The sequence below is a fragment of the Varanus komodoensis genome, unplaced genomic scaffold (assembly GCF_004798865.1).
Source record: "Varanus komodoensis strain SLA01 unplaced genomic scaffold, ASM479886v1 scaffold38, whole genome shotgun sequence".
Classification (NCBI taxonomy): domain Eukaryota; kingdom Metazoa; phylum Chordata; class Lepidosauria; order Squamata; family Varanidae; genus Varanus; species Varanus komodoensis.
Window position 1 is genome coordinate 2,108,016 of NW_025335909.1, and position 275,428 is coordinate 2,383,443.

Here is a 275,428-nt window from a genome sequence, read left to right on the forward strand (position 1 = left end):
CTATTTTATTTTATTTGTTTATTTAACTTATATGCCGCCCCATCGCATGAGCCTAGAAGGGGAGGCAACCAAAGGGCTGCAAGGGTGAAAAGTGATGGGGGAATGGAGAGGAGCCCCCCATAAGCAGTCTGGGCCTACCTGACTTCAACATAAGGGCGAACCCAAAGGATTATCCCCTTGTCTGGTTGCAAAATGCTCTTGCCATTCCTTCTCAAGCTGTTGGTGCCCTCTTTGGCACTGCATCACCCAGAATAAAACAGTGCACAATGTGGTTAAAGGATTTGGCACAACCAGGACCATGGGTCTGTTCAGGCCCGTATTGCCGACCGTCCCCTGCAGCAGCGCTCTGTGGATTGCAGGCCGTTCTTCCTACCTGTAGCTGGAGCTGCTGCGGGTTGGAAGAAGGGCCATCTGCATACGGAGCAGGGGCTCTACCACTAAGCTGGGGCCCATTTGTCTGGTCCCCACCATGATGGTACTGAGGCTTGCCTTTGACTTGAATCAGTGACGCTGCTGCTGTTTGGTTTACAGATGGAATTTGGAGGGAGAGCTTTAAAAATGGGGAAGAGAATCTTTTGGGTGAACATGTATAATGGGGTTGAGAAAATGGGGCAGGTGGCAGGATGTTTGGAAAGGAATCAGCCCTGCAGACCCATTCCAGAGGAGTGCCTGTGTCTCTCCTCCTTGGAGTAGTCCTCTTTCCCACAGTCCCTGTCCCATCAATACATTAAATTTTGTAAGCATCCCTTCCTGGAATGTATGTGTTGGTTTTCTAGCTGCCAAAATAATTTGCTGTCTAGGGCTGACAGCAGCTTTAGGATTGGAGGTATGTGTAATAGCAAATGTACTTCTGGGAAAACGTGGAATGTAGGAAGAATAAGCTGCAGATGTTCTGCATTAGCAAGCCTGCAGATCAGATGTATCTCCCAATCTCATGCCCCCACCTACTAAACTCCACGGAGTCTTATTACCACATCACCTCCACAAATCAGAATGACTATTAATATTCTTTTCACACAGAAGGCTGGCACGAAAGGAAATGACAACTTGGTCATTGCACGATCCGCTTTTACACAAAATCGCAGCTTAGAGATAAGTTAACGAGCTGTTGGCTCTTCTGGATGCACTTCTGGGCTCTGCCTCGCGCCATTAAAAACATGCATGTTTTCATGCTTTGTACGGGCTCCGCTTAAGCGCCACAGCAAACCATGCTTTGCGAAGCCTGTCTTCGGATTGTCGCTGTGCCCAAATGGACAAACCATGATTTGTGGTCTGTGTGGAAGGGATCGGATTTTTAAATGATGGTTTGAAGATGGTTTGCAAGGCATGTTTCAAGCAAACATGTATGCTATCACATTTAGATCAACTTCAAGACAGCCTGGTCATATTACAACCCATTTCTGCTCATGTTTACCTTCAAAGGTGTACATTCTTTCCAGAAAGCCTTATTTATGTGCCATGATTTGTGGCCACTGGCTAAGAATAGTGAGAATTGTAGTCTAAATCTTCTGGAGAATACCAGGCTGGGGAAGGCTGACTACCAGAAAGCTTAAGTGTTGGTGTCATTTTACAGCTTGGAAAGGGAAGTAGTTAAATCTTCCACTTCAGCAAAATCTTGAATTATGTATATGCCAGTGCATTGGTTTATGAATTGGTTTATCTTTATTTTATTAGTACCTGCTTCTGGTCATCATTGGCTCTAATTTTGCCTTTGGTTAGGGCATCTGATAAAATTATAATATATGGCTGGTGCCAAAGAACAAATATTCTCTTTGCTTTTCTATGGGAGGAAGGTAAGCAATTGCCGTTTAAACTAAAACAGATATGGAAGACAGAGCGGTGCATAAGGGCAGGCAAGATTCAGGGTTGTATTTGGCATTAGCCTGAGTTAGCAGACCTATTGAAATCAATGGGACTTGTGTTAGACTGACATCGTTTACAACCCTCAGGCAATGGTCCTTCATATGAGAAATGAGGAGTTAAAAGTGTGACCAGTTTTGATTTTCTTCCTGTGAAATGTTGACGTTACATGGGTGTAGGTGCTGTAACATGCAGTCTCCCAACTGCTATCTGCAGTTGGCTAGGATCAAGCTAGCTTTAATATAGAGTTTGTTAGCTTAGAAATCCTGGCTTGTTTAGGTGAAGAACTATAGTCCTGGGCCCAGACCTCACAGTAAGATATCCCTGCCCAGTATGTTTATCCACATAAATGCTCAAAAGGCAGGCACCAAGGAGCTATAAAACTACTCATCCTAAGGGATTGTAGAATAGTAGAAGACTTTGCATTGAGCAAAACTTCTGGCGCACGTACTTTGGAGACGAGTGCAAACCCCTTCAACTTTTTACCCATGTGTGACTGTCATTGGTTTGTAAGGAATTGCTAGTATGTCTTTTTTGGGGGGAAATAAATATGTAGAAGGCAGCGTAACATGATAAATAATAGGTGATACATAATAAAATCTACTTGAGGTTTGGGGGGAGAGGGGGAGGATATGTATTAAATTTAAAGGTGTTCCCTCCGAAGAAAATAAAGTGATAAATCAGAAGTGTATATTTTCCCTGCTTTATGAGGGCTACAAAGCAATTTCAAAAGAAGACAAATTCTTCATTTCTGAAGGCAGATATTGGTTTGTTTGGCAAGACTTTCCCTTCTGCTTAAAATGACTTTTGCTTTGGGTGATAACAGCTTCTTTCCATATGTGACAGTGGTAATAATGTTTCTTATTAGGACCACAGTGTTTGGTGCATTACTATGTTAAATTAATGGAATTTAACCCCCTTGGATTAGTAGAACAGCTTAAAAAATAGTTAATTAATTTAGGGGCATTTTCTTTGAAAAACAGTGGATGAGAAGGGGACCTTGGAGAATGCACCCACAGAAACTTCTTAAAACAGTATCTAGGTGTCAGCTCAGGGACAGGGCAGCATGTTTGTAAAAGGCCTTTCCAAGCAAAAATCCTTCCCAGCCCATCTGAAAATAGGAAAAAGAGGGACTATTTGGATTTTCCCTGGCTGGCGTGGGGAGGGTGTGGCGCTGCCACTGAATCACTGTGCCCCTCATGCATACCAGTTCAACTAAGATTTCTTTAATCAAGTTGCAGGCATGCATCTTCCAAAAAAGAAGAGCTAAAACACATCTCCTTGGAAGTCACAACTCCAGAGCTGGAGTGCCTCCAGCCTTCCAGAAGTTGCTTAACTACAGTTCCCATCATCCCAGATCACTGACCATGCTGGGTGGCTTGGGCTGATGGGAACTGGAGCCTAACAGCCTTGGAATTAGGGGCACAGGCTATAAGCATCATTTGCAATAAGTAGGATAATTTTGGGAGTATCACCAAATTCAGGAAATCTTCTGTTAACCATCGTTTCCCTCATCCTCCATCTGAATTGAAAAACTAGGGTTAACACTTTCAAAACAAGCCACGGTTTGAAGTTAGCTTAGGACCTTGGCTTGTTCTTAGCTGTTAAACATAGTTTTCCAGCTCAGATGAAAATGGGAGGGAAATTATCGTTCATTCCTGATTTATTTGCAAAATGCCTACATCCCGTTAGAAAAGGCCAGTACCAGTATTAGTTGCTAAGCTGAGAGTTGATCCTCCAAAGTATCCCACGGGTAGTTCAAGCTAAGTTTGTTTTGAAAGGGAGGGAAAAACAAAGGAAATACCTGAAATGTAAGATGTGAGCCAGCCCACTATATGCACATGGTGGGCATGTCGTGAGCGGAGCCGGCTGGTGCCGGAGGTCATACTAGATGGCCAGGGCGGCCCCTTCTGACTCGCTCTGTTTCTGTGTTTCTGTATAAGTCCTGATGGTTGGACTTTTGAAAGAAGTGGATCTATTGGGGGGGGGGAAATGGCTCCTGTTCACCCCCACCCCCGTGGGTGAGTCCTGAGGAGGGAGAGAAGAACTTACCTGCTTAAGACAGGGTCTTTCAAAGCACAACGTTTCTCAGCAGGTTCTTAGGATCTCTCTGCAAAATCAGGAATAAGCTTTCCTGTAAATCTGGTGGACGGCATGTGCCTTCTCCTCCCAGCCCCTACAGCCCTGCCACGCCCCACTGCTCCCTGCATCCCAAATACCATTTTAAAGTTTTTCATGAGCACGTGGCATCCGGAGTACTGAACGGAGAACTCAATGTCCCAGGGGGTGTTTGGCATGAGGGAAAGGGGTTCAGCCACACCAACCACCAACCCTGCTGCTCTCATGGTCTGGATACCTAAAGACATCCATGCTCACATGCAGGGCTTTTTTTGTCGTCGAACGCACCGGAACAGCGTTCCAGCACCTTTTCTTCCAATGGATTTTACAAAGTGATTTTGAATTGCCTGTCGGCAGCATAGCAGGTCAGCAGCAAACATCACTAACATAGTGCCTGCGGGCTGCTTGTGTGTCCGCGCCACCCGGCTTGGGACGCTGCTCAGCTTGGGATTGGTGTGTGTGGTCGTGCACCGGCAGCGACGTAAGTTCCGTCACCTTTTTTTTTTTTTTTTTTTTACAAAAAAAAGCACTGCTCACATGCAAATACACATTTTCATGCAGTTTCTCCCTGGCCTGGAAAAGGAAGGTAATCTGTAGGCCAACAAAGAAGAACCATGTTTGCACTCTTGCGGTATAGCCCGAAGACAAGTCAGGGGCCTGAGTGATGATTATGCTACACGTTCCTTCTTTAGCTAAACTTACACAGCGCTTCAAACCTACAGTCATATAGCTATCACAAAATGTGGGTACAATTACACTGAGGCACCGCCCTGTCTGAAAACACCAAAAATCAATTCCTCTGTGTTCCATTCTTCAGGTTATTTATCTTCAGGAGGAGGAATTTAAAGCCTGCTCGGTGATGAAGGGTGAAAGACTGAATGATAATAAAATTAGAATAATACCATGAAGAATGTTTTGTGTCTAGCCTTTTGCCAAGATAGGAAATGATGGCTATAAATAACGCAAGTCTGTCCTGCGCTGGATGCAAGCAGGTCGTCTTCCATTGAGTGCTGAAAGATGCTCTCCAGAGAACAATCTTCAGCAATTTGCTGTCCAGCAAATACATCGGACATTGGCAGCAGCATCTGTTGCCCTCATGGCCAGTGGTCCTGTATGCTCTTTCTCTCCATGCGGGTGGATAAACATATACTAGCCAGGGAAATCTTACTGTGAGGCCTGAACCCCAGAGTTCCAAACAAGCCAGGTTTTGTAAGCCAAGCAACCGTACATTAAAGCTAGCTTGATTCCAGCCACCGTTCTGTACAGTTGAGTGAACTGTATGCTACAGCACCTGTATCCATGTAGCTTTGACATTTTATGGGAAGAAAGCCCAAACCGGCCACACTTCTAACACCCAATGTTTCATAATATTTTTAAAAAGCACACAATAACCAAGGAATTCAGGGTTTTTTACTTATTTGAATCTCCCTCCCCGCCGTGTTTCCTTTCCCCCACCTTAGTTGCGTCCACTCTGCATAACTTACTAAGGAGGAGGTTGCTTACAAGCAGAGTTTTGACCATATTAGAAAGGAAAATATGCACCCCGTGTTCATTCCAGAAGCTTTGTATAGAATCAGTTCTTAATACTTGAATATTTCTTAGGCTTCATGACCGGATACTGATTGATGCGCCCACAGCTTAATCGTCAAACACTCTACATTTAACTTTAATGAGATTTTGACCTAGCTGGTTTTGTGTGTGAGTGTGTCAGTGTCAGCCAGCTTCTTAGTATCTTCCCCTTTCCCTGACAAAATGAAATGCAGAAAATGTTTGCTCACCTGCTGGGTAGAAACTTTGTGATATTTAAAAAAAAAATCATTTCTTCTGTAAGCCGTTATTATTTTTATCCACCATCAAGAGAAATGTGGGAGGGGACAGCAGAATTCTACTTAAAAGGGAGAAGCCATCTCTGCCACATTTCAAAGGCATGCCTATAATTACTAGCTTGACTACAGATGTATTTCATTTCTCAGTGGCTGGAGGTTTTTTCCAATTCTTGTAAATAATAAGTGAATCGTTTGACTGAAATACGGCCTGATACGATCTCATCCTGACAGCCGGGAGAGGCATTGCCTTTCCCTGTTGGCAAGAGGGATTCACGGATGTCGGAAGTGGGCCCTCTAATGGTAGCTTTGCCGTTTTCCCCTTGCCTCTTCGAAAGAAAGGCACGTCTCCAAAATGGATGCCTTGTCCAATTTCCTTCCCACGCCACTTCAGTTCGATACGGTACTAACAGCATCTGTTCGCTGCTTTTAAAAGCTCCCTCTCTGGAAAGAGAACTAAATGTCCATAACTGCGTTTGCCCGTACTTCTGTTTCAGAATGAGGCCTTGCTTTGAGCCAGTTGGGATCCTTGTCAGCAAAGGGATGGCTGCTCCCAGCCTGTTCTCATAATGGTTGAAAGTGGCAGGTCGAACATCCCTGGGCAACGTTGCACAGGAAGTAACATCCCTGGGCATGCTTGTCAGGTCTGCTCATTCGGAGTGGTCCCAGCGAGGCAGCTCCCAGACCACTTCCACTAATTCAGAAGCTGGCTCTTCTGTCCTAGGGTCAGCAGCAAATTAGTCTTTTTGTAAAGAATATGTGGAGGCTATGCAGCTTAGACTAGGCACGCTCGTGACTCTTGCAACACACGCAACACGCTTTTAAGCGAGCGAAAGATCGGCTCCTCTGAGGTTCCTGACAGGCCCAGTTGTCTTCTACAGCATTCATTTCGGGGTAGTAAAATAATATCCTTTGCGAATGCAATGCTATCTTTTCTCTCTCCACCCACACTGCTATTCCCATTTCCTCCATTTATTTCATTTTTACACCACCCAATAGCTGAGGTTCTCTGGGCAGTTGACAAAAGTTAAAAGCACCCAAACAAAAAAAATTAACCTAAGACAATAAAATCACAGTGACCACAACTGAATCAGCACAGAGGTATAGCAGTGGTACAGGATAAAATGCAAAATTATAACTAAAGTTTAAAAGTTAACTGTTAAAATACTGGGAAATAAAAAGAATACAGAGTAGGCGCCAGGCACCCCAGCCGGGGTGCCACAACCTAAAAGGCCCTTCTGGAAGCCGCCTGCCTCATTTCCTTTGGAGAGGGCTCCCAGAGAAGGACCCCACAAAGGTGACCTTGGAGTCCAGGTATGTCTTGCTGTGCACTGCCATTCAAATATACATGCTATACCATGATAACATATACCTTTTCTGAGGTCACCAGTGCGGGCCTGAGTCTAAATCAGTGAGTGGAAATGGTGGGAAAGTAGGTTCTTGGCAAAACATTTGGAGAACCATCCTAATGGGGATAGCCGTTACTTAACAGGGGAAGAGTCTGCCTTGGGAAGACGCCTCTCGCTTTCCCTAGAGGTATTTCGTTATTTTACATGGATGTGTTGCCTTTTTGCCCAGATATCAGCTCCCAAGGCAATTGACAGCAAAATACATGTTGAGCCCAGGTCCTAATTGTGCTCATGATGTATAAAGACACCCACTTTCACAAGCGAAGGACCAGCCCGCCACTGAGGTGGTGAAGGAAAGCACTGCATCTGCTTACTCCAAGTACTGAGCCACCAGATGACCTTAGTAAATAACGGAGGGCTGTTCGAGTTCCCTGTATAGATGCTACTGTCCGTTTTACCTTTTCTCAGTGCAAGAGCAGAATTCAGTTTCCAAGATGATGTTAGGGAGGGGCTACATTCTGATGGTCTCCGGGGTAGCACCTCAAGGGGACGGGTCAGAACACCAAGTCTCGCTTGAGTCTCAAATGCCCAATAACTGGCCCCTGAGAGAGGCAATTCAGCCTTTTAAAGGGGGGAAGAGCAACAAGAGCAATGAACGATTCGTGGTTAGGTGAAAGGGGTGGAGCTGGGGCTGCCTGGGGAGCCCCAGAGGGTCCACACAGGTTTGCAAGTCTGAGATTGATATTCCTTTTTGCAGTCTTGTCCATATGACTTATTTCATGGGTTGACCCACCCTTCACTGGGCACCTAAAAGTAGTATATTTTGCACTATGAGGTTATTTTTTGTATGGTATGCCATAAAGTTCGGCCAGTTTCCTTTTGCTTTTGAATGCTTAGGTGTGAGTTGAGCTTGTGTATTGTGCTCTGGAGCCATCACTTTATTGCCTGCTTTGATTAATATTTTTGGCATTTGAGATGTGTGGGTTTTTTCTTTACATAATTGGCTTTGTGGACAATTTGCAGTATCCCTGTAGAATAGGCACAGTAGCAGTGTTGACAGAAAATAACTTAAGACAAAATTGTTGACATTGTGCTGGCTAGAGCTGAATGCACGGTGAGCTTGTCTACTGAAATAAATATATATGAAAGAGTGAAAATAAGAAAGAAACGGTGCAGGTTGTTGACGTAGGTGCGGTTGGTGGGAAGGACGGTGCCGAGTAAGATTCCTGTCAGAGCTTACCTGCTGCACGTACCAGAGCTAAATTAACTTGCATGCAGAGGGTGGGGCTGTTTGGGGAGGTGGGAGATTCACATGCTCCTTGTGTTGGGACACAACCCTTTCCATGGATAGACATCAAAATGTCTTGCAACTTCTAGCATTCCCCAGCAACACACAAGCTGGAAGTTGTCCCTCTTTTTTCCTGTGAAAACAAGCACAGGATTGTGCCTGAACCTATTTTCCAGTCGCATTTTTCCTTTTTAAAAATATGTACACTGGCCAGTATCCGAATTCTTCATTGCATGCAATGTTGTACAAACAGAAGCTCGGCACTGAGCTTGGCAGGAGGAGATAATCCAGCTGAAGTTCTGTTTGCTCAAATGCAACCTGCTCTACAAGCAAAACACAGAAATCGTCCCACTGGAAGCCTTGGAGTTTGCAGAATGACACCACGCGACGCATGAAGCCAAAGTGGCATTGGAATGGGGTTTTCCTGTCCCTTAAGCACTACTGTCTCTTGTGCTTCCTGGAATCCTGCTTCTGAGTGGCGGGCAGGGCCACATCTTCCCTGTATGTGTGTGTGCGCATGTGGGGTGCACCTGGAGGTGGCAATCAGTGGAAGTCAGCACTGCCAGCCCCCACACGGACAGTGCCCCAAAGTAGCTCTCTTTGCATCCTGCCCTTAGCTAACAACTTACGAAACTATCAAGGGTTTTTTCCCTTCTTCTTCCTCTTTCTTAACTCATGCTAATCTTGCAAAATTACTTTTTTGAGCCATGGTTTCCCCCCACCACCACCCTTTTCTTAAGAAGCCTTTTCAACAGTGGCTTTATCACAAATATTCCATCTGATTTTTTTTAATGGAAGAAGTTAAGTAATTGGCTGATCTCTGAACTGAGAAGAAATGTCTTGCTGTGTTGAGGGTTGCATGAAATTAGAACTTAATCAAAGATATGAGTTGCCATTTTGCAAGGAGAACTATTTTCTATTTTTATCTTTTAGCACCACCAAGGGAGATGTAATTTACTATTACGGAAACAAAGGAGACCCAGAACCTGTCTTCCTAAATCCCGGTGGGTTATATCGGAAAACTGCGGGTGTTTTGGTTTATTCGAAGCAAGGGTGTCTGGAGGGGGGAGGCGGGGGGGGTGATGCAATATGGAAACTGAACCTTGTCAGAAGAATTCCATGCCACGCTGGTTCAGAGTGTCTGTATTTTTAGGGTACTTGACTAAGACTTGAAAGGTTGCAGACTGAGGTTATCATCGTTACTTCCATTCCTGATATGCAGGATGTGAATGCTGGTCCTTTTATAGCGAAAACAGCAATCCTTGGGTGCAGGAGTCTCAAGGGAGTTCTGACACTGGAGAAAGACAAAGAGAAACCTTTAGAGGGTGGAGGAAATCCCAAAACATCTCAGTGAAGACTGAGCATGCTCAGTGGTCATAGAATGCTGAATGCCTGTGTAGGCACAGAGGAGGAAAGGGAATAGAAGGGAAGGACCAGAATCCTGAACAAAGAGCACCCCCACCTCGAACTTTTGGAGCTGGGTCATACTGATTCCTTTAGCCAACAACAGCTCAGGGGCAGGCAAGGACAGAATGGGAGCAGACTCGGACATGATTAATTCGTGCAAAATAGCAGTAGCCATGGCCACTAGTCCTGATGACTGTATGCCTTCTCCAGGATCAGAGGCAGAACACCTCTTGGTGCACCAGCTTTTGGAGAACACGGGTGGGAAGGAGTGATCCTTGTGCTCCAGTCCTGCTTACAGGCCTTCCAGAGGTGTCTGGTTGCTCACTATGGGGCGAAAGGGTGGACTCGAGATAGAGAGGTGCTTGCCCTGACCTGACGTGGCTCTCCTTATGTTCGCATGCAACCGACACCGCAAGGAACAGCATTTTAACGCATGCGATCCTGCCAACGTTGCTAGTCTTGAATGGCCACGAGCCCCAGCCATGTGGCCAGTGGTTGGGGTGATGGGTGTCATATTCCTAGAACACTCAGAAGGCAACACGCTTCAGCCGTTTAAAGGATCTCATTTCAGCACTATTTTCTCACCAGCATGCTGAGATTGTTCCTATATTGCATCAGGGATGGGCAACTTGTAGCGTTCCAGATGCTTTGGTCTGTTTCCATGAACCTTGACCATGGCTTGTGCTAGCGAGGCCTAATAGGAGCTGGAGGAGGCAATTTGGGGGTCCAAAACACCATACTGTGGAGAGTCTTGGGTTTCACTTCCAAACGGTATATTTCTAGCCCGTGAAGTTGGGCACAGGAGTCTGCGGCTGATGACAGGCGAAGTCTGCCGTGACCACAAAACCCATAAGGTGGCTCACTGGCTTTTGAGGCTATGCAGGATTTGTGGCCAGGCAGAGCATTGGTATGCTGTGCGGTCCGTTGCCTGTTCCTTGTGACTAGCATAATAAACCATGCTTAATAAGCTGAGCTGCTACTTGGAAAACAAAACAAAACAGGATCCACTAACAACTCGCCCCACCTAATTTGTATTGTATTGTATTGTGTTGGGGAACTGCAGCTGGCAAGACGCACACTTGGAAGAGACAGTCCGTCCCGCTACAGGGGAAGAGAAGCAATAATGCCTCTTCTGTAATGACCCCCACTGGGACATGCGTGTTGCATCAGCTGAACCCAACACAGGCCTTCTTTACTTCAGAGCAATGCATTCCCTCCCACTTCCCCCATTTATCTATGAATATATATTCAGTTGAAACCTGTAGAACCAGGTGGCACAGCCATTTAAAAAAAGTGGTAAGTGCCAAGTCAGGCAGGTCTGCGTATCATTCATACAAAACACAGCATGCGGCTTAGCGTGACTCTCTCTCTCTCCCTGTCCCCTTGACGTGAGAATCACAGCTGAAACCCAGGACTGCTGTTTGGCTCTCCTCTCTGGATCAGTAAAACAATTGTAAGCGAATAATGCAACTGTTGCTGTGCGGCTTTGTGGAAGAGCAAATGCCCCGTCTCACTATGAGCAGCCAGGTAATTTTAGACCCTGGACTTCTCTGCCTTACAAGAGGGTCCTTTAGAAGGCCGCATGTGCTAATTCAATCACAAAGGACACGCCTTACCTTTTCTCCTCCCACCCCAGCTGCTTCCCAGGCCTTCGAACTACTTCTAAGTTCTGCCTGTGCTGCAGCAAGACTGCAGAAAGGGATGCCAGGTTTTTAAGGGCGCAGTTGGCATTCAGCGAGGGTAGACCCAATAGAACGCCAGGTTCTGCCAATCTTTGAATGTATCAGTTGAGTGCCGGCCTTCTCCGGGAGACCAGAGAAAGCTGCTCTCTCACCAAGAACAGGCTCCTCACCAGCTCCTGCAGTGCGCTGTCCATGGTCCTAGCCACTCCAGCATTGTCTGTCCCGACCTTGCCTCGCTTTGATTCTACCTTGCAACTTCTTCTGTATTCCTCCTACGTTAGAATAACAACAACAAAATGCTTTGCCAGAGTATTTATTAAAAAAACAACACTCTGAGTACATGCAATTTTGTATTTTAAACCCATTTAAATCACAGCATCGTCACAACTAAATAAAATGCAGATTCGCTGTGGCCGCCCTCTGATTTCCCTGCTACTCTGTGGTTGCTCCTTTGGAGGACCCTCAAGCTACAAAGCCCTGGACTCCAAGCTACAAACCCCAAGGCCTAGTCCTCGCTGCAGTGCTGATTGCAGAGCGGTCAACTTTGACCTTGCATATTGTCGGTGGCTGCTGCGCTTTCGTACCAAAGCTGGCCTGCAGGAAGAGTTTCCAGATGAAAGCAGCACAGCTGTTGACTGGGGCCCCATAGACGGGTGGCAGAGCATCTGCTCTCTGGTCCCAGGTTCAGTCCTTGGACTAACTGGTCGCTAAAAGGATCACCAGTAGCCCTGTATCTACGTGTGAGCTTAGAAGAACACCAGCAGTTGGATTAGACCAGACTGCCCTGGCCTGGTGCCTTCCAGTCAGTACTTCCCATCATCCCCAGCTAGCTCAGTCAGTGGTCAGAGATTATGGGAGCTGTAGTCCATTTGGTGGGTACCAGCTGAAGGAATACTGGGTTAGATGGCCAGGTATCTAGATGGACCCAGTGCTCTCATTTGATGTAAGGCAGCTTCATTTGTTCTAAAGCATAAATAAATCCAGGAACTACAACAGGATCCGTGTCCTTTCTGGTTCATAACAGCCCTTCAGAATCTGGAGCGGGATTAGGCCCTGTGTTCAAAGGGAGAAACAGGGTTTGTCACCACACCGGCCTTCCTTTTGCCTGCCTTAATGCAGCATTAAAAAGCAAGGGATCACTCATTCACACCATGGCACACAACTTGAAGCGCAGGGATCGGATCCCCAGAGGATCCGGCAGTGGCGTTCCCAGTCTCCTCACTCTGATGAGGAATTCATTCTCTGCAAAATGTGGGCTCTGCAGGGAAAGGAGCTGATATTGGAGGGTTGCAGGTCAGATCATTACACTACACAGCCAGTGCTTATTCTCCTGGATTATGGCCAGGAAATGTAGGGCACTATATGAGAGAGAGAGAGAGAGAGCTTCCCTCAACCACCTTTTCTGTGCACATTTACTGAGTCTCTTTGAGAGAAGTGCTTCTAACTCTTTGAATGGGATAAAGTGTAATTGATGAAGCCATCTTTGTCCCTTTTTGGTGTGCAGAGCGCCTCACCTTCTTTTGTGGCAGGAACAAAAGCCGAGATCAGGTCTGGTTTAACCCCATTGTGCTCACAGAGCTGTAGCTTTCTACTGACCTCGCTTTCTGACAGCTACCCAGGAATGGGAGTGTGCCCAGGCTGCGGTGTGCGGCGGGCTGCTCTGAACCCTTTCCTGTAGCTTTGTGCCCCGCTGCAGTTCCCGTATTGCGTAGCCGGGGACAAGCAGGCCACTTTTTTCTTGGAAGGGGAGCGCAGTGGAAGGCTGGCTTATGGGAGGCACAGTGCAGTGCCCAGTCTGGGTGAGATGCAAGGAATGCTTCGTGGCAGGAGCACCTTTTGGCCGGTCCCTGCCTCCACCTGTGAAGACCACCTTCATGCTGAAGATCAGTCTGGGGGTTGGATGTGGAGCCGAGGGCCCCAGCTGGGCATGAATCGACACACACACACAGTGCCATACGCCATATTCATACGTACCGAATACGAAGGAATGCTCTCCTTTAACCTACGTGCAAAGGGATGAGAAATATGCCAGGTATGGGTGAGAGTAAGAATGGCCACATATGCTGTCCCCCCCGCTGCATGTTCATCAGTGTTCTTGCAGACCAGCGGTGGGGAACTTCAGCTCCTGTCAGCCCCAGGCAACACTGATTGACATTGTCCAGTGATGCAAGATCAGTGGTCAGAGTTCTAGTCCAAAACGTGCCAAGAGGTTGGGGAAAGCTGTTCTATCACCAAGTTTAAGACCCCATGAGCAGAATTAGAGGTACGTTATTCAGCGAAAGAATCTGAAGTAAGGGGTCGGTCGGTCAGTCTAATTGATTTATTTATTAAGTTTATATACCATCTGCATGGAAAATGCCTGCAGGACAGTTTGCAAGCTAACAATCATCTTAACCCAACATAAATGCAGATGGAATGATTGTTAAGTTGTCTTTTAATTAATTGAATGGTGAAAAGAAGCCCAATTATGGATGTCTCTGGTTGAATGTTTGGGATACTAATTAATGAAGAAGATTCGGAATTTCTAATCTGAACAAATCATTGTGCGATAGCCGCCTTAAGGCTTCTACCTGAATCAAGATGCAGATTGATGCCTTTTGTCAAGGAAAGATCCAGTTTAAACGTGAATCTGCAATGAATGATTCAAGGCACATTTCTCTGCCCATTTAGACATTAAAAAGATCTATACCTCCCAGTATGCCTGGTTGGACCAGATGACTTGAGAGTCATCTGTTGGGTATTTTGCAGGTGTCATTAGAATGATCGTTAAACATGATTTTCAAATGTGCAGCGTGACCTTTGACAATCTGTTGTGCTCCCTTGCAAAGAGAACTTTTAATAACTGCTCCCCATTTCACTTACAGAGAGGCACTGGTGGGATTATATATTTAAAATGACTGACTCCCTAAAAATTCAGCAAAACAGAAAAGCGCGTAGATGATAAAATATTCCTATCCCTTGCCCATCAAACTCATGAAATCTATGACAGAGTCTGGTTTAATTTTGGATCAAGCCCTGTTTCTTTGATGGCATGTCATTTAATAGTCTTAACCTGGTGTTTCCCAACCATGGGTCCCCAGATGTTTCTGGACTACAACTCCCATAAACCCTGAGCATTGGCCACACTGGCTGAGGGTTATGGGAAATGATGCAGGTTTGGGAGCCCCTGTTCTGATGTACTGCATTTCCATGGATTCAGGGCACATATTAGCCTGCATGAAAACAGAGCCAAAAAACAAAGCCGGAAACATTTTCATTTGGTAAAGCTGCTAACAAAGGAGCCCTAAATTTCTTTTGTTACGGCAAAAACCTACAATTCCATTGCTATCGCATGCAGTCCATGCGCTTTTTCAGCCCAAGGGTTCCAAAGACAGAGCTGCCCAAATGAATGAGAATTTTTACTGGAAAGTGCTGAATATCCAAAATATGCATTGTAGTAGTTTTCTTTCTCCTAATCAGAATCTGCAAATATCTGTTTTGCTTTATGTGGAAAGTAAGTATAAGGCAGAATCATCTGGACATAACAGAATATAGAGGAAGTGGTATCACCCATCTAGATTAACATGTAACGCTTAAATCAGCGGCTTACCAGTACTATTTATCATCAAGGTTATTTACACCCCTCTTCTCTGCATTAGGCTCAAAATAGCTCACAAGAACAGGAAACAAATTGTCAATATATAGCTACAGCAAAAATGCACCCATAAACATAAATTAATGATATTTATGTCCATGTTAGGAAATAAGCAGAAACATCACAATTTAAATTTCCTTAAAACACATATAAGAGTTTGTTTCATAAATGACAATCATCAGACACAAAGACCTCACAGTCAGCTAGTTAATCCAAATTATTAAGATCCCATTAGCCAAATACTACTAGTGATAATATATCAATATCAAAACCCTACAGTTTAAACCAATTAAAATCCAAGGCTTTGAAAATAGATGCAATATGCCATGCTGCATAAGCCACGATTGACGGGCCTATTTATTCTGGTGTTCAGAGTGTTGGACAACGACTCTGGAAATCTGGGTTCTAGGCTCCGCTAGGCCATGAAGATTACTTTGGGCTGGTCACCGACTCCTAGCCAGACCCACCTCACAGGTTGTTGTGAGCATAAGGCAGAGAAGGGGATTCAGTAAACCATCTTGGCTTCCTTGCAGGAAAAAGTGTGGAATAAATGTCGGACAAAATTGTTTAGTTGCAAAGTCATGCCCGACCCATCACGACCCCATGGACAACATTCCTCCAGGCTCTCCTGTCCTCCACCATCTCCTGGAGTCCACCTAAGCTCACGCCGACCGCTTCAGTGACCCCATCCAGCCACCTCATCCTCTGCCATCCCCTTCTCCTTTTCTGTCAGTTGTTCCCAGCATCAGGGTCTTCTCCAGTGAGTTGCTGCTTCTCATTAGGTGGCCAAAGTATTTGAGTTTCATCTTCAGTACCTGACCTTCTAAAGAGCAGTCAGAGTTGATATCCTCTAAGACTGACTGGTTTGACCTCTCGGACAAAATAAATATCAGCAAATGCACAAGTTCCATACTTAATGTTTTGGGTTGGCTTGTGCCTGGGCTTGTCCTGGGGCCTCAGAACCAACTGGGGTGAAGAAAGTGGGTGATCCACAGGATCGAGCTGAATGATGCCTTCCTGAATTTTGTGCAAAAGTGCGGGGAGTAAAGCAGAAGTGGCTGCATTCAGCCTCAGGATAGGGCTGAGAAAGCCCAGGTGAGTTCCTGTGTTTTGTATACAAACCTGGACACACACAAGAGCCTGGACAAATTCGGAGAGCTCATTAAGTAATTCCTTAAACGATTCCAACAGAAATCTAGTTTTTGGGCCTTCATCTAATGGGCCGTAGAGCAGATACTGAGATGTGCTGTAGCCTCTTTCCTGTGGGGTGTGGCTTTTGTGTCTCACACATTTATCATCCAGAAAAGTAGTTGGCTCAGGTCACAAGCCCAGGAGCTGTGACTCAGAAGTGGCAACAGATAGTGGGTTTAGCTCTGGCGTGTCGACTCTTTCACCTACTGTGAAATGCTTTTAAGAAAGTTTTGCCACCTCTTCCAACCTCTCCCGCTCCCCCATGCAGGGATATATGGCTTGAGCAATTCTTTGCTGGATACGCCGTGGAAGAAACTTCAGTATGGAAAGCAGCTCTTTGCAGATGTTATCAAACACAGCCAGGACCTTGCAAAGGAAGATCTGGTGCAGGAGCTCATTAAAGTGATGAACAATCAAGAGCCGTAAGCCTGTGCTTTGTATCTTGCTTTACCATCCTATTTGTCATTCTGTCCAAATCTGCAGTGTCTCCAAGCTTCAGAGACATGTGTCTTGTGCTTTCGGTGCATTGGATGTTCCTAAATTCCCTCTTAGCAAAAATGTACACAGTCGGATCACAGGATATGCCTTCTAGCGAAGGATGCCATTGGTCCAGCTAGCTTCATGTGGTCTATACTGATAGATAGTGGCTCTCCAGGGTCCCGGGGGATTGTGTCCCAGCCTTAGCTAGAGATGGCAGGGACTGTATCTGGAATATTGTGTGCAAAGCATGTACAATTCTAGAAGCCCAATTCAGAAGTGACTAATTAAACTACAATTTTGCTTTAGTGTTTTTCACACAGTCCGGTTCCTTCATTCTCTGGTTTGAATAAACCTTTGTTTATGAGGATGACCAAATTGGGATCACCACACGCATAAGTGTCTTGTGGCAACTTAATGACTTCGAATAAATGAATAAAACAAAGTCATTCTTACATAAACTTTCATGGACTGTCATCCACATCATCAGCTTGACAGGGGTGTGGATGTTTCTGCCTGCTAAGTAGCAGGCAGGGAAGAGCAGTGCGCAGTGAGGTCAGAAGGAAACGAAATGCAGAAAGTACTGGGTGTTGTTGAAATCAAATGGCATCCTGTTTTGGGAATCCATCAGTCCCAAAAGCAGGCTAAAAATAACATGTATGAATACATAATTGAGATGAGGTAATATCTTTCTGTCAGGGAGAAACTCATGCTTTGGGCTGGTTTAAAGAATGCCGCATTTTAATTAATTAGACAAAAAGATACTTTCAGAATCGCCGCCCCCCCCCCCCCACAAAAAAGGTGGCAATGAGAAGAAAGGATTGCATCTGATGTGACGTGGAGCCCTGTGATAACCTGGCCCCCAATTAATCAAGCAGAAGATTTCTGTTTAAAATGGTTGTTTTTTAATATAACTGCTTACAAGCCCATGGATGGCAGGTGTTGCCTGACAAAATGCTTTTTCCTTCCCTCCTACACATCAGGAAATCTCTCTTCTAATTGGAGTTTGCTAGGACACATGCATGCACCATCTAAAACAACACAAAATATTATTTTAAAAAAGCTAAAACAAAATGTGTTTCTCTTCAGTGCATTTGAAGATAAATTTATTACATTTATTCATATCCTCGTATATGGATGGTTATCTAGTCTCATATAAGATTTCTTTAACTCAGAGGTGTAGGACTCCTGGCCAAAGCCAGTTCTCCAGAGGTCCCCAGAAGCTGTGTCCCATTTTTATTATTATTATTATTATTATTATTATTATTATTATTATTATTATTATAATAACATTTCTATGCCGCCCCTTGCCAAAGCCTTGGGGCGGCTTACAACACAATAAAATACATTGAAATACAATAGAACATAATAAATTACCACTAAATACAAAAATACACCCCAACCCTTTCCCTCACCCACCAATAATTTGGTGGGTGAGGGAACTAGCTATCGTGCAGGTTTTCCCCCAGTGCTAAAGGCTGAAATGCCTCCCCTAAGGCATTGTACTGGCAAGAAGAGCTTTACATGCAAATGTGCTAGGATTTTTGCTGTGCGGGCCCCGGGCCCTCTTAACTCAACTCCCATTTACCGCTGGAAGGCACCCCTCCAGAGCTTCCTGGAAACGGGATGTGGACCTTGAGCCGAAAGAAGTTTTTGTGCCTCTGAGCAGCCGCTCTTCAATTCCAGCCGTGCCATTGAGCAAAAATGCAGGGAAGCCTCTGTCTGGCCCTTGTTCCCACGCAGCCGCCTGTGTGCTTGTTCTTTTCTTGTGGTTGTGACTTTTGAGGCTGTCGTCGTACGCAGCTGTCCAAATGATCTCATGGGGAACCTTCGGGGAACTGCCCTTCTCAATGTTTTGGCATCCAATCATGGATGCCCCCGAGGTTTGTTTTTCGGAGGTCGCAGAAAGTAAGTGCAGGGAAGAGCGGAAGGAGATGATTTCTGTGTGGTTTTCTTCCTGCCCAGTCAGCTGCCAGATCCTGCAATTGAAGACCAGGGCAAGGACTACATCCTCCCCATCCTAAACAAGTATGCAGCTCTCTGTGTGCGTTGCCCAGATTATGGAACCAGGTAAGAGAACGGCTCGGTTCACATGCAACAATAAACCAGAATTGCTTAGAATGGTGGCCTACCGGGAAAGAAGCATACTGCTCAGTCACTCCTGCTTGGTTTTTCCTGCCGGCAGAGCAAACGTAGATGTAACACCGAACAAATCAGCTCTGAAAGCTTCTTGGCTTGTTGGCTACTTCCGCAGCAAGCCAGATGGCACTCTCAGACGGTGTGCACAAGCACGCTGCTGATCATTACCAGTAAGCCAGAATCCTTGGCAATTCCTTGTTTTATCGGTATGCCTAAACTGAGCCAGAGAGCGCATGCGAGAACATCTCATTGTGCATCACACTTGCTTGAAGCACACGGGAGAGTCCCCTTCACTAAAAAACCAACCAACCATGGAGGCAACTGCAAATTCTCATTGTCAAGTTTTGTTTTGCAAATAGGCAGGATGCTGTAATACATCCGAGCAGGAAACAAGCCTTTTGTGTCACCTTAAAAGATGGCTCAAGACCTTCTGACGGAAGAGAGCTCTTCCCCACAGAGCTTCAGACCACAATAAATGTGTTAGCCCAAAGGTGACTCTTAAACAGCCGTAGAAACACGCAACAAGCATGGCCCCTTTTCTAGGCCATGTAACAAATCCGTGGGTTTGATGTGAGTTCTACTGTGAGGAGAGAAAAGTTTGGCTAATCTGGCCAAAATTGATTTCCAGGAGGGGGCCGGGGGGGGGGTGGCGGCAGCAAAAGACGTCTTTGCAGAAATCTTTGTGTGGTGTTCTGCCCGGTGTCTTTAGGAAGTGAACCATAGTGTGCCTTTCTGGGGTAGATACCGGCACAAATGCCTGAGATCAGTGAAATGATTGGAAAATGTGTTAATATAAAACAGCAGGGCCAGGGGGCTCACAGGAATAGCCTGATGTGCATTGGATGTCACTTGTGCCAATTGGGACGTAGAATTTATTTCTGCAGGTTTGTTTGTTTGTTTGTTGGATTTATAGTCCTCTTTTTTCTTCTAATGAAATCAAAGCAGCTTACATCACTCTTCTCAATCTTATCCCCACAACAACAACCCTGTGATGGAGGTTGGGCTGAGAGTCTGTGACTGGCCCAGAGTCACCCAGTTGGCTCCATGGCTGAGCGGGGACTAGAACCCAGGTCACCTGAGTCCCAGTCCTGCACTCTTAATCGCTACACCACACTGGCTGTCTCGTTCTCTCACTGAGGGTTGCTCAGAACACAACAAACTTAGCCTCTGTGTTCTCGTTCTCTCTCTCTCTCTCTCATTCAGTACATTCTCCTTACCTGTCCCCCCGAAGCACATTTTGCAACCGGCATCAATAAACCCAGCAATGGAGCAGAAGCGAAGAGCCTGAATTCAGTGGGGTGAAAAAGGGAAAAACAGAATCAGTTTGGCTTTTTTTTTTTTTTTTTGTGGGCCCCAATTTTCCCCCCCCCCCCCCCCCACAACCACCAACAACAACACATGTCTTTGTTTCATATGTCAGCTGGGAGGAAGAGGGGAAAAGTGAATGAAAAACTAGCAGCCCAGGAGATGGTTCTGTGGAAACACTGTTAATCGCCGTTGTCTTCCTTTGTCTTCCCGCCCCCCCTTGCAGAACAAATACAGTCATTCTCATCGATGCGGAAGGACACGTCACTTTCACTGAGCGTACCATGCTGAACGCAGATGTCGACCAATGGAAAACAAGCACCTACCAGTTCAAACTGCAGATTTAACTGCTTTCTGTTTGAACAGATCGTGAAAAAAGGGGGAAGGGAGACAAAGAGAACAAACAAGCTTTGAACTCTAGTGGTGAGGCCTTGCAAGCAGTTCTCCCAGATCCAATGGCTCGTTGTTGTTGTGTAGCACACCCTATCAACCACTGAAACGTTTTTCTTTTTTGCACAAAGTCCAAACAGGATAATTCGAACAAGGAGCCTGGCCATACGTAAGAAACAAACTGTATTTTGCACAAATGGCCGTTTACTTTTTGAAGGATTATCGAGCTGCTCTGCACAGATCTTTAACTGGCTGCCAGCAGAGGATGCGGAGTACCTCGGGTAATCATGCACTGTGTTTTCTCTCCAAGGAGAGCTGGAAAACTAAATTCGACACCTGTAGTGTGCATCCAAAAAAAGGGAAAATGACATAATTCAGCCTTAGTGGTGCTTTGGCTTCATCCCGTGGCAGCATTAGCCTGTGAGCAGTTCCTCCTCGGTTTGTGAGTGCGCTCCAAGGACATGCAGTCCCCATTTGCTTTGGCAACAGGGAGAACTCTCTGTGCTGCTCTCCACTGGCTATGCAGAGCTGTCCTTACCTTCCAAGTGCTCGGGATGTTTCTGCTCCTCTGGTGCTCTCCGCATATGCGCTGCACCAAAGAGACTGCGCTCAGAGCGACTGTCTCACCAACTCTGCCTGAGACTGCTGAAAAATAATTGGGCCAGAAATGTTTCGATCAAATAATCAAAATGCTTTGATCTCGACTCTCTGTTGTCAAATCTTTCTAAATGAAGAACTTCTTTAAGAATCCAATTGGGTTCCTTTGGCTTTTTAAGTCAGAAGGAGCGTTTAAAAGGGGTTCAGTGGGAAGTGCTTTTCTAGCCATGATAATTGAAAATATCACTCTGCAGCTTTTGTTCTGGGCATATCTGTGAGCTGCAAAATGGCAACTGCTCTTCAAAGCTTATGCCCTCTGGTAGAATGAAATCAGGCTGCTTTCTTTTTAATACCAATTCTTTTAAGAACTAACACTTGAGTGGCATAATGCATAAGGGTAACGCTTAAGCAGTCCTGCATCCACCTCATAACTGAGGAAAAATCCCATGGAGCTCAGTGGGACTTACTTCTGAGTAAACATGTCTAGGATTGTGCCGTTCATGTCTTTTTAACCAGTTAGGAAAGCCCGGAAAGAACGTACTTTTATCCCCGGCCACAATTCTCCCCTCACATCCATCCTTTCTTCCATGCAGAGCAACAAAGCACTGAGCATATTTTGTTCATCACATGGTCCAGAATATGGTCTGAAGGCACATTAGGTGTGCACCCTGTGGAAGCTAAGCAGGTCTGCGGCTGGTCTAAGCTTGGAGGGGGGACGCCTGGGAACTGCACAGAGCCCCCCTTGGGTTCCACAGTGGCAGAAAGGTGGGATACAAGCATAATGGATACACAAATAAAACAAAGATACACCCCAGTGTTGTGAATGTTACCTTGTACCTGCATGTTTTACCTTGCAAACCTATGCATGTCTACTCAGAAGTAGGGACAAAGTTTTTCCCCCGTGCAACTGTGTATAAGATTGCAGCCCAAAACTGAAAAGCCAGGCCTGCTCCGTGGCAGTAATTTCAGAGCTCCAGTGGGGCTTGCTTCCGAGTGGAAGGCCTGGGCATTGTGTTGCCCGCTTTCTTTCACACGCACTAGGCCTCAGCGGGAAGGTATGTTAAAAGGTGATCACTTTGGCAGATCTTGGAGCACATAAAAACAACCGTGTGCAGAAGCACGGCAGTTTTAAATTGGGGACTTGGACTACAGCACACTTTGTACGTTCCTTGTAGCCATGAAGAGCTTAAGCTAATTCCTTAAGTGCTAGTTTGCTTTTCGGTTATTAGACAGTGCCGGGAGCTTGGAAGAATTGCTCCAGCCAAGGCAATTTTTAAATCCAAGGTCATTTTTCTCTCTGCAATAGGTGAGGCCGAATCCTCAAGATTGGATTGGCAGGCTCCCCCCACCCCTCTCTGGAACATTATATCCTTTCTAAGTTAGTGTACCACCAGGTGCAGAAATTACTGCCATTTTAGCTTTTTCTGCATTTCACACAGAGTTAATCAATTGCATTTCCCTCCGCATTCAGGATGTGCATAGCAGTTTCTTGGGACAAGGCCGACTCCCCCTGTGGGGGTCGTCGTTCTCTGGTGGGAAGTTTTGATTAGGGCCATGATGGCAAGATGGAAAAACAAACCCCCATCCCCGGGTGGGATTGGAAACATTCTAATCTTCACCAACTGAGGTGCGTGGAATGAGCTCCGTCTCCACTTGTGGGGTGGGGGGTTGCTACAGGGCATGGGTGTGAGGTGCTTGCGTCCAGGATACATCCCTGCTGTGCGCACGTCGCAGGTAAGCATGCAGGCCCAGAAGTACCCATCTTCAAACACCAGTCTCCCGCCCTCTGGGACGCATGGGAAGGAGGAGCCATTTGTGACCCAGGGCTAGCACAAATAACCTTGTGCTGGGCTAGACCAGCACTGACACAAAGTAATCAGCGGTGCTTGCTCAGGCCATGGGAAGAAGGGGCCTGTTGCCATTTGAAGCCCTTGCTACCAGTAGCTAAGCCTGCCAAGAGGCATTTCAGTCGTTCCCAATGAAGTGAAGGGAGCACTGTAGAAAAGCCAGGAAATCCCAGAACAGCTGGTTTGGGAAGGATGGGGGGAATCTGAAGAGCTCTCTCTAAGTGATGGTCTGATCCTGTAGGACTCTTAAGATACTTTAAAAAGAAAAAAAAATTCCACGGCCAAAAGCGAGTTTAGAGTTTAAATCTCCAAGCTCTTGGGTTTCTTTGTTTATATCAAATACGGACATGTTAACTAGCTTCAACTTTTGTTTAAAACTACCTCTCATTTCTGGGAAAGCAAAATTGCAAAGGCAGATATGGTGTCTAAGGTGAATTTTGCATAAAAATGAATCTAACTTCATTTCCAGCCCGGCAGCAGTCATAGCAATTTGTTGAAATGAGGATTGCTTCTGACATCATATTTTGATTCTGAGCATGTGTAGGGAAGAAAGGAAGAAGTGGGATACAGATATGGCTTGCCTCAGGATAAACCAATTTTTCAGTTTCCGATTCTCTTTATTTCTTCATTCTTAACTTTGGTTCTTTTTGCTATAGTTTGCCTAAAACTGTATATGTGATTTTGCCTACAATATATATATTTTTTCTAGCAGTGTTTCTCTTATAATGTATTTTGAGTTTTGTTTTCATGATTATTCACATTTTAATGCATTTTTTAAAATGGAGAATCCCATTGCACATCTGAGAAGTGCAATTTCTGGAAGATAACTGAGTTATCTGAGTTGTGTTGGGAATTGAAGATGTGTTAGTTTCCCAGGTGTGAAAGTATGTAAGTTTGCAGTAAGATATGAACCAAATTAATTTGAATGAGGAATCCATCCGATAGATGCTCACGATAGGCTCTTTCTTAAAGAGGTGCATCTTTTAATGTTTGCTGTCCATTTCCCATTGAAAAACCAAGTACAAAATTGTTATCTAAAGCAGCATTAAAAGTAAGTGAAAGTTTTTAATTTGCATATACCACCAAGAGGAAGAAGGTGCTAGCTCCCCCTGGGTCAGAGCAGGAAATTTAAAGGAGCTGTCTGTGGTGCTGAATCTTTTGGGGAGGGAGGAGTAGAGTTCAGCACTTGGATAGCTCCTTTAACCTGCTGGCTGGGAGTCCAAACCTGGTCACCAGCCTCTGTCGTCAGCAAGACATGAAATGCACCATCAGGTTTCAGTGAAAGCTTAAATACTACCTTGCCCAGGCTAACTCAGGACAAGATGGCTTCCACCTTCCAGCTGGTGTACAGAGGCTGAGTGGATGCTCTGATGGCTCTTCAAGAGTAGCAATAGGTGGTGTCCACCATCTCTGAGGCAGCCGGCTAGCTTAGGCAGCAGCCTGATGGCATACCATCCTCACGTTCCTCCCATAGCCAACCAGAGAGTTCATGAGGAACAGCTGATAATTGTCCTAAGGCAGTTGTCCCATTCTGCCTAAGGGTAGGGCTGGCTCCGTACCTCATACTTCAGAAAATCTCATAAAGCTAGCATTTCACAAAAGGCACCTTGGACTAGGCTTTTCCCTGCCATGCTAGGTGTTAACCCCAAAGAGGGTGGTGGTGGTGATGGTGGTGTTTTAACTTGAAGGAGAACTGAACCTCTCAACATCGCCTGCAACCTGACATGGTATAGTCAGAACCCACATGTGAGGTCTAAAGAGTGGTGGAAGGTGATGTGCATACAATGCAAATTGTAATTTCTTGGGTTGTGCTAAAAATATAAAGAGATGCGAGAAATACGTTTTATTTTTGTAATATATTTAAAAACAGAGGCATATTGGATGAACGCAATGCTTACGGCTTGGTTTGGTGCGGCTTTTACTGCTCTTGCTAATGTAAAAGTCATATCCCTTTGTTGAAGTGACAATTTCTTGGTCCACTAAAACACACACAACTATATATATATTCCATTTCTTTTTCAAATTGTTTTATATTTTGCCACTTATTCCTGTATAGAAGTGAAGTCAATAAATGCCTTGACCATAGTGAGTCCGCTGTTTGTGCACCTGCCTGACACTTGGACAGAGGGGATTCAGCGAAATGTGGGGAAGGTCCAGTCCCATGAAACCCTTAAGCCTGTTTAGCTGTTCAACAAGTTGTGCTTCAAGGCGTCAGAAGTGGACGGTGCAGCAAAGTCCCTACCTCAGGCGGACAGTGTGTGGTGCTCCAGGTGTTTGGGCTCACAATTTCCTGAGCCAGTGGCGAGGGATCATGGGAAGTGTAAACCCAAACATCTGGAGGGCCAAGTTTCCCAGCGATGCCTTGGCACATGATCGTTACCACGATTACATAGCATGTATATCCCACCTGTTTTCCTCTTACGAGGACTCTTTCATAGTCCTCCTCCACTTCATGTTCTCTTCACAACAACCCTGCGAGGTGGGTAAGGCTGAGAGTGGCCCAAGTCACCCAGTGAGCATCATGGCGGCACAGGGACTAGAATGAGGGCCTTCTAGGTCCAACACGAACCACCTCAGGCTCTCAGTGTCCCCCACGTGGCTGTCACTAAAACAGGGATGGGGGTGACACATGAGAAAAAAGAATGAATCTTCCCTCTGTGGCCTCCCACTCCGACCTGGAGGTTTTCAGAGGTATTTAAGAACGCAGCTCCCAGAATTCCCACCCAGCAAGGCCATTGACTGACAATTCCGAGCGTTGTAGTCCAAACATGTCTGAAGGCATAAATCTGAGGAAGGCTGCTCAGTGGAGTCCAACCTGGGCTTCCACCCGCTGCCCTTACCTTACAGATGATGGGAGTTGTTATCCAATACATCTGGAAGGCACCAGACTGGGAAAGGCCGATACACTTTCCTTACGGACAAAAAGGTGGTTTCTAGAGCCACTTCCTTCAGGATGGGTTTCTAAATGGGTAAGAAGAAGCTAGATCTCCAGACAAGATGAACTGCAGCTTCCAGACGTCATGGCCAGGAATGCGGGCTGTTGGGAGTCCAAAACAGCCAGTGATGATCTTTCTGCCCCCACCCCACTCTAAAGAAATCAAGAAATATGGATAACCTGGTTTTCCTCTTGCTCAGATCCTGAGGAAGTTTCCTTCTCTAAAACTAGTATTTCCTTTGTGAGGGGAAGGGGTGCCACTGGGCAAGTGTCCCATCCCAAAGCAGAGCACCAGCTTCAGAGGGGAAGGTTTTTCCTAGCTCCTCAGGAGAGGCAACAAGAGTTAATTCCATCACCTTCTGGTAATTCTATTTGCACTTTATTAAAAGAAAATCCACTCCTACAACATGAAAATGCATTTGGTTCCACCTTTAGCTTGGCCCTGAATGTCTGTTTAAAAGAAAGAGAAGTGCATTTCCCTCAGTTTTTTCAACAAAACATTATGCAGTGAATTAATATCAAGACAGTTTCAAAGAATCAGTTTTAACTTATTTTGGTAGATCCAAGTTCTGTTTATACTGACGCTTTATTAAGCTTCAATTTCCATAAATTAACTAAGAATAAGCAGCATGGAGATATAAAATAGCGAAACCTATTTGCCCAAAGAATAGAAACGGTTCCTATCACCTTGCTTATAATAAATGTCCTTCCATTTATGCAGAAACGCTACCTGTCTGTCATTTTCTCCCCATGCATTCGTGTCTGCTAATAAGGTACGTGGTAATAATTCATCTGAATCCATTTTCCATAGAGGTGTCTTGTGACTTGAAGAGCTGGAGGTCCTTGACTTGGTGGAAATGGAATAATCAGGATTGCAATCAACTGAAGAGCGAAGCTGCAGTGGCAAATTACGAGGATGACTTGCCCCATTTTGTACATTTCCTGCTGTGTCACTTTGAGTGTGGCTAAGAGAGAATGGAGAACGCTTGCTTGGTGCACTGAGCAAGCATAATTTCCCAAGAATCAGAGGTGGAGTGCTGGAGAGTTTTGTACCACTTTGGCTGGGGGTTGGCATCCTACCTGGAGTGAGTGGGCCAGGCAGTCGCTCTTTGTGGACGTTCCCAGGACCTGTGTTACCAGATCCCAAAGAGGAGGATACCGAGGAAGAGGCTCTGAGAGCGCAGTGGCACCAAAGGGGCAGGGGCCTTGGACGCTCCTTCAAGGTGACTGCCCGCCGTTTCCCAGGCTGGCTGTGCGAGCAGACAAGCCGTGCAAGCAGTGGGAGGGGACCCAGAAAGAGCCATTGAGTTGCCTGGTCCCTGATACCGTGACTAGCGGTTGGGAGAGGTAAGCGAGACAGGTAAGAGGGATGGAGGACAGGCACAACAGAAACGCGACACGCCAACGAAGAAGTAGGTTTTCGGGCAAGGGAGGAGTGCCTGGCTTCAGGCACTGCCCTGAGCAGCTTATCCAGTGGTGAGGGATGATGCGAGTTGTAGGCCGCCGAAGCGACTGAGGCGCGACACGCTGCAATTGCTTGACTTGAGTGCCCCAACACACAGCCCGAATCCATTGCTCCCACATTAGAAACCCAGGCTGGTGCCAGGCACCCTGAGATGTTTACAAAGTCCCCAGTCAGCTAGTTTTCTGCGCACACACTGTTCTCCTTGTTATTCACAGCCTGCATTTCATCGAACTAAAATCAGCCTTCTGCAACCTGAGCCCAGGATCACGACAGCATCTCATTTAAAAGGCAAACGTTCCTGCCACGCCTGTTCACTCCACGTACGCTGCAAGCTTGTGATAATTGAATTTTGGCTTTCGTTAGCCAAGGAAAAGAGCATGGGGCGCAAGGAGGGCAGCAAAATTATTTTAAAAATGCAAAGATTATCTAAGTAGCTTTTTGTAGAAAGATGACAAATGTTCACTATACAGAGGGTGGTTTTGGCTGCACTGCAGAGCACTAAAAAGCTATATGGATGGGTGTTTTGTAGGAACCCATGAAGGCTGCTGATTGGTGAATGGACAACCCCTCCCCCACGGCAGCCATTTTCTGAGAGTGCCCATGGCACTACCAAAACTCAAAATAGGCCCACCAACTCTTTCCATTCTAAAAATGAATTCGTATTCAGTTGTCAACCTTTAGAAAGAATGATCTGAAACTATATTCTCACCTCTTCCTAGCAAGAAATAGGAATAGATGAATCTGCCATCAGCTTCACTTTCCCCAGCAGCCAAACTTTGTAAACCTCACATTTTCCTTTCCTTTCCTTCTGTGAAGAAATCTGAATCTTCATCAGTTAAAACCAAGCAAAATCCATAGTCATCACTACTTCAGGGAGAAGGTTCAGCTGTCCCACAATTCTGATTTTTAACAGTGAAAAGTAGGCCTGTGAGATGGCGCCAGTTGGATGCACCAGCCACATTCAATGCATAGCATTGAATTTACACCCCCATGATGCAATTTCCAGGTACATCAGCACTTGCTCAGCCCCACCAGAAACATGGGTGAATATTTGGAGATTTCAAGCCCCAACCGTGGATGGATAGCTCTATCCATTTCTCTCTCTCTCACATTCATTTCTTTAAAAAAAAAAAAAAAAATCTGTGTTCCTTCCTTCCTGCTAACAATTGAATTTGGGAACTTGAGGGAGTTCTCCTTCAAAAGTTGTCTGAATAAAAAGCACGCCCATTCCTAGCAAGACGATACTCATGCTGCGATTCTGATTTTCAGCAGTTCAGCCGTCGCCTTGCCCTCCTCCTGTGCAAGGCCAGGCTGCCTGCTGCTGGGTACCGAAACATTTGTGTGTGGCTCTGCTGTGGAGGCAAGATGCAGCTCTTATCTACTCAGACAAGTGACTTCCAGAGTCCTTGAAGGAGGGGAGCTGAGCCCTGATGAATGCTTCATCTAACAAGGGTTAATGAGGCATCTCCAAAAGACACAGAGAGGGAGAGCTGATTTACCAGGGAAAGGGACTAGAAATTGTCTCTAATAAATGGCGACAGTTACAGCATAGAGGAGAAGGAAGGCCGTGGCTCGGTGGCTTAGCACACACTTCGTTGTCATTGGACACTGTCTAGCCCCTCCACTCAAAGGCAGCTGATGGCAAAGCACTCTCTGAATGAGACTTCAAGGAGCTGCTGCCAGTCAGAGTGTACAATATTAGCCTAGATGCACAAAGCGTTCAGCCCAGATATAAGGCAGCCTTCCTTTTACAGAGTAGCTGTTGATCCAGGGGTGGGGAACTTCCAAAGGGATGCATTTTGGCATCCAGGTTCCATGTGCTCGGCATTTTGGCATGGGCACATAGTCAAGAAGGAGACAGATGCTCATCTTCTTCCTTTTACTTGTTGGTGCCTTCAATTTTCGAAGCACTGGTTGAAAAGCTGTTCCGTTCCTGTGCTTACAATGTAAAAGTCCTGCTAGAGAAAGGGAAATGCCCTGGGCGAGAGAGGAGCACAAGCAAAACCAGACGCCAGTTTTCAAAGTTACAAAGTTCCTGTGGTGTGTGGTTTGAATGGGGATAGTTTGGGGAGAAGCCAAAGGGCTGCTGTGATGGAACGGACCCTGTGGTCCCGTCTCTCCCTCTGCCTCAGCCTTATGGAATGACTATCCCGACTGAGGCAATGGGGCAGCAGGCAGACAGAAGTGGGGGGTGACGGTTTCAGAAAAGACCCTAATCGGAGCCCACAGACACTTCCAGGTGGGCACTAGAAAAATGTGATAAACATCACTGGGGGAGGAGTTGCTATCAGAATGTACTGCCTACAACAACAGGTTGAGCTATTTATTACCTTACTACTAGTATTAATGGTGGTTTGCCCCCAATACCCCCAATAAATCCAGTTTTATATAGCCATTTATATTGCACTGGAGAAGGTGCAGAATTTTTCTCCCTGGGACCCTGAATTTGAAATATGTTCTACAGAAAAGCAGTCTGTAAGGAGGCCAGCCTGAATTCCAGCTTGGCTATACAACAGCGCCTCCACCTGTCCGTCTCTGATCGCAGCTTTCCGCACTGGCTTCCTCCGTCTGATGCCAAGCACAGGTTGGGCTGGGCATTAACTGCTGGTTTTCTTTCCCACTTGCAGCGCCCTCTAAAATTATAACGAAGGCCATGATCTCTGTCGTGAATGACTAGTTGAGGGGTGTTAGAGTTAGCAATCTTAGCCAGCCAAACTACTCTGCATTAGTTCTGTAGACTTCCTGGCTAATTCTACCAACACCAAACGAACTAAATAAATAAATGACCAAATCACATTCCTTTATTAAGCTGGCACAAGTTTCCGATTTAGTCTAATTGTTACTCTAGAGTGGGTTTTTCACTGGAGTGTTGATCCTTTATAATAACACTGTTTATATTTTTGCATAGCATTTGGGGAAAATTTATTTATTTATTATAGCATTTTTATGCCGCCCCCATCACAGAAAGCCTTGGGGCAGCTTACGATTTGGGAAAGTGTACTTACTCAACTCTTTCCTATTTCTTCTATCCCTTTCCTACTAACATCACTAATATTGTAAGACTGGAATTTGGACAGGAGAGGGTAGGGTAGCCATGTGCCCTACTTTAGAGAGGGACAGTCCTCCATTTGAAAAGCAGCATAGTTTCCAAATCAACTGTTGAACAAACAGTTCAGCTATGCAAAGCCCTTCTTGGGCTGACTGAATTAATTGTGCAATTCTTTGTATCCTGGTCAGTTGTTGTTATTTTTTTCTAAACTCCTCCTTTAAAAGGGGGGGCTGTCTGTGTTCTACACCTCCTTTGGTTAATTGATTGTCTTGTTGCTGAGATAATAACCTGCCAGAAATGCTGACGGCAGGGTGCTGCAAATTCAAAAAATCCCACATACGTCTTTCTCTTGCTGTGGACTGTTCTGTTTGCATCCAAAAAAGAAAAAAAAGCACTAGCAGGACTTTCGTCAAAGCAGGGGGCAGTCTTGCAGCTGATTGTTCATGACTGGCTGTTTGTTTTTTAAGACTTATTTCATTGAAAAGACAGGGGAACTATAAAGGTAAACAACAACACGAACCACCAGCTGCGTCAGCATTTGCTGAATCCTTGACAAGTTATGGCTGACCGTGTCACAAGCTTAGGATGCTAAATTCCAAATACCCTCTGTGGTGAACAAGGTCACCCAGAGCCAAAGCCAGCTCCAATGTCATTGATGATCAGAGCTTCCACATGCCTCCCGCCATCCTTGGGCGCCTGTAAACCTCCAGGTATGGAGGGTTGCAAACTGCCCCCTTGGTTGTTGTTGCTATTCGTGAAGTCGTGTCCGACCCACTGCGACCCCATGGACAACATTCCTCCAGGCCGTCCTGTCCTCCACCGTCCCCCCGCAGTCCACTTAAGCTGACGCCAACTGCTTCAGTGACTCCATCCAGCCACCTCATCCTCTGCCGTCCCCTTCTTCTTTCGCCATCTATTGTTCCCAGCATTAGGCTCTTCTCCAGGGAGTCCTTACCTCTCATTACGTGGCCAAAGTATTTGAGTTTCATCTTCAGCATCTGGCCTTCTAAAGAGCAGTCAGGGTTGATCTCCTCTAGGACTGACCGGTTTGATCGCCTTGCGGTCCAAGGGACTCGCAGGAGTCTCCACCAGCACCACAATTCAATGAACTAAACAGTGGTTAAATAGATCATTGTAGAGAGACATTTAGTGTTGCCTTCCAGTGTCGGTGCCATGTTCTGCAGCTCTCTCTGATTACTCCGGCAGCTGCAAGCATGAGCCTTCAGCTCGCCCCAAATTGAGCCTGGAGGGAGAAAGTGGATGAAAAGTCAGTGGGCAGCCGGAGTGCCTGAGCAGGAGATGGGCCCACACATAGCACCCCTGGCCCCTGCAAAATCTACTGTTGGCACGATGCACTTCCTTCCTTCACCTGGGGGCAAGATCCTGCCTCCGCAAGGTGTCCAACACAGGAAGTGTGCTTCCTTGAAAGAACTTAAGCACTGAGTGCCACTTCAAAGGTCAGGACTAGCTGGAGGGAAACGACATGGGTGTTGGCATGCAATTTAGTCCCTTGATGGGTTATTGATTCTCTCTTTCAAGAAGACAAATAGGAGGTTGGCATCCCTTGCATCGTTTAGGAGGGGACTGGGTGGTTCTGCTTCCATCGCCTCTGCTGTGGAGCCTGAACACGTTGCCTCCATGCAGATTAATGGAGCTTACTCCTGAGTAAGGGTGTGTATTTAGTTTTGATTGTTTAAAGCCCATCCTTCCTGTGAAAAGCTCAGGGGGTGTATATGGATCTCTTCCCCATCTTATTTGTTCTTCCCAACAACCTTGTGAGGAAGGTTATGTGTGAGAGGCTGGCCCAAGGTCACCTGGGAAGCTCATGACTAAGTGGGAACTGGAACCCGGATCGCCCTGTTCCTAGTCCAAACATTCTCATAAATCACACTGGCTTTCTGGATAGGTTGATCGATTTAATTGCATGTCTAAATTGCTTATATTAAAAGCATCTCTAAGCACTGTACCACATCATGAAACAGGAAGAATCCCTGGAGAAAGACCATCATGCTAGGAAAAAGTGAAGGCAGAAGGAGAAAGGAAAGACCAAATAAGAGATGGATTCACTCTGTGAAGGAAGTCACAGCCTTCAGTTTAGAACAGCGAAGCAGTGATGTCATGGACAGGACATTTTGAAGGCCTGGATTCATAGGGCCCACCATAAGTCAGAGTCAACCTCATTCACGTAACGGCAACAAACCTGTGCAGAGGAAGCAGTGCCCTTCCTTTTCCTTCAAAAAGTTTAGTGGCTGCACCATGGGTCAACTTTTTAAAAAGTTGTTCTAACCTAACTTTTTTTAAAGAGTGGCCAGTGCAGATGAGGGCAAGGTTAGTATATATTTTAATAGTTAGATAGAAGCAGGGCATTTTTTTGTCATAGAACGCACCGGAACGGAGTTCCGGCACCTTTTTTTCCAATGGATATTACAAAGTGATTTTGAATCGCCTGTCGGGCTTAGCAGATCAGCAGCAAACATCATTAACATATGCTTTTGTGTCCGTGCTGATAATGAGTGAGTGCTTACTGCCAGCGGTGACCATTATGCTTATGTATGTGTAGGGTGACTGGCTTTACACTAAAAATCTTTTTTAGTGTAAAAGTGTGACCCCAAGATGTGAGTTCCGGCACTTTTTTTTTTTTTTTTTTTACAGAAAAAGCACTGGATAGAAGGATATTTGAAGAAGGACAGAAAAGGGCCACCCCATCCTGGAGAAAACCAGTTTTCCCGCATTGCATCACATCTAGGTTAGCTTACTGTGCAATGTCCACATGCCCTTGAAAAGTATTTGGAAACTAAATTTGGTGTGAAACGCTGCAACCAGAATAATGCCTGGTGCTTGTTCTTCTTATGTTGGTCTTACTCGAGTAACACTGGCTTCAGGTTCTGCTATTATTTCTACAACAACTGTCGCTTCCCGTTCATGTCCAAGCCCATTTCAAGGTGCTGGTCCTAACTTCTAAAGCAGGATATAAATCTTTAAAATCTATAGAATTGTGTGAATATGCAATTTCTGAATGGAATGCGACCCTCGCAAACCTTTCCCAAATCGGAACTCGGCCCTCTTGAAGAGCCTTATGCAGGGTCTCCCAGCCTTCCATAACCAAGATTTTAATGAATAAAATGATTCCTGCATGAGAAATCAATGATTGCTGCTTTTGCTCTTGCTATTATCTGGGGTTATTATGGCTGCTCATGTAACTTTTTTAAAATATTTGGCTCGCTGACGTGTTCTTTTTATATTTTGTCGACACTAACCCGTTCAGACGAGCACTGACTGCGCACCCTGTTTATTATTACCAAAAGCAATATGAACCAAGGCTGCTGATGACGTAACGCCAGGAGACCGCCCCCCCGCGCGCCCCCGCGCGTGCATCCCCTCCCTTCGCCGGCCTCTTCTAGCTCCTCCCCTCACTTCCTATTGGTCGCGTTCCCCGCCGCCCGTCTCTCCTTTCATTGGCGGCCGCCCTCAGAAGAGGCCGCTGACCCGGCCGCCAGCCAATGAGCAAAAAAAGCGGGAGCCAGAAGGCGCCCGGTCCTCGACGGCGATTGGCTGGGAGAGGTCCCAGCGAAAGAGCCTCTTCTGGGAACTCGAGCCGTTTAAAGATGGCGGCGGCAGTGAGAGGGCGACTTCGCTGATGGGTGGGGAGGAGTGAGGCGCGGCGCGGGGACGCAAGACGCTTCCGCGCGGGGCAGAGCAGGAGGAAGAGCGGGCCCGCGAGGAGGAAGGCACTCCCGCCTCGGCTTCTCCCCGCACGCGCTTTGGCTTTGGTGGTGGGGCGAGGCGCAAACAAAAAGCGAGCCCTAGAGAGAGGAGCGGCAGGGACACTCCGGGCATGGCCCAGGTGGGTGCCGGGCCTGCGGGCTCCGGCAGGGCGCGGCGAGGGGACGCGGCCTGGCCGCCGCAGCGCCGCCTCGCTTGGCGGTCGTGACGCGCGAGAGCCGCTCGGCTCAGGCCCTGTGCCGCCGCCGCCTCTGGGCGATCGGAGGAGTGTGTGTGTTGGGGGGGTAGATTTCCCTTCGTCACCCCCTTGGCCTCCCCTCCCTCCCTCGCCTCCCCTCCCCTCCCTCCCCTCTGTGGAGCTCCGAGGAGAGGAAGGGTACATGAGCCTGGTTGAGCATCGTTCTCGAGGGGGGAGGCGGAGGGGGGCTCTCCCCTTGCCTTTTCTGTGTAGTAGCAGGAGGTTTTTGTGGGGCTGCGGGCGGGGAACCAGTATTAGGCTTCCTTGAATGCATGCCAGCTCGGACCCCCTCCAAGTTCAGGTGGGCCGGGGCGCGCAGCCTGAGTTTTCTAAAAACAATGAGTAAAGTGCTGAGCCGCCTCGCTGCAACCCCCCCCCCCATGAGCCCTGATTGCACAGGGGTATCGTGATGCATTTGAAATTGTAGGCCTTTGTTTGGCAAATAGACCACGGTGTGCAAAAGAAATAACACTATAATTTGTTTACTCAATTGATAGCTAGCTGTTTCACTTGTAAGAGTACTCAAGAGAGCTTAAAATATAATAGGATAAAAGTAATACCACCCAGAAGATAGTTCAGATCATGATTTGTACCTTCATCTCTTTCCTTTGGTTGTTGGCTTTCCTCCGAAAGTTTTAAGTTATCTCATAAAAGTGGTGGGGAGTTATCCCCCCCACCCCGCCAGGCTGTCTCGCTAGTGTTGGGGGAAAGTCTGAGACTCTAGGAAGCCCCTGCACCATTAGCTGTGACTGTAATGGTGGTCAAGTCACCACCCAACCCTTGCGCCTTGAGAGTTCTTATCTTGTATACTAACTTTATTATGTCTCATAGTTTTCTTGTTTTTTGAAAGGGAAACCGGTTTCTAGCTTCTCATGGGAGACTGCTAGGGTTATAGTGTTGTGTTTTTAAAGCTAGAGAAACAGGACCATTGTTTTTAAAAAGCAATCCAAGAACTTGATTTGCATTCACATGTGTGGCCCTTCCTATCATTCCTTCAAATGTGAGTTGGTATGCTAATGGTGTTCCTAGCTTAGATGTGACCCAACGTCACAGTGGTGATTCTGCAGTTTCTGCATTGTAGAGTGCATCACTAGGCAGCAATGGCCACGACTCGGTGGTGTGCAGCACCTAGCACACTGACACCATGTAAGAATTCAAGAGTAGTTTGCAGTAATAAATACTTCATAAGGGTGCATTCTAGACTTTCAAAGTATTGTATATCTCAGTGGCCTTTGCTCTGGCTTTACATTATATGGATAGTATTATCTTAATATTGCAGATGGGGAAGAGGCAGAAGATAATCTTGGAAGCTAAGCAGGGTCAGGCCTGGGCAGAAATGGGATGGGTGACTTGAGTGTATGATTCTATGATTATTGCTGTCAACTACCTAGAGAGCTTTGGCTATGGGCAGTATAAAAATGTAATAATAATAATAATAATAATAATAATAATGCCCACCAAAGGCAGTAAAGTAATTTTGTGCCAGGAGTGAGAGTTGAATCAAGGGCTCTCCTTACTTTCACTGAATTACCTGCCTTCAGAGAACACTGTGACATATGACACAATATATCCATGACCTGGATTGTGTCTAACCAGTGATAAACAACAATAGGGTTTAATTATAGCTGTACTAATAGTGGTTTCAGTTTGTTGAATAATTTCATTCTCGTTCCTTAATTTTCTATTTTCTGAGAATAAAGTCTGGGTGTGGAGTGGTGTTATTTGGAAAATAAGTTTGCAAGAAAGCATCCAGTATGAGTAGCTTTTTATTTTAGCATGTGTTACCTTCAGATATAGTTGTATTACCTATTCTTAAAGTTACTTTACTGCTGTACATGAAATTATAAAAATGATGTAATGCTGTAAAATTAGGGGCATAGAAAGCTCCTATTGTACATCTAATTGAAGCTTAAACTTTAAAATTCTCCTCAAAATGCTTGACAATAAGAAAGTTGAAGAATAAGGCTGTCAATGCCAATATCTCTCCCTTGGTAGGCATTCCAAAGTTGAGGGGCCATCTCAGAGAGGGCTCTGATTGTAGGTGCGCAGTGTATTCCCAGTGGTATTATCCAGAGGACTGACTTGTCTGTAGACATTGCAGACCTTTATGTACCAGCCTCTTTCTGCTAGTCCTTGATGGTGATCATCACTAATGCAATTTTTAATGATACAGCGGCTGGCAGAATCCCATTTCCTTCCTCTCAAGGAGAGATGCCTAACTGCTTCTAGACTTGAGTGAGTTTATCTATTATTTATTTCCCCGCTCATCAACCTTGGGATTTCTGTATCCAGGAGTGAATCTAGGGCGTGCTAGACCCCTGGAGTTGAAGTCGGCCTTTTCTGTTAACATAGTGTTTGTAAAGTCTCTCAACTGATGAAATGTGGAATTCATAGGCTTTGATTCTGGAGAGCCTTCGTACTCATCTCTAACCCTTGTTTTACAACCAGCCTTTCCCCCTTTCAGCTAATGTCAGTGACTTTTATAAGGGTGAAAATGGTTTCTGTACATTCAGGAACAAATTAGGGATTGGTTGGGTAGATGCTAGAAAAATTTAATTGAGAGATTTGTGCATCCACATTGCAGTTGTCTAAGCAGTTTCCCAGTTTGCAAAGTCTTGCTCTCCTGTCTCGGAATGGTGAAATCTAGGAGCTCTCTTTCTAGAAATTGGTTTGGGATGATGAATGGTAGTTTGGAAACAGGACAATTTAATCTTGAGCTTTCGTGGTGATATTCTTTCAGGACATGAATGCTATGTTCAAAGTTTAGAAAACTCTCAAGAACCTTAATTCAACCTTAGAGTTAGTTAGAAGAAGCTACCAGCCTACAAAACCCATCAGCCTGCTTATGGTTACTGCAATGTCATCGAGGCAGCTTGGACATTGGGTCTGGCTGCATTTTAATCTTGGATTCTTTTTTTGTTTTATGAAACAAATCAGCATAGTTTCACGCTAAGCAAGGCCAATTTAATTGGAAAATGGAGGATAATGGAGATGAATTAGTACTGAAAACTGTTGACATCAGAGTTTAACCCTGTTTCACTGAGGTTGTTGGGGCACTCAAGTCATTCTGCGCCCCTGCTCCTACTTATTAGTTCAGATTAGGTATTTTAGTGGCATATAATATTCTTTCGCATCCTTGCTAGGGATAACTACCTAAACAAGTTAATTACAGTTGTCTAATATATTTGTAGGTGATATCCGTTCATTGTTAATAATGACCATGAAATGGAATTTTCCGCTGAAAAATTAAACACTAGATATAATTCTATTTCACAAAATGTTTTGCCCCACATCGCTGAGTAGGCTGCCTACCAGATGCTTTGGACTATGATACACTCCAGCAGGATGGCCAGAGATGATGGTAGTTCAAACCATCTGAAGGGCATTGGGTTGATCATGCCTGATGTATATGGATATTTCTCATTTGGAGCACTCATTTGGTTCCTTTCTGACTTACGTATGCAACCAAGAGCTCGCTTCTAATTGACCCAAAGAGTAAAGCTCTCCAATATTCTTTCTTGGAACAGAAATAGAACTGCTATAAAATACTTCATTGGTGCTCATCAGTCTTGCTTCCACCTTCCAAATGCACTTAACTGAGGGACTGAAACTATTGTTATCTCCCCTGTGCACCACTTTTAAAACCCATTCATCCTGTTGAGAGGGAGCATCATTTAGAAGGACTGCATATGGGAAGTATTTGATTCTCCTGATATAACTGGGGAAAATATATCTACTTCTTGATAAAGTTTTGACTTGAGCAGATTCATCCATCTGGGGTTTGTGGTGTGGGTGAGGGGGAATAATTCCTTTATTCCTTGCTGGTAGGAGGACTTAGAACGTTCTGTTTGGGTTTACATAGAGGGACTTGGAGAAATCAATTAGCCGCAGGTAAGAAATTCCCGTCTCTCTCCATGGTCGCTGCACTACTTGGGAAATTTGCTGTATTTCACACACACATCATTATGTGGGATGCACACATCTGTTTTACTGTATATAATACGAAAAGCCCAGAGGAGGGTGTGTATAGCAGAAATAATACTTATGCCTTTCTAAGTTACTTTTACAGTTTTCACACTGGGAAGGTAAAATTACGTAGCACTGTGCATAATTAAGTGTTCCTTGCCCTGCCTGCAAAGTTAGCCACTCTTGTAACCTCAAGGCATTTCATGTATGATAGGCAGATGCTTATTCAAGGCTATGCAGTGAGGATTGATTTGAACCTGGAGACATTTTTCTTGTAGTCTGTGCTCTGAATCAGTAAATGTAAGTGGTACTCTAGCAGAGATACATGCATGTACAGGCATGAGAGGTAACATGCATTTCCTACAAGATGCCCATGTGTTTGATTGTCATTGTTCCTTGTGTGAAGTCATTTCACACAATTTTACATATGGGCATCTGGTGAATCTACACTGGTGTGATTTTACATAAATTACTGGGATCAGACTGAATTGCTCCTTTATATTGGCTCTGAATTTCAAATTTATTTTCTTTAAATGAAATTAATATTTGTATTGCTGTTGCATTTAGTTAATAGCCAGCTAAATATCCTTTATTCAAGAGAAGTGTTATTTGGAATGAAAGTGCCCTTCTACAGTCATATTTTGTTTGGCAGTATTAGCTTGGTACCACAGGTGGGCTAGTAACACTGTCACAGTCCATTTAGCAGTCTGTTGCTTAAACATAAAGAAAAATAAACATTTTTGCACAACCTTGTTTAAAAACATTTCCTTCGTAAGATTCTCTGAGTGACCATAAATATTGCTGTTTCTGATGCTGTGCAACAGTATATAGGTAAACAGATGTCATTTGGAGTTCTGTGTAGTGTACTTGTAGTGTGCTGAGATTTTATGTATTTCATAATCATAAAACAGTAGACCGTCAAAGCTTTCCTGTGACCGTTAATTTTTTTTTTCTTCATAGGTTGAAAGACGAAAAGGACATCTGCATGCGGCCAGTGAAGATGCTCTTTGCTTCGATACCAGCTATTTAAGCTGAATGCATTGTGATTTCCAGTAATTGAGACAGTGATTCTGAAAGCTGTCTACATTAATGAAAAGAACAATGTAGTCAGCTTAATTGAATCATCAGTGTTGCATATTGAATAGAGCATGACAAATCCTGTCTTGATGGACTTCTGCATGTTAGGAATATAGATTTATTTGCCTTTTTTATTTAAAGCCTTGTTTTCTTTTGTAAGTTTTAATTATGGAGAATTACGAGACTGCACCTCCCCTCCCAAAAGAGCCAGCAACAGAAGTGAATGTGGAGAATGATTCTTGTCCCCCACCACTGCCGCCTAATGAACAGCCCCCACCACCTCCCCTGCAAACGTCCAGTGACGCAGAGGTAATGGACGTTGGCTCTGGTGGTGATGGACAGTCAGATACCCCTGCTGGGGACGTGCACACTGTCGGCAGGACACAGCTTCTCACAAAGGGATCTTCATGCTACAAAAGTCGTCTTATCATAGATCCTAATAGTGACCAAAGCCCAAGAACTGCTCGTCACGCGCCTTCAGTCAGAAAGTTCACCCCTGATCTTAAATTGCTTAAAGATGTAAAGATTAGTGTTAGCTTTACAGAGAGCTGCAAAAGTAAGGACAGAAAAGTTCTGTACACTGGAGCTGAGCAAGATTATGAGACAGATTCAGATCTAGGTGTTAATAATGTCAATGGGGATATGCATGTTTGTCCTCATGCTGGGGGTAGTAATGGTCAAGCTACATGTGCAGCTAGTGAAAACGATGACAAAAAGGAGGATGAAAATGATGTAGATCAGGAAAAGCGAGTGGAGTATGCAGTTCTGGACGATTTAGAGGATTTTACTGACAATTTGATGGAAATAGATGAAGAAGGAGGGTTTGCATCTAAAGCAATCGTACAGAGAGACAAAGTGGATGAAGAGACCCTAAATTATTCTTACGAGGTAAGTAAATCTATCTTGTTTAACTAAAATGTCTATTTAGGAAGGTCTATTTTTACCAAATTGTCAATGTTTGGGGCTCCTTAACCATAGAACATACGCATTTAAACAGTACTGAGACTGGGTGAGAAGTGATGATACCTGTTAGCACGTAGCTTGTGGGATTTACTCATCCCGTTCCTGAGTATGAAAAGAACTAAATTAAAAGCTAAAAAGCATGCTGCCTTGATTTTTAGTTGTAGCAATAGGTATTTGTAGATATTTTTACAGATAATTCTTGCCTTGTTGTGTTAGCAGAGTCTGGAAAGGAGAATAGCTATAGGGCCATGGTATCTGACAATGTATTTTTCAGGATGAATTTGATAATGATGTGGATGCTCTGCTGGAAGAAGGCCTTTGTGTTCCCAAGAAAAGGAGACTTGATGAGAAATATGGAGCAGAGAGTGACCATCAGTCTGATGGAGAAACAAGTGTGCAGCCAATGATGACCAAAATAAAAACAGTTCTTAAAAGTAAGCTACTTACATGTTATCCAGTGGTATATGTGGACATTATCAGCAAAGAGAATAAGATTTACAAATGATTGTAGCAGTAAAGTTAGGGTAAGGTAAAAATGAAAGCGAGCCAAGTATCTAGCTCTTCCTTCCAGGTTAACACGGTTTTAGTAGTTCGCATCCACTGTCCTAAAACACTGATTTACATGTATCTTCAGGAGTATCTCAAAGGTGCTGTCCTTGAATTTTGCTCCTTCATGGAAAGTTGACACTCACTCTACATGTAAAGATATACTTGTTTAATGGACAGGGTTTTTGAACTCTTGAGTTGTAGCCGTCTTTTCCATTGGATTTCTTAGTCTTTCTAAGAGGAATGCTGAATATTCCTGGTCAAATGTATAAATGTGGGGTGTCTCTGAGTATCTGAAAGCAAGTGGGTCATTTAAATGTGAGATCATTTTCACTTTTCTTTCCTTTTTTGGAAAGAAAGGCAAGCAATTTTTCTTCATCACATTTAGAGACACAGGATGTTAGCTGTGTGAGGGCCACAACATTTGCCCGGGGGGGGGGGGGGAGTGGATGTCCCACCAGTATTGTGGAAAATGAAAGTTGAAATTAATGCAGATGTTCACTTTAGAACTATACATCAGTTTTGTTTTTATGTGCTCTTTGCTCCTTAAAGTACTATCATCATAGTTTCACTAAGCAAAGCAAATTGTCTGCAAACTTTGGACATAGGCTGGAAAAGACATTGGTGCGTCTTTTCTTTGAAACTCTGTATGAGATGTCTTGGTGTATTTTAATGGCTTTAATGGCAGCAGAGTTCTTTATAAATCAGTGACCGAGCCTTTGCCTAATGCTAGCCTGGCTATTAACTAGTGGGTGGGGATGTCTCTACTTATTCAAAAACAAGATTTTATACAAGGATTGGAAAGCAGGTGTGCTGAATAATTTCTTTCTCTTTCTCAGGTCGTGGCCGCCCTCCTACAGAGCCCTTGCCTGATGGATGGATCATGACATTCCATAACTCAGGCATTCCTGTATATTTGCACAGAGAATCCAGAGTTGTTACCTGGTCTAGACCTTATTTCTTGGGAACAGGAAGCATAAGGGTATGAAGATTTCATCATTTTGGAAGTGTAAACCTGTTAGATTTAAAACATTTTGCAGGGCTGTGGTTTTTGCCATTATAGTTAGTAAAACATTGCTAACAGCGGGTCTTTGAATTTTTGCATACAGAAACCAAGCTTCATTTTACTTCGGAAATATGTATATATAGATCTGTAAACCACATTAAATATGAAGATCTCAGAATCTATCACCCATAATTAGGATAGAATGGCATTGTTACACGCACACTGTACTCAAAATTAAACTAAGTTTTATTAAATGATGTAGCAGACCTTAAATGATTGGTATTGGAATTAGATTTATTAATGTTTCCCTGTGATCTGATTGAGCAGTTTCAGTATTTATGGATGCAAAGTTTAGGATTATCTGTTTGTCATGACAACTATATGACAGCTCCCTGTTCAGAGACAGGGTGCCATTGAATACCAGTTCCTGGGAGAACTGTTGCATTCAAGCCTTCCCATGAGCCTCCTGGAAGTATCTGGCTGGTTGCTGTGGAAAGCAGAGTCTTCCTGTACTAGCAGGGAGGGGGAAATGTGGGCTACCAAAAGTTAAAGAGAGTTAAATGTTCACAATACAGACATCTGTAAGTGCTGTTGCTGCAGAATCAACTATTCGGATGGCTATTTTGTTGGAGTATGCTGGTAGCAGCGCATTATGAATTGCGCTCAGGTGTATAAGGGCTTTTAGTTATACTTCAGTAACTGACCATTAACAAATAACATCTTGTTGTGTTATTATAATGCCACTTTGTTAATATAAAAATATTGCGAAGTACACAGATCACCCAGGTCTGCTTGCACTTTGGAAGCTTTAGGCTGCCATTGTTCATTTATTTATGCATGTGCACACATACGTGTTCATGCGCACCTTCTTTTCAGGCAGTACAGAAAATAGATGGTCAGCAATCTGTAGAATCAGGCCCAACCGGCTGTATATGTAAAGCAAACATTAGACAACATGATCCATTTCCCAAACTAGAGAAAATTCTCTATTTTGAAAGATTGCATGTAAAAAGATAGCACAGGTATATAATGTACTTTGAGCACCATGGAAATGATAATCGGGTTTCGTAGTTTTGTTCTCATATTTGAACTTTTGTTTGCAGAAACATGATCCTCCTCTGAGTAGCATTCCTTGTTTGCATTATAAAAAAATGAAGGAAAATGAGGAAAGGGAACAAAGCAATGATATTACCCCAAATGGTGAAGTATCACCTGTAAAGCTCACAGATAAGTCTTTAGAATTGAACTGCCAAACTGAGGAGCCGGACTCCACTGCTGCTGATTCTGGGACTTTAGATGAGAAAGACCCGTCGGGGGGAGATGCGGCACAAGGAGCCTTAGGTCAAGTTAAGGCCAAAGTTGAAGTGTGCAAAGATGAGTCAATAGGTAAGTGCTGAAAATGGGCATTTTTCAGGGCTCAGAATCTGACAGTGTTTTTCAGGCTGCCTTATGGTAGAAAATGTGAAGCTCTGGATTTGGAGGACTTTAGACCTAAGAGCTGCCTGGGTTCTTTTTGCGGAGTTTTATTATGTGGATTTACAGCGTTTACTTCAGGTTGTGTTGCGGTGCTGCTCTTGCCTGAGACTGCGGTGGTTAACAAATGGAGCATGCAAAATAAATTCCTATGAAGCTTCATTTTAAATGCCTTTATCATAAATCGTAGAATCCATTCTACCATCCTGAAGTAGTAGAGTTTATCTTGACGTTCTGTAAAGAAATTCTTGTTCCAATGCCATCTGCATCAGGACAGGGCAATTGCATATCAGATCTTATATAGGCTTTGTCTTAAAAGAAAACTGGCAGCTTCTGGTGAAGCATGCAGAACAACCAGGATTTGTTGTTTCTCCTAGAACTTGAAGATTTTAGGCACTATCTTGAAAAACGTTTTGACTTTGAACAAGTAACTGTAAAAAAGTTTAGAACCTGGGCTGAGAGACGGCAGTTCAACCGTGAGATGAAGAGGAAACAAGCAGAGTCTGAGAGACCCATTTTACCAGCCAATCAAAAACTTATTACCTTGTCTGTACAAGATGCACCCACAAAGAAAGGTAGGACGTTTTTATGTATGTATATTGTGACTACTAACCAAGGGTTTCGAGGCAGTTTTATGTTGAATTGGATTTCATTTTCACAGTTGTAATGTTTCCAGTTTTGGTACCATTTGTGTTTTAACACTGGAAAATGTGAAGTTGACTTCTATCTTGGTGTTGGGAGAATGCAGTGGCCTGTCTTGGCCACTGTGGCTGGTTCAATGAGCAACTTTTAGAGCACCCATGGGTTTGTGTATGCCCAGTAGAATTTCTTAATCAACGCAGCTGAATACAGCTCTCATTCTTTATTGCCTGCTTCAGTCCCTCGTCCAGGTATCTCTGCCTGAGCCAACGACAAGACCTGGAAATAGAGTTTGTTGGATTGGATGATTCTTGAGGGGGGGAAGCTGGCCATTGTCAATCATCAGGATCTGTCCTGGAGATGTTTCATAAATATGTTCCAGTACAGAGTACCTGGGAGTGAAGGAGCTAGTGGAGGCACTTGCCAAGAAACCCCTTCAGGTGATGGAGGAAAACCTGCTCTACCTGCAGTGTGCAAACACCGTTATTTCACAGAGTGTCACACAGAACTGTGTAGGCTGTAGCACAGACAGGAGGGACTCCCCTCAAGATGCTAGGAGATTGGCATAGGTTGAGATGTTCTTGAGGCAAGTGGTTCTGGAGTGAGCCTCTAGGACACTCAGAACTGCATACATGAAATGTCTTTATTTTTCTAGAGTTTGTTATTAATCCCAATGGGAAATCTGAAGTTTGTATCCTGCATGAATACATGCAACGAGTCCTAAAGGTTCGACCTGTTTACAATTTCTTTGAATGTGGTAAGTCGTCACATAGTATTTTTGGTAGGGTTTCAACCAGGTATTTAAGAGAAATGATAGCGTTATGTAAGACTTCCTCTTAAATATATTTAATTTCAGAATATAGACAAAGCGTCCAGGATGCACATTGTACTTGAAACTTTAAAAAGCTTATGGAGGATTGGAAACAAAATGTAGTTCACTGTAATGTAACTGCTTTTAGTTTAATTTATGTAAAACATCGTTGTCCTGCTCCTCAGTCTATAAAGCTGTCAGAAAAAGTTATGGATAATTTTAAAAAAGGCAGTCCCTGCTCTCATGCTTCAGATCTAAAAGGCTGGATGCAAAAAACAAAAACGGAATGAGGAAGGCTAAACAAGCTAACGGAGGCCCCGGTCTTAAACATTTAATAAACATGAGATTAAAATGTTAATCATAAACACATTACTTTGGAAACCATAAGACTTTAGAACATTGACAAGCTAATGTGTAATTTAGAGAATCCTAAACCTAAAGGCACATCCTTCAGTAGCGTGTCTGCTGTCTTATTCCACAACTGTGTCTTAAAACTTCTAACATAGCAGATTTTCAGCTGTTAAACTTGCTGATCTGCTGGTTCCATCACAAAGAGATGACGTGCAAAAATGTGAACTTTTATTCCATATACCTATGATGGAAGCAGCCTGCTTGCATAATACAAACAGCTTTTCTTATCTCTCATTGTAAGAGCGAATATTTCTCTGACATCTCAGTACTGTAAGGTTAGGGCTTGTGTACAATATAATGACTTACACTTTTGTCTCTTCGCTTTTAAAGAGAACCCAAGTGAGCCTTTTGGAGCCTCAGTTATTATTGATGGAGTAACTTATGGGGCAGGAACCGCAAGCAGCAAGAAACTTGCCAAGAATAAAGCTGGTAATATAAACATACTGAAGTTACACATATTATCTGTGTTTTACTGCTGTTGGGTAGTAAAGACTGTCCTTACTTGTTGGTTCCCCTGTGCTGAATGGACCACGCTCCATAAAAATGAAAAGAATGTGTTAGGTGTATGTGTGGCTGAAATACAGTACTGCCCGTGAAGCCTCTGAGGAGTTAGCATAAATTGATTTAGACAAATGCCTTGCTTGCTCTTTTCTGGGTAGGAGGGTGGGGGCAAATTGTGATGGTGATGATCAGAATGATATGAACAGTCCCTTGACTGAAGCAAGGCATGGTTATTCATTAGGCATAGCCTTAGGCTGCGCTTTTACTCTGTTTTAACTCCTTTGGTTTTATTATCATCTTTTATCACCCAATAGCTGAAGTTTTCTGGGTAATTTAAGCGATCTTAACAGGAATGCAGTCTCGGGGTAAAGCTTCAGTAGGCCCTGCTGTCCATACTATCTCTTCTTTGCTTCTTTCTACGCCAACGGTGGTTAGCTAGAACCTTGATAAAATGGGGGCAGAGTTCATAACAACAGTGCTTGGTGGTTTGTGCCCGTAGCACTTAATGTCACAACCCTACATGCTTCACAAACAAAGCTAATGTTAATTTTCCAGAGATTTTTCCACAGGCCGTAGAACAGAAATCTCTTCCACACTATAAAAACAGCATGAAAATCTTGTTGCATGATCAACTGAATTCTCAGGAGGACATTCAGACCTGCAGGATACAAGATTACTGCAGCATGTAACCATTTTAATAACTTATTTCCGCAGCCCGAGCTACACTGGAAATCCTCATTCCTGATTTTGTTAAACAGACTTCAGAGGAAAAGCCCAAAGATAGTGAGGAACTAGAGGTATGATATACTGCGCAGGTCTCTGCGTGTTTACTTGGAAGTTCAGTGAGTCTTACTCCCAAGTATGTTTGTCACATTGCAACTTAATTGGGGTGTGAGCCATTGTAATTTTCCTCTGTAAAATGCTACTTCCAGTGAATATTTGGGCTGTGAGGAACGTACTTTCAAAATAATATTTTAAAATGGTTGCTATTAACATTTTTAAATATTGGCAGTAGTAGTCAAATCCCAAAGCCCCTTTTTCTATTTTTCCCCAGGCAGCTGTTCCTAAGAGGCACATCTGGATGCACTTCTTTGTTGCAGTGTGTCTTGTATTAGTCTTTGCCTGTGTCAGGCTCATCAGTCACATTAAAGCTTCCCTGTATTTTAAAACCATTCCTTCTATTTTGTATCCAGAACAGCAAAGTGTGTGTAAAATATGGATTTTCATTGCACTTGACGAAGCTGGGAACCGCATCTGGACAATCGTACCTTGTCTTAACATGCTGGGATACGAGCAGGTTTTGCACCTGTGTGTGCAAGACCTTCCCTTCCATTTTTCAGCATGTTGTGCTTGAGAGTTTGGAAGCCTTTAGTTAACCATAGTTCCATGGATTAAACCACGCACTTAAAACAATTCCAGATAGTGGTTTGAGAGCCTCTTCTGAACCCAGTGACAATAGTCTGAATGCAGCTGTTGTGTGCACCTTGCATCACTTACAGGAAAACGGTCAAGCATCGTTCGCTCGCCCCTTCCCACTCTCCACCAGTCTTTCCTTTTAAGTGGAACTAAATGTATTTGATTTTTTCGACCTTTGCAAATGGTGTTTCACATCTGTAATCACTTTTTCTGTTCCTCCTTAAAATTATGTGTGTTCTAAAACTGCCTCATTAACTGAAGTTGAACCAATGCAATATCGTGCTACTCTTCTCGGATCTTGCCTTTATTTCATAATGCATTATGGCGATAGATTTTTTTTCTGAAATGCTTTGATGATTCAGTGACAACACATTGGCACTGTGATTGCATCCTTGAGACGTTTGTTTTAATGTAACGTCTAAGAATCGGTGTGTGAGGCCATTAAGTGAAGATGATCTCTCAATTTTGTTGCAGTATTTTAACCATATCAGTATTGAGGACTCACGGGTATATGAACTGACCAGTAAAGCTGGACTCTTGTCTCCATATCAAATCCTTCATGAGTGCCTTAAAAGGTAAGGTTGTGTTGATCGAGGGGTGACCCTAAATTCAAGTCCCCTTACCTGCTATGAATGAATACATTAAAAGTGAATTTTATTTTCATGAATAGAAAGCTCAGCTATTCTGTCTATGCGACGGCATTAGCACTATCCATAGCATGACAGAAGGGGCTGAAAGCTGCTGCCAGTCAAATGTATGACAGCATTGGGTTAAATGAGCCAGGGATCTGACTCAGTATAGGATTGCTTCCTTACTTCCTGCCACCCGCCTGCTTATTGAGAGATGTTTGCCGACATCCCTAACATATGACAGCTATTCACCAGCAGTAACTCAGTGTCAGGCCCGTAATAATTTATGCTGGCAGCCTTTGCATTGAGCCAGTGAGTCAGCAATAGGCAGTTCATTGGGCAAGGTTCTAACTCAAGAAAAGGCACCTTCCTGTGTTCTAGCATGATTTGATACTACATCCAGACAGTGAACTGTGGGAACCAAGTTCCACCTGTGCTATCCCATGCAGGTGGAGTAAAAACTTGTAGCAATGCTTTGAGGTCAGCGGTTTGATCTTCCCTCGTGGGAGGAATGCATGCAGTTCTTGTCCAAACAGGGCCCTTCTGGCAATCCTCCTTCCTCTGACACAGCACTGAATAGTCTCCTGGCTGTATGTGAATGGAGGATGTAGCATTTTCATTCATGCACTTGATTATCGGTGGGTCCAGCACAGTCTTGCTGAATTAAACATTTCAAGCCCCTTGATTTACGTGGAGGAGAATTAAGCATGGAATCATTGGGATTTAAATGGTTGGGACTGTGCTTGCTCATAAGTTCGGTTGGAATGTCCATCTTTTTATGCTCGTATTTTTCTCCCCATCCCCTTTTTTTTGGACCATCCCTTTTGTTCTACACAAGTATTGCCAGGAGGATGCTTCTGTTATAAGGGTAGAAGATAACTGTGCATTAGAAATACAACTTTAAACAACTTTTCAATAGACAAGTCCCTCATGTTTGGAAAATCTTTGGGCAGACACGGTTCAGACAGATTCTTTCAATAGATAGCTAAGATGCTAACAATACTCCATTTTTCCTTAAGAAATCATGGCATGGGTGACACATCCATAAAGTTCGAAGTGATTCCTGGTAAAAATCAGAAGAGTGAATACGTCATGACATGTGGGAAACACACTGTGCGTGGCTGGTGTAAGTATGATGGCTACTCCGAACCGGAATGCTGTTCTTTTAATTTGTGCTTGATTTTCTAACAGATGATTAGAGTTAATTTCCTTGAAACGTCTAATGTGTTTATTCCGTCTTTTTGTGTATACCAATGTTGTGACCCTGGGAGCACCACTGCTAAAGTTAAGGGATTGAATTGAGATCAGAAGTACTTAACCAAAGCTGAGTATCTCAATAGGCTTGAGAAGGTGAAAATGCAATCGTACCTATGAAAGTTTAGGCAGGAAAAAGGCCTATAATTCCTAGCACGCCCCTGCTACTAGACACTAGACTTTTTGCTTCACAAATATAATTAAGCAATGCTGGCTCCAGAATTAGTTGCTCAGTTAAAAAGGATTCAGTACAGTTGCTAAAATAGGCAGACCAAGGTATTTCCAGCCCCAACTTCATTTTTCTCCTGTAAATAGTGCCAGACTGTTAAATGTACAATCCAGAAGCCCAATTTTTAAAATACGTTCTATAATTATTATGCAGGCAAAAATAAGAGAGTTGGAAAGCAATTGGCATCTCAGAAAATCCTTCAGCTGCTTCACCCGCATGTGAAAAACTGGGGCTCTTTATTGCGCATGTATGGTAGAGAGAGCAGTAAGATGGTTAAGCAGGTAAGTTACCTCTATTTCTAAAGGTTCGTGTTCTCAGTATTTTAGACTCCTTCACAACCTGAGGGGAAAAAGTAAGCTCCTTTGCTCATCGTACCATTAGTAAATGCTGTAGCGGCAAGGTCTCCTGCTTACACCTGACCACTAAAATAACAAAACATCAGAGGCCTGTGAGGGCACGCTGTGCCATCTGTTCTGCGGGGAGCTTGCATGTGTCCTGTAATAACTGTGGTAAAGGATTAATGAGCCCAGAAGAAACCTTCGCATAAGCCACTGTAACTCTTAGCCTTGCTTGGACCCCTCCTTAGACTCCTTGACAGGAATTGGGAATAGGGCCCCTGCAGCATAAAGTGTGTGAGAAAGCTGGGAAGAACCCCTGCTTTCGTTGTCGTACTCTTATGCAGGAGACCTCTGATAAAAGTGTGATAGAACTTCAGCAGTATGCCAAAAAGAACAAGCCAAATCTACACATTCTGAACAAGCTACAGGAAGAAATGAAGAAATTGGCACAGGAAAGAGTGAGTGTGCACTTGTTTATTTTATAAACTGCTCTTCAGTTCTGAGAACAAGTATTCTAGTCCCACGTACAGTTCTGTCCAATAAACATCTTCCTGAGGCCTTACTAATTGTGTGAGGGGGTGGGGGAATCTCCCAGAATTACACTGAGTCATCCTGTGTGGTTGGAGTCTTTCTTTCCACTGAGGGTGGATCTTGGATCTAACCCTTCCGGTGCTGTTGTGACTGATGAGAACCTCTCTTTGGTTGCTACAAGGGGCTGTTTATTTGCGACAGACTGAGTCTGGCCTTTATTACTGCACTGAAATAGGGCCGTGACAAGCGGATGCTAGTTTGCTTTTCCTGTGTTCCATCTGTGTAGACAACCAGCTTGCACACTAACTTCTCTCTTTAAGCTTCTTTTAAGAGTTCTTAGTTTGATGTTGTCGTATTTTGGCACTTGCATTGTGCGAGCACAGATAACTGTGTGGCCGTTATTGGAAGGCTGACCTCCTCGAATTGGAGGATTGTGAATAGAGACTTCCGCATTCTCCTTTCTGTTCCATTATGGGTTCACTTGCCCTCCTGAGTGGTAACTACTGTTTTGAAGTGGATTCCAGCTGCGTTTGTGCTGAATGATGATTCCAGATTTATTGTGAATGAGCTGTACACTGTGCAGCTTCCTGCAGCCAACCTGTGTTTGCTCACACTTGGCTGCTTCTGCCTCTACAACCAGTTAACAAAAATACTTGTGTGTTGCCTGAGCTGGGGCTCCTAGTTTGTTGCTCCCTTTACAAGCCAGGATTATAAACCAGGGTTTGTTATTAATTTACACATCCTGATTTATTTGGCAAAAAGTCTGGATCCCCAATTCAGAGAACATGCTAAGAAATACCGTTTTGGCTAATCATGGTAGCAAATGGTTCTCCGTGTCTGCACATAATTCGTTCATAAGATTCTCCGGATCCTTGGCTTAACATTCCATGCAAGCCCAGTTGGGGTGTCCCATATTCTCAAGAGAACAAGCTTTTTCTCCTGCTTTAACATTTTTCTAGTAATCAGGATACAATGTGCTAACAGTACCAGAACTGAGTTTTCTTCCTCTGGAAATGTTTTTAAAACCTTGATCTCCAGAGAGAATCGTGTTTATAATTATGGTTGGCTTCTTACATTTTTAGGAAGAAACACGAAAGAAACCCAAGATGACAATTGTAGAATCTGCTCAACCTGGCAGCGAGCCTCTGTGTACTGTTGACGTGTGACCAGAAAGTATAACAATCGGGGAGCAATAAAAACACGAAGATAATTTTTCCAACAATTCAGAATTGGTTTGCTTCAGAATGCAAAATAACAACCCAAGTGGCTCCAAATATGCATTGTTCTTTTGCATCAGGGCAATTTTGCATTTTTTTTTAACTTCCCATCATTAACATTTATACAGAAGAGCAAAAATCTCTGTGGGCCAATGTGTAGAGGGCAAGAGGCTTGTTTGTTCATATAGGATAAAATGAAGCAAGCACGCCTCAACTCCAAAAAGTGTCCATGATTTTTGAATGGATAGGTTTGAAATTTAAATTTAGAATAAGAGTGGAACGAATGTAAAATATAGGAATACGACTACACACTCTTGTAGGAACACGCTGACAACTTTTTTCCCCTGAAGAGCTTTGTTGCATTTCAGCACAGAATAATATGCACTGGTAAGACACTTTCAACAACTACATTGAAAAAAGTGGAGAACCATGTTCTTTAATGCCATAAAAGGTAGGCCAGTTGTGCTGCTTGTTGATGAATTTTGACAGGCCTTAGGACTTTTAACTGTCTCGTATACCACTCTCCTCCTCCTCTGGACAAGAAAAGAGAACACCAAGGTATGGGCCTTTTAAATTGGTTGTCTTTTTTTAAAAAAGCATAGGAAGCCATGATTGTTTACATATAACTCAAACAGACGCCTATGGCTCTTTATTTGCTTGCTACACTGAACCTCGGGTAACTCTGGCTGTGGTTTAGCAAGCACCATGCTCTGCAGCCTCTATTCATTCTGGTGGGACTCATGAGAGAATCCTCCACAAGATGCATCAGAATGAACTGAGAATGCGCATCAGCCGTGTGCTTGGCAACTCAATTAAAGATCCAGCTACACCGAGCATTCCAACAAACACTTAAAACAGAAATCTAATAGCATTTCTTACAGCTATAATCTTTCAGCAAAAGAAAAACTGTTTCCTTTGTGGCTTGACTGTCGGAGGTCAGGAAAATCACTGGAGTAATTTTAACACTTTAAAGTTGTCACTGGCTTTGTTTTATTAAATGTTTAGCATTTTCCGAGTAGTTTCTGCTGCAGAAACTATGAGAATGTAAATCAGGGTGCATCATGGAGGACTTTAATAAGACCTTCTGCATACATTGTATTGAGTTGAAATAAAGAACATAAATATGCAAGTTTTGTCTTATATACAGTTTATTAAGCTGTCGGTACTTGGCTACAAAATACTTTTGGGTAGCAGAAAGATTGCTTTTCTCAGTGCAGCCCAGTAATTTATTCTGGAAATATATCCTTATTTTTTACACTACAAAAAGACTAGAAGGAATGATAGCTATCTGCTTCAGTGCTGCTGACTTTAGTCCCCTTTCCAAAATGTCTCTTAATACATTGTCTTTAATTGGCAGTGGCCATTTGGCGTAGTGTTCTACCTCCAGATGTCCCCTGCTGCAACATGCAGGAACATGCATTAGGAGGCAGTTTATTGTTATACCAATAAACTACTCAGTTGAACATGAGTAGATACAGATGTCCATTTGCAAAGCAATAATTTAATCATGGGGTACCTATAACCACTTGGTAAGCTGCTTGCTTGTATCATAAGACTAGCTTTCTACACCTAATTTGAAATCCAAGGTCAGGTGTAATTCTCTTATTACACAGATGCGTACTCACTATGATGTACATTACTGCTTGGCAAATAGTCATTTTGAATCACTTGGTTTCTCACCACCAATAGAGAGCACTTGGTGTGCTTGGGAAATTGCATGTAATATTGGAAATGAATCTTTTAATGAAACACGATTGAACATTTTCCCAAGCTGTTAAGTGTTGTCTACCGAGCCACAGGAGACTATTTTAGCCAGTTGGAGGCCTCTGTTTTTAATAAGTCATGCTTATTCCTGGAAATCTTCACAGTAGTAATGAGCCCAGGCTAACACCGTGACTTATAGCTGCTGCTACTCAAGCTGATAACTTGTTTTTACCCCTATCTGGCCACAAATAATACTTGCAGTGCAAATGAATTTGCTCCTCAACCGTCTCTCCTGAAGGCATGATCGGCCACCTGTTCCAAATGCACTGCTGCTGTACTACAGATAGTCTAGCTTTAGTCTTCATCTTTGTACATCAGTGGTTTAGTACTAAAAAGTTAATGAAGTCAAATAGGCTCCTTTGCATGTGCATCATCTTTTCGCTTGGGGAAAGGGTTTGTGTTGGACAGCACTTTCACAACAAATTATCCCCACCTATATTTTTTTTCCCAAATAAGGAATGTTTTGCAGGTTATCTGCAGTGTCCATGGATGCATCATTCTAGAAGTATTTGCCACACTGACCATCTTTAGTCTTACCTCAGTCTGCCAAGATCTGAAATCCTACAAAAGTTACCACTGCCCTTAAAACAGTCAGATGCACCGTTGTGAACCAAAGGCTAGTACAAATTATGCATTCTTTAAAAAAAAAAAAAAAAACACGAACGTGCTGCAGTCTCTGGCAAGATGTTCAGACAAAGCGCAATAACTCCTGGAACAAACTATGTAACTGCTGTTGTCACTGTGAAGTATTCTTGTATTTCCGATGTTTACTATTGTTTGAAGTGTAAACAGTTGCATTTGCACATAAGCACAAGCTGCTATGATAGAGGGTAGATTATTACATTAACTTCAGCTTCTGCATGAATACTTATGCAGTGTGATTCAAGACATCAAAATTGTTGCGTAACTTGTAACCTACGTGTGGTTTTTTCTAGTTAACTGTCATGGTTTCGATCCCAACGATGCCTAAAGCAAAACTGCATCAGACCTTATTTCTTTCTCATTGGATCAGTACACTGATACATGGATGGACTTCACTGATAAGCAACCATTCCATCCTCTAGAAATAGCTTTTACTTTGCATATTATGTGCTGCTTGAGAGATGTAAGATACCGACTTGAAAGATACAATTAGTACTTGTTTGAATGTTTAATATTGAGTGAAAAGTTACTAACTTCCATGGAAAATCAGTGCTACCCACTTAAACTACTAGTGGCTCAATTGAAACTAAATCAATTCTAGTGCTTGATTTCCACCTGCTGGAAACGAATCTCTGGTTCTAACAGTCATCACACTTGCAAAAGTATTTCTTTCTAACCCTGTTTCCATTTTATACTAGTCTGTATTCTTGGTTTTCATGAAAGAACGGGGAAATTAATAGCTTCCTGTAGTGTCTGTGGGAACAGTTCCAAATTAAGCCAGTCTGCCTGCCTTTTGGAACAACTTACAGTGATCAATTACAGTATTGTATTTTGAAAATGAATGTGACCAACTTGATGTTACTGGGTGCTGTATGAATTATATGTTGAGTGCAGTTCTTTGATGCCAGTACTCAGTTGGTACAACTATAAAGCCTCTTTTCATTCAGCCTTTGTGTTAGGTCTTTGAATACTTGTGTTCCCCTGCCCCAAATATTAGTTTTGAGCAATAAAGTTTGATATTGCATAATATTCTGATTAACTGGTACTGTGCTTAAAAATGTTATTTCCAGGAAGGGCTGTTGTGGGTTAGCATTGAATCCATGGTCAGTATCTTAAACAGAATTGTCACTTGAGTAAAGCAGATTAGTTATTACACGCATTTTAGTCCATTATCTGAGTGAATTAAAAAGCATTCTTAAAGTATCTCTCTTTGACGAAGTACTTATGCAAGCCCCACCCCATATAACAGGGAATGTCACAACAACTTTATAGATACTTTAATGTTTTAAAATTATCACTTAGAAATGGTTTTAATTTAGCATTGAAAGCCTACGTTTAAGTATCAGGTAGCACTTCTAAGCTGTCGGAATTGCCATAGGAAGGGATTGCCCCTGGGCAGTACCGACAGAGCAGCTTTTAGGCCCGTGTTGACACTGATGTGGGCACCGTACAGTTAAGGAAGCCCCTCCTTCTTTAATTCAATCACAGAAGAGCTGTTCTTAAGACAGGAAGTAGTTCTAAGTACCAAATAAAGCAACAGTCTCTCTGTATTCTCAGGTCTGTGGTATGTTTCTTGTGGCAGGATATGCTTCTATCTGCACACCTCAATCACACTTTAATCTGGAGAACTCCTCAATTACAGCACAATCCCATCCGGTACTGCTAGTTGTTTATTATGTTTGGTTGCGATACAGCTTTGCTCTAAAATATATTTGCCAGTCAACCTTCACACTTGGACATAAAAACCAAGTTCACACATATGTTGAAGTCCCTCCTGCATCAGGTTTGTGCCAGCGCCTTGGCCTTTTGTTACATACCTTTCAGGTAGAGGGAGTGTTTTGTATTCAGAGGAAAATAACTGGCTGTTCATGTTTCCTGAAGCAGCAGCTTCACAATAAACAAATTAAAACGGGCCTGTCATTTGAACTGGGGAGCTGCACCAGCACTAGCCACAACTTCCTGTGGTTGCTGTCTCTTTGGGCAAGTCTGTGTTGTCTTCTTCCGTAGAGGCTGCCGCTTCTGATTGTACCGCGGGGCCTTCTGCCGAGCCTTGCAAGGGTTTCTCTGCTTTCTCGCTTGAGTGCTCTATTCTTTCAAAGAACAGCAGCAATTCATAGTGCATTGTGTGAGGGAAGAGGTCCACTGCCATTGCTTTAACTGGCCGGAAAGGGCTTCCTTTGACACGATTAGAGGGAGTCCGGCACAGGCTACAGGAGGAAACACAGGACTCCTCTTACTCTTTGCTTTTACACTGGATATGTCACATGCCAACTCTTCCCCCCCCCCCCCTTAAAGCCTCTCACTGACAGGAATGACTTTATATTCAATAGTTTTAATAGCCTAGTTCTCAACATAATATTGCAAATGAATATCAAGAGGGACCTGGTTAGGCTTCCAAAAAAATCCTGCCCACCAAGCACCCTTGTAAACTCACTCCACAAAGTTGTTCATGGCAGCTCGCGGATTACAGGATACATAAATGAGCTTCTTTAAGTGTTCTGCTTTTCGAATAGCAAGAATTACTTTAGAATCTGCAAGGACATATTGAGAAAAGAGAACAAGTCATTCTATTTGTCTAATTGACTGCTGTCTCTGACATTACTTGTTTCAACCTGTCACAGTGCCAGCTTTCATACGCTGTTTCCCCACCCTGTCCCTCATAACAGAATGAAAACACTAGGTCTATTATTTGGTTTTGGAGAAAGATGGGAATAAATATATGTAGGCTATTGTGGACCTACTTCTGTGGCATACAGGTTATGTCATTTCTTTAGCAGGCTAAATGTAGGATTTGCGTGCTTTCCTGTCTTGGGATAATAAAGTCAAATTTTACCTTTTGAAGTCATCCAACCTTTTGAACTCATTTTATTCTAGCCAAATAAAGTTAATCTTGTAATTGTAACCAAAACATAAGCAGCTTGACTACTGATTTGTCAAAGAAAATTTTCCCTCTTATTCTTCACATCAATCTTCCTTTATTGTTTGAATGCAAACAGCACATCTCCATCCAAACCCATCCTAAGTTCAGAAAACAAAACTTACGCAATCCTGCTCGTGGAGGATCCACAATTGTAACAGAGTTTTGCAGTACCAATAAGTTAACTAAGGAAGGAACAAGTTCTTCGGCCTTTCCACAGTGCAGTTCAACATTATTCAACTCTAGGGTAGGAAATATATATATATATATATATATATTAGTGCCTATACTAACCTCTGAGTATATGGCATTGTATTATGTGTGTTGTTCCTTGTTCAAGTATGTCCCACTCTTATTTTCCCATAGGTAATCAGGGGCCCTGTTAAATGTTAGGTTTACCTGTGTAAAGAAAGCTAAAGAATAAGTACTTTTTTTTTCTGTTTAGCACAAACTCATTTTTCCTGGGATATGGAGATGGACCCTTGTTTCCCACCATGGTTTCCTTATGTGTTACATAGCTACAAGCTCTAGTGCAGTGCTTCCTAGGTTGAGAAAGCCTGTTCTACACCCTGTGCTCCCTTTGAAATATTCCGGCATCTCGCAAGTGCCCAGGCAGCTTGCAAACCAGGCCTCACTGTCTTGAGTCAAGAACCTCCAGCCACCCCTCCCATTCAGTGGTGGCAGTTAGCGATTTTGAGCTGCACCCTTACGGTGCTGCTATGGCAGTAAATTTGGACTTGTCCGTTGGTTTCCATGGCAGCAATCTCTTCCTGTGTGCCACCAGTTTAGAAAAAGTCACCTTGGCCACCAAGGCAGCCAGAAGTGTGCTTCGGGTAAAAACAATCAGCTGGGGTTCAGGTTCCAACAAGCCCTATTTCCACATTTTTTCCCAGTGTGAAAAGTCCTTCGGCAACACACTGCTGATTTTTATCCTCGCTGCCTCACACACAGGCATAGGGATATAGGCCTTTCAGGAACAGCAGTGCCATGCAGCTGCACCCTACAGTGCTGGACATCAGCACACGGTACTGTCGGACGGTATATAAAAGCTGTAAATAAATAAAATAAATTCACACAGGCTGCGGCAGCGCAGCTAAGAGTTGTGTAGGGAGGATGGTGCCCATCTCCTCTTAGTTCAAAACAAGCCATTCAGAGTAGCCTTCCCCAATCCGGCACTCTCAAGCTGTGCTTGACTACAACTCCCATTGCTGCATGGCCATTGTCCGGCACACCTAGAGGGGATGGGTGGTTTAGACTGTTTCCCCCCCCCTCCCCCCATGGAAACTCACTTTAAGTCTTGGCATTGGAACTCCCAAGCAACTTTAAATTACAATACTGAAAGACTTTGGACTTCTGTCACTAAAGAAAAGAGAAGCCCATTCTTGGAACAGAAGGGAATCAGTAAGAAGTTAATTGATAAATAAAACTATGAATATAATCTTTAGAGTTAAGAGCTTCAGTATTACGTTTTATTTTACCAACCATTAAGCTGAGCATTCACTTTAGCATCTTCCACAGCTTCCTGACAAAGTTCAATTCCAATAACTTTCTTTACTTTCTGTAGGGGAGAAAAGCGATGATGTGCAGGTTAGCACTTGGCTGGCTGTACAAAGAATGCCCGGCAACATGGATATTTCCCTTGGAGGGTTTCTGGACCTCAAGCTAGATTTTCTGTTTGCTTTCTGTTCCTCAGCAAGGACTGTAACCAAGGGTCTGACATGAACAGCTGCCAGAAAGCTACTTGACACAGAAGCCAATGAAGATTGCTTCAGTTAATAAACTTACCAGGTATTACAGCTTTACAGGATTAAACTAGCCTTGAAAGCTAATTTACAAGGGCCTTGTAGTCAAATGGACCAAACTAAAACCTCAATGATCAGCTATTAGGAATCTTAAGTAAGGCCTCTGCTTTCTAAAGCCCAAAGAGAAGTAGAATTATGTAGAGTTCCAAGCAAGAAGTATGTAAGCTGAGTTCCACAAAAGGAAAATCAATATAAGCCAATACAAGAGCAAGAAGCGGGGCAGATTAGTCATTTTTTTGCATTTTCCTTTGACCCAAGATAGGCAAAAAAATACCCTAAAATGTATCAAACTAAGCACCAAATCATACAGGGCTCCCATGTACATTTGTATCCATTTTTTTCTTGAGAAAACCAACCAAGCGAGGACAGAGGGACCACAGGGGTAACCCCTTTCCCACAAGCCACGACTGCAACAAAAAACCATCCAGGGCTACCACTAACACAATAGGCAGCTTCCCTTGTGGGGCAAGTAGCAGGTTTTCGTGGGGCAAAGACTAACATGCCTCAATTCCCCAACTGCAAAGGAAAAAATGGACATACTGAATGTAGTCAACTCATTTATCGTTTATTAGGTCTTAAGATAGGTCATTTTGCAGTAGCCATCTTAATTTTCTTTCATGTGAATCTAAATCCATGTCTTGGAATTTTCAGTACATTGTGCAGTTAACTACCCATATGGCAATGTTTGTGCCTTGAATGACAATTCGGGGCTACTTTTGAGAGACGAAAATATGGTGCCTAAACGTTTTTACCTTGGCAAGTGAAATACCAATTGATCCAGTTCCACAGCAAATATCCAACACTGTAGTCTCTTGGTTCGCCTGGACCCATTCCTGAATAGCTGAATACAGAACCTCAGCAGCCTGTGTGTTTACCTGCAAAATGACAACATAAATACACAGTGTCAGTATTTCCAGCAATGACAGAAAGGCTGGAAATAGCATGCCTACAGTGAAAATTGCCTCTGTCAAACAGGAATTAACCATACCTCCAGGATCAAAATTAATTGATTTAAACAGACATGTTGTTGATTTAAACAGACATGCAAGGCAAAGACCATGTGACAACTGAATATTCCCAGATTCTTTTAAAGCTAGCACTGACCACTAAAGAGAAACAATTCAAAATACAGCCTGGTTTAGACTTAAACTATCATGAATTACATTTAATTGAGCTGCTGTCAATACATCTAATGTTGAAATGAGAAATCGTCCCTTGAAAGCATAAATCCTTTTTAATTAACTTTTGCATCGTGCTGTTCTTCCATAATCAAACTCCTAGATATTCTCCCACCATTCCAGGGAATGATCAGACACCAGAGCCACTTAACTTCAGCAAGATGCAGTAGGATTTTGGGAGAGGCTATAGGGCAGTATGTAAATGAATGAATTAAATAACTAACGTGGGCCTGAAATACTGCTTCCCCAAATACTGCTCTGTATTCTTCTCGCCTAAACCTGCTGCATCAAGTCTCACAAGGATCCCTGTTGACTTCCCAAGGACCAACAAGGCCCGTGCCTTCGTGTCACTGGCCTCTATTCCATTCACACAGCAGGCAGTCAAGGGATGCACCAGCAGATCCATGACTGCAAAACTGCACTTGCCACGCTCTGCAAATCATTTGGAAGAGGTGAGGGGTAGATCCAACTGCACTGTCTTCAAAAAAAAAAAAATTAGGGCCAATCAACCATGCTACCACCAGTGAGAACCACACTACGAAGGCAGGTCCAGTTCACCGGCAGCACAGAAGGATAGACTGAACCCTATTTCTCATAAAGAATGTTTCCATTGACAAAACAACCTGTGCATCACAAGTATTACGTGCAGGTATTTAACTCATTTTTGGAAGTTTCATCTTCAGCAGCAGTTGTAGGGAAAATAAATCTGGGATCAAATTAACAAGGAACGATCATCTTTCTTAATGGCATAAAGTCCACCCCTCTTGGATTTAACTTACGCACCACTGATCTTCCAATGTTAAAACAAGAATATTTAATATGTATTTCCTATGTCCTGTTTGCAAGAACATTTCTATAGCTGTCACAGCATTGTTTTCTGGTACTGCGACTGAATTTCCTGTTTTTAAGACTTAAGAGCAAAACATCAGATATTATTGTCGGAGCAGTGAAGCCTCTTACTGTGCTTGTGTGTTTAGAAGGATGGTGTGTAAACGCTCCCATATTTTCTCTTATTCAAGCCAAAGGTTTTTATGTTGCCCTTCCATTTCTCAATTTTAGGCTGTAGTTTAAACGAATTTCACAAACCCCTTTTTGGATATTTCAGCAAAAGCAATACGGGGGAGGTTGGCAACTTCTCCCACTGCTTGCAGAGACAGTTCTCAGTAAGAAATCTGTGGCCCTCCAGACGTGACTGGGCTAGAACTCCCATCATCTCTCCCGCTTGGCTCTGTTGGGTAGGCCTGATGAGGGATGCCATCCAACAGGGCCTGGAGGGCCAGACACAGTGCTCAGTCAAGAAGTGATTTCAACCAGCAGAAAAAAAGTTCAACCCAACCGTATTAGAAGTTTACTTGGAAAAACGCATGGGGGGAAATCCGGAACTTTAGCCCAAGAAGACCTTCACATATGTACTTGTCACCAGCAATGTGCTCCAAGATTAAATCCTCACGGTTGGGTGACTTTCTGCAGGAGAGAAAGGGGTTGGGGGAGAGGCGGTGTTTAATCGGCATACATCAGAACTGGCTAACCTGTATTAGAATACAAGCGTACAGAGAGCCAGTTAACACAGGAAAACTTCTTAAAATACAGTTAAATTTTTCAAAACTAGTTCCTTATTTCTTTAGTAGTATGTGCAAAATGGAGGAACAAACACAGCTGAGCATGTTTAAGTAATGCTGGTCTTAACAGGATTTAGTCGCACATGCATGTGCAAAGACATGTCCATCCTCTGTATGAAGTCATCATCCAGCCAAACTACCCAAAGGAATTGCAGAGAAATAGGCCATTAGCTAGAGTTCAAGACTAGTGTGTAAGGCCTGTCTATTTCCAACACAATTAACTACAATGCTCTTGAAAAAAAATACACCAGCTGATGGCTATGCTGCAATTTTTCATTCGTCCCGAATAGTTCTTGTATCTGGTGGTGGGACATCCCATGTAAACCGCATGCTAAGAACCCAAGGAAAGTCACACAGGACCAGACCAGCATGGTGGCAAACTAGATGCCCGTCTGGCACTAGTCAGGAGTGCTTTTTATGGACGAGAACTTCTGAATGTTTTGTTATACTGTACAATATTTTTCTGTTTTGTCAGATTGTTCACTGGTTCACATTCTACAATTCTGCCATCCATGCATTATATTGGCATAAATAGTTTCTTCTAGGGATACGGTATTTACCTTTGACCTTCTTCCACAAAATACAGAGAAGTTATTCCACTGTCCTTTCCACTGCCTTCTGTAAAGTACTTGGCCAAAGAAGCCTGCAGCTCAATAAGCTCTTCTTTACTCAACTTCTAGATATTTCAAAAGGAAGAAGGTGCTTAGACGTTTGACAACCTAAGGCGCTACAAGGAAAGAACCAAGTTATGGCTGTTTGCAGTCAGTAAGGATTAACACGGTATGCATACACGTGGTACATTCCCGTCAGGAAAAACTAAACCATGAATAGTTTTTGAAATGTTTACAACCCTGCACTAAAGAATTTCCCCTTATTACATAAATCTTATTCAGTACCTGTGGATTAAAATAAGCGATTGCCATGATGTGGCCGTTCCTACTGGTACGAACTGTTAATTGTTTCCAGTGCCCTTCATAAGTTTCTGGGCTGTAGACATCATATGGTGTAGACCTGCAATGTTCAAATTGTTAAGTTACTCAGGCTGAATTTTAAAAGCGTATGTCCACAAAAACCGTGTGGCATTAAAGGGCCTTAACCCCAAATCCCTTGAGGTGGTTCCCATTTTCCGTTGATAAAAGAAACCTTTTCCTTCTATGAGTTTCAGGGCACTGTGATTTCCAGGTTATTATGGGTATGATCGTCTCTGTTCTCAGTGCTTTGTTCGTATCATTTCCTTAGGGAACGATCTGATGTGTTCTCGCCTGCAAGAGCACTCCCTCTCTACCCCACAAAACCTCTTTTTCTCCTTAGAATGAGATGATTTTTATTTACATTTTTTTTATTTTATTTACATTTATTTATGTTACATTTCTATACTGCCCATAGCTGAAGCTCTCTGGGTGGTTCACATCATTCTAAGTCACCCATCCAGATTCCAACCAGGCCTGATGCTGCTTAGCTTCCAAGATTAGACAGGATCACACACTTCAGGCTATGTGGGGAGAACCTGATCATCAATCATGATCCCACTCAGACTTCACTCAGAGGGGATTGTGGTCCCCTCAAGGAATTCCGGCAGGGTGGTGGTGTGCTTTAAGGCGAAGGTGAGATTTATTCATTTATACAGTACCATCAGAGCATATGGCACAATGCAAGAGACTAGGTCCCTGCTCAGAAGGACCTACAATCTAGAAATAGACACAAGAAAGGGTCATGGAGGCAGGGCTAGGTGGAAGAAGACACAGTTAATTCCTTTAGGAATTAGTTACAGTAGGGAATAAGGCAGGAACAGGTAACCTTTCCGGGTCATGGGCATACTTTGCAATTTCAGAAGCTGTTCTAGACGCCACCACAGAATAGCTGTGGCAAAGGACACATAACTTGTCCAAAAGTCTGACTACAAAGGCAGAGGTGATTTCTGAGCCCCAGTGCATTAACGACGCCTTTCAACCAACCGTTTTCAGCACTAGCAGAAATCTATTTCACGGCAAAAAGTGTGGAGGGAACCTTTGGTATGTACCAAGAAGGCTCAGTGCTGCCTTGGAATACAGGGTTGTGCCAGAGCTTCGCAGAAATGGTGGGATTTCAGACAGGCACTCCTCAGAGTTTCTGTCATTATGCCCAATTAAGACTTACCTTATGTAGTCTTGAAAAGCCTTCACTACCTTCTTTGTAACGGCAGGAATGTGTATGGTATCAAACGGTTCCACCACAGCACATGTCCCACCTTTATATTTGCCAAGGCGAAAACCCACAGTTTTATCTTCTTGATTTGGGCCTATGCCAATCAGAAACTCACATTTGTTGCGATACTCCGTCTAAACACAAAGTAAGAGAAAGTTTAGAATAGCCATCCATGTCTTCCAGAGTTTTGCGTGCCTTTTTGCTTCTTCCATCCCAACATACCTATTGCAAAGTATCAAGCCTTTCAGCATTAAAATAGATCAGGAGAGAGACGCCTTACGCCAGTGCTCTTCACTGCAATGCCCGAAGGTCACAGGTGGCTCCCAGTCACCCCAAGTGTGGCTCTCTGCTCCCTCCCTCCCTCCATCCCATTCCCTCCCTCCCTCCATCCCTGTTTTTGTAGTCGCTCCTCACTCTGTAGTGGGGGAACTATAGTACTGGCACCTTGGTTGTTTTAGTGGTGGACCAGCTGCTATGATCAGACCTACTGGGGGAGGCCTCATGGGTCAAGAGGCCTTCTGTTCCTCAGCTCCAAAAAAGGAAGAGTAGAAACGCAGAGAGCACAAGGGTATGCAACAATGCCAGCTTTTGATTAAATTCAAGCTTACAACTTTGAAACAGAGCCTTCAGAACAACTGTGGGGCTTAAAAAGCCGTTTCCAGCAGTATTAAACAGCTTTGACTGTTATGATATGGGCAACAGATGTTGCAGGGATTTAAGGATACGGCATCTTTCAAAATCCATATTAAGAGACTAATAAACAATATGGTATACATTCAGAAAACTAACCAAAACATAAATTATGTTTATCAGACATTAACCTACTTAGTTATATGAGCAACAGTTATGAGCTGCATCAGCTGTCTTATGAGCCAGAGCTTGCAGATCAGCTATCAAGCCGCTACTTTAAAAAAGCAGCTGTGTGTGTTAGCTTACATTATAGCATTACTTCTTTATTGCCAATGGGAGGATAAAATTGTCTCAACACAGTGCAGCAATTTCCGGACCAAACTGAGATTTTGAACTTACCATAGTTCATGTTCTTAACCATCTTCTCCAGTCTCTGCCACCAGGAGACCTTACACAGACCTTCTATAAATCTTCTTATAAAGTAAAAAGCCATACAACTCTAGATTCTAATAGGCCACACCAAAGTCCCTCACTGGCTGCATTATGGGATGTCTGCCCTTGCTGTCCCATTAAGGATACTCATCCAAACATTACAGAGCTTGATCAACCTGAGTCTAAGAGTGAGATACGAATATGAAATTTCTCCTTCCATGCTTGCGATTCATTTCCTTGCAAGGTTATTAAACAGTATCACACATCATATCAGAGGACTGACCTGTAATGGTGATGCCTTCACTCCCTCCAAGGAACAACACAAGCCATTGTATTTCTCCTTCTGCACAAACAACCATGGCAGCAAAGCTCTGTTGTTGTTTCCTATTTCCCTGCAAAACAGTTCAGTTGTTTACTTGATATAAGGAAAAATACAGAACCAAAGCATGCTTAAAACTCCATCCTTGCAGAAACCAGGGCAGTAAACCAAGACAATGCAAGCACTCCAAATATACTATCATCATCATAAAACAAAAAAGAAAGCTGTCACACCACAACAGACAAAAGCAGCCAGCTATGCAGACTGGGTTACCAAAACAACTTTGCACTGGCATCCATACATAGGGGATTTCATAGCTGGGGCATCACAACCAAGAAGGCCCTCTCTTGTTCAATATATAACATACTCAAAGTCCTTGGAGACAAACACCCACAGGCAGGCTAGTGTCCTGTAGGTATCTGTAGCCCAGTGTGAGCATTTTAAGTCCACCAGATACACATGCATATTTATAGAAGGAGCACCCACATTGTTAAAGATGCTGTATTAAAAAAATTGAAAAGTCATAGGCCCAGCTGTCATGTATAAAATCTACAAGATACAAAAGGAAAAAGGCATAAGGAAGAAGCATCCCATATCAATACACCAGCCTTCAAACTCATTTAGCATCTGTATCCTCAGAGCATCCTTAAGTCATCGATGGACTTTTGGGAGGGCTCTTGCCACAAGTTTTTTTTAAAAAATCTGTATTTCTGCAGATTTGGGGGTCCTCTAAAGCTTTTGGATAGCTCCCTTTGTGTGTAGACAATGGCGCTGTTTTGTCCAGCACTTGGAGAATTTAGTCCACTAGATGTTTATGATACTGCATATGTATCCCCGATATACATACATATATTAAAAAGTTACCGTGTCAGCTTGAACAGCACTTGCTCGCATTCCTGCTTCTTCTTGCAAAGCTGTTCTTCGTACGAGGTATTCCACAGAGGGGTCACCACATCTGCTATCTGCTTGCTGAGCGGCTCTTCCCTGCTCTCGCTGGACAGCGCCAGGCACTTGGCCCCTACCTCTTCTTTGGTCTCTTCCCCCTCTTCCTCTTCTCTCCTCTTCTTTTTTACAATGGGATCAGCCTTAGGCTTCGCCAGCCTGACGCTCAGGTTTTGTTTCTTCCAGCGGACACCGTGAAGGACCTTCATCGCTTTGTCCCTTTCCTCCTCGCTCTTAAAGGTGACAAACGCAAACGTCTGTTTCCCCAGCAGCTTTATCTTGTGAGGGTTCAGGCCATATTTGGCAAGGAATTTCTTTACTTCGCTAAAACCAATATATTTCGGAAGGTTCTGAATTTCTACTTTATAAATCTCTGACGTAAATAAGTCATCTTTAATATACCTATACATGTTGGAAGAATCTGAGGTATTCTCCATGTTGTTACTTTCTCCCACAACTTCTTGTTCTGGTGCAGCTTCCATTTCCACAAGAGGAACAGCCCCTTCCTCATCATCTACACACACAGAATTATTTGTTTCCATTTTCTCCATTATTCTGCAAAGAAGAGTAATGGCATCAAACTCTTAATGTATGCCCTGCTAAAAGAGTAGCCAAATCATGTTAGGATACCCATGCGAATATCTATCATACATATCCCATCATGCCCTTGTTTGAATGCTAGGATTGCCAGTAGGGGGAACATAGCCCCAAGAGAGCGACCTTAAAATCCAGCATTCCTGCACAGGAAAGGATTGAAAAGAGCAGGCGTGAGCGACTGTTCAAAGGTTAATCATAGCGCACGTCAGTGGCACGGATTAATTTCTATCCGTGCTCCTTTGAGCCAGAATTTGTGAGCAGAAAGCTAACATGGCTGTCCAGTAACATCATTATTATTTATTATTATTATTATTATTATTATTATTATTATTATAACATTTCTAATTGTGTTTGCTTCACTTATGTCCTGCTTTTTCCAAGTAGGCCAAGACAACGCATTTGATCTTCCTCCTCTCCACTTAATAATAAAACATCCCTGTGAAGGCGGTACGGCGAGGAGTGGCTCAGGAGAGGCTTCGTGGCTGAACGGGACGCAGCATCCATCGTATGCTAAGCAGATCGAGCCCGGCATTCACCTCCTGCCCGCCCGCCCGCCCGCCCGCCCGCCGCGGCTGCCCAGAAGACCCCCACGGGCAGGACCCGGGAGCACAGCACTGCTCCGCCCATGCTCCCCAGCCACCGGCGTCCATGGCCATACTCCTAGCAGGCGGGGGGTCGCCACCGTCCTCCTCCTCCTCCTCCTCCGCGAACGTGCCCGGCCGGCCCCCGCTCAGAGTCGCCCACGGGGACCGCCCAGCCTCGCGCCCGCAGCGCCGGATCCACCGCGGGCACAACCGCCGCGCCGCGCCCCGCCCCCGCCGGATCCCACCCGCCGGCGCGCGCGCCCGCACCTCCTCCCGCTCCACCGGATCGCCGCCCGTCACGCGCCGCGGCTGGCCCAGCGCCGGGACCCTGGCCGGGGGCGTGGCTTCGGCGAAGGGGCGGGGCGAGGGGAAGCGTTCGGCGCCGTCGCCTCTGCTCCCCGCGCGCCTGCGCGGCAGGGTTCTGCGCGCGCGCGGGGGGGGGGGTCTCTTTTATCATTTTTGGAAGCCTCCGCTTTCTTTTGTGGGCGGACGGGGGGGCGCTTTTCCTATGAATTATTGTTCTCATGCCGGTCTGAAATGTCCGCTTTCTCTCCCTAGAAGTGACGCGTGAATCAGAATATAGTGGACGTCATCGCCGCTCGCGGCGCGCGGCCTGATGGGAAAAGCCCGCACGAGGCCGGGCGAGGGGGGTGGCGCGCTGGTGGTCCGCGCAGGCCCGCACATGGTTACTTCAGAGTAAGCCTCGCTGCGGGCACCAGTAAGGACATTTAGGCAGCGGTGTCTATACCTTCTTTTGTGTATACAAGTCGTGTGGCGAGAAGGCGTTTTGCAGAGGAGTAGCTGCTGCGGTTGCACTTGGGGGCCAAGGCTCAGGCCCCGGAATTCGAGGGACCCGAGAGGCCACCCAAGGGGGTAGCTCGGAGCCGAGGAGGGTAGCGGGAGCAAATTGCGTTTTGTTCCGAGTCAACATAGCACTATGGTTTGATTGCGCATAGGCAAGTTTAAAAAAATAAAATAAAATGGGCTCAGGTGCACGGTCACCTCTATCCCCAGTCCCTGCCATGGTGCATCCCCGTTCACAGTAAGGGGGCGGTTGTCCCACTGGGAAGGCCGCAAGTAGGGAGCGAGCGCAAGGTCACCCTCCACCCGTGTTCCCCCGCAATCGGTGCGCATGAGCATACTGCTTCTGATCCTGGGGACACCATATAGCCTCCTCCTCCATGAATCCGTCCCAGTTCCTTTTAATACCATCCAAATTGGATGGCCTCTGCCGAATCTCGTGGAAATGCATTCCAAGGGTGAACTTGCGCGGTGTGAAGAAATCCTTTTCTTCTGCCGCGAACCAATCCACTTCGTGGGATTACCCTATTAGGAGAAAGGGAGGCAACACGTCTCCCAATTCACTCTTCGCACACCAGGAAGAATCCCGCACTCCTCTGCCACGCTGGCTGCAGTATTGTAACCCTGCCCCGAAGGCTTCGGCTATGGGGCGCTATATAAATGAATGTTAATTCATTGTTAATAATTAATTGTTAACTGATACTACTATCGATATCGGCGATGATGCGGGGAATTCTAAGGCCCCCAAGCATGCCCAGAGTTAGGCCCTCGACGTGGCCAGCGCAGCATCCCTTCCACCCGCGCCCCGCCGCGGACTCCCACTTCCCGGCGGGCGCTGCGCCTGCGCCTGCGCCCCGCGCGTGCGCCGAGGAACCCGAGGGCAGCCCTTCCCATCGGCCCCCGCGATAACGGCGCGGGCTGCGGGAATAAGGCGAAAGCGCGGGAGGGGCGGGGGCTGGGCGGGGAGGAGCCGCCGCCGCGCGGAAGGAGCGTGTGAGGCGCGCGGGAGGCCGAGAGGCGGGCCAGCCAGCCAGCCAGCAGCCAGCCAGCCGCGAGCGCGCTCCGCCGGGAAAGTCGCGCCAGCGGCGGGAGGAGAGCGATCCGCCGTGACGTGACGGAAAAGGGGCCTGGCCGTGCAGGACCCGCCGCCACGCGAGCTCCGCCATGGCCGAGACGAAGGTGAGGGGCGGGCGGGACAAAGCGCGGCGAGGCGGCCTCGTGGCGGCGAGGCGGGCGAGCCGGGGCGGCGGGAGCCCGCGGCGCTCGGGGGAGAGGAGAGGAGCGGGCCGGGCTCGGCCCAGCCCGGCCCCTCCGGGCTCCATCCGGCCTGGCGCCTTCGCCGCGGGCGCGCGCGTGCCCCGGGAGGCCCCCGCGGGTGTGGGGAGAGGCGGCGCGAGGGGAGCGGGAAGGGTGGCGGCCTGCGGCCTGGTGGCCATTTCCCTCCTCCTGTGGCTGCCTCGCCTCTCCTGCCCCTCGGGAGGCCCGAGGTGCCGTCGCGGCGTGTGACGAGCGGGTGTCTCAGCGTGCTCCCCTCGCGGAGCGCGGCCTTCCCCGTGCGGAGGGGGAGGCGAAGGCCCCCCCGCGCCGATGGCCCACGTGGCCCGCGTGCCCCGGCGAGCTCTCCTCGGCGCCCCTCCTCAAGCCTGAAACCCCCGTCCCCACGAGGGAACCCCGCGAAAGCGCAGCCGGACTTCCTCGAGTCCCAACGCTTGTAGGCGGCTTAATCTCGGCTGTCCAGATTTGCCCGGGGGTAAAGAGTTGTGTGCATTTACTCGGTTTGGTATCCTGCCCTTTGATCTCTCAAGGTGGCTTGAGCTTCTCTCACACCTGGTATGGCTACTGGATAACACCCCCCCCCCACAAAAAAACCCCAACCCTGGTTCTTGTTCCACAAAATAGTGGAACAGATTCATCGATAAAATGCACATAGATATGTGGTGTAAATCTGAGACGGCCTGGCTCTTAGGACGATGCTTGGAGTAACCTTTAAAAAGCTCAATATTTCCCGATCAAATATGGGTATTATTTTGAAGAATGTTTTATTGAATTCCAGTGGAGCCTCCACTCAAAGTAAGGTTTGGTAATGTGCGAGTTGCCTCCTCTAGGCTTGAATGATCTCCTTTACTGTGCGTGCATGTGCACAAAATGGGGGCAGGGAAGACGGTCTTTTGGCTCAGCATGGGATGTAATTGCATCCTAACAGGATTTCTAATTATTCTATATAATGATTCCCATACTGGTGCTAGTTCTTTGTGGGGGTGTTTTTTAAACTGTAGTACAATCCTGTGCTTTAAAAAAAAGCCAGGAAGGAAATCCAACTTTCTTGGATTTCTTTTAAAGGTAAATTTGGCCAGTTTTGCTGCTTAAGTCTGCTGCAGCAAGAGTTTTGTGGTTTGTAACATTTGTGTAATGTTATAATGTATTATTGGCAGGTGTAGGGAAAAAGGTTTATATCTCCTAACTGAGGATAATATTTCATGCACCTGATAAAGAGAGCTTCAGTTCAGAAAAGTTTGAAACTGAAGAAGTCCTGTTAAGGAGACATCTTACATATGTTTAGGCAAGAAAAAAAGTTTTACAATTCCCATTGTTCCTCAACTCTCATGATTGTCTGGAAAATGCTGGGAGTCTTAGGACTGTTTTTCTATCTAAACATACATAGAATTATGCCTTTAATGTTTATGCTCCTATTTTAAAAAAATCTCAGTCCATTGATCTATGCTTAGAACCTAAGAATTTGCAGTTAGATGTTGAATGCATTATCCAGGTTTGATTTCTTTTTCGCCCAGCACAACATGTGCACATCTGAGGGCAAGTTGACCTGGATGTAATAATCCTGCGGTTTCAAAAATGCTGCACTGTTATTGTTCCTTGTGTCCTAACATGATTAAAGTTTGGCATATCAGTCAGATATTTTCTCTTCGCTCCCCTTCCCCTTTTGATGGTTCTCCACTACAAATTGCAAAATGCAGCTTTTCTTTTGTATCACATTCTGATTATATTAAGTACATAAACAAATCCTCAGTGTTGTATCCATCAGTGTAACAATGATATAACTTAAAGTGCACTAGATTCTAGACCTGAAATTTAGTAGACTGGGCTACTGTAAGAAACAGGTAATTGTGGTCTTTCACAAGATGTGATGGTCTATTCGAACACAAATATTTTGTTTCGGTCCTTATATAATATAGTAGCATTAGGAGAAAGTGTATAAAATGATGGATGCTACAAAGAGTAGACAGATTCCCCCCACTCTCACTTCTTAGTATTAGAAATCTGGGTTGATCCAGCATAAATTGTAAGAATTAGGTTTGGAATATACAAGAGGAAGCACTGTTTCAACACATAGTTAACTTGCAGCACTTAAGTCCCTGGAGTAAGGTGCTAGCCAGCAGCATAAATAGGCTATGCATATTCATGCAACTTGGCTCTGTCCATTGCTGTTGAGCATGATAGTTTAATAGAACTCCCATGTTCTGATGCCATACACTACGAATACCAGATTTTGAGAGGAGAGCTGCTGCTTCAGTGTCCCACTTCCCGGACGAATGTGGATCACAGAATGGTGTACTGATTCTCTGTCTAATCTCAGTGCTATTGTGTCCTTGTAAAATGTTTTTTGAAGCAACCCACAGGGATATATTATAGCTGAGTCAATATGTATTCCAAAAGTTTGCCCTGTTATTATAAAATCAGGCACCTTACTTAGTATCCTTCAGGCACCAGACCAAAGGCCAAGCTCCTGCTTCCTCGCAGCTGGTGCTGAAGGATTCAAGGAGGGGAAGAGGCTGAGGCCACAGGCTTAGAACAGTTCCAACCAGATTTCACCCAGAAAAAAACAAAAAGCAGCAGCAGCGACTGCCACAGCCTCTTGCTGGGTATAGGATTCACATAAGTCTCCAAGTTCAGAGGGTTGTACGCATCTGCAATGGAAGCTGCAGGATTGTGCCATTAAAATTCCAGTTAAATTGGTCTAGTTCTTAGTCTACCCAACATGAAGCCTTAAGGTAGAGTTGAGCGAAGCCTAGTCAATATCACAGACAAGGGTCTGATTAGGGCTTCCATTCAGGGACATCAGCCCTTGTGCCTCACAACAGCTTTCTCTTATCCTGCAGGAGCTTAATGCTGATTTACATTCCTCTGTCTTTCTTTTTCCTGTTGCATAAAAATGCAACTTCTTTCTCAAATACATTCAAATATATGTATTTTTTTCTAATTGCAACTTGTGTTCTCTGCACATCTTGGGTTTAGAATGGAGAGGGAAAGACAAGCATACTCATCAGCCTGATTACAGTGGCTGCAAGACATTTGGGCACGCAGATCGCATAAAGAGCACATACTGCAAATTGTTAAGATTTGCTCTCGGACATGGCTGTGGGTCTGCATTTTCTATGTATTAGAATGGAAGGGAGATTAACAGGATAACTGTAAAATCTTTTTCTTTGGAAGCATCTGCTTTGCTCTGACATTTTGAACTCAGAAGTTAAATAGCAATGTGTATGAATCTGTTACGTTCCTTAGTGAGAGGAATGTAACTATCGTTTATTTCAAAGCAACTTAGAGAAATGGCATTAAATTGGTTTACCACTACTAAAAAAATATGAATTTTTTGGCTCATTTTTCTTGGATATGATTGAGTTGGCTCTTTTCAGGCAGTTAAATGTAGTGGCCCTTTAGCAGTTTTGTTTTAAACACATGTGAGATATCCATATGTTGCTCTTCTTTACAGGACACACATGAGGAACACGACTCAACAACTGACAGTGTAGATGATTCTAACCACGACCCCCAGTTTGAGCCTATAGTTTCACTTCCTGAGCAAGAGATCAAAACCCTTGAAGAAGATGAGGAAGAACTCTTTAAGATGTAAGTAGAGCCGTGCTGCATCAGTAAATCCAAGTGTACTTAGTATGTTGTAAAAGAGAAACTAAAGGTTCCTGTCAGCGCGAGGTATTCAGCCACAGAGGAAAACAAAGGATCTCAGTTCATCTTAAGAAATTCATTTTAAAAGATTCGATATAATATCTGATATACAATTATGTGCATAACTAACTTATGCCTTGGTGTTTTGTTTTTCCATAAAGGCGGGCAAAGCTGTTCCGGTTTGCATCAGAAAATGATCTTCCAGAATGGAAAGAGCGAGGCACTGGTGATGTAAAACTTCTAAAGCACAAAGAGAAGGGGACCATTCGTCTCTTGATGAGGAGAGATAAAACCCTAAAAATCTGTGCAAATCATTACAGTATGTGATTTGGTATCTGGTCCTTCTAGTAAAATAGAACTGTGGAGATGCTTGTACATTTTCCTAGGAGAGCAACAGAGTGAACATAGTGTACCCATAAAGCATGAAGTATACCTGAGGATATTTGTAGATGAGGCGAAACATTTTTGTATGGAAACCTTCTGGGTGTTGAGACATCTTTATGGACATGTAACTAAAATTTTCGGCTGAATTGAAGGTGGAAATGATTATAAAAAGAACTCATCCATCTTCTTCTGCTTATTGAAGGCCCTGTAGATAAGGCCGTCACAGACTAATACCATTTTGTTCACAGTGTGACACAGGAACATGCCGGTAGCTTGAAGTGAGGCAGCTGAACTGCCCCATACAGTGGAAGTGGGGGAAAGTTGGGTTCCCAGTCAGTGGTTGTCCGATCTTCTGCTCAAACCTATGCAGCTCTGAAGAGAAATAACAATGAAAAAGTCTTTGTAGTAGCATTGAGCAATCAAGCTCTAAGTGGAGCCAGTAGTGTTCTGGAATGCGATCTTAGTTATGAATACAATCCAAGTATTAATCTTGCAGTGTCTTGGGGCAGACAAACGCTACGCCGGTTTACTCTAGTAGCACTTGTGCTCAGTGATTCTCTTTCTCTGCTCTCTTCCCGTATCTCCTAGTTACACCGCTAATGGAGCTGAAACCTAATGCTGGCAGCGACAGGGCCTGGGTGTGGAATACACATGCCGATTTTGCGGATGAGAGCCCTAAACCAGAACTTCTGGCAATTCGGTTTTTAAATGCAGAAAGTAAGTAAAAAGCAACTTAGGGTCACTGCGTGCCTATTTGGTGAGGTCCAGACTGTACATTCACTTACCTAGTACTTTTCCTGTTCTAAGACATAATATTCTCTGGGTTGGTATTTTATTTATACTTTGACAGGCGGAGCTTACTATGGCATCAGAAGTGGATCCTAACCCAGTGGTTTTAGAAAGTATAAATAGTCTTGAAAGGATTGTGCATAATATAACAGTTTTCTGCTACCTTATGCAAACGACAGAACAGCACACCCAGTGGACTCCCTCATCTGTACTTGCTTTTACATTAATAGAACTTAATCGCTTCTGAAATCTTTGCCTCCCTTAGCTGATGAAAAGAAAGGTATTTATGATCACAGGTGTTTTTCTCCTTTTCTGTGTATGCAGAGGGCCAGGTGCTGCTGTTGGGGACAGAGACCTGGGCTATACCCAGTAGCAAATCATGGTTTGTTTAACGCTTGAATTATCAAGGATGTGTTCAAGGAAGCACACTGCATTCTTCTGCTCTCCACTTCTGCTTTGTATCCAGTTTCTCAAACGAACAACAACATTTAAAAACCATGGGCTCAAACTTGGGATTGTCTTTCATCAAGCCAAACGTTTGGGTCCAGACTTCTCAATCCTGGGATGAGGTATTCCTGGGTTCTTTGAGAAATCGGATGCAAAGCAGAAAGTGAGTGAGAGGCAGTTTGTTCTTGCATCTTCCCAGCAACACACAGTTCGATCCATGGGTTTTTATTACCTTTAAAATAGGTTTAACTGGGATTACTGTTTTTTTCATCTGCTGTCTTGCTAGCTTTCAGGTTCTGTAGTGTCACCTTTTTGTTCTGTGCCAGTGAAAGACACTGTTGGCTCTTGCATAGAGGCTATTCAAGTTTGGGGACTTTGTCTGTGCTGATGTGAACTCTGGTTTTTGGGGTTGAGAAAAAAAAGCAAGTCAGGCACTGTTCCTTGAATACACATGCCTGTGTTTTTCTGGTTTCCTGGACAATTTCCTACAGAAGAGGGGAAAGTCTCCCTTTTTTCCTAATGAATGAAGTGTGCAACTTTGTCTGGTATCGAACAACAGTGACCTCAAGTGGCCATTAATGCTAACTCAGCGGGACGCGGCTAAGGCAGCCACTTTCCAAATTGAATTACATTGATAGCATGCAATTTTAATTAAAACAAATTGTCACTTAAAACGGTGCATGTAGCCATGGTGCTGGATCACTAATTTCAAAATATTGTGATTCTTTGTTCGGACGAAGGGGCAGGCTGCATGTCATTGTGGAGAGGGGCCCGTCTTCAAAGCGAGGACTGGTGTGGCAGGGCCATGGGGCATGCTGTGAGCCACACGCGTGCATATGGAATTGGTTAGCTTGCAAAGTCTAGATGTGTAGCGGCCAATTGTTTGCAGGGACAATGAGCTGCTTGTGACCTATTGTTTACTGTCTTTATCCATGCAGTGCGCTAATTTTATTTTGCTTCCATAAAACAGATGCACAGAAATTCAAGGCAAAATTTGAAGAATGTAGGAATGAGGTTGATAAGGGAAAGAAAGGTAAAATTTTGAGATAATTTCTTGCTTGTTTTCCTCTGCTAAGTGAATTCTCAAGTCAAGAGATTCAAAATATTTTTTGCAAAAGTCTCTGACCAGTCGGAGTAACAGCTGATTTCTGTATGCCATCTGTATCAAGTATAAGATATTTTTCACCCATGTAAAAGATGAAGAGGCACTGAGGTGAGGCTGTCTTTCCCCTTTCCGTCGCCTTCAACACTACAGTGAGCATCTTTGAATTCCCACATTACTGACTTATCTTGCTTGTGCCTAATGTTACAGGATATTTTTAACCATACCCCGACACCTTGACAATATCAAAGTGATACTGAAGCTTTGTGTGTTGGAAGTAATTTCCATTCCCAGCATCCCGTGAGTCTCTTTGACAGGCTAGTTCTAGCTTTTGAGTCACATTGAAGGTATCCCAAGCCACACTGTGGCTATCTAGGACATTCCGCGCCTTTCGTATACTATGATAGTATAGGAAAAGGACACAAATCTATGCATGTTCTCCCCACAGGCAGAAAAAAACCTATTATATCTATGAAATACTCTGTTTTGAATGTTGGCATCATAAGCAGCTTGTACTCCATCTTTGATTGTGTTCATGCCTCCCTTCTGCCATTTCAGAGACAAAAATAAAGGCACACCATCACTATTCAGAGCTGCCGCTCCCTCTCAGTATGGGAGTGGGACTTACTCTTCCCATGTTAGGGGGAAAAATCCAGAGCTTGCTCTACATTGCTAATTTGTGTATTAGCATTAATTTATATCACACTTTTTGGGGTACAGATCCTTCCATTTACAAGAGTAACATCAATGTGTGTTAAAGTAATAAAGACCATAGCTATATATACCATTATATATGGGTGGAGCCCCCTGTTAAGGAGTGGGAGGGAGCAGCACAGCTGAGGTCGGCCCTGTGATGGGTTTTGCCTGCATCCTGCAGTTGTCCTCAGTTAGGCCAGAGACATACGACCCTCTGAGTGAAGGGGCTGCCCAGTTCATGTGTGCTTTGATCTTTTCTTTACATGCCTTCCTGGCTTTCCGATTGCCCAGGGATGTCACAACAAACAAGTAGTTCTCCGCTATAATGAATAGAATTACTTGCCATCCAGATTCCTACGGTCATGTTGAAAGCTCTTTGCTCAAAAAAGGGGGCGAGAGGCTAGGAACCTGTTCCTGAAAGCTGCACAGCGTTGCATTGTGGTGGCTTCTTGGTAAATCTTAATGTGTTCAGGGTTGCATTTTAGAAGTAAGCAGTTTGTTAATGCTTGTTGGCAGACTCACTCTGTGCTTGACTGCAATAAACAGTCATGGTGCTTTTTCCGTCTGCTAGAATAATAATCCAGGATGTTGTGAACACTTCTCTACTTATGGAAGTCTGTTTCAATTGATCTTGGTACATCAGAGGTGCTTAGTAGTAAACCTGTATGTTTAACATGCTTGTCTTTTTTAACTTTTAAGGAAAGTCTTGATGCTAAACATAAAGTGACATGTTTTCATACAGCTTCATCATAGGTCTGTGTGAATGCCAACACTTGCCTACTAAAATAGCTTAGAGCCCCTTGAAGGACTTCATGTATATTTAAAATCTCAAGTATGAGCCCTGGTCTGCAAAGATTTGCAGACTCTGAAAACAGCCAGTGGTAGGACTCTTGAGTCATAACATTACAGTGCGTGTTATCAGCCCATACCAACTTAGGAAAACAACCCATCCAGCAACAATACCTAACAGGCATGTTGTTTGTGTAAGCACTTCCTAGTGTACCACCAACACCAGCAAATACTACTGGTGTTGCAGCTCAGAAGTCGCTTAGATTAGAGCAATGCAATCTGTGTTCACACTAGTGCCCAATACGTTACTGCCTGCCGTACTGCACTGTGGTAGTATCCTTATTACAGGCAGCTGTTTTAGGTAAGTCAGTCATCCCTTCCCTGCCACTCTAGGCTGCAGCAATCATCTTTTTCCTAAACTCAGTATCTTTTCGTTATCCTGCTCCATGGACCCAAAAAAATTTGGGTCCATGGAGAGGGCATTGCGTTTTACCAGTTATCCTACCGAGCAGATTAAGAAGTAATGTGAGAGTTTGCCAAAACTGACAAGTGCGGTGAACCTGCGTGGTATCCAGATGCAGCCCTTTCCATCCCGGCTGTGCCACGTAAAATAGGAGTTTGTTCCCTAGCGGCTTCACTGTAACATAGCTTCCTGTTTACACCTACCATTCTCTAATGTTACTTTAAAACATTTTTTAGCAGGAACAAACAAAAATGATAGTGCTGATAAAGTTGCTGAGAAATTAGAAGAACTTTCTGTAAAGGAAGAGAGCAAAGAGTTGGAGAAGAAAGAAGTCAAGGAGAAAACTGAAGAAAAGCAATAAATCATTCTGGGCCTTGTGTTTTCTTTTTTCTTATTTTTTTATTTTTCAAGGGACTTTATAAAGAACTGTATTCCAACATTCAATTTTTTTTCTAAGCTTTTGCCCTTTTTGAAGAGATCTTCAGAAAAAACCATTCCCCAGTCATGAAAATGTACTGTGCTAAACTTTCTTTTCCATAGTGGAAACACTTATTTATAGTCATCCAAGAGAGTGAATAAAGCTTTGAAAATGGTATCAAAGGACAGAAGTGAGTTTTCTATATGCTTCAGATGTGTGACTGCTATTATTACCTTGGGTTATATTTTTGAGTGCATATCTTTAGATGGGATGATGTAGTATAACAGAATTATACCAATAGGAAAAAAAGTGCAAGTAATAAAGATGTTTTTCATATGTTGTGACTGAAAGCAGTAATGACTGAAACAAGATCCTCTATGCTAAGATTCCTTTCCTTGTAATTGGAGGTTTGAGTGAAATTGCGTGTTTTTGTGCAGCTTATTAAAGAAAATGGTATGTCCCTTAGAATGTAATGTCATAATCCTGCAGTGGCCAGCTATGTATTCAACATACTTGTGGTTTCTAATGGTCACTTGTAGATGATGGAGCAAGACAGAACATATGTTTTGGATTTGTCATGACTGAAACTGGGTCTTGATTGGCAATTATGCAACTTTGAAGAATCTTTTGATGCAGAGCAAGAATGTGTTGTCCAGAAAATCCTTCTGGTTTTGGGGCATTTTATGGTAGAGGTGGGCCACGTGGTCTGGTTTGACTTTCTCTCTCTCTCACCTCTTCAGCCTATGCCTTTCCTTGCAAGTAGCACAGCTATTAAGAGTTGTGTGTTTGTATGTCCCTTTATGTTTTGCTGTTTTCATACCCTGTTGCTTTCTGGGGGAGATGGGCGAAAATAACTTCAGGCTGTAAGAAAATGGGTGGTCCTTTTCTAACACCTTTGGTGTACAGGAGTTAACATTTGAGCATAACCCAATCAGACTAAGAAAAAATTGGTTAGCCAAATTGAACTTTTAAACTTTTTAGTATTATATACTTAAATGCTTACTCTAGGCTCCTTATTAAGTGCCATGGATGGTAGAAATGGTTACCCTGTTACGTTCATTGCAAAGGAAAAGTGTCTCCATCCAGGTACATCAAAGGGTGTTTGTATGCAGATCCAGCATACGGGGGGGTGGTGCTTATGCTGCTAATGATAGTTTTGCATTTCATACTGCAAAACACGCAAGTCAATCAGGAGTGTAGGGAAGAGAGATTCCTGCACCAAGCTCATAGTTGCACAGGTTTGTGTTTGGATCGGGCTTGTTTACATCCAAGTCCTCTTGTATAAATTTATACTGTCCCACCTCTGCTTGCTGTGTGATTTCTCCAAAACTGTGTAGGCTATACTGTATGTATGAAGTGAGAATTGCTAATGCAGAGTCTGTAAAGGTCCAGCCGTCTCATGTCAGGGCACACTCTCTTGTGCGTATGGATATAAAACATTCCTCTTGTATGTCCAGCACTCACTTTGAATGCGAACCCTTCTACATTCAAGCGATAGTCCAGATTTCCATTTGGACCATATCCCTGGGCTTTAACATGAACTATAAATACTTCCTTGATTTATTCTCCAATAATCGTACTTGATTTTTGATGCGTGTTCACTAATTTCTTCCTGTTAATTGCACATCTAGTGCATACTGTTAGCAGCCTAGTGTATTGCACTGTTGTGTTTGGATCTTAAGTTTGAGGCAGTCAAGACAGCTAGAAAATACCCGAACCTTCCTTTGTGCATGGGGTGACCTGCGGAAATACCTCAAGTGGTTTGTTAGGGACTCTCGACAGTATATTTGATAGCATTGTATTTTAAGGTGGAAGGGCATTGTCTTTATCCCCAGATACTCCATAAGTGGATCTTGATTTATATTATCGAAGGGAGACATGCTCACACATAACTTCAAAATAAATTTAAATATAGTCGTTGTTTCGGCATTTTTAGTTCTTGAAAAAGCAAATGCAGGTGTTTGGTGTTATGGAAGCAAACGTTGCAAAAAGCCACTTTCTCATGTGCCTTTTCCAACCCTAAGGCAACCGCTTGAACATCCTTGGCCAAGTTTTTGCTCAGACTGAAGGACTTTTATATGTGTGGTCCCAGAAAACATCTGTGCACATCACATCTGCCCTGCACATGTGACTGCTTACAGCTGTGTTAACACATTCAGATCACTTGGTATTTGTATTGTAATGTGGATCATAAAACACTGCTAATGTTAAGGACAGGGCACCTTTTGAAAGCTGGGACACTTTTAGTGTAGCTCTTCACAGATAACGGGGGGGACAGAGCCACAGTGTATTAATATGATCTCATCTGAAATTCAGAGCTTAAATTCATTAAGACCTCTCACCTTGGGCGTTACCTGTTCATGCTCAGTATTGTGCTGTTTATGGAGGGGACATGTTTGGAAATTGAATTGAAGCCATACTGATAGGATTTATGTAGTGTTTCTTTATAAAAATGTTAAAACTATTCTGTGAAAAATTGAGTACATTGAAGGAAGATGTTAAATTAGATACTTGCGATCTTTTAAATTGAAAATGGAATTGGAGTCTAGTTACTACAGTTGGAAGATACGGTTTGCTCTATTAAATCTGCATTACTGACTACATTGCTGCCAGCTTCTTTTTACCTGTGTTGTCTTTTTTTTAAAAATGAGACTGGATAGTTCCTTTATGGATAAAGGTACAAGGTGAATTAGGAGAAAACGTTGAGGAAGAGTACTGTCTTCACTGACAAATGGTAAGGGTCTGCAGAACTGGCAGACTATAAATAATGCAAACTATGAGACGCTAAAGTGACTGGAGAACTCATCTAAACTGCAAATGAGGAATATATGGAGAAGGTTATAATTCATATTTTATTGATTGGATTTGGGCTATACTTTTAGCTGTAGTAGTTGTGAAATGGTGATCTTCAAAACTGGTGGAACATTAGCCAAGTTTCTACTAGTTGCCAATGAACTCCAGGATTAAGGCTTGGTAACCAAGTTGATGGATCAGGGAAGGAAAAGAAACCAGGATGGACACTTTTCCGCCATCGTGAATGTGCCAGTTGCCTTCTTTCCATAATCATCCTTGCCAGATGTGCTTTGTCATGTCCTCTGAACCCAGCCTGGTTTCTAATCCATCCTGGAATCCTAGAACAAGCCATCGGTTGTGGGATGGTCTGGGAATCACTGATGGATTGGATGGTACGGCATCCCACAGGGACGGAAGCCATCGAAGCTCTTTTCCTTCCCCAAACGTGTGCTGCATTTGAATTCTAGTCCAGGTTTAGTATCCTAACTTGTAAAATTGCAATTGTACTGTGACAAGGATTGTGGAACGGGTATCAGGCCATCGAATGGTCACCTGGGAACGTCCTGAAAGGAACTGAATTCATATACAAAAGAGAGAGCAGGCATCTCTTGAAAGTAACAAATGCCAGAACTAGTTTCCAGCTACAATGAAGCATACCACCAGACTGAAGTTGGGTGGCATGTTCAAGTATGAATGCAAAGAGAAAGTGGTTTTCGTACAAAATTGAATGCCAACACTTTGCAATGCACTATGGACTTCAGCACTGCCAGGGAAAATTAATGGAAGTGCTGCTTTTTAAGAAATGCACATTATTTGACACACTGAAATAACCTACCAAATTTTCTGTTCTTTTAGAGAAGACGCAAGTACAATCTGTGCTAACCAAACTATTCTTGCCAGATCTTACACAGTAATAGGTGATTTGCAGATTTATGTGCTAAAACCTTGAACTGCAAAAGAAATAGCTATTAAGTGCCTGTCTCCAAAATCTTTATATTAGTTATACAATACACACACTTGTGAAACAAGCAGCCTCAAGCAACTTGCAAAATGCTGATTGACTTGATTTTATTCAACTATGATCAATCAGAAGTATGCCAAATCACAATTGAAATAGTGTAACATTTAATATGTAATTCTATAGTAATAAACCTCAACACAAATAATTTTGGAGATAATTTGCTTCCCTGCAGAGTTCAGTATTCTTACCAAAAATAAAGCCTTCCACCTGCATAGAAGTTGCCACTGGAAAATTCAGAGCTTTAGCTATGAAACAAAGGGTTAAAATGCACTTCAGACTTAAGCAAAATAAGCTACAAAAATGATAAGTTTAGGTGTCTTACCTAAACTCTCGCTTGGCTATGTCTTGCCCACTAGTTGGGATGGAAGAGAGAAGGATATAAATATCCGAAATCTCTAGTTCAGGTAGTGGGAATTCAGTATGCATCTTAAAGCATGATATTTTCTGGGTAGCTGTCACTCTAGGTTTGGTTCTAATAGCATGCAAGTAGTGAATTTATGGCAGAAGCAATCCTCAGTTTATTCTATTTATATCCTGCCCTCTTTATGAATTCCATGGTGGATAATAATTAAAACAATAAAATACAATAAATGATACCAAAATGAAATACAGTGCATCTAATAATACCACTAGCTATCAGCTGGGAGAAGTGCACAATGGAGAATTGGTACCCACTCATAAAAAACTGAATAAATAGATTTTAGCCTGGTGCCAACATGCTAGAAAAGTTGGCAGCAGGTGCGCATATCTGTTGGGGCAGGAGGGTAGTCCAGAGCCAAAAAAAAAAAAAAATTATTTGGTTAATTCCACATAGTTTATCACATCTCATCCTGAGCATCTCCTGCACAAGACCTGACGCCTAGCCACATTCGCCCCCTCCTTATTCCGCTCAGCATAATTATTTCTTCACAGGCCACAAACCACCTCAAATAAATTCTATTCTCTTGACTAATTTATCCTGCCCTTCTAGGATGGCCACATATCCTACCTTACAAAGGACAGTTCTCTGATTGAAGGATTATCCAATCCGAGCCATATATAACAAACCATAAGTGAAAGCTGGTGGCTAGGAAGCTAACCAGTATCTGTTGGCATCTGGGTAGCCCTTTTGCTAATTTTCTTCAATGTAAAACAAATTTTTGATAAGGCTTTCTTTATCCAGACGTTATCAGCAGTGGCAGACAGAGCAAAGTGGTGGTTTTTTTCCTCCATTGCATAGTACATGGTACGAAACTTACAGGGTGATCTTGGGCCTGTTACTGTTCTCAACATGTCCTACATCATAATGCCATTGTGAGATCATTGGCTGTCTTGCAAGAAGAAGAAAATATTGACGTGAGATGTAATACTTTTGGAGTGCTGGTAGACAGGCAAAACTGGTGTTTTTGTTTTGCAGCTTGCCCCCAAAACTAAGAAGAAAGCCTTCAACATGTGTCTTGAAAAAAGCAACCAGTCTGGCAGGTTGACTAGTCCACAAACAGGAGTCATCTGGGGGGATGCCTTGGCCAGAGATGGGAGATGCAACAATGTTTTGTGAAAGTTTCTCCTAGTGAAAGGGATGGTGGTTGAAATGCTTGAGTGTACTTTGGGATTGTATCCTTAAATCCTATTATCACGTCATATTCCTGTTAAAGGTGCCACAAATTCGTAACTTCATTTTTGTGAAAATAGACCTGTAGGTCAGAGCATGTGTGAATTTCAATTAGTTGAAAATCAGACTCTAAAAAGTGTGTGTGTGTTTGTTCCTATTGTTAGTTGTTTTGGATCTGAGTGTTTGTTTAAGCAACTGTGAAAACTCAGAAACAACCTCAGACATCTTGCCATTTTCATTATTTTATTTTATTCGCATGGAGTTTAACAGAAACCTCTCATTGTTTGGCATGACAACGCAGCTCAAAGCCTAGCAACGCACTTCCACAAAATAGTTTATCCTTATTCGTCGCTGAGTTCTGCTGTCATTTTTAGAAAGCATGGGTTCTCTTCTCCCTTCTCCCACGCCCATCCCTTCTTTGCTGCTTCAACCAGACTGAACCAGAAAACGGTCCCAGTCCATCCCACATCAGCCAGAAGTGCTAGTAGAACAGAGTTTAAAATCAAGGGGAAGAGCCTTAAGTGGGGGGGGGGAGCCTCAAACAGCACTGTTAAAAGGGGTGTAGTGATTGTCATTGTGAGTGCAATAGGGCAGCAAAAGGTTAGTCCTACCCTCTTTGTGCAGTGGGGGATTAAGACAATACAAAGGGACAAGTTCCAGGGCAGATAAACACTTAAGTCTATCTAAGACTCCCTCCAAAGGACAGGGACAACAATACTTCCAAGGTGAAGCAAGACTCACAACAGGGACTTCTGTTCAGATCAGGAATCCCATCTATAATGTTTAAAGCTGCTCTTAACAGTGCCAGGCTTTTAGCAGCCCCACGGCTGCAAAATTGTGCTCGTTCTGTCTTGACACTTCCTCGGCTTAATTTTGCAGCAGCAACCCTGACCGTACCTTCAACTGAGCCCAGAAGGTCCGTGTTATCAGACCAGTTCCAAGCCCTGAACAGCTTAGGACAAGTTTATTCAGGGGGCCAGCCTTCTGTCCTGCGATGAGTCTGCCCAAGGCCTGAGATCACCCGGAAAAGCCCTGTTGACAACATCACGACTTGTAGATACACACATCAGGGGTTTCTCTTGTGTTGCTCCCAACGGGTGGAACACCCTCTCCTACAAACTGTGGTGGACCAAAACTCTCTTGGTTTTTAGAGGACCCTTTTAAAACATCCAGCCTGTTAAGTTACGCAATTGCCATGTTTCGCAGGCCTGTGCACTCGTGCCGGTGCTTCACACTGAAAATTCCTGTGTGTGCAAATACACGGGGGCCTCCGGTGCCCAGGGAGAGCGAGTGTGCCTCTCGGGCTGCAGCCACAGGAAACATCAAACGCTGCACAAGACGCCTTGGCTTCCTTGGCCCAAGGGCCCTGCCTGCTCCTTGCCTCCCTGCTCCTGCGCCTGCGGCTGGCGCTGGAGACGTTCCCCGCAAAGGGCTCTTGGCACCCACGGGCCCCTTCGGAGCACCCTCCCCACCGCAAGGGGAACTCCCAAACTTCAGCAGGAAAAGCGCCTCCCTCCGGACACGTGGGTGCCTCCCCTCCCCACCCAGGGGTCTCTCTCTGTCTCTGTCTCTTCCATGGCTCGCCCTGCGCCCGATCCTGCCAGAGGGCAGCGCGCAGCGGGCGCGTGACGCGCCAGGCTGGCCCCGCGAAGGACGGCGGCTCCGGGGCCGCCCCCGCGGGCGTGCGCGAAGGGGCAACGCGGGGCAGCGGCGAGGGGGAAGCGCGCCCCGCGGGCGGCGAGGCGCAGGACGCGGCGCCGGCTCCCCAGGCGCCTCGCCGGGCGGGCTCCGCCGTTCGCGCGCGGCGCTACCTTAAGGGTCTTGTTGACATCAGCCGAATGGGCCGGCCCGTGTGGGTGGGATTTCCTGTGCTGGCGGGGTCAGCTGTTCTCGGTCCCTCTTCTGCTCTCACTCCCCCCTTCTGCCTCATTCCCTCTTTTTTTCCTCCCCCTTCCCCCTCCCCTGCCTGGTCTCCGCATTGCAAGCGCTTCACCTCGGGGTTTTTCCCCTCTCCCCCCTCTGCGCGCTCTGGCTGTTCGGTGCCTCTTGGACTATCTCGATTATTCTTAGTGATGTGTAAACTACAGAATGCCCAGCAGCACTGGAAAGAGATTTAAGCCTACGAAATACATCCCCGTCTCCACAGCAGCCGCGTTACTAGTGGGATCCACCACTTTGTTCTTCGTTTTCACGTAAGGAATTTTCCCAGGGGGCGGCCGTGGGTCTGGGGGGCGAGGGAGAGGGGCAGCCGGGCCTGGCTGGCGGGTTGCTATGGGGGAAGCGCAGAGACACCGGAGGCGAGGCCCGCGGCGCCGCGGATGCTCGGAGGTGCACAACAAGCGCCGCGCTGCCCTCCTCCTCCTCCTCCTCCTCCTCACTTGGCGGGGACGTTCTGGTCGCGGCTGTCGCCTGTCGCGTCCTCCGGCGTGGAAGGAGCCACCATTGCATGGCAGATCCGTCCGGGCAGACTTTGCTGCTGCCTGCGCGCACCCAAGGCGCCAATTAAATGCCCCCCCCCCCTCCCCCCCCCCCCCCCCCCCCACTCACTGTGCAGAGGAGAAAAGACAAAGCGGGGGACGGTCTGTGTTTGACTGAGCGACGTATGGGGGGAGCGCAAAGGTTTGCTGCATTTCTGCCTGGGGACCATGGCTCCGTTCGCGTGGCCAGATCGTTCCTTTCCTTTCCGTTCCCTTCCTTTCCTAGCAAGCTGTGCGAGCGAAGGACTGGGCTCTTGGGTGTTTTTGTTGTGCAGCGAATAGGTTGGGTGCTCGGGTAGGCTTGCTCGGGCTGACTGGCCAAAAAGGAAAGGGGAAAAAAGGTGTTTGCAGCTCAGGTCAGCATGATCGAGCGTTTCACAGGGCTGGAAACTCCAGGATTGGATGCTACGCCTCGCCTCGGGCTCCTCTCCTCCTCGGAATCAGGATTCTTAAGGCTGTTGCCTCCCTGGTCAGCCGGAAGGGTCCAGCTTGTGTCTCCAGGATGGACGTGTGCATAGGAGTATCTTGCAGCTGTTTGGTCGGTTTTGCAAAAAAGCCCTTTCCATCCCTGCTGTAAACTTGAACCCGGAATCCCTAAGGGATTTCAGAAATAATCTTGACGTGTGCAGGAACTTTAAGGCCAGCAAGAGCACAGCTCTTCACTCTGATCCCTTTAGCTTCTAATTCTTCTAATGGCAGGATATTCAAATGGCCTTACTAAGGCGATATTCGGGGTTTGAGGGAGGACGGAGCGAGAAACATTCCATCTTTGCTCTTAACCCATTTTCATTTTTACGTGAGGTAAACCGAACAGAGTGCATGGGATGTGCATCTCGGCTCTGTGCACCGTTGATTCAGCTTTACTTTGATTGCGACTGGATCTTGCTGGCTCAGTCACCACCTATGTAGGCTTCTAATGTCCTTGGAACCGTTATAACTCGATGCTCAAATGGGTTGTTGACAGGAGAGAGAAATGGTGCTTCTGTTGTTGAGGGTTTTTCTTCTTATTCTTATTATTTTGGTATCGTGTCTGGCCTTGATTTGCTATATATGGCACTTATTGAAAGAAAACTCCCCCTGCACAATGCAGGCTTTACTTTCCAGATGAGATACTCACTTATCTACTGGCCCTTGAAGATTTGCTGTCCTCTTCCATTTTTCCATCTGCTCTCATTTTGCAGACTTGCCTTCCTCTCATCAGAGGCAATGCAGACATGCTTAACCATGACCCAAAGCCATTAGGAAAGCCAGCCTTTGCAAGGCTTCGCTCCATTATATTAAGATGATATTCCAAGAGTGAGAGATACCTGAAGGCCCTTGTAGTCCCTTATGAGACTGCCTCTGTGCTGCACTAGCGGGACAGTCCCCTTTCTCGAGAAGCGAGTTGGGTGAGGGCTGGAAGCAGGGCCTTCTGTTCAGTGGCTTCTTGGCTGCAGAATGCACTCCCAGGGGTATTCTACTGGCATGGATTTAACTGCTTTTGGCAATAGGCAAAGGTGTTTTGCATTAAGGAATAACATTATTTCTGCTGCTTCTTGTATTGTACTATCTTTATTTTTGATATGTCACCTTCAGTGTTTATTTGAATTGGTGTTTGTTATCAATTTGCTTTACATCGTTCATGTGAATTTCCCTGGAAGTTTTGGCTGAAAGGCAACCAGAAGAAATCTTGCAATTAAATAAAAATAGACATAGATTTATTTCAAGAAGACCTGTGATCCAGAAACTTGAATAACAGTGATTTTGAAGTGGCATATAAATCTGGGTTGAGACACTTGTTTGCCACTTGGACTAGAAGAGTCCTTTCTGTTCAAACTACCTCCTCTGTTTCAATAGCTTGGTTTGTACATCATACCAACCCAAGGTATGGACTGTTGCTTACTGGATGTTTGTGATGTGTTTTGGGTGAAGCTGTGACTGTGTGGTAGAGCATATTCTTTGTAAACAGAAGGATCCAGAGTCAATCTGCAGCTTTTTCCTAGTAGGTCTAGGAAATGCTCCTGTCTCAAACCCTAGAAAGTGGCTGCCAGTCGGTGTTGACGGTACTGGCCAACGAGGATCAATGCTTTGACTCCGCTTCCTGCATCTCTGTGTAAATGTGACCACACTAAGAAATGGTGCTTTCTTAACCATGAACATCTCAGAAAGAAAATGCCATGAGTTGCTGTTGGATTGTGAACTCTGGGCTGTTTAAACCATAGATGGATGTTATGTGTCCCTCCAAGGCCGTGGGTTGTTTGGCCAGAGTGCAGAACACAAAAGTCCACCCACTTGGCATGTCAGTACTACCAACTCTGCTAGAGCAGTGGGGATACAGGGAAGGGAATGAACAGCCCAGGGAAGGATAACACAAGCCATGGTTTGTTCTGTTGATTTGGCAAACCATGCTTTGTTTGATCATAATCTGGCTCTAACATAGGTTAGAGCTACATATGAACCAGGCCATATCTGGCTTTGTTTGCCTTCCCACTGCACAGTTGTCTTTTCACAGCCACGAGTACTGTTCAGACATGCATATCTAGTGGTTTTAAGTTACAAGAGGGTAGGGTTCAGCAGGATACTAGCAGAAACAGCCTGGTGGCGGCAGCTTAGTAGTGGGGGGGGGGGGACTCTGGAATTCCTGCATTCAGACCTGTGAGGAGGTGGACATGGCCTCTTCCAGCAGCAGCCAATCTCCAAATGGCCGATGGTGTTTGGTGAACACCAAACAAGGTTTTGATGAACTTCAGACACGCAAAGTTTCAAGCAGCGTTCAGGTGCCCTCCCCTTGTTCTGGACTTCAGCTCCTGGCTGTGTAACCAACATGGCCAATGCTCAAAGATTCTGAGATTTGTAGTCCAAAATATGTGGAGGAGAAGAGGTGGACAGCTACAGCGGTAACTCACCCGCCAAGCACTTGTTGGTTGTGTGAATGAGTCTTGAAATAGATGAACTTCCAAAGCAGGTATGTCAACCCTCTTTCAGCCAGAGGACTAAATTCCATTTTGGAGAATCGGAAACCTCATTCCAGTGATGGGTGGGAGAGCAGCCAAAGAAGGCACGGTCAACATAACAACAACATCATCAAGTCTTAGCTTAAGCTCTAAATAGTATTACTCTTGCTAGTCATTAGGCCTTGGGAGAAGTATTTCAATATGGCAGTGTTGCTTTTTAGAAAGGCAGTAACTTGCATGATTTGGGGGAGGATCAATCTTGAAATTTGTACAAATCGCCTGGCAATAATTTTTCAAGAAATATTGTGGTCTTTTTGCATATGACTCTCAAATCTACTCAGCTCCTTGGAGCTCTAGAGGGGCCTATTCCCCTTTTGTAAACATCCTTGCGAGTTTCATCCTTTTAGTAAATGACTTCATTTAGTCCAGGAGAACCAGCTCCCAAGCTTGTCCATGAACTTCTCTAGGGTGCTGAGAGAGCCAGTGTGGTGTAGCTGAACTGGAACTGGGAGAGGCAGGCTCTGGTTCTCACTAAGCCATGAAGCTCACAGGGTCCTTTTGGCCCAGCCAAACCTCCCTCACAGGGTTATTGTGAGCATAAAATAGGGTGGAGGATTATGTAAGCCACACTGGGGTCCCATGTAGGAAAAATGTTGGATATAAATATAGAGAGTCCTATAGGCTATGGGCCATACCCCTGCCTTTGCCATATTCCTAACTATCCTCCTTATTAGTTTGATGCTTTGGTGAGAAGGAAAGCTGCACTATGAGGCCTAGTCGAAATTGCAAACTTGCAGGCGGGGAAATAGTGAAGCATCTCGTGGCCGTTCTCTGGTCTTGCATGGCCCTCCAGAGGCTGTTCTCCTAGTGTCTTCATTCGTCATTGGATGTTACCTGGATCTCTTCCATGCAAAGAAGTTGCACCCCATTCTCCCTGTTTGCTTCTGCAGTGTTAATTAAAAGCTCCCTGCTGTGCACATTGTGCCCATGCCTAACGTTTAGAAGAACCGTAATTGGAAAATGAAGGGCCGCCAGTGTAAGGAGACAGTGACCTATCCCCTTGCTTCCGGTTACTGTCTGCTTGCAGATGCCAGGGTGTGGAGGTGAGAAAGAGGAGAGGGTTGTGGCTAAGAGATTGACTTGTTTAAGGCTACCTGGAGAGGTTGTGGCAGAGTTTGTGCGATAACGGATGCAAGTGCATTTTGGTTGGTCTATCAGGCTGGCTAGTGGACAGAACCTGCCATTTTCCCCTGTGCCAAGAGCATGTCTTGATTGAGATATTGCTGGACAAATGGATGAAAACATAGATAGCTTAAACTATAGCCTGATCCAAACCGTTCTATCCAATTCACCATCTTTTTAACTGGAGAAGTTTTGATGGTTTTTCTGCAGTGGGGTGAAACATTATTTCAGGGTAGGGAAAGGGATACTTAGAGGCTTCCATGGGGTGGAAGCTGAAAACTCATTTGCTTGTCAATTGCATGTACAGCAGTGTAAAAAGAAAACCTAGTAAGAATTGAACAAAAGAGAAAATGCATTCAACATACCATTAGCAAGGAGAGCTGACACACACGTACTGAGCCAGTCTTGTATTGAAAAGCTTACCTGGCAGCCGTAGGAACTCACTGCAGGTGCATTCATGGAATTCCCTGAGGATTCGTGGTGGGTGTTCCTTCCTCCACCAGCTCCCTACTTAGTAGGTTGGAAGTCAGAGTTTGCCTGGAGCCCTGGAGTGGAGTCCGTATAGGGTATCTAGGGTTGAACCTCAGGCCCAACAACCCTATCTGGACCACTGGGGTCTTGACTTAGGGTTAGGGCTCACTTCCTCTGACTGTTTGGTGGTGTCCTCGCTTCTGCACGCCCCCCTCCCAATTCCAAAACGTCCCTCCTATAGGTTGGATGCCAGCTGCCAGAGCTTTAATGTAAACTTGCACCATTTTGGCTTGGCCCTTGTCTCCTGCCATTTTTGCTTTTGCCTTTGATCGACTTACCACTCAAATGGGGCCGCAAGAGCTTCTCCAAATGTGATTTGCCGGCTGAAAGAGCAAATTTACCGGCTGAAAGAGGCCCAGCGTGCCTGGTAGTGGAGTGAATTGCAGGCGCTCTCAAGCTGAGAGCTAAATCACCTGCTCCGATCCTTCCAGCACCTTGCTTGGAGAATGTTGTTCTTCCTCGAAAAGAAGGCTAACACCCTGTGTCCGCGCCAGCTGCGGCTGGAGCGAGGAGCCCATGCCCTTTTGTGCTACCATCTTCTGTGACTTTCCCCCAGAGCTTCCATGTGGAGCAGCCTCGGGGGCAGTTGGGCATTGGGCTGATCCTGCCCTCTCTAACTGGCCAGTTGGGCCCTCCTGAACTGGAAGTGCTGTAAAGCGTCTCCTGCAGGTGCATTTGCCTGAGCAAGTGTGGCTGTGCACCTTGGGTTTGACTCTTGGCTTTGCCGTTTGGCTCTTTTACTCCCGTACTCCCTTTTACTCCCCGCTTCCTGGCTCCCTCCTGAGCGCTGTCGGTGATCTTGAACTTCCAGGTGTGGAGGGAGGTCCTTCCCGTGCTTGCAGATACAAAAGTAAGCTGCTCCGCCTGCAGCTGGATGAGTGGAGCACGTGCTTTTAGTTCGGCACCTGCTAGTACCGCGTGTTACCCTGCCAAGTGGGGAGATGGAAGGCCTTGAAGTGCATTTATTAAAATTACATAGTAGGGAGTTGCCATGCTGAATATAAATTCTCAAGATGACTTTCTATGATTACTATTGGATTATGTTATTTTGAGAGAGAGAGAGAGAGAGAGAGAACAAGCTGCCAGCAATTAAGCAGCCAATATGAACTGGGGTCACAGATCACCCCAATAATGCGTAATATTCCAGAGGTTCCATCATTTAATAGCAGAACACGTATGTGGCACGTAAAAGCCCCAGGTTCCATTGCCAATCTCTCCAGGTAAAAGCAGCGTATATCAAGTCACATAGCTTCCATGTAGCCTGTGATGCCTGATTCTGCCCAATCTTGGAAGCTAAGCAGGGTCAGGCCTGGCTGGAATCTGGATGGGAGACTGGATCCCTGCCTTGAGCAGGCAGTTGGACCTGATGGTCTGCTGGGCCCTTTCCAGCCCTACGGTTCTATGATAAGTTGTCTTTCCATACAATGAGCTTGATCGGACTGGGTGAACAGTGCTCCAGCCAGCTCCCGCATGACAGCTGCATCAGCTTCCATATACCATCACGTGCAAATGGGAGAACAAATTTCACAGGAGAACTGTACGGTGTGCACACTCGGTAATCATCCAAGTGAGTCACTTGTTTTCCCATTGGTCACAATGGGCCAGCTGGCTCATAGCTGCTCTTCTCGGGCAACAGCGCAAAAACCCCCCAAAAGCAGGTTTTTCCCATCCTTGGGGGAAATGGTGTTATACTTCCACTGTGAATCTCAAATTAATTTAAGAGGGCCTGAGCACTTCAAAGGAAGAGGGGATTTTTTTCCCTGACAACCAGATGGATGAAAGACACAGTTTCTATTTAACTCCCCCACCCCAAAATCCACAGTTGGCTCTGGTACCTTTATCAGTTCCGACAGAAATACCACAAAAAAGGTCTGCAAGTTTTCGAATTCTCCCAGTCGGTTTGTCACTCGGGAAGTGAAGCCCAAAGTGGGCCAGGTGGGTGGGCTGAGGTGCAGAAAAAGGCCCTGGGGGGTGTTGTGTCCCCCCCACCCACAAAGCTACACTTTGCAACGATGACCCTATTTAGATGTTCTGCTTCGGTGTGGAATCAGCATGCAAGGAGAGACGGGGAGGCTGAGTACATGGTTCCAGCCCATCCTGGCACCACCTGTGAACTTGAGGAATAACATCTGATCTGGGGGGGAGATGCTCGCTGCAGGGGGCCCAGGGCCCCTGAAAGGGTCTGCTGCCTGGGATCTGTCCAGCCCCCATTTCCGGGTTTTAGAAAGACCACAAAGATTTGCTCGTTCACTTTGATTTTCCTCTGATTATATTTTACTGGGCTTTTCGGGTTTGTGCTGGACTTCTTTGTATTCTTTTCACAAGGTGTTTTTTGGCTGGTATTTCTTATCTTAATGAGTTAACTGCTTTTTATCGCCATGCCAGTTTGTATTCCATGGGTTTTGACTGTTGTAGGCCATCTATGGAGAGCTTCCATTTGGTAAGAAGCTAGAAATATTTCCAATCCATCGATTAACCTGCCGCTCTACCTGTATTTATTTATTTATTTATTTATTTATTTATTTATTTATTAAAACATTTTTATGCCTCCCCATTCGCCTCGGGGCGGCTTACAGCAATAAATTAAAAGTAATTATAATATAAATCACAATAAATATAAACATTAAATTAAAAATACAAAAATACAATATAAAATAAGCCGCCCTGACTCCATGTGCCGCCTGGATTCCTTGCTTCTAAAAACTTAGGGGGAGATGACTTTGAGTAGAGAAGCAGGTTACTTTTCCCTTTCGGAGGTTGTCCTTCCAAGTGAGGGAAGGTGTAAGGAGAGATGCCAACATTCTTGTCCTCCAACTTCATCCGTATGTGTCGCTTCTACACAGGCATAAAATGCCAGAATAGCATGTCTCTTGATGGAGTAGAAGGCATGAATGGGGAAGGGGTCTTGGTGACAGCATTGGCTCAATCCACAGTCAGGCACATCTGGCTCTCCAGATGTCGCTCAGATGCCGTTCCCGTCATCCTTAGCCCTGTGTCTCCAGTGACAGGGGTGCGGTCCAACCACCTCTTGCATTCTTGGCTCAACTCCCAGGGTGCAAGACTGGCTGCAAGGGGTGCCTGTGGCTATTAGGACAGCAAAATGATGGCCCACCCTTGTCAGGAGCAGCAGATCTAGCAGTGACTGGCTTTCTGGAGAAGCAATCATTTCCTGCGCTCTTCAGCCTGTGTTTTTCTGAGCTCCTCTTTCATCATATTCAACTAGTCATTGATTCCTTGGCAAACAAAACATCTAGCTGCACCGAACAGGTGCACTGGGGGGGAGGGGTGATTGCCTAGCAATCTCTGTGAATCAGACACGTCCGTACCTCCTCCTTTTTTGTGCAGTGAATGCCAGGATGGCATTTAAGTTCCGATTGTGCACCCAGCTTGACAAACATGGACAGTGGGGAAATTCGGGGAAGCTGTTCCGATGCTGGCTGCAGCCGAGTCCTGCGAACGTGCACGACCTAGGGAGCCAGCGAAAGCTCCTCTTGATCCACTAACAGACTGGGTCTTAAGGATCCTTCGGCGAGCCGAAATAGCGGGCAAAACAGAGGCGCACCCTGCTGCAGCAAGCTCTGGCTAAGTGATCCCATCTCTCCGCATGTCGGTTCTGCAGCTGGGGAGGTCTCCGCCGGAATGCTGGACGATGCATGTAAAACTATATTGAGCATATTCCATTTATAAATAGAAGAAGCAATTTAAATGAAAATGTTCGGCTGACTGGAAGTGCCTCTCCTTGCCGGGACAAGAGTGTCTTGTTTAGCTGGATATTCTGGGCCAGAATATTGAGCCCGGAATATTTATGTTGGAGGCTGCAGAAAAACATGCTGGAGGATTGGTACCAGTGCAGCTTCAGGTGCCTTAGGCAAAGCAGCTCAGGCGGCCCCTTCCCTCAATGAATCCGCCATCTTCCCACCATGGTGCCCGGCTGCGGTAGCTCCTCACCCTCTTCCTCATACTGGTTGCCTCTTCCTTGCTTGGCAGGCCAAGACCCGGGGAGAGAGGCCGGGACATCTCCTGTGCCTCTTTCTCATCACCCCATTGTCTGGCCAGGTGAGCCAGCAGGTTGTTCTGGAGAAGAGGTGGAGCCACTCCAGAGGGCAGGAGGGCGCTCCGGAGAGTGGGAAAGAGCACAGGCCTTCTTTCCCCATTCCTTCCATCTGGACGATCCTGTATACATTCATGGAGCATGTTTTTAATGAGCAACTATAAAACACTTATCTGGCAATTTCGGAGAGGTGCACACCAATCATAATAGCATAAAAGCAAAGCCCAGTGCTTAAATCCGTGGCAAAATGGGCAGGATAAAAAGTGTGTTCCAGTGCAGGGACTGGGAGAGCTCCTCCGTGACGCTCGTCACCTCATTGCAAGGCTCTTCCCCACCAGATGCTTTCTGCAAACTGTTAGGGGCTTCAGGCCACCGTGCAGTGGATGCAATAGCAGGGAGAGCGAGCTGCACACGGAAGAGGACCTTTGCCTTGACAGAGTGGCAAGACAACTTCACACATCGTCAAGCGCGGAACATGGCCTTGCTTTGTGTGACAGTTCTGTGTTGTGTGGCGCTTGGGCAAGGGCTGCCTCTGCACATAGCTGCCATTTCGGAAGGCTCTCCGATGATAAACTGCGGAAGTTCCTGCATGCCGCTAAACGTTCCAACCAGCAAAGCTGGTGCATTGTCTCCCTTCCAGCTGTGCTGCAACATGCAAAAAAGAAGAAATGCATCACACACACAGACATGACAACACAAATAAGATGTGTGTGTGTGGATGCAAACTCAGAAATCTGGTGCATTTCAGCCCAGTTGGGAAGACTGGGTCTGACTGACTGTGTAGCTGCTGAGTCGGCTAGTGTGAATGAGTGATGGGAAACTACAGGACTCCCACAACTTCTCCTTGGGGTTCTTCATTTTTAAGCCAGGCTTAGTATGTGGATGTGGAGACATAAGCACTTCTAGCTTTATTTTGGAGATAGCCAAGTTATTCCAAATGTTGGAGATTGCATCTAACCCTTGACCTTAAGCTAAATTGTTCATGGGACAGCCAAATGAAGGTACGCCTCCTAAACCCAGCGGTGAAACACATGGTTACAGTTCATAATAAGATCCTAGGAAGCTTCCCTTTATTGAGTCCGACTTTGGGTCCATCTAGCCCAGTTTTGTCAACACTGACAGGCAGCATCAGCTACCTGAGGTATTACGCAGGAATTTTCACAGCCTGCCTGCCTGCCTGGAGATTCTGGGGATGGAAACAGGAACTCAGCAGGCGTGTGATCTGCCGTGGAGCTGTGGTCCGTCTGAAAGATGGGATCAAGCCCCACACGGGAAAATCCCATGGTTCTGATGGACTATTTCCCTAAGTGCTGTAGTCCAGCTTCTTGAATGCAGCTTGCTGACCGCTCAGCAATGATTACATCTGATAAGTCATGTCTTCCACTGCAGTCATCCTTCCTGAGCCCCTACCCGTTCCTCTTACGAGGCAATAAAATTGCTATCTGGCTCCAATTTCTGGTGGATGGGCTTTTACCGCAGTTGCTGTTTTCTTTGAAACTAATTAGCAATACCTGTAATTATGTTAGACTCTCTAAACAGAATTACAGTGTGCTGTGTCAACAAGAAAATCCAAAGCTCACAACCCGTTCTCTGACCCGAGACGATCTCCCAAAGAAGGCCAGCTTCATGATACGACCTGAAAGTGCTTCTGCTCTTTGTTAACGCAGATAAAAACAAGAAGATAGGCTTGCTTGATTGGCAAGGTGTGTCTTCCACTCCTGCCAGAGCACATCTGAAGCGGCACAGTCCTAGGAATATCCCATTTCTGCCTATTTGGGGTTGGCCCAAGGAGGGGCAGAATGATGGGGAAGGCAGCCTCACTGGGTGTTGGTGGGCTAAAACAGATCTTCTCAAGATGGCTCTTGGAGCAGGCCGTAGGAAGAAGTACAAATCCACTCCACGACAGTCCAGTCCCATCCTTCGTAGAAGCTGACCATACGTGTCTTCACCGTATGGATTTTCTTCATGCACTGACTTCGATCGGACCAAAGGCGTCTCTGGTCCAGCATTCGAAACAGAAGCCTACAAGCAGGAAGACACCCAAGAGAGCCATCCCGCTGGTGTTCCCCAGCAACTGGTATTTCGATCTGGGTCCTTGCATGTAGGCACCATCCTTCTCCTCCATGAATTTCTCCAGCTCCCCGAGAGGCATCTGAGTCAGCGGCCACCAGTCCCTGTGAGGGAACCCCATTCTGGTGGTGCCCAAAGCAGTTGCTCACATTCCCAACCTCGCCCACCTGACAGAAAGGATAAGGACCCTTCTTCTACTGGATCCTGAAGGTGCCAGAGGGCTTGTGCCTGCAAAGCAGGGTGCCTCACCACTGAGCCGTCCTACAGAGGCCGGGACTGGAGACAGTCTGCAGGACTGCCCCTGCATTTCCACTGGTCATTTTGCTCCAGAAGGACTTGCTGCTTGGCACAGCAGGAGCCCACCGGTTCCTAGTCCATCCCTGGAAGTTGGTCAGGGTCCTCTCTGCAGCCCAGCAAAGCTCCCTTCGAGGAGCTCTGTGGGCCCACCCCCTTGCAAAAGAGCATTTCACACGGTGTTGCCTGGGTTGCTTTAAGAGCCACTCCACCTGTGGTCGCACCAGGTGCTGCAGTGGAATCAGCTGGTGCATCAGCCCTTGGTCAGGACCAAGGATGGGAGAGTAAGATGGCCTCTCCAGTCTGCAGAGTCTGAGCTGGGTTTTGCTTTTTCCTTGAGCCATGCCTGGAAGACAGCCGGGTCCAGATAAAATAACAGAGCTGGTAAGATATTCTGCTCCTTTTCTACTGCTTGGCTGCCTTTTCACACCAGCTGTAGCTTCTGAGTAGTGATTAAGATCTGTCTGATGCTGAATGTATCACAACAGCATGGCCTTGTGGTTAGGAAAAAACATTATTTTCCACTGTACTAACTAGCTTATTGTTTGGTAGGCTGTGTAAGGAGATACATGCCTTCTGCCAAACCTCCTCTTTGGAAGGCTGGGGTAGGTTTATTTTTCAGATTGGTTTTCCTGGAAGAATCGCTTGACCTTTCCCTGGTGTCCTTGCTGCCCCCGGAGGTTTGTCATCTTTAGCTTTTCCATTTATGCCAGAACTCAAACTGCACTGTGAGAGTCAACGGTTCTCTTAATGCACACACGCTGAGCCAGTCCATGCAACTTGGAGCACAGCTGTATATTCAGACGTTTCCCAGTCATTGTTTGACAGTTTATTGCACTAATGCGGCCCTCTTTAAACATTCATCTATCTCGTCCTGTCCTGGCTAATCTTGCATGCCAACTTACGTTTCTTTCACCATATTACAGGGCTAGTGGGACAGACGGATTAGACAGTGCAGTTCAGGATCTGTGAAATTAATTATCTTTCCCCCTCAATCTGCTGTTTCCTTAAAAATCATTTTAATAACTGGAGAATCATATGTTCTTAACTCATCTTAAGAGTTACTATGTTTTCCCACCTCGGAATCTGTTCCTCGCTCATTTGGAACTGGGTTGCCTTTACCAGTGCATTTTTTTTTTTTTGTAAGAAAAACGGTGCCGGAACTCATGCAATTATTTATCTTTCCCACGTAGTCAATCACTGTACACACCCCCGCACACGTCAGTTGTGTAATGAAACATAATGGTCGCCACCCGCAGAAAGCACTCGGTGTGCGACCACACGGGCAGCCACAGGCCGAGCAGCGCCATCACAACCAGCGCGGACGAAGCGCGCACGCATTGGACTCGACACACAAGCAGCCCGCGTGCCCCGTTTTAATGATTTTGCCGCCGACCTGCCACGTTCGACGGCGATTCAAATCCACGTGGACCACACATCAAATTTTCAACAGTCACTTTTAAAACTTGGAAAATCTGTCGAAAAAAGGTGCCGGAACTCTGTTCCAGTGTGTTCTATGACAAAAATGGCACTGGCCTTTGCAATTGGAATCCTCACAAGATTCCAGTTCCAAGATCCTCCAGCACATGGAGTCCCCTCGGGAGAGAGGACTCCATGTTTGCCTGGGCAAAACATGTTTTATTTTTCTGTGCAGCAATTGAAATGGCTTGCTCTGGTCCCTGCCGTGACCCTGATCCAAATCCCGAATAGGCACTATAAAGGAGGAAGGGGAGAGCCTTGGTGTGGCAACAAGCATTTCTCTCAGCATCCCTGGTTGCAACTTTTTAATTTCTTGTTTCAGTTTACAGGGTCAGGGCCAGCTTTGCTGGGACGGGAAGTCAACTGCCCCTCAAACCTTTACTGGAAGGGAAATGGGGATGGGAAGTGGTGGTGGAATATTCTATTAATATTGTATGTATTTACTGGAGTTTTATCCTGCCCCGTTAGCCATAAGCTACATGAAGTTTGATTGCTGTTTTCATTGAATTTTGTTTTTCTGCAGTTCCTTCCTTTCCTAGTTTTCTACATTGGTGCATTGCTTTGTTTTTATGAGCATTTGACCATCACTGAGGGCCCATTGGGCCAGAAAGGAAAAGGGGTTTCTGTAATGATATAAAATGTTAAGGGCTAGATGCTTGACCATGATTTGCAAAACGGCATATAAGGAGAAGGTATTGAAAAGACCATAATGGGAGAGGGGAAATGGTTGTTTTGCAAGCAGAGCAAAAGAAGGATAGATGCTGAATGCAGAGGGAAAGTTTGGAGGGAAAGAGAGATTGCTTAAGGAGAAATATGAGGCTGTTCAGGTTGCCAGAAACCAAATTACAGAAGGCACAAGGGAGAAGGTGGGCAAGGGAGCGAATGAAGCTAACAATTTACAAGCGTGTCCAAAGAGGTCCCCTGAATCCTACATGAGCCCTCTGTCTCTTTGCCATCATGTGCTCTCTGCATTTCTGGTTGAGTGGCTTCTCTAGGCATCCTCCGTTCCAGCAAGAGAGTCACTCGAACGCTGTGCTCATCTCTCCTTTGACCTTCCTTAAGTTCACAGAGAAAAGGTGCAGCATCTTGCGAGCCTTTCCATCTCCTCCGCTGCATGTTTCCACTGCATTCTTGGAAATGTTCGTTTGTTGCAGTCATTTGTTTTTTCCCCTCTGCATAGGAGATGTTAGTCAGTGGAACCGTGTTTTCCCCCAAGGGGATCTCAGAAGTGGAAATGGGCTGAACTATTCAAAACACAAAACAGCACCTTGGCTCGGACTTCAGAAAGGAGGAAAGAAAAGACGGAAGGAGAGGGAAGGAGGATGTTGAAGCCGGCTGCGATTCCTTTGGGGGGTATTGTCCCCATCCTTATGGCCGCTCGGCAGTGCTGCTAGCGGTGGGTTGAACAAGAATGTTTGCCTGTTAGGTCCATAGCCGGTTCCAACATCCTGTTTCTTCGGTGTGCTGAGAACAGCCAGTTGGTTTAGCCCAGCCCAGTTAATGTAGTATTTTGCTGTTCCTGTTTTTATGAATCGAGTGAGTCAGTGAGCCAACGGTATTCTTGCTTAAAGCTGTAATTCACCTCACAATGGGTTTGGTGTGTCTAGTTGTTTTGGCACTGTGCTTGGCTGCAGTGCGCGTGGTTTTGGGGCTCATGAACCTTGGGGAGCAATGCTTGTTGAACCGCGAAGCCCGTGTGCTCATGAGCGTCTTCGTTCAGCATCGACATCCCCAGCGTCGAGAGGAGTGTCCCCCTTGGGCATTGGGAAGCCCCCGAGGGTCTAAATGGACAGCACTGGAAATGGAGGGAAAGAATTGGTTTTGCCCATTCCTCCTGCATCCCCTCCCCTGTTGTTCCAGAAGGTCCCCCAACCCTCCAGAGAAGATCTGGGGGGTTCGGAGGAAGAATCACCCCACAGCCACCTAACTCCCCATTCTGGCAGCAAGAGCATGTCATACACGGAAACTGGCTGTCCGGATCTTTGGACCCAAGCCAAAATAAAAATCCATGCAAGGGAATGCCTGGAGCTGAGCACGTATCTTGCCTGGATAACCTCCCTCAGCAGCTGCCTGAATGAATACAGCCCTCAGAATTGCATCTTCTAGCAAGCAGCCTATGCCAAGTCTTACTAAAGGAGCAAGAAGATTGTGCCCAAGTGTGAGGAAATCCTCCAGGGAATTTCCTCCTTATGTAAGACTGTTGGAAAAGTACTTCCAGCCTTGCTCATGAGCAGACAAAATCCGTCGCCCTGAAAGCCTGAATCAGCCCAAGCTCTGGGCTGAGCCATAGGCATTCTTGGAACAAAGGCGGCTGCCATTTTCCTCCCCGGGCAATTTATGTATATATTTAGCATGTTTATGTACCACCTGGTAGCCACAGGGCTCTCTAGACAGTTTATATAATAAAAACAAACAACATAAAACTTCACAAATAAAACAATTAAAACCACAGTAAAAGTAATAAAAAGGTCGCAGCAGCAACACCAAGTAAGAGTTTAACAACAGACTGGAAAAATCTTAAGCATCACAATGAAGCTGGGTTTCCCCAGGAGGTGGTTGAGGCCCCATCGGTGCGGGTGTTCAAGGACAGGCTGGACGTCCACATGGTGGGTATGTCGTGAGCGGAGCCGGCTGGTGCCAGAGGTCAGACTAGATGGCCCGGGAGGCCCCTTCTGACTCACTCTGTTTCTGTGTTTCTATGAAGAATACTAAAATTCTTTACAGTACCAATTAAAATCAAATTCCAACTGAAATAATCAACAATTAAAGTACTCCTTGAATAAAAACGTCATGGTCTAGTGCCAGAATGTGTGTTAAGGACAGTGCTCGCAAATATCTCTGGGAAGTTGATTCCACAGATGGGGCACCACAACCGAGAAGGCCCTGCAGTTGCTGGCAATGGCGATCCATTTAATGGTGTGTTTGGCTGCAGTTCATAACTGTTCAAGGGAAGACTGTTGACAGGCAGGTGGGTGCACAGAATAATGGCGTGGGGCTCAGATACGGCACACGAGTGTGCGCTGGTGGTGATGTGCTGGACCAGGGACTTGGAAAATCCGGGTTCTGGTGTCCATGCAGCTCTCTGGGTGGCTTTGGGCTAGTTGCCCAGCCTTAGACGAACCAACTTCCCAGGGTTGTTTTCATGAGGATAAATGGAGTGGAGGAAAATGACGTATGAGCCCTTGGGTTTCTCACAAGTGGAACTAAGGCAGAACAAAAAATGCGATGTAATAAGACAAATTTACAACTTTAGTAGGACAAAGCGGCAGGACTTGATGAACTGTGGATTCTAATTCTGCACAAATGTTAACGAGACTCTTCATGCAACTATGACCTGTTTAACACCTGCACATTTTGTACAATGTATATTCCTTCTACAGATTTAGTGTTAGAGTTAGGGGACCGTCTGGAGTCTCAGGGACCTGAATTCTTTGCTCAGTCGTGGGACTTTGCTGTTTGAGTATATGCTCCTCTCTTTACACTGGCCCATCCTCTGTCTGAGATTTGTTTTGAGCAAATGGTCAAATTCATTGGTCACTGAATTCATTGGTCACTGAAGATGCCCAGTCCTTGTTTGACTACCTGGGAGTTTGTCTCCATTCGTGGTTTTTCTGAAAGGTTTTTAATATGCCACAAAATACCAAAATGGAAAGAAATATGTGCATCTATTTTATGTCTTTGTCAAGGCCTTTGACTAGTACCGCAAGCTTTGGTTAAAATCAGAATATTTCTTTACTGCTTTTTCCATTTCTGCCACCATGCCGATCTCTTCTTTTTAGGCACTGGTGATGCTGCTTGAATTATATAAGCAACGGCACTTGCAACCTGAACACGGAATTAAGGAAATGATACCCAGACCCTGGTTCTGGTATGTTTATACTGCCACACAGCCAGGGCTGAGCAGTAGGTTGCCCGGTTCCATCAACTGAGTCACCACAATAAAATATGTGAGTGCGTGAAGTGGGTTGTGTGACAATAGGCAGCATCACTGTTTCCTGTTATGTCCAGAAGCTTAAATTTAAAAAAGTGAAAAGCCACCCCTGCATATGTTTTTCTGATCATGCTGCAAAACTGATCAGTTCGTGTAAAAGTGGCTGAGATGGACGGGGAACAGAGAAGGCCGGCTGTGCTGAGGGTTGCCTGAGGCATTCTTGGGTTGGGTAGCTTAGCCACTGTGTGTGCATTAGGTGTGAACCCAGTGCTGTGGGTTGTTTGTGGGTTGTTGGCCAGGCTGCAGAGGTGGCCAGCAAGAGGTGGATAAAAGCAGTGAGGAAATCCAGATGCTCTCCATGTCGGAATTGCAGAAACAGCCTTTGGGGTACAGGGAGCTGGCTGACACACAACCAGAGGCTGCCGCGTGGTCAGGGTGTGGGATTGCAGCTCAGGGGCTCCGGCTTCGAGTCCCCACTTGGGCCATGAAGCTCATCGGGTGGCTTTGGTCCAGTCACTGACCCTCAGGCTCACATACCTCACAGGATAAACTGGAGAGGAAACAGATGGTGCAATCCTTGGATTGCTTTTTGCAGCAACATGTGAGAGATAAATGTATTTAGAGACACTGCCCCTTGGTCTCTTTAAACTATGGGAAGTTGAACTCCAGGTCGACATGATATGTGAGCCCAGCCACCAACAACTGTGGTTTGTAGACCGTTGCTTTTTGGGTTGCAGATTGTTGTGTGTGTATCCAGAATTGTGGGTTGTTTGTAGGTTGTCTGTCTAGGCTCAGAAGTGGCTGGCAAGAGTGGTGACCCTTGCCCCTGCTTATATACCCTACGGAAAGGCAATTAGAAGATACAGAAGAGAGCAGGCAAAGGAAGATGGAAACAAACCAGCCAGGGACTGAGAAAGCAATCTGTTATTTGTTTGTCTGCCAGACAGTCCTCACTAGGACAGCAACGCATGAGATGGCTAACCCTGGGTTAGCATCACACGCAGAGTAGTCCGTGAGTCAGCTTACAGCCCTTGAAGCTGAGTCACTACGTAGCAAGCACATGTGTGTCTTTTTCTTTCGTTTTCAAATCCCATCTGCCTGCATTTCTGTGTCGCTTCAGTAAATACTGTTGTTTCCTGTGGTGCATGATCTAACGCCAGGCTTCATTTATTTGGATGCATCAGTTTAAAGAAAGTAATTTTAGATAAAGGCTGTATTTTAATAGGACTATAAATCTAGCAAACTTATTTAAAGATAGGTGACATCGTCTAGTAGAGAAAGACTGCAGTTTCCATATAGTGTGACTAAAGAAGGCATATGCAGGGAGCCAAAGTGAGCAGTATGGTGCTTCCATTTTAAAACCTTTCATCGAATGAGTGTTGCCGCTCCGGACTAATCATGTTGTATCTGATTCGTTCATACAACACCAACACTAAGCATGTGGATATTCCTGTACAGACACATCTCCAGCTGTCACTGCATTGCTCTTCCATCGTAAATGTTTTGGTTAACAAGGGATCCAAAGACATAAAGACACAGAAGATGTAATTGCACTATAATAAGAATTCCAGGGTATTGTCACTCCCTGTTGGGAAAAGTCTTTGTAACATACAAGTACAGTTCATGTAGCTTAATGTATTGCTGAACCACTGTGAATTCAGCAGGGACAGGTTAACTCATCAATTTTCATATAAAACTTGTTTATGAATGCACCGGTTAAAATAATATAAAACCTGCAGGCTGTTAATGTAAAATGACAATTGGCAATTCTGCAAAACGGTGACTAGGTATAAACTGGATTCTCAAGGGTTCTCCTGATGAATCGAAGTGACTGGAATGCTCTCGTTGCAGATACAAGGTCTGGCTTTACATTCCGGCTTTACAATCGTGCCAGTGTAACAATACAAAAAGAGCCTTTCCAGGCCAGACAAAAGCAACCCACGCTTTCCTGCTCAGCACTCTGTCCTTCAGTCTCCTCAGACATGTTTGGGACATGTTTCCTCGCCCATGTGCCCCCCACACTGGGAGCTGCAAGGAAGGCAAACAACCAGCTTTGCTAACATGGAAAGGCTGATAACAGGTCGATCCAGAGTTCTGGCTAGAAGTAAGACAGGTTGTCGCTTGGCCAAGACCTATACAGCCCCACCCCCTGGAGGAACAGCCTAAATGCAAATGGCATCTTTGTACACAGGAGGTTAGAGCATAGGTCCATCTAGCCCAGGGGTTGGCCACCTGTGGTCCTCCAGGTCTTTTGGCCTACAATTTCCATCAGGCTTAGCCTGCATAGATGAAGGGGGGGATCATGGGAGTGGTAGGCTAATACGTCTGAAGGACCAAACAATGTCCTTCTGATCATGGCCAGCATCTGCTCTGATCGACTGTGGCTCTTGGGTCAGTCAACTGACCCTTTCATAGCTGGTGAGTTTTCCCGTACCTTAGAGCATATGAAGGGGTAGCTCATCTATTACCAGCAATTCAGCAGTTGGTGACTCAGTGGCTATGAGCCCAGAGGGTGGTCTGAAGGCCCATGCAGAAGCTAAGCAGGTCTGGGGCTGGCCTGAGCTTGGAGGGGAGACCACCTGGAACCGCACGCAGCCACCTTGACTTCCACAGTGGGAGAAAGGTGGGACATAAATAGAATAAAATGTTTACAATGGCATGTCCTAGCCATGTCAACCCATCCGGTACTTCAGTATATAAAAGCCAAAGGCCATAAAAGATTTTACATTTCAGTCTCTGATCCCTGCCTGCAAACCAGATCCGAGGTATGTTCTGGCTATTCACCGCTGCTTCCACGCTGCACTGGAGCCATGGCAATTTCTTTCCCTTTTTCAACGCATACGCATACTTCGGATAGTATTACGAAATTAGGAGCTAGCCGGCAAGGGTGGATTTGAAGATGTGCCTCAGATGCTGCTATCTGCTGATGTCCATTGCACCCCCCTCTGTGTAAAGGTGTGTATGGAAGGCCAGAAGTGCTGGACGGGTTTTGGAGGCAGGGATTCTAGCGCAGTTGCGACATGACCGGCATGATGGGAGCAGGACCTGGTTCAAGGGACCCTGGAAGACGTCCCTTTGACTTCTAAAACATTTGGACATGCCCTGTTTATATCTCCAAACATGAGTATGATTGTTTTTCTGTTGGAAATGTTTGCAAACTGCAGGACATGGATTTCTATTCCATTTGTACACATTTCTTAAATTTATGCAAGTTTGGTCATTTGTGCAACTTTTCCCCCAAGGTTGAATTAGCCCACCTTTAATCTATGGAGAAAATTTGTGCAAATGTTGAATATTTGCATCTAGTAAAAGTTGTGTCAATCAGACTGCTGCTTGGTTGGAACGAAGTCCTTGTCTGTGCAGGATGAGCAGCCATTGGAAATCAGGGTTGAGACGAATGATGGAAATGGAAATCAGGGTTGAGATGAATGATGAGGCTGAGTCTGGAGAATCCTGGAATATCACATGCTTTCCCATACTTACCTGGTACCTCTGGGGAGGGACTAATGCTGCCTTTAACAGAAGGAGACAGAGCTTATGTATAAGCACATTGATGTAAGAGAGAAGGACAAAGAACACCGTTATCTCAGAATAGTTTGAGAGATAGGCGTTTCTGCTTCCTCTCTCATCAGTAGCTGTGATGTGCTATATAGATAGGCCTAAATCTAGATCGGCCAATCCTGGAGTTACTCCCCCCCACCCCCACATCAAAAGGCAATGTTGCACTGAAGACAGTTCTGGGAAGACCAAGTTTGTACTGTTATCAGTTTGGACACCAGAATCGTGAAACAGCCCTGGTTCCCCTTTCCTTTCCTTAGTCCAAAGCCTGACATCGGCAGTCAAGATTAGATCTATTAATAGATTAGATGATATTCATCATAAAATCATAAAATCAGACATTACCACGCATATAACTTTCAAAGCCCAGCAAGTGCCTGGCAACTTACAACTTATATCTCTGAATGTTGCATCTATTTTTACATTTCTCTAAGCTCCAATGAGTCACCGGAGCATTGCATAATTGCCACCATGTCTGGGATCAAACCATTAATACCTATTTATGTACTTATACTAAAACTGGGCACGGGACCATCGGTATGGAGGTTTTGTCCATCTCTCCTGGCATGAGCACTCCAGGGGTTCAAGCAGAGATCATTCCTTCCATCTGCTTCTTTGAACTGAGGTTGCCAAAGGTCAACCCCTTGGACCCCGCCATTGAGTTCTGGCCCAAATCCCATAGCAGTCTGATGCTGAATACAGAAGCATGTATGTGTTAGTGGCACTTCTGCTTCTGACCTTCTGCAGTGGAGCCCTTGGAAAGCGCCCCGGGAGATGGCTGAAATCCTTGGTGTGCAGGTTTTGTTCCAACGGGGACTTCTTGTGGGTTTCCCCTGCTTCAGAAATAGCTCTGGAATGTTTTCTTGAGAAGGCGTTGATAGAAAATGACTGGCTTGAGTGTCTTACGGGGCAGTCCTATGCATATTGAGGCAGAAAAAACTCCCACAGCTCCCAGAATGACCCAGTCAATATGGCTGGATGTTGTAGGACCATTTCTGTCTTAAACAAGCACAGGAATGCTGTCTAGCAGTAATTGTGTGTAGTGCTGGAACAAAAGCCTCAGATATACATAGGGAGCTGCTTATAATATTATTTATTTATTCAGTAAACTTCTATGCTGCCCCATTCGCCGAAGCCTCGGGGCAGCTCACAACAATAAATAAATACATATAATCATATAAAGACAATATAATTGGAAACACCCTGGCCAAAGATGTAAAATCAATAAATAAGCTAACAATTAAAATGCCGTTTAAATAAAAAGGTCTTGGCCTGGTGCCGAAAAACATATAACGACGGTGCCAGGCGGACCTATAATAGGGCACAGTATTTATCCATTGACCCCACTTCTGACAATGGCTCTCTGTTTGCTCATGTTCCCTGGAGATAATTTTACCCTGGAGAAGCCAGGGATGAAAACTCAGATCTTTTCCATCCCCTTCCCAAAATAAAATACCTATGGAATTTAAGGAAATGGAAGGCCATTCTGGAAGAGCCTGTGGCCTCCCTGGGACTCTGCTGCCCGGATGTCCAGCTGCCCAAAACAGCATCCCACCTCCCTGTGGGCTCTCCGTACTTGCAACGTGTGATTTCCAGAGAGTGGTCCTGCTGAGCTAAGCTGAACCTGCCTGATTTCGGGACGTTCAGTGCCCATCCTTGCCCACAGAAAAGGGAGACATCCTTCCCCTCTTCCTTTTGGATTCCCCCAGCTCTGCGGACCTCTGCATCCACTCCCGTCAACAGGCCGTGTGGCTTCTCTCAAGCTTCCTACCTCTTCAGTGGCCCTGCTTTCCCGCAAACCCCACAGCATCACCCCGCAGTCCACGGTGCCTTCCTACTCTACCCTTGCCCTTTCTAGGACAGAATTCAGTAGATAACCTGTAAAGTGCCTTTGGCTTTGCTTTTTCGGTTAAAAAGCTCCTTCTTTTCTGGAAAAGCCCTGCCCGCCTCTTCATGGCCACTTTCCAAGATCCTTGTTACAAGGACGCTCTGCTACCTGGACTAAGGTATCTGCAGGTGTGTGCATTATGCTCCTGTGCATTTTGGAAAAGGGGCTGGGTCTGTTCTGTTCGATTAGGAGCATCCTGTCGTCCTGGCATGGCAACTCCTCTGTGGATCAAAGCCACAGGGGAGGTCCCACGCCAGCAAAAAAATAAATCCGCCCAGGGCAACCTTGTGACAACTGTGACTGATGCATAGAAAACCATAGAATAGTAGGGTTGGAAGGGGCCAGGGAGGCTGTTGAGTCCAACCCGCTGCTGGTGCAGGACACCAGTTCACAGCATCCCACTCAGATGGCTGCCCAGTTTCATTTTGAATGCCTCTAGGTGGGAGAGCCCACCACCTGTATGTCTTTTGCTGGGGGTGGGGGCGGGGGGGTAACAATGGCAACGAGAAGGTGAGCATTATCTTGAGTCTGGTTTGAGTGAAAGAGATGCATCTTCAGTTCCCACATCAGGATAACGCTTTTTCTCCCCTTTTTGGATAAGAGGAGGAAGCACAAGGGAGAGAATGCCTGTGTCTTGCTTGTCCTCTCTTTTAAACATAATTTTATCCAATATAAGCCATCCAGAAAAGAATGAGCGTTTCAATGATGAAGTCTTGCATCATTTGTCATCCTATAAAACCAGCTGAACCGCTCCAAAGATATAACCACAATACAGTTATATAACCTCCTTTATATTTTCCCAATAACAAAATAATTCATTAATGAGATCCAAATCACCCAACTGTCTTGGCTTCTCTCTACTGAATTATTCATGCTAGTATAAAACAAATGCTAATGGCCCAAAGTCTTGCTTTCCCAAAGATTAACAGAAAGAAGTTCTACTTTTCTGCTTCCCAAGAGGTGTTTACCAGAAGTAGGCTGATGAATAGGAAGGCGGAGCGTGTCCCGAGGGGGTAGCGTGAATCCTTCTAATCTCGAACCTGCGTAGGGAGTGCTGACAGAAACCGGATGAAAACGGATGCACTGAGAAAAAAGCGGAAGTATTAGTACGCTCAGGAAAACCCTGTGATTTGCAGATGTGCCATATAATCTGTAAAATGCTAAGGGGCCAATCTTCTCCAAAAAACAGACCAACAGGGATGAGCCGATAGGTAGCGAATGCTTGTGGAGTGTGTGAGCTGGAAAAGAAAAATGGAACACAAGGGGGGTGGAATGCAGGGTCCCGGAGGAGAGGAGAGGACGGACGGATGGGTGGAACCCCGTTCAGTCTAACTTGTGCTGAATATTATAATATGTCTTAAATTCATAAATCTAATGTGAAATAACTCAGAGAAAGGACAAGATGTAAGACTCTAGTCAATAAAAGAATGATACTTAGACCAAGCATGTTAGAGCAGTAGTATTACCAGAGAGTAGGGGAAGGCTCAAGCTGAAAGATAATGAACAGGTCTGATAATGACCATACGTGATCACGGCGGTGAGACAGGTCAAGGTGGGGGGATTTGGTTTGGTTTGCCGTGCCACGCAAACCTGGCAAGGGTGTCAGTCTAACCAGGGTAATTCATTGGCTTGTTTTGGGAGTTGGGGGTCCTATTAATCACGGAAACAAGCCATGCTCGCTGGGTTTGTATGGCACAATAAGAGCAGGCAGAATCACCCCAACATACAATTTGTGTGTCCAGTTGGGGGAACAAGCCACAGTGGCTTATTTTCCCCCTCCATGGTTGTGTGAACAGGCCCAGTGGCTCCAGTGTATTCATGTGGATGAACTGAGATTTGAGCTGGTGACATCCAGCCTGGGGGCAGCCCTTTTTAGCTGCTAGATAACACTGTGGTAGAAAACCCTTAAGGCAGGATTGAAATTAGCAACTTAGCATGGAGAAAGATTGTGAATCAGTGCAGCAAGTTTAGGAAGCTTATAGGTGTCCCTAGGAATTAGGAGCTGGAAATTGAAATGCAAAGCAACAAAGAGCTAAAGCAGAAAAAGGCTGTGCTGCTTCCCACTTTACAGGTTTTGTTCCAGGAAGTTCAATTCCATGATGAAAATTGTACCACTGGGAGGATTTTGCTCAGTGCCTCTGTGTGAGTCAGACGTGAGTAAGCAAAGTTTTGATTTGCTTGGCGTGTCCATAATGTCTGACACATGTGGAGACTCAGTGATATGTCTTTCTCAAGTTTCTATCTTGTTCCAAAAGTTAAATGAAAATCACGATGTGAAGGAAGCAGCCAGCTTTTCTGGGGTGGTTGAGAAGCAGCGGGAGCTATTTAGCAATCCGGATTCTGGAGAAACGGCACTGACGAGGGATGGGCAGGAAGAGGGGCAGCGGAGGGGCGACTGCAAGGAGCTCCCGGAGACTCTGGCTGTTTCCTAATATGAATTCATCAGAGGGCATCTCTCCAAAAGCTGCACCCCGCTGTGGGCTGGGGTGGAGCAGTAATGTCACTTCATTCAGGGCTCAGTTGTCGGCCAACTGGAAGTTAGGAACGTTTGAATCTGGGCCTGTTTTGAGATGCTGCCACCATTTTGGGTATGCAGTCTCTGATTGGCCGGATCAGGGGCTGCCCGGCGTCATCTGAACCCAGGCATCATGGGTTAATTGTGAGTTAACAACTAATTCTGGGTTAATTGTGGGATGTTTAACCCAACCCAGGGTTGCATATTTAAGGAGACAGTGGCACATGCCATGAGCAGATGTGAGTTGTGAAGTGGCGGAAGAGAAGGGCATCACCAGACGGGAGGGCTCAAATTTGTATAAAATTTGTATATGCTAATGTATAGCTCTGGAAGAAACTTTGTTTGTTTGTTTGTTTGGTCAAAGCTTTTCTATCCCATCCTCTACAAAACATCTTGGGCTAGCTTACAATAAATTTCTAAAACTTAGAAATAACACACACACACACACACACACACACACACACACACACACACACACTATTTCGAAACCTTAGAAATAGTGCTTATATTTTAAATGGACTTGCAGTGTCTTTCCCCATAGTGCAGAACTCTGTGACCAGGTAATCTTTGTGCCTGCTTGTTTATCTTCTGTCCCGTTGCCAGAAACGCTGGGGAAAGAAGAAGAGGATGAGAACGATGCAATGGGTCCGCCAAGGATGCCACAGCCTTGCGTTTGCAAGAGCTGAGCAGGGACGCGAGGACATTTCGGACAGCGTTCATCCCTAGGGTTGCCAGCATCCTGACAACCCGATGGCATGTAACATCCTCCACCCTGCAGAGGGGCTAATCCTGCCAGTAAAATTACGCTTTCCATCCATGAAGTAGCCTAGAACACAGTCGGCAGTTGCAGCTTTGCGCATTCCAAACCTCTTAGAATTTTCATTTTCGGTGGCATTGTTGTAAAGGGCATTAAATGTGGCAGGCTATTTTCCCCAAACGATAAGTGAAGGTTTTTGTCTCCAGGGAGTGGGTGATGGCATTTTGCACTTGACAAGAGTTCCATACAAACCGCCCTTTGCTGAGTGGGAAGAAACAGCTCTCATGCCTGTTCTGCTAAACTTTAATGTAAGCACACTGGGCCAGTGGCGATTTGAAATTGCAAATCACCGAGTAAGCAAGGAATATACTGTTACATGCTGTTCCTATAGAGGGACAGGGCTGCTGGCTGAGCTGGCATGTGCACAAGAGGTTTTTTTGCGGGGGGGCATCTCCTAATTACCAAGCCTCCATGCTGCAGGTCCGATCCTCACATTCCTACCCCACCCCAAGTTGTTTTGAATCAGATTGGGGAAACTTCACAGAAGCATTATAAGATGCGGTTATTTCTGCTCAGAGAGCAACTCAGGGGCCATGGTATGGGCGAAATGCACCAGCCAGTCCCGCCCTAAGAGTTTGTCTCTAGTGTTTCCTTCGCATTGCCAAAGCTTGTGTGACGGTCTCTTCTCCAGTCAAGTGCCCTTTCACTTCAGCTCTCTGCACAGGCACGCCAAGGACATTCTCAAGCTGACAGCTCCCCTCTCCAGTTCGAACATTTTAAGGCATCCAGAAGATTGGCCCAGTGGTGCCTCACACTTCAGCACCACGTCCATTAAAACGGGTCACACCCAGCAGTATAGAAACGAAAGTGTGTGTGCGGAGGCTGGGGGAGAAGGTGTTGCATTGTGAGCTTTCAAAACTTTGCACAGGGATCCTTTCGTCCTGTCAAGTGTTTGTTTGCCTGATGAAGATAAATGGCTCTGTCGCCATTGTTTTATCTAAACTGATACTCGACTGGCGTCAGAGAGGCTGTGGGCGCTTCCTGAAAGGGGTATTCACCTGCAGAAGGAATTCTCCTGCTGTGGCATGGGATCCGTTTGTGCGAATCCTACTGGCTTGATTTTCTTTTGGTGGAAGAACATAGCCCTAATGTAGATCAGGGCCATACCACAGTGTTGGAAGGTGAATGCTTTTCACCTGTGCCGTGGGTCCGGCAAAATCCACCCCAGAATTGCTCTTTGGGAAGAGAGGAAGGCACATCATGTTGTTTCTTAGTCATTTCTGTTCCCTGATTCAAAGCAATTCGGGGTGAGACGGGCATGGTGTGAATCAGCATGAAACAGCGTCATCTTTTCATGAACCCCTAACAGCAATCTTGCAAAATGAGCACGCTTCTCACCTGTTTATTATCTATCCAATCCCATGATTCTCTTCCATTTGTACCTCAATGAAGGAGGCTTTTCATAGACAGACAGACAGACAGACAGACAGACAGACAGACCCCAGAAAGTGCCGTGATTGACTGCTGCTCCAGATGTGAGCTGACAAGTTTGAAAACACTCTGTCAAAAGGCATCCTGTCAAAACCTTCCCCGGAGTGCTGTGGAATCAATCTTATTCCAAATAGCAGTGGCTTGATAAAATGTGTTCCATGACAGTGTATGTTTTTTGGGAACTATAAAAGAGGGGGAAATAGAAACATCGTCAGCTTGGAGAGACGAGAAATCCAATCCAAATAATGAACTGGGGGACAAAGAACTGTAGGAGCAGAAACAGTAATGATGCACCGTAAAATGAGCATCAGCGATAATATTATACGACAAAGGTGCAAAAATAAAACACTGAAAATAGAAATACCCCCAGAATAGATTTTCTAACACCACATTTCTAATTTGATGTCTATGGGCTGAAATTCAGACTTGAAGAATTGGCATTATGGGAACCAGCCAAGTATTTTCTGCCCTCCTCCCCTTCCGTAGCAAATAGCAAGCATGGGTGCTGCTGGTCCCGTCTGGGCTGCAGCAGCTCCTGGCAGGCAGTGGACTGATCCAGAAGCAGAGGTACACCCCTGTGCACACCAGGTGTTGGGGAACATGGGCAGGGGAATGCTGCTGTACTCATACTTGGTGTGTAGGATTCCTATTGTGGCAGTTGGTTCAACCAGTGAGTGAACGAAATGCTGGGCCAGAGGAACCGTTGGACTGATCCAGCACGGCAGGTCTTAGGTGGTTCTTATTAAAGCCTCCCAGCTCCCCGCCCCCTGTGGGGCCTCCTAGGTCCACCAAGCCAAGCTCCCTCCTGCAAGTTCCCAGCCACATTCTCTGGGGGTCCTCCAGTGGCCAGAGCCCCTTTTTCTGCTTATACCCGTTTCCACTGACCAATGAGCATGTGCTGGGCTTCCAGCTTTGGCATATTTCTCCCCCACTGTAAAAGGTTGAGATGCGTTTCTGGAGGATTCATTTATGCCCAATATCGGCTAAAATATGCTGTAATTTGTGGTGTTTTGGCTCTATTCCTTTTAGGCTCAACCTGCCACTAAAGCCACCTCCCCGCAACGCTCCTCCAAAATTAAATCCAGGCCCTCCTACCCTGTGCCAGGCTCCCGATCTGAATTAGAGCTGCTACACCCATTATTAAAATTACTAATTGTGTGCATGGGATCTCATCCAGTTTGGTTCTCTGCTTTGCCCAAATAAGCACTCTGCATGTACAAATGATAAAATTCATCACCTCTGTACTGGAACAGTTCTTACTACTGGCATTTTTTGAGAAAAAAATTATTCAAGACATTAAGAAATATATTTTCAACTCCTGAGCAAACTTACACCCAAGTGGATTGTAAATCTTGCTATCTTCGGTTGCGCACTACCATGTATTCTGGGATATTTGCATTTTCGACATTTCATCTTTTGTTCCTTGTAGTTATTTACTGTATAATAATTTCCCCGCCTTTTATGCTGATAACACAGCATCACTGTTTTTCTTGTTTTTCAGTTCTTAGTTCTGAAAAAACCTCATCTTTATCTGGGTATATTTGTTCACTCTTCTAAGCTTTTACACAAAGGGTATAGCTCTCCAGTTACTCCATCATTTGTCTTTCTTGGGTTAATTTTTCAGATAATCAGCTTTACTCATCAGTAGGGTAAACAAGTCACCCCATAGACAGATTTTTGCTGCAAGTGGCAAGCATTGTTTTTGACAGATGGCCTTGTTAAAACCGGAACATGCCAGTGTTGAATTGGGTCCATGTTGTCCCAAAATGGCAACGTGATCTCTACAATCACTATCATTAGATTTGCCATCACCAAGACCAAACCATAATAAATGGGGCACCCAATGAAAGTGTTTCTCATGCAGAACATGCACAGGTAGTTATTCATCATTTTTCCAGGAAATACACTACATACGCTAATTTGGTTGTTTTCCCCCCAGTACTGAATAAAGAATTCATCGATTAAAGTCACACAGCTAAATATTTAGATATCAGCTGCTCCATCTGGACTTCATGAGCGTTCTCTTGGATTTGATTAGAATGTGAAGGCAACGGAGGGCTCCTTTTAGGATCATTCTGGGAAATGTTAAAAGCTCATTGTCTTCATGAGCGTGTTAGCTACATTGGAAGGGATTTGGTATACCTTGCTGACCTGGAAAATCTGGAAAGTAATTTCCCACAGGAAATTTCTCCAAGGACATTTTGGTGTTGCGACCACAGGAAAACCTTGTTTGTGTACCAACTGACGGAGCACTACAGCATGTTCCCGTTATTGCTTGGAGATATTAGAAATGTAACAGTGGGAGCTGCACTGCAGCTTGACGGAGAAGGGAACGAGCTGCAGTGCAAGAAGTCAGTTGTCAGAAATGGGGAAAGCACTTTTGGACTTGACACCCAGGCGAAATTTAATCGCAATGAAAAACAGCATGCCAGATGGCTCAGAACCCTTGAAGTCATGGTTTGCTTGCAAGGGGAGTCTGAAAGGTTTACGTATCCAACTCTCCAAAAATATTATTGTGCACGACGATTGGTGAAGTAATGCCTTCAGAAAAGGCAGCAAACTAAGTTTAAACTCAAGAAATGCGTAGATTGGTGTCACACATATATCCAAGAAAGGCCAAATATCAGTGTCATGTTTCAAGCCTCCAGGAAAAAAGAGTCGGGAGTGGGACCTGGTACTCGCCCTTAGCAGCTTGTTTAGGGAAATACACCATCAGATTCTGAAATGAAGGAACAAGGGCAGGCAAAAACCTCTGGAGCTCCTTCAAGGTGGCTCCCTGAAGTTTCCCAGGTCAACCATGAGAGCAGAACTCTTTGGGGGAAGACAAGAATCAGGAGAGGAAGGGGAGCGGATGTGGGACCTCATCCTTGATCCCATGAAGAGGCGTCCGGAGAGACGAGCTGCCCACTTGGAGGGGGCTGTGTGACTCTCGCCGGATGGGTGTCCACCAGTGAGAACCTCCTTGAGCTCTTGGATCCACAGCGTTCCTGAAAGGAAGGGACTAAGGAGATATCTAAAGGAGCGCCTGCGTCCATATTTGCCCTCCCACCCCTGGAGATCGGCGGCAGAGGCCCTTCTCCGGGAGCCCTCCGTGAAAGATATTAGGAGGGTGAGTACCCAGAGGAGGGCTTTCTCTGCGGTGGCGCCCCACTTATGGAATGCGCTCCCCAGAGAGGTCCACCTGGCGCCATCGTTATTTGTTTTTCGGTGCCAGGCCAAGACCTTTTTATTTAAATGATTTTTATTTTTATTATTATTATTACTATTAGAACATTTCTATGCTGCCCCTTGCCGAAGCCTCGGGGCGGCTTACAAACACAATAAAATACAATAAAATACAAAAATAACAATATGAAATTATAAAATTATAAAAAATATAAAATTAATAATTGCTAATATTATTTATTGGTTTTAAATTTTTATAGCCAGGGTGAATCCAGATTTTATATGTATCTATTTATATGACTGATTGTTTGTTTATTCTGTTGGAAGCCGTCCCGAGGCTTATGCGAATGGGACGGCATACAAAAATGCCAAATAAATAAATAAATAGGGAGATGGGTTTGGGTTCGACGCTCTTGACATGAGCAGAGCCTTATCCTTCCAGCTTGCTAGAGGGGGCACACAGCCTGGTGAGGTGAGAAGTTGCAATAAAGACCTGCCTTGCAAAACCAAGAGTGGGGCTCATTGAAATGAACAAGACTGAAGTCAGTCATGATGAAATTAAGGCCCATCCATTTCAGTGGGTCTATCCCATGGAAGAGTAGCATGGGATGTTACACAACACTCCTGAGAGCAAGTCCCCCTCCCAACACACAGAATTTTGTGGAGGTTCTCCTCCTCTATGCAAACACAGTAAATAAAAACTTACTTCCAAGGCTTAATGCTTGTAACCATAGATGGCTTCAGGCCCAAACTGTGTCATTTTAAAACTATTTGCGGATCTAACTGTCTGGCTCCTTCACTGCCCTAAAAGGATGAGATGAAAGAGCCTGGAGCCAGTGCCAAATAAGGTGGAGAACATGCCTAGCAGATACAGAAATATTACAGACGTTATCCTTCCCATACCTGATTGCGAACCGATGATATGCTCAAGTTCATTCATCTCTCCAAACTGACAGAGACACCTCCTTTAATTTTGTGCTGATGCCATCTGAGCTGATTGCATTTTCTAGGCATGTCGTGAGTCACAGGCTCGGCACCTTCTGATCCAGGATGGCCAGCCAACCAACCAAAGAAGAGGAATCGTGCTAAGAGCAATGTTGCGTTAATTCCTGCACTTTGCAAGCACCTACAGCGGAGGTGGGCAACTCGGGGCGGTCTGAGGGCCGCCTCCTCTTCTGACACACCGTGGGTCACACGCCTGCTGTTGCTGCAGCCCCACCAGCCGACAAAGCGGGGAGTTAGACAAAAAGTTGTGGGCTGGCTCTGCAATTTGGCAGTGCATAGGCATAATCAGGAAAGGTCTTCTGAACAAAACTGCCAGCGCCTTATTGTCCTTATGCAAATCTTGGGTCTGACTATACAGATACAGAATGCAGTATACAGAATTAGGCATGACGGGAGAAAGCCTGTGAACCAATGCGATTCTCGCCTTCCTGTAATAGCAGAACCCAGGCCATCCCATGAGACTGGCTGGGGAAAGCTTCAGGACGACCCAACGGAAGGCCTTCTTCTCACCGTGCACAGCAGGAGGCTATCCGTGCCTCTAGTCCTGAGGGCTCTACGCTGCCTCCAGGATTGGGGCGGCATGCCTGTGCACAGCAGTTGCTGAGGAACATGGGCACGAGAGTGCTGTGGGGCTCATCCTCCTGGTGGGATTCCCGTTGGGGCCATGAGCTGACATGAGCCAGGATCTGTTCCGATATCCCAAGGGAGTCTCTTCTGTGGCACGCCAGTCCCCACATCCCTGCCTGTCCTAATGTGGCACTGCACTCTGATAGGCCTTCCCAAACCAGCGTCCCCACTTAGAGTGGTCATAGGGCCTACAGTACATAAAACAGTCCTCCGTTTGAGTGGCTACCAGAAAATTGACCTCTGTTTTGAAGATATCCTTTATCTGAAGTGCTGTCCAGTCCAGGTTCTGGTTTAAAGACCGAGTGACGTAAGGGGCTGTCCACAATTCACACCTGGAGAGCAGGCAGAGCACACAGATGCATCACAGTTTTTCCCCTCCTTGATGAGACCGCATAGGATGTCTAATTAACTCATAGCGATGGATTCTGAATGTGCACCTATAAATCGAAATTAGCATATGCATTTTCATGGAAATCTGTGTCCTCCTTGCTGGCATGGCATTTGCTCTTTTGGGGACCGCTCCAGTAATATGTGTGCGCCACAGTGTGTGAAACACGGTCACAAGTTGTGTGTTTTTCCTCGAAATAAGTATACAGATGGGGCAGTTGCTGTCCAACTGGTGTCTCCACCGCAAAAGAAAAACACAAGTGCCCAGCTCTTGAATCATTACAGTAATATATGCACATTTTCCTACAATGAGATCATCTCTTTGTAGTGGGAAAATATAACAGATGAAATAGCATTTAGCCTCGGTGAATGCTGAGCTATATGATTAGCAAAATCATATATCTGACCATTCTCCTCTGTAAAAACAAAAAATGACTCGCGCTGTAAGGCCAAAAAACAGATTCGTGAAGAAGCTAGTCTGTTCACGATGTGCTGGTTTTCTGCATGCAGGGTTGGTTGGTTGGTTGTTAATGGAAGAGCACGTGAATATGGAATCGTGAAGCTGCAGCCCATGGGTCTACGGGAGCTTGGCTCCAGCCAGGAGAGCAGGACCGATTTTGGATGGGGAACAGGTTGGCCACTAACTTGGCTCTGTCGTGCGTGAAAGTCCAGCACACTGAACTGGGGGAGACGCCATACGAGATGAGATGAAGGGAACTGGATCTTTTCAGCCTGTAGAAGAGGAGACTCTGGGGGCCTCTTATCGCAACTGACAGGTATGTGAGGGAGTGTCACCAGGTAGAGGGTCGTGGCCTGTTCTCCTCTGCGGCGGAGGGCAGGGTGCAATCCGATGGGGCAAAGCTCAAGAAACTTTAGGTTGGCTGGCAGGCAAGTTCTTCCTGATGGTTAGGACCTCTAGGATATGGAATGAGCTTCCATGGGAGGAGGTGGAGACCCCATCAGTGAGGGAATTCGAGGAAAGATTGGACAGCTGCTTGTTGGATATTATATGACCGGAGCCGACGAGTGCCGGGGGTCAGACTAGATGACTCAGGAGACCCCTTCTGACTTGCTGTATTTCTGTGCAGGCACGACACAGTGCCCTGGCCACCTGATATCCCTGTTGTTATCTCCAGTCTCAGGTCAAGGGAAACAACAGCACTGGAATCTCCACTGCTATTCCAATCTCGTGAGAGAGAGCTATGGGGGCTGGGGGGGAGGAACCTTCCTAGGGGATTTCTGTAGGGATGAGGCATAAATTCTAAGCCTCTGAAGTCCAGGTCAGAACTGTCCAAGGGCCACGGGCTTTGCATCCTTGCTCTCACCGACTCTTGGCTACCCGTGCACCCTTTCAATCACAGCAGCAACCCTACTCTGCCTTGGATGCTTTGGTACGGTCTGTGATCCAACTGCACATGCAGGATCCTGAACATACTGCCTGTTGTGAACTAGCATGTTCTCCTTAACATCAGAAGGGATGCCAGAGGGCTGAGATGCAACAGAATTTCCGAAAACCTCTCTTAGCAAGAGAGCTCAAGCAGCAGCAGGGCACTGTTGCCGTTTCCCACCCTTCCTTCTCAATGGAAAGGGATGGCTCTGACGAATGAGTTCAGGTTTCACCCCGACGATTAGGACTTGGAAAGCGATTGCACCAGCTGCTGCTTTCGAAGAGCCAGCTCATGGCACCGTAGATCAAACCGAAATCCTTGGGAGCAGAGGACTATTTATGCTAGCTTCTTAATTGAGTGTGCCTCTGCCAGCCGAGGCGTTCCAGATTCTGCTACGCAAATAATGTAAGCTAATTTGCTGTTAAGCACTCTTGTTGGAAACATATTTATAAATATCTTTTCCGGCTAAGGAATGAGAGCCTGGCACAAGGTAAGGGTTGAAATCGCAGGACAGGAATGGAATGGGCCGCTAACGGCCTTCGTGGAGGAGGCCTACCTTGGCGTGTTCCTTGACCGCCTGGAATTTGCTAGGAACACAACAGGGATGGCGGGTGGGGGTGACTGCACATCTCCAGAGAAGGGGACTTGACTCGCCAGAGAAGAGACACCAATCTGTGTAACTCCTGACTCCGGGAGAATACACCTCTTGGTTCTAACAGCCCTTCGTTAGTTTGCACGTGGAAAATAATCAGTGATTGTTCAGTCCAGTGCTTCAGTAAAGTTAGTCCTAACACTGCATCCTTCCCCAGTTTCCGACCTGTTGGGAGGTCCAGTGCAGGGTGGCAGCGTCGTTTTTCTCTGGAGAAAAGCCTTCTCGAGACATGCCGAGGGGCCAGTTTGAAGCATCGTCTGTTGATGGGACGCTTTGAGCCGCAGGAGGCCGTGATGCATGCCGGTGCCCTTGGGTGAATTCGGGCTGCAGCGGGTGGTTTGAGGGGACTTGTTGTGTCATCCAAACCCAGCCAAGTCGGTTCAGGTGGATGGCAAGCCGCACCCGTGTGGCTCACTGGAGAGTCTGCGCGGGGTGCCCCGAATGTGTCCAGCCACTGCAAAGAGCTAGAGTGGCTTGGTGATTGTGCAGCGCGGGTGTGAGATATTTGTACTGCCACAAAGGTGGAGTCACTATTTGAAAACCATTCAGTGGAAACATTTAACTATTTGCTGAGACAAGAGAGACACTCACGGCTTCGAATGACCAACGGTGCCTTGAATGGGCTTGCTCTGGATCTGGCAGGAGGAAGGCATTCCTTGCTGATGGACCTTTTCTTAGCATGGCTCCCTCCTGGTCCTTAGCCAGCCCAAAAATTGGTGAGAGGTACCAGGCCCGTGTAACATCCACCCTGTGGAAGCTAAGCAGGACTGGGGCTGGCCTGAGCTTGGAGGGGAGACCACCTGGGAACCGCAGGTTCCACAAGGGAAGAAGTTCCTCTTGGGAAATAAAGAGAAGCAAGCAAGCAAACAAACAAATGTTAATTGTTTGCTTGCAGAGAGGAAATTAGGGGAGAGGAGAAATTTTAGTCCCACCCAGTCCTAGCCCACTTATGGGCTCCAACCCCCAAACACACCCATCCATCAGAATAACTGATCCTTTGTGGATCTGGGGTGGGGTAGCTTCAGGCTTGTGGAATCTATTTTGGTGTTTCACTAAATAACCGCTAACCCAAGCCGCATGCAAAAGGCTTACACCCAAACTTAACAAAATCTTGTGAAATATCTTAAGAGCTCTAAGGGTGGCGTAAGGAGCATCCAGACATGATTTTGATGAGAAATTCCCTCTAAAAACAATGCAAGCCCATGTCCAGATATTTTTTTAGAATGGAGTGGGGAATTTCTTTCTGGGAACAAGAGATGTGCTCTCATCCTCCTCTGTTGGCAGGGGCTCGCGTCATCCAGAACTTGAGAAACCCACGGTCACCAATAGCCTTTTCCCTGCTTTGCATCATATTTTGAAGGGCTGGGATGCAGCGTGTTCTCCGATGGCAAAGAGAGAGGAGAGAGCTTTCCTTCAAGCTCACTTCAAGGCCATTCCCCCATTTAATCTGCCCTGCTCAGCTGAGGTTTGCTGTTGGCATCGGCAGGCCGGCGGCGGCACACGGGAGCACAAACACCTGTTGCCAAACAGAACTGTTTCCTAGCTTAGCATCCCTGTGGTGTGCCCGCTCCAGCTCACCACATTTCTTCCATGCCAAATGCAAGACATAATGTGATTGCTGATGTCTGAGGGGAAGATAAACACGGCTCTAATTCCCAGAAGACGTAATAAAAGCAAATATCTATGCAGCTCAGGCAACTGGAATAGCTCTAAAATGCTGAACTCTTTATGGCGCCATTAATAAGGCTGTTCGTATTCCTTTTAAAAATGAGCTGCAGTTCTTTGCACCTGAGATGCTTTGCATGCTGCAGTCACTCACAGGTGCAAGAACAAAGCGAAAAGAAAATCCATCTAGCCTGCCGCTGCTACAGACTGGCAGAGCTGGGTAGCTGCAGCTTCTAGGCATGTGTAATTGTGATTTGGCTGGCAAGCCGTGCAAGAAGATTGGCTGCAGCTTTCTCAGCTTCATCCTCTGTATGAGCGTCTAAGGCAGTCCAGTTGCATGCAATGGGGAAAAATAGCCTTGCCCTGACTGGGAATCCACTGGGTGTCCATGGCAGGGATTCCACTCCAGGGCTGACAAGAGGCCCTTGAATGCACCTCATCTTCAACCTGCTTGTTTGCCCTCCTTGCTCTGATTCAGAGGATGGTGGTGGTGTTGAAGCAGATGTAAGAGCCCCACTGGCTGGTGACCATGGTGGTGAGGAAGCAGACGCACTGAAGAACAGGGCCGTTGGGGGGGTGGGTGTCTTGCAGAAGGGCCCTCCAGAACCTGAAACAAGCCCTGGTGGTGGTTTCTGAACTGGTTCTCCCAGCAGTTAGTCCATGGCACATCATCCTTGGGGGCCCTGCACCTAGTTTCCAGAAAGAGCTGGGCAGAAGGTGCTGCGTGCTCAGAAGGCACCTTCTAGGTTGCAGAGCTGGTTCCCCTGAGTGTTGCGTCAGCTGACCGTGAGGGTCAATCCCTGCCCACCAAGCCCTGCACGGTGCTAGGACTGTTCTGTGAGATCAGCAGGGGGAGGGCTGCCGCCGCGCAAGCTTCCCAGGACTCTTGCAGCTTTGGAATTCGACCTCTGCCTGGTTTCAGGGAGGTTCTTTGGATCTGGTGCCTGCAGAAGCTCAGCCAGGACTTCATGCACTCCACACGGCCGCCGAGCACTGGCCTTGTGGGGGAGCACCGTGGGCACCCATCTGTATGCGCCGCTCCCACACCTGGCCACATGCACAGGTGGGGGGGGGGACGACAGCTGTGTGTGAAGCTGGGGGAGAGGCGTGTGGCTACTGTGCTTGGCTCCTGCAGGGGCTGGGGGAGCCCATGAAAGACTCTGCGCACATGCGATGGGCTAATCTGACCCCCACCCCAATCAAATCGTAGCTCACAAGTTCATCCCCAAGCCCATCATTTCATAACATGCAGACTTGGTCCTCAGCTCTCATGCCTTATTTGTTTGTTTGTTTGTTTGTTTGTTTATTTAAAGCTTTTCTATGCCATCCCATTACTAAAAGTCTCTAGATGGCCTTTAAAGCATTTTCAATTAATATGCCCCCCTACTTAGTCAAGCAAATTCTGGATAAAGAGAACAGTTATTACCGGACTTAGTATCTATATGTCACCTTGCATGTCTGTTATTCTCCGGGAGCCTTTCCCAACCAGATGTCCTCCAGATGTTTTGCACTACAACCCCCAGGATTCCACTCTGCAAGCAGCACTGGCTGGGGCTGATACAGGAATTGGAGTCCAAAACATCTGGAGGGGCATCTTAGCGTTTTCTTGCCCTTTACGAGTAGCGTTTCCCCTTTAGGAAAGGTTATACACCATGGACTCTCTGCTTCTATCAGCCTGTCGGCCGTATGTGCCAAGGAAAGCAGCAGTTATCTGCTCAGCTGTTATAAAAAAAAAACCTTGCTCATACGCATTCTCAATATTTAGTGGTCTCTGATTAATTTCCTAGTAGCAGATCCATGTCTGACCATTTATGCTGATTGTGTAGCTTTGCAATATTTAATAAAAGATTGGCTTTAATGTGTTGATTTCTTAGCCACCCTGGGGACTTTTACAGGCAAAGGTAGATAAGCATATTTGATTCCATCAATACAAATACATAAATCTCTCCCCCTCTTAGTAGGTTAGTTCTTCCCCTACCTTACAATAACAATTTTAAGTGGCTTACCATCATGAAAGTACACATGATACATATATATACAATGCAACTGCAACAGCCATAAAAGATTAATCAAAACATTGCCCCAGGGAAAAGAAGATGTGATAAATACAGATTGCAGAAAATCAATTCGCAAGTATGAAAGGGCCCTGCATTGCTTTCCTGCACAAACTGGCCGTGCATCTTTTCCTTAAAAGAATGTTTGTGCTTCTCTGGGCCAGGAAATGAGGAGAGTATGACTGGAGTAGAATTCTTCACATTACAGCCAAGGGATTATTCTCTCTTCAAACGCTCTTCTGCACTGCCTGAGTTCAGACGCTCATAGGTTGAGCATGGATTGACTGTGCGTTGTTACTGAACTGTGGATTGCTGCTGAAACGGAGATGGTTGTGTTGTTTGAACCCAGCTGTACCAAGAAGTCATGGCTTGTGAACCGCAGACCACATGGGAAAGAAACCCATGCTTGTTCTAGTGTAGTCCAGCTCAGGTTTTTGTTTTTTAGGTAATAAGATGGCTTTGAGTCCCCAGGGCAGCCTTTTCCAAATGCCATGCTGGCTGGGAATGATGGGCCTTGCAGTCCATCACAGCTGGAGGTCACCAGGTTGTGGAAGACTGGTCTAGGGTTTGATCAAAGCTTTTCCTCCTCCTCTTAACCTGGCAATGCAGCTACTTTCCAAGGAACTATCTGGGATCCTTTCTTTATGTCTCATCTCCCCAAATAAACACATTTGGAAAGTGAATGTTGGCCATCATTTTATGGAATGCTGGCGGTGGGATGAGAAACAGGAACTGCAGCTTCCTGGCTGGGAGTCTGTCCTTCATACCTCCGTCTCTTTCTTTACGTTCTGCCAGTCTCCTGAAGTGCTGAGTCAGTGCTGTGCTGAGAATGGAAAAGCTGAGTCAGTTTGACGAGAGCTCCTTCAGGCATGCCAAGAGCAAGAGCTAGTTTTTAGACCTGCTCGGGCTTGATCCCACATGCTTCAGGATTGGCCAGGGACCAACCTGTCTGTCTTTATAACTGTCAGGGATCTAATGGGGTTAGAAATGACTTAGGACTGTTCATGACCGGATTGCATGAAATAAATTTAGCATTCGGGCAGTTCAGCAGGAATAGCGCTGAACTATCCATCTTTACCTCAACAAAAGTTGGATCCCTTACAGCAGGAAGGGTCTATCTTTGGCCCTTTTGGGAACAGGTCCAGAACTTTGCTGACTCATCTTTGAAATCTGAAAAAAGCCAGTGCAAAAGCTGGGTCAAATTCTGCAGTTCTGCAAACTCAGATTCTGCTCTGGTGCGCTTTCTTAGCATCTGTACTTATCCCACCGGCTAAGAAGGTTCCCTTGCATATCAAGTATCCATAAGAAGTATTCTATACACAATCATATTTTAACCCTTTATGCCAAACTGTCTGCACAATGTGCCAAACTTTTGCATAAGGCTGCCTTCCGAAATTTCACCAAATCTGACAAGATTCTTATTTCAAAAGCCCTGGAACTACAGCATAAAGTACATCTGTGCAAATGATTTAAGGGTTTGTATTGTTTTAAGTCTGCACAATCCATGTTGCAGTGTGACTGTGAGCAAGCACTGGGAAGACAAAATGTACTAGGAAGTAAACACACAACTGTTCAAAGGAACACCAGTTATCGGGTGATTTACAAAATAGTGATCCATATAAATCAATGAAGTGCCAGTCAGCCAACAGATGTTTTACAGAAATCCTGTCTCTGAGATATGAATCACAGAGCTGGCCATGGAACTTCTCCATTCCATATGAGAGGTAGCAATTTGTCTCAAGATAAGCTCTCTAAGCCAGCTTCAACCCAAATATTTGGCTCGATGCGAGTAACACATCAGGCCATTGTGGAGAGAGCCGCAGGATTCCAGTGTCACAAAACGTTGCTAAATTTGAAGACATTTCTTGGCATTTTGCTGTCACATTAAGGTCACAGCTGTCACAAGCAGTTTAGAAGCATAACGGCAGCATGTCCTTAAAATAACACGTCTCTTGAATACGCAGCACGTTGCAGTTACCCCGTACGCGATCGCAGGCTGTTCAGAGGCAGTCCTGGGTTCCTGGGCAACAGTGGCAGGGGCTCAGACTCCCCCTCAAAATAACTGGAAGCGAATGGAGTTAGGAGACTGTGAGCGAAAGTCAACGTCTTAGACATAATGCTGTAGGCCAACAGGATAAGTTCCAACCAGTAAGAGACTCCCTTGCATGTCTCCACAGCAAGCAGAGACATGATTAATTCCAGTAAAAGGCATAAGGCAAAGTGACTGGCTTCCCATCATTTTTATAAGTTTCAGGATCCATCCTCTTTAAGGACAGAAACCTGAATTTGCTGTGTTTCTAGGAAGGGCACACACCACCCTGTGTGTGTGTGTGTGTGTGTGTGTGTGTACATTGCACAGTGGACTGTAGTTTTACATAGATGGATGTAGACACTTAAACACACTGGGCTGGTTGCCCCAGGGGGGCAATTCGGGACACATGACGGAACACAGTAAGAGGTCCAGGTGCTTCCGTAGTTTAATAAAATACAATAAAACATTCCAATTCTAATAATTGTTTACTTGGAAGCCTCATTGTTTCCATTGTTTAGGAATGTGGCCAAAAACCGCAGTCATTAATTAAAACTTTAAATCGGGAGGGGAGAGGACGAGGAAGAAAGATGTTGGGGCAGAGCTAACTTGGATGCGTGAACCTACAAAGCTGCATTGCCTTCATGGTAGGGTAGGAACAAGAACAGAAATGCCCCTCTGAGCTCAGACAGTTACAGAAAAGGATCGTTTATTCCTCCTCGTGTGTTTTGGTGAAAATTTTACTGAGGAGGCCTTGAAAAAGGAAACGGGTGGACCCAGAATGGGCTTCCCCCCCACAATCCTCTTGAAATCCCTTTAGCTAGACATGGGCACTTCTAGGAAGGCCTTTAAGTCAGAGAAGATTGGATAACACACCAAGATGGACGGGCCTTACCAAACAGCTTCTGTATTGTTGACTTTCCTTCCCTGCATGCTCCTTTCATGAGGAATGCAAGGCAGCGTATAAGGTTCTCCTCTTTTCCATTTTAACCTCACAACAACCCTGTTAGGTAGGTTATGTTGAGAGTCAGTCACTGGCCCAAAGTTACCTAGTTTGCTTCCTGGCCCCATGAGGACTTCTTCCTGAATCTCCCAAGTTCCAGTCTAGTATTCTAAGCACTGTGCCACCCTGTTAAGTCCTTAGTAGGGGTGGATGAAACTGACAGTTACAATTTCATTCTGTTTCTTTGTCTTTCTTTTGTTTCATCCGTATCCCTTTTCAGCTGTTTGGTTTTTTTTTAAACACACACACACACACACACACCTTGTTCTCATTTCCCTTAATATACTCATTTTTCTACACAATTTCCTCCCATGTGCACAGTCTTCCCGTTGTGTCTTTGTATGGTATTTTCACTCACATGTTTAAATGGATGAACTGCATGGCATAAATCAAAACATGTCTATTACCGGTGTGCTTTGGTTTGTGCATTGGCTCAGGAAGTATGAAACTAAATTAATTTCTCCCCTGGTCAGCAGCTAGCTACGTCCGGGAGACTCCGATGAGGTTTCCCCAAAATTGTGGAAGCTTACTCGCTAGACCACATTTGGGAAGCCTCTAATTTGCGCAGGAGCACTTGGATATCTGGTAGGCGAACTTAACACCATTTAAGTCTTCAGGAGGCCCCATAGGCTACAGTGAGGTTGTGTTTTGAGTAAACAGTCTAAAGATTGGAGTCTAGATTTTGCAGACTTTGGAGAATGCAAAACCTTTAAGTACAGAGGGGGTTGGTGGGGGAAGCCATGATGTGGTACAGGAGCGGTTTTTCTTTTTCTTTAATTATTATTTGCATTTCCTTGTTACCACCCCATAATTTAGATATCTGCCTCTCTCTCTTTCTCTCTGTCTCTTTCTCACTCTCTCTTTTTGCAGTGAGACAATCCAACCTCCTCTAATTTCCGTTAAGAGTCCCCAGAGCCAACAGCGGCTGACATAACACTAAAAATTGCAGATGTATCAAAGTTCAAACCAGGAAAGAGAGATGGTTCATTTTTCCATAGCTTAGGGCCAAAATCAGTACTAGGCGTAGAGCAGTTTGTGGAACAGAATCGTCCAGAATAAGGCACATTTCCCAACACCCAGGCAGTGCTTTGAAACTGTGGGTCAGGAGGGCATTAAGGGACACGAGGCGAACAGAATTTGAGGTGCAAAAGAGACCCATATTTTGGCTGGTCGGAGTGAATGTGTGCCTATATCTCAATCTCTTTTTATGCTTGGCACTCCCTGTTTTTGAGAAGACTACATAACAGCCCCAACCATATTACAAACAGCAACAACGATGCTGATGGTCCATTTCATAGAGGCATCTTTTGAGGTATGGTTACCAGTGGTGTGATGGAACTTGGGTTCACAGGGATGTAACATCAGCACCTTTTGATGAGCAGGTTCTGGCTTCATCTGCCACCCCTCCATCCCACCCTCCGTCCTCTAAGCTGAGCTGCAAGACTCAGAAGGGAGACTCAGAAGCTTTGCAGAAGGAGCAGTTCAGAGACGACTGCCAGAAACGGGTTTTGTGGATCTGGAGCAGCACGGTTTCCTGCATTTTTGGACTCTCCTTGGGTGGGCGCACGGTGGCAGGGACCTCCAGGATGAGCACCTGCACTTTGACACTGACCACTGCACCGCCGTGTGACACGAAACGGGTGTGCAAAGAGGGAGGGCCCCATTGGGTTCCGTCAGGTGTGCGGGTGGTAAGCGAGTTTACAGCTCGGACACTGCTATTCATGCAAAATGAGCTTGCTAGAGGACTAATAGGGAATGAGCAGTCGGACCGTTTCATGGCTGTGTTTTGCCAGTGTTGTCGCAGGCTCCCAGTTCATGTCCTAGCCCAAGTTGAAGTGATGCCAGTAACCCATAAAGCCCAAAGCGGATTGGAGCCCGGTTCCCTGAAAACCCCCCTGCTCTCATACCTACTGATCTGAACCTTAAACTTTGATTCTAAGGCCCTGCTCTGAGTGTCCCTGCATTTGATGCAGAGAAATGTCCTATATGTGCATATGGACTAATGTTTGGGGTTGAAGAAAAGCACTCTGGTTAGCTACACAGGGAGAGGTGACTGGGAATCTTCCTGATCCCCGTCCAGCGTGCTGTGGCCCTCGAGTGCATAGGCAGACGAGGAGGCAGCAAGCAGAGGGTGGTTCCTGCAGGCACTGCAGCCTAGGACAGCTCGCTTAAGGCGAGAGCTGTGGGGGCCACCACTGCCAAGCCCCTGCCCTGTTCCTCCCAGTAAACAATTTGCTGGCTAAGGTAATCTGCCCCATTCTTGGGGGATTTCTCTGTGCCTTCCTGCTCAGGGGATCATGGTCCTTGAAAGAAGCACATTGGTCCATTTTATTATAGTGTCCTTTTCTACTCCAAAATGATGTTTTTCCCAGAATACTGAACAGTATTCTTGTCGTCATGATAATGCTGTGGCTTAAGTTAGCGTAAATGGAGAAAATGCCTGGATTATCTCCTTTTTGAATCAGGTGAGCAAGCAGATGTTTGCTTTCTGTATTCGTTGGCTCCAACACAGCAGAACAAATGGAAGGTGCAGTTGTACAGTATGAATGGCTGGGGGATTGGAAGAAGAACCGTTAGTCGCGTCCTTCACTTCTGGGATAATGCACATCGCTGTCGAACGGGGGGTCCTGCGAGACCATTAAGCCCTGCATGCAAAATTACCTTGCTGCGCCTCTGCTTGCCATCGATTTGGCCTGGGTAGCGTTTAATGTGCATTGCCATCCATGATACTCTGGGGCTTTCGGTTAATGAAACAGCTCCTTGCCATAGAGGGGGCCCACCCCTCCTCCGGTGACGGAGGCAGAATGCCAGAGTCTGCAGCCAGCACGGACAAGTATCGCTGCTTTAATCACCTCATTAAATTTTCTTGTTATTGGCTTTTTCCTTTTGCTCCGGCCAAATGTGACATGTTCTAAAACAGTTTTGTTAGTTAAACAAGACTTGGCCAGCATCGCAGAGTTGTGTCAATTGTGGAGTAAACCTTTGGCTTGACATATATGGAAAGAGTCCCAGGAAACCTATAGGGAAAACCAGACGCTTTGGTGGATATACAAAGCCACGGAGAGAAACAGAGTGAGCAAAACATGTTGAGAAGGGAAGGCTGATGGGGGAGCGATGCGGAGTGTGATCTAATCCGAAATTACGCACTACTGAGTTCTTTTCCTTGCAGTGGGAAAAGAGCTTTGTGCGTGCAGAATTGCCAGAAACGCACCCCCTCCCCTTCTCCTATTTTGTTCCAGTAAAACAAATGGCTAAGCAAGGGAAAACCCAGTCTTGTGTCATATTCCCGTGTCTTTCTGTTTCTGGAATGACACTTTTTAAAAAAGAAGCTCTCCCTTGAGCAGCAAAGATGGTGTTTACTTAAGAGGCAGATTGGGTTGACGGTTTGCGTGTTTACTTGGAAATAAGCCCTGCTGAACTTAATAGGGTTTGGCATGTCCAACTGTGTGTCTATAGGATTGTAGGCTTGCTTAGATTTCTTTTCTAACTTCTCCCAAAGGCTGTGGATGAGCTCTAGCCCATTCTCTCTCCTTTAGTTCTCAAAATGCATGGGAAGGGATGCTTCAGAAAGGAACAGCACAGCGTGTCGCTCTGGGACTTGTGGGACCGGGGTTCTAGCTTCCACTTGACCCCAAAACCCACAGATGAGGCTTTGGATTTAACACTGGCTCAGCTGACCAATTCTTAGAATTCCTGACCATGCAAAAATGGCATTGCTCCCATTCTTTTCCAACCCTGCAGAAGAGCTTTCCAGAGAAGTGGGAACCATCTCTGAGTCAGAAAAGAGGGATTCACCACTGATAACACCAAGGCCAGAAGACTCAGCAAAAGGCCAAGCAATCAAGGAGAATCTGTCTCTTCCAAATATTCCAGGAAAACTGTGCAAGCATTTTGAGGAGGAGGGTGGATAAAGTGTCACGATTCCCAGGGTCCAGCGCAAGGGACAGTGGAATAGTCCATTGACGGGGATCAGACTCACCAAGCAGCTAGCCCCTAAGAAAAGAGAGCCACTTTGAAAATGTGATTCAATTTCAGTTTGGAAGAGAGGAGAGGAATTCACTTTGAATCATTTTCTTATCCTTAGGCTGGATTATTCCTATATTGGCCAGTTTTCTAACTTTTCTTGCTTTTTGTGTTACTGACTTCAGCAGCACTCTTTGTTTATGCTTCGAAGCTAGCCTGGCTGGTCGACATTCACCTAATAAAACCTTTTTCTTAGAAAGCCATTGGCTGGGTCGGCTTGGAAGGAGTGAGGAAAGAACAGCCAGGACGAGGGATGCTGCTTGATTGTTTTCATCGCTTTCAGCCTGTTTTACTCATTGAACTGCATGGAGAACTTTTTTCGTTATGGCATATAAATATCAGTGAAAGTTCAAAGAAACAATAGATGCATTTTACTGAAGGAAAGCTGAAAATTCAGTGGTAGGGCCTGTTCTTCCCAGTCTTGGCTAATATTTTAGTATAGTAATTGTTCCATGTGACTCACAGTTTGCAAAGTGTACACAGAAAGAGCAGTATACTACCTAACTGTTTTCTGTGGAGCTCTTTAAACTCCCCTGGATTTATTAATGATATTTAACTGCAAACAATGGAGAATGCCAGTAGTCGCACGCTCTCTTGGCACGCGGTCCCACTGGGAGTGCTGCTGTCTGGGTGGGAGCGAACTGCTGAGGCTGCTGGAAAATGCCTCTGTATAATTTTAATTCCTTTTAGTCAGGCCCTGAATCCAACCCTTTCACGAGGTTTGTTCCACAGGCAGTTCTTATTTCCCTAGTCGCTGGCTCTGAGAACTAAGAGGAGCCCTGTCATGTTGGACCCAGTGATACCAGGGCGGCCGGGAGTCCCAACCTGTTGTCCGACAGATAAACAGTTCTCTGCTTGTTTGAAGTGGTCTGCTGGCAGGCCAAGGCCCATGGGAGGCGGCAGGGCCTTGAAGGTGTCTATCAGCAGGTAGCACCTGGGCCTCAGCTGGCTGAGTAATCCCACAGGCACCTGGCCAGCTTTTCCCACCTTGGAGAGATGTAGTGTGTCTCTAGTTCACGGTAAGCATGTGCTCCATGTGCATCTGTCTGCTTAAATTAGCATATGCAAATGCTATGTAGATGGGTGCCACCATTTGTCCTGCTTCCTGGAGATGTACAAGTGTTCCTGGATACATCATGAGAAGGCAGCAGAGTGCATACATTTTATTTATTTGTCTATTTATTTAAAACATTTCTATGCCGCCCCCATCGCAACAAAGCCTTGGGGCGGCTTACAGCAAGAACCAAATTATACAATAAAAATATTAAAACCCGGTGCATCTCGGCTTAAAATTTTTTAAAAATCCTACAAATAACCAATAAATTAACACTTAAAATAAGTTTTAAATAAAAAGGTCTTAGCCTGGCGTCGAAAAACAAATAACGACGGTGCCAGGCGGACCTCTCTGGGGAGCGCATTCCATAGGTGGGGCGCCACCACAGAGAAGGCCCACTGGGCCTTCAATTGTGCACTACACAATTGTTCACTAAATCAGTTGTGCAGTACATGAAGATGTGCTTCTGGTTGTCAGCCCTGGATCTTCCATAGGGTTATCCCCATGTCAAGATCATGGGAAAGGGAGAAAAGCATTTCCTTATCTACTTGTTCCATATCTACTCCATGAGCATCTAACACCAGCCGTCCACAGCCGGGTGTCCTCCAGATGTTGAACTGTAATCCCCATACATGCCAGCCAATGGTGATACTGGCTGGGAATTATGGGAGCTGTAGTTCAACCCACCTCCAGGACACCTGGAAAGGGAAAGCTGCTCTCTCATTTCAGCATTTCCACCCTCTGGGGCCACCCTGGTTATATTTGGTGATTGGCTTCGTTTTTGGAGGACTTACAACAATTTAAAAAACCCTGAGATACAACATGATAGAATCTGATGTAAGAAGTTTAAAACTGTGGCATGAAATAAAAATACAAACAAAATAAAATGGAGCAGCAAGGCAAAGATTCAAAATGCAATCAAAACAGTAGAAGCGAAATGGCAGGAGATGGGCCCCCTCCTTCTTCCTTCCAAACGACAGACGGTTCTTTTGCATCAAAGTTCTTCTTTCTGACCGACACGGGCTGCAACAACAGCAGCAAATGCTTAATGTGAATGCATGTGTGAATCCCCTTCGATAGCTTTAAGAAGAGATCAGGCAATGAAAAGGAGGAAAAATCTATCCATGGCTACCGTGCATCAAGACTGATTTTTATTTCCATCTTGAATTTATATCCCACCATTTTTTCATGCAGGGAGTCCAAGGAGGCCAGATAATCCTCCTCCTCTTTGTTTTATCCTCACAACAACCCTGTGAGGTAGGTTAGGTTGAGAGTCCATGAATGGCCCAAAGCCAGTGAGTTCCATGGCCAAGCAGAACTCCCAAGTCCAACGTTCCACCCACGACACCCCACTGGCTCTCTTGGTTAAAACACGTTTAGGTGGGACGAGGAGAAAAGGTTAAAAGGGGGGCATTGATTTTCTGACTTGTAGAAAAAGGGTTAGCAGTGAATATTTATTTATTTATTTAGGGAACTTCTGTGCCGCCCCATTCGCCGAAGCCTTGGGGCGGCTCACAATCATAAATAAATAGCATCATATAAAACAATATAATTTAACAGTATAAATTAAGTCGCCCTGGCCAAAGAATAAAATAAATAAATAATATTAACAATTAAAATAACATTTGAATAAAAAGGTCTTCTCCTGGCGCCGAAAAACAAGTAACGACGGCGCCAGGTGGACCTCTCTGGGGAGCGCATTCCATAGATTGGGCGCCACCACAGAGAAGGCCCTGCTCTGGGTACTTACCCTCCTGAAGAAAGCGTCACTGGATCCAGAGATGGCCACTCATTATAGACCAGTGGCCAATACCAGGCATGATAGTCCTCCAATAACAGGAAGGACTGAGACGTCCAGGTGAGACTGGAAAAACTCTCAGAAAGGCTGGATCTGCCTTCCCATGTTCCTGGGCCGCTGCTTCTGTGTGCCAGCACCTGAAGAACACATGCACAATGGCGCCACGGTGCTGAGGTCCTTCTGGAGGGCTTCCCACATCCCATGGGAACAGACGTCTAGACCGGATTGGTCTTTCCACCCAGCCTGCACGCCTCTCCTTCGGGTCTTCCAGGAAGCCTGGAAGAGTCTGCTTTCAGATCAGCTCCCCACGAGAGACAGCGCATGTAGGAAATGTGCTGGAAAATATCCCCTCAAAAAAACGGTGTCTGTCCTCATCGTACCTTTTGCGGCAAATCGGTCGGGGATTTAAATTGGAAACGCCTTCCTGTTGCTAAACAGCATTGCCGACAGCCGTCCTGCGGCGAGAGGGAATCAAGCTGCAGCCACGCTGGGCTTAACTAACCCAGTGACTGGCTGAGGGGGCTGTGGAAGTCAGTGCCGAGAGCCACGATCAGTGTGCGCATTGCTGCTGGAAGGGGGGCAAGTCCTGGATGGAAGCGGTAAGAGGGGCAGAGCCTGTACTTCTCTGGGAGGCGACAGGTGAGGCCGCCGCCTCGCAGTGGGGCTGTGCTGTTTGCATACTAAACACGAGCAGAGCTGACATTGCGACAACCACGGTGGAGGGTTATCAGGAGGGAAGATTAATAGATAGAGGAGCACACAAACAACACCTGGAACTCCCCGACTGGACTGCACAAAGAGCCTGCATTTGGTCATTCTAAACTACCGTTTTGCATCTCAACAACAGTGTAAAAAGCAGGCTGCTGTTGACCACTCGCGGTAGGTGCCTTTCGGATCTGTCTGTCTCCTGTCTACCCGACCACCAAGATCCAGTCCCTGCCAAGACCTGAGAGTAAACGACGTGTTCAGAGGTGCGGCGAGGTAATTTTAGTCTGGGCTTGAAAGCCTTGTGTGGGGTGTGATTTTGGCCAGTCATGTGCATTAGATCAGTCGCGCCACACCCAACGAATGCGTCTCCTTTTCCGTGCGGCTGTTCCTTGCCTTCCTAATGCTTCTGCATTTGTGATAATGTAGATTTGGGGATGGTTCACACACTCGGGCAAGTGTGCAGACTTTGGCAGTGTGTGCCAGGCACATTAACCCCGTTACCCACCCAGGAATTGCTTGCTGGGTCGTCCAAATGCAGGTGGTATGGATTGTTTGGTTATTGGGAGGTTGTTTTTCCCTCCACCAACAAACCATGGCTTATGGGGGGGGGGTTGCTCATCCCCTGAATAGCACCTGCATTCCAGGTGCTGTACCTGTACCTGCATTCCAGTTGCAGGTACAGGAACCCATTCTACCATGGTACACATTTTCCTCAGAATCAGTACCGTTTCGTTATACAAGAGGATCATATATTTAAAAAGTCAGCATAATCTTATTTATGTATTTATTGCATTTATAGACCTCCCGCAATAGCCCAAAGGGCTCCCTGGGTGGTTTACAAGCATTAAAACCACAAATCCTAAAATATCCCAATTACAACACAAAATGCTAAAAACAACCCTAAACATTGCAGACAGCAGTAAGTTCATAGAACCCCACCGTGAAGCAGCAGCAATACAATATTAAAATATAAATATATAAAATGTTCCAATTATTAATGTTTGAAATGTCTGGGGAATACAAATATTTCCGCATTTTAGGATAATAAAGATGGCACCAGGAGTATAATAAAAGCAATGCTACAGCCCCATACATGCCGGGCATTCCCCACTGGCTAGAAAATGGGTTCAAAAGCAGAAGAATGGATGCTGTGTTGACCATTGCCCTGTAGGCTCAGGTGCTATCAGCCACTGCTCCCAGTATGGCCAGCCCCTGGGTGGTCCCTGGGGGACCCTGTGCTAGCGAATCCTGGATTCTGGTATTAAGGTCCAGCCTTCGCGGTGCCAAAGAAGCAGGGGCTTGATATAAGCAGGCATGGTGGAAGCCAGAGCAAGAAGAGCCCGATTAAAAAATGACCACTATTCTCATTAAGTTGTGCGTCTTGGACCCCATGAAAAGAGGGACTTTCCTATGCAGGGCATTTATTGTGCCCCTGTCATTCCCTACTCATGGTTGTTTACAGGTTCTTGGGATTATTTCCCTCCCGTTTCACTTCTGTGTCTAACCAGCACTGTTGTCACTTTTTTAAAGAGCAGAGAACATGTGGCATTTAATTGTGAAAGAGAAAGAAGGTGCCATTTCCCCTGGTGCATTTCCACTCTTCTGCTGTACCTCAGTGCCTCCTAGTGGTCAGTTTATGGGAAAGCAGGAAAGGAATTACTCTTCATGAAGTGCTCGGATCTCGATTCAACTGCAAAACCAGAAGCAGAGACAGATGATTAACAGCCTTGTGCAGACAAGGGTTGCCTGCTTGGAAAGAGCGGTGTTGATGCTGGCCTCCGTCAATTGGCTGACATAGCAGGCAGTGCCCTCCCCTTGCTTCCAAAACACAGAGCTTAACCCCTGACCCCTTCACAGTCCCAGGGCCTGCATGTGTTACGCCACCCGTTTGTGTCAGACACGGCAAATAAAAGCCGGCCGGCCTTTTTTTCAGGAGGCGGAACGACAGCAGCTCGCAGTCGCTGTCTGTAAACCCTGCGAGATGCTCCACTTTTTTCCATAATTTTGGTCCTTCCTCAGCACTGTGCTGCATCAGTGGCCCAATTAACAAACTTCGTCCAGGAGCCTAAGCAGCTCCTTTGTTTCACTATGAATCAAAATGCTGTACGTCCCTGTTTTAGTCGTCAGTGCTACGTTTAATTATTTCCTTTGGGCTTTTCAAGGAAAGGTGGCTTTTATGTCTTCCCCCCCACTGTGTACATGGCAACAAGGCATAGCTAATAAGCTGGAACAGCTTCTCAACAAAGACACATACTCTATTCCATTTAATGGTTTGTTCCCCCACTGCAATTTCTCCATTTATTAATACCTCTTGCACGGTGTTTGTACTGCTTGTGTGTGTGCTGGGGGAGAGATCTGGTTCCAGGGGGTTATTACAATGGAGTGTTGTAGATCCTTTGCAGAGCAAGAGAAGGATCAGGCATTCCTGGGGGAAATTTCATGCTTGTATGTTCTCTGTGTCTGCTTCTACACAAGCACAGAAACATGTTTAGGGCTGAGTAAGGACACAAACGTCCATGTATTGACTTAGCATCCCTTGTAGCCTCAGAGTGACCTGCTTTCTGCTCTTAAGGCCCCTGCCCAAGGTGGGGTTTGGCATCTACCTGGTGGTGCTGGATCTGTTGAAGCAAAAGTCACCCTGTCGCTTCGCTGTAGTTTTGCTCCTGGTAGAAACCAAAGAGCATTTTCTGACCTGAGATTAACTTCAGTGAGCAAGAACGGAACAGAGGCAAGATAGGCATGAGAAGGAAATCTGGATAGCTTTGCTTTATTCCCCGCTTTCACTGCAGCCTTTGCAATGTCACCCAGTCTCTTGCAGCTCTTGATTTCCTCTGTGATCAGAAGCACGTGTAATTATAATTACTTCCCTCTAGAATATTTCTTTTCCTGAATCCCAGGGAAACAGCCTAGCCTCATTTCCTCCCTGTCCTTAACTTTGGGATAAAAACTTTGTATTCAGTGATAGGCGATCCTGTTCAGTGTCATCTTGGATCATGGGAGAATTCTAAATACATTGGATATTCTTATACTACATAGTAATTTCATAGACACACAGCCTTCATCAGCTGTAATGAGAACAAAGCTGGTTGCAGATGCAAACGTTCTCCATTGTTTGAGAGTTCTGATCTGTGCTTTCATACTGGTCATCTTTACTAAGCACAATAGATATTGTCTGGTACCCATGCCTGAAAAAAGCACTTGTCTTATTTTGTCTCTTCTCCTTCCTTTTGGAGAGCCAGGTTAAATGTTTCTTCCTTTTGGAGAGCCAGGTTAAATGTTTTGCTTTACATGTCTAGGGCGGTTGTGTTTCAGCATTTAGCTCCTTTCCCCCGGAGTCTCAAACAGCCCTGCCTGCCTGGGTGCCTCCAGGTGGGTTGGACTATAATGCTTACCTGGCTGAGGCTGGCTGATAGTTGTGATCCAGCCTCCCTAGAGAGCACTGGGCTGGGAAGTGCTGCTCCAGAAGTTAGATCTCAGTAAGAGGAATGGCTGTGACATCTCCCAGGTCACCATGATAGCTGAGCAGAAATAAAAATCAGCCCTCCCATCTATTGCATAGGGAGTCAAACTGATTGCAGGGGGAAGAAGTCGCTTGAGGGGGAATTAGTTGCAAGTTCTCATGTGGTGGGGGTCTCTTTGAAGTCCACTCCCCTATTGCCTTATTTCAGCTGCACCCTTGCTTAGTAAATTTGAGCAAGCCTCTTTACAACACCTTCCTAGATCCAGCGCACAGCTTTGGGGAAATAACTGGCAAAACTTGCTTATAGTGCAATTAGCCCAGGGGTTGGGGGATGTCCTACATTTTGCACAGGCATGTTCCTGTTTGAAGGGGGGGCGGTCCTCTCCTTGAAAGCCAGCTCTCCATGAAGGACTGTCCAGTTAAAAGAAAGCGCGGAGTGCCACAGGCAGCACCCGGACGACAGACAGAGCTCCAGGCACCAAACGCGCCCACTCGGTCTTCCCTCCTAGGGTGAGATGTGCTCTGTTCCTATCTAAATTACAGGAATTTTTCTGTAAATTACAGAAAATAATTTACAGTTATTTGTAAATGTGCATCTGCACATATCAATGAGCATCGAGCATTTTTATGCAAATTGTATCCTTTATTAATTGGTCCTCCGGGGTGGGGGGAAATGCATTTCCTTTTTTCTTTGCTTTTGAGTGAGAGTAAGTAGGCACTTTAAATCACAATAGCAGGTGGGGGATCCTGTAGCTCTCCAGATGTTTACATCACCCCTGAATGTTGGCCATGCTGACTGGGGCTGATGGATGTTGGAGGCCTGCCAGCTCCCTGCCAGTGTAGGATTGAAACTAGACTGAACGCACCTAAGTGGGGTTTGGGGGCTGTGGAGACTATGGGGGGAGATTCTAGGGGTTCGGTTTGCCTGGGGTGGATGCTGGGTGCTAGTGTTGGCTTTCTCATAGATCTCTCTCCCCACTGTGGGAGGTCTTCATTTTGCATACTGCCCAACCTGCTGAAACCGGCAGGGAACTCCACTCCAGATTAAATTCAGATCCATTTTCACCTGACAAGCGGTTAACCTTCTATATCTAATTTTGGTTTCATTGCAGAAGAGAGCAATTCCTTTCTTGCTTTTCCACTACATTACCTATAGATGGCGCTGTGGTTTAGCAGAACAGTGCAAACTTGCAAGTGAAAAAGTTGTTTCACTTTTATAAATAACTACTGCATTTTCCCAGCTATTTAAAGAGAAAAAAACTTACTGAAAGTGCTTTTTAGGAACAGAAACAAAACTCTAGAGGGACACATCCTCTAAACAACCATGAGTCGGGAGCAACGGCATAATAAATGCCTCATGATGAAAAGTTCAAGACATGTTTGCACTTTTAAGGGTGGTATATGTTACCATTTACATATCAAACCTTTTCAGATTAGCAGAACTGGTCAAAAACAGGCCCATAATAATATCTCCAGCCTGAAAGCTCTGAAAACAGGTGTGTTGTCATGCCATATTTTTAACTGTTTCCTAATAACTAGGAGTGGGAGAACTATTTTTAAACCGCTTTGCCCTTCATCCCCAACTGTTGGATTAGGAAGTGGAATCACATTGTCTGCATCCATTTACACTTGTGAGTCTCCACTCAGCTATGGATAAATGTTCTTGCATTCACCTGTTCTCTTGCAGGTGACTGTCTGCAATAGGCAAGCATCTGCTAGTTTTCAGAGGACGGTGAGATTCTGTGCCCCTGGAAGCTGACAAAGTGTAATGTGTGTATATATTCATATTAGCGCCATGGCCATAAACTCCCAGGCCCGAACAGGTTTTTAAGCCATGGGCCTTGCTGGGGAGGCCTGAAGTATGGATGAAGGACCTAGCATCCTGGGCTAGCCTGTGTGAGAGAAGGATGAACGCTGGAATTCTTGCGGACAACAGATCAGGTCTTTCCTCCTTAAGAAAATCAGACCAAGCAGTCCTCCGAGGAGGATGCCCCATCGTCCAGACACCTGGAAACTACCTCACCTCGAGCACCTAGCAAACACAGACAAGGAACTGCTTCTTACTCAGAGAAACAATATTGAAGGCCACTCAGAAGCCACTAAGCCCCACTCCAACAGCTGGGGAAGCTCATCTCTCCCATAAGCCACATGTTCAGAGAGAAATGGTATGACTGTCACAGTCTTAGAAAGGTCTTCCTGCTCCCGCTACAAGAGTTCTGGACACACAAGCTCTATCGCTGCGGGGCAGGTAATGCTTCCCGTTCCCCTCGCCGTTCTTTTAATGTCTCACTCTCTCTCTCAAGTAGGAAGCTCTTTCTCTCTTTAGAAGTATGCAGTAAGATTGGGATGTGATGGGACCGCAGCAGGTTAAAAGCTTGTGCTTGCTCTGTAGTTCTCTGATGATTAACCTTTGCTTTCTAAGTGCAGAGTGTGTTTGTGTGAATGCAAAACCAGGCTGTGCCGGTTAAACCCCAGCAAAAGATCCCAAACATTTCGAGGCGCTCTGGAGGGCTGCATTGCTCCCCAAGATTACCTGTCATAATGAAAGTGTCTTCAGCAAAGGCAGGTATTGGGAGATGGGGCATACAAGCGAATTGGCCTGGGCAATGCAGATCATTTCAAGGCGAAGATGTAATTCTTCTAAGCCCCACCAACCATTGGTGAAATCCTTCTGGATTATTTTTTTTACATAAGGAACAGGTGAGATGATCTAAGTCTCTTCTAGGAAAATACACTAGACACCACAGCCCTTGAGGTCTGGATCCATCTTAGCCCTCTTTAATTATTCAAATCAAGTGCACAGAGTAGAAGTTCACTGCGGTTTTAATAAAATCTGATGGGTTTTAGTGGAGCATTGCATTACGGCCTGGATGCTTTCCAAAGGCTAGTGATGTATGTATGATCAATATGTAGCAAATCAGGCAAGGCAAATCAATTAGAAACTTGAAAAAGAATTGCCCTTGGCAGAAATGTCTGGCCAGAGCAATGTGCACCCACCCAAGTACAGCTGCAGTACTTACCTGAGAGTAAGCCCAAATCAACTCCGTGGGATTTACCTCTGTGTAGATGTGGCTAGGATTGTACTGTGAGATGTTCACATTGCACTACTTCTTGTGCTGAATGCTTTGGAACAGGTCCTAAGCTTGTTTTTAAATAGCTTGTCTTGGTTTAGAAGTAGAAACGCCTACTCCATAATACTGCACCTGTGATTCTCTCGCCTCTGAATAACAACCAGTGTGTATAAACAAGCATTCACGGAACTTGGAGAATTCATCTATTTTCTTAGATTTGTGTGCTATCCAACCGGCAAACACCCTCGGGGCAATTGACAGTCCTAAAACCAAAACAACAACAAAGCAACCATTTATCCATTCATCATTATAATACAATGGAATCAATAATACAATAAAAGGCTCAAAATAACCCAGGATTCAACTCACATTATGATCCATCATTAAAGCTACAGATTAAAGATTAAACTTCCGCTTAAAGAGGAAGGTCTTAACCTGGCGCCAAAACTATGCAGGAAAGGTGCTAGCAGAAGTCTCTCAAATGATATTCTAGAGATTATCTTTTTTTTTTTTTGGGGGGGGGGACTACAAAGCAGGCTCTTTGATAGCCTCCCTCCATCATGAGTGGTGGCACATGGAGAGAATCTTTAAAGATTATCTCAGACAGGGGAGAAGGTCGTCCTGCTGGGAGACTGGTCCAAAGCTGTTTAGGGCTTTCAAGGTTAGCAGCTGAAAGGCCAAAAACCCTCACATCTGGCTTTATGCCCCCCACCCAAAGGTGCCCGGGTGCTGGTAACAGCTGTAGCAAACATTGGTGCCATTTCCTTGATAATGTGTGGGGAATTTTTCATTTGAGATGGAAAGCTCAAGCTAGAAGTGTGGCTGAACCCTATCAAAATGCAGATAATAAGGTAGATTTCCTGTTTTTAAAAGCTAAATAGGTCCAGTCTCTGATCCAAAGGCCCCAGTATGCTTCCTGAGAAGTACAGAGGTGGGTGTTAATAGCGGAATCGCTGTTTGTAAAACACACCTTAAAATGTGGTATCAAGAGATGAAATGGCTCCCCTCTTGTTTGATGAATCTTCTTGTCTGACTCATGACACTTTCCCCGGTATTGTGGTTTTCTGGGGCAGTCGTCTCTATATATGGTAACATGTTTATGTAAAGCAGAAACTTCAAAAGGAATTAAGGATACAGTAACACTCCAGGGTGTATGATTCTTTGCATTTAATTAAATCTATCTCCCAGCGTACCCACAAGCTTTGTTAGAGTCTTAATTATTCTTCCATGTTGCAAATGCTGAAATTTAAGGGGGGAGACATGGAGTTTTCCCACTTCAGGAGTGTGGTGGGGCTAAAACAAAACCACACAATTTCCTTTTTGGAAGCCCATCTATCTTGAGGATGTACTGTGCCCTTTAGAACTGTATTTTTTCTCTGGAATTTTCTTTCTCTGCCTTTGTCTATGTTCCATTGCACAACCACTATGTGGCGCTGTAGTGTAGCACAAATACATGAAGGTGGCATGCTGCTGTTCCCAGGTAATACCACACTTGCCTTGATTTAAACAAAGAAATGGAGGTAGCTATAAATAGTTGTAAGCACACGCCTGCTCTGCTTACTTAGCAACTGTCCGTTTCCACATTTCGGTTTGCAATCTCATACCCTGAGAAACTCTCCTGGCCATCCAGGTTGAAAGCACTTCCGGGGCTCAAATGGAGCACCAGTTCATTCTTCTGATGCCGCTCCTTGATCAATTATTTCTTATTCCTTGACTGTCTTTCAGGGCCCAAGCCCTCCATACAAAGTAGAACTTTCAAGATACTTGCTAAATTTACTTTGGAACTGGGAGGTGGAGCTCAGACCCCTCTTTCCCTCATAGACAAAGTGGAAAGAATTGTGCTGTTTACTCTCCAGGGTTGGGAAAGCAACCTTGGAGAGTGGGCAAAGGGGACTTTTGGGGGGACGGAGAGGAGAGGAGCCTGCAGAGGCCAGGAGATGGCATTTCCTGAATCCACCTGAACCTTCTTACCGCCCCATCTGAAACACTGTTGCTATGCAGCTGGACACAGCGTTCAGAGGGGCGTAAGAACAGTGTGGGAACTTATCATCTCCGTAGGATTGTACTCTGAATTTCTCAAGTGAATAAAAATAAGTATTCTTCAGTACCAATGAACAGCTTTGCTGACTGGGGCATGCTAGAAATTGTAGACCATGTTTCTATCCAAACTTTTCGAGGGTGGCACGGTTGTGCCTTCCATAAATGTGTGTAATTTTTAATGCCTGGAGAAGAATCCATTCAGTTGCAGGAGGTCTGTGCAGTGGCTTTTTTCAAGCATACAAGCTTTGGTGCAGGGACATTTCTCAGATGTAGCTATAACTTGTGAGAGACTTTTTGTTCTTAAGCCCTCCCCCACACACATATTCTCTCTCTCTCTCTCTCTCTCTCTCTCTCTCTCTCTCTTCAGCGTGCATTGCAACAAAACAAAATCGAACAAGAGTGTCGCAGCCTGCCATCATTTTCGGTGAATTAGACAGCATCTATTCTTTTCCTTTCCAGTCCCTGGAAACACACATTCTATGAAGGGAGTGGGAGAAAACCTGGAAAATTGCTTTGCACCATGTCAGGTCCATTGATCAATGTAGTGCAGTATTCGCAGCATGTCTTTAGCATCTCAAGTATGTATTCGTTTAAAACTTTCCTTGGCTGCCTTTCAGCAAGGTAGAGGCAACAGTAGTGTAACTCGGAAAAAAAGCAGCTGTGAAAGAGGTGTGCAAAATTATTCATGGTGTGGAGAAAGTAGATAAAGCAATGTGTTTTCAGGCACCAAAGCCCTGGAACCTTTCTCTACTAGTCTTTATCATAATTCCTCCTTTATGGCAGTTAGCAGGCCCTTTAGACAATGTTGTTATCCATCTGGTTCTCTCTCGGAAATGGGTAACAAAGGAAGGTGAGGCCAGCAAAGCAATCTGTGGGATGCAATAAGTTGCTTGGATCGTTTCTGAACTGGAGGTGCTATGGATCCTGTGGCCAAGTCAGGATTAGAACCTGTGTCTCCTCATCCCAGATGTGGCCCAGTTCTTTCGACTGCTGGTAGCATCTGATAGAGCAGCTGCCATCTCTAAAGTGTTCCAGCAGTCAAGCACCGTGCTGTTTTGGCTAGCTAATTTGTGCTACCTCGTAGGGCGAAAACAGCATTGTTAATGTAGAGGATCTTCATTTTCACAGCAGTGTGAAGAGTGGAATTGCTTCTGAGGGACTTGGGGAGTGTTGAAACGGCAGGCGTGCCAGGTGAGCTGTGGCCATGCAGGAGAATCTCTTCAAAATCACCTGGCGTGATGTCCTGGAAGCTAACTTTTGGGTACATCAAGGCCATTGCTGATTTCTGTGCTTTGCAGATGGGCGCCTCCATCTCTGCCCAACGGGGTGCTGAGCAGAGGGCTGCATGGACGAGGCTAGACAGCCTCCAGCTGGTCACGACACGTACCTTGACTGACCCATTCAGTGGGGGAATCTGCGGGGCGGGTTGCTGAGGTTGCTGAGAAACCATTACACTGCTTCACTCTGCTGAATGGTGGGCCATGCAAATTAGGTATCGCTGGTACTACAACCCCTTTGGATGTCAGTGGGAAAAGTGATTCCAGGACTAGGCATCTGATCCAGCCTCCCCGAGTCTGATGCCCTCTGGAGAAGCTGGGCTACAGTTCCGCTTGCCCCAGCCGGCTGGTGACGGTACGAGTTGCAATTTAAAACCTCCGAAGGGCAGCAGCTTCGGGAAGGCGAGGCGATTGCTTTAACTTCCCAAATGGCCTTGCTACATCTTTTGAGCAACATTGTAGATTGAAACGCAGATGTGGATCACGGCAAGCATTTTTATTGCCAAAAACTGGAACTCTTGGAAAATTCCAGCCATGAGGGTGTGGTTCCGAAACGACTTGGCGGCTTTTGATCTTACGTAAAACTTTGCTCTTGAATCCATGCTTGTCCAGACAATTTAAGGGCAATGCATGTCTTTGTTTGCAATTAGGAATTTTTGGAACAATACGCGTGCTGAAGATAATGTCAAGGAACAAATGCTGGCTATATTAGTGGCTTGTTCACTTAATAGCTTTTGTTTTATATTGTGTTTTCTGCTCTTGGCAGTTTTTCCTTTTGATACTTGTTCTGCAATTGGTAATATCATCGTTGCCATCAGAAGTGGAGAGGAGCACCTCCCCAGCTGATATTTCTTATTACCTAGGGCAGCTTGCCTTAACACTGTGTCTTCCAGATGTTTTGGACTTCAGACCACAACATGACCATATTAAACACATCTGGAGAATGCCGGGTGTAAGGCTACCAAACATGCTAGGTGAATTCATACAACCCACATTGGCTGAAACTAAGTGTGCAGAGCAAACGCCAATACATTAAATGCAGGTTTGCTCTTTTAGCATTTTGAGCTTTCATGCAACGGACATTTATTGGCACTCCCTACTCAGTGTTGATTGGTTTTTTAAATTGATGTCTTGACTCTTTAGTTTTGTATCTGTTTTTAAAGAGTACTTTCAGCTTTTGTCCCCTGAGCAGGCAAAATATAGTGGCACTTGTGCAAGTGAAAGAAAGTGCGATTTCCCCATGTATCTTTGTGCTATTCTGCCATAACCTCTAGTGCCACCTAGAGGTTATGTAGTGGGAATGCAGGATAGGAAACACTTCATGTAGTGCTGAGATATCTAATCTTCAGCAAAACATAAAATAGATATGGTGAATTAACAGTCTTATGTAAAGAAAAAAGAAAAGCCCTTAACACAGGTGTGGGGCACACCCTCAAGTAAGTGCTGGTTGGATTGGAGGTTCAGCACGTAAAACATTATAATTTATGAATTCTTTAGTAACTGCATGAGAACCCTTAACAGGAATCTAAGGGACTATTCACACTAAAGAGGGTCACACTTTTAAAGGCAGCCTAGAAATAAGAGACCAGACAGCCATATCAACTGATATGAAAAGTATTTCTGGTTTACTTTTGAAGTTGAGCTACTTTGCGTTAATCGTCACCTTTCAACCAACAAGCGCAAGGGTGATTGCACTCAATCACCTATGATTGAGTGATTGCCTATGGAATGCGGTCCCCAGAGAGGTCCGCCTGGTGCTGTCTTTATTTGTGTTTTGGCGCCAGGTTAAGCCCTTTCTATTTCAGCAATATTTTAATAAGTTTTAATATTGTCTTCTATATGTTTTTAACTGCAGCCGGTGTGGGTTGGTAATTTTATTCATGTTATATTTTATTTCATTTATGTAAGCCATCCTGAGGCTTTCACGATAGGACGGCATATAAATATTTTAAATATAAATAAATAAATAAATACTCCTTCCGTCTTTTAAGACATTATTCAGCAGGAAATGCTATCTTATTTAGTCTAATCAAGAAATCAAATTCATGCTTAAAAATGTAGCACATATGATGTTTTTTAAACATGGCTGCAAAGAAAAAAGAAAAGGGAGGGACGAAAGAAACCGGAGAAAGAAACAGAGTAGGGAGAAAATGAAGAAAATTCTAGTTCTTTGAACGAAGTAGCAAAGCTTTACCAAAGTGGTTGTGCTTGTGCCTGCGTCTCGTTGTATATCCAGCTACGCCCACACAGATATTTTGTGTGTGTTCTTATCTTAACTTCTGAGTGTAACCTGGCAATTTTCTGTGCGAGAGCGGTTCTCAAAACTTTTCACCTTCTGATTTTTCACAGTATACTTGATAGCTTGTCAAAAATTTCCAGAAAACAAATTATACAAGGAACAGTAATAGGGTGGAGACCAGAAACATTGGCTGGTGCTTAGACAGAGTCACTGTGTCCTTTATTTAAACTCCGATGAACTCATTCAAATATGCAGCTCTAATAAGAGAATATATTTGTTTCCTTCCATCATGGCAGGGTTGCGGAACCTCAGCTTTGGAGCCAAATTTGACGCTCCTCGTGTCCCAAAGCAGTTCTGCAAATATTTGCACACCCCCTCTCTCCCAGCTACAGATCATCCTGGGGTTTCTTTTTGTGTGTTTTCCTCTTTTCTGAAAGGTCAGAATAACTCTCCCAAGGCTTAGTGACCATTCGGAAGAGCTGTAAAATTAAAATTTGCTGGGATTTTGGGCCCCACCTTGCTGACCCTGGAATGCGGCCCCCAAAAGTTTGCCTGAAATGAAATTTGGCCGTTGAACTGCATTTGGTTCCACCCCCATATTATGGAGTGATGGCATTGCTTTCTCACTGCGAAATATCCCAGCAAGCTTTCTCCACATAGGCCCTGCGTCTGAACTATATAAAGTAGAGTATGGCGGTGAAGATAGCCTTTACCCAGAAGCCTTGGGTGAGCTTTTGACTGTGTTGATATCACCTCCAAATCTGGCTTGTGCTAACCATGGTTTAGAAGCCATATGGTAGATGGGGTTTCCAAATGAAAAGGCAAGACACGACTCAAAATGGCATGCTTGCTTTCTTTTTCATGTAGTTGACATGCCCTTCCGTATGATGTGAAGGCTGCAACCTTAAGTTTGCTGGTTCGGACATGAGGCTAAACCATGGTTTGCAAAGCTACTTCAAGGCACGGCTTTTCACTGTGGTTGTATTTTCCCCTGATGTGGAAGTTGCCCTGCTGTAACCATTCGGGAATTGCATGGGTGCCCAGAAAAACCGGCAGGTGGTCAGTCAGGAGAGAGCCTCCAGGAAGGAATGGGGGAAAGGTCTGGAGCTGGCTATGTGGCCTCTTTTACAGGGGCGAGTTCTCGCTTTGAGTGGCTGCCCAGCTCCATCACAAGGTAAAGGTGATGAACCACAGTAATGGTTGCTCATCAGCAGCAAGTTTGAACAGCAGGTGAACGCACACGGGTTACTGTGGTGAGATGGACTGCATTTCTAGGTGTTTCTGAACGTGTGAGCCTTTTAAAAAACTGGGACTTTGCCCATTTTACTCAATGGGAGGAAAGTGCGATTTTGGATACACTTTTTTTTAAATGACAATTTTCCCCAAGCATGCATACCTATCTATATATTTAAAAAAGCTACTCACCTTTAGGAATTTGAACAAGGCAAATCACACTTTGGGGAAGAATTGGATGAGTTCAAACATTATATGTTCACCCATTCCTGCTCCTATAATATTGGGGTGGGGGGTTAAAGATGCATTCCCACTGGGTGAGGACCCTGGACATGATGATTCTGCTCCTTCCCTTGGCGTAGCTGAGAAACCTCCTCTTGCTGGACCCCCAGGGTAATGTGTCGCTTTGCTTCTTGTGTCCGTGCACAGGTGCCCCTGGCTGACAAGAGCTGTCTCCCCAGCGATCCCGCTGTACAATGGACTCGTGTTCCTGTTTGTCGTCGCAAACTTCAGCATGGCGACTTTCATGGACCCCGGTGTTTTTCCAAGAGGTAAATTCGGACTGGAGGGGTAGGACATGAGGAAGCAAACTGGCGTGCCTTTCAAAACGTTACAACCAGCTCTTATCCCCCACAAAAGAAAGCTGTGTCCCATGATCCAGCATTATTGGCACCGCTCATAATATAGATGGTAGTATTATTAACATACTCACTGGAGAAGAGCCTAATGCTGGGAACAATTGACGGGAAAAGGAGGAGGGGGCGGCAGAGGATGAGGTGGCTGGATGGAGTCACTGAAGCAGTCGGCGTGAGCTTGGGTGGACTCCTGGGGATGGTGGAGGACAGAAAGGCCTGGAGGAGTGTTGTCCATGGGGTCGCGATGGGTCGGACACGACTTTGCAACAAGCAAGCAAGCAATTATTAATGAAAGAACATAAAAGGAGCCACACTGGGTTAGGGCAAGGGTCTGTCTTGGCCAACGTTCTGCTTGGACAGCGGCGCACCAGATGCTGGTGGAAGCCCTTCAGCAGCACCTGAGTGCAACCTGGGTATATTCCCCATGAATGCAACTCGTGTACACATGCATTGCGCTTCTGAGATTGGAGGAAGGATGGAACAATCAGGGCTAGTCGCCTTCAGTAGCCTTCTCTCCCATGAATACGTCCAGTCCCTGTTCAGAGCTCTCCAAATCGGTGGTCAAAACTCCCCCCATCCTGTGTTACTTTAGCTATGCACCACGTAAAGAAGCCCCCTCTTCTTTGTCCTGAATTGCCCAGGGGAAGATAAGACATGCACATTCCCAGACCGTGTATTCTTGTTTTCTATGCCTTCCCCTGCCACCCCGCTCTTTACTCGGTGTTTTGTTGATTTTTCACTCTCGATTTTAATGTGGGTGTGTGTGTCTTTAATATGATTTATATAAAACTATCCCCACGCAAAAGTTTCTATCTGGAAGAGCAGAGCAGAAATGTATTCATTAGCTGATAGACGGATAATATTGCATGGTGATGTCTTACTTCTGGCCATCGCACAGCAGCCACAACGCCTCACATAATTTATGGTGGGATCTGTACAGCATGGGGTCCTCCTGTCCAGAGCCGTCCAGCCAGCCATGCCCCCTTTGAGGATACTCCATTCCTGTCCCTGTTTCCCTTGCTTTCCTGCTTGGTCCCCTCTACCCATGTCTGCTCTGGGCATGCTTCATCTGAGTGCTCTGTGTTTTGGGTTGCCTAAATATTCCATCTATTTCTGCAAACATGGGAGACGGGTTGTGTGTGTGCATGTGCGTGCACAGAGGGCGTGCTCTTCTGGCAACTGTGTTCTGAGAATGAGTTCAATATTTGTGTATTGGAAATTCAGCTGGCAACGGACTCTCATTGTGGGCTGTGACTAATTCCCTTGTCATCTGTGCTGCATGTGTGCTCGGCTTGGGCACGGTGCCCCACGCAGCCTCTCTTCCCATTTGACGGACAGATGTGTGGGCCGACTCTGCGCGCAGATTCCTGTCTGCGTGTCTTAGCCTCTCTCTTCAGGCATGTTGTCCCTTTTAGTCATCGTCCTGCAGTTTTTGTCTGTTCTCCTCCCGTGTCTGTTTGCTGTTCAGCACCTCTGAGATTCCCTACAGAATTGCCGACTGGCTTCATGCCAACAGCAGAAAAACCTTTGCATCCATGGTACCGAGTCATATTGCAGGTAGAGCCCCATGGGAAGAAATTTCCTGAAAGCATGAAATGGGATGCATGGAGAAGCATTCTCCTGGTTGGTTGGCCTTCTTCCTGATTTAAGAGGTTTTTTATTCTTGTTATTTGTTGGAAAGTTCCTTCAACCCTGAGAACTCCTGCCTGTGGTCAGAAGTAGCCCAGTTCTGACATGGCTTGATGTAGTTAGGGGTCTGCAGGAGTAGTTTTCTAGATGTTCAGGACTTCATTTCCCAGCATTCTTAATCACTGGCCATGCTGGCTGGGGTTTCTGAGAACTTGGAACCTCTGTCCCACCCTGAGTTAGAAGAGGAGTATGACATGAATGCATGGGATCCAAGACAGAGGCAGTGCTAGGAGAGTGCCCCCCTCCGCTCTCCGGGGCTCCTCAAATCGCTGTGTCCCTTTCCCATGCCCTTTTCCCTGAACACCATCATTTGGTTCATTTGGTTCAGCTATTGCTCATTTTTCCCGGCATTCCAAAAGGCTGGAATGCCTAAGTCTTAGTGACCGGGAATAATAGGTTTCCTCTACAATATTCTTTGGAGTGCGTGGGTCCCTTTAGCTTCCTCCACCACTGGACAGTACCTCCTGGCAGCTTCTTGAAAGGGAACTCAGGCTGATAAAGGCTCAGGTCCACTAACAGAGTACTTGAAACGTCAGCAGTAGCACTTTAACCTTGGCTTGGAAACCATTTGGGAAACGTATGTTGACTTGCATCTTGTCCAGTTCACTTCCTCAGGATGGCTGCTACCCTGAAAGCTGGACTAGAAATATTTTAACGTGCATTAAATAAAGCTTGGTTATGGTTTTTAAAAGCTGTTAAAGTGGGAAAGCAGCTACGGGGAAGAGCTCCAACAGCCCGTCTCCCGTCTCCCGTCTCCTTGCTTATGCAGCAGTTTACATCTGCTAACCCACTTCCGGCCTGAGCCAAGTTGTCACATTTCATGTTATGTCAAGTTGCGGTTTTTTCACAGTTACAGTTTGGCCAGTAACGTTGGGCTTCTACTTTATTTGTTTTGGGGAATGCTTGAGCAGCAGACGAAGACGAGGATAAAGACGACGATTTCCGAGCTCCGCTTTACAAGAACGTGGAGATCAAAGGCATCCAAGTACGGATGAAATGGTGCGCCACCTGCCATTTCTATCGCCCCCCACGCTGCTCCCACTGCAGCGTGTGTGACAACTGTGTCGAGGTAGGAACAGGTTTGGTGTGCCCATCTTCGAAGGATGGGGTTCTAGCTGAGTGTTGGGCTTCTAATTTATTTATTTATTAAAACATTTTTAGGCCGCCCCATTCGCCGAAGCCTCGGGGCGGCTTACAACGTTAAGTTAAAAAAAATAATTATAACATTAAATTAAAAAATACAAACATTAAGTTAAAAATGCAAAAATACCAATATAATTACACACACTTCACTGCGCACATAAGCGGTGGCTAGGAAAGGGTCACGGTGGCGGGCACATTAGTCTGGCCAGCTGCTTGGAGGGCTAGGCTTGGACTGCGAAGAGCCCGTTTTCACTTCCTCCTCGATTGGGAACTTGACGGCAGGAGCTGAGGCCAGGCACCGGCTTTGTGTGCAGTGTATTCCCATTAAGCATCTGGTTGTGCTGTTGTGACACAAAACAGAGTTTCTTCTTGATGGAACTTTGACACCCGCTGATCTGTTGGGATGCCTTAGTGTTGCCCAGAGAGTGTTTAAGCAATCATGATGCTCCAAGAAACAAGAATACAAAGAGAACTGTAATTCTGGAATTTTATTGTCAAGTAGGGTATTTATTGCTGCACTCCAGATCCAAGTTCTAAAGGGTCACCTGCTGCTGTGAGGCCATTTTATCCCCTTGGCAGAATGATTAAGAGTTTAAGACCATTTTTAGATGTAGTCAACTGTGCAATTAAAAAGCAGATGGGAAGCGGTAGCACTAGCTAGAAACTCATTAAATGCCAACGTTAGCCAGAGTACGACGTAAAACTCGCTGACTTTAATCACAAGAACGGCCCCGGGGAACATAGAGGAGCAGAATTCTTCTCCAAGAGATTATTGATACCCCACTTTTTAACCAGGATTTTGATTCACAGCAACTTTAAAAAAATATCGAAGCAGGCTTCAGGAAATCCTGGTACTGTCGTGGTCTCCATGTCCATTCTGCCCAGAATGCTTTGCTCTGAAAAAGGACTCCTCAAGGTGGACCACCCAGGTCTTAAGACCTTGGCTAGAGGGCCTTCACCACCATTTCCTATCTAGGCTGGAAGTCAGGGAGCCAACCCACTCTCTTATTCTGGGGGAAGGAGCACACACTGGTGGAGACGGGGCTGGCTGGGCAGGGGGACATCTTGCCACGGGACAGCAGCAGGAAATGTTCTCCTCCTCCTGTGCTGGGACACCTTACACTGCTGCTGGACTCTGCTTTAATATTGGGCTGCTGGCAGAACATTTAACAGGCTTAATGTCTTGATGAATCGACTGTCATGAGGCTGGAATTCTCTGTTTTGGATTCAGTGGGGAATTGGGCATAAACATGCCTCAGTCTCCATGCTCAGGTAGGCATGAGAGGAGGGGCAGGAAGACCACGCAGGCCTGACCCGTTCCATGGCTTGTCCTTGCTCGTGCGAACCCAGCAAGGGTGGCTTGCTGCCATGGTTAGCATGGGTTATGGGTGGTTGTTAACCCTGGTTCACCCGCTTGGGACAACACTGTCAGACACACCAAGGAGAGTAACTCAGCAAATTGGGGACCAGTTTGTGACTGGTGCATGCAGCACGGTGGAGAAGGCAGCACGGTGATACCCGGTCAGAGTGACAGGAGGGCTGCATGGGGAAGGGCTGGGGAGGGGCACCCCCCCCCCCCCAATATCAAGCAGTGAGATGTCCCACAAGCAGCATCCTTCCTAGGACAGAAGATTCCTCCCCTTTTCAGAAGGCAGGTCCTGGATCCAGGACATTGATCTGGTATAGAGAATGCAGTAACCTTGGACTTGCTCAAGGGTTGTGTACAGGTTGAATGTCAGTTGATTCTGAACCATGGCTTGCTGTTGAATATGGTTTATCCTGTTGTCAGCCTTGGACCACTCCAAGGTCCAAGGTTTGTGGCTGAGTTGTGAACTCTGGGTCGCTTGCTATAGCTTCTTATCTAGGCTGGAATCAGACAACATGGTGTGGGTCAGCTTGTTATCTGCTGACCCACATAACCTTTATGTGCAAACTGGGTGCTTAGTTTGCGCTGAAGCAATTACCTGATGTCCAGAACAAAATTAATCCCCTTCCACTTTTTTTCAAAAGTGACATACCCAAAACTGGACGTAACGATGCTTGCACTGTTGAGGTTTCCTTTTTCCTTCCTTTAATTGCCTCATTATTTTTATGACGCATTAGGGAAGACCTAAAGTACCCCTTTCTTTCTCAGAAAATTCCAGTGTGGACATAGGAAACAAACCGAATGAAAGAGATTAGCAGTTTTGCCATTGCTGGGAGGCAGAGATTGGTTGCGGGCTGAGGGAGTGAAAGGAGATTATAGGGAGAGAAATGTTCAGTCCTGCACAATATGAACCAGGTGATTCAGAACTGCCTTGCTCTAGCGTCGTTTTCCCTCTCTTTCGGGCACACCTGGAAATGTGCTGGCTTTCCTTTTGGTAGGAATATGCATGGAACTGAGGACCAATTGGCCTACTCCACCTGGTGCTGGATTGGCTAATGTCCACAGTGGCTGAGAATTGTGGGAGGATCCCCCATCCCTGTCCTAAACCATGAGAGCTAGCAACTTGCTTCACAAATATTTACCAGAGGTGAGGTGCTTAAAATGGCACATTCTCCAGATGAAATCTGTGCTCTTGTTGAGGAGTCCCTGCCTAGAAATCAGACAATGCATGGTCAGAATGGTGAGTAATAGCTGTGACAACATGGCTTCTGTGCATCACTCCACACTACGCCTTTTCTCTTTCTCTCTCCACAAGGATTTTGACCATCACTGCCCTTGGGTTAATAACTGCATAGGTCGGAGGAACTACAGATACTTTTTCCTCTTCCTGCTCTCCTTAAGTGCCCACATGGTCGGAGTGTTCACCTTTGGGCTTATCTTTGTCTTAAACCATGCAGAAAAACTGGGGGCCGCGCACACAGCCATCACGTATCCTTTCTTGAGTGCTTGGGATGCCCCGTACCTCCGGGAAGGAGATGGGACTGTTTGGCCATGTGAACAGGCAAAATTCTCAAGCCACATTTAGTTATTTATTATTTATTTGAGACATTTGTGTGCCATCCTTGGTGAATGTCTCAGGATGGCTTACATGAATAAAATTCCAAAATACATTTATTTATTTTATTTTATTTATTTTTCAATTTATATCCTGCCTTTTTCCTACAAAGGGCTCAAGGCAGCTTACATCATTCTCCTCCTCCATCTTATCCCCACAACAACCACCCTGTGAGGTAGGTTGGGCTGAGAGTCTGTGACTGGCCCAAAGTCACCCAGTTGGCACCATGGCTGAGCGGGGACTCAAACCCAGATCTCCTGAGTCCCAGTCCCGTGCTCTTAAACTCTACACCACACTGGCTCTACATGGCAATATAATATTATAAATAACATAAAACATTCCACAATATAATCCTCTCTTAATTAATAAAAATAATAGATGCAACTGTATACGAATTAGCAATATTAATAAAATAGTATTAATGGTTAAAATGAAGGTTAAATTAAAAGCCTTTACCTGGTGCTGAAAGGAGTAGCGGGTTGGTGCCAGGTGGACCCCTCTGGGGAGCACGTTCCATAGCCATCGGTATACATAACTTGATACTCTCCAAGCAGCCTTCCCCAAGTTTGCTGCTCTGCGGTTGTTTTTCACTACAACTCCTAGCATGCCTTACCATGCTGGCTGGGACTGATGGGAGCTGAAATCCAAAGCACTTGTAGGACACCAGGTCGGCAGAGACTGCCCTACGGAGTTCAGTTGGCTTGGACAGAAGGTTCTGGACCTTTTATGTCAGTTTCAAAATGTGTTAACTTTTCTCCTTCTGGGTGTTGCATTTTTTTATTTTTTCTTGGGCTGCAAGAGTTTCTGCCAGCCAGCAGCTCTTGGAGGTCTAAATCTAATAAGTAAATAAAGATATTTGTCCTTCCTTTAAAATGTGCTTCAATGAGCCACTTTGCTTTGGAAGGAAAAGCAAGCCCTGGAAGAGGCCTCAGGATTGGGGCCATACTCTATTTTCATCCTAAATTTCCCTTCCACAAATACATTTATATCCCACCTGTCCTCCAAGGAGCCCGAAGTGCTTCTTCTGGACATGGGCAAAACACGGAGGAAGATGATCTTTCAGCATGCAATGGGCATTCTTTTTTTCTTTTTGTCCTGAAAAATGCGAGATTTCCTTAACGACAGCAATCAGCATGGCTGTGATGTGTGTGGCTGGGTTGTTCTTCATCCCAGTTATTGGACTTACAGGTTTCCATATTGTTTTAGTGGCCCGAGGACGCACAACGAATGAGCAGGTAAGATGGGATTTTCATTAATGTGCGTATTGTTAGTCCCTACATTATTCATGATCAAGGCAGCTTATAATAAAATACCAAAGTATGCCATTAAAACTCAGTGGGCAGCTTATGACGCTCTGGATGTCTTGCTCTGCTTTTCCAGCATTCCTGACCAATGGCTCTATCAGCTAGGACCGATGGGAATACTAGGCTAAGGATCTGGCCAAAGGCTGCATTAAAATAAGCTAAAATGCCAAATCTGTAAAGCGGCGTCATAATAATGCATCTAGTAATGTAGACATTCCATGTCCTCTGGAGAAAAATTATCTGTCATTGAGATCAATGGGGAACATGCTTCACTTTGGCCAAAGTCTGTCCCTGGTGCACCATTATGTACGGATCACACGCATACATTTGTGGAAGGTGGGATCCTGTTCTCACTTCTCACCGAATGCGTTGAGGTTGGTGGAAGAGTATTTGGCACATCCCCGGTCCCCTTCAAAATATATATTATATGTATAGTGAAAACAAGGACCTCGTCTCTGGAAGTGAGACCTGCGACACAACACCAATGGGTGGGTTAGTTAATTTGCAGGTTGTGAATCATACTCTTACCCTACTCTCCTTCGAATGAATCCCGTTAACCCACAAGCTGATGCATTGGGGAGGACAATATCTCAGGAACGGCTATTGAGAAAATTCCACTCAGGGCGCTTGGTTGACTCTTGGCCAGTTCATTGCTCAAACTGAGCTGGAAAACAATATCTCACGCGAGCGTCTTTGGAGATATTGCACAACCTAAAATAGCTTTTCCTACTTTCCCTCCCTCATTCATCAACTTGCTCAGTTGTAGTGGTCTCCTGGTCCAGATGTTGTTTGACAACAACTCCCACAATCCATGACCTTTGGCTATGTTGGAGTTGACACCCAAAACACCTGGAGAGAACAGCAGGTGAAGAAAGTGACAATAATAGATCTTACACTCTTCCTTGCAACTTTCACCTAAGAAGCAGAGGGGAATTTAGAGCAGAGGAACGATTGCGGAGTAAGAATGCTCAGGGGAAACGTGACCCAGTTTGGTGTCAAGCACGAGTTGGGAGGGGACATTTGGAGAGGGGCCCAGCTGGCAGGGAGATGTCCAACCATTCACTGCGTCCCCCTTCTCCACTCTGAATGATTCCCTGGAAAAGCAACTTAGCTTCATGCCTGGAAAAAAGAGGCCCCCAGGTATGGTCGCAGTGCTAAGAGCAACAGCAGATGTTTTGCTTTCCTGCTCATCTTGGGTGGGCTTCCTGGAACCATCTGATGGGCCATTAGTGGAGAAAGGATCCTCCCCTGCTGTGCGTGGCGCTTTGGACGGACCGAGCATGGCTGCTATGATACAAGGTGGAACACTGGATGTGGTCTCGATGCCCAAGAGTGAATGGGTCTTTCTTCAAGTGTCCTGAATATTATAATTCCAGGTGACGGGTAAGTTCCGTGGGGGAGTAAACCCTTTCACTCGAGGATGTTGCAACAATGTGGAACATGTCCTCTGCAGCCCCCTGGCGCCCAGGTAAGCTCAGGGAAGGGGAATATACAGTGCGGGCTTTTCACCAAAGAGTATGTCTTCTTTCGTGCATGCTGGAGCTGATGGAAGTTGGTTGGGTATCCTTGACCATTCTTGTCATCGTGAAAAAGTGAGGATTTCCCACCTGGTGACAGACAGCAAAGGTGCTCATGCTCCCACAGAGATGCAGAGCATTGTCCATGTGTGTTTGTGTCCTGACACACACACACTAGGGCTAGTCCAAGTTTACCGCCTCAGAATGGGCAGTAAATGGGGATCCCTCCAAGACAAGGTCAAGTTATTTTGTCACGTGAAACTGGGAGGGCATTTATGAATTGCCAAAAAGAGAGAGTGTGGAGAGGAATTTATTTGCTGAAAAGGATGAAAATTAACTGAAAAGAGACAAAGATTAACTGAAAAGGAAGGAAGGAAAAAGAGCAAGAAGGGGGTGCTGGATCAGAAGGATGATACAGTATGTTGAAAAAGTCCAAAAGAGGATATATGTTTGCATAGAATTTGCTAATTAATATGAACATGTGTAAATTATCATTTTAGGATATATGCACATTTTGAAATCGTTGTTATAAGTTAAATAGAGATTCAGTCCCTCTCGCCATAGTGGGGAAGACTGAGAGCATGCCTGATGCATGAGCTCTCCAGGGGCTGATCAACGATGGGCAGCCACTCTGGGGCTTCTAGATCTTTAAACTGGAATTGGACAGGGCAGCCCGTCAAATATCAGATGACCCCCAAAGGGCAACAATCATCTGTAACTGCTTTATCTAGAGAACCATCCTCTGTAAACGCAGACACACGGCTCTTGCGCCAAGGCAGGAAGTGCCACAAGCCTATCACAGTTACCACTGTGCAGCGAAACCAGTTGCCACATTCTGTTCCCTTGGGATTAAGGCTGGATCATAAAATAAAAAGCGCACGAAGGCTAACATCCTATCAGGAATAATGGGGCTCTGTGAGCTTCCAAAGCTCGTGCAGTTTTCCAGTAGTTTTCCCATCGTTCAAATAGCATCTATTCCTGCAAGGCCCGTGGGCTGGCCGGTGGTGGCTGCGCCATGGTCTCAACATTTAGCCCTTTGCCAAGGTTTCTCTGAGCGATGTACCTCACACGGGAGCTGGGCTGCCTTTCTGAGCTTGTATGCCTTACGTGATCTCTCAGGTACGTTATCGAGCCAAAGAAGCAGCAGCCGATCAGCGTGAAGCCGCCATTCCTACGGCCGGATTTAAGCGAGCGGCAGATCACGGTGAAGATAAGCGACAACGGAATCCAAGCGAATTTCAGTCGGAGCAAGGTGAAGGCTTCCTGAACACCTTCATTTCTGGAACAGAGATGGGCGGATGCAGGGACGTGCCCAGGGGCCGGCGTGGCTGGGCATCAGCGAAGGCTCTTCCCTCCAGCATGGGCCACAAACACCCCCTGAAGTTGCTCCTCCTCTGCAGTATCGCAACCTGCTCGTCCACCTGTCTCTCGCTATGACCCAGGTGGCAGGGGGAGTGGGGGGAGACGCAGGGGTTGCGCCTGCTTGATGTTTGCTTGCTGGCTGGCTTTCTAGTGAGGGGGGGCGCATGGCAGAAAGGGGCTGAGCGGCAAGAGCAGCTGGGGACCATGGTGGGAGGCAGGAAGCCTCACCGAGCGAGGCCGTCCCCGGAGGTTGTACCCTTGCCCATGGGTCCTCAAAAACCTGGACCCGAGGCTGAGGAATGGCCAGGCTTGTATGTTCTACTTCATTTTTTACCAGATCTCGCTGATCCACACATTCAGAGCTGATGCAGAAGATGCACACATAGCCTGAAGGAGACCTGGGGTTACTTTTGAGGCCCCGAAAATGGCACTCAGAGTTGCTGAGTGCAAGAATCCCCTCCTGATTGCCCTGAGCTTTCTTCGTTTCAGCAGCAGAATTTACTTCCTTTCCTAATCCAGTTCTGTCCAGATGTGCTTGGAGTATAACTCCCATCATCCTCACGGCTGTGCTGGCTGGGAATGAGGAGGATTATTTTACAACACATCCTGAGGATGTGACATTAGAGAAACCTGGACTAGAGTGGATTTTCCCTGGACCTTTTAATGCTTCCTTTTGATTCTAATAAACTGTAATGATTCAATACGGAACCAGAGGAAAATAACAATATTAGGTTAAGTAATTGAAGGAGAAGAGTTGCAGTTTGGCATTTGTGGCCTTAAGAAAATGTTTCTTCCTTTCTCTTATTTGTTTTTTTGTTTACAAAGCATGTTGCTATCCCTTTAGGCTGGTAGGATGTAGCTTCCATATAGCCTGAAGTGTCTGATGCTGTCTAATCTGGGAAACAAAGCACAGTCAGGCCTGCTTGAAATCTGGATGGGTGATTAATGTTGTTAACCATCCAGAGGGTTTTGGCTATGGGTGGTATAGAAATGTAATTAATAATAATAGAAGGAGGCATCTGAAAATGTGACCAGAAGGCCTTCTGGTTGAGGGAATGTGGTTTCTCTGTGCATTGACCCCAAGAGCCTGACCTAGCAGAAATCTAGACATTAGCTCACAAGAACATCCTTGAATAAGTTTCCCATATGCAGCTAAACATGTTTATATGCACCAATACATTTTGAGGAACAATTACAAAATGGTCAGCTCTCATCATCCCCAACTTTTGTGCAGAATGTCTTTCAGCCTGTGAACTGAATTCCATGTGGAAAAACGTTTGGCAGCTGCATTCCCGTGATGGGCAGGGCAAAAGGAGAAGGAATCAGGAGAAGACTCGCGCAGTCTTGAGCTCTTGCTTCCAGTGGCATTCCAGCCTTTAGAATGGGGAAACACTGCACAAAAGCTGGGGATTTTCTCTGTAGTCAGTCGTTGGAGGGAGAGTGTGTTTTATTGTCAAGGGGAGGCTGAAGTGCTGGACCGAAACCGCAGGAGAGCCAAATCTGACCCGCACAGCAGTCTTGAGGTTCTGTGCCCCTGCTGTATGGTGTGCAGAGATGCCCGTGAAAATATTATAACATCTTAAGGTATCTTAGAGTACACGATATTATGGAATCTGAACATACTTTAATTACGGTGCTTCATTCTCATTTTTTCAGTCTAAAGTTAGCCTGGAAGGGCTTGAAGAGAAAAGCATGGATACCCAACCAACGCTACCCCAAAAGGGAGATTCCAGCAAATACAGTGAGCTGGGGAGCAGTGAAGGTATATGCCTGCTCAGTCCTTTATTTTGAAATGTTTGGAGCCTCTTAAATTGCCTGCTGAAACATGAGCATCAGCTGAGTTATGCTATCAAACCATTTCAGCCAGTAGAGAGAACATAGCTCAGTGCTGGTTTCTGTAATCAGAAAGAATTTCTCGAATGTTGTTAGAATTACCCTTTGGTGATCCTGGCATGTTGTTTTGCAACATCCTAATCACTTGTCTGAACCTATTAACTGGCTGCATTTCAAACTAGGAATTAAGACACATCTCTTACACTATCACTATATCGATTAATTACACAGATGTAATATGCTTTATGCTCTTCCTGCTTTCTTTGTATTAGAGATGGCATTATCCATAATTGATAATATCTACCAGCTTTTTTGTTTTTTTTGTTCGTTTGCTTTGCTCAGTCAAGGACAACTGCAATGCAAACAGCAGCTTGGCAATATTAAGTCTGCTTTCATATTCTTTTCTCCGATGACAGATACCTACTTATGCACGAGCTTTCACATTTAAAAGATGGATATCTTAACCCAAACCTCAATGAGCTGCAAAGGTGTCTAAAGTGCTGCCGAATTAGTGTTAGATTGCAGAGTTGATTCAGATCAGTGACTTTAATCAGTGACTTCGATGCTGAACACTTATCAAATTGCCAAGAGGTTATACTGCTCTAGCATTGCACAAGAAACCTTTCTAAATTTTACTCTGTTGTAAACTGCTCAGAGAGCTTTGGCTATGGGCAATATAGAAATGAAATTAATGATAATGTGCAGAATGTCCCGCTTTCAAGCCTTGGCATCTCCCATTAAAAGATGAGGTAACGGAGAGCAAAACAAGCAACGAATCAAGATGAACCAGTGGTTTAAGCTGGTCTCAGGTCGTTTCCAAAATACTTTAAGATTTGCAGACCCACAGCAGTCATATCTCACCAAATTTTCTCTTTCTCGCCTGTTTCTCTAGCCCATTACCTTTTCCTTTTATAGAGTGACCAGTTGCGCAAAAAACAGAGCTCACCTAATTTTACCAGGGCCATAGCAGATCAGCTGCACCAACCTGGCCAACTCTCCCTCACAAGACTTCCTGTTTACAAATGTCACTCTCTTTTGCTTTTCGCCCTGCTATCCAAAATTGATGTGCTGGTTCTTATTCTGGCATCGTGCTTTCATGATGAGAGGTGCCTTTCAGAAGAGCAGGGTAGAAACTGTCTTGCAAAAAAGCAGACTATATGTATTTGAGATATGCATATTTCTCCTTTCTCAACTCCCCTTCTGTTGGCCTGGTGCCCTCTTGGAACGCCGCTGCCACATCTTTTCCGAGGACATTCCTTCTGCCTCCTGCGCACCCTAGGAGCATCAGTTGGCAACCAGAGATCCTTTTACTTAGCCTCTGCCTCCATTCCTTTGGGACAACTAGCTCATCACTGCCAGAGCCTGCATCCCTGTCACCGCAGAAGCCTTTCTTGCATCGCCCTGGGGAGGGCCCGAAAGTCAAGTGCATGGCTCCATTCCTGGCAGCTCCGTAAAAGTGATTTACGGAGCCCAGCAAAGGCTGAGCTGTGGGCCACTGTAGGAGGGAAGCCGAGAGTTGTGTTGGGGGCCTAGAGCCAAGGAAGCCAAGAGCCAGAGCTGAGGAAATAAGTCAGAAGTCAGAACCGAAGAACAAGTGAAAACCAGAGCTGGGGAGACCACTGTGGCTCAGGCACCCAAGAGGAAGCTCTGGAAAGCCACCGGCCAGCCTACATGGATGGGGCCTGCCCAGAGCCTCCTTCCCTGCTGTGAACCTCCAAACAGCAGTTCTGGTGGCTCGCCACAAGGGGCAGCCTCCTAGGCAGCCCAGTGTTCCCAGGGATGGCCCCAGCAGCTCCCAGCACTTAGCTAGCAGGGCTGAAAAATGCCGCCTGGTGGTGCCGTTTAGCAGAGCAGGCAATACTGGGCTCCCAAAGAGAGGCCTGATCTGGCCCAAAGGACCCGTATGAGCTCAGTGGGAATGGTCCTCTGTCAGACACAGCCGTGATTGTTTTTTTCCATAGGGGGGTACATGCAAAACAGGCCCATTTTTGTTAACACGCTTGATTTTTTGCATTTGTTTCCCCCACAGAGAGCAGCCTTTCGCCCAAACTGATCAGCCCTCCCACACCTGCGATGTACAAGTATCGTCCGGCGTTCAGCAACAATCCCAAAGTGCACTACCATGCAGCACCTGAACAGGTAAGCCTATGATGGCTGGAGTCCTAGGGAGACTTGCTGGGACAAGTGTATGATGCTTCAAAGCAAGAGTGCCCACCAAGAGCAACTGCCCCATCATCCCCAGCATCCTCCTCATACTGTCCTGATAGCAGAGGGTTCCACACTACCAGACCCACCTGGAGCTATCCAAGGTCCAGCTTTCTTCCTGCCTGGATTTACTACCAGCTTCTCCTGCAAGCCCCAAGGAACCACAAAATGCAACATATTTTGGATTTTTTTTTGCAGAGGGTGGCATTTTCTAACCAAGGAGCTGGACAGGTCCCTCCTTCCATTCCAAATTAGCTATGACCCTGGCCTTATTCTGTGCACATCACTGCAGTATTTTTTTTACTCCCTAGAAGCTGTAGAGCCTTCTTGTCACAAAAGGCAGCCCCTTCCTGTGACTAGTGTCCATTTCAACTTTGAAAACTTTTTAAAAATAAGTTTTATTTTAAATGATAATCCTAAAAAACAAAAAACAAGAAAACAAAAAAAAAACTAAAAACAACATCCATCATCAAAAACATTGGGCCCGCTGGATCAGCCCCCACACCCTTCTTTTTCCTTTTATGATAACTTAAAAACACATTTAAATCTATGCAAAGTCTCATTTCTCTAGCCAATAATAAAAAGAGTCCCAAGTTTGATAGAAATCAGTATCTTCCTTCTCCTTCAATGATAAAGTCAATCTATCCATTTCTGCACCGTCCAGGATCTTTTTTAGAATCAGTTCGTCGGTGGGTAGTTCTTCATTTTTCCAGTGTTGAGCCAATGTAATCCCCGCCACAGTGATTACTCAGCTTTGAAAACTGAGGCAGGGACACCAGATGAGGCTCCACTTCTGGAAACCTGGTGCAGCGACGCTCCAATTTTTCTCAGAAGAGCCGATGGAGGGCGAGCTTTTGAAAGGGAGTCTCACTGGATGAGATGATAGCACCGAGTTGGCCAGAAAGCTTATTCTCTTGAAAGCATCACCTTTCAAAGGTGCTTTGTCACCTGACAAAGGGCTTGCTGCCTCTCTGTATTGTAGCTTTACCTGTGTGTCTGCTAGCGCTGAACCAGCCGGCTGGCACTGAGTAAATGAGCAGAATATTAGAAAGGAGCATGGTTGAGCAAAGAGAACCGTGGGACCAAAACCAAATTAGGACCACATTTCTTCTGCCTTTGACTTTCCTTCGCATAATGGCCTTCTCCTCCGAGTCTTGCCTTTTTGTGATGGATCTTAAGTATGACAGCCTCAGTTTAGTCATTTTTCTTCCTGGGAAAGTTCTGGCTTGAAACCAGACATGGCATAAATAAACAGTTACATGGAAAGAAATACAATAAAAAGGATTAAAAGTCAGGCACACCTCTTTGTGGACCTGCACTGGTATTTTTGGTGGATCAGAATGCTCTGCATATGAATCAAGAACATTTCCCTGTCTTCACTGGAAATTAATTTCTTTTAGTAATTCGGCATAATGGATCTAGAATGTAAGTTGAACTGAGATGGGAGGAGGTGAGATTGGCGTTTGGTGTACAGTGATGGAGAAGAGCTGTAGCTCGGTGATGGGGACCCCCACTTTGATCTGATCCATCTCCAGGTGGAACCAGGGAAAATGGTGGCCAAAGCCCTGGAGAGCCATGTCCAGCCACCAACACTACTGGGCTTGAGGGTCTGCTGGAGGCAGCATGTTCAAAAGGAAGGGGAGAGCACATGTCTCGAGATGTGGGAGGTTCCCTCTTCCCCCTTTCTTCCTTTTCTTTCAGATCTCCATGCAGGAAGGACACAAGCAAGGGTCTGTGATGGAGGAGAACGACAGCAGCCTCGATTACCAGTCAGAACCCAGCATGGATATCCCCAGCTACCGGAAGAGTTCCCTTCACAAGACGTACCAGTCCTCTCCAGTACAAATGGACTCCTTGGCCATCAACTCGAGGTCTCTGAGCCTGAAGTCCGCCAGCAGGAGAGGAATAGACAAAATGCCCCTCCACCCCATGAAGTCCGAAGGGGCTGCCTCCACGCCGTACAAAAGCATCTTCTCGCCCAACTCTCTGTCAAACAGGAATGGGAGCTTGTCCTACGACAGCCTGCTCAACCCCATGTCCCCCTCGGGGAGGAGGTGCATAGCGCATGCCGCGGTGGGCTCCGTTGGGTACCACTCGCCCTATTTGTCCGCCAAAATGTGCCACCTGCGGGGCAGGGAGCTCCAGCGGGCCCCCCCCACAGAGCTTCAGCCCTGTGATGGGCAGCCCGGCCCCACATCCGCGCGACCCCTCACCGGTCCGCTATGACAACCTCTCGAAGACGATCATGGCGTCCATTCAGGAGAGGAAAGAGATGGAGGAGCGGGAGAAGCTCCTTCACTCTCACCCAGACTCGGTGTTCGCAGACTCGGGTGTCTATGATACGCCCAGTTCTTATAGCCTTCAGCAGGTCAGCATGCTGTCGGAAGACCCCCGGAGCCTGGCCATGAGATACGGCTCGAGGGACAACCTGATGAGCAGCGCTGGGTTCAGCGCGAGGAACCCGGTCCTCCAGGCCTCCGTTTCTTCACTCTCGAGTGGCATGACCAGAACGTCAAGGACTTCCACGCCTTCCCTCCAGGCCGACCTAGCCAATAACAATGTCCAGGCAATGCAGGGCAGGATGAGCAATGGCTCCTACAAATCTCCCAGCCACCAAGTCCCATCATCCCCAAGTGGGATGCCCAGGTCACCCTCGTATGGAGGTCCCAAAGCTGTTACGTTTGTTAACACCATGGAGATAACTGAGGCACAGCCTATGGGGACTCCAAGGTATGGATAAATTTATTCAGGGTTGTTTACAGAGAGAGAATCAGAAGACGTGTTCTTTATTGAATAGCCAAAGCTCTCTGGGTGGTTTACAGTAGTTCCAAACAGAATCACAGTACAATCAAGACAATTGTACTGTTTCCATAATGCAAGACGTAAAAACAGTATACATTTTTGATAATCAATTTAGTGGTAAAACGGTATTAATTACACCAGTGACCTGTTAAAAAACACCAGACGTGGGTATCCCATAAAGCCATTAAATATCTTTAAATGCCTCAGCACAGGCACCTGCCTTAACCTGGTGCCAAAAAGATCATAAAGTTGCTGCAGATAGGCAAAATTCCACAGCTGGCGGGCCAGCACTGAGAAAGCCCGCCCTGTTGTCGATGTTGAAAGGCAGAAAATAGATTTGACAGTCAAGAAGAAAAACAATAAAGTTTGTCTCTGGGTCTAAAGAACTCAGTGTTAAAATCAGAACTTTTGAACAGTTTGACTCCAATATTTAAAGACATTTTCAAGAGCCTAACGTCATGTTCTTGGGTTACTTTAACCTGGGCAGCAAGACTGTGCGCATCTCACAACTAAGGAGCAGGGTCTGCTTGGCAACCTGACCCCAACACGGGTGCAACCAGTGTTCTAGAGTTTGTCCAGCTTTGGAAGGCTACCATACACATTTTGATTTTGAGGGAAGCATCTGTCTTGCAGCAATTCTGGTTCAGAACCTCAGGGCATCAAAAGGCACATGAAAGCACCTTCAAATGATGTGTGTTAGGGGGAAGTATTTTAGGCCCTCAGGAGTTGTTTCTCTGAACCAATGGTACTCAGTGTAGGAAATAATCTATTTTTATATTTGAACGGTAGTTCCTAGGAGACGTAGCCATTTTGTTTGAAGGATACATGCTTTTCTGTGGCAAGTTAGGTAGCTTAGGGCTCCTAAGATGGTGGCGTGTCTTACTTCCATTCAAAAAACCGGAAATATCCTTCTGAACAGAGCCATGGACCATGCTTCTCCATCCTACTCTAATGGTGCCATTGAACAGACACCATCTTTAAAACTGGGTATTTTTAACCACTGTTTGCTATGGTTATTCTGAAGGAAAACAGCTTCTAGGCTTTCCTTCTCGGTTGGTGGGGCCATTCCCTGCCAAGGTGGGGAAATGTCCTTCTGGTCTTTCTGAAGCATATCTTTAAGCAGAGAAACGGTGTAGTGGACACCCACAAGGGTTCAAATCCCTGCTCAGTTGTGAAGCTTGCTGGCTTGGACTGGGCTAGCCACTGCCTCTCTGCTGACCTACTTCACAGGGTTGTTGTGAAGATGGGATAACCTCACGTATGCTGTTTGAGCCCTCCGATAGTCAGGCATGAGATGCCTATGCTAAATAAATTAGTCCCATACATGCAGGAAATTAAATTTAAGTTGCATATACATACATAGTCAAATCAGGTCTTTGTGTGTATGTGTGTGTTGTCCTTACCATCTGCCTTAACTTTACAATGTACTTGAGAGCCATACTCATCAGCAAATAAAATACAAGTTTAGTAGTTTGCCATGCCCCATGCATGCTTCAGGTCGGCCGTTTGCTTAAAAATATGTGTCTTCATTCCATTAAATGTAGGTCCCTTTCTCTCTGCCTCTCTTTGGAAGAAGAACAGCAACAAAGCCCATTTTTAAATTGCTGGATAGCTGCTCCGAGTGTGAGGGTTAGTCATGTCACTGATTTGCCAATCAGTGCTGTGCAGAGCTGGCTTCTCTTTGCATTGTTTCCTATTTATTGATTTATTTATTCACATGTTGATAGGTTGCCATAACTGCCAAAAGATCTTCCTCGGCAGCTCCTTCTAGACTCCTTCAATAGTAAGGCCATGTAGGTGCCCTTCCACAATGCCTTGCTCTTAACACTGTGTGCACCTCTCCGATGGGGCTGCTGGAAATGCTTTCTAAGAGTCGAAAGACACCCACTTGTGTTTGGTTAACTACAAGGTAAAAAGAAAACCAATCCAGACTGAAATTGCCATGCCTGGAAAAGGGAGATTAAAACGTTAAGAATTAAACTGTTTCCTTTTTGGAATGGGTGCCAATGGAGGCTTGTGTGTGTGAGGTTTTTTAATCCAGGCATAAAATGTTGAGTTTTAGGAAAGAAGTGACTGAGTGGGAAAGGTTTACGCTCCCCTCCTGCTCATGGTGGTCTTGATTCGCATGAGAACTTTATTAAAGGATAGTAAAGTTGGCACCAGGCAAGCATCAATGGAGAGGTCGTGCCATAACTTGGGGGCTACCACAGAGAAGACCTTGCCACCAGCTGAGCCTTTCCTAGAGGTAGAAGTCAGAGGAAGGCCCCAGAAAACGTGCATCACATCTGGGTAGATTGCAGTGGGGAAAGACTTTCTGTCGAGCTTTGGTGAGTTCCGTTGTTTCATTCCCGATCCTGTTGTCTTTCTTCCGCTGCAGGGAGGAAATCCAGCTGAAGACACCTCACAGCAAGGTTAATGGACAGCCCAAAGGGATTTCTCGCGTGGAGTGTCGGCTAGGGCCCACCTCTAGCTCCCAAGGTCCCCCAGTCAGTCCCGCTAGACACTCAAACGTTAAGAAGGTATCTGGCGTGGGTGGAACAACCTATGAAATTTCAGTATAAAACAGAAATTCATGAAATAAAGAGCCATCCTCAAACCCAGCCGTGAAGCTAGGTGCACTGTGAAGTCTCAAACAATATTGCCAACACGAAGGGAATTAGGAGGAGCAGCTGAAGGGGGCCTTCCTGTTTTATTTTGTGGCATTTTTGCTTTTTTTTTTTTTACAGACTCAGAACCCGTTTCCTTCTCGTTCTCTGGCCAAAACCAGCTGCAGCCTTATTCTTGGAGAAATTAAATTTGTACTGCTCATTGGACGCTCTCTCAAACAGAGAGCAGGGGACTGACTTGACCTGCGGCACCACAATTTAGAGATTACATTTGCTTTTGCGGAAGAGAACACAAAAGCCATTGTGCATTTGTCTCTGTCCTCCAAATCGTGTCTTTCAGATGTTGTTGTGCTGTGCTGTACAAGCAGCTCGCTCGGGCTTTGTGTTTTCCCTTAAACCTTCCAGGTTCAATGGCAAATCAGATGAAGGAGCACCTGGGCCTAGCAGGGTCTTTTTTTATAGTTTATCAATGATAAATGCTAAATTACTCGGGGGAGTTGGGTGTGTATTGCTCCCAACCGGCGGGGCGGGGGAGGGGGATGTGTGCACTTGTTTCCTTGTCCTCAATGGCTTTTTATTCATTTCAAGAGAGGAAGCAGATGTGTGCCTACATCCTTTTGCAATGACAGATCTGTTTCTTTCATGGGAATGAATGGGCAATGGAATCGGGGTGCATGCACAGAATCCTCTTTGGAACTCTGCATTGGTATGGATACACGTGCAAGAAAAAATTCCAAGACGCATCAGTCCTCTTCAGTAGGCCTTTGATGAGCGTCCAGCCTTGTAGAGACTGTTCTGGGCAAAGGAAGGGAAGGGCTGGTTGTATCCACTGTCATTTGCCACCAAGTATGAAATTATGCGCACACCGTGAGTTTGTCTCTCATGTCATCGAACTGTCTTGCAAGCAAGGAACGCCCATTTCTCCTTGGACTATTATCGGTGGGGTTTGCTTTTAAAAAAAAGAAAAGCGAAGGCCTGCCGTGTTCAAAAAAAGAAAGCAAATTGAATATTTCGAGGATTATAAAATGCCCTCCTTCTTCCTCTTCGTTTGTGCTACTGGAGATGGGCGGTAATACGGTGTATTGTCTTGCACTGGTGCAGTGTGTATAATCTCAACACAAAGTATTCTGGTCTGTGGAAATTTGCAGTGTGTGTGTATATGTGTGTGTCCGTGAGCGAGTGAGTGGTTGTGTGATTGTCAGCCAACTAAATGCCTGTAGGAGATACGTTTTGCTGACTGCCTGATGACTATTGAGTTTTCCATATTTCAATGCTGGTGACCACTCTTTCTAGAATTCGGAGGGAAAAATCCTCAAGTGAGTTGTTTACAAAAATTTGAAATGTTTCTTCTCTAAATTAGGAGTGGGTTTCCTCCCCCTCTCAGTCTACTTTTCATGGACACTATTTGATTTGGGGATTTTAGAGAAAAAGCACGGTGCAAAAGTATTGCGTTTAGCAACTTAATGTTTAACATGATTGCCTTAAAATTTCACTTTAGGATTTCACTGTTTTTGGTTTAATGACTCCAAGAGAAGTTTGAAAGCGACGTAAGGATCGGAATTATAAAAGTCTGATCTATAGTGACACTTTGTTTTAGCCCTAACCCAGGGCTGAATGAAACATGATGCGGGAGATACTGATTAAAGAATCACGAGGCATCTGCCGCAGGAGATGGGGGCAGAATCAGATCAGGAGGTGCAGCACTGGAGAGGGGAGTGGCACCCACATGTTTTTCCAATGAAATCCCACCCACCTTAGAATTGCTCTTTTCTGGGGCACCTACAATTTCCCTTCATGAAGTCGTGATTAGCTGGGGGGGGGGGACAGATTAGTGAGAGGAAGTTTAACCGCCCATTTCCCCAGCAGAACCTCAGGAGCTTCCTTTGACTGCATCTGTTAAGAGCTCCTTCTAGAATTCTGTCTTCACAAGTACGGATTCTCCAGGGAGTCTCCCGTATCGCCTGCACGCAGGGGTGCAGAACCTCTCTCCCCGAGGGCCAAATTAGCTCAGAGGAGCTCTCGGGGGACTGCATTCCCCTGGTGGACAGGACTGAAAGCAAAAGCCGAGGGGCAAGAAGGCCGCTCAGAGATGCCACAAGCGTGAACTTGGGACGTGCTGCTTGAGACTGCGTTGCACTACCGCTGAACCATGGCCCTGTTGCAGGACCACAAGCCTGATCTCATTCGAGACCGCCTTGCTTCATGGCTCCTACTCTCAAAGACAGAACAGGGCACGGGGATCGCTTCTTGTCATGTTGTGCCTGCAGGGCTGGGCCGGCCGTTGCACAGAGTGAAGCAGAAGCCTGAGGCAGCGGATGCTGTGAAGGTGCTGAGGAAGGGACTGTCCCATCACCCACGCCCAACACAGGTGCACCTGCCGGTTCAGTTGGCATGCTTGGATGGCATTGGAGAAGCGCCACTGTGCTCTTTGCCGGGAAGCAAGATTCTCCAGCCGCCCCTGCACGTCTCGTCGGGTGCCCAGGCAGCCCCAGTCCAGCAAGTTCCCACCACCTGCATCCATCCAGCTGCGAGGAACGTTTTGGCACACGCCGGCACCTCGGCCATCCAGGCGGCTTGCAGGGGAGTTCCCAGAGCACCCACCCAAACACTGCAGAGCTATCTCAGTAGGAGAGAATTTGGTGCTCCCCCCACCCCAAATGCTTCCTGATCATCTGATTGACCACTACCACACCCAGGAAAATATTAGGGTCAATGGGGGATTTTCCCCCAGTTGCAAATACCACTTTCTGAGGAAAGCTTTTTCTTCAGGACTCTAACGGGAGAGGATTAGACTCTTCCTGCACGTCCGATGTTCTGTTCCATAACTTTTCAGACCCCCTCCCAGCTGATATATTTTGCTTCAAAACAGCAAACACACACACCAACACTCCGCACACGGTAAATGCAAAGAATCATTTCCATCACTAGCCAATGGGACTTTAACTTTTCTTTCCTTCTCAACCGCATTGTTCTTTGTATTTGGTTTCCAGTTAATTTTCAAGAATGGAGACTGTTGATGGAAGAAAATAGAAATGGGTATAAGGGTTCAAAGACACACAGCAGGCGACCCCTTACACCATCTCGGGGAACAGTGGAAGGCAAATATTTCAGGCCACCTGTGGGTGGTCTTTTCCCCTTATTTTGTCAATCATCTTTGCATTCCAGAATAGACTCTTCCTATTGTCGTTGCTGTCCTTTTCCTGGTATTCTGTTGAAGATTGTAACTATGCTGGGGAGGGGGGCATTTCTCATATTATAAATTTCCAGAACCAGAAGCATTCTTGTGCATCATTCATGTGGTCATATATAGGTGGAAAGTGTGTTTGTCTGAATTACAGATGTTCAGGGGTGGAAATTTCAGGGGAATGTGTGATTCATTTTCATCATCTGCTGTTCAAATTACTGTGTGTGCAACAAGACACACACCCTTATCTCAGTGAGGTGTGTGTGCAGCTTTCCTTATATTGTGCAACATTCAGTTCTCCCAGTTCTGGTCATCTGAAAAAGAAACTAGGAAAGAAGGAAGGATGGTAGAAATCTGTGACCGTACAGAGGGAGAGAGACACACATACTGCTGACTGACAGACTGCATCTTATGCCAGGAATAAGAGCAGAACCTTATGCTCAAGGGCCAAATTCTGTCCTCTTGGGGTTTTCCAAATGGCCCCACTCCCTGCGGCCACTGGCCATTTGGTCGTTTCCTGCTTTTGTGTACTTCTTCCCTGTTCTAAAAGTTTGACATACCTCTCTTAAATGTTATGTACTGGCAGAAAGAGCTCGAAGCAAAGGTCGTCTGGTATTTTGGTTAATGTTGACCCCACCCTGGCTGTCTTCAGCCTTGCATAGCACCAGGATGAGGCCTCCGAGCGTTTGACCCTTGGGCTGAAAGAGGTCCTGCACCCCTGACATGTGTGATGTGGGCGGATGCAAGCAAAGATCTGGAAACCGTCGACCCTTTAATGGTCAGCTGCTTTAATGGTGTAACTGTGCCAGAGATCACAATCTGGGAGAGGGATATCATGCTGAATTCAGCCCCACGTGGGACTTACTTCCAAGCGTGTGCGATTCCGATCAGGGCATTAGCTTTGCTGGTCTTAGTCCAGATGGTTGCCTTAACTAGGCTGTGGATCAGGAGGATGGGTGCGAAAGCAGCGCCTGGGAGACCAGTCCAGGTTTTGCATTATGTGGAGTGTCTAAATGGGTAGGACGGTTCCCAGTTTGAAATGGGGCAGAGCAAAGCAGCCGTGCTGTGCAGAGGGAGATCCGGATGTGCAGCCACAGTGCTGATCGTGGCTGGCACAGGCCTGCCAGGCTGGGGCCCCCATGGAGCCTTGTCTTCTGCCCAGAGCCCCACCTGTCTGTTGGTGCCAAAGAAAGATTTTTTTTTTCACTTGGTTGCCATGTAGGGTGTGATTTTCAAGGCAGTGTCATGTGCTAGAGTTCCTCCCTTCACATATTCAAAGCCACAGATTTTCTTTGCAAAATTTCTGTATTCACCAAAGTGTTTGCCAGAAGCACCTAGAATGAGTCTCTGAGCATGTACAGAGTGGTTTGTTGAACCCAATCTACTTCTAGGAACTCTCCTTCCGAGTATGTTGGGTCCCATTCTTTTGGGAGGGGCTTTTTGGAAATGGGCATATCGCCTCTCTGCATGCTGACCCTCTCCTTGTGTCCCGCCTCTCCTGAGGCCGTATCACGAGGTCAAGAGCTGAACCTGCTTTGTCTGTCTCAGAGAAACTCTCCGGCTCCAAGCATCTTGGCTCTTCTCAGAGGCTACCTGAGCACCTGGGGAGCCTGGCCTTGAAACAGGCACCTCTGCTTCCCTCATCCCCACATCTGGAATTGGCCTAGGTCTCAAGCGCCATCCCGCTTCTCCTCCAAGTCCAGATGAGCATGCTCCAGGAATGCACTATGAGCAACTGCCGCTCTCAGTCCTCACGGAGGGGGCAGGGCTGTGGGGGGAAGCCTTAACTCTCCCCTGCATACACGCTGCGACACAGCTGCATGTATGCATGCAAAGGAGAATTAATCCTACCCAATTATCCCCCTGCATGGCAAGGAAGCTTAGGAAAACCCTTTCCTTCTGTTTGAGATGATCCTGGGTATGGTGCAAATGAACTGGTGAATGTATTTAATATTCTTCAGATGAGAACTTGTCTAGCTTCCCCCCCCCCGTGAAATTTAAATAAATCTGAGTAATTGTTTCCACATTTGCATATATAGATATAAATCGACAAATGTTTTTTATGCAGATCTGGGCCCAGAATCTTGTAAGTCATTAGCTGTGCCGATTTGCTGATCGCTGCCTCAAGAGGTGAGGTTGCAGGATCAAAGCCAGGACGGAGGCCAACGCTGTCCTCTTACACCGGCTCTGGAAGGCCTGGCATGGGATCCTGCCATACAGAGTGGATTAATGGGAATGCCACAATCCTTGGGGAAAGGCAGCTGTAATGCACAAGCAGCAGTGAGAACCATTTCAGAATTTCCGCACAATATTCAGTCCAGAAGAAGTGGTCATCTCTAGGATCCAGAGTTGAAGGGAAAGATTTGGAAATTTGTAGGTGAACTTGGCTGCACACGCCACTTTGCTGTCTTGCTCTGCTCACTGTAACAGCAAGAAGCACCTCCCTTCACAACTCCTGGAGCAGCTTTGCACTTAAATAACAGGCGTGCAATCCAAGGCCCCGTCCCATCCAGCAGTGGGTTTAGTGTGTTTCTGGACTGGAGTGAGTGTGTTTCTCCACTCAAAGGCTGGAGCTCATGCAGCCAGTCTTCCCTCTCTTCTGGGTCCCATCTTGTTTTCAGCCTTTTAAACCCCAAATGGCTTAGAAGCAGGTTAGCGCAGTCCAGAAACCAGCTGTGAATTGTACTGCAGCTGTCAATATTTATGGTCAAACGGGCAGGCAGAGCCGTTGAGGTCCTGTGACTGTGCAGCGCTTTCGTGGTAGGCCAGCCCCTCTCCTCCTGCCTTTTTGGCAGGTGACAATTACTACGTTTTAAAATTCAAGCTAGCTTTTGATTAGTAGCCTGCTGTTGTTGATAAGGTTATCCCAGGTGCTTTGGCTCTGCTGGCTTTTGACATCTTAACTGCTGCTGTTTTAACAGGTTTTTTATCGTGTTATGTTTTTGCTCTTTCTGGTATGATGCTTTATGATTTTTAAAAGAAAAGCAGGATGCAAATCATACCCTCACCATGTAATCCCATGCATGCCCATTGAAATCAGTCGCTCCCATTGAAATCTGTGGCTCATACTTTGAGGTAAGTGCATCTAGCAGGGGTGCAGAAACGCAGGCCTGGGTACCAAATCTCTCCCTCCTGGGTTCCAGTGTGATGCTTTTGTGACTCCTGTAGCCTCGGAGATTGTCAGGACACTGTAGGATTGGGCCCTAAGTGGGTTTTCTGGGTCATTAAAGCTGGTACTGCAATATTTCTGCTAGTCTTTATGCTGTGCTACAAGGGCACTTCGTCATTTCCGGCCCAGGTCACTTCAGTGTGCGTGGACAGAGCAGTCTGTGTCATCCTGTTTCTTCATTCATTTGCCATTTTTCAATTTTAAAAACCATCACAAAAGTTCACCTTTAAATACCTACTCTGGAACATTTCAAGAAAATGTGGCTTTTTCTTCTATTACATTTTTGGAGCTGAGAATCACACTGCAGCATTCAGAGATGCACCAGGCTAAACGGATCGCTTCATTTGATCGACATTTTGGTCCAGGAGGAGTCAATCAGGCCAGTCCTTGTCCAAAATTTGCTAAGACTGAACCTGCCAAAGATCTCCACAGCACCCTTTAACAGGGCTGTCTCTCTGGATCTTGAATAGGGTTTTTCATTAATAAAGGGACGAATAAGCACATGGATGCTTATGCAGTGCCTTTAAAGATCTATAAAAGGACAGTGTCTATCCAAAGCCCAGAAAGGAGATAGCCTTGACGAGAGAGCTAATGCTAGTCTGTTAGCCTGCAATTCCAATGGTGAAGTCTATTGGCTGAAAGACTGAAAGAAAGAAATTCTTCTGTCTCTTATTCCAATTGGGAAAGAAGCCCCTTATAAAGAAAGGTCAGTCAGGTCCGGCTCTGCATCCTACTAGATATAAATTCCATCATCCCCATGGGACAGAATTTTCCCTTTTGTGGGACAGGAAGAGAATGACAAAGCAAACATCTCATCTGTTGAGACAGTGGTTAGATCTAGGTTCTAGTCTTCACTCAGCCATGAAACACACAGGGTGAATTTGGGCCAGTCATGAATTTTCAACCTAACCCACCTCACAGGGGTGTTGTTTGAGGGTAAAATGCAGAGGAGGAGAACTTAAGCCCCTTGGGTTCCTTGCCAGAAAAAGAAAAGTGGGGTATAAAGGCAACGTAATCATCAGCATCTGAACCTTCAAGGGAAATAAAAGCTCACACTCCTGGCCTCTATAAGGCATGCTATTTGTTTATTGGGGTGGGGGGGATTCCAAAACATTTATTGCCAAGCCGGCTTAGCAACAGTTCAAGTGATAAAGAAGATGAAAACTAAATGCACTGGGGATGCATCTCATTAGGTTAAGATGGAAGATGGATCTGAGCACACACAACTGCAAACAGCAGCTTGTTAAATCCAGACACGAAACTCCTCTGGGAGGCAAGGAGATTCATTTTGTATTAATAGGCTTATGATAGTCCCGCATTTCTTCTTTTTCTTTGAAGTTTGCATATAAAATAGCTTGCATGGCTGGGAGACAGCGGTAATTATTCAAATCTTTCTGGAAGTCAGCATTGATGGATTAGCATAACCTGAAAATGACAAATGCACCCAGTTCTGACCCATTTCTATTGCTCTGATCCGGAATATGTCTGCATGGAAGTAAGACCCATAGATTTCAGACTTGTTTTCAAAGTGTGGTTAGGATAAGGTTCCCCTGTTGTAGCTCAGAGATTTCCCTGGTACTATTCAATTTTCTACTACACAGGGAGGTTCTTGGTAGCCAAGCAGAACCCCAGGGATGCCAGACAGCAGGTGGGACCTGGTTTGCAATGGCTGAAAACCTTGTCTAACAAAACAGTCACAAACATCCACTCTCTGTCCTGGGAGAGTTTACATTTCATAGGTGCCAATTTGACTCATGCAGGCTTTGATCTGATCAGGTTTATCCTGATCAAGGTGCTTTGAAGACCTTGACGGGTTGCTTCACTTAGTACCAGTGTGGTCTCTTGGCAATAATCCAGGGGATTGGGAAGGGGCACAGGGAGTCCAGGAAAGGGCGGGGGAATTGCTTGCTTCTTTTCCTTTCGAGGGTCTGTTTTCCAGACAGTTGCTGGGGCGGAAGCCATGCGGTGATGCCAAGGCTTTGCAGTGTATAGGTTGTACTTAGAAGTACTCCACTGCATCCTGGGTGGCCCCTACCTCACCTGTGGACACAGCCATCCAGCCCAAATTAAGCAGGGCAGCTTCTTGCCCCAGTTCCTGATAGGATAAACAAAGAGAGTGTGCTTCGGGCTGCCTCTGGATCTTGGGTAAATCGGATGCAGTTGTTCGTGGGGCCTTCAAGCAACCAGAACGCAATGTGCCAAAAGTTTCATCCGAGTCCCCCTGTTCCATCCTCTGCTCCTCACGTTAGCCATTGATCCCGTTGTGATCAAGGCGGAGTGAGACCATACTGAAGCGTCGACAACAGGGACATTTGTTTTTGTCTTCATCTTTTTCATTTCTGGTGCTTCAGAACACTTGTTAACGGTTTTAAACAGACACGGTCGCTATCATTTCGCTGCGAATGGTTGCGCAGGATTCAACTCCTCGCTTAAGCAACAGCAATAGTTTTGCCATTGCAGATCCAGGCTCCCTACCTCACCCCGATTAGACGGTCGTTTTGCGTCATCTCTTACTTCACCTTGGTCGATTTGCAATGTTATACCCTGAATTCAGTGTATGGAGGACAGGAAGGGGACCAAGTCCTGATTTCTGGCATTACGTGAATTTTATATTTTGCAACAAACAAAGAAGAGACGACGGGTGCATGTTGGTTGGTTTGTTCATTCGTTTCTAACTTGAAGCCTTAACATTTTAGTTCTTTGTCTGAATTAGTGATGGAGAGCAACAGTTTTGCAAAGCTCCATCTGCTACATCTCTGCTTTGGTTTTACACTGGGGCAGTATCCAACGCTGCCCAGGCACCGAGGGACCCAACTCTGGTTGAGTCTGTGAGGATTTAGCACTTTCATTAGGAACTGGAAATGAGCAGAAACATCTGTGTGCAGAATGGGGCAAGTCAGAAGAGTTCACAGAATGGAGCTCTTTCCAGAACTGCAGTGGGAACTCTGGCCTGTTTTGGGGCTTGCTTTCCGAAATGCTAAATCCTACTATGCATGCTATGGGTCCTACTTGCTCAGTGGAAAGGTGAAAGCACCTCAGCCTCTTTGGATACTACCCCAGAATTCACCGAATAGCCGTAAAAACCAGGCAGTGAAGACGAAGAGAAGGGCTTTTGCAGTGTTAAGGGAGGAAGAACAGAGCATTAGTTTAGGGATGTATATTTTTCAAGGAACGGCTGACAAGGTTTCAGCAATGTTTTCAGAGCTATCAAAGAGATTCCCAAGGCCTTTATTATTTTGTGTGTGTGTGTATGTGTATATAAATAAATAAATAAATAAATATATATATATATATATATATATATATATATATATATATATAAAGTGAAATGAGTAATCGTTCTTTCGGTAGATAACCTCAACTGTAAAAAAACAAAACAAAAAGAGAAAGAAAAGAAACCACAAAAACTATGCAGATGTATGCTTTAATGTTGAAAATCTGATATGCAGCAAAGTTGGCTTGCTGAAAAAGCAAACCCAGGATCCTGTAAATATTTGCCCAGATGTATTGTATTGTTGGGTCTATACGGGAGCCTCTCAAAGTAAAGACCACATGCCTGAAGGGGGAGCCTATTGGGAGACAGCATAGCGCTTGAATTGGTTTGCACCTGAACCTACAAATAGAAACAACACGGACTGGAAGACTGGAGAAACATTGCTATCAAGAACACAGCTGAAGGACCTTGTCATGGAATTATCTTTAACAGTCTGTATTTCAATTGTTCTCCTACCTTGAATTTTTGGAATGTATACGTGCAGGCTTTGTGGAGCTCTGTAATTCTCATTTCTGTGGCTCTCAATACATATGTATATATTTTTCAGTTTTTTGAGTGAGCTGTGAATCTTTCTTTGGTTGTCTCAAGCCCCCCTATTTTGACATTTTGTTTTGGGTTATCCAACCAGCCCAGGGATGGGCAATTTGGCCTGGAGCTCTCCTCAGCCCTACCCAGCATGGCCAGTGGCAAGGAATGATGGGAATTGTAGGCCAAAACATCTGGAAGCCTCAAATGGCCCATTCCTGATACGGTTCCTGAAATTCTGGGACATGGCACAAAATATCCCCTCGACAGGTAATTTCGGATTAGAGTAGGTTCCTGAGGATTTGGTACACTTCTGGATGTTGTTGGATACAACTCTTATCAGCCCTGACCTTGTGGGCTTGAACTGGTGGGGTCTGCAGTCAAGAAACATCTGCAGCGCAAGAGTTTCCCTGCTCCTGGTGTAGAATACAGAGAGTTATGCTATACAGGGCCAGATTATGGTCCTCTCTCATTTGGTACCAACTATTGGGTCTGATCCAACATGGCATCTTTTGCTCTTAACAAGAGCATCAAGTCTGCCCAGCAGTGGTTTCACGGTTGGTCCGCTCACATGGCAGCTTCAGCTGCTCCTACCGTAACACCACAGCCCCATAAACACATGAGAAAAGAACAGAAGTAAGTGGCTCCCGTGCTGTACAAGAGTCACCGTTTCCACTCCAGAGCTACTGCTTTGCATTAGTGTGGCAATCAGTACAGAGTATACCAGGGATCTTGAATTAAGAGTGCCGAGTGAAGGACACGGAATAATCAGTTCAATTGGTGACAGCCCAAATTCAGGATGGACATCAGGAGAAGCTTCCTCACTGTCAGAGGAATAGGACAGTGGAACCAGCTGCCTGGAGAGGTGGTGGGCTCTCCCATACCAGAGACATGCGAAAAGAAACTGGGCGGCCATCTGAGTGGGATGGAGTAACTTGGTGTCCTGCAAGAGCAGCGGGTTTAATTTAATTTAATCATTTCTATGCTGTCCTTTGCAAAAAGCCTCAGGACGGCTTACAGAAAGGACCCCATGGCCTTCATGGCCCCTTCCAACTCCACTATTCTGTGATTCTATGAGCACTGGGCTGAGAAGCAACAGAATGCAGAGACCAACAGAGGTGGGGGGCTCTCCCACACTAAAGACATTCAAGGAGAAACTGGATAGCCATTTGAGTGGGATGGAGTAACTTGGTGTCCTGCAACAGCAGGGGGTTGGACCCGATGGCCTTCAAGGCCCCTTCTAACTCTTCCCTTCTATGATTCTAATGCTTGGGACATACACTTCAATAGTCCCCGTCTGGTGGATGCCTTCAACACGTAACGATTGTGCTGATCCTTTTTACTTTGGTGCCACTCTTCCTCTTGTTAGCATCTGTGCGAGAGATGCGACCCTTAGACAGCAATGAAATGGGGGTGGGGCTGCTGCCACAGGGGGAGAACACAATGGCCCATCATCCTCTAATCAATGACCCACTAGCACATGTGCGCAATCAGCAAGACAGCTTCAGAGTCACGCTCCCGGTGAAATTATATTCTTTTCAATCACCAGCTGGCTGTTTATAAATATTCCAGGCTGGATTTGGCCTATAAATAACATAGATTGGATTTCCCAAATGAGAAGTGCATGGATGAAAGGCTATTCTCAGTGTTCAGTGATTGCGATCTGTACATCCAGAATTTTCTTAGGCTTTGGCTGAAGCAAATCTAGCCAAACTACTTTACGGAAGATGTTGCAAAAGGAGAACATGAGCAAATATTTATTTATTTAAAATATTGCTATTCCAAAATGGATCTCAAGCAGCTTACAAACCAGAAACATAACAGCACACTAAAAATTGTTTGTTTATCGTGTAGCAAATTCACATCACACTTCAGTAAAAACAAAGGCATAAAACATGACATACAAAATATAAGAACCAAAACATTAGAGACATATATCTAAACTATGTATATTTTTTGCCTTGCTTGTCACAACCAGCAAACTCTCCTTCATAAACTCTATTTTGGCACTTTGTCACTATATGTTGGAGAGTTTGTCTTTTGGTTCCTCGATCACAATTCGGTGATGGAATTTTGCCCCATTTATAAAGGGTGTCTGCGCATCAGCCACGAGTGGTGTGAATTCGATTTAGTATTGTCCACATCACACGGGGCTGGTCAAATTCAGTTTTTCCAGATGCAGGGCAGACTACCACATTGTCCGGGGCAATTTTCCATCCAGTGTTGTTTCCATATATTGTGAATATTAAAATCATCTTCTACAAGTGCCTTACCATTAATAATAGCTGGGCATCTAAATCTCGACCTGTTTCACTCTAGGCCAACTGTATCACTCAATATTGGCAACTGGGAGTTCTCAGTGATCTTCAAATACCAAACTAAAACACAAATCCAATATATAAAAGCATACAGTAAAGTGTCCATTATATTGTGTTTATCATTCAAACTGGGACTGCAGCTCAGTGTGAAACAGCTCATGTGTTTATTTATTATTATTTATTAAAAATTTTAGTATGCCATCCTTTATATAAATATCTCAGGATGGCTTACAGCCATTTAAAAGAACAATTTAAAAGCATCTAATAACATCCAGTAAAAATTAAAACAATAGTACTGTGTAGAACAATAAATAGACATCAAATAAATCAGATTAAATCAAAACAAAACAAATCAAAAGCGACTACAAAAACCATTAAAACTATTATTTTTTAAAAAATACAAATAAAAAGGTTTTGACCTGGCGCTGAAAAGAGTATCAACTCGGCGCCAGGTGTATCACTCTGGGGAGCACATTCCAGAGTCTGGGTGCCACCGCAGAGAAAGTCCTACTCCAAGTTGATGTCCTTTTTACCTCTTTTAGAGAGGTTCCCGGAGCAGGGCTTCTCCCACATGAGGGCATATAAGGGGTGTGTTGCATGCAGGAATTCCCATCTTTGATCCTGGCATCTCCAGGCACTGCCAGGAAAAAGCTCTCACCTGAAAGCTTGCAGAGCTATTGCTGCCAGTCAGTGCTGACAACACCATTCTAGATTATCCAGTAGTCTGACTCAAGAGAAAGCAATTCCAGTGTTGCACATTGATTCAATTCCTGTATATCCCCCACAAATATGTGGAAACATCTAAGAATCTTTTTTCACTCCCCCTTCACGTCATTTGCATAATAGACAATATGGTCTAGCTGTGCTGAATGCCAATCAGTCATTTTTAAATAAAAGCAATATTTAGACAAAGGCATCCATAAATTGCTCTTAGTGTAAATGATTTCACATGCCTGATGGATCTATTTTTAAATAGGGCTCCAATTAAACACTGTCTGATCCTGTGAAACAGACTTGCTTGCCATTGATATTGTAATATCATCTTTTGTACAACATATTCACAGTAAATCCTTTACAGTTGGAAGGGAACCAGCTATAAACGGTTCAAATGAGTTTGTGCATGCAATTATCTTTCGCCAGCATCCCTCAATCTGTTTCCACATTTTAAAGGCGTGCAGACAAATTGAACAGCTGTTCTGAGAGTGGGGAGCCGTTTCCCACCCTCACTCCATACATTTGTCATATCTGCTTACATATAAAACTGACACAGCTTGGGAAGGCTGGGGATTAGATGGCCCTTGTGCTGAAGTGATAAAGACGAGCTGGTTCTTTATCCTGTAATTCAAAGCATTTTATGTGTGGGTTGAGATTTTCTAAAACCTTCAAAAATGATTTGAATGCTTTTAATTTCCATGAATTTGCAGTCTAATTCAGTCAAAGCAACCCTCGTAAGACTTGAAAATGCTCTCTCTCTCACTGTTAGTCCTCAACAAGCAACTGCTAACAGGAGTAGTCACTGCCTGTGCTTTTTCCTCTGCTCTGTCTCTACCCGTATCTTTTGTTGTGTCCCCTGGGTCTAGTTCCTTGTGTGCAAACTCCTTGGGGCAGGTCTTGCTCTCTCGCATGTCATTGTTTATTTATTTATTAGATTTACATACCACTTTTATCTTATAACAAACTCAAAGTGGCTTGTGGCTTACATCATTCTCCTCCTGTTCCAGTCAGAAATTATGCAGCAGACAAGCAGGAAAGGAAACGCATTTGCATGTCCACCTTGGATGTTGCTTCTGCTAAGATGTGTAGAACCCCAAAAGGTCTGTACTGTGTGAAACACACAAGTGCACAGAAGAGATTCTACCATGGCAGCGAAATCAAACTGGAGCCTTTGCGGGGCTCTGTCCAAAACAGGGTCGACATTTTTCTGCCCCTGGTGAAAGAGAAAATGGCACCCTCTCCATTCCACACACAGAAACTGAGCAGCTGGAAAATGGAATAGCATCTTCTACTGCATTTGAGGCAGCCACCTAGTTTGGGCAGCACAGTCCTCCATCAGAGGAGAGCCACCTGCGGCTACCAAACCAGCATCTGCTGTCTAACGCAGCCTCCGTATTCTGCCTGGCGGTACGGCCTGCCCCCGTCTAATCGGGGTGCTTCCAGACAGAATGCTCCAAGAGTTTTGGCACTCTGCTACAGCCTCCTTGGTTCTCTCCCCTCCCAACTAACCAACACAACCCTTCTTGAATCTCACAGACCTCCCTGTGAGTTTCCTTTCTCTTACTTTGTGTGGGCTTTGAGAACGACTGCATTTCTGGCCCTGGAAGAGGATATGAAAACCCCCACAGACTCTTCTGTTCTCTTTAACGCACCCAAGCACGCCCATTTGCATTCTTTGAAAGGCATTTATTTCAGTCTTTGGGAGAATTACACAACTCCGGAGGAAGGAGCAAGTAGCCATGCTGTGCCGATTTGTGGCAAAAGTGCGATAGTTTGTCAGCACCTTTGTGTGTTTGTTCCTATGCAGTGTTGGTGTACCATTACATTTGAATAAATTTACAAATACAAAACCAAGAGCTCATAGAAAACAGTAATCAGTTAAAGACTGTACATTAAAACCATTAAATAATCAACTAGCAACAATAATCAACTAGCAACTAAGACAGTCGGAGTCACCAAACAGCAGGCCTTAAAGGTTCATACAGGGCAAGAATATTTCAATGTTTCAGAGAGGACCAAATGATAGAGATGAATGCACCTCTTGGGGGAGGGTTTCCTGTATAATTCGGGCCATTACAGAGAAGGTCCTGTTCTTAGAAGATACTTATCTTGCATCTATGAAAGATGATGGCTTGGCTCCGAAATAGCTTCTTCAACTGCCAGTCCAAACCTGATTGGGGCAGTGTGGGTGCTTTACCTCTGGCAAAATACATGCTTCCCTGCCCCAAAACCACCCGCTGCTCACACACAATGGGGCCAGCTCCAGAGCTGGCGAGATATTCTCCAGAGCGGTGTGGCCAGATTTGCACAACAGAAGAGTCGCAAGCAGTAAATGCCGGATGTCCCAGAGCTACAAGTGGGCCTCCACAGGAGCAAGAGGGTGCCCCTGGGTGGCGAGAGACAAGCGGGCACCTGCAAGCAGTGGCTGTGGGCAGCGATCAGCAAGTGGGTGCCCAAGGGCCTAAAGCCATGAGCCACAAAATAAACTCAAAGGGCCACATGCAGCCACCAAGCCGTGGTCTGGCCACGTCTCCATTGTCCCAAGTGCAGGGTAAAAAATTAGAGTGTGATGCTTGAGGGCCACTCAAAATCTGGAACTTAGAATTGAAACAGGCACGCAATGCTCATTCTGGACTGATGCACAGACCACCCATCCCATCAAAATACTGGTCCATTTCATACTGTGGATCTCCCATATAAAATCTCTTTAAGAATTAAATTTTACAATGCGATTGGGCAACACCTAGCACTGACTCACAAATTAAGCTGCAGTCTATCTGCACTACAAGGGACTGCAGGTGGCACAGTGGTTTAAACCGCTGGGCTGGTAGATCAAAAGGTTGCCAGTTTGAATCTGCACAGCGGGGTGAGTGCCCGTTGCTCTGTCCCAGCTCCTGCCAACCTTGCAGTTCGAAAGCATGCAAATGCAAGTGGATGAAAAGGTACCACTCCGGTGGGCAGGTAACAGTTTTCCGTGCGCTTCGGTGTTTAGGCATGCCGGCCACTTGCGCACAGAGACTGTCTGGCTCCCTCGGCCAGGAAACGGAGATGAGCACTGCCCCCTAGAGTCAGGCATGGCTGGACTTAATGTCAAGGGGCAACCTTTACCTTTACCTATCTGCACTACAGACTTTAAGGCCACATCAAGCCATATTTTTGAGCTTTTCTGCTTCTTCCTCCTCCTTCCTTTTTAGCCTAAAAGCTTTCCTATCTTTCTGAAATGTTGGTGGTCTTTAACTAAAGCCCTTGCCCAGGATGGTTTCCAAGTTATAATAGCTTTACATTATCTTTATTTCCAGAAGCTGGGAGTGTTCATCTGCTGCAGCAAAAGCAAGCTTCTGGTGGCACCTTGAAGAGAAACCAATGTACCTTGTGCATTTTATTGCGTGGGTAAGGCAATATATACATTTAACGATATCGATCCCTCCCATGAGGCCATGCAAGTTTCGTGTCCCCTGTTTGAACTTTGCCTTTCCTTGGGTGTTGTTCTTGTTATGTCGTCTCTGACTTATGGAGACCCTATGAAGGGGAATGGCCGGCAGAAACGGCCCTCCAGGAGAGCCCTGCTCAGCTCTTGCAAATTCCAGGCTGTGCCTCCCTCTGCGGTCCATGCATCTCTTATCACTTCTTTGTCATTTCTGCTCCCAGGGAAAGCTCTGGCTTGAAACGATCCAGGACCCCCTTGCTCGCCTTCTTGTCCGTCCAGGATGCTCGCAAGACCCCTCCTCCAGCGCCCTGGTTCGAGCGCACCCATTTCCTCCCTGCTAGGAGGCGGAGGTGCCTCATTCCCCCCGGCGGGCCCTGATTCTTCGGGGATCTTCCCCGCTGCACCCGCCTGGACCTCCCAAGGGGGCTGCAGCAACCGTCTCCACTCCACCTGGTCCTCCTCTCCCGTCCATCCAAAGCGCCCGCCACCCCACCCGGTTCTTCCAGGACTCATTCCCATGCAGATCGCGATCCCCGGGGGGGGGACTCCGCCCCTCCCTCGAAATGACGCCCCGCGAGGCGCTCGGACGTGCCTTGCGCGCCTTCCGCCCGGCACCCCGCCTACCCGCCCACCCCGAGGCCGCGTTTTCCTCGCCGGGCGCGCGCGCTTTCCTCGCGAGCCGCCCTCCCGTCGCGCGGCGGGGGCGGAGCCCCTTCCCTCGGCGTCAGAGCCGCGCCGCCCTCGGATTGGGCCCGAAGAAGCTTGTCCCGCGCCGCGCGCCGTCCAAGGCGGGAGCCGGCTCGCGCGCCGGGCGACTCGGCGGGGCAGCCCTGCGAGGGGCGTGGCGCGCCGCCTACTCGTCGCCTTCCTCCTTCGGGCTCCGTCGCCTCGCCGCGCCTCGCCCCGCCCGCCCGCCCGGCCTGCCTGCCTGCCTTCCTTCCTTCCTTCCGATGGCGTTCCGGCGCGTGGCGGCCGTGGCGGCGGCGGCCGCGGCGTGCGGCTTGGCGGGCGGCTCCGTGCTCTTCTCTGCCGTGCCGCTCGGGAAGCAGCCGGCGCCGCCGCCGCCGCCCGTGGACAGGGCCGGCGGGGACGTCGCCCCGTCTCCGGCGCCCCCGCCGGGGCTGCTGCTCCTGCCCTCTCCGGCCGGCTCCGGCTCCGGCCCTGGCCCGGGGCCCGGCCCCGGCGCGGCGCCCGGCTGGCTGGAGAAGCCCAGCGGCTGCGGCTACTGGGACAGCAACTGGGACAGGTGAAGCGGGGCAGCGGCGGGCGGGCTGGCGGGGTGGCCGCTTTAGGCCAGGGCTGTGCCCTGGGCGACCGGGCCGCGCGCGCCCCCAAGCGAAGGGGCGAGCCCGTGCGTGTCTCCTTTTATCCGCGATTTATACCCCGCTGCGTCCCCTTGCAAGGGACTCTTGGCGACCTCTAGGTTTGATCCTCCCAGCGACCCTAACGTGTTATACGCTGCGAGGGGTAGGATTCAGTTTATGCGCAGGATCGTGCCCTTCGTTAAAACGTGGGTGAAACAAATCAACGAAATAGACCCGAGTTGTGCAGGGCCAGATGGAAGCGCTCTTTGGGTCAGCATCCTGTATCCCTGAGCCTGTGTAGGTTGCTTATAGGGCCAGCATGACTGGAGCCGTTGCTAGACTTCAAGCATTTCTTTAACTGACGTTTAAAGCCATTTAAGCTATTGGTTATTGCAGCATATATTGATTAGATTTCTACCCTGCCTTTTTCTTTTTTAAAGAACTCAAAGTGGCTTGCATCATTCTCCCTCTGCTGCTCACAATCTTATCCCCACAACAACAGTCCTGTGAGGTAGGTAGGGCTGAGAGTCTGACTGACTTAGAGTTACCCAGTTGGCTTCATGGTTGACCCAGATCGCCTGAGTCCCGGTCCTACACTCTTAACCAGTATGCCACACTGGCTCTCACTGGTTTTCCCTTCCATCAAAATTGACCTCTTTCTTATTTTGTGGCATTGATAACATAGTTGTTTTGTGTGGTCTTCATTAGGGACCCCTGAAAATATAAAGAGCTGCCTTGTCCTGAATGAAAGTGAATGTGTCTGTTGGAATGGGTTTTAGTTTATTAAATGTATGTAACAAACAACTCCCCAGAAAAAGTATACATTGTTTTCAGATAGTGCCTGAACTTGTTGCAGTGCCTTAAAGTTCTTTAAAAGTAAAAAGAACAACCATTAAAAAAATATTTAATTCAGGTATTGCTTTTGCTTGAATTTTGATTCTTTATAATGGGTATTAGCTTATGTTGCTGTGTTGTGCAAATTATTGCAGTCTTTAAAACAGAAGTTTCAGTCTTAGAATGGACAGTGAAAACACAGCCTTGTGCAGTCTCTAAAAGCTACTAAACTGCAAAATGTTCACTAAACATGGAAGAAAGGTTTCCATCTAGAAGTCCATCTGAGTTCATATGTGCAGTTTTTCCACTTTTAGCCCACTTACTTGCCTGCATTCATTGTTGGCTGTCCTTTCTAAGTGACTTCTTAAATACTAGCCTGGGTTACACAAGCCATACACACATTTGCTCTTCTATGTGTTGTGTTAATTTGAAGTAACTTCTTCCACTTATGACCTGTTATTCCACACTGTGAGTGAGAAAGAATGCCAAACACTGTTGGTGTCTTGAAAACTGTATTTATGTCATTTCTATACTGCTCAATAACAGAAGCACTTGTTAAAAATACCATATGCCTGAGACTAAAACTTTGTTTTACCTAAGAACTCAGGTACATTTCCCCATGCTTCTGTACTTTGGGGCATTCTTCCAGTGCATTCCAGACACTTGAACATATACCCCCCCACACACTTTCTTCCTCAAATAATGCTTGAAGCAACTTGTAGTTTTGATAAACAGGATTTACTTCATTTCGCCATTGCTCTGCTACAGCTGAGATTAGTTTATCTTCACTGTACCAAGCAGTTGCAGCCGTTTCTTGTTGTTTGGTGTGTACACAAAGGGTGTAAATATGATCACTAAAGATTAATTCACAGGAAATGAATTCGTTCTCTTAATCTCCAAGGCGATTTACGTTGGCATTGAGCCAAGATTATGGATTCAACACCCATGTCACTAACAAATAATCCCTTAACAACCCATAATGATGCGTGACTTCCTGCTTAACGCACTTTGCCAGAGAACCTTGAACCCAAGGACTGGGTTGGATGCTCCATTGCTTGCTTGTTTATTTAGTGTTATATTTAGGCTGCTGCAACCTGTGCATAGTCTTAATATCAAAACGTTCCCTCATGAACTGCACTTCAGGTCTATTAAATAGTATTTCTTAAATGTTACCAGAGTTTGTCTTGTCTCTAGTTTTGATTTGACGCTTGAGAAGTCACTGCAGTTCAAATAATGATTTTGGTAGTGGCCATAAAATTTGAATTCTGTATTCCAGAGGCAGAGTTGCTCAGAGCAAAGCACAATATACCTAAGAACACAAAAGCAATGAACATTTGTTAGCACTTCTCTCTAATTGCAGAGAATTGAGCCTTGATTCCCATTTAATTCCTTCCCAGATTAATTGCACTAAATCTGAACAAAAGTCCTCATGGATTTTAATTTCATAATGGGTTGCAGATACTGCACATCATGGGTATATACTTAAATTAAGCAATAGGATTTATTTGGCTCCTTGCAGGGAACAGGCAGGATTATGATGAATAACTACCAGGCCTGTCATTTGGTGACATAGGATCAAACTTAATACTCAGTGATCCTCCATGGCACTCCATGGCGATTTCTCAACTGTAGTGGAAAGAACACCTGCTCATACCACATTTCAAATAATAATGAGGATGTAACTTAAGGGCTAGTGTTATAGTGACTAGCGTGGTGGGCTTGAACTAGAGATATCTGGGTTCAGATTTCTGAAATACAGTGTGATCTGTGCATTATGGGAAAGCTGCTCTTCCTGGCTTGAGGAGAGAACAGTGTGGTTGAGAAACAGTGAGGAAGGAGGGCTCCTTTGCAGACAAAGGATCTGGAGGCAGGAGACAAATTCAGCAGACTGGTCACAAATTGGAAGTGATCGCGCGGTGTGCAGTAGAGGCAGAAGAATTAACTTCAGTAGTGAAGACACTGACCTAGTAAACTGGAAGGCCAGGATCTTCTGGGGTGGTTGTTTCTTCAGTTCTTTCCCCCCACCACCTAGGAAAGATGGTGTCTTCGATACAACCCTAAAACAGGTGGGATTCTCACAGGACGACAACTCCCAGTTGGGGCTTGCACATTTGGTTTTGTTTTTTAAGACTTTTTATTAAGGTTTTAAATTAATACGGAAAACATCAGTCATCACATACATCGGAACTACTGGGTCAGCCCCTTACTACATATCATTTAACGTTCTGTAATCATATTCAGATCCATTTATGATAACTTGAAAACATTTTTAGATCTAAACCAAGTCCCGTTTCTCCAGCCAATAAAAAAGAGGTTCCAATTTTGATAGAAGTCACTATCTTTTTTCTCCTTCATTGGTAAAGTCAGTCCATCCATTTCTTACAAAGTCCCGTTTTTCTTGACCAATATTAAAGGAAAGAATCTCCAAATTTGATGAAAGTCAATATCTTCTTCTTCAGTGGTAACTTCAATCTAACCATTTCTACACAATTCAAGATCTTTTCATTTTTCTAATATTAAACAAACTCCTCACTGCAATAGTTACAAATAAAATCAGATACATTTCTTGTTTACTAGTATTCCAATCCAATATCTACTAAAAAGAAAAACGAAAGAGAAGAAAAGTTCCAAGTTTAAAAAAGAACTGGGGCTTGCACATTTGTAATGGTGGCTGGCCGGCACCACAGCTCCGCAAGAATAGAATAACCCCTGATGGGGTCTTGTGTTGTGTTGTGTGAAGTGGCTCAGGGTGTAATCCAGGTAACTTTTCCTTGGCCCTCCTCCTCCTTCACCTTGGGAAATATAACATGGAAGTACAACTGGTATGTGTGGGAGTGGGCAACTTGTGGCCCTCCAGATGCTTTGGTCTGCAGCCTCAATCAGCCTTGGCCAGCATGGCCAAAATACCTGGAGGGGCATAGGTTGCCCACCCCAGGGTACTGACTAAACACTGGATGCTGCAGGCCAACATGATAGATTAAGAGAGTGATAGCACTTGAGCATATAGAAGCCTGACTCCAAAGAATACTTTATTTAATTCTTATCTCCTCCCTGTATTAAATAACAAAACACTTCTGCAATTGACGGTTCGATATTACATGGGAGCATTGCCTTTGAAAGGGGAAAAGGTAAATACGCATGCTGGCAATTCCTTACTTCTCAAGCAAGGTAACTGTGAAGCACAGCCATAGAGCAGAACCTCCACGTTGTCTTAAATAATGTTTACGTGAGCTGCCAGCTTGTTTTTCCTTCAACATTTGGAGAAGAGACATCATGGAGATGTTATCCTACCACTGAGTGAATGGGGGATCCCAGGAGAGCAATCAGGATTGCTAAAACCAAAGCTGACTTTGCTGAACAGACTCTTATTAGTGAAAATGATGGCATTCAGTTCATTACTTTGCACATTTTAGATAAACTTTGAACATTCCTTTCAGGAGAGCACCACTGGCTCTTATGAACCTGAAGAAGAAAAATCAGGAGACCGGAGAAGAAGATGTCTCATCCCGTCTAGCCCCCTACAAAGCAAAAGCTACCAGGCACATTTTCCTTATACGCCATTCCCAGTACAACACAGATGGGCGACATGATAAAGACAGAAATCTGACACAGCTGGGTATGTATGGTTGGCACTCCACTAGAAAGAGTAATAGAAACAGAAACGGAGCGAGCCAGAAGGGGTCTCCCGGGCCATCTAGTCTGACCTCCGGCACCAGCCGGCAATGGTGGGGAAGTCCTTGTTGTGGTTATAAAATTTAGTTCTATATCCCATGTGACACAAAGGGTGAATGCATTACGTATTGCTGACAAGAATCTGTATATTTATTCGATTTATTTTCTTCTTTTTTCTTACGAAGAACTAAAAGTGGCTTACATCATTCTCCTCCTGTTCTTAGTCTTATCCCCACAATAACCAGTCTGGGAGGTAGGTTGGGCTGAGAGCCAGAGTCGCCCAGTTGGCTCCATGGCTGAGCGGGGACTAGAACCCAGATCGCCCGAGTCCCAGTCCCACACTCTTAACCACGACAGCACACTGGCTTTTTACTCTGTCTTACACGTGCTGCTCATTATAGCCTGTGTGCTAACTGCAGGCACAAGTTACTAATATTGCATATGCTATAAATTAATATATACTAGCAAGTAGCTAGGGCTTTTACCACTGAAAGAAATCCTAGTTCAGTCAGACATAACTTTTAGTCAGTTAATTAAATCAGTTTTAAGTTTTAGAAGATGCATGTGTGTCTGAGAGCGTTTCGTTAGAAGAGGTGTCTCCTGAGTGCAGAGAGGATAATGGGGCAATTCTCAAAACAGCCCAGTGGGGACTGGGTGTGTTGATGGACTGAGGGCAGTACAGGGCGTGTGGGGCAGAGTTCAGTGGGGTATGCTGGAAAAGGACATCGCTGGCTGGACGTCCTTCAGAATGCAAACTTTCCCTATAGATTCCACTTGTCCTGCCTGTTAATTAAAGTTAGGTCCTCATGCTTCCTCTCAGAGGATGAGCCTTGCCCTTCTTATAGTGCATCTTATTCCACCACCCTCAGCCTTCTGAAGATCTCGTGCTTCCCTCCAAGGAAGCATTGCCATCCCTGCCCAGCATGCACTGACGTGGCTCCCAGAATAACTGTGCACTGCTATCCCCTCTTGTGCGTTGCCCTCCACAAGCTTCAGCCCACCATTCCTGTCAGCCCTAGGCAGCATAACTGATGGTGATGGGGCGTGGAAGTTGCAGGTCTGAACATCAAGACAGCCTGGAGTTGCCCACCCTTTCCTCCTGCTGTAACTGAAGTGTACTCTTTCCTTGACTATACTTTTCTGTGTTTCCTTCGGGTGGAATGTTAGATTGTAAGCTTGAGGCAGGAATTGCCTTTGTAAAACTGTGAAGAGCTGGGCAGAAATGGCATAATAAATAAAAAGAAGTCCTACAAATTCTGAGATCTTCCTTCTTATTAAGAGAATCTGCTTAGAGATGATTGTTAGTACATTCTTCAGCAAAAGAAATGTTTGTGAGCATAAACATTGGGTGAGGAAGCAATTCCCTGTTTGGAAACTCAGCACATTTCAAGCGAGGACAACACAGGTATACACAGTGAAGAAGGCCATTTTCTCTGTGTATGGAAAAGAGACCCACAGCCACATTCTCAATGTACACATTTTTTTTTTCAGGCCGTGAACAAGCGGAGTTGACAGGGAAAAGACTTGCAAGCTTGGGACTAAAATTTGATAAAATTGTGCATTCTTCTATGACCAGAGCAACTGAAACAACCAACATCATCAGCAAACATCTCCCTGGTGAGTGAATTCTATGTAATACTCTATTTAATTTATAGAATTCTTATTAGATAGGATTTCTGTGGTACATAGAAAACCTTTAAAGGAGATTTTCAAGCATGCTTATAACCTTGGGGGGCAGTGTGTTAATTCATCACAGGCAACCATCCATCCATGAATGGAAGACTTTCTTGCATTCAGACCTAATCTTCAGGGATATTAAGTGTGCTTCAGTATTTTAAAAAAATCAGCTAAAATAATACCTTATACTTGAACTGGGGAACAACTAGGTTTTCTTATCATTTTATTAATAAAACAGTGGATGGGGTGGCCATCCTCAACGTGGTGGCTCCTGTAATTTTAACCAGTCGGCTAGCTTCAGAATCCTTCTGCAGCTCCTTTCTATCATTTCCTTCTGGAGGGGAAGAGAACAGAACTAGGGCTGTGGCATCAACTGTCAAACCAAAAAAGTCTGCCATAAACAACTCTGGATATTTCTTCCTTGTGAGCCACTTTGAGATCCGATCTTTACTGAAAAGTACACCTATGTTTAGGAGAAGGAACCTTGTCAGTTGCAAATTATCTTATTTTCTCCCTCATCATGTCAGAGGCATAAGAATATTTCTTATGGAGGAATGCTCTTTCCATCACTCACGAAACCCATTCAGGAAAACTGGTCTTCAGCAGAGGTTTATCAGATCAGTCAGCTATTACTTCTGAGATAGGAGGCTTTTTAAGCCTTTGCAGTACTGTTAGATTATAAGTGTAGTAGGTAAGTGCGGCTTGCATCAGAATCCTGTTGCCCCATGCTTTCTGTTTTTTTCCTCTCCCAACAGCAGTGATGCAGTGGAGGGAGGCCTGTGGAGCAGCCCAGCTCCAGGGTTTTTTTTTTTTAATTGCTAGAGCATCAAGGGTACTTGGCCAAACCTCCTTGCTCTGAGCGAATGAGGTAGCAGATAAGCATAGAGGAAATCAGAGGAGGAGGGAAATTACTGAAAGGCTAAGCACTTCTATTATTATTATTATTATTATTATTATTATTATTATTATTATTATTATTATAACATTTCTATGCCGCCCCTTGCCGAAACCTCGGGGCGGCTTACAACATGATTACTGTTCTTCATTGGGTTATGACATCATGCCCACAATTAAATGGCAATGTTGTTTTGCAAGAGTGTTCACATTTCTAATTAAAGGCTAAGGGTTACATTTAAGCTGATTGAACTAGACCCCTTGTTAAACTGCAGTATGTTTTTCCAGCTGCATGGAACTTACTCCAGAAAAGGTGCTGCTAGTTGTTCTGCTCTTCCTTGTTACTCAGAACTTGGGATGACGATGTCCGCAATCATAAGGACAATTTGTACGGTGGTTTGATGATGCTGGTTTGTTGAAGCGATTTATAATAGTAAAAATACTTGCCATACCTGCCTGTATCTTACAGAGGAGGGCTGGGTATGAGGACTCCTTCTCTGGACCTCCTCTGCCTTGTTGATAGTTTGCTTGGAATACAGGTTCCAAATGCAGGACTTCTAAACCTTGTATTTGTACACCTGCCACTAACAAATGTTGCCAGGCAATTAACAATGGATACATTAAGAAGCGATGCAAGGTAAACTTAAACCAAAATAAAACCCATCAGCATAAAATCAGTAGAGCAGGAATCATTAGCACAGTATCCTAAAGGTAACAATTAATGAAGATTTTAGACTTGAGAGTCTTGGAAATATAAAAGTGTCTCCAGGTGCTGAAAAGATCTCAATGGAACTGGACTCCACACAACGTATTGCTGTAATCTAAACCCAGAGCCTGTAGAAACGTAGCAAGGCTGGTTAGAGTTGCAAGCTTTGTTTTCCTCTGCTAGATAAATAAAATGTTCAGCAACAGAACCCAAGAGATTTCAACACTGTTTAGGAATGTGTTGGTCAAATAGTCCATACTGGGCTTTTTGCTTACCTTATCCCAGTGCTAGAGATGACACACATACCTTGTACCAGATGGAGGGTGCATGCTAGCGCAAACTGCCCTGATCCCATGCTATTTTCCTTTGTTTGTACCAGTTCAGTCGAGTTTGCAGTGGCAATCAAGCTCACAATCGGTTGAAGCCACATCTTAAGTGCCGCATTAAATGATCCCTGAACCTATACATATAGTTCCCTCTGTAGCAAGGAGATAAACAAGGAGTATCTGTCAGAAAGGCCTTCTTAGCTGATGTTTTGCAATTCTGCTGAACTCCAAACCTTGGAAAAGGGAGACAGCCTTGTCTTGAATAGCGATCACAATGAGGTTACGATAATGAATTGGAAGATTAGGAATTCTGTTCGGCTAGGCTTGTGGGCTTTCAGGAATAAATAGCAGCTGGTGGTTGAAGAGCAGGACTGAGAGGAAGGAGGGCAAATACCATACTGTTACCCAAGAAGTTATTTTAACAAAGATTTAAGAGTTCCAGGGAGCAGGGAAGGTGTCAGAAGCCTGTGGGGGAGAAAAAGGGAAAAGGAATAACAGGCTGCAAAGAAGAGAGAGGAGACCAGCATGGCTATTATCCAGTACAGTGTAGGTCAGAAGGACCTGGGTTGGAGGAAGAGTGAGAGCCAATTTTAAGGAGTCAAGGAGAGAAGCTGTACAAGAGATAGGAGGAGTTTTTCCCCCTAGGATGGGGAAGATCTCTCAACTTTGGAAGAGGGAGGGAGGGAGAAGAGATGAGTGGAGATTAGGATGTAGAACTTGGGATAGAAAGTGAGTCAATTCGTGGCTTGCAAGGTGAGAGAGAGCACTTAGAAGTGAGTTGGAAGCTGGTGAAGTAGGAACAGATTAAAGCTACCAAAATCTAGGGGTGGTTGGACTGTGACTTGAAGAGCGGCTGCTGTAACTGGAGACAAAATCCGAGGAGTGACCATCAGGATCCCGATAAAACGGATAGATGCTGAGGCCTGTGAAAGGAATCTTCATGGAGTGATGTAGGAATGTTTGTATGTTGTTGGGCTTTGAAATACATGTGTCTCTCCCTCCACCAGGGGTCAAGAAACAGAGCACTGATTTGCTGTGTGAGGGAGCGCCAATTGAACCAAATCCTCCTAGCGCTCACTGGAAACCAGAAGCTGTGGTAATAACCTTGTACAGGCCATTTCCTGAATATTACAGTCACCGTGTTTACTTAAAGCTATTTAGACCAGTTCTTTGGGGGGGGGGGGGGGCAGTGCATGCATGCACAGACATACCAAGCCACCCAGCATATATTCATATTAGTTACTCCACCTCTCCTCATGCTCTCCTTGGCAGTGTAGTAGCTTTTTCATCATGCTGTTGGCATATAAAGCTTAACAGTTACCCTTCTGTTTATGAAAATGAAGTAATGTACAGTAAAATCTTCCTGATTTATTCATTTCATTTCCGTACCAAAGCGCTCTGGGCAGCTTGCAAATAGCTTGACCTAAGGCAAAAAACAAAAACCAGCAACTGTGAAATGTCAAGGGAAAACAGGCTCATAATGATGAATAAATGCCATGTTGAATAAGAACATCTTCAGCCAACGACAAAAAAGAATTGGCACCAACTCTATTCCCTAGAATTCTGAAGGAGCCACAACAGGAACGGTGCTCTAATAGTTCAGAGAACTCAGAGCAAAGCTTTGCTTAATCATCTCTTGTAGCTGTCCCCAGCTTTGTGCCTTCTGGACACGTTTGAACTGCTATACCCAAAATTCCTAGTCAGTGGCCCTGCTGGATGGGATTTCTGGGAGTTGTGCTCCAAATGCCTCTCAAGGTCACCAGCTTGGGGAAAGCTGATCTAGTGGAAGAGAAATCTTCGAAGTCTTTGTGGTGTTATTGATTACAGTTTTCAGGTAACTGAAGCACTTCAGCCAGCCGGGTGGGGAAACTTGCTAAAAGGTTGGCTTTTTCCTTAGGCTAGATTTTTGCTTAGGCTTTGGAGCTATGTAAACAGACAGGACCCAGGCTGTTAAAAGTAAGACTCTATCTTGAAATGGGCCTAGAAAGTATAATTTCTGTGCAGTTGAGACTTGTCCGTAGGTGCATCTTTTTGTTCTCTAATAGCTGATGCTTTTGAAGACCCTCGTATAGAATGCATGGCAGCCATCCAAACAGGACGTTACGAATGTATGAATGGCGTGCTCTAATTCTTGATGAGAAAGGAGCCTTTTCTGCAGCTGCCTGATTATGATGTGAAGACGAAAAGCTTGGGTGGACTTGTAATATTTATGTCAATAACAAATTATCCGCTTCCAGCAGTATTATGAAGATGGGGCTCGTATCGAAGCTGCCTTCCGAAACTATATTCATAGGGCTGATGTGAAGCAAGAAGAAGATAGCTATGAAATCTTTGTTTGCCATGCCAATGTTATTCGCTACATAGTTTGCAGGTAAGCATGGCACTGGGGACCCCTCTGGCGGGGGCCGGGGGGGGGGATTGCCAGAAGCGTGGCGCTTTACTTGGGCTAGCGCATTGCGTTGTCCTTTACGCTGAGGGGCCTTGGCAGTTCTGAGGTATTTGAGGAGGACTCATGCCCATTAGAATGAGCTGTACACAGACTACGGTTTTTGGATTAAGTTGAAGCTTTGCTGTAATCCCTGCTTTTGAGTAAGGGACTTCAGTTCTAGATGTATTGTTTACAAATAGAGAGAGAAGTGGAGGAGAGAGCGGGGTGGGGGGTAGTTTATTGCAATACTTGGAAGACTTCACACGTCTTTTGCCAGTATTTCTAAGTTATTGCTGAGCTAGTTGCCAGTGCCGTAAAACTGAAAACTGGGCAGCAGATTTGTTCCTTTCTAGCTCATGAACTGGCTTTCACTTGAACTGGCATCCTCACATGCACTAGCCTAGCCATGCTTTCTATGTTTCCAGTAAAGTGGGTTTTCGGTTAGGTGCAGGCGTCTGCTTGTATTCATATAAACATGAGTGGACAATCCCCCTCCTTAAGACCTTGCTGCTCAGGGAGGCAAGGTTTCAAACAGGGGTGGTGTGGGCAGTGGGGCAGGGCTTGCATTGTGTGTCCCCCCCCCCCTTTCTCTGGCCCATATGAACACCTTCAAAGCCATGCAGTCTTAACATGTCTGTCCTGGAAGCTCAAACGGCAACAAAGGGAATGGTGTCATTCTAGCAACGTATGCATGCAAGCTTAAAGGGTTCAGAAGTTCCACTGTGTTTTCATATGAAAGTAGTTTACAGTGAAGCTTAAAAATTCCTGTGGGCCAAGCATGCAAACCAGTCATTAAAGTGATAGAATATTGGCAGTACAGTCAAGTGTCTATGGGATTGCAGCCTAGTTTGTTTAGATAGTTGCATTAAGAGGGGAGCATAGGCTGGGACATCTGGTGGCAGTCACTAACACGGGCCACACGTCACAATCCTTCTGAGCTGCACCGCTTCTGTCCCGAGTCAAACGCACCCATCTGTCTCTGTTAGTAGCGAGCAAGGAACATATTGCAGTAATCCCATCGGGGGGTTATGATTGCGTGAATAACTGTTGCAAGACTATGTCTGTCCAAATAGGAGGGAGTCATAATCAGTGTTCCAGCCTAAGCTGATAAAAGGTTATCCAAGCCACTCTGTCTGAGGGCGTCCCTAAACTGCAAACTCTACAAATTCTCATTCTTTGGGGCGGGGGGGGGGGGGGGGGGGGGGGGGGGTGGATGGGTAGCGTCCCTTCCAGACAAGGTAGAATTCCACACAGCTGGGCTGATGAGCCGTCTGTTTATCTGGCTTGGGTCTTTTTGGAGGGACTGTAGCTCTGAGGCAGAGTTCCTGGTCTCTCCATTTAGCCCTAGCAGAGGACCTCACCTGAAACCCTGCAAAGCCTTGGGACTTTCTCTGTTCCAGAGACATCCTGCATTTTGGGGGTTTTTAAACACATATTTAGACACAGCCTATTGGCTGCTGGTCTGCTTTATTAGCCAGCTTGGCAACATCTGTATTTTCCCTTTAAAAACCTTTAAAAAACAAAACGGAAATGTGTGTTAGTCTTACACCATGTATTATTAAATGGGTGTGTAAATGGGAGCGTAGGAGCTGTGGACCCCACTATGCACGTACGTGCAATTGGCATTGTGCGAAAATGAAATCATATTGCATTATATTGAGCTAGTAATAGGCATAATATACCAGTGGACACTTCCCCATGGCACTTTTGAATTGAAAAGACTATAGAAACCTCTTACCTGGAAATATATGTTAAATCTCTTGATTGGAGCTGAAACGTCTGTTAATAATTACTCTACTTGCAGTTTTTAAACTCTAGAGAGATGGAAGCCCTTGAGATTCTACTGCAGAGTAACACACGCCTAGGAAGAGATTCCAGTCTAGCTTTCACCCACCTCTGATATGCGTATTGCAATTGATACGCAAAGAAGTGTGATGGTGAGTGAACCGAATTTGTACCATTTGGCCCCAAATACTGAAGCGACTGCTTTCTCTCTCTCTCTCTCTTGCAGAGCGTTGCAGTTTCCTCCCGAAGGCTGGCTGAGGATCACCCTCAACAATGGCAGCATCACCCTCTTGGTGATCCGTCCCAGTGGCAGGGTGGCGCTTCGAATGCTTGGCGACACGGGATTCATGCCTCCCGAGAAAATCACGCACTGAGCGAGCCTTTCCGAAGCTGCTCAGTAGACTCTCTGCACCGGTGCAGCTCGGGTAGGATATTGTGTATTCAGCAAATGCCTACTTTCCCCACAGCCCTGCTTCGTCTCTGTGTAAAGAGGACTGTTTAGCTTAGGGAGACTGCAGCTGTCCCGGTCGGGGCCACTGCCACGTTCCACCAAGCACTGCTGCCGCAGACCCTGCTCAGGTGGCAGCTGTGCTGGGCTTTCCTGGGTTTCCCCTGTCGCAACTGAGTGGAGACCATGCAGCAGTACTTAATGGAATGAAGAACCTAAAGTGAGAATCCCCTATGAAGCTTAAGGGTTTCTGAGCAGAGAAAAGAAAGCACTGTGAGCTTATGAAGGCATTTTTTTTTTGGTCAATAATCAAGATACTCATTTTGGTGCCTAACTGAATGCTGCAGTTGGATGAAAAGTAATAGTTTCAACAGCTGCTTGATGGCTGAGCTTCAGAGGGAGCTGTTGCCTTCTGATGCATGTCATATGGCAGGTCTACATATAGCAAAGGATGGGAAGTGAAAAGTGAGAATGAGAGATAGGTAGCATTGAAGACAGAACATCTTACGGAGGTGCATCTAAGGTGAAGAGACCCTCCCTTAAAAGAAACAGAACTACTGTTGCTCTTCTTTCCTTCAGTCCTGTCCATGTATTTGGTCTCTTCTACAAGTGATGTTTTGTCACTAACTTTATAAGCAGTCTTTTTCAGTAGTACAAAAAAGTAGTTCAGTAGTACAGCAAAGTAGACCCTTCTATCGCTTCTGTTATGAGCAGTTTTTACAGCTGACTCTTTGTCACTTGTCGCCACTTCTGTTGGGGCAAAGGCCATCTAGGGACACTCAGGTGCTAAATGAAATCAACTTAAAAGTGAGCCCTGTCCTTCCCATCCCTGAGCATAGCCTGTGCTATATCTTCAGCATCCTGGTTTGTAAGACGTCACACACCAAAATGTTCTTGGAATCAAATCCTTGGCAGGTAGCTACAACTTCAGAGCAGATGCAGTGCATCCTATGAAACTCTATGACCAACCATTGTATGGTTGGAAGCAAGTGGTCCAGAAAGAGTGAGCATAGCATGGAGACGGTATTTGTTAAAAGGGTAGTGCTCTGTGTTTTTAGCAGTGCAGGGAATTAAATTATTAAGTGTCTCTGGAAAAAAAAAATAAAGTTTTATGGCCTTTCACACGAGATGTCATTGAAATTACTCTATTGAATATGCATTTAGCATCCATACAGTGTTTTTGTTTGGTTGCTGCAGGTATAAACTTGCCCATTCTTTGGGTGTGAAATTCAGCAGAGCCGGCAGAGTAGCATGGGTTCTCTCATCTCAGGACCATCATAAAGTTTCTACCTAATTGTTGCTGACAGTGGAGCACTTCAGCCTAACCCTTCCCAGTTCCCAATTAAGAATTATTTCTACCTGTCACCCTGAAAATTGACGTTCTAGGGAAGGCTCATGTTTCATGGTAGGCATTTGAAGTTCATCGTCAGAGCCCGGGAATAAGTGACAGTGGGCTGACAGGAATTGTAGGAACGCACACCACGCGTGAGCTGCTTCCTGACTAACAGCCCTTCAGCGCCACATTCAAATATCTCTGATGCCCGAGCAGGAGCACCAGGATTCCTTTGCGGTCTGGCTTAACTCGTGGCTTGTCCCCGAATGTTATGTCTGAACAGACTGTTTTACACAAACAGCGTAATTTGATGTCTGAGTCTAACCTTTAAAATGCCCTAAGGTGATTTAAAAATAAGTAAGTAAAGCAGTAACGCTGGTTTGTAGGGGCCTCTCAGCGTGCTGTTTGGAGGAAGTGTGGTTATTGTTTTTCATACTTTCTGCAGACGGCTGTGACATGTTCATTGGCACAGGTGTTCCCCTCCGGCGATTGCTTGTGCAACGCATTGGGCGCAAATCAGAAAACGAATGGAGCAGCACGCTTAAATAAACCAATTTAATAAGATTGTTAAAAATTCACTTGAACACATTGACAAAAGACTCAAATGTGAATTCTAGACATTAATATATTTACTAACACCAACCCTTTAACTCTCTCTCCCCCATCACAAGACAAGTGTTAAACTGAGAATTTGTGCTCCAGAAACACTTAAATACAGAAAGCACATTGCAAGAATATTAAAGCAGAGGAAATGCTGTAACAAAACACTGTTAACAAATATCTTGTTGTTTAAAAAAGAGATCTGCAGGGGCTATGCAAGAATGCGCTTTCTATGCATGGTGGAACACTTTGCACAAGAGAGGCTGTTGCTATGTGAACAGAACAGCGTATCTGCAAGTTTAAGAAAATTAGTGCTAAGGTCATTTTTTTCAGTATGCGTCTAAGGCTTTGTGCCTCTAAAGCTACAAGGCATATGGTGTGTGTAGTGCTTTTAGGCAGGCGGCAATGTTGGTGTGGTTTTTCTCAATACAACATGATGAGGGTTTCACAGGTACTGATTTCTAGCTTTGGGAAATCATCTCACTCCAGTCCCAGTTATTTGGGTCACTAAGAGAAGCCAGCTTCAGTGTGCTGATTCAGTGTGAACAGCCCTCAGCTACTTTTTCTGGAGTTACTGGAAAACAATATAGATGAAAAATCTGAAGATGGATCTCAAAAGGGAGCAGCACTCAAGAAGAGCTGCTTCTGTCTAATTCCATTAAATCAACCTGGGAGGAAAGAGCCATCCTAACCAGGATTACTTATTTGTAGCTTGGCCACCTACAGTAAATAAAGGAAGTAATAAATGGACATTTGTAGCATCTTTTTACTATAAAGAAACTTCATTCAAAAGGGTTGGGAATTTAAAATGTAATTAGTGCTTCTAGAAGGGAACAGCACCGGTTAAAAGCAAGCTCAAGAAGACCTAAACATAAAAATGTTATAAAAGGCACTAATAAAATTGGAAGATTCTTAAGTGTAGTTCTGGAGTTTTGTACCAAAACATCAAAAACGCAGGAACGGTATATAAAATGCTCGTTACCATTTGGTGTAAAGAAGTCACCAAAGCAGCTACAGAGGCTGTGATTATTTCAAGTTGGTGTAATACATCTCTCTCTGTTCTCGTCGCACTCTGATGAAAAGTACCATTTGCCGCATGATACATAAGCCCAGTTACAATGATTGACTTTCCTACTTTCTAAATGATAATCTCCAATATACATATAAGGATGTATATTACGTGCAGTAGACAAATAGGTACCAAAAATACTTGCAGTGAACATAACCATTAAGAATGTAGACTTGGTCAAGCTGGAATGGTTTATTCTAAAATGTAGGACCTGCACCTGCCAAAATAAGAAACTCTCGTGCTATAGTGGAACTCTTGTTATCTACACATTTCAAATACGAGATTAGCCTTGTGATTATTTGTTCCCATGCTGTAACATAGAGAACCAAACCGGTAAAGAAAAAGCCAGTGGTAACTTTGTTGTTGCTAATGTGCTTTTTGTGTAAGAACTGAGAATCGTTCATTTTTATGATTAGCTTTTCTTAACTAGCTTGTCTTAAGCAGAGGACATGACTGGCTTGCTTGCCGTATCTCTTTCAGCTAGAGCTTAATGAAGTAGTAACCCACATGCACTTGGAAACACAGCAGCTCTTTTCCACTTATCTCTATTGGAAGACTGGTATGACAAACTTGCTGCTTCAGTTCCTTTTAGCCTACAATTGCTACAGTAAAGAGAGAGAAGCACTCTGAGGGCAGAGAAGGCGTTGATGAAGCTGTCCAATACAGGTCATGTCTATCTACAATCCATTTAGAAAGGTTTTAGGTTTCCTGCTCAGGGTACTCAACACATAACTGTCACTAATCTACTTCTCACCAATTCTCTCGTAAATCAAATGAAAGGGTTCTCTGCAAGCAGCCCCCGTTTCCAAGAAGAATAAATAAAAGGGCCAGGGACACACCCTGCCAGTGCAGCCGCACCCTATTTTTTCCTTCGCTTCAATACTTAACTGCAATTCTAGAGAGTCACATTCTAATGAGTGGACGGTCCTGAGAAGTGATGCCATTTGGAGAGCAGCATGTGGTTGACGTAGGCAGGGGTGTACCGCCCAGGGCTCCCAAAATCTGAAGAGAAGCCGGCAGCAGCTGTGTTGTACTTCATGGGACTGCTCTTCCCTGGGCTACAGTTGGCTAGACCACTGGATGGGCTTGAAGGAGTCTGTGACTTGAATCTTCCTTTCAGCGATGGGCTTGACCAGCTGGAACAACAGGAAACAGTATTTATGTATTGCAAAGGTGTAAAAAGATGGAGAAACCGATTTGCTACAAGAACTCCTATGCCAAGTGGATGATAATGCTCAGTAGAGCAGTAGAGTTAAATGGAAGCACTACTGCTACATATCTTGGTGGATGCTATTTGTAACTAAATTAGCCACTGGCTTTTGTTTAGTTCATGTTATTTCTAAGATATCATACTTAAAACCCAACCAGAACAAAGATTAAGCTGCACAGGTTTTAGTGTTAGGAAAAACTGAATCTCACTCATCTCCCTGGATGAACTCCACTTTCTAACATTCAGCACAATCTAGCACTTTTTTGTGTTTTGCACTTGCTGGGGGAAACTCGGAGCCAAAACAAGCTCTGGTCTCTAGTTTCAAGGCAGGGGCACACAGGTAAACGTCTGTGTTTCTGCATGCTCGGCCAACTTCCCCCCTCCTTGAGCGTAGATCTGTGGTTGGGTATCATTGGCCAGAAACCCCATTCTCTGGTTCAGTCTTACAGCTAGAGAAAGATGCAGGTAATTGTCCAAGGGAAAATTAGCCCCTGAATGTAAGGACCTAACTTTGATTGCCCCTGTCTTCTACAGAGGTAGGAATTAACCCATTAAACTTCCCCCCTGACCAAAAACTGCTCAATTACCACTAAACTATGGATTAGAAACTCTGTTAGTGATGCTCGGGTATCATAGAGCATCATCATTAATACAGATAGCCAATGGATAGCCTTTTCCAAATCCTAGATGAACAAGCATGCTCCACATAACAGCTTTTCACAAACAGTACTTGCTAGGCTACAAATAGGGCCTGTCTGGTGGGAAAGGGCCATGTGTGGGAAAGCTATTTAGGCAAAAACACTGGCCCAGCTCTTTCCTAAACAACCTTGCTCTCTGCCACACTGTGAATTGTACAGCTCAGATAAGTACACCATGAGTACATCCAGCTAACTAGAAGACTTAAAAGGCTTCACTTGCATTGGAATATACCTTTGTCGTTGAGAACATGAGTAGGACTGTATGGACTTGTTCCACTTGTAAATAGCTGGATATTTTTGTGGGTCAATTTCTACCCCATGTAATGCAATTAACACGTCATTGTCCAACTTTGAAGGTTGCTCCCTAGACAAAGAAAGAGAGCTGGATTATAGGAAGAACAGTGCCCGTACTGGCTCACTCCCACAATTCCCAGTGGAAATTACAACATTTTAAAATATGCCTGTCTGCATAAAAATAGAGCTACTGCTGGAAACTCAACATTCAAGGGCTGATTAATAAAATTAGTCTCTCTACTGTGTGAGCCACTCATGGGTACAAACAGTTGGATTACAACTGTCCCCCAAACAGAACTACTACTCTTAAGCCTGAACACACTGAACAGTTGTGTTCTTTTACATACATGCGTCACTTCCACACGCCTCAATAAGGGCTCTTCGGAAGATTAGAATGCAGCATGCAGACAAAAGATCTCCAGTGACTTGGAGCTAAATTTATACACAAAAGTACTTGTCTCTGCTCAACAGACAAATGAGTCTATGAATCACATTCAGAGAAGAGTAGCGAAATGCAAGCCGGGAAGTAGGAGCGCTCTGTGGTGCTTGGTTCAGCCATCACTGGCTGCAGCAGGCATCAAAAGATACCTGCAAACGTATCACAACGTGACCAGAGTAGAACCCTCCCTGTCCAAACCTGCTCATGATGGTTAAGAGTTCCACCCCTAAAGGCTTAGAAATGTTTTAGATTAAGACACAGGAAAATAAATAAAACTGACTTAGAAGGCTGAATGCTACCCTAATCCCACGTAATTGTCCCAAAATGAGCAGAGATATGGCCCATGACCTAAACCTTGATGAAAATGAGTTTTAAACAGTGCCCTTTACTGCTTCCAAAGAAAGAAACATTACACACATGTTTCTATACAGATATCAATGCCACTTAGAAAAGTTACATCCACATCACATGGATGGGTTAGATATATGTGTCAGGTAACTCAAACATGAACTCGGAAAAAAAAAGTTTCCACTGTAGAATAGACAAAACAGGTCAGTTTCTTAAACTACAAGCAATTTCGTACCCTAAGATAAAGAGATGCTTGGCTTTCTCATTTGAGGATTGGGTCTTTAGTGTGGACAATTCAGGATGCAGTTCAGAATTGCAAGACTGCTCTGTCTCCCCATCCCAAATGCCGGTTCCTGCTGATTGGGTCCCCCCATCTAGTTGTGGTTTTCCTTCTGTCCTTATTTTTTTATCTTCAGTCTTTCCAGAATTCGCGCCTCCCTTAGGAAGCGGCAAGCATGTCTTAGTCAGATGATCCATGCATTTTCTAAGCTGCCTCGTACTTTCCGCCTGCCCGCTCTCAGACTTGCTTTTTGTGGCAGTTGGGCTCGGTGGCACTGTCTGACTGGGAAAGGACAGTTTCTCAAATTCTTCCATTAAATTGGTGACCGAAGACTGAAGGCACTCTTCTCCTTGGCTCGGATGCCTCCTATGAGAACTTATTGTCCTATCGCTGGTCTCAGAGCTACAAAATCCATTTTTACTAGCAGCGGCGCCTTTCTCTGAGTGCCGGCTGGGGGCTTCAGCAGCTTGCATTATGCTGTCAGTCCTTCCAATGGTTAGGATGTCGCACTCTGAGCTTCCAATGTCACTGATGGTTGGTTCAATTGCTGCCATTGCTCGATTATAATTTCTGGCAGCATTCTGCCTGTTTTTCACTTCTTCTAGACTCATATCATCCTCCTCAAGAAATGCTCCCACAGAGATGGAATTGCAACTTTTTTTACTTTTGCCTGTAAGAGAAGAAAAAGAATGTTGACATCTGACATTCCACCTGACTGACTCATCAGTTTTCATAACCTTCCCTTTTGTTTGAAGGGCCTCAAAAGCCTGATATAAGCACACCATGCTAAGAGTCATTGGCGTTGCACTGCAATGCAAAAGGGATACTCCATTAAGATCAGAAATTAATGCTTCTTTCTGCTGGTTGTAGATTGTCAACTGTCGGCCCATAGCCAATAAACCCAACTTGGGCACAAGCGTCCTCTCTGGCTTAGAACATCTTTTGCCAGCTTATGGGAGTATCCAGCTCCAGCCCTACAGTGACAGCCTGGCCCATGCCCTTGCAAGCTCCATACTGGGTTACTACAATGTATTGCATGCAGGACTGCCTTTAAAGACAGTCTGGAAACAGTCCCATGCAGAGTGTTGTAATCCAAGTACATTTTATTTATTTAAAACATTTCTATGCCGCCCCCATCACAACAAAGCCTCAGGGCGGCTCACAAAGAATATATATATACATATAAATAATGATAATATAACAATAAAAAAATGTTTTAAAACCCCTGGTGCATTCTTGGCTAAAAATTTTAAAATCCGAATTAATTCAATAATTTAACAATTAAAATAAGTTTTAAATAAAAAGGTCTTAGCCTGGCGCCGAAAAACAAATAACGACGGCGCCAGGCGGACCTCTCTGGGGAATAGTCCAAGTGGGATGCTACTATTGGAATACACGCACAACCACAGGTCTCTCAGACACCAACTTATGAGGAGAGGCCCACCCCCTCCAAAGCATGACATCATAATTTATGCACAATAATTGCAAGCTAGCAGCCACACTCCAAACTCAGATTTCTTGTTTTAGCTGGCCATTTCAACACAAAATATTTTGGGAACTGCAGAGTCTGGAAAAATCACTCTTTCCAATACTAAACACCATCATTTTCCATTGTTAACTTTAAAATACATTTTGCTTTTACCTGAAAGCTGTGGGGATTTGTATCTGTTGTGTGTTTCATTCTCCCCTGTTTCTTGTTGAACCTTATCGCTAATTTCTTGTTGACTCAGGTATTCTTCTAGCTTTTGTAACCCCTCCTGGGAAGACAGATCAACAAAACAGCCCAGAAATTCCCAGTATTCTACCCACGGGAACCCCTGTTCATGAGCTAACTCCCTGTAATAAATAAGATAGAACGAATCATTTGTGAAGATATTAAATAGTTTGACAACAAGTTTACCAAAACATGTTTTCAATCAGCCAACCCCAAGACTGTGTACAACAAGTGCAAACATTATTTTAACTGAATTATGCAACATACACATAATTAGTTATAATTCTCACATATAAAATGATCTAGTTGAACTGCCAGTTTGTGTTTTACTATCAAAGCACATGAGCATCAAGTAGTGGTGGTGGGGAACAAATAGTAAAACCTATACTGTTTAACCCAGGAAATGCTATTTCTGCCCAACTACAGCTTTAAGGAAAATTAAATGCCTTAGGACATGAAATACATTTTAATATGAAAATAATGTAATTGAATGAGAAGACAAAATAGTGAAAGATCCTTCCAGAAACTGTTCCCTGGTTTACTAGTCCTGCTACTACTTTTATGACATATTCGGCGTTTTATATCTGTACAATGTACAATTAGGGCCAGGTGACAGTGAGAATGCAAAGAGCTGAAGGCAATGGCAGTCTGACCACGGCTGTGTGTGTGTGTGTATGTGTGTCCAAACATGGGAATGACACAGCAGAAGGCAAATAGGAAAAGCACAGGAGGTGGTTAGACACAGGAAAAGTGACTTAATTCCTAGCTGGCGAATAGTGTGACATAGATGTGAAAAGGGGTGTCTGTGTAAACTCTTGATAAAAGGAGGTAATTTTAGCAAAGTGATTTCTGCAGTGAAAAGGATGAGGAGGTTATAGTAGAAGAGATGTGCCCACAGCACAGTAGATACAAGCTAGGTTGCACAACCAGTGTAAGAGAGAAAACTCGCACTGCAGAATTCAGCATTCTAAGAACCTCGACATTCTTTTTCACGATGCTGAAGAGGCACAAATCAGCTTTTCTTGATGCAGCATTTCAGTTTTAGCATGGAGTTCACACAATCCTGCATGTATGCAATGATCGGAACATGGGCCAGCAATTTTAAGTGAGAGAGAGAGGTAGATTTTGGAATTGCAAGGGAGGGATAGAATTAGAAGTTTTGCCTTTGCAGTATTCTTGACTGCAAACCTTAAAGGTAGGGAAACCTGTGATATGCCAGAGATGGCTGGATTACAACTCCCGTCAGCCCCAGCCAGCATGGCTAACAGTCAGGGATAACAGTTGTAGTCCAACAAGTAGCTGGATCCAGGGTCTTCCTTTCAGTGTTAGAATGGTTCCACTTATGGAATGGGCTGCCACTCCATTCTGAGAGATGTACTCACAGAAAGACAATTTAGGGGGAACTGGCCGCTCCCTTGGAAACTCCCTATAGCATATCATTCACAAGTACTGCTTAAACAGAACACATTTCTGCCTGTTGCATTACTGTTTCATGCACTGAATCTGAAATACCTTCCAGCTCTTTCAACTCCTCTTTCAAGATCAGTTTTTCTGAGATTCTGAAAAAATCCTGCTCTTTCCCGAGGAGGAGTCTTCCAAAGCCGACGGAACTCTTCTGCCTTTAAAAAAGAAAGAAAAGGAAGCCAATATTATAGTCCAAGAGCAACCTTGCCTGATGTCCTCCAGATGTTTTGGGCTACAATGTCCTCAGCACAGACTATGTAGCCTATAGCCGACTGGAGTTGTAGCAGTCCAAAGATCTGGAGGGAAGCAGGTTGAGGAAAGCTGTTTCACAGCAACTGGATTTCACATTTCCTAAAAACATGAAATGAATTATCTTCATAAAGACCTAGAACCGATGAGCTCACGCACAACCCTAGTTGGCTCAGCACCGTTTCTGGCATTAACTTTGCTGTGCACTATCTGCTACAGCATAGCTTCCTTCCCAGTCATCAAAAGACTTGGGTCCTGTTGGGGACCCGACCAGCCCGCAATGCAGCTACTTCCAACAGCAATGTCTCCCCGGGTTCTGGAATAGCTTATGCCAGCAAAGAGGAGCCATAACATCAGCTTCCCCCGTAATGCTACTTTCACAAAGGAAGCCTCTGGTAGTACATCTTCTGCTTCTATTATCTACACTTTAAATATATTTCAACGATTATATAAGCTGTTTTACTTATTTTACCAATTAAAGCTTTACATTTTTCTTTCAGACCCAAATATGGAGCATCACTTTATTTCTTTAAATGACTTCATTTACAGCCAGTTATAAGCCTCTCCTAATTTAACTCTGTCCATATTTAGGATCTTTTTTAATATAAGCCTTGTTTTGCTCAAGTTATTTTATATCAGCTTTAGAATATTACATTTCATTATCAGAAGTCTAAATGAAGTATGTATGCTTATTTTATACTAAGAAATAAGTGCATAAAAATAGATGTTGAATTTCATCTGCTACGACTTTCCTCCAAGCATCTTTGACTATATTTTTTTTTCTGAAGATGAGCTGCGAAGAGCTAATGCATTCAGCAGCTGACACCTGAACTCATCAATTATCTCCTTAACAGTATTTTTGTGCTTATGATATGACACTGAAGAGCAATTATGTTTTCTACAAGTGAATGAGATCCTTGGTTTTATTATAGTTAAAATGGAAGGCCCTCCAGGGAGCCATTATTTTGTTAAATGCAAGGAATATTTGGAGTACAATGTTAGGTATACACATTTAGTCATTTATAAACACGCTGCCACTGTATTTTGAAATCCATGTAAAACACAAACACATGTGCATCCAGCTGCAACAAGACAAGAATGTATGGACTGGTGATAGGCTGCAAGAACACGCTGCCATCCCTCTGCACCTCCAACCTTGTTTCACTGTTAAATGAGAGATGCCAACCCAGGCTGATAGGAAAGCAGGTAAACTACTACAGTCTATTCCAGATCACAACTTTAATCTGGGTTTTCAAAGTCCCAGGGCAGGTACAGTAACCAGAGAAGAGACCAAGAAAGCGTTGCCTAAATTGTATATAAATTCCTCACCCTCGTACATTAATTTACCTCACAACCATATACCTAGGCTTGCACTGCACACGAATGTAATAAAACCAAGTTCAATTAAACCAGGTAAACTGTTTCAACTCACACGAAGTTCTCCATTTTCACCAGAGTTCATTTTAACCCCAACTGAGACAGTAATCCCAAGCCAATTCCAATATTGAGTATTTTGATCTGAAGCACACAGTTGGGTCTCCAAGTTCATAGACAACCCCACAATCTCTGCCACTCTTTTCACTGTAAGTTAGATTGTGTATCTGCATTCATAAATGCAGTTTATAACTCTGCCTGCTTAGCACTGATCACAAGCATCACCAAAAAGGAAAAAAAGGAGGATCAAGTTTCTCCTTGTGCTTCCATTACCTTGGAAGGGCTCATTGGGCCTGCGTAAGCCCTCAAAGACAACACAGGCTCTTTGGGGCTGACGAAGTATCTGGGTAAGGCAGCATGTGGGCCAGCGTCTGTCTGGTCAGGTGACCAAGGTGATCCAATCACAGGTGCTGAGGCATTATCTTCTGCTCTGAACAACGGCACATAATACTGACCTAAAGCACAAATAATTCCAAGTGGTGTTATCATTCCAGAACTGTTTGATATCGGGCTTTGTGCTTCCAACTTGCAAACATTTGTTGAAAATTTCCTTCATTTTTTAAATATACAAGCTCCATTTCACACCAAGAACCCCATCAGGTTTCAGTAGGCTTGCTATATGCCCCAATACAACACATGCCGTTTGTTCACAGCATAATCTAATAAGCAACGTTACAGAACGAGATCACTCTCTGACGTAGTTTCTGCAGTATCTGCAATGTCAGCTATGATAGAAACATGAACATTCCAAATACAAACCTTCCAAACATTCCCTGATTTTTTCTTTCAGTTCCACAGATTTATTTTTGCTCCTTTCACAAATTACCTGTTTGAAAAAGCAGGGGTAAAGTCAGTTAAAAACACAGAAGCCTCATACTTTCTAGATGTCTATGCAATTGGCTAAAAGAATAGGCAGCGCTTCCACACTTCTCAATCAAATCACGTTTTTCCTACACTTAACATTTTAATAATTCACCAGTTCAGATTTTAAATATCTGTTCATTCTCACCTGCATCCTATACAACCAGGATGGCTTTTTAATAAAAACAGCAAGTATTTGCTTTGGAAGCTCACCGGTCAGAAATGGATGCCTTTCCATTCTGCCACAGAACCTGCCTGCATACTTTTAAAGCCAAGCAGATGATGTCATCGTGGATAGCTGACCACTTCAGTTTTTGGCGAACAACAGGATTCCCAAAGCCTATTTTGTCATGCCTGTAATCCAGACAGACAGAAATGCCCATCTCCACGACCCACTGCCACGCACATGTATTTCTTATAACAACAGAGGCATTCCTGTCTTTCCTTTCATACCAGAAAAAAAATCTTATTCCAATTATAGTAACTGCCCTTAGTACAACTCACACCTACTTTACTAATATAGTTTTGTGAGTCAGTCCATACTATATTAGAATGACCTGAGCTTGTTTTGGGGAGGCTTCGGCTAACTCAAACAGCAGACAATTACCCCAGTAGGGAACTAAGGTAAAGAACTATTCTTTTTAGTTGAAACCAAGAGAGCTGAAATGGGTTCTAATGACAACTTACTTCTGCTGGCGTTTGGTCATACTTGTTCCTTGGATTCTTTACAATGTCTGGGTGCGAAGCAAGGACGCGAACTACATCTGAGTTCCCAAATTTGCATGCAAAATGCAGTGGTGTATCAAATCCCTACAAAAAGAAAATGTATTGCATAGTTTGGCATCTCATTTCTGTCATAAGTATTTCTGTGCACTGGAAATGTTTCTCAACAGGTTCTGATTTCTTCATTTTCTCAAATAAATTTACTAGTTACTTTTAGGACAACTTTAAAGGTAAAAGCCCATGGAGGTGGCACGAGAGAGAGGAAAAATATGTAACATAAAAAACCTTATAAAATTGATAAGATAAAATAAAAATGCATATTTGTTTTGAGTGCAATCCCAGGCATGTTTTGACAGAAATAAGCTCTCAGTGCTGGGAGATGCAGGGCTTTTTTTCTGTCTTGCACAGAACTGTGCCCAAAGGGGGCGAAAAATGATAGGGAAACCAGTAACACCTGGTCTCAAGCTTTTGGTGGTTGCTGCATCTGCTTTGATTGCTAATACATCAATTGTACCAGTTTCAGTTAACTTGCTTCAGATTAAATTGCACTTAGAACAACAAAATACGCAATTTTGTCTGGCTGACCAAATCACTTCTTCACAGAACTCAATGGGACCGACCAAGTCATCCCTACCTTTTCACACTGATTCAGTCGGACAAGTGCAACTTACTGGCTGCAGCCCTTAAGTTCCACTAAACTAAATGGGGCTGACTTCTGAGTGCTTACTTCTATATGCTGTTCTCTGAAAGTAAAAGGATGCTGATATTCAGGATGAGCAACAAAGAGGGCCATGTGGGACAGAAAGCTTACGATTTTATCTGGCGTGTTGAGATACAGGTCAACGATGTATCTGATACGCTTCTGTAACATTGTCATGTCATCGTCAGGATACATCAGTCGCATAAATTCTGGCTTTTCCAAAGTGTCCAGCAGCGAGCTGCAAATTCCCGGTTGGTCCTGTTTGGCCGCAACATGCAGTACATTATATCTGCAGCCTTCCTAAAATTACAGACACACAAGCACCGGTTATGAAGTATGAATGATCTGCTTCGATTTGTCAACCGTCGTAGAATATTTTTGCTGCAACGAATCATTATTATCTCAGCCTGGGAAAAGGTGCATTTGCATCAGGCTTAACATACTGCTGGTGAAGGGAAAACAGGGAAAACAAAAACAAAGCTTCCCAAACGTGTACTGGCTGCAAAGTTTGCAAATGCTTTGCACACGCATCTGATCTACGACAATAAACAAAAAAAGAGGCCATATCAGAAGAAAAATGGTGTGTGTGGGGGGTGGGGAGAACTGGTCGACAAAAATGTAAACTAACAAACTGGCTTGGGGTTCACTGAAAAGTTGGTTGAAATAACGCACAAAATCTTTGGATGCACAGGTTTAAATCTACTAAAAGCTCAAAAGATGCTGAATGGAGGAACAGTTTAATGATCTTGTTTTCAACTCCCAGCCCCCACCCCACTGCACATTCCATCTGTTAGGGATGGGAGAAAGCTGGGATACCCAGCATGTTAGAAGAAGTCCGGAACTTAAGAGATCCGCTGAGTTTTCCCTTTGGGTACTGAGTGAGATGATACAGAGCCCTCATCCACACCACGTTCTCATCACCTTACCTGCACAATCGTTGGGTTGTCTCCAGAGCCAATGAGATAGCGAGGATTACTCCAGATAAGTTCCAAGAAAGCCACTTCATCTCCTTTCTCAACAGCTTTCCGGAGTTTGGCAGTAAGATCCTGTGTACGAGGACTTTTATAACTGTTGGCTCTCTCTTTATTAACTGTTTCAACCTCAGGAGAGCATGAGCCATCTATCAAAGATTAAAAAGATATTTAAATACTCATGATGTTATTCTTGCTCATGGAGGTGTTGGCCAGGTTCTCTGAATTGTAAACTTTCCATATGTGCAGCTAAGCACTTGCAAGGCAGAAAATGTAGAACAAAAACTTCAGCATTTAACTTAAAATCTTAACATTCAGATCTCTTATTTTTAGATAGTCTTATGTTCCATATCACAGGAAAGATAGCAAGCTATTTTTAAAAGCAAAATCATGCACAACCGCATTGTCCATATTTAGTCTAAATTAGAGTGGTCTCAATCCCCAAAGCTATTTCAGTAGTTTAAGAATGGGAGCATATTTAAACCTCACTTACCTCTACTGAATACTGAACTTTTCACAGGAGACAGAGATAATGGAGGCTTGTTTGGTGATGGAATGTAATCGCATATCCCTTTGGCAAATTTCTCTGCATCTTCCCTATTTGTGAAAGCTTTAAATCGTGAACCTTTTATCATTTTAACAGCTTGCAATGCTTCCTTTTTATCCTCATACACATGTACCCTCTCTGGAAGAGGAAAACACCAAACCAAGTTAATTTACATCTACAGATACACTTGTTAAAACCACATAAGCTCAACAGATCTGAACTTGTACGTATGTCCCCAAAGTCAGCTTGACTACAGCAGGTCAACAAGTCAAATAAATCCAAATTCTGACTTGTCAAAATTTTCTGTTAGGGGAAAAACTGAATTCAGTCACCATTGCTCCATACCCACATGCAATTTTGGCAATTCAAATAGTAAGATATCTAACAGAAACTGTTTCAAAAGCGACCCCACCCTAAGTGCCCCCTGTTACTAGCAAAATGTAATCAAATATTGATCAGATGATATCCAGATAAGCATGGCTAATTCTATGAAGTTCAAAACAACATGCATAGTCGATAGTATTAAAGAAAATAGCAATGATTACATAAAAAGCATTACCCCCTGAAATACTTACTATCAAAGCTTATCTCACACTAAGCATGGGTGGAACTGCAATCAGCTTGAAATATTTTAAGTCTGTCTGAAGAACTGTTAGGTCATCCCTGGTAGTTAGGGGGTAAGCCTCACAAGAGCTCACTAGCTCAGAGAAAGCTTTCCTAGTTCATTATATACTTCTAGGTTTGCGGTCTTTACTTGGAAGCAGCTTGATTATCAGAATTTCCTTTCAGTGTACTTACAAATAAGAATACATAGGATAGATTATTAATGAACACTTGAATGCTAATGTTCCACAGTAAATGTATTTCAAGTATTTTATTTTTTAAAGCCTGGACATGGAATTACATAAACAGACTACAGGATAGATCACATAGTGCTATTCCTTTGAATTATTGTTTGTTTTGGTTTTCTACATCTAACTGGAGCCATATTGGACCATTTATGGACGTGGGTATGTTGTTGTGAAGATCTAAAAAGTTCCTCTTTTTGCTTTGACGTCTAACAGCACTAGAAGTGAAAATAAATTACCATTTCTTGCCAATATATCATCATAAACCGGACATACACCATAGTACAGCAGAGGTTCCTTAGATGGAGTCCGAGAATTGAGAGCGTCAACCTCCGTCTTGTGCATCAGGGCTTCCTCTTCGGGTGGGTTCAAGCCCATGCTGTACCCAAAATCACTATCCTCAGAGGCGCTAATGTGACCATTTTGATTTCCTGAGGGTTTTTTGATGTCGGGTTGGCTGGCATCAGGTGCACCAGGTCCAGGTACACCATTAAAAATGGGAGTTTCTGCCTCTAATCCCCCTTGCTGTTCCAATAATGTCTGTGCCAATCTTTTTTCAAAAATGGATCTGGTGGTTAGTGTAATGGGCCCACATTTCTGTCCAGCTTTGACAATTTCTTCTCTGAGCTCATCAGGAGATAGTTTCTTTAATCGTGTCAGTATGTCATCCATTATTATTCCTGTAGGGAAACAAGTAAATAAACATGAATTACCTATACTACTCTTAACTATGTAATCTGGTGGGGCAGGTAATACACATCAAAAGGAGGCCCTTGCCCATCAGATTGCCTGAAAAGGCTTGGGAACTTTTGCTGGGGTTTAACATGCGCTGCAGGAGAAAGAAACTTGGTTTTGCATTCACACAAACACACACAACACTTAGAAAGGAAAGTTACTTAACAGATAATATAGCACAGGCATGAGCTTTTAACCTGATGTTGCCTAGACAGCAGGTATTCCTGTTGCATCCCCATGTCATCCTTTATTGCTAAGAGATAAAGAACTTCCTACAGTCAGGACAAAATGAGGGAAAGCTCTGCCATAATATGGCTGCCAAAAGAAGCTTTGGATTTGTTAAGATGGGATCCTGATCAGGAAACCATATTGTAAGTCTTGCTTCTCACATACACCTCTGCATATATGCAAATGCTTGCCTGCCCTGAAACAACTTCCTCTTTGGTCAACCGTCTTGATCCCTTCAACCATTTTGTTTCCATTATCATGAGCCTCTTGCCAACTGCCTACCTGCCTTCCTCCAAAGTGCCTGTGTAACTAAAAGATTATGAACACTTCTGGTAGAAAACCCATCTCTGTAGTCTCTTCTGGGCTACCTGCATGCTGCATGTATAAACTGTAAAGTTTTTTTTATTGTATACCCCCAGCATACAATCACAGTTTCTTGCCGCTTCTTAACAAGGAGAGAATCTAACAGAGAGAGGGCAGGGGGTCCATTACCTGTCCTGCAGGATAGATTCCACACAGCTGTCTTGTGTGTGGCAGGAAGGGTGAGTCAGACCTGGCCTCTGGGAGCTTATTCTGGTCTGGGAGCTTATTGTTATGGCACTAATATTCATGTACAGTCAGCCCTCCACAGTTGCAGGAGTTAGGGGTGCAGGGCCCCCACAAATGGGGGGGGGACTGCAAATATCTCTAATTCTCACCCCAAACCTTCACCCCTAATGCTGTTGACCATACGTGTACTGGATTGCTTCTCCTCCTCTCTCTCAGACCTTGGTCTGAACAGCAGGGCTCCTCTTCTTCATGTATTATATTCTTATTCTCTGACCTTTCACAAGTGCCTCCTCTTTGCACCAAGGAAGGGCCAAAAAGATTTCCCCCTCCGGAGGAGCAGGACAGGAAAGCAAACTTTGAAGGCTCTCCCTCTCTCTCTCCGTTTCGCTTCCTTTCTCTCTATGGTGATAATTTTCTGCCACAAAGTGCCCATTTAATTATTGATGACAAACTCACAAATAATCAAATCCGCAAAAGTTAAAACAGTAACAGTTGAGGTTCAACTGTATACACACACACGCTATACTGTGTATATTTAACTATAATGCATTAAAGAGAAGATTTAGCTGCTTGGATATAACTATAGGTCTCTTCCTATGATAAGCAAAATAATTCATTTCACATACATATTGCAGCTTAGTGTGCTTAACCCACCGAATCCTCGGTATTTATTGCAGTGTGAAGCTGAAAATCGGGCAAGCCCAATAATAGACATACTCAACTCCTCTCCCAGCTTAGTGCAACATCTAATGTTAGCAGCGAACATACTGAGCGTCATTTCAGATCTTAGTCATTAAGCATCTGGTATAAAGCTTTAGATCTACTTCCCTGCTTAAAAATAGAGCGAAACAGAAACAAGAATTCAACCATAAAAGGAAAAGTGGAAGCAAATATTTGAAACAGATGGGAATAGGACCTTTCAATGGAATACGTACACCAGTGTATTCAACAATTTAACCTACCGCTTCTTTTTTTAGGACGCAACATTCTTACTGCCTTTAAATTATTTCAAGGAGATTAGTTGCATATTAACATAGAAAGTAGGCTGGTTCTTCTTGCATAAGGCACTCAAAGAAATAGTTCCACTTGTGCCTAGTGTTCCATTAGCAAGCATAGAAGCTTATTCTGAATAGTTCGTTAAAATCTTGGCAATCTTAAAACAAGTCAAACATCCCTTAGATTAGAGATGAGAAGTGCACGGATCCATAAGTAAGTCGACTTGAAAGGCCAGGGAAGAATTGTGCTTAAATGTCACCCAATTACAACTGTTCTCAATCTGTACTTCTAGGAATGGTTTTTTAAAATTATTTATTTATTTATTTATTTACAGACTTATCTGCTGAATCAGCCCAAAGGCCCTCTAAGCAGGTAGAGCAAAACAAGATAGATCTTGTTAAGATAAAAAATGAAAGTTCTTTCAATAAAAAGGTTCTGTCCAAAATACATAGCCACAGAGGAGTTTTGTAAGCATTGCAAAAAGCAGCGAGGACTGTTCCACCATAGAGGAACTGAGAATCTTACAATGTCCCAGAATATCCCTTACTCATCTGCCCCTGCCAAGCACTGAATTTCTATATATTAAACTAATGCAACATCTTGCTCTTTGGATCGATGAGTTTCCAAAGCAAGTGAGAAGTGTACTCTAATTTAAAAAAAAAAAAAATTGAAAACCAGTCAACAGTACCATGATGAAAACCTTCCACAGAACTAAAAGCTTCTGGCAAATCAAAAAGGTATCCCACACTGAATCGAAAAATTATAAGATCAGTGCCATGCTGAACCTCCCCAGAAAGTCTTAGATCCTGTACCCAAGAGCCCCTTCCCTGTCCATTTTGATGAAACCTTTATCTGGACTGATGACATGAACCCCTGACAAAGTTCCATTAGAACTTCATTAACGCCCATCATATCATCAACCTCAGCCTAAATCAATCCAACCAACTGGTTGATTTTTTTTTATGCTACCGTGCAACTACTTAGCATACCCAAAAGTTATTGCCTTATGTTGGAAACTGTCTGAACATTACACACGTATCAGCTTACGTGCTTCCACTCAGATCCTACAGTGAAAATTGTTCTCACCGAAGCCCTACGATACAACCAATACTAACATTATGTGTTGAACCTCCAAAAAGGCTCACAAGGTAAGGATTTAAATCAGGCATTCCTCAGACTACAAAGGCAAAGGGGAAAATAAAACAGCAAGATCAGATTGGTACCTAGCAACAAATGACCACAGGATAAACTCAAGACAGAAAACACAGGACGCCACATTGTCCGACCAACTAAAACAGCTCAAATGTATATTCAAGGAATTACAAGTCATCCTGCTTGGTGACACTTGCTCCTCACAGGCCTTGGGGGCAGATATCTACTTGTTTACAGACAGCCCCCCACAACTTAAAAACAGCTACTCCCCAGCAACGGACCACAGGAAACACAGACAGACAAGCCAGGCCCTGCAGCTGTCCCAGATGCCAGGGTGGACATGGGGACCTAGTTGGCAATGATAGCACAGACTCTAGCAATGTTGTTAACATCTAGCACACATACAATTGCTCATTTTCTAATGCAAAATATGCCATCAGTTACCAGCAATGCCCTACTGCATTCAATAGAGGTCAAACAGGGCAGTCTTTGTACAAAACGGCAATCTTCGAAGCTCAGGAATGGCAAAACTCAAAAACCAGTAGACCACCAGCTGGACCTTTCAGGACACTCTGTCACGGGTCAGGCATGGCTGGAATCTGGGTGGGAGACTTGAGTCCTGCACCGAGCAGGCGGGTGGGCCCAGTGGCCTCTTAGGCCCCCTCCAGCTGTACGATTCTATGATTAACCTAAAAGTGGCCAAGCTTGAACTTCAAAGGCAGTTTTCAATGTGAAATAGAAATTCATTACAATTCATCAAACAGTTAGAATCCATCTCCTGTAACTTGAATAGAGACAATGGTTTCAACCTCATCTCCAACCTCTAACGCTGCATAGGCTAATTAGCACACCAATTCTGTTTTATCCACTGACAACTATTTTCTGAATGGCTACTGTAAATATGGTACTTTCTCCATGTCAAGTCCCACAGTGTTTACAATTCAACCCCATGCTTAGATTGCTGGAGTGTATAACATGCTTTATGGAGACAAGATTTTGTTGTTTCTTCTGAGAAGCATGTTCCAAAGAACAGAGGTAGAGCTGGATAACATTCATTGACAACTGAACTGCACCACTTTTTCTAATACATATTTGCTTTACTCATGTGAATGGGATTTTGATAAGTATGTGCTTTACAGCTTTTTAAATATTACAAATACTTAACATTGCTATTTAATTAGAACTATCATATATTCTTCCTGCAGTTACCCCGACCTTCCTGTATGCTGCATTTCAAGTTCCTCTGGTCAAAGAGCAGACCTCACGAACCCTGTTAAATCTCCCCCACCTCGATCATACATTATCGTTGTTGTTACAGCCCATTCTTCCCTTCTAAAAACGACAGCATGTCTGACAGCTGCAAAATAACCACACATCCTAAACAAGCAAACCAACAACACATACACAAATCACAGGCAAGCCTCAGCAACGAGAATAGCCCTAATGCAGCATCATCGCCATCTCCATCCTGTCGAATAATTAGTACAGAGATGGAAATAACGCACACGCATCCTCAAAAGGCAAAAGAGCCCCCGAAGGCAGGCCGTCGACCCTTTTGTTTCCCGCATGCACACCGCCCCGCGACCAAAACCCGGCACTTGGCAACATCTCGCGGCCAGGAGGGCCGGGGGCGCTCCTCGGCCCTCCCGCCGGCCCCGACGCGGCCCCTCACCTCGGCGGAGGCCCCCGTGGCCGCGCGGCTTCTCCTCGGGCGGGGACGGGGGCGGCGAGGGGGAAGCCCCGGGGGGCGCCCCCGGCGCGAGGCCCCGGCGCCCGCGCGGCCTCCTCTCCAGCAAGCGCAGCAGCCAGCCCAGGGCGCCGATCACCGCGCAGGCCGTCAGCAGCTCCCAGGCCGGCCAGCGGGCCCAGCCGGCCCGCCACAGCCCGTCCCAGCCGGCCCCGGCCGCAGCCGCCACCCAGCGCTCCATTCCCGGCCGCCTTCCCGACGCGACGCGACGCGACGCGACGCTCGCGCGCACGCGCACATTCCCGAACGCCCTCTAGGGCCGGGAAGAGTACCTCTGGAGCGCCTCCCGGCTTCCGTCCGCGCTCCCGCTCCGCACGCGCAGGCTCCTCGCGAGACGGGCCCACCCACCGGCCACCCGCACTGCCCTGCACGGGGCTGTCCTGCTCACTGCCTGACCACCATTCAGAAATGGCGCCCCGGAGGGGACTCCAGTAGCCGAGGGACAAACGGTTTCCCGCCCTAGAACTAAGGTATGTCTACTCATGTGCCTGACTGGATGATGAGATGAAAATAATAAGAATAAGACTAGGAAAGGGGCTTGGCAAAGCAAACTGAATTCTCCCTCTTGAAAAGGTGAGAGGCCTAGCCTCCCAGGTCCCCTCAGGAACTTTGCCAAGCGCGGCCCGCCACGTCTGGCTTTGCTGAAAGGGATGGGGCAAGACGCCTTTCTGTTATGGGCGAGGGACCAGAAGGAAATACAGGAGGCGGGCGCTCTGGTTGCCACAGTAACTGCCAGTGGGACCAGTTCTGTAAGAGGAGAAAGACCTAAGAGAAAGGGTTCAAGGAAACGTACCACATTTCCGGGATTCGATTGACTATGTGGAGGGCGAAAGCACAACGTACGGAAACAGAAGGAACGGGTGTGCGGCGAGTGGAAGAAGCCGGAAGCGAAGGTTGCACTGCATGTTTTCTCTCTAGGGATGAGCTCCTTATGCTGCGTTGGGTTCGCGTTTTTTTGCAAAAAGGGTCGCAAGCATTAGGAGGGATGGATTGTTTGATGTTTGCAGGCTGGTGCGTATGTGTGTGAATGCCCTGTTGTTCGGTATTGTGATCGACTGCATCACTCCTGTGCATGGAGAATTCATGCCCATGCAGAATTCAGGCTTCGTTTCTCAGGAGAATGACCTGACTACCCCCAAATCCACAAAAGACCCTTCACCCAAATTGTGTACAGTAAATTCTTTCCGGTGCAATGGAGTACAACTCTCAATCTAGTGTGTTTCATGTTGGGGGAGATTAAAAATAACCACCCTTCCAGGGGAGACTGCTGATTCCTAAGCTTTTGCAGCTTTCATTCTGAGTTTTATAGGTGCTATCCTTGCTGGTGAACTCCATCTGCAAAAGTCTTGCTCTTGAGCAGAATGGGTAGCTTCTACAAAGCTCAGAATAAAACTGCAATGGAAAAAGTGTCCCACTAACAGAGGAATCATGGTCTCCCCTGCAGGTATCACTGTCTTCCTTTGTTATGTGGAGAAGACAGAAATGGGAAAGTGTGATGAGAATATCTTTCTTAAATATCTCTAATAGCTCTAGGGAATTATGCGCTCTGGGGATGCAATGCTCTTTTTCTTGGTACTGGCCGGCCTCACTTGTGTGTTTTGTCTCAGTGGGTGTGAAGACTCTTAAGACTGGTTTTTCCCTAGAGATACTACAGTTTTCCACTTTTGCGGGTCCCTGTGTCCCTAACCCCAGAAATGTAGTGTTCACTACTATCCATGGTTTCAGGCATCTGCTGTAGGGCTTGGAACTTATCCCCGAGAATCTGGCCATCCTGCCATAATACTCTCCTTTTGCTCTCTTCAGAAAACAGAGAGTAAGAAGTGCAGAGGGACAAAAGGGACAGGCCATTTTGGGAAGCGATGCACCTCAAAAGAAGGCATTGGCTCTCCAGAGTGCCTCAAACGGTTTAGGATCTTTTGCTGGGTTTTAACACGCACAGCTTGGTTTTGCATTCACACAAACACTCTCTGCACTTAGAAAGCAAAGGTTATTCATCAGAGAAATACAGAGCAAGCACAAGCTTTTAACCTGTTGCTGTTCAGACAACAAATATTTCCATCACATCCAATCTTACACTGGGTTCCTAAAGAGACAGGCACTAAGTGGGGGTGGGTGAGGTCCATTACTGAGTTCAGAGCTTGTGTGTCCAGAGGGCCCTTGTAGGAGAGTCTCCTTTATAAGCCCCTGGTATTTATACTGTTTCTCCATGAACATGTGTCTGTGGGAAAGATGAGTTTCCCAGGCTTATGCCTATTGTTGGAAGGGTGCTTGACTGCTTCTTGAATGGCCCTAACTATTGTTTCTCTGAGCAAGAGGTGAGTTCTTTGTGTTTGCTAGGTTATAGATAAGGTAATTTCCAGGCGTTTCAGGACAATGGGTCATCCTTCTTGCAGGGTTGTTTTGCCTGAACTCCTTATGTGGGGAGGAATGTCTGACCTTCTCCCCACAAATTCCAGCATTCAGTCTTATTTCTGAGGTTCCCAGTACAACAGTCTAACCCGCTATGTCATACTGGTGTTTAACTTGAATGATTTGTCTCCCTGGGAGTTAAATTTTCTAGCCCTTGTCATTCCAATTCACCTTTCTTAGGAACCAGCCCCCATTCCACTCCAAATTTTATAATAAAATATGGAAGCCCTTTTATGAAAAATAGTTTATTGCACAAAACATTTCAATAATTTTTATGCACATCTTAATTCTTGTTTTAATTAACATGCTTTTTAAGGTCACAATTGTTAATCTGTAGTCAAATAGAACATAACTCTTTATTTTGAACTCCCAAATGAAACGTTAAGAAGGTGATATTTATCCCTTATCAGTACAATCAGATAACAACTGGAAGCTTGTAAAGTGTGAGAAAATCTGCAGCAGAACATTTCTTTATTGTTTCTTTAAAGAAAAAATACAACTCTGTGCAGGTGAAGTCAAGTTTTCATGGAAAGGACCCCTGGTGAGCAGAATGACTTGAAATCATCTCACTCCAGCAAATCAGCACCTAGGTTTTCATGTAGCCATCAAGTAGATTCTAATCGCTAACCGAATGGCGCAACATAAATTGCATGGTCTAAATTAAGGCGACATTTCACTTTGATTTTATTGTGCATTTGTCATGTCAAATGACACATTTTGGTTTATAATGGTCAGAATGCTCCCCTTGCTGATCAGCATCTCTGTTTATGAAAAACTTTCACAATACTCATTTATTTCCATGTCCAGAAGGGCAGCTGTAAAACAGTACAACCAACAAGCACATGTTATTCTGGAAAATGTTCTTAAAACACGAGGAACTTTTCCTGAACATTGCCTGCGTGTAGGATGAAATAGGCTAAACACGGAGAAGGAAGAATGATCAAGATAACGAAGTGTGCCTGTCTCCAAACGACTTAGAAGACAGTGGAAGTAACATGCAACAGAGCAGTGGGGCAGACACTTACAGAAACCTCTGCCCCAAACAAATGGTGTTTGTTTTATACTGTAACACTGTGAGCAGTTGGAAGAAAAATGTCAAAGAATCCTCTGCTAAAATTGCAAAGGAATCCTGAAGCTTTTAAAAGGAAAAAGTTGTGATATCTTGATAGCATGTTTTTTTAGTTTCTCTAACTCCTTTGCTAGTAAAAACATAGCTGAATCCAGCAATGAAAGGAAATGGATAGTACCTTCTAGGAACCGTAAAGTAGGTGTTCCCAGCCTAGCCTCCCCTAGTCTCTGATGGCGGTGGAATAATGGGGCCTGTAGCCGATGCATCCAGAGGGCACATGGTTTGGAAAGGCCGCCCTGATCCATTGGGCTCCATGGATTCTCTGTCTCGTTTCTAAAAGCAAGCCAGTGTTAAGCAGAGGCAACTGCCTGAATTACTTCAAAGAAGAGCTGCTGGGCTAATTTTCAGAAGAAGCTGCTCCCTGAACCTGAGAATAAAAGGCAGCACCTTTTAAAAAGAGCAACGCCTCCAGTGAGGGAGGGAGAACGATACGGGCTCTGGATTTTGTTGCCAGTGGGTAAGTGTGCTGAATGCTTAAATATGTTCATCCCATTTAATCTGGTCAAAATGGGAAATGATAAGAGAGTGCAGGAACAGGACTGAAAAGGACAGGGAGTGTCTTCAGTGGGATGAATAAAAGGATCAACCAGATTTCCTAAATCACAGGTAGGATTCCTCCACCACAAAATATAAAGTTAAGGCTTCATACTGCCTTAGGAATATACAAGCTCAGGCACTAGCAAAGCACTGAAAGAAGCACATGAAAAGTTGTTAACTCACTCTGGTCACAGCCCTATGCCCCTTCGGACAGTAAAACACCCACAGCTCCCAGGCTTCCCCATTCTAGCTGGTGAATGCAGGAAACCGTAGGGCTTTTCTGCACTACACATGCCTAAGCTGGCAACCAAAGCACTGAAAAATGCATGGTATACAGCCATGAGTATTCTTCAGAATTCTCTCTTCTCTGACCCTTAATGAAATTTTCAGGGGGAAGCACACACACAAATAACAGAAGCGTGCCTGAAAATAATGCAGTGCACAATACACTCAACAGAACAGCAACATGAAAATACCTTGGTGCAGATTCTGGAGCCGGCTATATATTAATCATTACATAGAATTACCTTTGGTGTTTAAATACTACAGTATTTCTTCCTCTTTAAGTTAGCAGGGAACACAAGCTTCAGCAGCAGCAAAATAAAATAATAATAATAATAATAATAATAATAATAATAATAATTCACTCATTACTGTCATCTCCACAAAACAAACTCAGGGTATGATCCAGTGTCCTTCACACTCAATGCAAGGAACCCCCAGAACACGGAGGCCTGCCTGCATCCGATGCAAAGAGCTGCAGCCAGCCCCACGCCCTGGTTCCTCTGGACTGCTGTTTTCAGCTGTCTTAACACGGTGGAGGGCAGGGCGCCATTGAAATACGGTGTCAGCTGCCAGCCCCAGACTCCTTCCCCCAACATGCCCCTCTAGCCCTCTCTGAGGCTTATCTGTGACCTTGGAGAAGCGGCCGGGCGTCGTTCTTCCCGCATCTGCCGCCATGGGAGAGGCTCTGCGTTCACAGGCCCAGCCACAAGGCTTCCAAGTGAGAGCTCCAAATAATCTCCCACGTCCACTTCCCAGACTATGTCCTGTGTAGGGAGGCCACAGGATTGTACCCCTGGTAGTAAAAGCTGTCAGCACATTTGGGTTAGTCAGTGCAGCCTGCAATCTCAATAAGTTGATTGGGTTAGTCTTGCCAAATAGATGCTTAATGTCCCATTGACTGAAATTCCTTCCCTTCCAACTTTTACATTTCACACGTACCTTTCCTTCATATATTATATGCAAAAATTAGCATGTCATTAGAGTTTCAAAATGATTTCATAAGATTAAATATGCATAAAACTTACATTAAAAAACAAAGCAAAACCAAGGTGCAGAGATTCAACCCTTCAGGATGAAGTCAGTTTTTTCAAAAGCAGCATGGGACATAATAGGGCTCTGACAGTGCCCCGGCAGGGAAGGCGGTCTCGGACCCCACAGCAGAATCAGAATGACATTTATGTATATCCCCCCCCTCCCCGGCAAAACAAAAAAACCCTACATTTAAACCAAGAGAGGCGGATGCACCACCTTTCTCTGATAAATTTATCTTGAGTCAAGTTGCATTTATGGATTGTGTCATGTGCAAACAGCAGGGTCTTCGCAGCACATGGGGAACCCTCCAGGGTGGCAGCTTGTAACCTCCAGACTTGGAGAATTACAGGCACCGGGTCAAGGTTGGGAGGAGCAGCTAGGTGTGTCTCTTCTGCTTGGGAGGGAAAGGCGAAGACACCACCAGTAGCACCAGCAAAGTCTCTTTGCCCTTCCCAGCCCCCAGGTCACCCCAAAGAGCGCATCAACACCCCTTTCTGTGCAAGAAGAAACACAGTGGCGGTGACGGGGGGGGGGGGGTGTCAAATTCGGAGACCCAGCTCTGACCACAGACCACTTTTCCAAGAACAGAACTCGGGCTCCAAGTGTTTCTAAGGGCATCTAGAAGTGTCTTGTGGCCACAGACTGCAGGGCTATGGGCCATAGGATTGTGTTCTTACTCTAGTTTTCCATTTGCTATCAACCGACCCCAAAGTGAAGTCAGAACTAGACATTATACAAATGGAAGGTATGTGTCTGGTTTCCCTCTGTAACTTCTAGTATAACACTTTTCAAATTCCCACCTTTAACCCCAACATGTAATGTGGGGGCCATTTTTATGTTGATTTAATCATTCATACATTTTATCATACATTCCCATCTTTCTCTCCACTTCTCCCTCCCCATCCTCTTGTGACTTCTCTTGAGACAGAGGTAAGATTTGTAGATGAAAACATCTGGAAGGCCCCGACTCCCATCAGCCCTAGCCAGCATAATCAATGGTGAGGGATGCTGGGAACTGTAGGACAAAGCATGTGGAGGGCCAGCAGTCTCCCACCCCTCTCTTAAGAATGCCACGTGTCACAGATACGACCCACCTTTAGGATAGGGCACAAGAGACTTGTGGCTCTCCTGCCCCAAAGACCACTGTCCCATTTTGCACCCCCACACTGTTTTTGACTACAGCTCCCACCATTCTTGGCCACTGCCCATGCTGGATGGGGCAGATGGAAGCTGAAGTCCAAAATACCTGGAGGGCACCAGATTGGGGAAGGCTGTTGCCGACATCATGGGCAAGTTGCTGTAAACACAGCAGAGGGTAAGAAAAACCAGTTTTATCTGTACTGTTTCAGGGAGAGCCAGGGGCACCGTAATGTAACGCCACAGAAGGAGAAGCCGAGACACGTGGCTTCCACCTGCGCTGGAGGGATGGACACCTTGCCTTACACCTGCCTCTGCACTGTGCAATGACTGTTGCATCCCAAACTTCCACCCCTTTCCCGCAAGGGCAAAGTACATCTTACGCACATGAGAGCCCATTCGTTGCCACAGCTGTCTTTTTGTGTAACGCATCCTAGAGTGCAATTCAAAATAGAAAGCCAGCAAAACGGCTCTGAAACATAAGCATGAAAGACTGGATTGCCAAGTTCAGGGAAAGGGTGAAAGAAAAGAAAACCTACGTCATGTTGTTTCAGTCTGCTATTTATAGCTCAGCAGTGTGTATCTGCAAAACAGGCTACATGGGAACTTCGCTTTTAACTGGGTTTTAGGAGGAGGAAAGGGATTTTATAGGCAGTATATAACATTCCCCTCTGAAAAGTACAGTAACTAACTCCTTTAAAGCTCTGATTTTAGGGCTAAACTTTTCTAGGCTCCATATATACAGTATTTTTTAAAAAGCATTAAGATGCAACAACATCGAACAAAACCTAGTCATGTGTAACCTACTGAATAAAACCATTTTAAAAACAGATACTCCAGGACAGAACACAACTGGACCATTTATACACACCCTGCCCTGGAGATGTCCTGAAAAGACGATGCAGCATCAACAGCAATGTGCAAAAGGCGTCTGCCAAAGTGAATCGCACTCTCTGTGGGCCTTTGGTTGTGGATCCTCCATCCAAGTCCTTTGCCATAGAACGACTTCAAAATGGTTGGTTTGGGACTCATAACCCCCAAGCGCTAATTGCTTCATCCGCTACGCACCTTTAATGCATCCATCAAGGTGTGTTTCTAAGCAAGAAAGCCTGGCCTGAACCTAATATCAGCATCAGTTTGCCGAGTTGGTGTGACCTCTGGCTCTGAAAATGACTGGCTCATTATCAAACTTGTTTACCAAACCATTTTTTTTAAAAGTGGAAACTATTGAAGCCAATTCAGCTTCACAGCCAAATCTCTCTCCATATAGCCATTCCTGAATGGTAGGGGAAAGATTTTTAGTCTTCTGGGGAATCTCTTGATGGACCAACCAGTACATCTCCTTCCCTGCTGCACCCCAGTATCATTAGCTCAAGTAAATTTGACTCAGTTGAAAAAATGTTAATAAAGCATAACCTTCAAATACGTTGCCTCTGACTTTTTTCCTCTTCTTAAAATAAGTGACCAATGGAGAACTCTAAAACGTTTTTAGGGAAAAAATAAAATAAGCTGTTACAAAGTAAAAGGATGGGCGATGAGATCACTGCATCAATTCTTTGTTTTCACCAGCACTTGGAAGATCTTCTTTTGGGTCTTCAGCAGGAAGATTCTGGTTGCCCAGCGCTGCGGCAGGAAAGCTAGAAGTCAGGTCCATTAATTGTCCTTCTATCTGGGTCCATGAGGACATGGATTCATGAACTGTAATTGTGTGCTCTTCCATCTGACGCTGAAGGCTGTCCATCTCCTGCCTTTGGTGGAGAGAGAGGGAGAAGAAGAACATCAGAAGAGCTCTAATGGATCAGACAAAACATTCACTTAGTCCAACATCCCATTCCCCACTGTAGCCAGCAGATGTTTTCAGAAATCTAATCAACAGAGCCTGAAGAACGCACCCCGCTCTTGCTGTTGTTTCCCAGTGACATATTCCATCTAGATAGGAAAGAGGGTCTTTTTGTCCCAGTACCATCCTAGATCAGAAGCGAGGGACCTCTTTCAGTTAAGAGCTGATTTCAGTTCCAGAGAAGCTCTTGGGGTCCTCAGGGCAAAAGCTCTTCCAGCTCTTTTGCCAGGAACTAATTCTTAAGGAGACATTTCAACCTTTTAGAATGTGGGAGGAGATCAAGGTACAACCTGGGAAGCCATCAAACACTCAGCAGTGAGGTGAAAATGGGAGGGGCCGGGGGGTGGGGGCGTGGCCCTCTGGGGAATGGACTTCCATGAGGGTCAGCATTGGCCAGTGGCCCCGAGTTTCCCCATTTCTCTCCTAAATATTAACAGCAAACTCAATTCCCCGGTTGGCAAAAATGGTGCCATTCAAACATAAGAGGAAGGGTTGAGGGAACTTGAGGCTTTGTAGAAGTAAAAAGGAAATATTTAGAGAAAAAGTCAAGAGAGGGAAGCCCCCCTAAAGACAGTCCAATGAGAACTCAGTGCAGTGGTCAGAAAAAATAGGGACGGGGAGAGAAACCCAAACCATTTAGACTGCCTTAAGTTCTCCAGAAAAAATGGCGGACTGCAAGTGTAAAAAAAACCCCAGCATCCTGTTTTCTCCTGGAACAGATGACTCCCTTCATACATAATTCTTGTAGGTATTTTGCATGCCAGGGGAATGGTGCTAAAAAGAGGTGACAAATACACAGTATTCCCCACACACAAATTCCAATTTCAGACTGTAAAACAAACACCATCAGCTATTACTTCAGTAAACTAAGTTATTAAAATATTAAGCATGTGTAGCTTTAATAAAGAGAGACTCATGGGATCTGATTTACTTGAGTTGCCGGAGGCAGCTGTTCAGGTTTTTAAGTGGCTCTTTACTGATGGACGAGGCCGGTTTCAACAGCTCTTCCAGCAACGCTGCTGGTACGGGGCAGTCGGGAATCTTCACAGGTGTCACGGGATTTGAAGAGTTTGTCTCTCCCTTTGCTTCTTTTCTCTTTTTGAAAGAAGAAAAAATCCATCAATCAGAAGCAGCTCTCTTTAATGTTTGTACTTGCCCAGATGAAACTCCGGATACTGCAGACACACACTGATCGGCCCAAACGACCATCACATTCAGCATGATCAGAGAAGCCGCGATGGACTGAAACAGAGGACAGCAACGGACAAGGCCCAACTCTGTGCCATCACTGAGGAAACCAGGAAAGCTGTGTGCGGGTTAACATGGGCTGTTTTGCTGAAGCATAACTTGGTGCCATAATACTTTGACAAGAAGGACAATGGATGGTTCACAGCAATGGAAAATAAAATGACACTTGCCCAGAAGAAGACACCAGTATGAAATAGGCTTGCAAACATGATGGTATGTCAACAGAAAATTTAGGATACCTTTTTCATTTTTCCATGTTTCAAGTCCAGCTTTAACTGTTGATTCTGCTGTAGCAGAGTCTTCATTCCATTCTTCAGTTCAGTCACTTTTGCCTGAAGCATGAATTTGTCTTTCTGAGTTAAGGACAAATTGTCCCGGACAATCTCCAATTCTGCCTTGATGTCCTAGAATGAAGAAGGATGTCAAAGAAACGGTGCATTTGATCGCACGGATGATCATGGCACAAGCCCATTTATTTCCTTTTAAAGTGCAACCCTTAGAAGCCAGTCCCACTGAATTTGGTGCAGCATATTCTCAGAGTATAAATGGGTACAGAAATGCAGCTTTCTTGTGCATGCTCAGGAAGGGAAAAGTCCTGCAACTCTCAGCACAGGCCTGCCACCATTGTGGGAGTTGTGGAAGCATTTTCCTGTCTAAATGTGTGCAGAATTGCACCCTTACTCTGAGATGACTGAAACAAATTGAAGTGCAATTGATGGCATGGACCTTCCAAACAATATCAAATTTTATTTATTTAAGCTGCAGTCTTGTGCAAGGTTAAAAACCGAAGAATGCCTATAATTCCCAATATGCTCTAGCCAGCATAGCAAGCCTATTTAAGGGCACAATCCCAGGAGATCCAGTGTGGTGCCGTGCTTGAGAGTACAGGACTGGGACTCGGGTTCTGCTCTGAAAACAGCCATCTGGACAAAATACTGGTGCAGGGTGGGTGGAGATCACTGTCTCGTGCCGGGCGTAGGATGCACGCATCCAGGAGTGCAGGACGCAGGACCACATCCTTGGTGGACCTGCAGTGGGATCTACAGGCAACCTTGTGCCCCCCAGATACTTTTGGCTGTAACTCTCAGAATCCTCAGCCGCTGGCCAACTGGCTGCAGCTTATGAGGTCCAAAATGTCAGGAAGGCAAATGGTAGATCAATAAACAAAGTACCTGCAAAGATGCTTGTACTCCTTCCAACTCTTTCTGGTTGCGTTGCTCAGTCAGGTCCAACTGCTGCTTCAGAGTTCGGATTTCTCTCTCCTTCTGTTCAACCTCCCACTTGAGGTCTTCAACCTGTACAAAAGGGTGTCGGGGAGAGAAACGGAACTGAATAGGCTGCTAAGTTTATGTTTTGATATTCTGGTCCTGCCACCTCCCAAGAGCTTTTCCCCACCTGAATTTGGCTCTAGAGCCAAATCAAGCACTCCTCAATTTATATTTTCTATCAAGTGACATCCGAAAAGGCGACAGAGGACAGACAAGGCATTCTCACCTCTTGGTTTTCTACCGGCTGCTTGCGGAGTTGCTCATCCAACTGGTTCTGCAGAAGCTGAAGCTGGGACCGGGCATCCTCCAGCTCTTGCTGGAACTGGGACACTTCCTCTGAATGCTTCCCATCTTCAACCCTAGAAGGAAAGAAAGACTCGATCCACTGTGATAGGATGCCACAGCTCTTGATGTGCAAGAGACTATTTCAAGGTATGTACAATAACAGAAACTTGTCCGGGTTAGTCTGTTACGCTGTCAAGCCAGATTCAGTTGCCGGTAGAATGAGAGAGCGAGCAGTGGCAGCCACCTAGCCCAACATTTAAGTGATAGAGACAGACAGAGGATCATAAAACAGGAGACAGTCCACTTAGTAGAGATCACTAAGGACAGAGCTGGGGAAAACCACTGTCCTAGCCCACTTCCGTCATCAACCCCCCACATGCGCCTCTTGGTTTTGTCCCAGACACTGCCCATCTGCTGATCCCCACATTAGGCTCAGTTCTAACTTTGGAGGAAAGGTAGAGGCTGTACTTGTGTAGACTCGACAGCGTGACTGGGACCTTCAGGGACACCGCCAGCTTGTCCATCAGACCTTAGCAAAGGTCCAAGGGAGGGGACAGGTGGGGAGATGTGGCTGGGGGCAGAGCCAACAACATGGCCTCATTCCTCCTCCCAGGTGGCAGAAAGACACTTTCCTATGTGTTGCTTCTTCATGTGTATTACGCATGCTCAAGGCACTCGTAACCTCATCTAAATCAATCAAGCAGGCGCGCCTCAGACACACAGTGCTTCAGTTTCACCACGGTACTCACTGCAGTTTGTCCACTTCCACCTGGAGGGCTTGGATGAGCACCTCCTTGGCCTGCAGCTCTCGCTTAACCTCTGTGAGTTCGAGGGCAGCAGCTTTATAATGACGGCGATTGTGCGCCGCTTCAGCTTTCGCTGCTGCGACCTGCAACAAGAAGTTGTTCTCATGGTTATTAAAGCAGTTTTCTATCCTGCCTTTTTCCCTTTGCAAGGAACTCAATGCACACACACACACACACTGTATACATATACACAGTTATATACAATTTTTAATGGTTTGAACCATATTCCTTGGAGGGCTTCACTCATTATCAACCTGCCTGTATTTGAACACAGCAGTTCCCTCTCCCCTGCCCCCTTTGAGGAGTTAGGTGGGAACTCACACAAAGCAGGACCTTTTCAGGAGTGGCCCCAAATCCAGAATCTGCCTGGCAACCAACACTGCCGTCTTTTAGGGAACAATAAAACATAAAAATGAAATTCAAATACTTTGGCCACCTAATGAGAAGGAAGGACTCCCTGGAGAAGAGCCTAATGCTGGGAACGATTGATGGCAAAAGAAGACGGGGACGGCAGAGGATGAGGTGGCTGGATGGAGTCACTGAAGCAGTTGGTGTGAGCTTAAGTGAACTCCAGGGGATGGTGGAAGACAGGAAGGCCTGGAGGAATGTTGTCCATGGGGTCGCAATGGGTCGGACACGACTTCATGACTAACAACACAACAACAACAAAACATAGACTGTTGACTGTAATGGTGTTAGCAGATTGTTTCCAATCATTTCTGTATTATTGCTTGTTTGAACTTTTGTCTGTCTTACCATCACTATTTCCAGTTGCACAGACATGTATTTATATATGATATTGATCTTTTAAGGGCTAGGAAACTTGGCACCTGATACTTAGGACCACACTCCCCAAATCCTTGACCACTGGCAATGTTGGCTGAGGAGAGCATGAGCGATAGTCCAGAACACCAGACTGCAGCAGGAGCTTTCACCCGTGAACACCCTGGGGAATGCGCAAGAGCATCATCCTGCAGGCTGCCTGCAATCAGTGGCAGTGGTTGCGATGTGGCAGCAGGCCCAAGACCGATGGCACCAGACAAGCATCCTTGGCCAGAAACCATTTTAAAAGCACCCCCAAGCGTTTACCTGTTCTTTAAGGTCCTTGACTTTTGTCTTCTCTTTTTCCAAGGCCATCTGCAAGGCCTGAATGAGCTGTTTCATTTGCTGATCTTCCTCCTCTTTGCGCTTCAGAACTGCCTGGACCTGCAGCAACACAAAATCCAAGCACAGGAGCTGGTTAAGCTGAGCGCCATATTCCAGTGGATATGGTTTCAGTTCATTTTTACATCAGGGTTTACCCAGTTTATACCCTCTGGACAAGGGCAAGGACTTTTTCAAGCTTGCAGTGTGATTGGCGGACCAAAATAAAATAAGCGCTGGCACAGTAGGAAAGGGCACATAAACATGCAGTTTTGAAAAATGAGCTTAAATATGCTTTATTCAATGAGAGAAGTATGTGGGCATTTCAGAGAAACACGGAGCTGAGGCAAACATTGAGAAAACGCACACACAAATATTTCCATGCAGAAAGAAAAAAAATCAAGCCCACCGTCTGCGAGGGACTCAAGTCAGAATGAGCTTCCGGGTAGACTTCAGCAAGCTCACGGTCTGCTGAGTCACACATCCTAGTGGTGCCCCGGGAAGCTTCAGGCGGACTTTACGTATTTCCATCTACAGTCCATGAAGCACGAACTGCTGTGCTTGGACTTGCCCACCGCTCGGGGCAGCATGTCCTGACAGCACATGTACTTGACCAGATGTTCTCGGTAAGAGTTTCCCTCCCCGGCATGTACTCTCTCCCCCCTCGGCCTGCCCACTTCTCTCTGTTACAATATTAGCGTTGTTCGGTAAAATTCCAGTGTGACCTTAACTGCTCCTGAAACTCCATGGCTCTGCAGAGCTATGAGCAAATGTACGTGTATGTCATGTCTGTTGGATAATATATTGTGTGCCGGGGGGCTCCGTATGCAGTCCTACAGCAACACCTCTGGCTTAGCAGACCAGGTGGCAGCTTCCGAACTTGGTGCCTACAGTTAAAAGGTCTCAGACTGCAAGGCCGGGAAAGAGCTGGGCCTGAGGCCTTGGAAGGTTGCCGCCAATCAGAGCAAGCAACGCGAAGTTAGATGGACCCATGGGTAAAGGAAGTGGCACTGAATGCTCATTCCTGCTGCCTCAGCAGGTCACTGACCGAATGAACCAGAACTCGGCCACTACACCAAAAGTGTAGGACAAAAAGCCCCCTGGGGTACCTGAAGATTCAGCTGGACCAGATCGGCCTCTCTCTTGGCCAGGGCTGCTTCAAGGATGCGGTTGTGTTCTCGCAGAGCTGCGTTCGACTGGCCAAGACCAGTGAGTTTCCCGCGCTCGTGTTCCAGTTCGAGCGAGAGCTTCTTGTTCAGTTCTTCCAGACGCTTAATCTTCCGTCGGAAACCCCTCGCTTCTTGCAGCTGAGCAACCAGAGGAAGAATTATGACCCCCAGAGGAACTGCAAAGCTGGCTCTCTAAACAGTGCCCAGCTGAAGGGCGGCAATGAGCCCCATCACAGAAGATGCTTCTGAGCTGCATTACAGCATCCTCCTTGTATTGCTTCAGAATACAGGTGGCCCAATTTCCGCAGCTTCACACCAAAGCTTGGGAATATACAAGCTGTGTTGGCTGTTCCCAATGCTAGGAAGTCCATTCCTTGTTTCTGAATGAATTTGAGGAGTTTCTGGAATGGTTCTCCCCTCCCCGAAATTCTCCCATGTTCAATAACATGCCTTCCCTTCAAGGAGAAAAGGAAGATCTCCAGTGCACGGGTGTGGCTGTAAAGTCAAGAACTGTTTTGTAGGGTTTGACCTAGAGGCAGCTAGGTCCATGCAACCCACAGCAGCAGATTTCATTCCACTGCTAGGTGCATGGAGTGGCCACACACGCAAATTCAGGCTGCAAAGGATGCAGCTCTCACATCACCTACATCCCCACCTTCTTCCAATGGACCCAGTTACAGCGGCTGCACGTCAAAATACTGAAGAAGCCCTCAAGCTACTCTAGTGATGCCCAGTCTAGTGAGTCAGTCCCTGTCACAGCGCCCCACTGTGCGCTACACTCAAACTGCTTTAGCCGAGCCCCATAGCCAGAGTCACCAGTGTGGGTGGCTTTAAAAGAGAAATCTATGCAGCTTAAGCTTCTAGTCCTCATGGTGATATGCTAGCTCTGGTATCAGAGGCAGCGTGCCTATGTATATATTCATTGCTGGGGAACATGAGCAGTGGGGCGTTATTGCACTCAAATCCTGCTTCTGGGTTTCCCACAGGCAGCTGGCAGGTCCCTGTGTGAGCGGAACGTTGGATGAGATGGACCCTGGTCTGACCCCGCAGAGCTCTTCTTATGTAATGTTCACTGGACTAAGGAATCAGACTGAACTGCTGGGCCTTAAACCGAATCATAACAGCCGGAAGCATAAATATTGCACCCCCCTGCACACGCACACATCTGCTCGCATGTAATCTAAGCACTGCTGTAAGCATTATCCCCAGAGGGGGAAGTTAAAGACTGGAGGCCACGGCCTGCCAAAGGAAATGTGGAGGCGGAGCTTGCTCTCATCTGAGTCCTCCTTTTGAGGAACCACCTTGCTGTTACTCTCCCTTTGGGCCCAACTAAGATGGGGAAGGTGGTGTGCCTTCCCTTTGCTACTCTCACAGCATTTTCTTGGTGACGCTGACACCCCTGGCATGTGCCCAGGGATGCTCACCACATCCTAAGGCCACCTAGTGGCACAGTCTGTGGACAATATATCAGCTTGCTTCTACTGGAGGGGGGCCAGGATCCTGCTGATCCAAGGTATCCATTACAGGCCTCCATCCAGCGGAAACAGCACTCTGCCAAGCAGCTGCTTATCAGAAGAAGCCAAAACAAGCACCTCATCTTCCAGTTCAAGGACTTTTTCTCTGTACTCCTCTAGTTCCTGGCTAGTGAGTGAGATCACTTCTTGCAGCTCCTTTTCTAGGACCATCTTGCTGTGGCTAAGAGTCTGCAATTCTGCCTCGAGAACTTGAATTCTTTCCTGAAGGCAAAGAAAAGGACATAATCCAGGTCAGTGGCTCAGTCAAGAATGTAATCGTGTCAGTGAATACAGAAATTTCTGCCCAGTATGCTGCTCACCAAGCCGGCGTGGCTACTTCCCCCATCGGTGATCTGTGCCTTTAACTTGCTCAGGTCTGCCTCGGCCGATTCCTTTGCCACGAGGGCCTCCTGCAGTCGGCGGCTAAGGATCCCGACTGCATTCTCATAGGCTTTGTGCTTAGCTTTCATGTCCTTTTGGGCTGTATTGAGATCTGATCCCAGCCGCTTCATTTTCTGCTTCTGTTCAGTAAGAGCCCTAAAAACCAACACACAAAGCAGCAGAAAGTAAAAAAGGGAAAGGTGACTTCCAAAATCACTGTCAAAAAGTCATGCACTGAGATGAACAACTGGGAACACTGACCAAAAACAGACTCAAGGGATTGAGCTCAGAAGATTAGGAATATGCAGTGCTACAAGTGTGAGAAACCCAGAGCAAACACAGAGAAGCAATATTACACATTATGCCCCTCGGAAAGCACACGATGTGATTCTTGTGGTGAACAAAAGCAGCAAATTATCCATGATCAGGGCTGTGCCAGGTAAATCATACTCACATTTTGGTCTCCTGTTGCATTTCTTCGATCTGTCGCTTTAATGCTTCATTCGTCTCAGCAAGAGCAGACATTTGTTCCCTGTCAAACTTCAAGGACTGAAATGCACGGAAGAGGCACAGAAAACAAAAACGGGGAAAAGGGGATGAGTAGAGATGCAGAGTTTGTGACACACTGACAACAGGAATGGGTTAAATGGATGGACCCCAATGTGTTTAATTACAGCCCACGGCATGGGAAGGCTGCCATTCTCCATCCATCAAATGCCTTCCCAGGTAATTCTAAGGGCCGCCCAGTTCACCATTCTGGCTGCGCCCGGGTGGCACAAGGCCCAGTCCTGAGCTTGGAAACATTTCTTTCCACTTTGATTAACTGCTGTTTGTTGCATTCTCTTTAGTTAATGCTATGCTTTATTCAAAGCAAATGTACCTATGCATGCTACTCCTCCTTTCTCCTGCCTGTAAGGAACCCACAGCAGCTTTGTGGTGGTCCCACTCCTCTCCATCTTGTCCTCACAGTTATCCTGGGAAGTAGGCTAGTCTGAGGCAGCGACTGGCCCAAAGTCTCCTAGTGAGCTTCGTAGCCAAGTGGAGCCTAGAATCAGGATCTGCCAAGTTCTTGTCCAGCACTCTAACCCCTGTGCCACACTGGCTTTCTCTTTAAGCCATGATTTAAAGGTTAACTGCAGTTTAGGGCCCAGATGTAACGCTAAACTGTGGTTAACTGAACTAAGAAACCAAGAAATAAGGTTCTGCTGGAGGAGATTGGGTGAGAGGTCAGCTGTGTTCCAGTCATGGTAAGCAGTGGCTTGCCTGTATATTGTAACTTCCACATAGAGTCCCTTGTCTTCTGCCACAGCTGAAAGCAAATGCTTCCAAAAGACTGTTCTGAAGTATTATTGTGACACTTAAGCAGGACAGCTTGGCTTCTCCCACACCTGCAGTTCTGTCTCCATGCCATCTCGCTCCTTCTGCGCTGCTTGCAGCTGGCTTTCCAATTCCTCCATCTGCTGCTGAACCTGGGATGCTTCCTTTGCCAATCTTGCATTTTCCACCTCCACAGATTTCTTTTCACCCTGAAGCTGCAGAAACTCCCGCTTTAACTCTCTCATTTCAGAGTCCAACCTTTTCTTCGTAGATTTCAGTTCACTAATTAGCTGGTCCTTTGAATTTGCATCTCTGCGGTACGCTTCCACCATCACCTAGACATCAAGAAATTGAGATACTAGTATGGAAGTGTGTACACATCATTTTTATGTGCAAAGAAAAGGCTAACTCAAGAGAGTCAGTCCCAAACTGACATATATCAATCTTTGCTGAATTTAAACAAAAATTGTCTGGACCTTGTTAAGGGAACTAACATAATTTGCACATAGGCAAATGTAAAATTTAGCTACAAGTGTGGATTTTTTAAAATGTCTGGTTACATCAGAACACAAAGCAATTAAGAAAAAACGCACAGTATTTTTAAATTTTCTTCAAAATTGAAACATTTAGGAAAGCACAGGCATACAGACCTTTTGTTGAAGAAACTGTTCCTTCACCTTTTGTGTCTGCTTCTTGAGGTTCACACTCTCGCGTTGTAGGTTTTCCACCTATGGGAAAACACAGCAATCCCTACATTACCTGGTCACCAGGTGAGAACTTCAGAAGAGAATTAGTTCTGGGGCATTCAGACAGTGTGTCCCTAGGGATGCAATATTCACCAAGAATACAGAGGACACAGCGGTAATCAGAACATAATTTCAAGTTTATAGGAGTGTTACAGAATGTTCATGAACACTTTTAGCACAAGAACATGTAATCAACATGTTCACTCATTCCCAATGCAAGAAAAAAAGAACCAAAAGAACATAACAGGGCGGCTTATTTTATACTGTATTTTTGTATTTTTAATTTAATGTTTATATTTCTGATTTATATTATAATTACTTTAACTTAGTGTTGTAAGCCGCCCCGAGGCTTCAACGAATGGGGCGGCATAAAAATGTTTTAATAATAAATAAATAAATACATACATACATACATACATACATACATACATACCTGACTTGATTTTACAGCTAGTTCTTGCCTCAGTTGTTCCAAAACCTCTGCTGTCGACTCGGCACTCTCCCCTAAACGCTGGACTCCTTCTTCAAGTCCTCCTTTGCCTGATTTTGCTGCCAGCAGAGCCACCTCTAAGACAATCTTCTCGTTCTGCAAATACTGGATGGTTTCGTCCTTCGAGGTGACATCCCCCTGCAATTCTGAAAGCCTGGCCTCCAGCTCATCGTAACGCGTCTGCAGGTGCTCCAGGGACTGTTCCCGGGTCTGCAGCGTCTCCTGAGTGGATGTCAGCTGCTTCATGAGGTCCAGCTGCTCCTGCTGCAGAGCCTCAACCTGGAGATCTCGCTGATGCAGTGTCAACTTGGCCTGAAAAGAAGTCGGAGATAACATATTAAGTTCCTCTCCCTGCATGAGCACACACATCTCATCCTTCTAGCATTTAGGAGCCATAATCAGGACTCAGCTCAGAGTACCAGCAAACTGGGGGTTTAAATTGGGGGCAGGAAGAACAGAGCCTTTTCTGGGGTGGCTTCCCAAGGATGCGAAACAAGTTTCTGCGAGAGGCAGGTCATTGCACAGCCTGCCCGACGTATCAAAAACATGAAGCTCATTGTTTTAAAGGACTGTTTGGTGATTAAGATGTGTGGTGATCGTGTTTCGGTGTCTCTGCCATCAGTGTGAGTTCAACTATTGATGATCACGGCCTTGTGGGTGGGTGGTTCAGGGCACAATCCTACACATACTTGGGCAGAACTAAATATTCATTAAGCCCTGTTTATTTCTTCATCCCAGCTTTAATTTAATTTTAATTAATTAAATGTAATCAAAACATTTCTACCCCATCCTCTGCACAAGCCTCAGGACGGCTTACAAAAAGTAGCGCTTAATCTGATTATTCTGAAATGTCTTCCCACATTCCACCCCAAGACTGTAACTAAAGGCAGTCTTTGTGGCTCCAACATTTCTCTTCTCCCCTTTACTTCACTTACCATCATCTAGCCTGATGAAGAGTTCCAGAGAATTCAAAAGCTTGCACGAGAGCTTGTGAGATCTGATTAATAATTTGCCCTAATAAAAGTATTGCATCACTGTGGATTTGGGAAAGTTAAAACAACTCTCTCTCTCATTTTACTCCTCTTCACTCATTGTTTGAAATATAAAGATACAGACTTAAGGTTGATGAGCAGTTCTTCTGCTTAGCTATTTACATAAAGTCCTGAGCAATACCGATCAAATTTACCTGTACTAGTTCCTGTTCCAGCATTGCTGCAGAATCAGCCATTTTTTGAAGTTGCTCTTTCTCATCCTCAAACTCCTCCAGTTTCCTCTGCAGGTCATCTTCCACCATGGTCTTAGCCTCCTGAATTTGCAGAAAAGCTGCTTCTTGGTCTAACATATCTGCCTGTTCAAGAGAAGAAGACAGTGTTGGCATGTGCAGCCAGCAGGGCCCACGTATTATAAAATATAAATCTGGGAAGTCAAACAAGCCAGTCTTGCATTCTAAATTAACACAGCCTCTCTCCTTGACCAAGATGGTCGAGCACTGAAGAAATTATTTAGGCCAGTGTCGATCTCAGCCAATACCAGAAAAGGGCAAGAATTTCATTTTGTCCACATTTTTAAGCAAACCAACCTGATGTTCACTTCCCAGATGGATATTTGGCAAACACAATTATCCTTTGGACTGCACACATCCCAGAATTTTGCAACGCAGGCCTCAGTCCAAAGACTGCATGCAAACATCCATAGATGGGGGAATGCTGCTTTCAAAAATAAATACAAATATTTCTGGGTGGTTGTGCTTTTTTTAAATCACGGACTGATGCAGACTGTGAGTCTGGCACTGAGCAGAAGCAGATCGATTTATCCATTTCCAGTCTACACACAGCTGATCTGCTACTGATTATTCTTAGAGTACAATCCTACACACGCTTAAATGGGATGCCATCTCAAGGGGAATGTCTTCCTCCTGCACAAGCAAGACTCAAGCATACTGAACAGAGGGAAATGCACAAAAGCGTAAGTGAGGGTGCTTCTGGACAAAGGGCTCCTGGTGCTGCAGTCAGAAGATGCTGGGCAGTTACTCTCTCTCTCTCTCAATCCTTAATGGATTTCCTGTGGAAAGGAAAGACTGGAAGACGCATCGGGAAAACACAGGGGAGTTACAAAGGGACGTTGGTGGCATCTGGCGGGGCCACCCGTAACACTTCATGAACGGGCTGTGCAATTGCACAATAAAAAGCCTTGTACGGAAGCATAGCGTGTTCCTTATTATTTTGTTTAAAAACAAAGATATCATCACAAACATCCATCCTCTTAAAGCGGAATTAAATCAGAGGTCCAGGAAGGACAGCCCATGAGCTGCATGCGGCTCAGCAAGTCACTTCTGAGAGGGTGACAGGCTTCCCTGGAAATAAAAAACTAATTGCAATTGTGATTTTCCTTTGCAAGTGCTTGTGAGAGGAACTCTTCCGTTACTGCCAATCCCTTCCAAGAGAACGGAATTAAGGAAAGGAGTCTCTTTCTTAGTGCTAACAAGAGAAACCTCTTCCTCCTCTCCGGTCTCTCAGAAGACTGTTTGCATCTGCAAGAACTGCTGCTTGTTGGTTCATCTGAATCCACAAACTGTGGTTGACAGTAACTGTGGACCATTTGGAACAACCCAGCTTTAAACCACTACATTTATTATAGTGCACATAACTAACTGCATGGAAACAACCTGTGTGTACATTTATAAAACAGAATAGACAAGAGGGCCTTTAATAAAGGATATTATTTTAAAAGTTTTCTTAATGGATAAAACTCACATTCACATCCTAATGCTTCTATTAAAATGTTGAAAACTACTTACTTAAGAGTATTACATTTAATCACCAAATCACAACAGAGGAAATCCCTAAAAATTTACCTCGATATTTTGCAGCTGTGTAGCTATACGCTCCTTCTCTTTGATAGATCTGTGTTGTGTCTCCGTTAATTGATGAGACAGTGTGACATTCTCTAGCTTGAGATGCTCCAGCACACCTGCCTGAGTCATCTGACCAGCCTGGAAGGTGGAAAAAGTAATTACTCCAAATATTTGCAGCTCTCGTTAAAGCCATTCAAACTGGGGAGGTGCCACAGGGGAGAGAATGTTTTAAAATATATCTTGAATGATTTGATTTGTACTTTGTCTTTCTCGTCAGAATAAAATGGCACTCAAGGCAGCTTACCATCAGAAATAAAATCTGATTTAAAAAATCATGGCATCTGGTCCTCTCACTTCCTGGCAAATAGATGGGGAAGAAATGGAGGTAGTGACAGATTTTATTTTCCTGGGCTCCAAGATCACCGCAGATGGGGACTGCAGCCAAGAAATTAAAAGACGATTGCTCCTGGGGAGGAAAGCTATGGCAAGTCTAGACAGCATACTAAAATGCAGAGACATCACCCTGCCGACAAAAGTGCATATAGTCAAGGCTATGGTTTTCCCAGTTGCAGTGTATGGCTGTGAAAGCTGGAGCATAAGGAAGGCTGAGCGCCAAAGGACTGAGACCTTTGCATTGTGCTGCTGGAGGAGACTCCTGCGAGTCCCTTGGACTGCAAGGTGATCAAACCGGTCAGTCCTAGAGGAGATCAACCCTGACTGCTCTTTAGAAGGCCAGATCCTGAAGATGAAACTCAAATACTTTGGCCACGTAATGAGAAGGAAGGACTCCCTGGAGAAGAGCCTAATGCTGGGAACAATAGAGGGCGAAAGAAGAAGGGGACGGAAGAGGATGAGGTGGCTGGATGGAGTCACTGAAGCAGTCGGCGTGAGCTTGAGTGGACTCCAGGGGATGGTGGAGGACAGGAAGGCCTGGAGGAGTGTTGCCCATGGGGTCACGATGGGTCAGACACGACTTCGCGATGTAACAACAACAACAACAAAATAAAACAATGCCTTCAGATTTAATAGAATAAAAAGAGTACCCACCCAATAGATCCGTTTACTTGCCCGAAGCCTGCTGGAATAAAGAGGTCCCTGCCTGCCAGAAGAACACAGAGAGGGCAGAAGTTCCATGGCCAGGGAGCCATGACCAAAATGGCCTTTTCTCTCATCACGACAAAACATCCCTGGGAAGGCTGCAGCATTGAATGAAGAGGCTCTCCAAGCTTTCTCTCTCCCCTTTCCAGGAGAGCAAGGTGAACTTCTTTTAAAATGCAGTCTGTTGTTGAGCTAGGCTGGCTTTGCAGCATGAAATGAGTTGTTATTAACAAGCTCTGCCTAACCTGGAGCCCAATGGCACTGAGGCTGCAGGCATTTCATAAGCAGCGAGTGACGCCTACCTGGATATTTGCCATCTCGCTCTGCAGCCTGACCCTCGCCTCCTGCGCCACTGCCAACTGTTGCTGGTACCAGCCCCGTACTTTCTGCAGCGACTCAATCTCCGCCTGAGATGATTTTAGCTTATTGCCCAGTGATGTGCGGTCCAGCTGCACCTGCTGGAGCTGGCTTTGTAAAGAAGAAAGCTGCTGTCGGAGATCGTGAACTGAAAATCGAGAAAACAGATACGTTAAGGAGGTTATATATGCCCAATCAGGGGAAAGGCGGAGAGGCCATTTGAGGAATTCCAGTGGCTCGGCTCAGGGCCCCGCAAGGGCCGCATCTGGCCTGTAAGCTGAGGTTCCCCACCTTGGGACAGACCCTTGACTTGATCCGCCAGAGCTCTCACAGAGGGATGGATTTTAAAAAGACTAACCATCCACACCGGCTCACCTGTGCTATCTTTACTAAGGACGCTTTTCTGCAGGTCTTCCACTTTCCCCATCAGTCTTTGGTACTGCTCCTCTGCCACCCGGAGATCGTTATTAGAAGCAGCCAGGCCGGCGTTCTTGGCTTCCAGGGCTGCCTGCAGTTCGGCCATGGCTCTTTCCAGATCCCAGCAGGACTGCTTCAAGGTAGCCACTTCCAAGTTCAGCGAGTCCTGCTTCTGCTGGCTGCTCTGGCCATGCTCCATCTGGGCCTGAAGCCTCATGTTCAAAGCAGCGAGCTGGGCTTGCAGTTCTGTCTTTTCTTTGAGAGCCTGAGCAAAAGCAACATTTATCCACAGTTACTTTGAAATTAAGGCTTTAAAGGAAGGTAGGCTGAAAACAGCTGCTCTGGAAAACCAGGAAAAATGCATGAGGGAGGATGCTCTGTCTAAGGACAACTTGTTAACCAAATATTGGGAAGATCACAACTCCCATCACCCATCACCATTCTCTACACAGACTAGCACTGGGGTGGGTTGCAGGCCAAAATGCATGGCAGAGGAGCCACATACATTAATTGTAACCCACAATTACAATTTTCCTTCCCTTTCATGCAGTTCTTCATGTCTATCTGTCGATCAGAGGTTGGAAGCAAGCTGGGGCTTGTGAAAATGCAGGGAAGTGGGGTATGAACACAACAGCAAAGAGGTTCAGCATCGCATCCACCTCGCTAGCTTCCAAGGAAAGTGCCTCCAGCTGTCCTTCGAGCCGCATCTTCTCTTTCAGCACCTGCAGCATCTCATCGTGGGTGCCTGCGATAGAGCTTTCCATTGATATACTGGGGAGAGATGAAGCATAGACACGTTTGAGTAGCATATACACTGTGCCAGTTATAGTGCGATTTTCCGCTTGTTCTGCATATGCAATAGCTGGCTCATGACACGGTCCTGATGTAGTTATTCCGCAATGGACTGGTCGAGGTGATCTGGTGATGCTATGGCACTGGCACAGCCATAAACTGATTCATGTTAATATGGCAACTATTTGGAAACTGCAGCTATTGCTACAGGCAACAGCCAGACGCTGGCCTGGTGTGTGTTTTATAGTCCACAGAACACCCTGTCTTGGATCAGTTGCACCGGCTTCCAGCTTGGCTCTTAGCTGAATTAATGGCGCTGCTTTTGACCCATACAGCTCCACATGAGCTTTGGTCCAAGATACCTGAAACGCTGCTTCGTGCTGTTTGAGCCTGCCTGAAATCTGCATTCATCATCTGAGGCCCGGTTACTTTCTCGACCACCTGGAGAAGGGGGGGGGGGGGCAGGCCAAACAAGGTGGCAGCATGCTGCTTACAAAACCCTCCCCTCTAGGAAGGTCAGCCTTGTTTGTTTGTTTGGTTTTGGTGAGGGGGAGGTTATAGTTGTACTTTATTGCAGCTTTATATTATGTATGGTATTACAGTACAAAGTATTCCTGTTTGGATTTCTTTGTTGTTTTTCTAATTAATATTGTAATTTTCAATACAGGAACTGCCCATCTCTGTGGTATGTGCAGCTTAGAGAATGGCCTCCCCTGCTCTTTAGAGGCACCAAAAGTGGAGTGTACCAGTCAGGGATCCATCCCTTTGCCCTGGTTCTCTGATTGTTTATGCTGCTCAGTTGGTTTCCTAATATCGCATTATGAGTAGCTGCTTTACTTCGATGTAATGCAGTATAAATGAGACTTCTTGGGAAACCACATAGAGAAAATACAAAGCTTTTGAGAGTGACAGAAAGTAGGGATCAAGCCTTGTGAAAGACAGTCACATTTTTCAATGCAAAATCACTGAAACAGTACTCGTCCAAACACCTTCCAAGCCAACGTGAACTTGATTTAAATTGATGGTCGCTTCCATTTGTAAGAAAGAAGGAAATGGCTACAAGACAACGCAGCCAATGCTGTTGTATTGACTAATTATCCATTTGCTAATTCTACACTTGATCTGAATGAGATTGGCATTAAGACACCATTATAGTATCATAGAACGGTAAGCTTCTGAGAACCAAATACTAATCCCTGTCTTACAGGGCTCAACTGGATAAGAACAACTAGGGCAGGAACTCTTGGAATCCCGTTACATGCAAAGCTGGAAAGAACTCTACATGGATTAAATACTTAATGGACGTGAGAACAGCAACGGAGGGTTTGAAGGCAGGGGGCTGTTACGGAGACTCTGCTTCGTGGATGCACTAATGGATACGGTCCAGTCAATGACCCGATCCAGAAAATGGTGGACACAGAGTACACGCACACTGCAGTATGGTCTGTCTGTGTACTGCACTGACACCCTGCCCATCTTCCAGGAGGGAACAGAAGCCACGGGAGCTCAGACTCCCATTCTGGACAGGTACCAACCCCAGACTGGCACCTGTAAGTCATCTGGCCTTATACTATTGATTCACTTGGCTGACGTGGGCGATTGCCGTACGAGTGAGTTAATGGAATTCCATGCAACTGAATGAGCTGGCTGGTGGAAGAGGGACAGCTTATTCTGCCCCTCTTTTGCTGGTGCACTTTGCACAGAAGTGGACAAAGGGTAGCCCTCCAGATGTTTTGGTCTAGAGCTTCCGTGAGCCCTGGCCAACAGGGGCAATGCTGTGGAGTGATGGGTGCTGAGGGCCAAAATATATTGAGACACACAAGATGACCACAAAAGACTCTTAGTACAAGGGGCTTACCTTTTTGGCAAGCCTGATAAGAGATGAGTGGGCACAGGACGGGTGGCCAGGTGTGTTTACCTTCCTCCACGGCCATGAGCAAAAGGGAAGCTACTGGTCTCTTACCAGGCTGGTGCAACACCACGCAGACACCGACCTGTGCATCCCAAAGTATGGCCCGGCCCATTCAACAGCAAAGACCCTGGCACTCATCAACCGACGCGATGAACGACACGGGGGAAGAGATTCCCCGGAGGTGTACAGTCTGGGATGCAGCCTCTTACCTGCTGGAAATGCTGTCTCTCCGGCTGTGGGGCTCCCCATTGATTTCCTGATCCTGGGCATGGTGCTCCGTGGCCGCAGCCTGCAGGACTTCCCGGATGGAAGGAAACTGCCCAACAGCATCCAGTGGGACCTCCTGGCCATTGACGGTGAACGAGATACCCTGCCTGCTCTCTGCACTGGGTAAGGTGCTGTATGCCCCCCTTCCCGATACGCTGCTGTAGGTAGAGCTGTCGCTTTCATTGCCATCCAGCCTCATCCCTACTTCGCTCCCGTCGATTTCCGACAGGCTATCCCCCGCCAAGGAGGAGTTCTCCAGCCGGTCATCCGGATCAGGGGTCAGCCGGATCTCAGACACAACCGATGCCACGCTGCTTCGATTCTGCTTTAGAGTCCCGCCTGGTGAATCAGCCACCTGGGCAGCCCCCCCAGCATCCCCATCTGCGTCGTCAGTTCGATAATCAGCCAGAGAGCGGATCCTGCTTGACCTGGACGATTTGGAACTTTTCCTCTCTTTCGAGTGTGCCGGCAGTCCCAGGCTTCCCAATTTCGGCCCCCGTGGGACACTGGTTCGCAAGAAGGAGTACTCTTTTGTCATGGCTACGGTGCTGGCCCGTGGCAGGGTCTCTGGATTTAACATCAGCTCAGGATCAAGTGTACTCGAGGGGCGGGCCTTTGCCGTGGACTGCTTGGACCAAACAAGGGAGGGACAAAAAAAGATTTAGTAGTGCAAGGGAAATAATATTCCGGATTGTTAAAAGTTAAGGTTGGAAACATACTGAAATCCCTGACCAGTGCCCATGATAACTGGGGCTGAAGGGACTTGGAGTCCAAAGCATCTGCAGCACCAGGTGGGGGAAGGACTATACATGGAAAATCCACCCCTAGACACTCACTCTTTCCTGCTGCCGTTTCACTCGGTACTGTTTGAGCTGCTCTTCCAGGCGCTTTCTTGCCTGCAGTCTGATTTGTTCTTCTTTCTCCAGTGGGAGAGATGAGCCTGTGGAACCTGCAGAATGAAAACGGTTCAGATGCATGTGGATATACGCTTGGCGAAGGGGTACGCACGTGGATGACATTTTGTCTTCGTGAGAGCCGTTAAATTGCAGGGGGAAAGTGGCAGAAAGGCCAAAGACAGACATTTTCTAGACCAGAAACTAGCTTGTTTCTTTAAACAAAGCTGTTTCTGTGGAAGAGAACGAGGGGTGCCAGATGCTGTCTGGGACCCTGTTGAAGATGCCATCAGCCCTTCTAAGATGCCAGCCATCACCAGCGGTTTGAAAAGCATTGTGAAATTGTTAGCCGTCAGCAGTGACGCATTCCTTCCATTTCAAAGGAACAGCAACCTTACTTGCAGCTCATTGGTGGACTAGCCAGCATCCCCCCCACCACACACACAATTTGGTTAACATTTGAATATTCTGCTGACTGCGTCTTGTACTCGCGCTGTGTGAATCTTCCCTTTGAAAGCCACACTCCTGTGAGTCAGGTCACCCTAATCTTGTCTCAGAGGAGAGGAACTGAGGTCAAGACACAGTGACAGCCTCAAGCCAGTGTGAGCTGCGCCGGAGTGTGAATCCAGATTCCCAGATGACTCTGGGCGCAGCGTCAAAACGCACCATCTTGCCGTGGAGCCGATTCTCAATTGCGTGTGAATGCTGGGGAAGGGCTGAAAGGAGCAGTGTCAGCTCTGCACCCGCACATTTACTCCTCTGTACCAGCAGTGCAGAACCTCTTAGAGCCCTTGGGCTCCATTCCAATTTGGAGAAGCTTCATAGCAGGGGCGTTGGATGGCTGGACAAAGCAGAAGTAGGACAGCCAAAACTCCACTGGCATTTGAGGGCATTTAGCTTATTTATGTGCATGATTTAATCACCATTCTACGTCCAGTGAGACTTCCGAGTTCCAAGCTCTCACTGCTACTAAGCAACTTGCGGAGAGGCCTTTCAGCTTCAGGCTACAGGGGGGAAGCTGCAGGAAAGCTGGGAAACAGTTGAATGATTGGTGGTTGGGGCAAAGGGGAGTGGCCCTCTCAGAACCTAAGAGGGCCGCACTGCAACCTCAAGAAATTGGATTGGGCCTCAGGAGATAAGGTTCTGCACCTTTGCTCTACGACGCATGCATGCAGATAAGTAAAACATGCGCTGACTGCCAGGTGAGCTGACTAACATGCAGTGGAAAGAGGGGGCTTGGCCTCCCGTGCCTCCCAAGACCATTGTGTAAGCATTGATATTAAGAGCTCACTCACTCTGCACTTCAGATTCACAGCTCTTTCAAGCAACCTGTAACTGCCCCTCCACATTAGAGGTGGAGGCAGCCCCCTAAATGCCTATGTTAGTGCAAAAGAGGGCGGAGAGCCACAGCAAGGAGGTGTATTTCTCCGAGGGATCCTCTGTAAGCCTTTATCCCTACTAATTCTTCTGAATTTATGCAACTTGCGTTGAATTGTTGAGTTCGTTGTGCTAGGGTTTAGTACTTCGTGCCTGTATTTTTGCTATACTTTGTAAGCCACCCTGGTAACATTTTTGAAGGTTAGGTCATAAAACTCTATAAATAAATAAACGAGCCTCAATTTTTTAGTCTCTTATCTCAATTCACTACAACTGACCATTACTGCAAGTTCTGCACACTTATATATACCTGTCCAAAAAACAACCTCATTTTAAAAAATCCCTTGTTTCTAGCAGAACCATAGTAGCAACATCTATTCCAACCTGCAACAATAAATAAACAATGAGTAAAGTTAGGGAATCTGTTAATCACAGCCACAAGCGTCAACTGCCACAGAGCACATCTGAAGTATCAGCTCAAGCTTTTAACAGGATATTTGAAGAAAGAGTCTGCAGAGAATCAGAGAAATGGGGATAAGAAAAGGCTTTTTTTGTGGAGCAAGAGAATACGGGGCTCCATGGTGAACAGATGCTTACACAATTCAGTTTCTTGCATGGGAAGGCTTAGTTTGAGGGACTGCAACGTTTCCTTCCTAAGAACTACGCCCTCAGCACTAGCTCCCTGAGACGACTTTAGGTTTTCATGGAAACCAGGCACACCTGGAGCTGGCTCCTTCACACCGGGGCTGCCGTTCGGCTCAAAAGGCACAGGGGATTCTGGATAGTAAGATGCTGGTCCATTGGCAGTAGGGTTCTCATTGCTATTCGGCACCAGATCTGCATCTTCAGTTGGCATTTTGCTGTCATTTACGTTAGCAACTGGGAAAGAACAGAATGTTGGATTTCAGTAGGTTAACGTCAGTTGGAAACTCAGCAATGGAAGGCAAAGTCACGGTTCCAACGCCCTTGCCTTTGTGGACAGGATTTCCTGCATCTGAAGCTCCTCTGACCCCGAAATTGCTTTCTTGGATCACGAAGCAAGCACAGAGAGCAGAGCATGCTCCCTCGCAGCAGCTCCACTACGATCCACCTGCTTGCTGGTGCTTTGGCCGCTTCTGCTTTGCAATTGCTCCTGCCTCTTTCGCCTTCAGTCCCACCACTGACACGAACCTGTTTCAGCCCAAAGGCCAGGGGCTACAACATCCCTGACTGGCAGCGGCTTTGCAGGATCTCCAGCAGAGATCTTTCACATTACCTGTTCCTTAACTGGATACCCCAGGGGCCTTTCTATGTCCCAAACATGTGCTCAACCACTCTGCTACAGCCAGGTGGGCACATATTTTCATCTGACCTGCATTCTCCAGGTGCACAGACGGAGAGAGAGACATGCCCAGAGCCACATCAACATGAATTTGAGCCTGGATCTCTCAAAACAGCTCCCTTCTCCCGTTCTGTTGAGAATGGCCGTTACGCAAGTACGATGCTTGTCCTTTGCTGTGTGTATGAGAGCACCGGCCAAAGAACCAGGTGCTGGGTAGTTCCTTAAAAAACACATTCAAAGGATTTGACCATGGCCAGAAGCCGACAGTGATGCCGAACCTCCCCATCCCCATATTATCCATCTGTCTTATGGGTCCTTCCAAGGGCAACTGCAACAGAAAGGGAGCTAACGGGTCCTTTGATCCGATACACCAGTGTTCTTCCTACACTGCCAAACCTACAATTGAACATACCGCTCACATGCAACCCGATCAAAAGAAAGGGCTTACCACCAGCACCCTCTTCTTCTGCCGGTTGGCTCAGTTTGGCTCCGAGGTCTGCACAGTGCTCAGAACTGCACGGCGTGCCATTACTGGCTTGTTTCTCCACCAGGATCAGGGAAGAGTCCATGACTGTTATCAGGATGCAAGGGGAAAATGTATTTTCCCAGCCGAACAATATTTTTTTCAAGCAAACTACCGAGGCCTGTTTCTATCCATTAGCAATGTTGCTGGCACAGGAGTAGACAACATTAAGCCTCTTGCCTCTGTTGCTTTACGGTATGCAACTCAATTCAGTCCAAATCCGGTCAGCAGGCAACTCAGAGATTCCTGGAGATCATTACCTTAGCCTGCAGGGGGAAAAAGCAATTACCAGGTTGCATCACTCTCCAGAGACAAAGGAGACACGTATTTTTGAAAATGATTCCTGTCTTGAAGAGACGATACGCATCTGTCTCATACACCAATAGCAAACACATTCTCCACATGCCAATTTTTATGCAGTCCAACTGGCACCACTCACACGCAAGATGAAGGTACCGGCAAAATCAGGGAAAACCCAATCCTTGCAGAAGTACAAAAAATACCTTTGTGAGAGGGGAACTCCTAAGAAAGAGATCTTCACAGCAGTCCAAAAAAGATGGCGCATGGCCACGGAATGCTAAGTATCTATTGTGGGTGAGGGGAGCTGAGAGAAAGTGAGGGGGTGACAACCATATGGCCATCCTCTGATAACGGAGGTAGCCTATGGCCACCAAGATGTAGTACCTGCAGCCAACTTATTTATTTCTTTATTAGATCAATAGCCCACCTTAAAAAAAAAAAAAAAAACCTCAAAGCAATTTACATCCTCCTCCTCCTGCTGCTCTCCTTATCCCCACAGCAACAACCCTGTGAGGTAGGTTGGGTGGAGAGTCTGTGATTGGCCCAGAGCTACCCCGCTGGCTCCATGGCTGCGTGGGGACTAGAACCCAGATCACCTGAGTCCCAGTCCCATGCTCTTAACCACTGCACCACACCGGTTCTAAACTTAGCCAGCTTTAAAAGTAGATTCAGAACATCATGGAGAATAAGCTTATCTATGTCCAATAACCATAATGCTTGTATAACTCCAGTGCCAGAATGCAAATAAAGTGTATTTTAAGACAAATTTCAGAACTGTATACTGTGAGATAATATGCCGAAAACAAATAATTATATCCCACTGAGATACACTCTGAAGCATGGATTTTTTTTTTTTTTAGTACACCGATTGATGCTGAAATGGGACAGAAGAGATAGGAATCAACATATGCAAGACCCACACAAACTGGAATCAGGCCGAACTGGCCATCCTTGCTTAAGATACATACTCATTTCACACAAGCAGCCAATCAGGCCTGCTGTCCACACTGACATCTTCACACTGGGAACCAACCGTATGTCCCGGAAATCAAACTCCCCTGCAACTGCCCATTTCACGAGAAGCCAAAGCTTTCTTTCCAGAATACTTGCCATTGCTACTAAAAAAACTGCCATTACTAATTAGCTCAGGCGGAAAACAACCGATAAGTTTGCAAGGAAGTCCTGGTTTCCCTGGAACGCTGCCCAAAAACCTTTACCATAGAGGAGCCGTCCCCTGCCTGCTGCCCTCGAGGGACGTCGGCCTACGGTGCCCATCGCTGCCAGTGCAGGGGCGCGAAGGGCACTGCCGCCCAGCACATCTGGAGGGCGCCAGCTTGGGGAAGGCTGGCCCTCGATACAACCATCTTCTCTTCCCGCAAACCGACTACACTACAGCACCGCTGGGAGCTGTGGAACCTTTTCGCCGTCTACACATGCATAAGGCTGTGCCCTCAAAGAAAAGCAGGAGCGTTTCTATTTTGAAGCAACTTTCCACTCCGCGCTCCGGCTGCCCCGTCCCCGCCGACACGTCCCCCCGCCGCCCGACTCGGGTTTCCCCGCTTCACACGGGCACGTGCGTGCACACCCCAGCCCCTGGGTGGGTGATGCTGCTGCTGCTGCTGGTCCCCCAAGCCCAGGCACGGATCCGAGCAGGGAAGTTCCCCGGGACGCGGCCGGCCGTCGGACCCCGAGCAGGCGAGCCCGGCCCCGCTCGGGACGGGAGAGGCACGGCGGGCAACTCTCTCGGAGGCTCCCCCGCCGACCTGCCTGCCTGGCAGCCGCGCTCCCCTCCGCGCCGGGCGGGGCACCAGCACCCCTGCCCGCCTGCCTGCCCGCCTGTGCAGACCCGCCGCCTCGCTGCCGGCCGGCCGGCCGGCCGCCCCCTCCCTCCCTCCCTCCCTCGGCCAGCCCCCCGGCCAAGGCGGCAGCCCCAGCCCCTCCGGGGCGCCACCCAGGCCACCCCGCAACCGACCTGCCTGCGCCGGCCTCCCGCTCGCCTCCCCTCCCTCCTGCCCGAGACGTGGCGCTGCTGCGGCTCCTTCAGCCAAGGGAACGGCGGTGCGCCGCCTTAAAGTGCCCCTCCGGAAACGCCTCCCGGGTTGGGCCCGGAGACCCTTTCCTCCCCCCGAGAGGTTCTCCCCTCGACCCCCCAGAAGCCTCGCCACACCACCGCCGGAGGAAGAAGTCGAGGCAAAAGCGGGGGAGGGCGGCGCGGCGGCGGAACCGGAGGAGCGGAGTCGGTGTTTCCCCTGGAGGCGGACGGCTTATGCCCCCGGACCTTCCGGGAAGGGAGGCTGTCTGGGTGGTTTCTTTCTTCTTTTTTCCCCCTTCCCTGCCCCCACCCCGGCTTGTTTGTTTGGCTTTTGTTGCTCCTCCCCGCCATGTGTGGGAAGTGTGGGGTATAATTATAATGATACACAGTAGCTACGTATAGCCTGTCGGTTTGACCCGGCAGCTTACCTGACTTCTGTGCATGTTATCCTCACAACAACCCGGTAAGGTAGTTAGGCTGAGAATTTGCAACGCGCCCAATGAGCTTCATGGTCATGTGAGGACTGGAGCCCGGGTCTCCCCAGTCTAGCCAATGCACCGCACTCACAATATAGTATTTATAGCAGCAGAAGAAATATTTATGGTGAGCCAAATAATGAATTCCTAAACCTGGGCATGCAAGACTGCTTGTGAATGTAATTCCGGATAGATCAGTGCCTGCAGGTTAGTCCCCCAAAACAAGAACCATTTCAAAGCTCTGCAACAGCAGTTCTTACCATGTTACTTTTTCTGCATAGGAATGCAAATAGCCAAAGTGTTGTTTTGTCTGAGACAAGATTCAAGGGCAAAGGCTGCCAGCCTCAAGTTTTCAGACTACTTCAGATTAGGCAGTGTGGCAGCAACAGCAAAACAACTCCCCCTTTAACTGTCTTGAAGGACCCACAAGCTTGTGTCAGATCATTCCAGAAAATCACTAATGTGTCCTGAACTGAACATGCGCACACAAACCCCAAATGTGGCAAGACACATTCTTACAATCATTCGAAGTTTTACATATTATGTTTGGGGAACATGAGACCAAGAACAGAGATGTAAAGCTGAAAGTGCTGGACTGTTTATCTGAAAAACATTCCAGTGAATGTGTTGTGTTGTCTGACCTGTTCTGAGCCATTGCTGTTCATCAGATGAAATCCTATCTTTTCAGTTTTGATATCAGCATATTTTTATCCTTATGAGCACCTCTCACACTGAAACTTAGAAGATAGCACTGCTTCTGATATACAGTAACTGCTTGAAATGTCTCAGGGCAGACATTCACTGACACATTTTTTTTTTTCAAATAAATATTCAGCACCTTAGGGTTCATCTGTCTACACCTTTCTGGCTTATTTTGGTGGTTTATCATCCCCCACATCTCACAACACAGAACTACCAGCACCTTGATTAATAGTCACAGGACTAAATGAATTGCATTAGGAGAACTAAGCTATTCTTATTTGCCATGCTCAGATGAGTCAAATAGAAACTGTCATGCACGACTGGGGGGATATAGAAGAAAAGACAACTTGTGTCAGTAATGTTTTGGTGTCTCGGACAGACAATTTAAATGCCACATAGGCATGGTTGCATCCCTCAATCTGCCACTTGAGACCATCTCCACGATGGTGCAGCCAGTCTGGCTTATTTTGTGTATAGAGCTTTCCCTTTCATTTCATATCCTCGGCTGTGCTGCAGAACCCCTTGCTTTCCAAAATGTGTCCACAAGAGGGCACTGTGAGCCAGCTAAAGGTGCGATCCTTTGACGGGCGATGTTTCTCAGCCAGCATGACTAGCTGAGGGGGGTTTTTTCCCCTGTCTAAATACGCCTAGGACTGCACCCTAAAATAATTTGTCATGCATCTGATGAATAGGGCTTTTGGCCATGAAAAATGCCCACTTTTAATATGCCACAGGACTCTCGGGTGTTTTTGCTAAAATAATGGGTTGGAAATACACTAGAGAAAGAGAAGAATAACCTAATATTATATTGAGATTTTAGAACTGTTTGACACAGGTCAGCTTTTCACAGTGTGATTTTGAAATCTTCATTATCGGTTGACTGGGGCTCACTGTTGGATGTTACAGCTGCTGAATGGCATCTCTTTAAATACGAGTACGTCTTAGCTGCTTGCCAATAGACAGCTGTTGCTCAGTGAGAATACATGGCTGTGCACGCAACATCCTTCGGCTTGAATTCTGGTATCTCCAGGTAGGCTGAGAAAGACTTCTTGTCCACAAACCTGCAGAACTGCTACAAGGCAATGCCAACCAGGAATTCTCAGCTCTTTTGGACTGCTGGGCATGTTTGGAATTTTGAGAGTGTCATGGGTGCTTTCACACAATAACTATCCTTGGAGGTGATGAGCTATTCTGACAATGCCCATTTCCTAGATGGCAAGCTGGCAAGTTTAACAGAAAATTAATGCACCCAAGAACAAGTGGAAAGCAGAGATGGGGTCCGAGCTCCAAAATGCACAACCACGAGCCCACAAGCTTTCTGTGCAAACTGATGATGATCAGAAACAAGTAACTTGGCCAGGAATGCTATCTGGGGTCCAGAAGTGCTCTTGTAAATAAAGACAGTCCTGGGGAATGGCACTTCACTTTGGATCATGCCCACCTCCCAGCCAAAAAACTCAATTAATTGCAAAATCTAACTAAAATTTTAAAAAAGCGTGCCAGGCAAAAACATTTCTCTTTTCTAGCTATTTTAATAATAAATTTTAATAAACTTTTAGCAACTTTAAACTTAAAAATTATATACAATATATAATTTTATGGATACCATCCCAGTGAGAACATATATTTACCTATTTATTTATTGCTGTTTTGATGATCAATGATAGTTCATTGTTTTTATGGCACTGGTTGTTTATTATTAGTTTTATTGGTTTAGTGTAAGTGCAATCTCAAATGCTGTGAGCTGCCCAGAGACTCCATTTGGAGCAGGGGGCAGCGTACCAATGACAAATAAAATATATAAACAAATAAGTTGAAATCAGATAAATGGGGAGGTGTTTCAGTATTTCAAATGAACACCAAAAATCTCCATGTCATGTGCTCACTATCACCTCCTCTCCCTTCCCTCAAGGTCAGACCAGTCACCTGGGGCAGGAAAAAGTGGAGAAGGACTTCCAGACGATCCTTTTCTGCTGGGAACTGGTAGAAAAAGAAGCCGAATGCATTTATGAGAACATCTGCCCCCCAGTCCACCTTCTCTCCTTGGGTAAGCAGTGGTGGGAACTTGAATTCTGAGCCTTGATTCTGCAAACAGAAATTCGAAGGGAAGTACGTGACTATAGCAGCACCCTTGTTCCAATGCTCAGCCTTCCCCCCTAGAAGTCACAGTTGCCTTTTCAGCTCTCCGTTTCCAGCCTGACCCAAATAAAAAGAAGAAAATTGTGGGTTTCCCTTGGGGCCAGTAGGTGGCTCCCGTTCCACACCCGCAGTCGCCGATTCAGTTTGTGCTTTACTGGAAAAGAATTTGCCTTCTGAACGGAGGCAAAAAGCACAGTCCAGTCGGATTTAAGCACTTTTAAGCCACGTCGACTGCAGTGGGAGACTGATGTATGCATTTCAGAGTAAATATGCCTGGGACTGAGTAGCACCTTCTGCCCCAGGGAAATCAGCAGGACTTAATTTTTTAAATCAGTGTCTTGTATCCGCCTTCTCTGACCTGCTGCACTCCAGATGCTCTGGACCACAACTCCTACGATTCTTGGCAGTTGCCAGCTAAGCCTGGAGTGTGTTGAAGACCAAAACACCTTTGGGGGGTACCAGTTCAACACTGGAACCGTTTACCTAGATGAGATGGGTTGGACCCTTGCTTAAGGTCTTCAGGTAGACCTTGGATGGTGATTTGCTAGGGATATCCTAGCTCTTGATTTGGCATGTCAAGCAAGGAACGAGAGTAGATAGTCTCCAAGGAATCCCTGCAGGCCATGGTGCCCGGGAGTGACCCGGTGCGTTTGCAGGGCGCTAGTTTTGGAAAGACTAGCCTGCCTGCACTTTACTGGAGCTAGTATTCTCATTATTGATGCACCGCCCCCCATGCATTAATCATGAGATGCTAGGCAGAAGCATCTTAAATATCATCCATGTGCCTATCAGCATTTAATTATTATTCCCCTCGCTATGGCTTTTATGGTCCTCGCGCAAGTGCAGAGGATTCTTATCTCCATGTCCTATTTGTGGGCTCCCAAAAGGCATCTGTTGAAACAGGATGCCTATTACTAGGCGACTCTGATCCAGTAGGATTCTTCTTACGTTTACATAGTCATGCGTAAAAATACTTCAGTGTAGCTTTCCGTAACCTGATGCAAATTCCCACACCGCCAGCTAGCCTGGCGAGGGGATGCTGTGGGTTGTAGTCCAACACATCTCAGACACGTGTGTTCACAGTTGGCTATAATTCTGTTTCAGGCTGAACATTCTTGTTTAAACTGATGGCATTGCTGGGACTGAAGGGTGTGAACATAGAAATAAGAGTGACATGTAATGGTTCTGTACATCTCCTGACAGCATTGAAGCTAGCTCTAATTCCTGGGAACAACCGTGATCACTTTGATTTTAAATAACTCTTTGTTAGGGGGAGCGGGAAAAAGTTTGAAACATATCCCAGCTTTGCTCCAATTATACAAAACCAAGGGGCTGTTTACTACTGCAGATGGGACACACAGCAGTTAATCTTACTCTGTTTTAATTGTCCTTCTGCCTCTCCCAGACAGTGATCAGAAAGCGTGAGAAGGCGGACATTCTCTCAGTTCTGAATACTGGTTAAGGCAGGGGTGGGCATCTAGTGGCCCTTCAGAAAGCCTTCATCCTGTGGCTTTGCATACAGCTGCCATCATCCCCTACCACTGATCATGCTGGCTGTGGGTGATGGGAGTTGGAATAAAAAACCTGAGGTTCTGCACTCATGCCCTACTAGAAAGGAACAGTTACAGTTTTAAACACCTTTGTCCATATCTCTTGTAAACAAGATTCCTTCGACCTTGGCCAGCTACTTGTTGTGCTTTTCAAAGACCTTGACTTACTGCTCTCTGAATCCCTGGGAATGGCAGAATTGGAAGTGTGAGGCAGACAGAAGCTGGTAGGAAGGCACAATTACTGGAGGTGAAACTGGGTCTTGCAGGCAGCTTAAGCAAGGGTACAAACAGCATGTGTTGGATCAGTGGTGGCCGCTCAAAATCCTTGCTTTTGGTACAGCAGCAGAACTGGCATGTTTTTGAAGGGATTATTGCTGACTGTACTCAGATGACCTCTGGAAAGGAATCCACCTAACAGGAGTTATAAGATCCTAGAAAGAACGGTGGCTTTAAACCTGCGTACTTTCCTCAGTGGCTCTCACTTGCCAATCCTATTATTCGCCTGTCTGAGAATCTCCAAAGGCTTACACCCTAAAGATGTGAGAACTCTAGTAAGAATCTTTACTTCTGTTGGATTAAGACTCTTGCTTAAAACTTTGTGGTGTTTCGTTTTTATCCTTTTGAATTCCTTGTTGGACAGACCTCCCCCAACCCTAGGCAAGCTCAACCCGTGTTAATATTGACAACTGCAGAAGGATTTAACTGTGTGAGCTGAGAACGCAAGTGCAGCATACAATTCCCGTTCGGTAGGGAAGATTAAGGGCTTGTCTAAAGTGCTGTTTTTCATAAAAGGGACTGTCAGGCAGCAAGACTCTGTAGATGAACCAAAATAAGATGCTTTCTGAATGACAGGCTTTCGAGGGAAACCCAGCAGGTCGAAGGAAGTAAATCTGCTTTCTGCACAGAATCCACACTCAGGGATGCACCTAGATAAATTTAGACCCCGTACTTAATGATCGCGCTGGCATATTCTTTCAGTTATGAAGCACACAAGTTATGTTGCTATCCATTACCTCTGCCTGGATCCCATATTTTGCCACTGCTTCTGTTAGGAGGTTTGCCGACCCTGGTAAAAGAAACACTCTAAAATCACAACACCATCATGACTTCGAGAATAAAGCAGAATTTGCTTCTGCTATTTCATTACCGTCCTCACCTGTCACTTGCTTGGAGGGCTCCCTCTTTTTGTGGGGGACTTAGGTCCCCAGGTCCAGCCCTAGCTGCATCACTGTCAAACTATGCTCCCAGTTGCTCACCTTTGAAAATTTTTAGGGTGGAACAGTAGTTCAGTAGTAGAACACATGCTTTTCAAGCACAAGGGCCCAGCTTTTTCTTATAATTGTAGGGAAAAAAGATTCCGATTTGTCCAAAAGGTGCACGTGTGAAGTCACGTGTATGGATGCATAATTAGAAATGTTTAATATAAACAGACATATGCACACCTCAGTATGGAAGACTCTGAGCAAATGGCCCATCTACCTGTATGCTTAGCTTGCTGCCCAGGTGCTACCTGTTGATGGGCAACAGATCGCGTGGGTCTGCCCCTTTACACTGGAACTGGACCGAAATAAACTGCCTGCTCAAGTCTTCACTGGCCTAGGAACACAGGGTGTGCGTCTGTTTAAATGATAGTGCTTGTTTATAAATGTGTGTCTATAAATCAGGATGTGCAACTTCTATGCAAATCAGTGTTGGTTTGCATAAACCCCCTGCCCCCTGCCCTCTTCTAGCCCTGCTTTTCAGCCACCGTATTTTCTCCAATATTTCTGGAAGGCTTTGGGATGAGTTGGAGAGTAGGACAAACTGCAGCATCCGCAAATTACTTCCTGAAATGCCTCCCTGCTGAGCAAGGTATCTGCTGCCTGCACCTGACTCGCATCATAGGTGGACTGGCCCTGAGGAGGCTCCTTCGGGGCCTGATCCTATGCATGATGAGGCAGGACCAAAAAGAGGGTCCTACAACTCCCAGCATGCCCCAGCCTGTACACTTGGCCAGGGGATGCTGGGAATTGCAGGCTTTTCCCGCCTCAACATGCCTGGCATGGCGCTGTACCTGGATTATTCGCACTGTAGCGCAGCGCAGACTTTTGCAAGCCTGGCCAATCTCCTCTCCGCGGGAGATTTCTCTCACTTTCTAAAACGGCCCGCGGCAGATAGCGAAGTCCCGCGAATTGCCTGGCGCGCAGTGGCGCGGGGAGCGCGACCGAAGGCGAGCATCCCTGCTCGAGCCTCCGCGCTGGGCGACCGAGGCAGGGAAGGGAAGGGGAACTGCCTCCAGCGCCCTCGCACCACGAAAGCGTCTCTCCGTGGCCGCCCGAGCGGCCGTCCCAAGGGGACCGTCTTCTCTCCAGCTGCAGGTGATGCGGCCGCGGCGTGGGGTGGGTGGGTGGAGTGGGGGGTGAAGAGGAATGGGGCTGGGGAGGAGGGGGTGAGGGAGCGGAGGAGGAGTGAGAAAGAGGCGAGCGAGCGCAAGGAGGGAGGACCACCGCGCTCGGGAGAGAAAGGTACCGGGAACAGCCGCGCTGGCGCTCGCTCCTTCCCCGGCGCGCAAGCCCCGGGCGCCAGCAGCCAAGCATGGGCGGAAGGCTGCCGTTGCCCGGGAGGTCGGGCTTGCTCTCTCTGCTGACAGCCGTGGCGGCGGCCGCCTGCCTCTGCGGGACAGAAGGCAAGGTAACCCGGCGGCGACAGGGCAGCGGGGCGCGGGGGGCCCTTTCTCCGGATCCCTTCTCCGCCCCTCTCGCAGACCTTCGGGGCGTCGCTTTCCTGCGTCTGGGAGCAGAGGCAGCGGGGACTCCTCGCTCCCGGCCGGGCGGCGGGACGTGCGGACGACGCCCCGCGCAGCGACTCTCCAGCCAAGCGGCGGACGGGCGTGCGTAATTGCGCGTTCTCCTTAGCCGGGATTTGGGGAGGGGGCTTGCCCAGACATGTCAGGGCGCTTTTGTTTTTGCAAGAGCTTGGTGGAAGGGGGAGCTGGAGAAGGAGGAAACGCTTTGATTTGCAAATTGTGCCCATGTGTAAAGAAAGAACGGGGGGGGGGGGGAGCGGGTTGGTGGATTGGGGAGGCGCTCCTGCCTTTCAAGTCAGCCAGGGGAGATGTTTATAATTTGCGGGGTCGAGGGGAGTGGGGCGGGGGGCAGCGTACAGGCGCCCCTTTGATATCCGCCCTGTTGACTCCCTGCCTTATTTTAAACTTTAAGCTAAGCTACGCAGAGAATTTGCGAAGGGGGGGCTTGCAGGACGCAGGAGGGTGGACTCCGCTTTGATCTGTCACGTGCACACCCCTTTCCCGCCCCCGCAGCCGCCCCCCCCCCTCCCCGGGCGCCGCTGCTACTCCTCTTTTTCCTTTTAATTAAGTTTCAGGGACTTGACCACATCAAAACTGAAAGGGCTTTTTTGACGTTTGGAGTCGGTGCTGTAGATGGAGCGCTCAGCCCAGTGCAAGGGACGGGAGAGAGTCCGGATCCAGTGCAGATGCAGCGGTTTAATTTCGCCCTCTTGAAACTGACGGAAGGCTGGCTGGGTTTTTGTTTCTTTTAGGGGACCGAAGTTGCTTGGAAACTTCTCCTGCTGTTTACTCACCTCAGAACAGGTGTTTTGGGCTTTCCTGCCGGTGTTTTTTTCTTGGCCTGTTTGCGTTCTCTCATCATGTTGTCTCATGACTGGGTTCTCCATGGTTAATAACCCATGGCTTGTCGGTGGGATTGGCTTTGAACAACACAATGACCCACATTTCAACAATAACCCACACTGAGCCCTTGAGTGTAGGTACTGTGTTGGCTGAAGCCAGTGTTGCCTCTTATCACACAACACAATTAGCTAGGATGGATGGTTTATACGCCTGGGGTAGCTTGTTGTTGAACCCAGCAGAACGATTTGGCAACCATGTACAACCCACTGCGACTGAAAGTCACAGACTGGTCCCTTAACACTATTTGCCATGCCTACTCCTGTTGAAAACCGAAACAGTGCTACGCAAATCCATCTGGCTCAGCCACCAAGCTTTGAGGCAAATCACATCGATTTTTGTTCTTCCCTTCTAACTCCTTTCCCTAAAAGAGCCAGTGTAGTATAATTGCTAAAGCTGCCTTGCCCCACGGGGTGCTTTCCAAATGCGTTAAGAATGGCTGCTCTAACCCATGGTGATGCTGAGGATGATGGGAGATATAGTAGAGCATTCCGGAGGGCCCCACATTGGGGAAGGATGGGCTAGAGTGCTGTCCCAAGTGCTGAGAAGATTTGGGTTCTAAACCATCTAAGAAGGATAACTTTCATCCAGGCATTGCCTCACAGCCTGACTTGCCTCTCTGACAGGTTTGTTGTGAGGATAAAACATAAGGGGAATCATGCATGCTGGCCTAGAGGTTATTGGCAAAAGGTCAGGATAAAAATGTCATGAATCATCACTATCCTTGTATAAAACAGAGGGGCAGAAAGATAATTTCATGAGCAGTCTGATGACGATCACCCTGGGAGCAAATGGGAAAGTTTGCCACGCATATTTTTTCCACAAAGGATCACTTCTGAGCTCAGTGAAGTATTAAAGAATTTCAACTCCAAAACTATGTCCCTCAATTAGCAAAGAATGCAGCCCGATTAATAAAGTCTATGACATTTCAGCTATTAAGTCTGTAGAGCAATTGGCAGCAGAGTTGGAATCACAGCTTGCTGTACTAAGTTTCTTGCCAGAGCAACCAACCAAGTAATGCAGGCAGAATCCGTAGAGTAAACGATGCAGGTAAAGCAGCAAAATAGGTGCTCTGGGCAAGTAAGTCCCGAAGCCCTGTCTGCGGCCAGTAAATAGCACCACGACCAGGAAAGCTGCGAGCAGGAGGAACGGAAGCTCCGCCAGTTCTGCTCCTGCATTTACTGCTTCGCTGGGGAGCTAAGAGAGCTGGGCTGGTCCCGCTCCAGGCCTCGCCCATCTAGCACTGTTCTCACCAGAAGAAGACACTTGATGGACCAGACAAAGTGCCCACCTTGTCCAGCACTCTGGTTGCACGGTGGCCAGCCAGCCACAGAAGAAGCTGAGAGCAAGGGCATGGCCTCCGCTCGTGTACTCCGGATACTACCAGGGGTCCTCGGGATGGCTGCCTTTTATTTATTTAGAAAATTTCTATGCCGCCCCATTTGCCAAAGCCTCGGGGCAGCTCACAAAACATCAATTGAAATATAATACATTAAAAATATAAAATGAATTAACAATATAAAATAAGTCACCCTGGCCAAAGAATAAAATAAGGAAATAATATTAGCAATTAAAATGACATTTGAATAAAAAGGTCTTCGCCTGGCGCCGAAAAGCAAATAACGACGGCGCCAGGCGGACCTCTCTGGGGAGCGCGTTCCATAGATTGGGCGCCACCGCAGAGAAAGCTCTCCTCCGAGTACTCACCCTCCTAATTTCCTTCATGGAGGGTTCCCGGAGAAGGGCCTCTCCCGCAGATCTCAGGGGGCGGGCGGGCGGGTGTATATGGACGTAAGCGCTCCTTCAGGTAGCCAGGACCCAAGCCGTTTAGGGCTTTATAGGCCATTACCAACACCTTGAATTGGGCCCGGACTTTAATGGGAAGCCAGTGAAGCTGACGGAGGACTGGAGTCATGCGAACATAACGCCCAGTCCCCGTCAGCAGCCTGGCAGCTCTATTTTGAACCAATTGAAGTATCCGGACCGTCTTCAAGGGTAGCCCCACATAGAGCGCGTTACAGAAGTCAAGGCGGGAAGTCACCAGCGTGTGTGTCACTGTCTCCAGGCAGTCGTACTCCAGGTAGGGGCGCAACTGATGGATCAGCCTCAGTTCCCAGAACTCCTGGCCAATGCTGATGCCGGTGAAGACTTCTAGGTGTTGAAGTCCAAAACATCTACCATCTCTTCTTAACTGACTCTCCTCCAATCTGGTACTGTCCAGATGTTTCGGGCAACCATCCTTCTTGACCAGTGATCATGCTGGCTGCTCCAAGTTAAAGACCAAAGTATCTGGAGGGCACCAGGTTCTGGAGAGCTGATCTCCTTTGATCAGCAGTGAATCTGCAGGATCTCAGGTAGAAGCCTTTCCCACCACCTGGTGCTGGACCCTCTTAGGCTGCCATGCTGAACACACCTGCATGGATGTTGGTTCCATTGACTTCCACAGTGGATATGTATAGGATAGTGGATAGGATTCCACATCAAGCACTTATGGTCGTTATCAGAACGCTCTTCCAGGTGTTATGTGCCTGTCTGAGGATTGCTGTCCTAAGCCAAGCCTGGCAGGCTTAAGAAAGGGACTGGACAGGTCAGCAGCCTCCTTTGCCATGTTATTCAAGTGGCGACTGCAACAAAATGTTGCAGTTTTTCTGGTCTGTGTTCCAGACAGAAACCCGTGCCTTCACCATCATATCCCATGCCATCTGCCCTTTTCCATTTTGTTCCCTCAACAGACACTCTGCATCCTGTGGTCTTCACTGAGCTGGGTTTTTCTTTTTTTGGTGGGGGGGGGGTGTCACCCTCTTTCCTTTTTCCCTCTCAAGATTATCTGCACCTCTGCAAACTGCAAAATGCCCTCTGCACGCTGATTTCCCGCTCTCATCCGCTGGTTGCTCTGCCTTGCCTACAGCCCTGTTGGCTTTGGCGTTCACTTATTAGAAGGAAGGGTGGCGATGGTCCTGTGCCAGGGATGCTTGGAAAAGAAACACACACGGTTAGAAAGAGAACTTCATATCAAGGGTGGTTGCAACCTGGAGCTGAGAAACAGGGTTTGCTCCGTATGGCCCAAATTAAGGAAGGGGCATATTTCATTGTTTACTTGCAGCATTAGATATTTGCAGTCATACGCATTCCCTACCCTCAGTGCCATTTCTCTCCTTGGTTCCATGGTGGGATTCCCTGTGAGAATGGGAGGGAAAGTGTTCTTTCTTCAACATGGATGCATCTGTCAGAGCTTGGTAAGCGCCTTAACGTGGCACCCGTAGGATAAGTGCCTGACACTGATCCGCCTTGACAAACACTTTAGAAATGCACTGTTTGGGGTATTCGTGCCTCTGTTTCGGTGCCTGATATGATCTGAGTGCAAAGTGATTTGGTGCTCTCTCATGATGAAGGGAAAGGAGCATTTCAGAATCCACCGACGTGCTTGTCTATTGCTACCACGTAGTATTCACTATTCCAGAGTCCTCCACTGTTAGTATCCCTGGACTTCTGTTAGCTCACAAAAGTGGGGGGTGCTTCGCTTTATTAATAGGAAGCAGTAGGGGAAAAAATCTCCAGAACTTCCTTCAAAGCATTTTGGGAGGTCCAAAGAATGAATAAATGGTAGGAGAGAGCCATGCATGCGTTTTCCCCCATGTGGATTGCTTTCAGCTCCATATGGTTTTTTACAACACAGATACTCAACATGTGGAACTTCCTAGGGGTTTGCATAAAAGAAGATTTCCTTTGTACTATTAGAAAACAAAGCCAAGTTCAAGCTGTTTTCATCTTTGTTTGGAATTTTAAAAAAGGAAAGCAAAGCAAAAGAAAGCTCAGAATCTAATTTGGCTCTGAAAAACTAGCAAATGTCACACATTCCACTCAGGGTAGTCAGATTTAAAAGAGACTCTCCGATATAGTTGTTTTCCCCCTGCTGTGAGTTTGTTTTAACCTTTTATTTAATATCCCAGAGGGCAGAATATTGCTGTGAACTCAATATGGAATTTCCGATTTCGTTCAGGAGAAGAAACAATGACCTCTCCCTTGTTAATTCTCCACCTCATACTATCCAGCAAATGGCTTTTTATCCTAGAATCATATATATAAATTGCATTTTCAGTTTTTTGAGTGGCAATATTTATGCAGTTAAAAGAGCACCATCCCTGCATATGAGGAAAATATCAGCGAGCCAGAAGACCTAAAATTTGCAGAAGTTAAAAAAAAAAAAATTCCAGGAAAAAAGTTGGGGAGGGGTGAAAAGAAATTCCAATGTGGACAGATATTTCAGAATATTTATGCCCCACATATCCTCCATCCTGGAACCCAAGACGGTGTGCATGGGACCATTAATCCGGTCCCTCATCCAGAGACTAAGCAGGCGTCAGCCTCTTCTAGTGATGGGTGAGCGTACCACATGGAAACGTGTTAGCTCGAAAGTAACTGGTGATGGAAAAAGAGCTTGGCCTGGGACCCTGGAAAATCAGCGAGGAACACGTGTTCCTCCTGATCATGTTGGACTGCAGCTCCCATCAGCCCCAGCCAATATCGGCCATGGTGAAGGATGATGCGTGTTGCAGAACAAGACTGGGAGGGCCAACTCTGTCAGTCACATCCCATGCAGGAATCTTTCCCCTTCTCCTTCCCCGTCATAGATCCTGCTCCCATTTTTGTGTGCTTTCTCAAGGTAGGGGAGATCCCGTAACCTCCCCACTGCCAATACGCCACCCGGAACGGTTTAGTCTTCTTATGAGCTGTTCAAACACCATCTATTATCATCTTACCCTCTCCTACCATTAGGCATGCTGGCAGGATGTAACCAGCAGGATATCAAGGTCTTTACAGCAATTACAGTATAATTATGCTTGCTTGCATCATTTCAATTATTTAATTCTGTGTTGGAAAGCAGGTCACTAATGCCAAATGCCCATCATAGCCCTTGCTATTGTACATCACCTCTTTCCTGTTGAGAGTGGAGATGACAGACAAAACGAACAGCACTCTGCTGTACATTTCTTCCCCAAAGCAAACAAAAACCCAGGCCTGATCTTTCAAGTTGCTGCTGCATTTCAAACTTACTTGTTTCTCTGCCTTCATAAGCCTCCAGGTTTTGTTCAGAGATATGCAAATTCCGCTCGCCTGGATGTTTTTGGATGGAGAGCTCCCTGCACTCCCAGTCATGAGAACAGAGAAAGCAGCTTTCCACTGCATCCAGTCGCTGGTTATTCTAGCCCACGCTGCTGACGTTGCCTGGCAGCGGCTCTTTGGGCTTCAACACCCCTTCCTGAAAATGGCAGGACCTGAACCCGGAACCTGCTCCATGCAAAGCGCATGCTCAGCCGCTGAGCCAGCCGTGGCCCTCCTGGCACTCTGCCTGGGCTGTCATCCTCTTGACTGGCGGTAGCTTGGCCTCTGTTGCTGGCCTCCCTGCTGCCTGAGGGCCCTCAGGATGGTCTCACCCGATCAGCAGACCCAGAATTTGCATGTCAGGGTTCAGACCTGCCCTCGGCCTCTCAAGCAGCCTCCCTGGTAGCGTTCCAAAATGTCCAAATAGGCCCACGAACCTCGAAGTTGTAAACTTCTTGTGCAGAGAAGATTGGGCTGGAGAGATCGGCTTCTTATGGGGCTTTATTAATGTTAATGACGTTTCTGCTTGAATAATTGGGATACCTTGTTGCCAATTGACAAAGTCTGAGTGTAAGGAAACAATTAAACAGGGCAGGGTCAGCTTCTTGTGGATTCCAGCTGCCTTGGCCAGGTTAGCAACGGACACATTTCTTCAGTGGAAAAGAATAACTGGTTAAGTTTCAGAGGCAAGGAAGGAGTGTGTTTCAAGGAGCAACTCCCTCCTGCTTTTAATTGGATAGCAGCAGTCTTACCACATGAAAGTGATTATGGGAGTTGACATTTCAAGTCTAAAAAATTCAGTTCCCAGAAAAGGGCTAAAGTTTCCTCATGTTCCTTTTGGAAACATACAAGCTATCATGAAAGGATCTTGCTTCCTTAGGAATGATCAAGCCCTGGTTTAGCAAGTACTAACATGATGTATAAGAACATCTATTTTTAAGTAAGAAAAGCAGAAAGTAGAAAAGCTGCTTGCTTGGTGGTTGAGTTAATGTGCAGAAGGCACTAACCCCAGACATGAAATATTTCTCTGTCCAAACTATCCTGTTGCCTCTGCCTAAATTCCTGTTTGCAAACAAAAGAAGGCTTGTTGGCAGGATGGCTTGTTGCCCACAAACAAGCCCCCCTGTGGGACCACAGACCAGGTGTACACATGACAATCCACCACGGCTTGTCAGCCATGACTGGGTGTTACGACCTGTGAGCATCATTGCCATGAAATGACTGCCGGATTCAGACTGGGTGACTGGTGAGCCCTGGGCAGAACCAGTGGGTAGGTAGTTAGGGGCAACACCCCCTGCCTTTGGGCTGAGGACAAAGCTGTTCAGGGCAAAAAGTCAGAATAGCTACGGGTGCTGGGGTTGATGGGAGTCACAGTGCCCTCCCTGTAACCAGGGAGCAGTGTGCCGCCGCCAAAAGGCCGTGGAACCAATCTTCCTGGCCAAGCGTTTGCGAAACCACTCGCCACGTGAAACTTGGTTTTACAAGGAAAGCAGCTACTCAGCCATAGAGGGGAGCTAATGCCCGCTGTCTTGTTAAGATGGTTGCAGCTGGAGCTTATCAGAGTTCTGAGCCTTCAGCAGATCCCATAATTATACCATGAAGTCATGAGACTTACAGTAAAAACAACATAAGCCACCCCGCCACTGTGAATGCGAAAGCAACCACCAAAAGAAAGGGCAAGGCATTACCAACGTTTGCATAAGTACAATAACACCACAAACTGTTTCTTCTTTGTTTCTTTTTTAAAGAATGCCAAAGCCTTTCCAGCATGCAAACAAGCATCTGCAGCCTCACAGTTTCCTGTTTCTGTGCAATTATCTGCAGAACATTCTAGTGTTCTGTGCTACAATCGGCAATTGCAAAATGCACACAAGTAATTCGGTGTTATAATGCGATGCATTTATTCCCCTATATAGTGCAAGCCGGAGGAAGTGTGGAACCACATTCAAGATCATTTTCGGATCTTTCCTAATACAGAGGGTGCAGCTGCAAAGTTGTAAGAATACAGCTGGTTAAAAAAAAGTGTGGGGAGGCGTCATCCAAAGATGGGATGGATGTGAATTCTAAAATATTTGGTTTATTTATCTGGGGCTTCTCAGATAACCCCCTCCCTCCAGCCTTGACTCCAACCAGTGTTATTTTATCCTAACACAATTATTGAATGGCGTGTGTTCTGAAAGAATAGTGTCAGATGGTGGATATCACAAGACAGATACACTCTTTACACTTGCTTGTGGAGTTTCCATGTGCCCTCTTTTACAGTCCTCTGTTCCAAGGGCTGCTGGAGGAAAGCCCTCTGATTTGGAGGTGCTCTTCATTTGAAGGACTGTCCAGTTAAAAAGCTACAGCAGGGCCCCAAAGCTGCCTGTGGACTGCAGACTGAGCAAAGCTCACGGGTCACTCGGTTAAAGCCTTCTCCATTATCACGAGATGTACCGTCTTTCTGTCTGAGTTATAATAATTATTTCTACATTTGATTCCATGCATATGCATTTTAATAGGAACTGGTATCCTTATCCCTTTTGCCCTGCCTTTTTGGTGATGCGTGTCCGCTTTTCTGGCCAGTCACAAGTGGCCACCCTGCTTCTGAGTGTGCTGATGGTCTGCCATGGGTCACGGCAAGAGACCATTTAAAAACTCCCACAATGCCGCAGAGCAGCACCCCATGGCATGAAGGGACATGCAAAATGGGGGCTCGTAAGCTTCTAGCCACTCAGCATTTGAGTCCACTGATGTCAGAAGGAGTGCGCCAAGGGCACTCTGCTCGATCAGTCTGCTGTTCAGACGGCAACCTTGGATGGGCAACGGCTCTGAAAAGTCATGATCCTTAAACTGGAATTGGACGAGGCAGCCCTTCAGATCATCAGCCCCTTCAACAGGTGAAGAGAAGACACATGACCATGCTTCTGGTCTGCATTTCAGCCTCTCCACATCCCTCTTAGAAACGTGAGTCAGGAAATGTCATGACGACGGCAGCCCGAAACATCTCCATCAAAATCCTGCCCTGGAGTCTGCACTGTGGACGTGTGTGCCTGAGACGTGTAATTTAGCCTTCCATAACAAACTGCTTAAATTCCTCAGGACAGGTTCCTTGCCCCTCTTTTTTCCTTGGTGGATTGTATAAATTAATCCCACCTTTCTGGCTTTAAAACGTGAAAAGCAAGCCCAAGCTGCTCTTGCATTTCTGTCTCTTTTGACTGGCTGATGGAGCAAACTCACAAGTTGGCTCAGCCTTTCTACCTATAATGAATAAATTATTGACTGCTGAGGTGACCTTTTCCACTATAATTTGGTGAACAGAGTAGGTTGTCCAATTTGGGTGCATTTGTTCTTTTGTTCCTTCACAGCATCCCTTGCAGCTTTTCTCGTATCAACAGTTAAAGCTCCTCTTCTCAGAATAAAGCTATTTATTCCTGCTAGATACTGAAAGAATATGGCAAGCATCAGGGTTCCAATATGTTGTTTGTTTCTGATCAAGTTTCAATGCATTTTTCCTGGATAAGTACAATACTTTTTAAAATTTCTCATATTTCTATCTCATTTTTAAATGGAAAAATCAGAGCAGTGACACTCAATTAAAATAACATCATTAAGCTAACACACACACACATATGTACATTACTTCTCTAAACAAATAGCTGATAATGTAGAACACAAACCGAGAACTAAATGCATGCTTTTTAAGGGTGGAGTTCTATGCATGTTTAAGATGGGGAAAAGTCCTATAATTCCCTTGAGCCAATATTCTGGGAACCGTAGACCTTTCCACCTAAACACGCATGGGATTGCACCCTAAGGCTAGGAAAATAAATTGCTTTCACCTGGTGTGAAAATTATAACACGGTGGATACCTGGCGAGCCTTCCAGAAGAAACAGTTCTGCAGAGGTCCTGCCAGTGCTGATAATGCCTCTTCCTGGCATTATCTAATCCAGTGGAGGCACTCAAAGAAAGTGCCCCCAGTGTCTACTTCTGAACAGACAGGCTGTTATGGAGGTGGAGGGTCTTTCAAGCCACTGGAGGCATTAAAGACCAATGGTAACAGCATGAATTCTGTCTGGAAATGGCCCAGGAGAGAGAGCAGCTGTATAAACTGCTGAGTTGACCAGCCTCCTGCATGGGACCTTTGCAATTCTGCCTTTTTAAGGGGGATGCAAAAGTTGCCTTATCTTGGGGTGAGGACACTTAGATAAGGCTAAAGCTAGCTGGAGGTAGTTCTGCTGTTGAGGAGCTGCTCCTTCCTAGGCTGGGCTCCTTTGCTGAGGGAATTGCACTGGCTGTCTATTTGCTGCCAGACCAGGCTTAAGTTCTGGCACTAAACGATTTGGGACCAAGAGACCTGAGAGAGCACCTTCTCCCTTTCCAGCCTGCCCAGTCATGGACATCATGAGGGATGGGGACATGCTCCTGGGGGTTGCACATGGCCCCGTGGCCGGATCAGAGTCCACCAGGAGAAGAGCCTTGTGGAGCAGCTCTGGAGGGACATTTGAGCTGCCCCTGTCCTATGGGACCCTGATGTTCTGCCCCACCCAGCCCTTCCTGGGACCCCTAAATCTACCTATGTGATTTTGTCAGGTGTTGCTGCAATAGGGATTCTGAGCCAAAGTATGCAATTTCCTGCTCCTAAGGGCACACTCCTGTTCATGCTTAGACAGAAACAGGGAGTTTTCCAGTGGCTGGACTTTTTTCTGTCTCAACATACCTAGAATTGTGCCCTTAATCTCTCACTGTAGAAAGTGTGTGCGCATGAGAGAGAGAGAGAATGAAAGAGAGTTTTAAAATGGTGTTTTTCAAAGCTTTTACTTTCAGCATTAGCCCAAAAGAGGTTGTGGAGAGAAGGAATCTAGAATATTTTGACATCTGTGCCTATACACAGACTCTGTAGGCTTTGTCTGTTGTCCTGCCAAGATCTTTTTTTGTGTTTAAACAGAGTAAAAATGACTTAATCCTTTTTACTTTTGTTTTTAAAATAAATCCCCTTTCCTCCCCAATTAATGCCAGAGAATGAATAGTGATTGCAGGAGAGCAAGTGTCTTGTTAATTTATAACTTTCCTTCTTCTAAAGCAGGCTGGGTGGGGGGCTGAATGAGGGGAGGTGGGGGAGGTGGCAGGTTTTATGTTCCCCTGGTTAATGTGGGAATTGCATTGATGTTTTCTGGGATGATTTATTCCCCTAGATCCAAGCATTGCCATGGAGTTGAAGGTCACTGCATCCTATTCCTTCCTGAATTGAGGCACACTCCTCCGCATGGAAACATTTCTAACAAATGCCCCAGCCTAATTATGCATGTAACCTTAGCAAATCATGGACAGGAGAGCCATTCCCTGTGTGAAGGAGACAAAGGGAAGGTCTCTGATGCCCACAATGCTCCCAGAGTATAAAGAAAGGAGCCAAAACTCACAGTTTGCAATAGAACTGAGACCTTAATAAAAATAGTGGACCAACTTCTGAGTTCTCTGGGAGGCTTTATCAGGCTGGGTGGGGTTGGCAGGGAGTTGGCTCGATGCTGCACTGGGGGAGCACACCCGTGCCTACAGAAGCTGGGCCGGAGCCTGCTTGTGCACTCCTTTGGGCAGCAGGCTGGCCGCTCTGTGAAGCAATGGGATGGATCCAGCTGGCCCTTCTGTACCCCACCAAGTCTCCCTGGCTGAGGGGGATGTAGCCCTTCAAAAGGAACGCTCCATCTAGTCAGGTGGTGGAAAATATGCTTGCCCGAGTTTTAAGAGCCTACTCTTGAACAGCTCAGATATTCTGCAAGGTACACAGAACAGAAAAGAAGGACAGGTTCTTGCCTTCACGTCCTGTTTTGGAGATTTCCAGAGGCATTTGGGTTGCTACTGTGGTGCTGAATTAGAGAAATCTGTGGTCTGATCCAGCAGTGCTTCGACAGGAGGTCTAGCAGCTGGAAAGCCACCTAAGGAGACTAAGGAGCAAGGCAGGAACTAAGGGAGTCCATGGATATTCTTCAACAGATAGGATGTTGGTAGGAGGAGGAAATTCATACAGGGAAGGGGTAAGCAACAAGGTTGGGGGGGTGGCTTCTTCCCCCTGAACATAACCACAAGCTGCATCCATCCATCCATCCCCCAGTTTTAAAGTGAACTGTGTTGCTACCACCGCACTACCAAAACAGAACAGTGGCAACCTGGGGAGTGGTGTGGCCCACAAAAAGGGCCATTTGTGAGCCACAAGCTGCATGTTGTGCGCTCCTGGTTGGAAATAATGAAGGGCACCACCAATCAAATAAAGGGAAGCCAAAGGCTGGCAGATCTCTTTGGGGTCAAAGAGGACCACAATTTTGCGGCAGGAGTAGCGCCTCAGGAAATAAGGCTCTGCTTCAGCTCGCAGATTTCTGGTTCAAGACTTCCATTTGCTGCCGGTCTTGATTGCAATGGATGATTCAGCAAACAGTGTTGGCCACAAACCTACTGCAGCCTGCAAGTGGGGAATGCCTGGCTAGCTTTTGCACGGTTGTTTTTTTCAAGAAAAGTAAGATGCCCCCCTTATCTTTTGTTTCAGGTATACTATTCTTGTGGTGCACAGTTCAATTCAATGGAAAGAGGACTCATTTTATCACCTGGTTTCCCAAACAATTATTCATCGGGCATGCACTGTGTTTGGCAGTTCTTCATCCCTGCTAGAACATATCTACTGTTAGAAATTTTTGACTTTGATGTCTTTGAAAACATAAGTGAGAACTCAAATGCTTGGGACAGTTTCCTTTCTTTTCCAAAAACTACACACAAGGAATTCTTCTCCAGTGAGGAAAATAAAGACCTTTCCACCATCTTTCCTACCAAAAGTTCTCTTCTCCCAGAGTCTCGCTCAAAGGATTTTTATAATCTCCCCAACGGATTTCCAGAAGCTACTTCTCAAAAACGGCAGCCCAAACAATTTCAGCAAATAGAAGAACCCAAAGAATTGGCTGTTACTCAGTCAAATGAGTTGTTATTCATGGGAGCAACTAACGTCACCTTGCCAAGACAAATAGTTGGTGGAATACAGGAGGAGAATAAAGACCCAAAGAACAAAATATTGCTTGCTCACCTCACTGCTAGGGGGAGAAGTAAGGGTTCTGAAAGCTATAAACAACATTTAGGAGACGTGGCTTTTGGAGAGAACGTGGCCATTTCAACAAGGGCATTGCCAACAGACACCACCTCTGTTCCACAGTCCTCAGCCGATGTTTGCCCCCATGATGTGCTGTATGTTTCTGACCTCATCGCCTTTTCTTCTCGATTCTGCGGTGCCAATTCACCATTGAACAAGAACATGACTTTTGGGTCTTCTCTAAAGATGGTGGAAGTCATTGTGGAGCTGATCACAACAACCGATCGTGGACGAGGCTTTGCAATGCTCTTTGAGTACAAGAATGACACAGAAATTATGGCCATGGATGACTCAAGGGAGGGGAAAGAAAGTATTATGATGCTGGTAATCATAACAGGAATCCTCTTCTTTGCACTTGTGCTTTTGTCCTCTCTCTGTATAGCTTGCAGGTAAGTGTGACAATTCTTGACTGATTCTTTTTACCCATGAAGCGATGAGCTTCTGAAACACAGGTTGGCCTTCAAGCTAGTCATGCCTGACAGTAAGAATATTGTGTGATAGAAATGATGAAATTGGTACACCTAGAACATTTTAATCAGCTAAAAGAATTGCCCTGGATGAATGGGATAGCAGATACTTATTTCGAAACTACTCTTAATAGAAGTACATAGAAGAAATTGCAAATGGCAGGTATCTTCTTGAGGAACAGCATTGGCTCCTCTGTGAAGGTCCAGGGAAAGAGCCTCTTCTTCAGTGATGCCTGCTGGGACCCATGCTATTTGAGAACTTTTTTTCACTTTAGAATCATTTTATATGCAGATTTAACTGACTTGAAGCAATCCATGAAATCTCATACAATTAATCTACTTGGGGTTTGTTGATTGAAGGACAGCTCTAAATATTAGCATCTTGTCCTGCAAAGTCAGTCAAGTATTTTACTTCCTTTACGTGCACACACACACACCCGTGTTGTGCCTGCACCTAAGGGCCCCTCACAAGGGTGGCTGCAGCTGCTTTTTATGGCCCTCTTGCCCCAGTATGGACATTTTTTTGTGGCTCACCTTGGAGAATTTGCTTTCCTTCAATGATTCTAAATTACATTTGAAGATAACATTAAGAAATACACTTCCTAATAAAATTTGTTTCCCCCTAAAAAGAGCATTAACAACCAGTCCTTATTCAACGATGACCATAGTGATAAAGTTTAAATAGATGCTTAGCCCGCTGCTAAGAGTAAAAGCATCACAAACCAGATTGCAACATAGTTTAAAAGACATACAGCTACCCTGCCATTAAAACTCCCATATAGCAGGTAAACCCTATCACAGAGTGCACACTTTACAAACTATGGGTTTGTACTAGAACCCATTCAGTGGCCCTGTTTGGATGTAATACTAAACCATACTCTAGCACTGCAAGCACTACTAGCAGCTAGCCTATGGCTTATGTGCGGCTCCTTCTGCGCATCCATAGTTTAAACCAGGTTTGTTCAAACAAACCAATATCAAACTGTGGTTAACAAACTTGGCTTGTTACTAGGTTAAACTCCAGATTCCCCACATCTCAGTAATGAGAAAGTCTGGCTAATTTAAAAGCAAAAATGGATGCATCCAATCTCCTCTTTGCATGCCGGAGGAGGAGAAAAAGGAGAAGGAACCACACATAGCTCAGAACTGTCTCATAGCATCCATTCTCTGGAATGCTTCCCACTCCAAATGAGGTGGGCACCAACCCTGCTGGGAACATATAATAGAGAGTCCCATGAAGGTAATCTTGTTTTCTCCACAGGGACTTATTTTTGTACACTGCACAGACATTTCTATAATTAAGAAATTCATAAATCATCAGGGTTGTAATTCCCTCTATTTATGAGATTCAGGTGGCAAGTGCCTTTGCTTATGTGGCCAAAAGGATACCACTTGGAGGAGGGCTTAGCAGGAACATGGAGTGTTACAGAAGTACAAATTACATGTGTGGGAGAAACCTTAATGCTGTGAGGAGAGTCAAAAACAGCCTGGGGGTCAAGTTTATAGTTAGAGGATACTAACTGGATATTATGGGAGGGAAGGAAAATCTATGGGGAAGAGGAATGGCGTATCTAAAAACCTGCAGAGCAATCACTCCTCATGGTAGCATTTTGCTGCAGGTTCCACTGGTTACTTAGAATTATTGTTTCTCTGACTGTCTGTTGACTCGCCAGAACCTCCTTGGTGCAGTGCCCTGAATGAGTGGACCCAGAACGTGGCAGCCTTAAGACACTCCATTGCTGAGGAAAGAGCTTCCCGAAAGAAGCTAATCACCTTGCAATCAGCTGTTTTCTGAGCTCGTCCGGCTCTTGCCTTCAGTTCACCATGCTCTGTCCTTGGAAGACCAGAGCAAGTCTGAACTTGGCTATCCTTTCCTCGTCTCTTCATTCTTCTGGCTGTTGTTGCTTTTAATTTCTTGCTGCCTGGCTAAAAGTAGCACCCCCTGCCCTGCAGGCTGTCAGAATGGTGCAAGCCAGTTCTA

The 275,428-nt window shown here is 45.6% G+C and overlaps 8 protein-coding genes, 1 long non-coding RNA gene and 1 other non-coding gene across 21 annotated transcripts in view; 7 read left to right on the forward strand and 3 right to left on the reverse strand.

Annotated features, from left to right (window-relative positions):
- Positions 1 to 25,196, forward strand: part of TANGO2 (transport and golgi organization 2 homolog) — a 71,918-nt gene extending 46,722 nt beyond the window's left edge. For all 4 annotated transcript variants that reach the window (XM_044440495.1, XM_044440494.1, XM_044440493.1 and 1 more), the window contains 4 exons: positions 9,372 to 9,442; positions 16,621 to 16,774; positions 18,795 to 18,899; positions 20,500 to 25,196. In XM_044440495.1, the coding sequence (XP_044296430.1) occupies positions 9,372 to 9,442; positions 16,621 to 16,774; positions 18,795 to 18,899; positions 20,500 to 20,620 (451 nt within the window). In that variant the 3' untranslated portion in view covers positions 20,621 to 25,196. The remainder of the gene's footprint in view (positions 1 to 9,371; positions 9,443 to 16,620; positions 16,775 to 18,794; positions 18,900 to 20,499) is intronic.
- An 8,983-nt stretch (positions 25,197 to 34,179) lies between these two features.
- Positions 34,180 to 54,965, forward strand: DGCR8 (DGCR8 microprocessor complex subunit). 3 transcript variants are annotated; one of them, XR_006415704.1, is made up of 15 exons: positions 34,180 to 34,400; positions 39,444 to 40,448; positions 40,798 to 40,957; positions 41,909 to 42,051; positions 43,179 to 43,461; positions 43,926 to 44,123; positions 44,843 to 44,944; positions 45,740 to 45,838; positions 46,625 to 46,707; positions 47,801 to 47,901; positions 48,975 to 49,081; positions 49,592 to 49,719; positions 50,121 to 50,234; positions 51,390 to 52,082; positions 53,745 to 54,965. XR_006415704.1 is itself a non-coding variant. In XM_044440454.1 (14 exons), the coding sequence occupies exons 2-14, from the start codon at positions 39,729 to 39,731 to the stop codon at positions 51,471 to 51,473; spliced, it is 2,322 nt and encodes a 773-aa protein (XP_044296389.1). In that variant the 5' UTR covers positions 34,180 to 34,400; positions 39,444 to 39,728; the 3' UTR covers positions 51,474 to 54,965. The 3 variants fall into 3 exon arrangements, 2 of the variants coding, with proteins under 2 accessions (XP_044296389.1, XP_044296391.1); XM_044440454.1 differs by having other exon boundaries at positions 51,390 to 54,965; XM_044440456.1 differs by lacking the exon at positions 34,180 to 34,400 and adding an exon at positions 34,845 to 36,752 and having other exon boundaries at positions 51,390 to 54,965.
- Positions 54,966 to 55,192: 227 nt separating this feature from the next.
- Positions 55,193 to 67,453, reverse strand: TRMT2A (tRNA methyltransferase 2 homolog A). Of its 3 annotated transcripts, none has more exons than XM_044440457.1 (12): positions 67,402 to 67,453; positions 65,876 to 66,508; positions 64,976 to 65,084; positions 63,583 to 63,764; positions 62,343 to 62,457; positions 62,007 to 62,122; positions 61,180 to 61,291; positions 59,402 to 59,524; positions 58,330 to 58,405; positions 56,973 to 57,089; positions 56,365 to 56,461; positions 55,193 to 56,137 (listed from the first exon to the last, which is right to left on the reverse strand). In XM_044440457.1, the coding sequence occupies exons 2-12, from the start codon at positions 66,502 to 66,504 to the stop codon at positions 55,876 to 55,878; spliced, it is 1,938 nt and encodes a 645-aa protein (XP_044296392.1). In that variant the 5' UTR covers positions 66,505 to 66,508; positions 67,402 to 67,453; the 3' UTR covers positions 55,193 to 55,875. The 3 variants fall into 3 exon arrangements, with proteins under 3 accessions (XP_044296392.1, XP_044296393.1, XP_044296394.1); XM_044440458.1 differs by lacking the exon at positions 67,402 to 67,453 and adding an exon at positions 67,209 to 67,254; XM_044440459.1 differs by lacking the exons at positions 56,973 to 57,089; positions 67,402 to 67,453 and having other exon boundaries at positions 65,876 to 67,039.
- A 1,497-nt stretch (positions 67,454 to 68,950) lies between these two features.
- Positions 68,951 to 78,123, forward strand: RANBP1 (RAN binding protein 1). Its single transcript, XM_044440460.1, has 6 exons — positions 68,951 to 69,114; positions 72,665 to 72,801; positions 73,020 to 73,177; positions 73,831 to 73,959; positions 75,449 to 75,511; positions 77,765 to 78,123. Exons 1-6 carry the CDS (start codon positions 69,100 to 69,102, stop codon positions 77,887 to 77,889), a joined length of 627 nt encoding a protein of 208 aa, XP_044296395.1. The 5' UTR covers positions 68,951 to 69,099; the 3' UTR covers positions 77,890 to 78,123.
- Positions 76,789 to 76,920, forward strand: LOC123028769. Its single transcript, XR_006415760.1, has one exon. It is a non-coding gene; the product is annotated as a small nucleolar RNA SNORA77 (small nucleolar RNA).
- Positions 78,124 to 85,340: 7,217 nt separating the features above from the next.
- Positions 85,341 to 167,456, forward strand: ZDHHC8 (zinc finger DHHC-type palmitoyltransferase 8). The gene is given in 12 exon segments (XM_044440708.1): positions 85,341 to 85,543; positions 147,816 to 147,937; positions 150,622 to 150,779; positions 153,535 to 153,707; positions 154,967 to 155,069; positions 156,515 to 156,606; positions 157,775 to 157,907; positions 159,674 to 159,779; positions 161,880 to 161,989; positions 163,757 to 164,206; positions 164,208 to 164,785; positions 167,235 to 167,456. Coding segments are annotated over 12 exon segments (2,313 nt in total). The 5' UTR covers positions 85,341 to 85,439; the 3' UTR covers positions 167,419 to 167,456.
- Positions 167,457 to 185,024: 17,568 nt separating this feature from the next.
- Positions 185,025 to 199,307, forward strand: PGAM5 (PGAM family member 5, mitochondrial serine/threonine protein phosphatase). Of its 2 annotated transcripts, none has more exons than XM_044440992.1 (6): positions 185,025 to 185,320; positions 189,650 to 189,828; positions 191,376 to 191,501; positions 194,495 to 194,583; positions 195,725 to 195,858; positions 197,927 to 199,307. In XM_044440992.1, exons 1-6 carry the CDS (start codon positions 185,025 to 185,027, stop codon positions 198,072 to 198,074), a joined length of 972 nt encoding a protein of 323 aa, XP_044296927.1. In that variant the 3' UTR covers positions 198,075 to 199,307. The 2 variants fall into 2 exon arrangements, with proteins under 2 accessions (XP_044296927.1, XP_044296928.1); XM_044440993.1 differs by having other exon boundaries at positions 195,728 to 195,858.
- A 715-nt stretch (positions 199,308 to 200,022) lies between these two features.
- On the reverse strand, positions 200,023 to 219,379 carry ANKLE2 (ankyrin repeat and LEM domain containing 2). Its single transcript, XM_044440990.1, has 13 exons — positions 219,263 to 219,379; positions 214,170 to 214,610; positions 213,029 to 213,220; positions 212,491 to 212,684; positions 211,676 to 211,864; positions 210,829 to 210,951; positions 210,040 to 210,106; positions 209,554 to 209,735; positions 207,646 to 207,752; positions 206,062 to 206,255; positions 204,375 to 205,089; positions 203,291 to 203,422; positions 200,023 to 202,286 (listed from the first exon to the last, which is right to left on the reverse strand). Exons 2-13 carry the CDS (start codon positions 214,600 to 214,602, stop codon positions 202,061 to 202,063), a joined length of 2,754 nt encoding a protein of 917 aa, XP_044296925.1. The 5' UTR covers positions 214,603 to 214,610; positions 219,263 to 219,379; the 3' UTR covers positions 200,023 to 202,060.
- An 864-nt stretch (positions 219,380 to 220,243) lies between these two features.
- Positions 220,244 to 227,291, forward strand: LOC123028764. The gene is made up of 2 exons (XR_006415755.1): positions 220,244 to 223,332; positions 226,698 to 227,291. It is a non-coding gene; the product is annotated as an uncharacterized LOC123028764 (long non-coding RNA).
- Positions 226,410 to 252,246, reverse strand: GOLGA3 (golgin A3). 4 transcript variants are annotated; one of them, XM_044440986.1, is made up of 24 exons: positions 252,157 to 252,246; positions 249,810 to 250,150; positions 248,638 to 248,919; positions 246,607 to 246,719; positions 245,713 to 246,398; positions 243,459 to 243,570; positions 242,758 to 243,064; positions 242,328 to 242,530; positions 240,928 to 241,065; positions 239,260 to 239,421; positions 238,017 to 238,385; positions 237,488 to 237,565; positions 236,909 to 237,172; positions 235,975 to 236,069; positions 235,460 to 235,676; positions 235,218 to 235,361; positions 233,566 to 233,763; positions 232,403 to 232,519; positions 231,257 to 231,396; positions 230,449 to 230,581; positions 230,127 to 230,249; positions 229,194 to 229,358; positions 228,638 to 228,801; positions 226,410 to 227,614 (listed from the first exon to the last, which is right to left on the reverse strand). In XM_044440986.1, the coding sequence occupies exons 2-24, from the start codon at positions 249,928 to 249,930 to the stop codon at positions 227,407 to 227,409; spliced, it is 4,539 nt and encodes a 1,512-aa protein (XP_044296921.1). In that variant the 5' UTR covers positions 249,931 to 250,150; positions 252,157 to 252,246; the 3' UTR covers positions 226,410 to 227,406. The 4 variants fall into 4 exon arrangements, with proteins under 4 accessions (XP_044296921.1, XP_044296923.1, XP_044296922.1 ...); XM_044440988.1 differs by lacking the exon at positions 252,157 to 252,246 and having other exon boundaries at positions 248,761 to 248,919; XM_044440987.1 differs by lacking the exon at positions 252,157 to 252,246 and having other exon boundaries at positions 245,713 to 246,395.
- Positions 252,247 to 275,428: the final 23,182 nt, after the last annotated feature.

Coding starts and splice junctions, on each gene's coding strand:
- GOLGA3 (XM_044440986.1), bottom strand. CDS start 249,930: ATGGACTCTTCCCTGATCCTGGTGGAGAAACAAGCCAGTAATGGCACG. Junction 233,764..235,217: donor TCCTTGAACTGGAAGATGAG/GTGCTTGTTTTG, acceptor CTGGTTGCTCAG/CTGCAAGAAGCGAGGGGTTT. Junction 227,615..228,637: donor AGCTGCCTCCGGCAACTCAA/GTAAATCAGATC, acceptor TCTCCACCAAAG/GCAGGAGATGGACAGCCTTC.
- PGAM5 (XM_044440992.1), top strand. CDS start 185,025: ATGGCGTTCCGGCGCGTGGCGGCCGTGGCGGCGGCGGCCGCGGCGTGC. Junction 185,321..189,649: donor TGGGACAGCAACTGGGACAG/GTGAAGCGGGGC, acceptor CATTCCTTTCAG/GAGAGCACCACTGGCTCTTA. Junction 195,859..197,926: donor ATTCGCTACATAGTTTGCAG/GTAAGCATGGCA, acceptor TCTCTCTTGCAG/AGCGTTGCAGTTTCCTCCCG.
- RANBP1 (XM_044440460.1), top strand. Junction 72,802..73,019: donor GAGGAAGAACTCTTTAAGAT/GTAAGTAGAGCC, acceptor TTTTCCATAAAG/GCGGGCAAAGCTGTTCCGGT. Junction 73,960..75,448: donor TCGGTTTTTAAATGCAGAAA/GTAAGTAAAAAG, acceptor TCCATAAAACAG/ATGCACAGAAATTCAAGGCA.
- DGCR8 (XM_044440454.1), top strand. CDS start 39,729: ATGGAGAATTACGAGACTGCACCTCCCCTCCCAAAAGAGCCAGCAACA. Junction 43,462..43,925: donor GTGCAAAGATGAGTCAATAG/GTAAGTGCTGAA, acceptor TGTTTCTCCTAG/AACTTGAAGATTTTAGGCAC. Junction 47,902..48,974: donor CTTCATGAGTGCCTTAAAAG/GTAAGGTTGTGT, acceptor TTTTTCCTTAAG/AAATCATGGCATGGGTGACA.
- TRMT2A (XM_044440457.1), bottom strand. CDS start 66,504: ATGGAGAAAATGGAAACAAATAATTCTGTGTGTGTAGATGATGAGGAA. Junction 62,458..63,582: donor GCTTTTCAAGACTACATAAG/GTAAGTCTTAAT, acceptor TGAACATTGCAG/GTCTACACCATATGATGTCT. Junction 56,462..56,972: donor TCCTCCACGAGCAGGATTGC/GTAAGTTTTGTT, acceptor ATGTCCTTGCAG/ATTCTAAAGTAATTCTTGCT.
- ANKLE2 (XM_044440990.1), bottom strand. CDS start 214,602: ATGGATGACATACTGACACGATTAAAGAAACTATCTCCTGATGAGCTC. Junction 210,952..211,675: donor TCAACACGCCAGATAAAATC/GTAAGCTTTCTG, acceptor TTCTTTTTGTAG/GGATTTGATACACCACTGCA. Junction 209,736..210,039: donor AATCAGGGAATGTTTGGAAG/GTTTGTATTTGG, acceptor TTTGTGCTTTAG/GTCAGTATTATGTGCCGTTG.